At 44.2% G+C, this 288,358-nt stretch overlaps 4 protein-coding genes and 1 non-coding gene across 12 annotated transcripts; 3 read left to right on the top strand and 2 right to left on the bottom strand.

The window, feature by feature from the left end:
• Positions 1–20,819: 20,819 nt before the first annotated feature.
• On the bottom strand, positions 20,820–50,939 carry ALKBH1 (alkB homolog 1, histone H2A dioxygenase). 2 transcript variants are annotated; one of them, XM_068541974.1, is made up of 6 exons: positions 50,748–50,939; positions 48,384–48,492; positions 44,206–44,368; positions 32,728–32,818; positions 22,859–23,052; positions 20,820–22,003 (listed from the first exon to the last, which is right to left on the bottom strand). In XM_068541974.1, the coding sequence occupies exons 1-6, from the start codon at positions 50,937–50,939 to the stop codon at positions 21,574–21,576; spliced, it is 1,179 nt and encodes a 392-aa protein (XP_068398075.1). In that variant the 3' UTR covers positions 20,820–21,573. The 2 variants fall into 2 exon arrangements, with proteins under 2 accessions (XP_068398075.1, XP_068398080.1); XM_068541979.1 differs by having other exon boundaries at positions 44,206–44,335; positions 50,748–50,931.
• Positions 50,940–50,995: 56 nt separating this feature from the next.
• On the top strand, positions 50,996–59,768 carry SLIRP (SRA stem-loop interacting RNA binding protein). Of its 2 annotated transcripts, none has more exons than XM_068541965.1 (4): positions 50,996–51,143; positions 55,964–56,022; positions 59,097–59,204; positions 59,656–59,768. In XM_068541965.1, exons 1-4 carry the CDS (start codon positions 51,047–51,049, stop codon positions 59,716–59,718), a joined length of 327 nt encoding a protein of 108 aa, XP_068398066.1. In that variant the 5' UTR covers positions 50,996–51,046; the 3' UTR covers positions 59,719–59,768. The 2 variants fall into 2 exon arrangements, with proteins under 2 accessions (XP_068398066.1, XP_068398063.1); XM_068541962.1 differs by having other exon boundaries at positions 50,998–51,143; positions 55,946–56,022.
• Positions 59,769–94,672, bottom strand: SNW1 (SNW domain containing 1). The gene is made up of 14 exons (XM_068541957.1): positions 94,599–94,672; positions 90,181–90,334; positions 86,132–86,293; positions 78,906–79,001; positions 78,707–78,813; positions 77,653–77,757; positions 75,775–75,844; positions 75,019–75,084; positions 73,277–73,393; positions 66,855–66,996; positions 64,149–64,245; positions 61,039–61,156; positions 60,531–60,694; positions 59,769–60,452 (listed from the first exon to the last, which is right to left on the bottom strand). Exons 1-14 carry the CDS (start codon positions 94,610–94,612, stop codon positions 60,254–60,256), a joined length of 1,611 nt encoding a protein of 536 aa, XP_068398058.1. The 5' UTR covers positions 94,613–94,672; the 3' UTR covers positions 59,769–60,253.
• Positions 94,673–118,819: 24,147 nt separating this feature from the next.
• On the top strand, positions 118,820–118,892 carry TRNAW-CCA (transfer RNA tryptophan (anticodon CCA)). The gene has a single exon. It is a non-coding gene; the product is annotated as a tRNA-Trp (tRNA).
• A 7,471-nt stretch (positions 118,893–126,363) lies between these two features.
• Positions 126,364–250,173, top strand: ADCK1 (aarF domain containing kinase 1). 6 transcript variants are annotated; one of them, XR_011073812.1, is made up of 14 exons: positions 126,364–126,458; positions 136,181–136,326; positions 139,142–139,225; positions 166,835–167,038; positions 194,527–194,685; positions 205,009–205,167; positions 210,537–210,653; positions 223,815–223,964; positions 225,195–225,392; positions 229,281–229,474; positions 233,969–234,030; positions 234,227–234,370; positions 239,410–239,574; positions 247,846–247,914. XR_011073812.1 is itself a non-coding variant. In XM_068541951.1 (14 exons), exons 2-13 carry the CDS (start codon positions 136,192–136,194, stop codon positions 247,890–247,892), a joined length of 1,653 nt encoding a protein of 550 aa, XP_068398052.1. In that variant the 5' UTR covers positions 126,364–126,458; positions 136,181–136,191; the 3' UTR covers positions 247,893–247,918; positions 249,664–250,173. The 6 variants fall into 6 exon arrangements, 5 of the variants coding, with proteins under 5 accessions (XP_068398052.1, XP_068398049.1, XP_068398054.1 ...); XM_068541951.1 differs by lacking the exon at positions 239,410–239,574 and adding an exon at positions 249,664–250,173 and having other exon boundaries at positions 247,846–247,918; XM_068541948.1 differs by lacking the exons at positions 239,410–239,574; positions 247,846–247,914 and having other exon boundaries at positions 234,227–234,578.
• Positions 250,174–288,358: the final 38,185 nt, after the last annotated feature.

Below are 288,358 nucleotides of genomic sequence, written 5' to 3'. Positions count from 1 at the left end.
TACAGAAAAAAAGGCAGGCCTAATGTAAGGTGTTCTGTGGTAATTAGGAAATCAGGGCCAACCTGACTTTCTGAGATTCTCCCGTAATGTGTTCCGGACACTGATTATAAACAAGTTTCTAGGATGCTGCGCAAGAGGCTCCCAGCACTTTTAGGAGACTGACTACACATCGCAAATTGTAAGACCACTCTGGTAATTATGGGCGACAATGTCAGCTTCTCACCAGGCCCTGTCCCTCCTCCTATTATATTAGCTAACACTTACTGAACACTTTCTCTGTGTCAGGCACTATGCTAAGTACCTTTCAAGCATTATTTCCTCTGTGGGCTAGACATTATCCCCATTTTGCAGATGAAGAAACTGAAGCTTAGTGAGACTAATGTTACACTTTGGCGACTGAACAAGGAAGTGGGTGGGGTCAGGATTCAAACTCAGGTCAGCCTAATTTGATAGTGTCTTTCTTAAGCAGCACACTGTGTTGTCAGAGAAGGGAGCTGGATATATCTTAGTCCATGCAATGTCTTTGAGAATGATAGAGTGAATCATTCAGGGTCTGATCAGGAAACGGGAAACCACTGTGAGCACTTGAAATAGAGGGAGTTTAATGCAGAGAATTGGTGATAGAAAAGCTGAGAAGCCCGAAGGAGACGGTGAGACAGCCCAGAAATTAGCAATGCCAGGCAGCTACCAGAGCTCCTCAGCTGCAAGGGTGTCTTGGTCTGTTCAAGCTGCTGTAACAAAATACCACAGACTGGGTGGCTTACGCAACAGAACTTTATTTCTAACAATTCTAGAGGCTGGGAAGTCCAAGATCAAGGTGCCAGCGAGGTAGAATTCATTCTGAGGCCTCTTTTCTAGGCAGCTACCGACTCACTGTGTTGTGTGTGATGGGGGAGAGAAGGGGTGGGAGGGAGGGAGAGAGAGAGAGAGCTCTCTGGTGTCTCTTCTTAATAGGATCAGTATTCCATCCTGATGACCTCATTAAATGGTAATCACCTCCGTAAAAGACCTATCTCCAGTACAGTCATGTTGAGGGTTAGGGCTTCAACATATTTGAATTTGGGGGGACACAACCATTCAGTCCGTAAGGAAGGGAAAAAAGGGAGGTGGTGTTATGGAGCCCAGGGATGGAGTCAATTGGTTTAAGTCATAACTGTGGAGGGCCTGCCCAGCAGGAGCTAGAGGCACCGAAAAGATTCAGCAGCTGCTGGGACTTCCCTGGTGGTCCAGTGGTAAAGAGTCTGCCTTGCAGTGCAGGGGACGCGGGTTCGATCCCTGGTCAGGCAACTAAGATGACTACATGCCGCAGAGCAGCTAAGCCCACATGCTGCAACTACTGAGCTCACGCGCCTCAACTAGAGCCTGCGTGCCACAAACCACAGAGCCCACACACTCTGGAACTCACGCCACAACTACAGAGCCCATGCGCCCTGGAGCCTGCACGCCACAACTAGAGAAGAGAAAACCCGCGTGCCACAATGAAAGATCCTGTGTGCCTCAACGAAGATCCCGCATGCCGCAACTAAGACCCAATGCAGCCAAAAATAAATTAAATAAATAAATAAATAATAAATAAATCTTAAATAAAAAAGATTCATCAGCTGCTAAAGATGCTGTTCAAGGCAATGAGAAAAGGGGAAAATACTCTGGCTTTTCCCTTTCTCCCACCTCCTAATTTCCTGTCTTCCATTGGCTAGGCCCAGCAGGAAGCCAGCTGACTCAGGAAGTCGTGGGAAATGCAGTCTCCAGGAGCCAGTCCTGCTTTGACACAGAGCAGGGGGAGTAGGTAAATAGATCTGGGGCTTGGACTGGCCCGAAGAGCTTCATAGAAATTCTCCTGCTCTATGCTTGACAAACATAGCTTAGGTTGTCATTACTCAAGAGCCGTGGTGAGTTGCCTGCCAAGAACTCATGATGAATTTAAGTATAAATTCAACATACATGTGATGAAAACACTTCTAAAATATGTGGTTTTTTTTTAAAGGTGCCAAAAGACATACACACACACACATACATTTATGTATAAATATATACCGTGATCCCGTTTGTGTATGTCTTACAGTAATTAACACTATAGCTGTTGTAGTAAACAACCCCAAAGTCTCCATAGCTTTACAGAATAGCAGTCTAATGTGGGTTAGAGGTTCTTCCACGTGGCTCCCCTTCCAGTGATGACTCATGATGGGATCCTCCTATGATGTAACTGTGCCCCCTTAGAGTCCTTCATTTCCACGCAAACATAGAGAGCCATACATACAGCAGAAGGACTGTGCAGAAAAGTGGGCAGGTCCCTTTAGGGGATCCTTCTGGAAGTAGTATATATCACTTCTGCCTGCCTTCCACTGGCCCGAGCTGTCACGGAGTTCCAACTTAATTGCAAAAGAGGCTGAGAAATGTAGTCTTTCTGTAGGCCCAGGAAGAAGAAAAGGGCTTGATGAGCCACTGTGTTTTAAAAAAAATAAGCAAACATACGCTTGTGTGTGCATAAAAACGTTTCTGGAAGGATATACATAAGCAGGACCAGCTGCATAATTTGGGGGCCCAGTGCAAAATGAAAATGCTAGGTCCTTGTTCGAAAGTGATTAAGAATTTCAGATGGTAATGGCAGAACATTAAACCAAGTGCAGAGTGCTGAGCATGGGGGTCTGGGTGACTGCAGAGGTAGTACACCCATGAAGCTGGCCCTGATAAGAAACTCCTAACGGGATTACTTCTGTAGAGTGGTACTGGGAATTGGGGCAGGGAGGGAGAATTTGCTTATCATTTTATACTCTGGCATTTTTTTCCAGGTACATGCATTACGGCAATAATTTTAAAATATTTCACTCATAATGGATTTGAGCTGAGACATACACAGCCAACTTAAAGAGGCAGAATGCCTTCCAGCTTAGCAGAACTTGACACAGTAGCTTGATTGAAGCCACTGGCCTATCTCAAGAAAGAATATGTCTGTTGGAAAGGGGTTTGTTCAGCAATGGGTGTTTAAAAAAGGAGATGCAAAAAAGCAAACACTGACAGTGCCCCAGCTAAGCTTTGTCCTGGGAGGGTGATACATGTGTATCTGATATGTGTATCTATATATCTGTAATTTTATGTATCATATAAAGAGAGCATTTTATGAGTATATAATTATTTTATGAGTTTAAATTTATGGCATTTACGGGACTTCCCTGGTGGCCCAGTGGTTAATAATCCACCTGCCAACGCAAGGGACACGGGTTCAAGCCCTGGTCCGGGAAGATCCCACATGCCATGGAGCAACTAAGCCCGTGCACCACAACTACTGAGCCTGCGCTCTAGAGCCCACATGCCACAACTACTGAAGCCCACGTACCTAGAGCCCGTGATCCACAACAAGAGAAGCCACCTCAGTGAGAAGCCTGAGCACCACAACAAAGAGTAGCCCCTGATCGCTGCAACTAGAGAAAGCCCACATGCAGCAATGAAGACCCAATGCAGCCAAAAATAAATAAGTAAATTTATGGCATTTACTTCTCAATGAATGAGAAAGTATAAATCATTCTGATACACAGAAAAAAACGGAAATTTTTGCAATCTGCTGTGTTATCAGAGGCGTCAGAGTTAGTACTTTTGCTTTGTTTGCCCATGTCTTGGTCAGGATGAGTTAGATTATGCTGCTGTAACAAACTATCCCAACATCTCAGTGGCATGTAACAAAGGTTTGTTTCTCATTCAGGCTCTATATCCAGCAGGGAGCAAACTCTGCTCCATGTTGCCTTCACCCCAGATCCTGGCTCTCCTCGTTGTGGTCCAGAGAAGAGAGAACAATGATGAACATCTGTTAGCTCTTAGAGCTCTGGCTCTGAAGTGACACATTTCACTTCCACTCGCATTTTATTGTCCCAGACAAATCACATGGTCAAGCCTGATGTCAACAAGGCAAGGACATATAATCTCATCCAAGGGAGAAGCAGTGAGTACTCTTAAACAACAGTACAGTCTACCACAGCAAGATACTACAGAAACTGGATTCATTAGAAATGATAAAAGCTCACCTGACAATCTCAAAGATTCTAAATAAATGAATCCCCAAGCTTGAAGTAAAAATGAGGAAGTTTATTTCAAAGATGAATCACTGGGCACTAAGCTTATTCTTATCATAAATATAAAAGTCAGATAAGAAGCACCCATCTTAGAACAAACATTAAACTCTCTATATTATGTTACTATCACCATGTGATGTGTTAAGTATTCATGTTTTATTGCCCGACTGATTCTTACCCTGTGATAAGAGCAAGTCTCTAGGAGATAAACCTGACCTTTGCTCGGTATTCAATTGAGTGCACAGGGCACGTGCTCCTGTGGTGCACCCACTTGGATAATTTCTCATGAATATACATGCCCAGGTTTTATTTTCAATAAAAACCGGTACAGAACTATAGTCTTCTCCGTCAGTGTCCCATTTACAAGGTGTTCAAGTATATTCATAGACGTGCCAGGAAAACCCATCCCGAGGACTGCTCCAAAGTCTAGCTGCACTAGTTACCATGCTGTGGTATCCAAATAAAGAAATAGGGCTTGGAAATTCAAATACCTGAAAAGGTCAGGCGATAACTTTAGTGATAAAAAGGATGACAAAGAGCACTTGACCTTCAAACTCATTGTCAGCAGCCTAGGGGGAAGGGAGGAGACTGACAAAGGGAAGAATCTGAGCTTGCTAGGGGGAAGGGAGGAGACTGACAAAGGGAAGAATCTGAGCTTCTAGAAAAAGCAGGTGCTACTCAGTTCCAACCAGTGGTTGCTAAGTAGAAAAAAAAAAAAAACACACCTTTTTTTTTCTTAAGTTGCAAATTAAATTTGTGTGAAACCTGCTGATTTTAAATCTTGTCACTGGGCTTCCCTGGTGGCGCAGTGGTTGAGAATCTGCCTGCCAGTGCAGGGGACACGGGTTTGAGCCCTGGTCTGGGAGGATCCCACATGCCGCGGAGCAACTGGGCCCGTGTGTCACAATTACTGAGCCTGCGCCTGGGGCCTGTGAGCCACAACTATTGAGCCTGCGCGTCTGGAGCCTGTGCTCTGCAACGAGAGGAGAGAGGCCGCGATAGTGAAAGGCCCGCGCACCGCGATGAAGAGTGGCCCCCGCTTGCCGCAACTAGAGAAAGCCCTCACACAGAAACGAAGACCCAACACAGCCAAAAATAAAGTAAATAAAATTTAAAAAAAAACCAAACTGCTAAAAAGAAAATTTTGTCACTAATTCAAATTTTTGAATAACTGTGTGAGCCAATCTAAACACTGTTGTAGGCTAAGCTTAGAGCTATCAATCTGCCATCTCTGAGGTAGGTAAACCAGGATAGAGATTTGGAGGAGGGAGGAGAAATCTGGAAAGAAGTAGAGGAGGACTCGCAAAGGAGGGAAGGTGGAATGGAGCAGAGCAGGAGGAGGAAAGGGGTGTGGACAGTTCCTAGAGGGAGAGGGACCTGGAAAAAAAGACAGAGATGTTGAGACAGAATATTTAGAAAGTTTCATGATGTGTAAACTCTTCACTCTTCTTTTCATAAAACCTTCAGGAAAATAAGACTTTCAGCACTGGCGCTTTGGGAGTCAGATTTGTGCTTTCTTTGTACAGTGGTCCCTCAGTTCCAGGACCCCTGCGGATACCTAAATCCGAGGATGCCCAATTCTTCTATGTAAGAAAGATGGCTAGTACAGTGGGCGCTTCGTATGTGGGATGCAGACCCTGTACATCACTGTGTTGAGACTGGCTGCAAAGAGGCCCAGTTACATTTGAGTTGTGTTTGAGTCTCCACATAATGCCCCTTGTTCTGAGTCCACATTGCAATTCGGTTTCCCGGGTGGGTGGAGAGGCCGGGGAGGTGGGAAATTCAGAGCTTGGGTCTCAGAGGCAGGAAGAACTGGGTGTGAATTGTGGGTCCACCACTTATTTGCTCTAAACATTTCTGAACCCCAATGCAAAGTGGGGATAAAAATAGTACCCACTGTATAGTGTTGTAGAGAGACATATTTATGAAGATAAAATGCTCAGCACAGTGCCTAGCACACAGTATGCACTCAACAGAGTAACTGTAATTGTTATCGTTACTATTTATATATTATTATTTTCCTTTGTAGTCATAAGCCCATAGGGAGAGAACTTGCTGGTCAGCAAACACAAGTAGCCTATCAATCCGTTTACAAGTTTTACTTCTTATTAGAAAATGATTAAACTGCTCTCCTGGTTTTATGCATCGGTCCCTCGGGGTTTGGTGGTGTGAATCAGCCATTGGGGCATGAGTCCTGCTTTACACAGTCTGGCGTTTTTCCTTTTGCTGAGAAATTTACCCTTGGTGCCTCCCACTCTGGAGGGATTATTCCCACAGTCTGTGAGCTTCTCTGGGCGGGAACCAGGTATCAGCTTCACAGTCTGCGCTTGTGGAAGGGATGAAAGCCTGCTGTCTGCTGAAGTGGCTTGGTCTCCCTCTCTCCCTCAGCACTGTGCCATGGTCTGCTCAGTTGTAAAGGGAAGAGAGCAAATTACCCAAGAGAGCAGTGTTTCATTACTATGGAGGGAAATACCATGTCACCTGGCTCCCTTAGTTTTGGTAATATGAGTAGGTAAGAACTTTGCTCTGAGCAAATAGTACAAGATGGCATTCCTATGGCTTTAGTAAAGGCCACTTTATACATAGACCTTTTATGACCAATTGGTACAAGGACCTCAGGAATCTTCTGGAACCAAAGGTTCCAATATTCCCTATCCCTGTTTTTAGTCCTCCCCCATGGAAGTTTGAGAATTCTGTTCAGGTGAATCTGGATGGTTTTTGACCTGGATCTTGTAGCAGCATTATTGCTTCAACCCAGGACTGCTGGAATAAAATTACCATGAGCTAGGTCTTCATTTACAATTCAGACTAATATGGAATCACACACACACACATCTGGAATGCTATAAACCAAACTGAAGACAGTGATTATCTTGTTCAGGTGGGATGGCTGGCAACTTTCACTTTCTACTTTAAACATTTGTATGCTTGCATTTTTCACGAGACTGTATTACTTTCATAATCAGGAAGAAAAGAAAAATGATCCTGTATTTCCATTTTGAAGAAGAAAAGGAAGAAGTGATAGCAGCCTTGTCACTTGAGTATTTCTGGTGGACAAAAAAGTGTTAATTTAATGCTTGTTGCCTAAATTAGAGGGCAGAGAGCAGAGAAGGCAGGCAGTCGGGAGAAAGGAAGGAGGGAGCAGGGATGACATACGCTGGTCCCGCTAGGGGAAGGGGGACGGCAGGGACTGTGGGCAGCCCTCCGGGGCACGGACAGTCCTGTGGGAGCAGCTGGCTGTGGCAGCACAAACCCTGACAGTTCGCCAATTTGGGTTTATTAATCTAGAGATGGGGAATCAGGGATCAGTTGTTTTGGCAACCAGCTCAAAGTTATACCCTGTTTCTTATTCTTAGTTAATCTTTACACTGCAAACTATGCCCACAGGTCTGCCCTTCCTTATTAAGAATGTGTGACCGGCTCTGAGTCTGGAACAAGATGGGAGATTTAGAATCAAGATTCAGAACCAGGAACTTCCCTGGTGGCACAGTGGTTAAGAATCCGCAGGGAACACGGGTTCAAGCCCTGGTCCGGGAAGACCCCACATGCCGCGGAGCAACTTAGCCTGTGCGCCACAACTACTGAGCCTGCGCTCTAGAGCCCGTGAGCCACAACTACTGAGCCCATGTGCCACAACTATTGAAGCCCAAGCGCCTAGAGCCCGTGCTCCACAACAAGAGAAGCCACCGCAATGAGAAGCCCGAGCACTGCAACTAGAGGAAGCCTGCACACAGCAACAAAGACCCAAGGCAGCCAAAAATAAATAAATAAAATAAATAAATAAATTTTAAAAAGATTCAGAACGAAAGGACCTGAGAAAAAGTGTGGCAGGCAAAGCCAACCCTTCCTGTCTGCCATTAGTTCAGGAACTAGACTGAGGGCTTTCCAGGCACCAGTCACAGGGGTGGTCGTGTCCCAGGCTCAAGATCCAGAGACAGGAGAACAGGCTTCTCTCAGGCTCTTCAGCAGGAAACAAGGACATGTGTCCAAGAGCTGCGGTCGAGGAGGTGGCTTGGAGCTCAAGAGAGCGTTGTGTCTGCCCCGCTCTCACTTGCTGTCCATGTGTCCATGGGAATATGACTTAACTCCTCTCCTGTCAGTTTCCTGGTCTGTAAAATGGGCATGATCATAGCGCCTGGCTTTGGGGTTATAGTGAGGATTAAAGGACATAATGTCTCTAGAGCCCTCAGCGCTGGTACTGGCATTACTGCTCAGTCAGCAATAGCTATTGTTCTACAGAAAAGTGCTCAGAGGGACCCTCTGAGGGGTCGTGAACTCTCCCCTAGGGAGCCACAAAGAAGAGTGAAGTGGGTCTCTACGGAGGAGTAAGAGTTTGTTTCATGGGCAGTTTATTGCCAGCAAAAGAATAGAGGTGCGAAAAGAGCAAGCCCTCTGGCTTGACCTAAGTACAGGTGTGTGTGCCATGTGGGAGGCAGAGGTTGCGGGGGTGGAGGTGTGTGTGCACGTGCATGTGCGTGTATGTGCACATGCGTGCGTGTGTGTGTGTGTGTGTGGTGGTGGGGCAGAGGCGGGTCCTGGAAATGTAGGCTCGCTTAACATTGAGAAGGACCTTGTCAACCAGGCTAAGAGACTTGGGCTTTTTTTTTTCTTAAATAAATTTATTTATTTATTTATGTATTTTTGGCTGTGTTGGGTCTTCGTTACTGCGTGCGGGCTTTCTCTAGTTGCGGCAAGTGGGAGCTACTTTTCGTTGTGGTGCGCGGGCCTCTCATTGTCGTGGCTTTTCTTGTTGCGGAGCATGGGCTTTAGGCGCACAGGCTTCAGTAGATGCAGCACGTGGGCTCAGTAGTTGTGGCACGCGGGCTTCAGTAGATGCAGCACGTGGGCTCAGTAGTTGTGGCACGCGGGCTTCAGTAGATGCAGCACGTGGGCTCAGTAGTTGTGGCTCATAGGCTTAGTTGCTCCACAGCATGTGGGATCTTCCTGGACCAGGGCTCGAACCCGTGTCCCCTGCATTGGCAGGCGGATTCTTAACCGCTGCGCCACCAGGGAAGCCCGAGGCTTGGGCTTTATTTTTCACTTGAAGCCCACGGAGGGGTGTGTGGGGAGCTTGAGAAATTTTGCTTGTATTCGAGGTTTCTAAGCAAAGAACAATAGGATCAGATACGGGTTTTGGAAAGTAGGTTCTGGAAGAGGTGTCCATTCAGGAGAGTGGCCAAGAGCCTCCAGCTGTTGTTCCCGGACTGGTCACTAGAGGGAGGCCTGGGCTCAGAAGTGGCGCCTCACTGCCTGTTGTTGCCAGTCTGCTGGTCCCTGGCCTAAAAGGGATGCTACGGAGGCAGTCAAATCCTGACTCACATCAGCCCTTCGGCTGAGGCAGGCTTGCTAGATTATGGACAAGCGCACTGGCAAGTTAGGAAGAAAAGGAACACCCCCGGTATGCTGTGGGCACCTTGACCTCCGTGCATCTTACAACCGACCTCTCATCTCCCTCCCAGCCCATCTTCCTTCTCTTCCTGTCCCTGCCTCGCCTCCACACCATGTGTGAGGACACCCCAGCCTGCATGGCCAAGCTTTGTCCACACTCCAGCAAGTAGCCTGCGGGCCCAGGGGTGCATACACTGGTGGGAAAATGAACCTGAGGATGAGGCCTGCAAAGGCCCAGGGAGCAGGCTTGGGCCATTTGGGAAGATTTTGGGATTCTGGGTGCTCAGAGCACAGTCTAGAAAGAGGTTAAGAGCTCTGGGTAGGCACCTCTGTTGGGCCTTGAGGAGAGGATTGTGGCTAAAGCAGGGAGCAAAGGATGTGTCCTGTTTCACCCAGATCCTGAGCAAAGGATTTTGTGTTATTTCTGTCTTTCCACGTGATATCCAGCTTGAAGCCCAGAAGCTAGTGGGCAGTAAAAGCTGTTTGAACGAATGGCTTCTCCTTCTCCAGCTCTTGACTGGCTTCTTGTGTGAGAGAGCAGAGTCACTTTTCCTTTGTCGAGGACTATGTGGTTTTAAGAAAGATCCCGAGTTCTTTGACACTCTTCTGGAGAGATGGAGCTCAATTCCCCTTCTGGGCTGGACTCTCTTCTGAAGAATACAGAGAAAGTGATGGTGTTCGACTTTGGAAACCAGGTTATAAAGGTACCGTGACTTCCTCCTCTGTGTCAGTTAGATCACTGCTCTGGTGAAGCCCTCAGCTGTGTCAAGGGGGCCCTCAGGCAGTCCTGTGGAGAGACTGCGTAGGGTGGAGCTGAGGCCTCCTGCCAACAGCCATGCTGGAAGCTGATGCTCTAGCTCTGAACAAGCTTCAGACGAAGGCAGTCCTGACCTGCAGCCTCATGACCATTCAGCTAAGGTGCCCCTGGGACACGGTGTGAGATAATACACGTTTGTCATTTTAAGTCACTAAGTTTGGTGGTAGTTTGTTATGCAGCAACGGATAACTACTGCAGGCTTCAAGGGGTTCCCAAAAGTTAGCATTCTTATTTCCTGCCTGGGTTTTGCATAAGTTAAGACATAAACGAAATGTGCAAGATGAAATATCACCTTTATTGGTAGTAAGAGACCAGTCTTTAGCCAACTGAGTCTGCTAATACTGAGACCCAGAATTTAAGCAGACGTACCCACCCAATCCCAACACTGAGTGTAGACAGTCCTTCCCCTCGCAGAGGGGTCCTGCCCTATAAAAGTAAAAGCAAGAAGGTGGGAAGAAGGTTTACTCAACAGGTGGGCTCACACCCAAGAGAGACAAGATGTGGGCCGAGTCAAGGATGCCCAAGTATTCTTTCCAAAATTAACAGTAAGTCACTACTCACTCTTCACCACTCTACTCACCAGGGCAGGAGGAGCAGTGGGGCAGAGAGAGTTCCAGAAGTTCCACTAATTAAGCTTCCTTCACCAGGAGGAAATGTCAGGAGTGAGGAAGAAGTTCCCTCCCTCATATCCTTCCTTTCTATCTGTCTGTGGTCCTATCCCATGCATGTGACCTGTGACCTCTTTCTTCCCTCTAGGGTTGGCACCCCTGGCATCTTTCTAATAGTGTTATTCTTATGCCTATTGTGTCCTGGGAACTTGATGCTTTGCACAGCGCTCTGCATATAACAGGCCCTCACTCAGGACATACTTGGAATCACGAAGCTTCAAATTGCCATTTTGAGACTGAGGTTTTCTATTTTCTCTTTAGCTTGCCCTCTTGTTCCTAGCCTTGGGGGCACTGTTTTATTAAATCATCAGTGCCGATGAACCAAACCATCTTTGCAGGAATATTGTATAAGTGTGAAATCATCAATCTTCTTTTCTTTTTTTTTTTTTTTACAAAGACCTCATCAAGGAGAATCATTACATTTTATGGGTGAAAATTACTTAATGATCAGCAAGCAGTGGCAGAGATCCAGAAGAGAACAGAAAATCCTGTCATCCATTTTGATAGCTCAGTAATAATATGCACGTCTATTTCACATATACAGCTATTTCAAGCTCTGATTACATTTATTTCTTATCATTGGGAATCTAGTGAAATAGCTATACTTTCTTTGCTCTTTCTCTAAATTTATTTACCTATGCCTTACTATTGGACATTTAGGTTATTTCTGATGGTTCACCGCCACAAGTATCATTGCTACGAACATCCTTGTGCTTTCAGGTCTCCCTGCCCTGATCCGTCCTGTCCCCTGCTGCCTGAGTTAAGGGAGGGGCAGGAACAGAACGTAGGTGCTTAGAGGCCTCTGGGTAAATATACCTGCAAGGTTTTGGCCTAACCCCTTTCCTCTCTAGAAAACAAAGAAGCATTTGTGCACCGGGCCACCACTGTTCCTCTCTCTCTTTCTTATCTTCTTGGGCATCATGAAAGGGTTGGAGATGACGCACAAAGATTTATAAAGGAAGATGGAGATACGGCTGTGTGCTAGGAACGCAGGAAAGCATATAGACCCTGGCAGGCTTCCACGTGGACCTGTACGGGGGCTCTGCACTCATGTAGCCCTTTAAATTCCCTGGAGGGCTCTGTGCTGTCTGGGGGTGCTTTTGGAGTCCACATGATTGGCCGAGGGGTTGCAGGAAAGGGTATGAGCTTGGGTGTCTGTGATGGGGAGGCAGGCGCAGGAATGGGCTTTGCTTCTGCAGAGGGACTTCTGCCAGAGGTGTGTGTGTGTGTGCATCGCAGGGGCTGCTGACAGGGAGCTACATGTGCCCGAGTGTGGATGTGACCAAACTCAGGGACATGCTGCTGTTAAATGAAGCAAGGCATTGCCATGACAACACAGCTCTCTGTTCCCAGCCAGATGCCAAGCCCTTAAATTATATTTTTCTGGCTGAAAGCGCCTCAATCACCTCTGGTCTCCCAAGCAATGGGGGTGCGGGGGCAGCAGATGCCTCACCCTCATCTCCAACCTTTTCACAAAGCCCAAGAGGTGATAAGCAGGGGAGGTGTCATGGGGGCACTGATGAATCTTGTCTGGGGGAGGCCCTGGGAGTAGCCTCTGGTGAAGGGGCTTGGGGACAGCCATGGATAGGCCCCCCTTCTATTATCTCTGGGTCCAGTGATCTGGGGTTAACATTCTCCAGCACTTCATTCTAGAAGGAAATTTGTACAATGAACATCAGTAGAGATGCCAATCATTTCTTCCGCTAATCATTTCCTTTCCTTCCACCCATTATCCTTCCTTTGATTTTGATGAGCAAAGTATCCCTGTGTCCCTGGCCACAGCTGACCGGACAGTGGGAACATGAAGAATACCAAGCAGATTCTCCTCCAGCAGTCTGGATGGGGGTTAATTATCTATTTGCAAACAGCCTGGAAGGTTTAAGGTGCAACTTGGGGGCCGCTTTGTGTAAGTAAAATCAGCAAAAACGGTCTGCAGTCCCAGGAAGTGGACACCGGCAGAGGGAAGCAAAGACCAGAGAGGGTGGCGGAGGGAGGGAAATGTGGCAGTTGCTGTGGTCCAGGGGTCTTTCCTGCTTCTGGTTCTCAGGGAGGGTCTGTGCATTTCCTGCCCTCAGATGCTTTTTGTAATTTGGTAAGTTTGTGTCTTGCAGTGGAATGGTCCCTGATTAAGGCATGAGGAGCACTTGCATAGGGTTTGGTTGATGATGCTGGAAGTGCCTTTTCTCACCACATTCCCACTTAGGATAAGCAGTAAACTCCTCAAAAAAGGTTGCCTGGAAAATTTTCAATTGTCCAACAGTATTTTATTGAGCAGCTATGTACCAAGCAGTATTCTAGATGTTAGGGAAATATCAGTGAACGAGACAGAAGAGAGCCTGCCCTTAGGGAGCTTGCTCTTTGGAGGACACAGATAATAGAGTGAACAAAGGACATGATAGCAGACATTGCTAAGGGCTATGAACAAAACGAATGAATCATACAGAATCATAAACTATTAAGGTTTGAAAAAGTCCTCAAATTTTCCAGATGCTTTTATTCCCACAAGACCAAAGAAACAATAGAGATAATAAATGGCCTTTAGCCACACAGGAGGGTAGTGAAGCTACGTCCAGCTCATTCTTTGCCAGCTTTTATGTTCCTTCCTGTAGGAAGCCTTTCCCTCCCAGCTCTCTGTTATATGCCCCTCCTGTTGCACCTTGCACTTGGCTCATCACAGCGTATTTTATTGCCTGTTTACGGAGGTATTTTTCCCACTTACTGTAGGACCTGAGGGCAGAAACAATGCCCATCACATTCGCGTAACACAGTGACTCACACTGCATAGATGCTTAATAAATAGTTGCTGGATTAATAAATAACAAGGGCTGCTGCCTGACAGACAGCAGCAACACTGATGTTTCTTCAACTCCTGTAGGCAATTCTTCTACCATGCGACCCCTCCAAAGGCAGGAGTAGTTGGATAATGACACAGACATGGCATGGTTGTCTTCAGAGATAGGAGAAGAATCTTCCATGGCCAGAACCCAGGCAAGGTGGTTTGTTGACTCTTTTACAGCTGTTGAGATCGGAGCCTTTGTGTTGAGCACCTCTTAAAAACGAAGGCAAAGCATTTAGGGCCTCTATCTGGTGGCTCTCAGGAAGTGCTTGATTCCTGTTGATGGGAGCAAATGGGAGCAGCCGGCCATCAGTTGGGCACATTTTCAGGCCTGATCTCACTTTGTAGACAGGACAGTTCACATCTAACAAAAGGGAACACACACTGAACCCAGGAAAGGTACACACACATGAACACCCACCAGTGTGCCCCCAACAGCAGATTTTACCTCTCCTCCCTCCTTCCCTCACCTAACAAATAGTAAATAATAAATCTTAGGGCCCTGTGGACTTCAATGCTATCTGCCCAGCCATGTCCCTAGAATACAGTAATCTTTTTCAAGGGAGGACTGTGGCCCTCGCCAACTGGTTCAACCTTAAGGCTGACTGTTTACTGCCCTAGCAACCAAAGCCCACGCTGGTGTTTCCATGGCGGAGGTAGAACAAGGTTTCCAGGCGCGGCAGCTACCTGAGCTTAGGACAGACACAAACATGATGGAGGTTGGTTCTCTTGCCTGGATGGATAAGATCATACATTCCCTAGTCAGCCCATGGAGAATCCCAACCCAGAAACCAGAACTAAAGCCTTTGTGGGAGCAGCTGAAACTGGTTGCTTTCTGCATCACTTAACACAGTACCCGATCTTATTTATAATAGGAAACTTCCAGAGAGTTCAGAGATTTATTTCCTCCATTTTTCATTACTGCATATAATTCTTTACAGGGTTTGCTATGCATAATTAAAAAAAATTATATGAGTAATACATAAATATGTTCTTATAAAAGAAATCAGACCACACAAAAGCATATAGAGTAAAAAGTCCCTTCTACCACCTCCCAATCCCTCTCCTTCCCACTGTTACATTTGGATGTATCTTTTCCCCCATCTTTACACACATGTACGTGCATATACAGGTAATAGTCTTGTTTAGTTTTTACATTTTAATTCACACACTGTACATAGAATTTTGCTATTTCATGTTTTTCAATAACCAATGTGTCTTGGAGCACTTTTTTTTTTTGGCCACACTGCGCGGCATGCGGGATCTTAGTTCCTGGACCAGAGCCCCCTGCAGTGGAAGCGCGGAGTCTTAACCACTGGACCGCCAGGGAAGTCCCTTGGAGCACTTTTCATGTCAGTACATTATTGTGAAGGGCTCCATAGTATTAATATTCCATAGTGTGTATGAACCATAATTCAAATAACTCTTTCCCTACTGATTAACATTTGGGTTGTTTCTAGTTTTCCACTATTTTGAACACTGTAATGAACATCTTTTTACACATATCATTGTGTCCCTGATAGGCATTTCTATAAAGAAGATACCTAGAAGTAGAATTACTGCGTCAAAATTTAGCTAAACATTGATTATAATAGCTTTATCAATGTAAATTTCATTTTCACACATCCCACCAACACTGGGCATCCATTCATTCAACAAATATACAGTGAGAAACTACTACGTGCCAGGCACTGTTCTAGAAAACTAGGGCACATCTCTGCCTCAGGGCACTTAGAGTCTAGTGGGGGGAAACAATATTATTTCCTTATTTCTTAAAAATAAGGAAAAAAGAAATTACTATTAAAAAGAAATTATTATTTCCTTACTTCCTATAATGAAGTTTTATGTCATAAATGCTATGGAAAATAGAGCGTGGTAAAGAAAATGAGGAATGGCAGTGGGGTTGAGGTTTTGAATAGGATAGTGAAGGCAGGCCTCACCCCGGTGATTCTGAGCCTTCCTTGAAGGAAGCGAGTGCAAATCTCAGAGAACAGAGTGTTCTAGGCAAAGGCAAGTCCAGCTCAGAGGTCAGGGATGTGCTTGGTCTGTTCAGAGGGGCAGCAAGGAGGCCAGTGTGGCTTGAACAGAGTGGGCGAGAGGACCAAGAGGACATGGGGGGCCAGAATGGGGAGGGACTGGTAGTCAACTAAAAGGGCTTCGGCTTTTACTCAGTGCAACAAGTGACATTAGAAAGTTTTGAGCACCAGAGTGACATGAGCTGCCTTACGTGTTAACAGCCTCTCTCTGGCCATAGTTAAGAATAAACTATGAATAAACTATAGGAGTAGAAGGTAGGGACAAGCATGGAAGAAGTCAGAAGGCTATTGCAATAATAATCCAGTTGACGGATGATAGTGGCTTGGGTCAGGGCGCTACAGGCAAAAAGAAGGGATTAGATTCTGGATACTTTGAAAACAGAGCCATATTTACCATTAAGAAATAGGGTGGAAGTAAAAAGAACAGTCAAGAGGTTAAAATTTCCTTAGATTTTCCAAATAGATGGGTACAAACATCTTATTTACTTACATCTCATTGCTTTAATTTGCATTTCCCTAACCCCTCCTTACCTTCCTCTTTCCCTTGGTTAACACTTGACTTCCTTACCAACAATCTTGCTTACTGGGTAGCCTTGCTGTTTAGCCAAACTCTGAGATTAATTTCTCATTTTAGAAGAACAGCATTGCAGACCTGGTAGGTAACACAGGATTACTTGGTCAAACCTCCTTAAAGGTGAGAAAACTGGGTTGCTCAAAAAGGTTAACTGAGGCTCAGTGGAGTGACTTATTCAAGGTCACACAGCTAAGTGTTGGAGCTTTATTAAAATTTACCTTTCCTGATAACCACTCTATTTCACTTTCCATCGTCTATCCCATCTTATCTTAGAAATCTGTTTTTCCAATAAAACTAATTGAGAACCAGCAAACTCATTTCCATGAGGGCTCAAATTTGGATAGGATAGTTGATCAAAAGGATTGTCAATAAAAATTTACTACGCAGGCTAAGAAACTAGATTTGCGTTGCTTTTTCCACTGTAATCTTCAAAGCAGAAAACAGGTGAGGTTGTCTTTCCTGCCTAGCTCTGCCAGCCCCTCATTCACACTGAGATCAATAATCATTCCTCGGGCTCCTTTCCGCCTCATTACCATTCTAATTTGCCTTAGTAGAATCTACCTAGGGTATTAGGGTTTTATTTTTTTTCCCTACTCTAATAAACCAAACTTTTAGATTAAGGGAAAACAGAAAAGGGATAAGACCAGCTTATCTTAGTAAAAAAGGAATTGGGAAAATTAGAACGTGGCAAGCCAAGTCTTGCTGAGTTTGTCCTGTTCAGCACATATCTGTCTCACTGCGGGCCTGGGATGCTTTAGGAAAAATCTGATGTAGGGTGCTGGAAACAGGCAAGAGGCTCTACTGAAATAATAAGCAAGCAGTAGTGAGAAGATCCATCTTAGCCAGATGAAAGGGCCTCAGACTGGAATGGAGCTGATGAGGGCAGTTAAAAAGGTGAGAGGACACCCTACAAAGCTGCTGCTGCTGAGTGCAGTGTTATGCCTTACCTGCCCCTTCCAAAAAAGCATCACAAAGGCCTTCTTCAAAAGAGCAATTTATGCTGGCGATAGAAAATTTGGGAGATGTAAGATTATAACCCTCCAGCCTTTTCTGTGCATACAAATTGTGCATACAAAAAGCACTGGTAAAATACTTGTGCATTCTGTTGTTAAGCTGTTTTTCTCAGTTAACATATTGAGCATTTCTTCTGATTACTGAATATGTCTCTAAAACGTGACTGATAGTTGTTACATAGTATCTTATTACATAAAATAGTTTCCTCCAACAAGCTCCTCTTGTTAGACAATGTTGATGTTCCTAGATTTGCATTCTAATATATTTCAAGTAGAGACAGAATTACAGGGTAAAGGACTATCTTTTTTAATTGGAAAAAAATTCAAGCATGTATTCTTTATTTAAAAAATGACTTAGGGACTTCCCTCATGGTGCAGTGGTTAAGAATCCGCCTGCCAATGCAGGGGGACACGGGTTCGAGCCCTGGTCCGGGAAGATCCCACATGCCGCAGAGCAACTAAGCCCATGCGCCACAACTACTGAGCCTGCGCTCTAGAGCCCGGGAGCCACAGCTACTGAACCCCGCATGCCTAGAGCCCGTGCTCTGCAACAAGAGAAGCCACCGCAATGGGAAGCCTGCGCACCGCAACAAAGAGTAGCCCCCGCTCGCCGCAACCAGAGAAAGCCCGTGCGCAGCAACGAAGCCAACGCAGCCATAAGTAAATAAATAAATTTATTTAAAAAAGACAAAAAAATTTTCAGTGTAAAAAAAAATAGAAATACAGAAAAGCACAAATAGAAGAAACATCAACTATAATCCCACTATCATTCACACTTTGGTGTACATATCCTTCCAGTTTTTAAAAAATACATAAACAATCTATACAGAATTAGGTTACTATGCATTGTTTCATAACTGGATTTTCTCATTAAACACAAGTATTTCCTCATATCTTTACTTGTTCTTCCAAAACATGAATTTTTATTTATTTATTTATTTATGCTTGTGTTGGGTCTTCGTTTCTGTGCGAGGGCTTTCTCTAGTTGCAGCGAGCGGGGGCCACTCCTCATCGCGGTGCGCTGGCCTCTCACTATCGCGGCCTCTCATGTTGCGGAGCACAGGCTCCAGACGCGCAGGCTCAGTAATTGTGGCTCACGGGCCCAGTTGCTCCGCGGCATGTGGGATCTTCCCAGACCAGGGCTCGAACCCGTGTCCCCTGCATTGGCAGGCAGATTCTCAACCACTGCGCCACCAGGGAAGCCCCCAAAACATGAATTTTAATGGCTATAGTTTTCCTCTGTATGGTTATGTCATTTCCACTAGGATATAAGCACCACAAAAGCAGGTACTTTGTACAAATCAAAGAACAGTGCTCAATAACCATTTATTGAACACATACATGAATTTAATCAACCAACTCCTTGTTGCTGGATATTGAGCTTATTTCAAACTATTATATTCTTATACAAAAATCTTGCAGACAGCTCTAATTACTTCCTTAGACTCAACTAGGAGTGAAATTTATTGGGTCAAATGGTACACATTTTATAACATAATTAGGATGACCATATAATTTATCATCAAACCAGAACCCTTCTGAGAGGAAAAGGGAACATCATTCAGGACTACCCTGGCCCAACTGGGATGTACAAAAGAATTACAGGTTACATGATGCCAAACTGAGCCTTAGAGGTTATAGCAAGTTACATTGCCACTTGCAGAGCATCAGAGTGCCAGTTTCCCCAGACCTAACATTTTGTGACTCCACTCTTGATACCACATACATCCTAGAACACAGAGTATCTACCCTGGCATTTTTGATATAAAATAATAAAGAAAACAAAATATCTTCCCCTTGATGTTTTCTCTTGGTTTCAGGTTCCTTTCTAGGGGTCTGGTTTCCTTTCTAGGTGTTGGCAAACGTTTGCTGTAGAGCCTGGATCATATCTTTTAGACTTCCTTGCAATTATTCAACTCTGTCATTTTAGCATGAAAGCAACCACAGATAATCCGGAAATGAATTCGTGTGGCTGTGTTCCAATAAAACTTTATTTATGGACACAGAAATTTGAATTTCATATAATTTTCATGTGTCACTAATATTATTCTTCTGAGCTTTCCCCCCCACCATTTAAGAATGTACAAACTATTCTTAGTCCATGGGCAGTACAAAAACAGAGGGTAGCTCATAGTTTGCTGACACCTGACTTAGAAAACATCTGGTAGACAACTACAACAAACTTGGTGGGGGGGGGGGGCAGATAATCCTCATTTAAATGTAGAAAAATCACCAATTTTTCCTTTTTCCTTGAGCTGTATAATTTCTGCTGTCAAAGTATAGTTGCATTATATACATCTTCAACCATATGTGCCTCACAGAAATATACATAAAAACGAGAGAGAAGTGAACTGTGCAAACAATTCTGCTCAGCCCTCTCCACCCCCCAAATGAGTCCAGGAGCACATCCCTAGAGGAAGCGTGGGCTGGCAGAGAGGAGTCTTCCATCCTCTTGTCTGGCCTCAGTTTCCACATGCTTCTCACAACATATATATCTTGCTTGATGGAGTGTGAGTTTACAGTTTGAACATGTATTTTTTGTAAAATATTGACACTGAACACAAGCTAATACCTTCATCTGATAATCAACTGACTAAAGAGCAATCTTCTAATGCTGAAAGATAAGCTGACTGCTGGATTTACTAAATGACATGTGTTGGTGTTCAGTGGGTCACATATAATGTAGTGTTCATATAATGTACATTATGAAAAATTTAAGGGATTTTTCCAGTGGTAATTTTAACCATATAAAATTATCCTATCACGAACAAATTTTAGAACCTATGTATGTACACATAAAGGATGAACCTGTTAATTTTTATTCCTTCAAACAAAAAAAACCTACCAAGGATTACAATATAAACTCAACATTCAACACTCATAAGAAAAAAAAGGCAGGACAGAGGAGAAATGCAAATTTGGCAAGTCATGTCACAAGCAGCAGGTATCAAAGCAGCTTCTGGTCAGTTGTCCACACAAACAAATAAGCTGGGATGTTTCTACGAGTCCAGATAGTAATAAAATATTGGCAATATTATGCATCTAGAAAGGAGCACTAAATTTCCATTATTGTTTGAAATAGCAATATCCATCTAGGAAGATGGTAATAAATATTTTCATTTTATGAGTGAGGAAACTGAGGCCCACCGAGACACAAGGTAACTTAAAGGCTCAGGGTATACCGAGCTGAGCTGGTGGGGGTACACAGATTAAACTCAGTGTTTCGTGCATTTTCCATGCTGTCTACAACACAAAAAACCGCAGTGACTGGAGTATCAAGGAATATTCTCTCCTGTGAGACAGCCACAAAGAATACTTAGGGCAGAAACAGCTAGAGGGCTTCAATAGCATGAACAATACAGCAAGTGAAAACAGGAAAAAACGAATCCCAGATACACTTACCCTCAAACATAGATACAGATCTTTAATTTAAAACTGAGTAAGTTTATTCATGGGGAAAACAGTTACAGAACACCCTTAGGACTTTTTTAGTCCAACAATTAAAATTGCATTTAAAAGCCAAAGGGAAGAGTTTACAGACCTGAAAGACATCTGGAGAAACTACTGTCCCTCTTTCCTTGGGTTCATATATATTTACCGTTTAGGCAAGAGAGATAGCTGTGATTAATGTCTTTTCTAGGAGATGTGATTTCCAGTTCCATTGTCTTAAGTGTACAGGATTTTTCTGTGAAGGCCAGAGAAGATCAAAGAATTTGGTGTTGACTGGAAGAATTAAGAAGGTAAGACTAATGGTTGGTTCCTGGAACCAAAATTTTACCACAAATCACTAGATGGGGTGGTGGAAGGGGAATTATGTTTTCCATCAATAAAACCTGAGGTATTTAAAGATTCCACAGACATGGAAACTCATGTCTACCTCGCTCAGAGATAACGGCGAGGCTGAGAAGGCTGTTGTGGGAGCTCATACCTCCTTGGACTTCTCACATACGTTAGTGCCAAAACCTAACCGGGACTGGACCGTGTCAAGCACTTCTCTGACCAAAGTGGTTAATCAGTTTTCTCTTCAGGATGGGTTCCAAGGCAACAGTGTGATCAATGATGAGTTTTTCCATCTCTGCTTTTGGCCTGTCTTTGTGCTGAAGTCTGCGGCAATACAAAACAGCATGGTCATTTACTGTAAGACCTGCCTGAGTAAAAGAATGGGGCTCTCCAAGTCTCAGCAGTCAGGGTTTAACCTAGCTCGTTTTACTTGGCTATTCTCATCATCCAGATGGCAGGAACCCTCTGTGGTGATGTCTCTTTTATTCTCCTCCATGGGTTCCAAAGGGAAGTCATGACCTATGGCCAGCACCTGCCGGACAGTCATGTTAACACGAGCAGTTTTCAAGTAGCTGGCGCACACCTGCCAGTCCTCCACAGAACAGGGCTCCACCACTGAGTCTCTGGGGAGGTCAGCTGGGAGAGGCGTCTCTAGGCAGCAAGGCAGGCTCTCCCCTTCTGGACTGGGAAGGACCCTCGGGACTGCATGGTTCAGCAGGCGGCTGAAACCTGACATTACCATGATGTCACCACTGTGCATAAACATGGGGGTGGGGGCTTCATCTCTTTTGAGGCCACCCAGGAGAAAGATGGCAGACTGTCCGAAGCTATAAAAAAAAAAAAAAAAAGTAAAACAATACACATAGTAAGTTTCTGTTACTAGCCATGATTGGGAAAGTTACTGCCCACTGCTTTTTTATTTTTTGGTTGCACTGTGTAGCTTGCGGGATCTTAGTTCCCTGACCAGGGACTGAACCTGGGCCCACGGCAGTGAAAGCATCAAGTCCTAACCACTGGACCACCAGGGAAGTCCCAATCCTCCTTTTTAAACCATGCTAAGATCCTTCTTTTCCGGCTTGTGTCTATGAGCGACCAGTCCGTGATCTGCTACTTAAACTTATTATAGCCCACAGAACTGCTGCAAAATAAAATCTGAAGCAATTAAATAAGCAAATTAAAATTTATTTGGGTCCTTTACTATATATTTATCATTCCTGTTCACTTTAAAGATAAGGCAATTAATAAAAGATTCTGTTCATGCACTTTCCTCATGAGATACAGGTGCAGTACTTTGCAAAAATATGAACTTACATTTAAGGAGACAAGGAGGGTAAACTATTCGGGCTTCTGTGCTTTGCTCTTCTCTATTCTGAAAAGGTTGCTCACTTTGCCTTATGGCCTTTACCACTTATCTATTCCACAGACACTGACAATACCTCTCATTATAAAAGACAGACTCCATGCATCTTAAACAGAAATATTCATTGTAATTTGGTCATTACTCTAAAAGGACTAGGCTAATTTTACTTATGATACATGGCTAAGATGCCCAGAAATGAAAGATTATAGAGTCCAACCATTTAAAAAATTTAATGTCTTATTTATTTATTTAAGCTTAAAAGTGCTTTAGAAAAAGGAATGAAGTGATAAAAAGTAATTCAAAATCCCTAGACCCAACTTACCTGAACGAAAGCAGGGGTTTGGAGTGATCTAGTTCAGATTTGTCTACGTGGATTCCTAGTGTGGAGTCTAATCGGTAGTAATTCAGGATACCTGCTTCAGCTCGGAAACCCTGAAATCCACAGGCAGCGGCTACTTGCTCTGAGAGGAAAGCCAGGTCAGAAGGGAAAGGTGTATAATGATCTGCTGAGTATTTCTTTGACAAAAGTAGGGAGAATAAGAAAAATAAACAATGATCTCAGGAAAATAGGAAACTGTGGCATAAGATTAATTACCACTTTAAAATCATCTAATTTACATGTAATATATTGATTGATTTACAACGTTGTGTCAGTTTCTGCTGTACAGCAAAGTGATTCAGTTATACCTATGTATACATTCTTTTCAATATTCTTTTCCACTATGGTTTATCATAGGATACTGAATACAGTGCCCTGTGCTATACAGTAGGACCTTGTTGTTTATCCATTCTCTATATAATAGTCTGTATCTGCTGACCCTAAACTTCCAATCCCTCCCTCCCACATGGCAACCACAAGTCTGTTCTCTATTACATGTAATATTAATATAGCATGATTTACCCACCCCTTAAAATTTTTTATCGAGGTATAGCTGATTTACAATATTACATTAGTTTCAGGTATACTACATAGTGATTCAAAAATTTTTTTTTTTAAAGATTTATTTATTTATTGATTGATTGATTGCTATGTTGGGTCTTCGTTTCTGTGCTAGGGCTTTCTCTAGTTGCGGCAAGCGGGGGCTACTCTTCATTGCAGTGCGCGGGCCTCTCACTGTCGTGGCCTCTCTTGTTGGGGAGCACAGGCTCCAGACGCGCAGGCTCAGTAGCGGTGGCTCACAGGCCTAGTTGCTCCGCGGCATGTGGGATCTTCCCAGACGAGGGCTCGAACCCGTGTCCCCTGCATTAGCAGGCAGATTCTCAACCACTGCGCCACCAGGGAAGTCCCCAAAATTTTTATAGATTATACTGTATTTACAGTTATTATAAAGTACTGGCTATATTCCCTGTGCTGTACAATATACCCTTGTAGCTTATTTATTTTATACATAGTAGTTTGTACTTCTTAATAGCCATCCATTTTTGAGGCAACCAGTAACCTAATAATGGGTCAATTCAAAATACTGAGCACCTATTATATGGTAGGCACTGTGCTATGCAGTGATAAATCAGGCAAAGTCACGCTGTATAGAGTCAACATATGAAGCAATTACACCTCTCTCTGGTATACTCTACTCCCAAACAGGATAGTTCTCTTAGGGTAAAAGGCAACTCAAAACTATCACTACCAAGGGGTGCCTAAGGAAACACGCTGACTAAATGTTATGTAACCTGGACGGGATCCTGGAACAGAAAGTCCATCAGTTAAAAATTAAGGAAATACAGATGAAGTATGGATTTCACTATTATGATAATGTATTACTGGGACTTCCCTGGTAGTCCAGCGGTTTAGACTCTGCACTCCCACTGCAGGGGGCCTGGGTTTGATCCCTGGTCAGGGAACTAAATCCCACATGCTACAACTAACAGCCTGCATGTCACAACTAAAAGATCCCGCATGCAGCAACGAAGATCCCACATGCCGCAACTAAGACCCAGCGCAGCCAAATAAATAAATAAATATCAATATTAAAAAAAAAATAATAATGTATTACTATTGGTTCACTAATTGAGAAAAAGGTACCATACTAATATGATGTTAATAAAAGGGAAAACTGAGTGTGGGGTATTTGGGAACTCTGTACTACATTTTCAACTTTTCTGTAAACCTAAAACTATACTAAAATACAAAGTTTATTAAAAAAAAAAAAAAAAAAAAAGAAACTCAAATACTATAGCCAGTTTGATTTTGGACCCCTCAGCCTGCAACATAGTTTCATGTGATTTCACTGGTCAATCTGATGGGATGACATGCTCAAAACATCTGAATTTAAACCGACTTACACTGTGGTCAAGGCAGGACCTTAAAATGGAAGTAATTTTCAGCACTTACCCCCTGAACTGCCTCTATTTTTTGTACCTAAGGATCATAAATATCCTTTTTCTCTTAAAAAACAAAAAACAAAGGCCAGAACACTCTCTCTACAAAACATACACAATTTCTGAGAATGACAAGGCAGCAGCCTCCTACGCTGATGAGTCTGAGGGCTAGTCTGGCTATGTAAGCCAGCAGCATCCTGATACTCTTCCTTGGTCTGATGCTCCTCTCTCATTCCTCCTGTTACTCAATCAACCTCAAATCTGGTTAGAAAATCCACTTTTGTCTCACATCCTCACTAGTGTCCCCTACCTGGAGCAATGGTCACAGCTCTGGAGAGAAGTGAGCTTCTTTTTTTTGTCTTCAGTCAGTAAGTGATTATTACTGGGACAAAAGACAATTTGGTACACACCTGCTCCAAAGCACAGAGGATTCAATACAGCAGAAACAATCCATTAACAGGAATGCGAACAGTAACAACAACTAGAAACCTATCATACACACACTAATCTTTCATCCACATTTAAAAAAACGGCCTTCAATATATTTTTGTTATTTCAGTATATTAATATACTTATTTCTTGTTTCTCTTCCTCAGTTTTTTCTTTTTTTCCGTATTAGTCATCCATTTTATACACATCAGTGTACACATGTCAATCCCAATCGCCCAATTCATCACACCCCCACCTCCACCCCCGCCACTTTTCCCCCTTGGTGTCCATACGTTTGTTCTCTGCATCTGTGTCGCAACTTCTGCCCTGCAAACCGGTTCATCTGTACCATTTTCCTAGGTTCCACATATATGCGTTAATATACGATATTGGTTTTTCTCTTTCTCACTTACTTCACTCTGTATGACAGTCTCTAGATCCATCCACGTCTCAACAAATGACCCAACTTCGTTTCTTTTTATGGCTGAGTAATATTTCATTGTATGTATGTACCACAACTTCTTTATCCATTCGTCTGTCGATGGGCATTTAGGTTGCTTCTATAACCTGGCTATTGTAAATAGTGCTGCAATGAACATTGGGGTGCATGTGTCTTTTTGAATTATGGTTTTCTCTGGGTATATGCCCAGTAGTGGGATTGCTGGGTCATATGGTAATTCTATTTTTAGCTTTTTAAGGAAGCTCCATACTGTTCTCCAGAGTGGCTGTATCAATTTACATTCCCACCAACAGTGCAAGAGGGTTCCCTTTTCTCCACACCCTCTCCAGCATTTGTTGTTTGTAGATTTTCTGATGATGCCCATTCTAACTGGTGTGAGGTGATACCTCATTGTAGTTTTGATTCACACTTCTCTAATAATTAGTGATGTTGAGCAGATTTTCATGTGCTTCTTGCCCATCTGTATGTCTTCTTTGGATAAATGTCTATTTAGGTCTTCTGCCCACTTTCTGATTGGGTTGTTTGTTTTTTTAATATTGAGCTGAATGAGCTGTTTACATATTTCGGACATTAATCCTCTGTCTGTTGATTCGTTTGCAAATATTTTCTCCCATTCTGAGGGTTGTCTTTTCGTCTTGTTCATGGTTTCCTTTGCTGTGCAAAAGCTTTTAAGTTTCATTAGCTCCCATTTGTTTATTTTTGTTTTTATTTCCATTACTCTAGGAGGTGGATCAAAAAATATCTTGCTGTGATTTATGTCAGAGTGTTCTTCCTATGTTTTCCTCTAAGAGTTTTATAGTGTCTGGTCTTACATTTAGGTCTCTAATCCATTTTGAGTTTATTTTCGTGTATGGTGTTAGGGAGTGTTCTAATTTCATTCTTTTTACATGTAGCTGTCCAGTTTTCCCAGCACCACTTATTAAAGAGACTGTCTTTTCTCCATTGTATATCCTTCCCTCCTTTGTCATAGATTAGCTGACCATAGGTGCATGGGTTTATCTCTGGGCTTTCTATCTTGTTCCATTGATCTATATTTCTGTTTTTGTGCCAGTACCATATTGTCTTGATTACTGTAGCTTTGTAGTATAGTCTGAAGTCAGGGAGTCTGATTCCTCTAGCTCGGCTTTTTCCACTCAAAACTGCTTTAGCTATTCGGGGTCTTTTGTGTCCCCATACAACTTTTAAGATTTTTTGTTCTAGTTCTGTAAAAAATGCCATTGGTAATTTGATAGGGATTGCATTGAATCTGTAGATTGTTTTGGGTAGTACAGTCATTTTCACAATATTGATTCTTCCAATCCAAGAACATGGTATAGCTCTCCATCTGTAGGTATCATCTTTAATTTCTTTCATCAGTGTCTTACAGTTTTCTGCATACACCTCTTTTGTCTCCCTAGGTAGGTTTATTCCTAGGTATTTTATTCTTTTTGTTGCAATGGTAAATGGGAGTGTTTCCTTAATTTCTCTTTCAGATTTTTCATCATTAGTGTATAGGAATGCAAGAGATTTCTGTGCATTAATTTTGTATCCTGCAACTTTACCAAATTCATTGATTAGCTGTAGTAATTTTCTGGTGGCATCTTTAGGATTCTCCATGTATAGTATGATGTCATCTGCAGTTGTACTTCTTTTCCAATTTGTATTCCTTTTATTTCTTTTTCTTCTATGATTGCTGTGGCTAGGACTTCCAACACTATGTTGAATAGTAGTGGTGAGAGTGGACATCCTTGTCTTGTTCCTGATCTTAGAGGAAGTGCTTTCAGTTTTTCACCATTGAGAATGTTTGCTGTGGGTTTGTCATATATGGCCTTTATTATGTTGAGGTAGGTTCCCTCTATGCCCACTTTCTGGAGAGTTTTTATCATAAATGGGTGTTGAATTTTGTCAAAAGCTTTTTCTGCATCTATTGAGATGATCATATGGTTTTTATTATTCAACTTGTTAATATGGTGTATCACACAATGATTGATTTGCGTATGTTGAAGAATCCCTGCATCCCTGGGATAAATCCCACTTGATCATGGTGTATGATCCTTTTAATGTGTTGCTGGATTCTGTTTGCTAGTATTTTGTTGAGGAGTTTCGCATCTATATTCATCAGTGATACTGGTCTGTAATTTTCTTGTTTTGTAGTATCTTTGTCTGGTTTTGGTATTAGGGTGATGGTGGCCCCATAGAATGAGTTTGGGAGTGTTCCTTCCTCCGCCATTTTTTGGAAGAGTTTGAGAAGGATGGGTGTTAGCTCTTCTCTAAATGTTTGATAGAATTCGCCTGTGAAAGCCATCTGGTCCTGGGCTTTTGTTTGTTGGAAGATTTTAATCACAGTTTCAATTTCATTACTTGTGACTGGTCTGTTCATATTTTCCGTTTCTTCCTGGTTCAGTCTTGGAAGCTTATACCTTTCTAAAAATTTGTCCATTTCTTCCAGGTTGTCCATTTTATTGGCATAGAGTTGCTTGTAGTAGTCTCTTAGGACGCTTTGTATTTCTGCCATGTCTGTTGTAACTTCTCCTTTTTCATTTCTAATTTTATTGAGTCCTCTCCCTCTTTTTCTTGATGAGCCTGGCTAATGGTTTATCAATTTTGTTTATCTTCTCAAAGAACCAGCTTTTAGTTTTATTGATCTTTGCTGTTGTTTTCTTTGTTTGTATTTCTGCTCTGATCTTTATGATTTCTTTCCTTCTGCTAACTTTGGGTTTTGTTTGTTCTTCTTTCTCTAGTTCCTTTAGGTGTAAGGTTAGATTGTTTATTTGAGATCTTTCTTGTTTCTTCAGGTAGGCTTGTATAGCTATAAACTTCTCTCTTGGAACTGCTTTTGCTGCATCCCACAGGTTTTGGATCATCGTGTTTTCACTGTCATTAGTCTCTAGGTATTTTTGGATTTCCTCTTTGATTTCTTCAGTGATCTCTTGGTTATTTAGTAACATATTGTTTAGCCTCCATGTGTTTGTGTTTTTTATGTTTTTTTCCCTGTAATTCATTTCTAATCTCATAGTGTTGTGGTCAGAAAAGATGCTTGATACGATTTCAATTTCCTTAAATTTACTGAGGCTGGATTTGTGACCCAAGATGTGATCTATCCTGGAGAACGTTCTGTGCGCGCTTGAGAAGAAAGTGTAATCTGTTGTTTTTGGATGGAATGTCCTATAAATATCAATTAAATCTATCTGGTCTATTGTGTCATTTAAAGCTTGTGTTTCCTAATTTATTTTCATTTTGGATGATCTGTCCATTGGTGTAAGTGAGGTGTTAAAGTCCCCCACTATTATTGTGTTACTGTCGATTTCCTCTTTTATAGCTGTTAGCAGCTGCCTTATGTATTGAGGTGCTCCTATGTTGGGTGCATATATATTTATAATTGCTATATCTTCTTCTTGGATTGATCCCTTGATCATTATGTAGTGTCCTTCCTTGTCTCTCGTAACATTCTTTATTTTCAAGTCTATTTTATCTGATATGAGTATTGCTACTCCAGCTTTCTTTTGATTTCCATTTGCATGGAATATCTTTTTCCATCCCCTCACTTTCAGTCTGTATGTGTCCCTAGGTGTGAAGTGGGTCTCTTGCAGATAGCATATATATGGGTCTTGTTTTAGTATCCATTCAGCGAGCCTGTGTCTTTTGGTAGGAGCATTTAATCCATTCACGTTTAAGGTAATTATCGACATGTATGTTCCTATGACCATTTTCTTAATTGTTATGGGTTTGTTTTTGTAGGTCCTTTTCTTCTCTTCTGTTTCCCACTTACAGAAGTTCCTTTAGCATTTGTTGTAGAGCTGGTCTGGTGGTGCTGAATTCTCTTAGCTTTTGCTTGTCTGTAAAGCTTTTGATTTCTCCATCGAATCTGAATGAGATCCTTGCCGGGTAGAGTAAGGGTAGAGTAATCTTGGTCGTAGGTTCTTCCCTTTCATCACTTTAAGTATATCGTGCCACTCCCTTCTGGCTTGTAGAGTTCCTACTGAGAAATCAGATGTTAACCTTATGGGAGGAGTTCCCTTGTATGTTATTTGTCATTTTTCCCTTGTTGCTTTCAATAATTTTTCTTTGTCTTTAATTTTTGTCAGTTTGATTACTATGTGTCTCGGCATGTTTCTCCTTGGGTTTATCCTGCCTGGGACTCTGTGCTTCTTGGACTTGGGTGGCTATTTCCTTTCCCATGTTAGGGAAGTTTTCGACTATAATCTCTTCAAATATTTTCTCGGGTCCATTCTCTCTCTCTTCGCCTTCTGAGACTCCTATAATGCGAATGTTGTTGTGTTTAATGTTGTCCCAGAGGTCTCCTAGGCTGTCTTCATTTCTTTTCATTTTTTTTTCTTTATTCTGTTCCACAGCAGTGAATTCCACCATTCTGTCTTCGAGGTCACTTATCCATTCTTCTGCCTCAGTTATTCTGCTATTGATTCCTTCTAGTGTAATTTTCATTTCGGTTATTGTATTGTTCATGTCTGTTTGTTTGTTCTTTAATTCTTCTAGGTATTTGTTCTTTAATTCTTCTAGGTCTTTCTTAAACACTTCTTGCATCTTCTTGATCTTTGCCTCCATTCTTTTTCCGAGGTCCTGGATCATCTTCACTATCATTATTCTGAATTCTTTTTCTGGAAGGTTGCCTGTCTCTACTTCATTTAGTTGTTTTTCTGGGGTTTTATCTTGTTCCTTCATCTGGTACATAGCCCTCTGTCTTTTCATCTTGTCTATCTTTCTGTGAATGTGGTTTTTGTTCCACAGGCTACAGGACTGTAGTTCTTCTTGCTTCTGCTGTCTGCTCTCTGGTGGATGAGGCTATCTAAGAGGCTTGTGCAAGTTTCCTGATGGGAGGGATTGGTTGGTGGTGGGTAGAGCTGACTGCTGCTCTGGTGGGCAGAGCTCAGTAAAACTTTAATCCGCTTGACTGCTGATGGGTGGAGCTGGGTTCCCTCCCTGTTGGTTGGCCAGTGTCCTTGTCCCCACGGTGAGCCACAGCCACCCCCTGCCTCTGCAGGAGACCCTCCAACACTAGCAGGTAGGTCTGGTTCAGTCTCCGCTGGGGTCACTGCTGCTTCCCCTGGGTCCCGATGCACACACTACTTTATGTATGCCCTCCAAGAGTGGAGTCTCTGTTTCCCCCAGTCCTGTCGAAGTCCTGCAATCAAATCCCACTAGCCTTCAAAGCCTGATTCTCTAGGAATTCCTCCTTCCGTTGCTGGACCCCCAGGTTGGGAAGCCTGATGTGGGGCTCAGAACCTTCACTCCAGTGGGTGGACTTCTGTGGTATAAGTGTTCTCCAGTCTGTGAGTCAACCACCCAGCAGTTATGGGATTTGATTTTACTGTGAGTGCACCCTTCCTACCGTCTCATTGTGGCTTCTCCTTTGTCTTCAGATGTGGGGTATCTTGTTTTGGTGAGTTCCAGTGTCTTCCAGTCGATGATTGTCCAGCAGCTAGTTGTGATTCTGGTGTTCTCACAAGAGGGAGTGAGAGCACCTCCTTCTACTCTGCCATCTTGGTTCAGGGCTGAGAAGTGAGCTTAACTTCACATTAAGAAAGACTTTTCTGAAAAGTCTTTGATGGATGGCCAAGCCTCTTCAGTTGGAATCTGTTTTACTTTTTTCTTCTTTTCCTGAACTGCAAATAAGAGCTCCTATTTAATTTCTCAAAACTAAGGGTGTAGTTAGAGAACTTTAAGGTTTTCTCTACCGTTTTGTTTTAGTCCTTCAGAAGACCAGCCACTTAGAGCTCCTGTTCTAGCACTAGATTGCCTCTGCTATAATGAAAGAATTACCTTTTTGGGCTTTCATCCCTATCCAAACTGTCTATGTACTACTCTTCTTTCTTAATTCTCTTTCTCTTTTTCTGATTACCCTTTCAGTGTTTTTGATAATTTTCACCCCATGTTTTTCTTAGTAAATGAGGTCAACTTGTTCCTTGGGGAATAACAATATCTACAGTAAAATTAATATCATAAAGAACAATAAGCTAACATTTATGGTGTTAATACATTTAACTGCTTAGAATAGCCAGGCACTGTTGTTATTACTACAAAGGCGTTAATCATTTAATCCTCACAACCACCTTATGAGGGAGGCACTATCCATATTGAAGCCAAAATTCAAATCCAGGCTGTCTAACCCAAAGAAAACCACATGGCCATTTCCCCAAATACAGATGTCTAGTTTTCCATTAAATCTAATCACTGAAAATAAGAATTTTATCATGAATAGCTCTGAGCAACATTTACCATTATTTTGAGTAGTTAACATATTCATTAATGAGCTGGGTTGACTGAAACTATGGAGCTCTTAAAAAGTAACTGATTAGTAGGAAGATGGTCTATACCAATTTGCTTTATCCAGTTTACTCTCAGAATTAGTCCTTCCACTTGGTGGCAAACATCTCACTGAGAAAAGAGGCACTGAGATGCCAGCGATAAAGGAGGCATTTTCTGAATTGTAGGGGTCAGGAAAGAAGGAATTGTACCTCAAGAAAACATGGAACTTTGTTAACTGTAGGACATTCTTTCCCATCTCTCTCCTGATCAGACCTTATATAGCAGTCAAAGGCGTCTAGATCTTGAAAGTTCTTTTGTGAGTTGATGGAAGAGAATACCAGAAGTACATGGAGCTTCTTTTACTCCAGGCACATAATATGTAGAAAATAAATGATCAACAAACACTAAATAATAATGGAAATAAAGATTGTAATTGAGAACTGCTCTTGAATACAATAAAGAAAAATCTGTATCCCTGAAACCTCCCCAGAAGAAGCACCAATGACTTCTGAGAAAATAATATAACCTGAGAACATATGAAAAACTAATTTTCTCCTGATAAATTATTCATTCCTCTTGAGATACCATAACAAGAGGATTTTAGGAGGGAATAAATAAAAGAAATCCTTCCACAAATGTATAATCTGATACTTTAAGCTTGGCCAGGAAGAAGTCAAACTATGTGGCCCAAAAAGCATAAAAATGGAAAAACAATGGAATTAGCAAGAAAATTTGAATACCTTATTGTCCCAGTTATAATGGTAGCCTAGGGTCACCCAGCGTAGTTTCTCTAGTAAACTTCGGGGTCTCCGTTTATTCACTTCTTTATACCTGCAAAGATTGGAGACAAAAGATGATTTATTCATTTCAAATGGCAGCAATAGCCTGTTGTATGGATCCTGGAGTCTAAATTTGGTATTCTATATAAGCTGTTAGCCACGATCTCCACAGGGGAAATTAGAACAGAAATGAGTTGACCAAGAATACAATACTACTAAGACACACGTTAGCATTTCTAATTTCTAATCGTTGGTTCTAAATCCTCTGCTGAATGGGATCAATTTTAAATGTCAAATCTCCAGCATCTCAATAATGATAAAACAAAATGACAACAGAAATGCCTTTACCTGTCCATGGGAAATGGGACAAAGAGCCCTACAGATAACTGAAAATTTGGCTAACAGAACATGTTCAGTTTGGTTTGCCAGAAGCAGGATGTGATTAATTATAGCTATCACTATGTCTAGAATAATGGTGGCTTCCCAGAATTGTAGTTTGGGGGAAAAAACATTTGGCAAAATACAGTATACAATCAAAAATTACTGGTTTAACATGACTTCTTTAACCCCATATTAACAACTTAGATAACTGAGGCTCAGCTAACAATTAAGGGCCACTGTAATTGATTTGGTTTCTGACATTCCCTTATTCAAACCACAGGAGGTTTCTGTAAAATGGAGGTATCCTTTCTGTAATTATATCTTGTCTAATCAAATCTATGGGATTAACTACTCTTTTTCTTTTTTCTTTTTGGCCGTGCTGCGTGGCTTGCGGGACCTTAGTTCCCTGACCAGGGATTGAACCCAGGGCACTCGTCAGTGAAAGCACAGAGTCCTAACCACTGGACCATCAGGGAATTCCCTAACTACTCTCCTTCTAAAGAGGAAGCTTGTTTGTTTACCTCTAAATATCTAAAAATACAAGAATGCTAGGTCTAATCATTTTATTTAGTTTGTTTTTTCTATGTAATTTACATCATTAATCAAAAAAAATTTTTTTTGGGTCTAAGAACCACTGCTCTTTAAAAAAGAAAAGATTAGGCTGCTTTAAGGAGTTTATATTTTGACAGGAGACGACAGATAAGTATAAGAAATGAGGGGAAAATTTAAGGTAGTATAAAATCTAGCACTAAACTGAATAGCACAAGACTTGGAAGGCCACTAGAATTAAGAAAAAGGAGAGCTCAAAGTCAACTGTCTGATCAGTTAAGGCTTCATGGCAGAGTTGGGGAGTTGAGTATGGCATTGAAGAATGGCCAGCATTTAAACAAGGAGTGATGCAATAGGCAATATAGGCACAAAGCATGAACAGAAGCAAAGGATTTATTACAGGCTCACACTGTAAGTAGCACTCATCTTGAGGTCTGACAAAGTTTACAGAATAGATGCTATCTGTCCTCAAAGAGTTTACATTCTAAGGAAATTGCCACACAGACATACATCAAGACCAGTAACTAAATAAAAAGAATGGATCAAACACTGATATATTTAGGACAGCTGTGAAGAAAAGAGGCATAGCAGGTCCAACTGCTATCCTTTGAAAGCACTGCATATTAGGTTGGCCCTTGGCAAGCATCTGGAACTTGGATTCTGGGGAGGTTCACACCACTGCCAGGACTCACTGTGCCTACACTGTCTCTATAAACAATACAGTTTATGCTGAACACCTGCCTCCCCTCTGGGAGTCTGGATTTTGGTACCTGTCAGGCAGAGACTGCCTACATGCCATCCCCTAGTAACAATCTGGGCACTGAGCTTCTTTAGATCATGCTGATGCTGCTGGTCCAGGAACCACACTTTGAGAAACACTATTCTAGCCAAAATTAAAAAAGAAAACTCTGTCTCTTTCTAGCTCAATAAGAGATCATTTTATTCTTGACAAAGAACCCAAAATCAGATTGATCTGTACAAATAAAGATAACAAGGCAGCTCTGAAAACTTGACGGCATTTTAGACATTTGATATGGCACCAATAAGCTGCTTTTCATCAAAAGATTGGGTCTAATGTTCTTTAAGAACAGGGTATACATTATTATAATTAACATAGGTTTATGGTGTTAATAAAATTATCAAAATTATAGTAACAACCAAACATGAAGATATAGCCTATAACATACCCTTTAAAATTTAGTTTCTTTTTTAGGAAACCAAAAGAACATGTCTTTTCTACCTTAACTGTATTACTATAAAAAAGGCTTTGGGTATTGCCTTATTAATATAAGAGGGGGATAGGTCCAGGATGCAAAAGAAGCCAGAGAAGAGCCATACTTTCACAAGCATTAAGCCCAGTCCTCATAACAAAAAGGAAAAAAAAAAAGCTTAAAGACGCTTAGTGAAAGAACAGTTGTGATCACCGAGTGTGCCATTCTGAGGTGAAAATGTGTGTGTGTGTGTGTGTGTGTGTGTGTGTGTATGTATGTATGTAATGTGTTAGACCCAGGTAGGTATGAGATTCTATCCCTTATTTCATATCCTCTTCTGAGAACTTGACTTCCATTCTTGCCTTTGTATAGAATTTCTGGAAGGAAAGTAGCAACAATTGTTGTAACACTTGCCTTCAACATGTGAGAGCAGGACTGGCCAGTGCTAGACATTTCTTGTCTTATTACCACTTAGGGACCTTTCTGGTGCCCACGGGCCTCGTGGGTAACAAAGATTCCAAAAAATTCACTTGAACATTGTGAATAGTGTAAGGCCCAAACCAAGTTTCACATGCTCCCAGATCTTTTTCAAACAGAAAATACTGAGGGATTAATGAAAGGATGGGTGGGCTGTTCTTTTTTTGTACCTGATTTGTCCAAAAAAGAAGCCAAGAAGGCTCAGTGCCAGTGGAGCCACTTATCCACCCTAAGGAATGCAGGGAATATGTTGGCACCTAACCTAACTTTAAATCTTCACCCAATTATCCAAAAGAATGTTTTCAAGCAGGTGTGACCCTAATTATTGGTTCTCACTGCAAACAGAAACATGCTGCCCCTCCAGGCACTAGCTGGAGGATGATGGATGGGTGGGCTGGCACCTTCTCCCCTGGTGAATGTGCCCACCCAGCACTTTGCTCACTTTCTGTCAGGGGTAAAAGCTTGATGTAAGCGCTGGCATTTCTTTCAGCAATCTCATCCTATAGCACTGCTTTCAACTGAACCCTAACTGGATGGAAATGAACTCCTGTCCTGCTTGTCCACTCTCTGTGCAGTGGGTAAGCATTGGTATTTTCTTTTCTTTCTTGCCTCAAGGCACATTAGTGAACCATTGTGAAAGCAAAACTACTCACTCAGGACAGAAGTCTGAAGGTTGTTTATGACAGAAAACCTTCAAAATCCTATTGCAGGTATTGCTTTTTCCATCATTTTTAAAGATTTAGGGATTGTGTCTTTCATAACTCTGAATATTTCCCTCCACGACTACAGCTTTCTGTCCTTCTTCCTTTCCTAGTCTCTCATTTCCATTAAACCTAAAGTTCCATCTCCTGTCCCTAGAACTCCATTTTTTCAGTATTTGAGTGCTTCCAGTTTTGTTTCCCTTCTCAACCTGAATCTCTCAGTCAGCGCAAATGGACATCCAACTCTACCTTAACACCCTTTTACTATCTTGCAAATGTTAGTCTTATCTAATCTTCTACCTTCTGTTCTAAACTTTCACCATTTATCCCAAGTCCTCAGTCCTGCTCTTACTCCCTTCCAGGACAAGGAGAATACGAGGCCTGATCAAGTGATCCAGTTAATGATTTCAACTTTCCTCCCCTACACCTCTAAACTTTTTGAAATGCTTACTCTGTCCTTCCTTCCTGGTTTCAGCAGTGGTCTTACTTCTTTTCATTAAGGCCAATTCTCCACCTATACTATCTCCCATTTCCCTGATGTAGCCTCTGAGGCCCTTCTCCATTATCATCTTTCTTCTCATATTTTCAACTCTTCCTGTGTACTTGTTTCTTCCTCTTGATCTGCAAAAATGTTCAACATTTCCACATACTTGAGAAAACATCTTTTCAACTTGACCTCTTCCTCAGGTACCCTATATGTCCTGCCTCCCTCTGCTCCACATCGCTTCTTCTCTTCACAATTAAATGTTCCTAAAGGACTCAATATTTGCTGCCCACCCCCTCTGAGATCTGACTTTTGCTTACACCACTCCACCAAAACTAGTTTAGTTTCAATTATACCATTTAATTGTCAAATCCCAGGCCTACAGACATGGTTGGTCCTTCTCTTATTTTGGAAACACTTTCCTGCCTTGGCTTGTAATAGTACTATTTTTCCCACCCAGAGCTGATGCTTCCTAGGGCCAATCGCCTTCTTTTCTCTGTATGTTTTCCATAAACAAACAAAAAAACACATTATTCCCACTGTTCGCTTCACTATGGCCTTCATGTGTAACTCCCACATCTATCTATCTGTTTCTCTCCCTCTCTCTCATTATGCTCCTAAGCTCAGTTCCATATTTCCAAAGGCATACTAGACATCTCCATGTGTATACTCCACAGGCATTTCAAAAACAATAAGCCCCAAACTACACTAAGGATCATCTCTGCTCATTCTCCTCTTCCTCCAAACCTTATTTCCATTAAATCTTAGTATATAATGTTCCACTGAGGAACACGGAGGTGCAGGTATGTTTTTGAGATAATGATTTTGTTTCCTTTGGATACAGACTGAGAAGTGGAATTGCTGGATCATATGGTAGTTCTATTTTTAATTTTCTGAGAAACTTCCATACTGTTTTGCATAAATAAATAATTACAGCATTATTTACAACAGCCAAGACATGGAAACAACCTAAGTGTCCAATGACAGATGAATGGATAAAGAAAATGTGATACACACACAGTAGAATATTATTCAGACATAAAAAAGGGAAATCCTGCCAACTGTGACAACTTGGATGAAACTTGATGGCATTATGCTAAGTGTTTAAATGAGATAAAGACAAATGATCATACTTTTATGTGGACTCTAAAAAATCTGAAATAGAACAGACTGGTGGTTGCCAGAGGCTGGGGTGGTGTGTGTGTGTGTGTGAGTGAGAAATGGGTAAAGGTGGTCAAAAGATAAAAACTTGTCGTTGTAGGAGAAGTAAGTTTTGGGGATGTAAAGTACAGCATGGTGACTATAGTTAACCCTGTATTATATACTAGAAAGTTGCTAAGAGAGTAGATCTTAAAAGTTCTCATCACAAGAAAAATAATTTGTAATGATGCAAGGTGACTGACGTGAACGAAATTTATTGTGATAACCATCTGGAATATATACACGTATGAAATCATCATGCCGTACACCCTGGACTAACACACTGTTATATGTCAATTATCTCAATAAACCTGGGGGAACCCCCACAACTTAAGTGTAAACCTGCCTGTCACTTAGAAATCTGTGCATAATCCTTAACTACTTCTATGTCACTTTTCATAATCTCTTGGTTCCCAAGCCCTATACACAATGTCTTTTCCAGGCCTTTATCATCTTTTGCGTGGGTTATTAAGCTAAATTCTTTTTTTTTGGCTGCACCACGCAGCATGCAGGATCTTAGTTCCCCAACCAGGGACTGAACCCGTGCCCCCTGCAGTGGAAGCGTGCAGTCTTAACCACTGGACCGCCAGGGAAGTCCCTTAAGCTAAATTCTTAATTGTGCTTTTTGCAATGACTAAATTTTCAATCCACTTTCCTCACTGCCACAAGAATTATCTCTCTAAAGTGAAAAATCTATTACTAATCTTGATGAATTCCTCCTGTTTATAAGGACAAAGTCCACATTTTCCTACTGTGAAATAAAATTTATGTTTTTTGGCAAGACGAGATAAATTCATTCATTCATTTATTTATTTGCTGCGCCGCGCTTCTTGTGAGATCTTAGTTCCTTGACCAGGGACTGAACCTGGGCCCTTGGCAGTGAGAGCGTGGAGTCTCAACCACTGGACAGCCAGGGACCTCCCAAGACAAGAAAAATTTAAACTTAAAAAAATCTTCTCTGCCCTTTGGCTCCCTCTCTTCCCCTTACTGTGCATTGTGTATCTATCTGCATTATGCATCGAGCAAACCTCCCCCATCGGCAGAAATACCTGCTCACATAAAGAGCAACATTCTCTTAGCAACAAGACAACTCCTTAAAAGATAACATTCCTTCTTGATCTTGTAAGGGGATGCTTAGATCTGGATGTGTAAACTGTCAATAATCCATCACTTAATATACAACTCTCCGTGTCAAAAAAACTTATATAACTGTGCCTTGACTTCTAATGGCTGAACAGTTCTTGGAGCTTTCTGACATGCTGTTCCCAGGTAATAATCCTCAATTTGGCTCGAATAAAATGTTTCCATTTCTTTCTTTGATCGATTAATTCTTTGCCTATACTATATGGCATGCAAACCCCCTTATAACCTGGCACGAACCTTTCTAGTTTCATCTTCAAGCATTTCCTACAAGGTATCCTACCCTCCTTCTTTCATGGCTGTGTTTTTGACCATACAATTTTCTACTGAAATGCTCTCTCCTCTCCTACTCTACTCTCTGTGTAGCAGATTTTTCTAACTTGCTTTTCCACACATAGTTTAAACACTTAAGGGAAATCTTTATCCTCGACTCAGTCTCTCCCTCTACTGTGCCCATACAGCACCTTGCAACTTCCTCTATTAAAGAATACAGCTTTAGTGCTGTAAATACCTTATGAAAGCATCTGAATTCCTCCTTTAATAGTCCCTTCCTCAAAGACATGGAATGAGTTTTATATCTATGCTAGCACCAAATATTTCCTAAAGCACTAATGTACACTATTTAATAAATTAATGAAAATAAGATGGAAAGGTATTGTACTATACAGTTTTTAATTGATGATTCTCAAGTTCAGCATTATGCTTTTATTGGGCTAATAGAGAAGATATCAATTTACTTAAAATTAGTATTTACTGAACACCTTCTAATATATACTAAGAACTGTGGTTGGCGCCAAGGCTACAAGAATTTCAAGGTCTGGGCGCAGGGATAGGGGCAGGGCAGGTAGTAGGAAGGAGAAGGGGGCAGATGACAGGATTCACTACAATAAATGCTATAACAGCATCATAAACAAAGTCTTAAAGAAACAAAAAGGGGAAGGAATTAGTTCTGCTTCCACAATGAGAATATCAATGGAAAAAAGCACACATACAAAAATGGATACAAAGCACTTCATAAGCTAACTTACGGAATAAATAAAGCGAAGCTGCTTTATTTAAATGTATATTTTCCCTTGCCTTATTCTTTAAAAAGTTATTTTTGAATAGATAATACATTCACAAAATTCAAAAGGCATAAGAAAGTATCCATTAACTAAGTAATTCTACAAATATTTATTTAGTAACTACCATGCACTGAAGAATAAAAACACAGGGCAAAGGGATAAAGAGGACGGGAAACGGGCTATTTTTAACTGAATAAAGGAATCATCTCATAAAATGACATGAGAACAAACAGCTTGTACAAAAAGAATCTGAGCATGCCTGATGCATTTAAGGAATAGAATGGAAGCCAGTACTGCTGGAGAATAAATGAAAAGGAAAAGGAGATGAGGCTGGAGAGCCAGATCATCTAGGCCTCATGGCCTTAACGTCTGATTTTATTCCAAGTGTGATGGGGCTGTAAACAAAGAATCTGACTGGCCTTTGTCCTTGGTTCTTTACAGCAAGGTTTTAAACCCTTGGAATTTCTGGGAGGGATAGGAGTATCTGTTATTCACTGTGGGCCCTAAGACCACACCTGAGTTTATGCTAAGAAGATGACTCAGGATGTGGGTTTGTTAAGCTAGAAAGACCAGTGTCAACTTAGAGGGTTTAGGCTTGAAGTGATATTAGCATGACCTACTCGATAGGTGGAGGGCTAAAGACTGAGTTCAAGCATGCGGCCAATGAGTCAATCAGTCATGTTCAAGTAGTGAAATTCCAATAAAAACTGTGAACACTAGGCCTTGGGAGAGCTTCCTGGGAGGGCTACATGCCCTGATTCCATGGGAAGAGGACATGGAAGCTCTGTATTCAGGACCCTCCCAGACATCACCCTACAGATCTCTTCATTGGATGGCCCTGATTTGTATCCTTTATAGTAAAATTTTAATCAGAAGTATATTGAGTTTTATGAGTTGTTCTAGTGAGTTAATGAACCTGAGGAGGTCATGGGAATTCCCCCGAATTTGTAACCAGTTGGTAAGAAGTGTGTACAGCCTGGGGCCCTCCCAAACTTGTAGGTGGTGTCTGAAGTGAGGGTAATTTGGTTAAGGACCACGCCCTTAACTTGTGATGTCTGTGCTGACTCTGGATGGTTTGCATTAGAATTGAACTGCAGTATTGCACATTAGAAACTATAAAAGAAATGACACGGTTTCTATACTCTGTAGAAAAGACTGAAGAGGCACAAGAGCAGACACAGGGAGACTGGTTAGGAGGCTACTGCAGTAAATGATGGTGGCTTAGACTACAGTGGTCGTGATGGAGATGCTGAGGAATGATTTTATTACAACTGTAGACCCTACTATATTTGCTGGAGGATTGGAGTTAGGATTTTTTAATGGCTGTGTAGTGGCTGCACTCTACTGCTGGGGTCTGTCATGCTTGATTTATCTGATCTCCTGCTGACAGACACTTGTTTCTCATTTTCCCCCCATTACAAACAATGCTGCAATAAAGATGCTTACACCTAACTATTGTACTCTTGTGCGAGAATCTCTAGCTACACTATCCACTGACAATAAACTTTGAACAAAACATAGAATTGAGGTGTCCTAATACTGTGAACAAACCATTTTTGCTAATATGTTCCAAATATTCCTTCATTTCCTACTTAAAAGTTTCTTCTTCCCTGACCACAGAAACCTAGAAAGTTAAAATCGAAAGGATTCTTAGAGGTCCTCTAGTTCAGTGGTTCTCAATGTGAATGTTATGGCAGATAATCAGAATCTCTAGGGAAATCTTTTTGAACCACAGACCCTCTCCCTTTCTGATATGCTCTGGGGCAGTGGGAGAACTGGCACGTACTGTCTAGGTGACTCTGACCGTGATTCAGCCACTTTGAATGGCTTATCCAGCCCAATCCCTTTGTTTCCCAGATAAGGAAATTGAAACACACATTCTATACAGTGACAGAAGGAGAACTAGTCCCTCATCGATTTTCAGTGCTGCCAGCAATGTCTGAGCATATCAATTTCTTCCAACCCTTGACAACAGAAGGTATGACCATAGCATTTTTCATTTTTGCTAATTTATTAGACCCAAAAAAAGGTATCTCACCATTGTTTACAGGATGATTTATTAAAGAGATTCATCTGAGCTATTTTAGAAGATGACAACTGGGATTTCTAGAGAGTCATTTGTCAGAAACAAAAAAATCAATTACTTGAAAACACAGGCTGGCTTAGTAACAAACTCTAAGCTCTCTGACTAATTTCACTCAGCCATGATCTTCCTTTACTTTGCTCTCAATTCTACAGAAGACATACTTGAGAACAGGATTTTCCTTACTGCTCTTGCCTATAACATAACCTACAGACCAAGAGTGTTTTAAAGGAAAACCAATGCACTTAATTTTCATTTTCCTTTCAACTTAAGAAAATCGTCTATTTCCCCGCTAGAATTAACATGACATAGTTTCTGAAAACTATACCATTAGAGCCACTTAAGTTCAAACAGACCACACAAAGCTGGTATAATGGTTTTAACAGGCTGTTCTAAGGATTTCTCACATATTATCTTGTTTAATCCTCACACTATTAAATGAGGAAAAAACTACTCTGAAGTACAGAAAGGTTAAGAAACTGCTTAAGTTAACAAAGCTAGTAAGTGGCAGAGCTGGGATTTGAACCCAGGCAATCTGACTCTAGAACTAGTACTTTACATCACTGAACTCTTTACAATCTGGCCCTAACCTACCTTTCCGGTGTCATCTCTTGCCAATTCTATTCATGACTTCCAGAAAGCATCTCCCATCATCTATCTTCAATCTAGCCACTTAAATGACCATACTCATAATCTTATAAACTCTATCCCTGTACCTGCCAAATTGTATTTAATTATGTTTACATGTCTCTGTCCTCGACTAACCTACAAACTGCTTGAAGGCAGGAACTGTGTCTTTTTGGTCTTGAATCTCTAACACACAAGCACAGTATCTGACACAGCAGAAACTCAACAGATATTTGTTGAATGAACACATGAATGTACATATTCTGTGCTCCTATCTCACAGAACAAGTTACTCTGTCTTTGCTCAGGCTGCTTTCTCTACCGACAACAGCCTTCTTGCTTTTCTGACTGGCAAACTCCTTATCATTTTTGAAGACTCATTTCAAATGGACAGAGAAAAAAAGAGGATAATGGGCCCAATTAAAAAATCATTTTTCCTTGACACCTCCTTCTTGCCTGGAAGAATTTCTTCCTCTGGCCCCCACTGCGTTTTCCTAAACACCTATCGTAGCAGTTTCTGAGCTCTATTATTTTATTCCTTTCGATACTGAGTTCCTGCTGTAGACTATGCACTCCTGAGTGCCGGGACAGTGTCCTGTTTATCTTTTTATCTCCAGTGCTTAGCATCACACCTGGTACATAACTGACCCTCAAAAAATATTTGTAGGGGCTTCCCTGGTGGCACGGTGGTTAAGAATCTGCCTGCCAATGCAAGGGACACAGGTTCAAGCCCTGGTCCGATAAGATCCCACATGACACAGAGCAACTAAGCCCGTGCACCACAACTACTGAGCCTGTGCTCTAGAGCCCGCGAGCCACAACCACTGAGCCCATGTGCCACAACTACTGAAGCCTGTGTGCCTGGAGCCTGTGCTCCGCAACAAAAGAAGCCACTGCAATGAGAAGCCCGCACGCCACAATGAAAAGAAGCCCCTGCTCGTGACAACTAAAGAAAGCCCGCGCGCAGCAACGAAGACCCAACGAAGACAAAAAATAACTAAATAAATACAAACAATAGTAAAATAAATAAAAATAAATAAATTTTAAAAATACATCTGTAGAATGAATGAAATGCTGAAACAACATTAAGGTACAAGGACTAGTTTCCGTGAACAACAGCTGACCTACCATAAAACAGGCAGTAACACTGACTTCATCTAGGAGAGTAGTGCTTTCAGTGTTACTTTCTTCAGGATACCGTAAGTCTCCAAAGGAACTCACTTTAGGTAGAAAAAAGGGCTGAAGCCAAATGAAAATGGATCATCTGATGATTAATGAGGATGAACTTGATATCTAAGATATGATAAGCAAATCTTTAAAGTGGACCTCAATTTAATATAACTGTCAAAGTGTCTGTCCAAATGTTCCTGGGGGAAAGAATATAACTGTGTTGTATTTGAGTGGAAATGAGGAAAAATAAATATGTTAGTTACTTTCACTGAACTATTATAGAGTAGTTCCTTCAAAGATCTGTGATGACGTGAGTTGAATACTAATGCTTTATTGTGACTGGTAAGACTTACCTTAGAAACTCTTTGCTCTGGTCCCACAAATCTTGGGTCTCTTCTTTAGTCATATGTTTGTCCAGGTTACATACATTAGGTTTCTGAGAATATAACTTAAGGCACTGCTTCACCCAGTGCCACTGGTAACCTGGGAGGAAGGGGTTTGGGATAAAAATAAATCCTATACAAAAGATGGATGAGAAAAAAAGAAGAGGAGGAAATCCTCCATCAGTTAATCAGATCATGTATTTTTGTTGACATCCTTATACCCATTACATTATTATTTATTCCGTGTCTCCTTTTGCTAATGCTTCCAGTGGCTTCCACACATAAGCGTATATTCTCATTTCTATTCTCTAATTTTAGAGGAAGAGGAGTTCCTTCAAGTTAATAAAAAAGCTGTTTTGATGATGAATGTTAGACATCTACCACTATGCAAATATCTCTAGTTGTTTTGGGTTACCCTCAAGAGAAACAAATATTACACAATTATCAATTGTGTTATTCCAAAGCAAACTTCAGAACTGAAACTGACAAGTCACCCCTCAAATTTCACCAGGTATCATTTAGAGAGGTGGAAACTGCTTCCTGAAGTTACTACTTTTGTGATATCTCAGTGTTGCCTTTTTTGTTTTCTAATATCTGGCTAATGATTTTTTTTTATATTACATCATCTGTTAAAATAATTGGTGTGAAAAAAAAAAATAATTGGTGTGATTTCTGCTTCCTTTGAACTTTGACTACTATAACAGGGAAGAAAGGTGGTATAGACATCTGCTCAGTATGCAAATACCTAACCATTTCTCCTCTGTAAAAGACGAATAACAATACTTAACTGGAATGCTACGCATGGTTAAAGATTCATTCATCGAACATTCAACAAATGTACACTATATGTACTTTCTTAAGAATTAGAGATAGGGCTTCCCTGGTGGCGCAGTGGTTGAGAATCTGCCTGCTAATGCAGGGGACACGGGTTCGAGCCCTGGTCTGGGAAGATCCCACATGCTGTGGAGCAGCTGGGCCCGTGAGCCACAATTACTGAGCCTGTGCGTCTGGAGCTTGTGCTCCGCAACTAGAGAGGCCGCGACAGTGAGAGGCCCGCGCACCGCGATGAAGAGTGGCCCCCGCTTGCCACAACTAGAGAAAGCCCTCACACAGAAACGAAGACCCAACACAGCCAAAAATAAATAAATAAATAAAAAAAAAAAAAAAAAAAAAAAGAATTAGAGATAAAGAGATGAAAAACTTTCTCCTAAGTTCCTGGAGATAGAACAGTAGAGACGGTTATACAGATAATGCCTTTAGAAGTCTGGCTGTGAAAGGAAACAAAGGCTGAGGAGTAGTCACAGAAGAATAAGGGGGGAGTTTATCGTTTTTAGGGTTTGGAAAGACCTAAGCATGCTTACATGAGCAAAGAGCCAGCAGAAAGGAACTGGTTGAAAACAGAAGAGAAGAAAGGAACACAGCAAGGTCTTGAAAGCTGGAAGGGGTAAAAGAAGGTGGGATTAAAGGGTGAAGGGAGTAGTTTTGAACAGAAGCAATCCCTTTTCCTCTAAAATTGGAGGACAGGAATGGACATTCACTTATAAGTTGGAGGCTACTTCTGCATGTCATGTGTTAGTCAAATTCTCCAAATAATTTAGGAATAACAGGACTGTCAATATTTTTAAAGAAAAAAAAAAAAGATATGAAAAAAATTTCCATTAACCTACTGCCTGCTATCACCACTATTTCACAAAATAAGAATATTATAATACCCACAAAGATATCACATCAAAGGAAGAATACTTCTGATCTAATTCAAGTTTGAACAGTGACAGGAAACTGAGTACTTTTATAGGCAGTCCATTCCAGACAACTGCTGTCTTCCTTTTATGGAGTTAAAATTTGCCTCTTTTTAATTTTTCATGCATTCGTCTCAGGTCCTGACACATACAGCAACCCCAAATCAGTTGTCAGTTCTTCTTGATAAATGCCTCTAACTCTGTAGCTAACATTTACTGAGCATTTACTATGTGCAAGGCAGTGACCTAAGTACTTTACCTGTACACCACATTTAATCCTAACCTTATGAAGTGGGTACTATCTTTAGACACATTTTACATATGAGGAAACTGAGGCCAAGAGAGATTAAGAAACCTGCCCAAGATCATACAGTAGGAAGTGATAGAGCCAGGACATGAAGCCATGTAATCTGGTGTCAGACCTTAATCACTAGTATGCATTGCTTCCCACCCCTTTCTGTGTACGACAAAATTTCAAATGTTTGATGCTGTCATGTTCCCACTCAGGTCTACTCTTCCCCAGGCTCAGCTTCTGGTCTTCAGACCCATCACCTTCCTGCTCACTCTTGTAAGGACAGCTTGTGGTATACTCAGGTTCCTTCAGAATAAGCAGGATCCGGAAGTAAACATAATCCTTCTGATAAAGTCAGAGTAAGAGGAGACTCCTTCCACATGTTCTGGACATTGTACTTCAATTAAATGCAGCTTACAATGGCAGGAAACATAACATAATGAGGTACCAACTCAAATGATGTGGCTTAAGTGTGAAGTCCTAGGAAACCTCAAATAGCAAGTACAATCATACCTCAGAGATACTGCAACTTTGGTTCTAGACCACGGCAATAAAGCAAATATTGCAAGTCACACCAATTTTTTGTTTCCCAGTGCACATAAAACTTATACTTACGCTCTACTGTACTCTATTGACTGTGCAATAGCATTATGTCTAAAAAAACAATGAACACACTTTAATTAAAAAATTTATTTTAATTATATAAAATAATGCTAAAAAATGCTAACCATCATGTGAGCCTTTACTGAGTTGTAACTTTTTTGCTGGTGGAGGGTTTGAAATATTACGAGAATTATCAAAATGTGACAGAGACACAAAGTGAGCAAATGCTGTTTGGAAAATGGCACCGACAGACTTGCTTAATGCAGCGTTGCCAAAAACCTTCAGTTTGTAAGAAAGAAAAACAAACAAACCAAAAACAGTATCTGTGAAGCACAATAAAATGAGGTATAATCCAATCTGGACAATAGAAAACCGAAGTGGGATTGATAACTCTGTAGTCTGAACAATCTGTTAAGGAAAGAAGGCACAGCAACAGAAACATGGCCATGAAAACAGGAGCAAGGCCTGAAAGGTAAAGGGCAGCATTCAAGAACAAAAGGTGCACAAAACACTACTGGTGATGTATGCTCCTCATTTACTCAAACTCAGGAAGAGCAATGCTTTCATATATAAAAGCCACCATTCAACTGTTTCCTTTGTGACTTCAGACACAAAACTGGTCTTTAGTTCTTTAATATAGAACTAAAGTGCACAAGGCCTTTTATAAAAGTTTTAAAGCTGTTACCCCTTCCAATGTTATCAACATATACTTCAGTGCTGATAATGTACTAATAACTGTAACACAGACCTGGCCCTTGCAACAACGAAAATTAATTTTTTTTAAAGGAATTTTTCTTGCTTTTGATCCATATTTGAAATCACAAGTGCAATGTTAACTTTATGTCTTCTAGAAACAGGATGCAAATATAAAATTGTTTGGCCAAATAAGGCATTTGCAAATTTTCTAAATCGTTCATGACAATTAATCTATCAACACAATGGTCCCATGAGCCTAGAAATAAGGTTAATAACATTACCCACCCTTCATCATTATCTTAATTTCTCTATCTGTAAAATGAACTACCTGATATCACTAAAATTCAAAATTCTAGATTATTTAGTCTTTTAGGACTTTTGATCTCATTAACTTTAATTCTCTTTTCAAAAATTCAGCCTTGATGAAAGCAACAATTTTTAAGTTGTTATGCCATTTGCGAATGTAGGGATTTTGTGACTTGAGTGAACATTATGAGTTACTCTATCAATTCGAAGTGCTTCTTTTGCCAGAGTAGATGTTCAGAGCTGTGGCAGGGAGCCCAAAGTCAGTGTCCTAATTTTTGATTTGTACCTGGTTTGTCACTTTCTGCACTATAAGGCAGGCATTACTGACTCCTGTTCTATCCTTTGGGAATGCCAAATAAATGGAAATCTTAGACATGGCAGAATTCAGGAGGGGTGTGGGAGTGGAATATTTGTGTGTTTAGTTTTCTTCTTTGTCTGTTTACTGGATTTTAACTCCTCCTCCAAAATTAGACAAATGATTCATTTTGCCTTCTGAGCTCAAGTGCACTCACCAGGATAACCTTGGAGTCCGTAGGCTCTCCACTTGCTTACCGGCTGAAGTCCAGCTCTGTATGCATCATGGTCACTGACTGAGGACACATTTAGGTGAGATTTGACCACCTGGCAGGAAGGAAACAGAAGTCAGTGGGCTAAAGCTATTTTACAGATTAACTGTGAGAATCTCAAACCTCTAAAGGCATTTCTGATATGGGGCAGTTAGGAGTCATAAGTTTGGGGTCCTAAACTTAGCTCTATCACTTACTTAATGCAAGACTTAGATAAGTCACTTAACTTCTTAGAACCTCAGTTTCCTCAGCTACGTACTAATAAACACAACAGAGCTATACAAAACTGAAGTAACGATGAGAAGCAGACTGACTTTGGCCTTTAAGACTATCTTTTCCTATGATACCACACCTTTGTGATTTCTTATAGGACTCTGAATTATGAAAGGTGTTTGGTATATGGAATACCTTAAGTCACAATGCTATTTACTTCAGTTAGGGCTAACAATAATGCTCCTGAGGAACTTGTACACAGATGGTGTTTAAACAGAGCTATGAGGAACACCAGGCTGGGGAGGGTGAGTGCTCAAACCACTCAGAAAAAATGGTTCAATAAAACACTGGGAATGCTGTTTGCTAAAAGTACAATATTTGCTCTCTTAGATGGAACTTCAAAATGAAACTTGTAATTTTTTGTCTTTGTTAATTACTTAAAAATTAAGCTTTTAAGGGGCCTATGAAGGTTTCTTTGCATTTAAGAGTATCTTATGGATGGCTCATTAAACTAGTTGAGAAATCCAATATTCAGTCACTAAAGTAACTAAGGATATTTTTAAAAAAAACAAACTATTCTTGTATTAATAATAAACTCAGGGTCTGGCTTGCCTTAGAATACCTCCAATGTTCTCTCCCCAAAAGATATGATGATCTCTTAATCTATTAACTTTGCCAAGAATGTAGATTTCCAGACAAACTACCAACAAGTGATTGCTGTATATCCACTCTCTATAATGAAATGGCTATCTGAAACTCTGAGAGTCCTGACCACCTAACTCTTTCAAGTACCCAGAGAACAGAATGTTTTTATTTCAAACATTTCATAATGATTTCTTAAATAGACCATACTTAATACTGCACTGTAATTCAGCAACACCCTCAAACTGGAAAGAAGTTTGTGGACCTAATCTATCATATTCTAAGCTGAATCAAACCTCTCAGCCTTTTAAAGTTTTTCTGCTTCCTCCCTTGTCAGACCGTTAGCCATCACTTTCTCCTCCGCTCTCACCTGATGTCTTATTAATGGCAACTTTCTTCTTCTCTAATTTGCTACTTTCAATCTGTTCTGAGCTGGAGAATGAAATACTACCCATGTTTTTATGTACTCAATAGATAGTGCATTTACTGTGTACTCACTGTTTTAGGTACTATGCCAGATACAATGTCCCCTTCTCAGGTGGCTTCCATTTTAAAATTATGTAAGTATTACGGTAAAATATGTGAAAAAGGAGTTGAACGAAAGTCTGAGGGGTTCTCCCATGAGCCAAGTACACTATTTCTGGACTTTCTGTATGTTATTTTGACAACTCTAAGACCATCTCTGCTAACAAATGAAGTTTCTAAGAAGCTGAGTTCTAGACAAATATGATGTCACTATAGCATTCCAATTTTATTGAGCTCTATCACTAAGCTTGAAAAGAATGCCTCATCCAGCCACCTGTGGACAACACCAATGGCAAATCAGGGATTTATCTTCAGTGTTAAAGCGACTGAAAAGAAAACATACGTTATAGTTGTGATTCTCCCTGTGTCCCCTCCCCCTCCCCCCGTGTTTTCTTCAATTTCCACGAGGAATAATGCAGAAATAAGGTAGAAATAATGTATAGTGCTTGGATTCAGTTGCCCTTTACTTTCAACCTGGAGGGATTATCTCAGAATCTTTCAATGCCCTCTTTCTAAAAGTCCCAGGGAAGACAGGGCCTTTCATGGACAACGGCTTCTGGGAACACTCGGGTAACTGGTTTCTTCAAGTTGTAGAGCGCTACCCTAACGTCTGCGAACACGGTTTAGGGGTTTTCACACAAATCTAGGTGCAAATTCGAATGGACAGTTAATGGAAGGAATAAACACCAATTCCCAGGCATTTTTTGACCGAGGCCGCAGCCAGGAATAGCTGCGTGGAGAAACGGTCAACAGAGCCCTCCATCGCCAAAGTGTGACACTTTGTGGGCAGTTCAACTGTGCACCCATGGAAGGCGGGGGTCGCTCAATAACCATCAGCCTGTAAGCGAAAAGAGGTTAGGAGAACACTGAAACCTCTCCAAAAAGCGAGGCGTGGCGACGGAGAGGCGCGCGCCGCCCCTCTCTCCGTACCTTGTGGGCACCAGGCCCCGTGCCGCGGGCTGCGTGGGCTACCGAGAAGTCGATGACCCCTCTCAGGTCTACGGTCCCGGGGCGGCTCTGCCGGTAGAAGCGGAAAAGCTTCCGAAAGGCGTCCTCCCCAGGCTCCGCCGCCAGCGTCGCCACAGGCCCCACGGCCGCCGCCATCTTCCCCATCTCCCCCATCTCGCCGCCCGGCCTCCTTTGACCCGGAAGCTGATTTCCGTGCTCCGGATCAGGCAGGCTCTTCCGGGGTCGTGCCCTCAGGTCACTGGAGGTCCCTCATTCTGAAGATGACGGCTTCGGCAGCGAGGGCCGCAATGGCACTGCGTACGAATATCCGCCGGCCCGTTGCGTTTGTCAGAAAAATTCCGTGGACCGCGGCCTCGAGTGAGTTGGAGATGTAGTAGGGGCGGAAGTTTTAGGTCCAAGCAATGCTGAAAAACCTTGCTTTCTGCGGAGCACTTAAATCAGCGTGGTGGTTGGATTAAGGCGGCTGAGTATGCTCCTGAGCAAGCCAGTGAGTAGAAAGAAATTTTGTTTGCAATTAGCCGTTTAGGGATGCCCCTTGAGCTTTGGGGGCACGTATTCACGGTCTCTGGCCTTTCGGAGTTTAAAGGTTTAATTACTTGGAAATTTCAGACGAAGGATTTAGAAGGAGTTATTTTGACTGCAGGGTGGAGGATGGATTCAAAGTGGCAAGAAGTAGTTTCAGTGATTTAGCTCAAAGGTGAGGATTTCAGGGTAGTGGTAGAAGGAAGAGTCAGATTCACTTATGTTAACCAAACAAAATCGACAGATGGCTTGAATGGGGGAAGAGTACGGATGGGGGAAAGGGTGGAATGACTCTCAGGTTTTTAGCGTTGGTGAATTTCGTGATTAGAATGTAGGAGAAGCAGATCGAAAGAAGATAAGGAGTAAAGTTTAAATGTGTTTAGTTTGAAAAACCTGTGAGGTCTCCGTTAGTTGGACAGAGGACGATGTGTATCGATGGAGAAATGCACTCTGAAACCGTACTCCTTGGGTTAGAATTCCAGCTTGGCCATTTGGTAGTTGTGTAACCTGACTAACGGAAGTAACTGGGGAAAAGGGCTCACTACCGTGCCTCAGTTTCATCATCTATAAAATGGAGTCAGTAATAACTTCCTCCTAGGATTGTTGATTGGATTAAATGAATTTATATGTAAACTGCTTAGACTTGTGCTCAATACAGAGTAAGTACTCAATAAATGATAGTTGTTTTCATGATTACAAAAATTGAAGCTCATGGGAGAGGCCTAGGCTGGAGATACAGGGCTGGGAGTAATCAGTACTGAAATCTCTCACCAACATTGATTTTTGTCAGCTGCAGTTTTGAGTTAAGGTTTTTACATATGCTTACAAAAATTTAAAAATCCATGGTCACTTTTGCAGATATTCATGTATCAGGTCAGCTCCCTTAAACAAGGAATGGAATGAGTGTAGGTAGTAGAATGGGAAATAGATCAGTTTGTGCCCCACCTTCTCAGACCACACCCAGCAGAATGTCTTGCTTAGGCCCTGTGAAACTGGAAAGGCCGAGGGGTTTCTGCAAGCATCTTGCAGATGCGTTTCCAGACCATAATGGACTTGCTCAAGATCCTCAAAGACTGTATAAAATACGACTTTGACTACAGTCTCTCTCAGTTCATTCATTCAGCAAATGTTTAAGGAGTATCTGTTATGTGGTAGGCATTGTTCTTGGTGCTTGCAGCTGTTTTTCCATAACAGTTGTAGGTAATTTGGGAAAAGGGTTACTTTCTAGAGCTAGTTTGTTTTGGAAGTGAATGTTTTCTAGAACTTTTAATACCTGGTTTAAAACAGTTTTGTTTATCCTCCAGTAATATGTTCTGTGTGAGAGCCTGATCTTGCCAACTGGTTTGATCAACTATTAGAGCACTTCAGAAGTTTAGCCCCTGTGGCTGGTTGAAGGATTACTGGACATTTATTTATTCATTCAGCAAATATTGCCCTGTTGTTTATCAATCACTGTGGACATAGTGGACTCAACACTTGGCAAGCTTATGGTATAGTGGTGGGGGTGAGGAGACTTACAAACAACAAATATAGGCAGTTTTTGAACCAGTGAGGTTTAGATGAACTAGGGTGGTGAAACAGGTAACATGAAATGTAAATCAGTGAAAGTACAAGCACTGTAGTACAGAAGAGAAAGCGATCCTGTAGTTTTGGGTTTTTTTTTCAAATTTAATGTGTGATTTTTAATAGATCCTGTGTTGAGGGGGTAAATTTTAAAAACACATTTAGGAAACAATTTGGAAATTTAAAATATATACTGGTGTTACCAAGTCCAAGCTTGTGCTCCTCACTGCACGACAGGCCAGTAAATTGAGAGCTGAGTTGTTGGGTGGGGCAAAGAATAGCAGCTTTATTCGGAAAGCCAACAGACCAAGAAGATGGTGGACTAGTGTTCCAAAGAAACACCTTCCCTGAGTTAAAATTCAGGCTTCTTTTATACTGAAAGGGAAGCGGGTAAAGACCTGATTCCAGCCAGACTCCGGAGGGGATGTGTTAATTTCTTCTTTGGTACAGCCATTCACAGGTGGGCCTGGTCAGGACATTTCCTATAAGCTAAACAAAGGTATTTTAGCTTAACACTCATTACCAGGGAGGCAGGGTTCCCAGAGATGGGCCATTATGTATAATTTAAGCTTTATAGGCAACATCCCTTTAGTGATTAACTTGTAATAGAATACAAAAGTTCTTCTCTATTACACTGGGAGTTAGATGAAATTAGGAAATTATCATTGACTTGTAAGTGTGATAATGATATTGTGGCTATAAATTATGTCTTTATTCCTAGGACAGGAGTGCTGAAGTATTGAGAGACGTAATGGGACTGATGTGTGTATCTTACTTAAAAATGTTTTTGAAAAACTACATATATATGCATGCATATACATATGTGTATATGACAGAATGTTAAGAATGACTGAGTTTAGATTGTGGGTGGTTTTGTGCATCTCTGCTTGCAGCCAGTATGTGTAGATGTCACTACCTAATTCAGGAAGCAATTTTTTGAAGACTCCTCACTGTTTAACTGTTACACCTCAGGAAGGAGGATCTATGTTCATTTTGTGGGGTCTCTCCTCTGGCCATGCCCAATGATCACATCAACCTCCAGAGAACGGTTCAGCTTCCTATCTATGCTTCCCAGAGCTGTTAATTTGTTCTTGGTAGAGATGGACAAATTAATGTATTGTTTCTTCTTTTACTTCCTGTTCTTAGAGAACGAATTTAGTTAAGTGACTTTTTGTCCTATATTGAGGTTAACATCTAGTTTCTCGATGGATCCACTGGTGTGTTGCAACGTAGTATTGTGGGTCATCACCTTTACTACTCCCAACTTTAGCACAACTACTCACACACTACACACTCACATCCCTGAAGGTCTGTGTATGCCTCAGTTTGACTCTACTAGGTGAACAATGCTTATTTTGAACTATTCTGCCTGCTGCTGCCTGCTAGCTAAAAGGTCTTCAGTATTTTCAGTGTTTCAGTATTTTAAGGTTAGGCTGCTGATTTGCATCGACAACAGAAAACAGTAGTTAGGAGAAGGAGCAGCTGATAGGCTCAGCGAGAGTTGCAGGCCAGTAAAGGCTGTTTCACAGGGGCAAGGGAAGGGTCTCTTCACAGCACAAGTCGGGCTGATGCAGTGAGGCTGCTCGGTAACCTCCTGGGAAACCAGGGGCAGTGGGCACACACCTGAAGGCTGCAGGCAGTTTGGGCAGAGTGAGGAGAAGCACGAACGTTCAGCTTCGGGGCCAAAAGGAAACCGGGAACCCTGCTGCCATCTGCACAGCCATCTGGTCAGGGACACACGGTACCCACTTATCCAAGTCTGGGTGGGGAGCCACGCGGCGGGGAGGAGGCCAGCGGCGGCCAGGTGGGATCCGGTAAGGATTCAGCAGAAGCTCTGGGGGAGGCAGGCTCCAAAGGTGTGCAGCAAGCCCTGAAGCTGCCGGCGCCCTCCGTGTCCCCCTCAACGAGATACACCTGGGCGCGCAGCCAGAGCACTGGAGACATTGGGGAAGCTGTGAGGCCTCAGCTGCATGCATACGGCCAAGTTTGCTGGACACCTTCGAGTCTCCAGGCCTGGTGAACTACACTGGGGGTGAACCACTGCTGCGCGGTTAAATTTGAGCCTGGGCTCCTGCAAACCTGTGAGTTCTGGTTTGCAGCTGCAGGCTGTTCAGGAAAAAGTAGCACCCACACTTCCTCGTCCCAGTCTCGCGCTTCACGCTCTTCCTGGGCGCCGAGAGCATCATGACGTACCGATCCCGCACCCACCCGGCCCTGCACAGCTTCTGCAGCAGGTGCGGGGTGCAGAGTTTCCACATGTTAGTCTCTCACCCCCGAGTTTACGTCGTCACCCCGCACTTCCTGGAGGCGGGCACGCTGATCATGTAGTTTTTGATCTTTAAAATAATCTACTATTCATCTTTGAGGCCTCACAGGGCTAGTATGTTGTCTTGTTTTGCAGTAGGAGCCCAATAAAATCTGTGAATGTTTTTGGCCTGGATCTTGAAGGATAGATACAATTTAGGCAAAAGGAGATTGGATTACTGACATGTTAAAGGGAAAGAACAGCAGGCAAAGACAGGAATCCACGGGACAGATACACAGATTTTCATTTGTTGTACTAGAAAGTAACTATGGGCATGCAATGGGAAGTAAGGCAGGAAGGATAGGTAGGGTCGACTCAACAAATTTTATTAAGAGTAACAACGATTTAACCTAATGTAAACTGTAAATTATGAAAGGCAAGTAAATTGAGATTTTATTTGGAAATCTCTAATATAGCTAACAACATGCTGTACTGTAATTGTTTTTCTGTCTTCTGTGTAATCTTCTCAGGGATTATAATCCATGCGTTTATTAGCACAGTACCTGGTGTGGTGAAGACACTCAGTATTTGCTGGGGATGAAGATTACAGTCAACTCAGCAATTTATCTGTCCATGTTCCCACCCCATCACCTCCCCAAATCTAGTACATTACAATTTTATAATCAATACCATAGCTGTTTCCTAGATCTTAAGGCTTCAAGGGAATACAAAGTAACTCCTGTTCACAAGAAGTTTGGGAGCTCTAGGAGCCCTTTTGGTTTCTGTATCAATCTAGGATGGAGGATACAAAATTAACAACTCTTAATAGTTTTCTCTTCTTATACAGGTGAACTGAGAGAACACTTTTCACAGTTTGGCCATGTACGAAAGTGCACTGTTCCTTTTGTGAGTATTTTTTAAAAAAGTAGTAATGTTATCCTGTAAGTCTTGATTTTTTTGTGTGAAAGCATTATCAGTTTATAGAATTTGTAATGAAGTGAAGCTGTTCAGTCTTTGTTGATTAAATTATGGGTGATAGTGGTTTAAAAAAATAAATCTTATCCTAGGTATTTGAGGTATTTGTGTTAGTTTTTTATTGTTGCATAAAATTATCACAAAGTTAATGGCTCAAAACAACACACATACATTATCTCACAGTTTGTACAGATCAGGAGTCCAGGCATAGCTTTGCTGGGTCCTCTGTTCAGAGTTTCACGTAGCTGCAATCCAGGTGTCAGCTGGAGCTGCAGTCTCATCAGAGGCTCAACTGGGAAAGATTGATTTCCAAGCTCCCTTAGGTTGTTGGTAGAATTAGTCTTTCAGCTGTAGGACTGGGGTGTCTGCTATCTTGCTGGCTTTCAGCTGGAGGCTGCTCTTAGCTCCTAGGAACTGCCTGCAGTTCCTTGTTACCCAGCTTCTCTCCCATGTGACAGCTTGCTTCAAAGTCAGCAAGGCAGTTTCTCTGGTCTAGTCCCAACATGGCAGCTTGCTTCAAAGTCAGCAAGGGAGTTTCTCTGGTCTGGTAAGACAGTTTTATAATGTAGTCTTTGGAGTGACACCCCATCATCCTTACTATATAACCTGATCAAGGGAGCAATAGCCCATCACTTTTGCTATATTCTTATGGTTAGAAGCGTGTCGTAGGCCTTGCCCACATTCAAGGGGAGAGATTATACAGGGTCAACATGGTGGGACACATGGAGATCTTGGGGCTGTTTTGGAATTTTGTCTATTACAGTGTTGTAATAAGGACTTCAGAGAGTAGAGGATAATTTTATCATAAAACTAACTGGTGGAGAATATTTTAACCTTCATCCTCATTGAGTTGAGTGCTTTTTGTGTGTGCTTATATTTGTTACATTTTCATTGCCTCCTCATGAGGGTTTAGAAACCAATCTATAGGGAATTCCCTGGTGGTCCAGTGGTAAGGACTCTGTGCTCTCACTGTGGAGGGCGTGGGTTCAATCCCTGGTGGGGGAACTAAGATCCCACAAGCCTTGGGGTGTGGCATAAATAAGTAAATAAGTTAAAAAAAAAATGTAATGGAGTCCTTGAATTCCAAAAAAAAGTCTTAAAAAAAAAGAAATCAATCTACAGATTTGTTGTTGTACTTTATCCTGGGCTATATTTTTCTGTGGACTTTCTAGATTACTGTTTTTTGGGGTGTGTGACATGAGTACACAGAGAGTTTACACATGCTTCACTAAAACTGCTTTTTTCCTCATGGCACTGAAAAGGCTGTGGTAAAGTATCAACTTAAAGCAACTTAAATTCTTAACGCTTGGTTTAATGTTACTTGGCTTCCAAAGATCTAACAGATTATGCATATCCAGTGCTAGTAAAGATGTAGGGAAACTGGTACTGCAATTGTTGAGAAGTTAACTGATACCTTCACTGAAGGGTAATTTGGCAAAATCTATTAACAGTAAGAATTTGCCTTTGCTTTGATCTAGCAGTTCCATTTCTAGGAGTTTATTTTACAGAAATGTGAGGTCAAGAATGTTCAAAACAGCATTGTTTAATAATATCGTAATTGGAAAGAACCTAAGTGTTCATCAGTGGGGTTGGTTAAATAGATACTAATTCATTGATACAATGGGATTTATAGTTGATTAAAAAAATGAGACGTGTATTACAGACATGAAAATCTATAAGCATAAAAAATAGTTTTAAAAGTGTATGAAATTTGTATTTTTTGAAGAGCATTTAAAAAAAAGTTTCTTGGGAATTCCCTGGTGGTCCAGTGGTTAGGACTCTGTGCTTCTACTGCAGGGGGCAAGGGTTCGATCCCTAGTGGGGGAACCAAGATCCCTCATGCCACCGGCCAAAAAATAAATAAATAAAAATATTAAAAAATAAAAAAAGTTTCTCCAAAAGGTAACATTTTTCTTGGTTGCCATTTCCCTGTTAAAAGAATTTAGGACCTGGAGTTAACAGATTTTAGATTTAAACATGAGAAGGTTTTGATTCTTGGGAAAATTAAGTAATGTGTAACAGGAAGAAAATTTGTTTCTAGTAACAAGTTCATTGTACTCAAGTTAGAAATCCAGGTTCCAATTTTAGATACATAGTATCTAAATTTTAGCACAAAAATGTTAATGCCTTTACAAATGGAAATGGCCCAGTGGAGTAGAGTGCTTTAGAAATCATCATGAGGTAAGGAGTGAATCACTGGGACATTAACAGAAACTTTTCCTGTGTTCTAGGTTAATACTTATAAACTTACCTTCCAGGTATATGGGGGCAATTTCCAAGAATGTGTTTTTGGGGGCAGAGCACAACATAACTTTGTAACAAGACTGATGATGTACATTGAGTGAATAGACATCTTGGCATTTTTTACATAGAAGGGCTGGAGGGCTGGGCAGGGTACATCTAAGCACACTAGAATCTCTGATGTATAAGACATATAGAATCTGATGTATAGGTTGAATGATAAGCACTCTGTCTTTTGCACAAGGGAAGTAGCAGAACTGCTTAAATTAACCAGAAGTCTAGAACTAGGTAAATAAAGGTAACTTTTTTTTCCTTTTTCATTAGGAGCATGTGATGATTAATGGTGGTAGTTGTGATGAGGGTGGTTAGTCTCAGAAATTACTAGAAATGCACCTAGGTTTTAAGGGTTAATTTTCTAGTTTCTAAAAGTGAAGAAGTTAGAAACAGGAAGAGTACTTCTTTATGTGATCAAAATTTCGCTTGACTATTGCTGTTAATGGTTTATATCTAGAATGACACAGAAAGCTCTTTACTCATATTTTATTTCTCCAGTGGCAGTAGAAAAGCAGAGAGTGTTATGATTAACAGAGATTAAGCTTTGGGTAAATAGGAGAGTATTTGTATGAAAGCAGGGTTTTTGATATTTATTAAAATGTCTTTTACTCCATTTTGGCAGATGAAAAAGTTGGTAGTTTGATTTGGAACTCCTGGAAACTTTCTCAAGTTCATGATTATTAATCTCTTCCTAAATTTTGAATTTTTAGGACAAAGAGACTGGCTTTCACAGAGGTATGGGTTGGATTCAATTTTCTTCAGAAGAAGAACTTCACAATGCACTACAACAGGAAAATCATGTTATTGATGGAGTAAAGGTAAATCTTTTTCTATATCATGTCATGAGCTTTCTGTATATCAGTTAAATAGGTCAGAAGTGTGAAATGACAGGGACTTTGGAAGATTTGTAACTTAATGTTTATTAAAGAATGGTGGTGGTGGGAGAGTGCCCAGTTCTAAAAGGTCTGGAAAGGGAAGTACAAGAAGACACTTTAATGGTTAGCAAGGTATATGCAACACAGAACAGTGGAAACAGCAGGGAGACCCTGGTTGAAATCCTGGCTTTTCTACTTACTATGTGACCTTGGGCCAGACTGATTTACAATTTTTAATTGAAGTTCAGAGAGTCTTAAGTACAAGGAACAAATAACATACTTTGACTTCCTGGTGCTGACTCCCTAATAAAACAACAGTTTTCAGTTTTAATGTTTTTGCAGACATTGCCTTTCCTTACAGTGCTTATGTGATTTTCTTTTTTTTTTCCCCCAGCTCCATGTTCAAGCTCAAAAACCCAAAGCTTTGCAAGGGGACCAAACATCTGATGAAGAGTAAGATTTTTGAGACCATCACTGCCTATTAAATAAAGTAAACAAAACTGGAAATTTTGTCTAAATGTTTTTATTGGAAACAGATAGCTGCACCAAGCAAGAGCTTACTTTCCCCACTCCAAATTAAAATAGAGCACAACAGGGGCAAACATAATTTGGCAGGACAGTTCCAATATGCGAACATCCTTCTTTCTACGCACTGTGGTTGGGGTAACTTTATAAGCAGTCATTCTTAGACAAAATATTAACCCCAAAGTACTAATGTCACTCGAAAGGAAGTGGCCTTAATTTCATGTGTGGGGTAGTATGTTCTATAAATGCCAAAAGGTGGGAGAAGCACAAACACAACCCACTCTAAAAAAACTAAATAATTCAAAGTAGACTTTTTCCATCCCCCCCCCTTTCTCCTATAATAAAAAGTAGTGCTGGGCTCTGACACCCAGATTTAGTTTTTATCCTGGCCATTTACAAAGTGTTCCCCCATATGACTTGCATCATTAGGGTTATGAATAACAGTTCATTCACTCTGCAGAAAGTATCTACTCCTTTCTCCTCTTCTTGCCTTCATGCTCATGTTCCTTGGGGCGGCTGCTATCTGAGGGTCTTTTAGAGCCACCGTGCTGTTTGGCTTCTTCCAAAAATTTGTCCAAACCAAAAGGATCCTCCTCAAACTGAACTGGTCCTTCTCGGCCTCTTTGTCTACGGTCTGAACCAGAAAACTCCTTATCGGGAACAAATCTAGGGAAAAAGAGAAACAACCATGAACTACTTTGTTTTCACTGGTGCAGACATAAACTAAACTGTCTGCCTTGGTACCTGTTAGTCTTTATTCTGGCTTCTAGGTCATCACCATACATGTCCTTGTCCAGATTTTTACTGGGCCTGTAAATATTCTGGGCCATATCTTTACCACCTCTCCAGGCTTGATCATAAACATTGTAAATTTCATCTTCTCCACCTGCAAAACCACTGTCCATACCCTGTGGAAAAATAGAGGATGTTAAAAATGTACATGTTATTATTTATTAAAAGTTGAATCTGATTACATTCTTGTGAAGAGTAAAAACCCTTGCTCATTTATAGCTCACATTTTCAACAATCTGAACTGCAAATAAAAAGGTCATTAAAGAATGGTCACAAAGTCCATTAACTTTTGTTCATACCACCTTTGGGTTCTCAGATTAAATATGGTATTCATTAACAACTGACTGCTTTGGCGTAGTGGTCTTTAAAATTGGAGGATACTAGTATGTTAATTTCCTTTTCCCTGAGGATTGGTATTCACATCAACACTTAATATATGCTATTTCTAGACTCTTTGTACCTTGGATTGGTTGAAGAGCCTTTGGTCATACTGAACGTCATTGGAAGTCCGAGGATTGGGCACACCAAGAGCAATGACTTCACTGATATCTCGATTTTCATTTCTCTGCAGTTTCGACCTGTTTTGAAATACCATGCCACAAACTGAAAATTCTTCACAAACAAGTTGAATGTCCACTTAAATACAACCGATATCAGAAGCAGAGTAAATATGTACATTCACACCTTGTGAATATATATATTCCTTGATAATGCATAACGAGGATGGCAGCTCTTAAAGCATTTCAGATACATGATTATAAGAGATAGGGTTTTACAGTTAAGCCTTCCTGATAGCAGAAAAGAACTGCTAAGAGACTCTTTTTTTTTTCTTTGAGATAAAATTGGTGTATAACATTTTATAAGTTTCAGGACTACGACATAATTCGGCATCTGGACGCCTACACAGAGTGACCATCACCAGAAGTCTAGATACTGTCCATCACCATACACCTGACCTTCAGCCACTTTACCAATCCCTCAATCCCCTTCCCCTCTGGTAACCACCAATCTGTTTTCTGTATCTATGAGTTTGATTTTGTTTTGTTTGGTCATTTTGTTCTGTTTTTGTAGACTTCACATGAGTGAAATCACACAGTATTTTTCTTTCTCTGACTTGTCTCACTTGGCATAATACCAAGGTTCATCCATGTTGTCACAAATGGCAGGATTTCATTTTTATGCCTGAGTTGTATTCTAGTGTACACACACATGCCCCAGATCATCTTTATCCATTCATCTGTTGCTGGGCACTTAGGTTGCTTCCATATCTTGGCTATTGTAAATAATGCTGCAGTGAACACAGGGATGCGTATTCTGTTTTGAATTCGTGTTTTTGTATTCTTCAGATAAATGCCCAGAAGTGGAATAGCTGGATCATATGGTAGTTCTATTCTTAATTTTTTGAGGAATCTCCATAGTGTTTTCCATACTGACTGCACCAATTTATATTCCCACAAACAGTGCATGAGGGTTCTCTTTTCTCCACATCCTCTCCAATGCTTGCTATTTCTTGTCTTTATGCTAAGAGCCATTCTAACAGGTGTGTGGTTTTAATTTGCATTTCCCTAATAATTAGTGATGTTATCTTTTCATGTGCCTGTTGACCATCTGCATGTCTTCTTTGCAAAAATGTCTATCCAGATCCTCTGCCAATTTAATTGGGTTTTTTTGTTGTTGAGTTGTATGAGTTCTTTATATATTCTAGATATTAATCCTTTGTTGGATATATGATTTGCAAGTATCTTCTCCCATTCAGTAGGTTGCCTTTTCGTTTTGATGATGGTTTCCTTCACCTTGCAGAAGTTTTTAGTTTAATATAGTCCCATTTATTTATTTTTCCTTTTGTTTCCTTTGCCTTTGGAGTCAGATTCACAAAAAACATTGCTAAGACCAATGTCAAAGAGCTTATTACTACCAGTGTGTTCTTCTAGGAATTTTATGGTTTAAGGTCTTACATTCAAATCCTTAATTCATTTTGAGTTAATTTTTGTGCATGGTGTAAGACAGTGGTCTAGTTTCATTCTTTTGCCTGTAGCTGTCCAGTTTTTCCAATACCATTTACTGAAGACTGTCCTTTCTCAAAAGAATCATTCTTGATATGGAAGTCTTTAATACAAGCAGTCACCTTGTAATGCATGCTAAGATATGAAACTGTTATGGTCTATATCTGCTATTATTATAAAGGGTTAGGGGGAGTAGATGCAAATTAGATGTATCACACGAATCATTTTCAATAAGCTTGAATCAGTTCTTTTACCTAACCACATTTAGTAAGTTTATCCTATTAGAATTCTGAGGTAAACATGTCAATGACTGGATTACTCAGTATGATTTTTGACATTCAGATTAACTTAATTCCCTTGCTGTTTCAGTATATATGCAATCTACATCGCAGTGATACCATGGTAACCTCATCACTTATTTTACTAGAGGCTCAGGTCTTAAAATGATTTCTATAGACAATCTGATTTTCATACAATCACAAGTTTAAAGCTTTTCTATGTTATCAATTCTCATAGTCACTTTACTGGTTTTAAGGGCTCAATTTATCCAGAGCCATTTTGATTTTTACAGCTTAGGAATTTCAGACTAAGAGTGTTATTAACTGTGCACTTTGATACTCTGTTCCTCTCTCCTACACTGTACATTTAAACACAACTCTAAATTCAGATTTTCTGCTTCTCCATGACTTCACTTATTCAGGGAGATGAAATATGTCATTAAACAACAAAGAACACCACCAGCAGGAACCTGTTTAAGATACGACTTGACAAAATAGATTGTATCAGCTAAGAGGAGGATGAGAGCATGGAAAACTGCTTATTTGGAAAGAAAATGTTTTACATTTGCATTTAACCCTTACTCAGAATTCCACCTCTGTATTACAGCATTTCTTCAACTTTTCAGCAATTTCAGTCCTCGGCCTTTAGTGAACCACAAACTTCACTAATCCCTACTTTATTCCCAGTCTCCATACATGTATTTCCTTTGTTCTTTACAAGTCTGTACTTATTAAGAGCGCTCTGTCAATTTTCCTAAGTAATTTCAAATGACAGCTCTATCTTTCTGAATTTTAAGTGAAACTGCTCATGAAAAGAGGCTGACTTTCACTTCTTACAAAACCTGCTCTTCTTCCCCACTGTACTTGGTACAGTACTCTGCACGTGAAAGGATCTCAATAAAGGTACAGAAGCTTATTTCCTGTCTAGAGGAATAGGCACATGATAAATTTGTCTCACCATTTGAAACAGGAAAGGAACAGACCAGAACAGGCATATCCACGACTTTCTATTCACAAACATGATCTCAATTCCCTTTTCTATATCCCTATCATTCTCAATTCTAGCTGACTCTACAAGGTAATGGAAGAAAAGATAACTTCCATGGATAGTTAGTTCTTCTGCTAAGACAGAGTAAGCAGTTAAGTACAAGAAAATAAGTGCTGATTTATTAAGTTATCAACCTGAAGAGGAAAGAGAAGCAAACTGGTCTTAGTGCACTAAACCTCCTCTCTAAAAGGTTCACAGAGGCCACTCTTCATAATTCGTGTTTATCTCAAATAGTACCTACCTCTTATCTGGAGCGGCCCTGGAAAGATTCCGGTCGTGCTGTCTCTCTTTTCGCCTGTCATGCCGGATTTCATCCCTCTCACGTGCCTCCCCATCCTCTGTGTGGACACAGTTGAAAATTACTTTATCACTATATTACCCATTAATATTTTGAACAAGAGAATATTCTTTAACCTTAGACAGAAAAATCCATGAATTTCTTTGTACTCACATTCAGCCCTTCTAACCTTACTTGCAATTAATTTAAATCCAATGGTATTGGTTTAATTTTTGAATGTGAATTCCAGAATCATGAATGCAGCTAAAGTGTTTAGGCATAAAGTGTACTGATATCTTTATGAAACACATCAAAGTAGTATGGTGGATTGACAGATGGAGAGAGAGCTGGGTAGGTATGTGATAAAGCAAATTTAGCAATGCTAATTGTTTTTAAATAAATGTTAACTGTAGAATCTAGGTGGTGGAGATATGGGTGTTCATTGTACAATTCTTTCAACTTTTCTATGTGTTTTAAAATTTTCATAATAAAATGTCAGGAAAAAGAATTATGCAAAGTTTATCCTTATATTTTCAAAGACTGACTTCGAATAAAGAACCTTTTGCTCATGGTACACTGGGGCTGGCTACACCCTGATCTGTATCTATTGTGTTTATGTCTATCTTCATTTTCTCTGCCCTCTCCAGGCTGAAGGGATATAGTGTAGATATAGAAGGAATACAGTGTACAGCATGAGCTTTGGAGCCAGACTGGATTCAAATCCTGTTTCTACAACAGATTAGCAATGGGAAATTGTGCCGATGACTTAACCCCTCTGAGCCTTCGTCTCCTCCTCTGTAAAACAGTGATAATAATAGAACCACTGCATAGGGAATAATAGAACCACTGCATAGGGTTGCTGTAGGGATTACATAAGGTAATATATGTAAAGTGCTCAGAGCTGTGCCTGCCATGATAAACACTCAATAAGCGTTAGCTTTTATTAATATTTGGCAAGATATTTTTAAAATTTTTAACTAATTTCTCAAGAACCATTCTGTTTTTTTTTTGTTTTTGTTTTTTAATCAGTTTAGAGAACTTAGATACAGGGAAGTTTTTACTCTGAATTACCTTTAGTGGCTAGGTTACAACAGGTAGGTTTTTATATCTTGCCTCATTAAGACACTTATGTATGATTCAAGGAAGTGGATTACTACTTATAACCTTAGTTACTTCGCTATAGTTGAACTCTAGAGTCCTATAACCAATTGCCTGCTTGACACCTCCATTTTAAACTTAACATGTCCACAACTAAACTCTTAATCTTTCCCTCCCAAATCTCTTCCCCCTGCAGTCTTCTCAATATTAGTAAATGGCAACTCAATCCTTCTCAAATATTTAGATCAATAGTTCTAGAGTCATCCTTGACTCCCTTTCTGTCATTCGTCTACCAAATCCATAAGCAAATTTTGTCAGCTCTACTTCCAAAATACATCCAGTATCTGACCATGTTTTCACTACCTCTCATTATTATCTCTCATCTGGATTATTGCAATAGCTTTCCAAACGGTTTCCCTGCTTCTCCAAATGACCATTCCACAGCCTTGTAACATATGCAAGATCAAGTCACTCTGCTCAAAACTCTTCAAATGCTTCCCTTGTTACTTGAAGTAAAAGTTATGTTCTTACAACGACTAAAAGGCATACATGATCTGGCCACTTTGCCCTAACTACTCTGACACCTCATCTCCTACTGCTTAGCTTTCTCAGTCTAATCCACCCATACTGGCCTCCTGCTTTTCCTTGAACACACCAGTTATACTCCCAACTCAGGGCTTTTGCACTTGCTGTTCCTTCTATCTGGGATGCTCTTCCCTCAGATATCCACATGGCTCACTTCCTTACTTCCTTCAAGTGTTTATGCTAATGTTACTATCTCAGAAGTGAGGCCTATTCCGACCGCTCCCTCCTTCTGGCACTTTTATACTCCTTCTCTGTTTTATTTTTCTCCATAGCTACTATCACCTTCTAATATACTACATGACTAACTTTTTTGGGTCTGTCTACATTCACTAAAATGCTCACTGCTATACCCCTACCTGTCTAGTAGAAAACTCTGTGTCTAGAAGAGAGCCTTGCACACAGTAGGTGCTCAATATGAACTGAATGAATAATTACACTAGGATTTATTAATGAAAGAAAAACCACGCTCATAATTTTCTTGAATTAGAATTAGTCTTCTCATTCTAACTGCATTAATATACCAATGTAGACCACTAGATAAAGCCAGAGAGAAAATACTGGCAGATTTAATGATCAAAGGCCGACAAGATAGAAAAACTCTGGATTAGTTTACCATGTGGGAGAGATGAATTATTCAGTTGGAGATCAGATTTCTCTTTCTAAGTTTCAAGAAAACTAAAATAAGAGAAAATTAAGCCTATCATTTGAGTAATATGTGATTTTTAAAAGTATACTGCTCAGAACTTTAAAAACTTCTGGTGCTCTTGCATATTAGAGGCCCACATTTAAATACATTCTTTATTTTCTACTGCTTCAGCTTCATAAGGCAGAAATTACTGCTTCACTTCTACATTATTTCTGAAATATCTATATTTTCTTTATATGTATGTACTGCTTCTGTATGCAATAAAAAACAATAGAGATTTTCTAAAATGAGATAGATATTACTCACAATGCAAATTCAGTTTAGTAATGAGTATGTCATACCTTTTTCCACATGGGTTTTAATCCCAGCTCTTCTCTCCCTGGCTTTCTGGGCCATTTCTCTAAGTTTCTCTTCATGTTTCTCCTTTTCTTTTTGAGCCATCTTTCTCTCTACTTGAGCACGCATTTCCACAGCTTCACGAGCCTGTTAGTAAAGTCAGATGTTAAATAAGACACTAACGGGGATAAAGAATTACAGCTGTCATGTAACTCTCTGACTAAACTCTGGCTTGAAAGAACAGTTATAAAGAATTCACATTTGTTATTGCTGATTAAAACAAAGATTCTTGTCTATAAAAAGATAACTTGCCTAGACGACATTGCAAATTTAGCTTTTTCACTCAGAGAAATGTTTTAGTGGTTGAAACTATAGTGACCCCAATCAATCTTGTAAGTCAGTATTTCACTAGTGTTTTCTCAGAAACAATCTACAAAATAAAATTAAACAAGAGTCCAGTAAAGCAATTTTCAATATCAATAACAGGAACTGGTTATATTCTCAAAATCAATCAGACCAAATCAAGATAAAGCCTTAGCAGAAAGCAGAAGCAAGAAGAATTACAATTCTGCAGCCTGTGGAACAAAAACCACATTCACAGGAAGACAGACAAGACGAAAAGACAGAGGGCTATGTACCAGATGAAGGAACAAGATAAAACCCCAGAGAAACAACTAAAGGAAGTGGAGATAGGCAACCTTCCAGAAAAAGAATTCAGAATAATGATAGTGAAGATGATCCAGGACCTCGGAAAAAGAATGGAGGCAAAGATTGAGAAGATGCGAGAAATGGTTAACAAAGACCTAGAAGAATTAAAGAACAAACAAACAGAGATGAACAATACAACAACTGAAATGAAAACTACACTAGAAGGAATCAATAGCAGAATAACTGAGGCAGAAGAACGGATTAGTGACCTGGAAGACAGAATGGTGGAATTCACTGCTGCGGAACAGCATAAAGAAAAAAGAATGAAAAGAAATGAAGACAGCCTAAGAGACCTCTGGGGAAACGTTAAACGCAACAACTTTCGCATTATAGGGGTTCCAGAATGAGAAGAGAGAGAGAAAGGACCCTAGAAAATATGTGAAGAGATTATAGTCAAAAACTTCCCTAACATGGGAAAGGAAATAGCCACCCAAGTCCAGGAAGCGCAGAGAGTCCCATAAAGGATAAACCCAAGGAGAAACACGCCAAGACACATATTAATCAAATTGGCAAAAATTAAAGACAGGGGCTTCCCTGGTGGCGCAGTGGTTGAGAATCTGCCTGCCAATGCAGGGGACATGGGTTCGAGCCCTGGTCTGGGAAGATCCCACATGCCGCGGAGCGACTGGGCCCGTGAGCCACAGTTCCTGAGCCTGCAGGTCTGGAGCCTGTGCTCCGCAACAGGAGAGGCCGCGATGGTGAGAGGCCCGCGCACCGCGATGAAGAGTGGCCCCCACTTGCCGCAACTGGAGAAAGCCCTCACGCAGAAACGAAGACCCAACACAGCCATAAAAAAAAAAAAAAAAAAAATTAAACACAAAGAAAAATTATTGAAAGCAGCAAGGGAAAAACAACAAATAACATACAAGGGAACTCCCATAAGGTTAACAGCTGATTTCTCAGCAGAAACTCCACAAGCCAGAAGGGAGTGGCATGACCATACTTAAAGTGATGAAAGGGAAGAACCTACAACCAAGATTACTCTACCCAGCAAGGATCTCATTCAGATTCAACAGAGAAACCAAAAGCTTTACAGACAAGCAAAAGCTAAGAGAATTCAGCACCACCAAACCAGCTCTACAACAAATGCTAAAGGAACTTCTCTAAGTGGGAAAAACAAGAGGAGAAAAGGACCTACAAAAACAAACCCAAACAATTAAGAAAATGGTCATAGGAACATACATATCGATAATTACCTTGAACAGGAATGGATTAAACACTCCAACCAAAAGACAGAGGCTTGCTGAATGGATACAGAAACAAGACCCATATATATGCTGTCTACAAGAGACCCACTTCACACCTAGGGACACATACAGACTGAAAGTGAGGGGATGGAAAAAGATATTCCATTCAAATGGAAATCAAAAGAAAGCTGGAGTAGCAATACTCACATCTGATAAAATACACTTTAAAATAAAGAATGTTACAAGAGACAAGGAAGGACACTACATAATGATCAAGGGATCAATCCAAGAAGAAGATATAACAATTATAAATATATATGCACCCAACATAGGAGCCCCTCAATACATAAGGCAAATGCTAACAGCTATAAAAGAGGAAATCGACGGTAACACAGTAACAGTGAGGGATTTTAACACCTCACACCAGTGGACAGATCATCCAGACAGAAAATTAATAAGGAAACACAAGCTTTAAATGACACAATAGACCAGACAGATTTAATTGATATTTATAGGACATTCCATCCAAAAACAGCAGATTACACTTTCTTCTCAAGTGTGCACGGAACATTCTCCATGATAGATCACATCTTGGGTCACAAATCCAGCCTCAGTAAATTTAAGAAAATTGAAATCATATCAAGCATCTTTTCTGACCACAACGCTATGAGATTAGAAATGAATTACATGGAAAAAAACCTAAAAAACACAAACACATGGAGGTTAAACAATATGTTACTAAATAACCAAGGGATCACTGAAGAAATCAAAGAGGAAATCAAAAAATACCTAGAAACAAATGACAATGAACACAAGACGATCCAAAACCTATGGGATGCGGCAAAAGCAGTTCTAAGAGGGAAGTTTATAGCTATACAAGCCTACCTCAAGAAACAAGAAAGTTCTCAAATAAACAATCTAACCTTACACCTAAAGGACCTAGAGAAAGAAGAACAAACAAAACCCAAAGTTAGCAGAAGGAAAGAAATCATAACGATCACAGCGCACATAAATGAAATAGAAACAAAGAAAACAACAGCAAAGAGCAATAAAACTAAAAGCTGGTTCTTTGAGAAGATAAACAAAATAGATAAACCATTAGCCAGACTCATCAAGAAAAAGAGGGAGAGGACTCAAATCAATAAAATTAGAAATGAAAAAGAAGAAGTTACAACAGACACCGCAGAAATACAAAGCATCCTAAGAGACTACTACAAGCAACTCTATGCCAATAAAATGGACAACCTGGAAGAAATGGACAAATTCTTAGAAAGGTATAACCTTCCAAGACTGAACCAGGAAGAAACAGAAAATATGAACAGACCAATCACAAGCAATGAAATTGAAACTGTGATTAAAAATCTTCCAACAAACAAAAGTCCAGGATCAGATGGCTTCACAGGTGAATTCTATCAAACATTTAGCGAAGAGCTAACACCCATCTTTCTCAAACTCTTCCAAAAAATGGCGGAGGAAGGAACACTCCCAAACTCATTCTATGAGGTCACTATTACCCTGATACCAAAACCAGACAAAGATACTACAAAACAAGAAAATTAGAGACCAAATCACTGATGAATATAGATGCAAAACTCCTCAACAAAATACTAGCAAACAGAATCCAACAACACATTAAAAGGATCATACACCATGATCAAGTGGGATTTATCACAGGGATGCAAAGATTCTTCAACATACGCAAATCAATCAATGTGATACACTATATTAACAAATTGAAGAATTAAAACCATATGATCATCTCAATAGATGCAGAAAAAGCTTTTGACAAAATTCAGCACCCATTTATGATAAAAACTCTCCAGAAAGTGGGCATAGAGGGAACCTACCTCAACATAATAAAGGCCATATAGGACAAACCCACAGCAAACATCATTCTCAAAGGTGAAAAACTGAAAGCATTTCCTCTAAGATCAGGAAGAAGACAAGGATGTCCACTCTCACCATTATTCAACCTAGTTTTGGAAGTCCTAGCCACGGCAATCAGAGAAGAAAAAGAAATAAAAGGAATACAAATTGGAAAAGAAGAAGTAAAACTGTCACTGTTTGCAGATGACATGATACTATACATAGAGAATCCTAAAAATGCCACCAGAAAACTACTAGAGCTAATCAATGAACTTGGTAAAGTTGCAGGATACAAAATCAATGCACAGAACTCTCTTGCATTCCTATACACTAATGATGAAAAATCTGAAAGAGAAATTAAGGAAACACTCCCATTTACCACTGCAACAAAAAGAAAAAAATACGTAGGAATAAACCTACCTAGGGAGACAAAAGACCTGTATGCAGAACACTATAAGACACTGATGAAAGAAATTAAAGATGATACCAACAGATGGAGATATACCATGTTCTTGGATTGGAAGAATCAATATTGTGAAAATGACTATACCCAAAGCAATCTACAGATTCAATGCAATCCCTATCAAATTACCAATGGCATTTTTTACAGAACTAGAACAAAAAATCATAAAATTTGTATGGAGACACAAAAGACCCCGAATAGCCAAAGCAGTCTTGAGGGAAAAAAACGGAGGTGGAGGAATCAGACTCCCTGACTTCAGGCTATACTACGAAGCTACAGTAATCAAGACAATATGGTACTGGCACAAAAACAGAAACATAGATCAATGGAACAAGACAGAAAGCCCAGACATAAACCCACGCACCTATGGTCAACTAATCTATGACAAAGGAGGCAAGGATACACAATGGAGGAAAGACAGTCTCTTCAATAAGTGGTGCTGGGAAAACTGGACAGCTACATGTAAAAGAATGAAATTAGAACACTCCCTAACACCATACACAAAAATAAACTCAAAATGGATTACAGACCTAAATGTAAGACCGGACACTATAAAACTCTTAGAGGAAAACATAGGAAGAACACTCTTTGACATAAATCACAGCAAGATCTTTTTTGATCCACTTCCTAGAGTTATGGAAATAAAAACAAAAATAAACAAATGGGACCTAATGAAACTTCAGCGCTTTTGCACAGCAAAGGAAACCATGAACAAGATGAAAAGACAACCCTCAGAATAGGAGAAAATATTTGCAAACGAATCAATGGACAAAGGATTAATCTCCAAAATATATAAACAGCTCACGTAGCTCAATATTAAAAAAAAAACAACCCAATCCAAAAATGGGCAGAAGACCTAAATAGACATTTCTCCAAAGAAGACATACAGATGGCCGAGAAGCACATGAAAAGCTTCTCAACATCACTAATTATTAGAGAAATGCCAATCAAAACTACAATGAGGTATCACCTCACACCAGTTAGAATGGGCATCAGAAAATCTACAAACAACAAATGCTGGAGAGGGTGTGGACTGTTGGTGGGAATGTAAATTGATACAGCCGCTATGGAGAACAGCATGGAGGTTCCTTAAAAAACTAAAAATAGAATTACCATATGATCCAGCAATCCCACTACTGGGCATATACCCAGAGAAAACCATCATTCAAAATGACACGTGCACCTCAGTGTTCACTGCAGCACTATTTACAATAGCCAGGTCATGGAAGCAACCTAAATGCCCATCGACAGATGAATGGATAAAGAAGATGTGGTATATATATACAATGGAATATTACTCAGCTATAAAAAGTAATGAAATTGGGTCATTTGTAGAGACATGGATGGATCTAGAGACTGTCATACAGAGTGAAGTTAAGTCAGAAAGAGAAAACCAAATATCGTATATTAACGCATATATGTGGAACCTAGAAAAATGGTACAGATGAACCGGTTTGCAGGGCAGAAGTTGAGACACAGATGCAGAGAACAAATGTATGGACACCAAGGGGGGAAAGTGGCGGGGGGGTAAGGTGTGATAAATTGGGAGATTGCGATTGACATGTATACACTGATGTGGATAAAATGGATGACTAATAAGAACCTGCTGTATAAAAAGATAAATAAAATAAAATTCAAAAAAAAAAGATAAAGCTTTAGTGTAGATGTGCAAGAGATAATTTCCATAAGGGTGCTCACTGTGATACAGAAGATATACTCTTCTATGTTCTATACACATGCCATAATGTATGTAAAGTTCAAAGACACATATTAATACCATGATATTAATAGACAGCCAATATTATGAATGTCATTTTCTATAGCATTCAACACATCGGAATGTTTATTTGCCCTTCCCTGATACTGACATTTTGAGAGACACCTACATTTAAAAGAGAGAAAAATGATGAAACCTAAGAAGAGCAGCTGGCAATCTTCCCAAAATGAGATCAGCCTAGTGAACCATTATTCTGGAATTTTGTGAGGAAGCTGAATCACCAGTGGTGAGGAAGGTGTACGAGTCTACGAACGCTGAGACCAGGTACAGAGCTGCAACCAGCACCTGTCATCTCTGGAACACATCCACAGGTGACAGCCTCTTCAGGTACTCAGCAATGTAGCTAAAATAACAGTATCTTAGGTAACTGAGAACGGATTTACAAATTATCAAGAGCATTAAACAACTTAATTATAACAGACCAACCTTCCGATCAGCAATGTAGAGGGCTTCGGCCAGTTTTGCAAAATTTTCATTGATGTGAACTGTCTGCAGTCCTCTTCCATCAGCTGCCAGACGTTTATCTAATGGAATTGTATAACCCTAGCGTGAAGGCAGATAGAAAACACTGGTCACAAAAGAGCTACTACAGAGTCTTCAAAACTAGGTTTATATATGTCCGTTCTGACAACCATTTAAAGTTTTTTCCTTACATCTTTCTTCACAATTAAGCAACAACAGCAGCAGCTAACAATGAGTGCTTTCTGTGGAGGATTGTTTAAGCACTTTATATCCATGGCCTCATTTAACCTTCACAACAATTCTGTAAGACTGGTAACATTATTATTTCCATTTCACAAATTAAGGATACTGAGGTAATGTCACCAAGGTCATACAGTTAATAAACAGACAAACTAGGATTTAAACTTGGGCAGTATGATTTCAGAGTGCAAGCTCTGGGAAAACAGATTCTCATGTTAAGATTGTGGGTTATAATAAAAGGAAATCACTATCAAATAGTTAATAGTTGTTCATCAAGTAAATGTAACAGTCATACAAAGGTAGAACAAATCACTAAAATCACAGTGTCTATAGGTAGCTTAATCTGCTGTACTGTTCTCATGACTTGTCGGATTCTCGGAACCCTGCAAGTTTTAGTAAATGGAAAAAAGATAAAATTTGCTAGACAACTAAGATTCTGTGTTTTGAAATTTTGCATCCTATTTCAACAACTCAAGGAATACGTTTGAACATTCATGTAACTTTCAGGCTTAGCTTTATTCTTCCAGATTTCTGACTAGACTCCCAAATACTGACCTCTAGTCCATGGTCTTTATTCCTAATATAAGGAAGTGTTACAGAGTCAGCTCAAGATACCTCATAGTTACATACATATTAATCAATCCAAACCAGACCACCCAAAAATCTTTTTGTTTCAGGATGAGTGTATAACTTCTTCTTTTTTTTTTTCGGACACGCTGCACAGCTTGTGGGATCTTACTTCCCCAACCAGGGATTGAACCCGGGCCCTTGGCAGTGAAAGCACGGAGTCTTATCCACTGGACCACCAGGGAATTCCCTAACTTCCTTTAAGGAATAATTTATATTTAAACCATGGGTTAAAGTGGCCTTCTTCACCCATCAACATCAGAATCATGAAATATTATTTGGGAGAAAAGAGGAAACAGTGATTAGGAAATTTATTCCACATTATTTTACAGATTCTTCATGACTCCTGGAAGCTTTGGTGATTAGTAGAGATATCTAGGATTTAAATAGTTTATACTTGCATTGTTATAAACAGAAACAAATAATTTAAAAATTAAAGCACTGAATATATCCAAACATTTACTCTGTTTTGTCATGTGATTATTTAAATTGGTTTAAATCCTTTCAGGAAGAATTTTAGATATAAAGTTGAGTTTTCTAAAGAATACCATCTTTCATTGATATGTTACTTTATTCTACCCATTCCTTGTCTATATGCTTCCGGTAACTACAACTTACTAGGAGAATCCACATGGTATTCATGTGCCTGGCATACTAACATTTCTATTACATTAAAATAAAAAGAGAAAAGTCACATAAGTTGAGTGTTCCTTCTTGAAAATCTTCAGCTAAATGAGATGCTGAGGTTTCAACTAAAGGTACCCAGGCTGAAGGTCCTTCCTGGGTGTTTTCCAGGAGGTTCTAAAACTAAGAGACTGATTTTATGACAAGTTAATTACCTTTGCATTTTTCCAGTTTGAAATACAGGGAGGAATCTTCCACTCTTGTTGTTCCTTCACGGTCATCTGAATCGAGAAAAGAGAGGAAGAAGAGACATTTTTAGATTTATAGTCTAGCTAAAAACCTAAGTGCAATCTTTCTCTTCAAAGACAGCTCAGTATACACTACATATGGATGGATTTAGTCAAAGGTCCTAATTCCATTTGTTTGGTGGCACTATATACTATGTTCCCATATCATGGGTTCTAGTAATAACTTTAATATAAAAAATGGAAAATAATCTATAAATTATTTTTGACAGTTATATATGCTGGTTAGTATTTTTACATATTTAAACTGATGTGACTTCTTTCAGATGAGAACTTGTTCTTTTAGTTGGGTAATAAAATATATCTAAAAAAAGCCACTTGGACTATCAAGCACAGACCTAATGATCCCAGGTACTTACTTCCTATAACTATGATAACATTCTTCTTGTCAAATACCAGACCCTTTTCATTCCGTTAAATGCAGGGGTTAGGTTAATAATAATAAAACTAATAGCTAACATTTTACATACATTCTCATAGGCACTCTGGAACTGCATGTTATAATCTTGAGTGGGTCCCTATTTGATCTTGGAAAACAAATTAAAGAAACAGTAAGTGTGGTGAAATGTAACTACATAGGCATCTAGACTTTATTCTATGTGAGGTTATTTATAAAATTAGTAATCATGAGTATAAAAAGAGATTTTAAACTAGAGCAAAGATTACCTTTCGGCTAGGAGAATGCATGACAGGTGCAGGAGGAGAAGGTGGTCCCCGGGGAATTTTCTTATTAATCCTGAAGGATAAACCAAAGCACAACCACAGAGTGATACAGATTTTTCCTTTTTAGTTAATAGTCGTCTCCCCTCCTCATTTTTTATTATGTAAAGCTTCAAACAGATACAAAAACAGAGTGTATAACAAACGTCCACCTATTATATAGCAATGTGTTGAGAAGCTAGAGCTGGTGTATTCAATTAAGAATGTGCAGATTATGACCTGCTGAATGAGGGGCACAAGACACCCACCCAGGGTCCGCAGATAGCTCTCTCAGCATCCAAGCTCCCACTTTGGGGAAGTGAAACCCATTGGGTTGTTTCAATTAAAGGTGAAGTTTTAATACACCCACCTGAGGAAGTAGAGTCACAAGATTTATTATTACTTTCAGATCCCAGGAGTGAGGAGTGAGGAGCGGGGAAAGAACTGGAGGAAGGATAATCTTCTGTCCTAGGCCACATGTGAGCAGGAGATAGAGAGCAGGGTAGCAATACCTATTACTTACAAGGTAGTTGGGACAGAGGATACTAACTTTTCCTGGGGCTTAACTCTAAGTGGTTATAGTCACCCTTTGGTATCTGAGGAGGACTGGTTCCTGGACGCCTGAGGATACCAAAAGCCGTGAATGCTCAAGTCCTTTATTAAAGTGGCATAGTATTTGCATATAACCTATACACGTCCTCCCATAGACTTTAAATCATTTCTAGATTACGTATAATACCTAATACAATGTAAATGTTATATAAATAGTTCTGGTAGGTGTGGCAAATTAAGTTTTGCTTTTGAGAACTTTCTGGAATTTTTTTTCCTGAATTTTTTTAAAAAAATTATTCTTTTGGCCATGCCACGCGGCATGTGGGATCTTAGCTCCCCGACCAGGGACTGAACCCATGCCCCCTGCAGTGGAAGCACGGAGTCCTAACCACTTGACCACCAGGGAAAACCCTCCCGAATATTTTTGATCTGTGGTTGGTTGGAATCACGGGTGCAGAACCTGCAGATACAAAGGGCCAACTATATTTTAAAAGGTTCCCTGGGAAAGGCAAAGGGGGAACTTATGACCAGCATCCTAAACACAAGTCCTAATCTAAATGTCCAGTCTCTAGGTGTGAGCAGGGTTATCATACTGTAAAATGCCTAGGCAGCAACTCAGGAAAAAAAAAGTTGTTTTCCTCAAAAGTTGTTTTTCTCATCACAACCACTCAGCTTCAACAATTATTAAAACACAGCCAACTCTCTCATCATCATTACCCACTTCACCTCCACACTATTAACATCATTTCATCGAGCAATATATTTTTGCCTTCTTAAGAAACAGCTTTATTGAGGTACAACTAATGTACAATTAACAATACATGAAGTGTACAATCTGATTAACTTCTGACACAAGTAAATACCTATGAAGCCATCATCACAATCAAAATAGTGAAGATACCCATCACCTCCAAAAGTTTCTGCATGCCCCTTTGCCTATCCCTCTTTTTCCTCTCATCGCCTATCCATACTCCCTCCTTCCTGGCAGGCAACCACTGATCTACTTCCTGTCATCGTAGACTAGTTTGCATTTTCTAGAGTTTTATATAAAAAGAATCATACAGTATGTACTTGTTTTTGTCTCACTTCTTTCACTCAGCATAATTATTTTGAGATTCACCCATGTCACTTTACTGCACGTATTAAAGTTTATTCCTTTTTATTGCTCAACAGTATTCCACGTATAGATGTCTCACAATCTGTTTATCCATTCACATGTCGATAGACATTTTCCTCCTTTGATATCTTTTTTTTTAAGAATAGTGGTTCCTTCTCATGAAACCACCTACTTACTTGAACCTTGGAGGCTCCATTGGATCTTTCTGCATTTCCACCATTCGAATAACTCTCTGTTTAGCTCCAGAGTTGAAAGCCACTCCTTGTTGAGATGGTGTGTATCTGAAGAATGTAGATGAAACTAAAGGTATATCCAGTTCAAGTTTTCAATAGGTATTTTTCTTCTATTACAATCCTAAACTGGACTACATTGTCAACTTCTCTCACAAAGTATTAATCGAAAATTGCAACAATATTTAGGCAGAGCAGATAGCAACGGAGATAAGAGAACTAACAGCAATTCTGAGTTATAAGCACAATGTAAACTACAGTTGTATTAATTTGCAAATAATCCATCACAGTCCATTTTGAACCATGGAAGCCACAGTGTTCAATTTCACAGATAAGAGGTCTAGAAAATAGCACCTATTTCGTAAGTCTGCATTTGAGGAAAAAATGCCTCAAAATATCCTCAGCAAGCAACTTATAGTTAGTAGTTTTTGACTAAGCATAGGCTGTAAAACAGAAAGAATAATGGCAGCAGTCCTACCAGCTCTAAATTTTCCGTTAATATCTATATATGAATCATCTTTCCACATAAAGATTTAGTTGAGTGAAATCCCTCAAAATTTGGAAGTATTATAAGGATGGCTATTATTATATAAATGATATTAATATATTATTAATATTTATAGTATACTATTATTATATTAATTATAATAGTATTATACTATATAATATTTCCTATATACTAATGTTATATATTATATACATATATATTATATAAAAATTGAAAACTATAATCATTGTGGTTTGCATCATATACCCTATGTAATTGTTAATTTCTAAAAACAAAAAATATGTTTTTAAAACAGCATAATAGCTAATATCTTAAAAGTGGATAGCTTAAAAAACTCTGCTTTCAACTGAATGCACAAAGAGTCAATAGGCTTCAAGTCATTATTCAAAAAACTGCATTTACAATTGTGACTAAAGATAGTGAAAGAATACCAGGACCCCCAAATCCAATCACTTCCAACATGAAACTAAAACCTCCAGGCATGATTCATACCGGATATACTGAGCAGGAGCCAGTTTATCAGCTGCTCGGACTGGCATGGCCGCAGCAACCTTCTGCGATACGGATTTTTCTAAGGCTACCCTTGTCTTTTCTGTTATCTGAGATAAGAAACAACACATTGAGTGGTTTGAAAGTTAATAAAGATGTAAAAAGTCATCTAAAATAATTATATATATCAATTCCCAGTTACCTCTTTAATGGCTTCTTCATCAGGTCTTTGCAGGTCTGGGTCATCTGCATTCATGACTTCTTTGGGAACCAGGTCAGTGTACTTGCTATAAATGACCTAAAATGTTCAAACACAAGCAGCCTTAAGAAAAGCAAAGAATGAAGAGAAGCAACCTCATTAAGTCATTTCAGAAGTCAAAATGTCCTCTCAGCACACTTATAAATTTAGGACACAGATTTTGTCTTTTAGATTTTAAAACCAAGGAAGTTTAAATATATATATACACAAATTGCTGCCCTGGCTATAAAAGTTAATAATTTTCCTCTGACCTCATGCATTTAAATTATTTGAGATCTTCTAATCAAGTCAATATCCAAATAAATTGTGCCAACAAAATCTTATGCATCAGTGATCCCTATTTTTAAGGCTCACTAGGATTTGAAATTAATGATGATATAAACCGCCTATAGCACCATTATCTTGGATTACAAGCTCATTGGAATGTAAGTCAGGTTACTGAATAATTTCCAAATTCAGGAGGCCTAAAAAATTTCATTGACCTCGCCCTACTTATAATGTTCGTCTTTTATGGCATCAACTCTATTCACAGACTAAGAAAATGAACATATGCCATGGTCAAAAAAACCCAGAACACTTTCTTCCCTGAAAAAAAAAAAATTCTATACACACACCTTATTTTACACTCATTATCCAAATTTAGGACTGTTATCTGATTGGTAGGCCTCTGCCAAATAGAATATTACTGACTTTCATGTCCATCTATCCTTTCGAACACTTCCATAATAACTTACATGGCAGATTTTATAGAAAAACAGAAGTACTGGAAATTTAACAAATAAGCAGCATTCTAGATTTTGCTGCTTGAGTTGGGAATTCTTTGACACACATACAGATAAAGGACAACTTATAAATATGAAAGAAAACAAAATTCCTGGGCACTTGAGATCTTCAGAAATTTTCTGCAGAAGAAAATGTTTACTACTATAAGTCAAAGTCTTATATCAATAATTGCATTCTACCATGACATTCCTTAAAATAGCTTAAAGGAAATGCATGCTATTGCTAATTTCTCACTCCAAACAACAGAGCAAAAAAAACTTAATGGCCTATACGACCTGACCTGGCTTTGCCTACAGCTTCAATCTTCCCCTGTACCTCTCGCTCCCTCATTCATTATGCTTCAGTCACATGGACTCTTCTGTTTTTTGAACACAACCTGCTTTCCCCCAATTCTGAGCCTTTACAGAGTATTGCTCCCAGTTCTTCAATTGGGTTCTCAACCTGAGTCTTGGTTCAAAGGTCAGGTATGCAAGGGTGAGGCCTCCTATGACTACCCTCACTAAAGGGGCAACCCCTCCCTACCCAATCATTCAGTGTCACAGAACTCTGTATACTCTCTTCAAAGCACTGCTCACAGTATGAAATTATTATCTATTTTAAATCTTTACCTGTCTTCCCCATTAAAGTAATAACAATTATAATAGGTAACATTTATTAAGCACTTATTTTGTGCCACTGTTCTTTTGCTTTATATATATAAACTAACCTAACTTTCGCATCAACCCTATGAGGTGTGCACAATGATTATACCTATATTATTGATGAGGAATCTCTTATTCATTTAAGTGTCTCCAGTGCTTATAACAATGCCTGGTCCACAGGAGGCATTCAGTCAATAGTTTTTGTACAAATGATTGAATGTATGACTTTCAGAGACGCTCTATTCTATGCTAAAGGTACATATATTTTGGGCCTGCAGAATGTTCTATATAAGCTGTTGATTTCCTGGAAAAACTGTATCATGACTATAGACTGAAATCTCCAGCTTGTTTTTCTCAGGAATAAGAAAAGGGATCAGGTAAGAAATGTAGATAATTTACCACAAAACATGTCTATTGATATGGGAGCTACTAGTGTCACCATCCTCTCAGAGTGTTCATTTTGGAAGGGACCCTAAAGCGCACTCCAGTGAGAAAAGCAAGGCTCAGTGCATTAAGATCACACAGCTCGTAGCTGACCTCCAAAGTCTTATTTCTTGGGCTTCCCTGGTGGCGCAGTGGTTAAGAATCCGCCTGCCAATGCAGGGGACACGGGTTCGAGCTCTGGTCAGGGAAGATCCCACATGCCGCGGAGCAACTAAGCCCGTGCGCCACAACTACTGAGCCTGTGCTCTAGAGCCTGCAAGCCACAACTACTGAGCCCACGTGCCGCAACTACTGAACCCCGCGTGCCTAGAGCCTGTGCTCTGCAACAAGAGTAGCCACGGCAATGAGAAGCCCGCGCACTGCAACGAAGAGCAGCCCCTACTCGCCGCAACTAGAGAAAGCCCGCGCACAGGAACAAAGACCCAACACGACCAACAATAAAAATAAATTAAAAAAAAAAAAAGTCTTACTTCTTTTCAGAATGGAAAAAATCTATATCATAAGAATTAAAAGTTATATAACAATCTCTAGAAAATAATACCAAGACTATAAAGAGTTAATTACTTTTACACAGTAATTGCTACAGGAAGGGATTCTACTCCCTGGTAGTCGTATATGCTCAACATAAAATCTCAATACTAATTTAGCATACAAGAGCCATTTGCTGCTTCTTATTTGGGTATTCCAAAGTTAATAACCCTTTAAATGAGCATCAATAAGATTCTAGCATTTCACAAAGCTGAGTGAAGGACATCTGAAGAGCAAGATTCCTCTATGGTATTCACTATAAAACCCCAAATTTTTATTGCCTGAGAACCAAATGTGCTGAAGAAACTCAGTATATCTCAGGGGGCAAAGGGGCTGGGGAGGATTATCCGAAAAATTACAATATACTTTCGAAGGTATCAGGAGCACAAATGAGTTTTGTGAACAAGATAAAGTAATAACTCATCTATGAAACAGAAGTTTTTTGTTACTGAAAACTGGCAAAGGATTGGATTGACTAAAAGGATAAGCTTGTCAGCATAGCTACCATTTCAGAGGTAGAAAGAAAACGCTGTCTTTATAGACATAGTTTGTGAAATCATATGACCAAGGTAATAACATACAATTTATCTTGGGGTTAAGGTTGTTTGGAGTTTTTTTGGGTGGGGGTTGAGGGGTTGAAGGCATTCTTTTAGGCAATATCATGTATGTAACATTTCCTATTTAACGATTTCAGAAGGAAAAATGTAAACACCAGGCTTTTTATTTTAAGATTTATGACTGAAGTCACAATTTGGAAAAAAACAAAAAGGATTTAGTTCTATTGAGATTTACTTAAATTTTTTTTTCTCCTTCCCAATTTTGTATTACTATTAAGTCTTGTACACAGTATTTACTTTACATTTAGAGAGATCAATGGCCTTAGACTTGCCCTAGAATATTATCCCTTGCAACCTTGCCTTGTTCACCTCTTATACCTACAGCTAGCATTTTCCATTCTTGCTCTTTCATTATTAATATTTCAGTGAGAAGTCCCTGGTTTCTGAAGAATGCCAGATCCCTCTGATACAAATCAGAAACCACTGCAGTATAGCGCAAATTCAATAATCCAATAAGCCATTTTCATCCTATGTCAAGGACCCTGCATATCAGCATTCTGAATGACAATGAATTTTTTAAAAATCTCATTTTGTGCATTTAGTAGCCAATTCCTACTTCTGAAACAGGAAAATCAGTGGTTTTAACACAGGGCAATGTTAACGCCTCCAACTCCCCTCCCAGGGCCTTTGAAAACACGTGAGATGTTTCTGTTTACGACAATGGCGGGGGTGCAGGAGGGGGCACTACTGGAGTTTAATAGGTAGCGCCAGTTATGTTAAACATAATACAATGCTCAAGACAGTCCCAAACAATCAAGAAGTGTTCCCCTCCTCCAAATGCCAATGCATAGTTAATGTTGAATTATTACATGCAGTCTAAAACTTCATGCATTAATACATCCACTTTTTAAAATAACATATTAATTAAATTTGTGTAAGGAATTCAAATGTATGTTCCAGGGTATAAAGTCCAGCAAGGAAATACATCCATCATAAACAATGTTAGAATCCTCCAGGTAGTCACTCTATTCAGTATCTTTCTTCTCAACTCATTGAGTGCACTATTCTTTTTTTTTTTTTTTAATCGTCATTGTGGTTACTTATTATGATTTTTTTTTAAGCAATCTTAGGAGCAGTTTTCAGAGCAGTTTTTGGTTCACAGCAAAATTAACAGGATGTAGAGAGATTTCCTATACACCCCCACCCCACACATGTACAGCTTCCCCACTACAGTCAGGGTTAGTATGAACCTGAGAGTGGTACCCCTATAAACTACTAGGGTTCATTTCCAGTGGCTGATTTCTAGGCAAACATGTAAGGTTTTTACTGTGTAACGAACAATACTTTGGAGATTTTATTTGGCCAGAATACTGAAATCTAAAAATAAACAGTTCAGTTTTAACATTTCTACTCTACTTTCAATACAAAAGAATCACCAATATACATGTAAAATGGGCTAAAACTGTATTTCATTCAAAATTACACATCCTGTCAATGTCAAATTATTGTCCTAAAATGCTGCTTTTTCCTAATAAATGAGAGGAGAGGTAGCACATACCAATAAAGCATAGTTATTATTCCAGAGAAGGAGAGGTGCACCAAAACAAAGGTGGATGAAGGCCTTCATGGCCCAGGGTAAATTTCCAGTATATGCCCTGCATATATAGGGACTTATTTTTCCTTTTGCAGGAGTGGACCGTGCTTCCTTAGTGGCTTCAGGAAAAGTGGTTTTCTGTTATTCAATAAATATTGCTATAATACCTCCAACAAACGCTTCTGAATGCCTGTGTGTCAAGCTGTCAGGCACTAAGTTAGGTGCCAAAGAGGAAAATGAAAAGATATAATCTCTGTACTCAAGGAGCTTTTAGTCAAATGACATAGAACATTATTAGTGAATGGATAACTACAACAAAAGGATAACTGCAACAAAATGGATAATTACAACTGCTACTTTACAGTAAACACAGGGAATAGGGAGGACGGACACCCAATCTAGCTAGGGAGGATCAGGGAGAGTATCCTGGAATAGTGAAGAGCGAGTTGCGACTTGAAAGCAATAGAATTTAGCCAGAAAAAAGAATAGGGAGACGGCTTTCCCCAGCATAGGAGGGCACCCAGAAGAAGCTCCCAAGGTAAGAAAGAACATGCCATAATAGGGGAGCTGCAAGAAGTTCCTCATAGCAGACATTCATAGGGAATGCCTGAAAGTTTCTTCTTCTTTAACCACCACCTGTTATGGTGATTATTTTGTATTGAAAATAAATAGAATGGCTAAAACTGGACTCTTTATTTTCGGATTTCAGTATTCTGGTCATGAAAGTTGATGCTAGGCTAGAAAGGTAAGCAAGGGGTCAAGTGTGCCATAAGGTGCTTGGCTGGTTCTTATCCTGAAGGCTATGGAAAGATTTTAAGTGTGCATGCTTGTGTGTGTTTACGTGGGGGAGAGAGGGAGAGAAACAGAAAAACGTGAATGACTGTTTTTTCAGGCAGGCAAGACAAATGCCCAGGAGATGGGTTCAGACTCTACTGCAGTAAATTAAGCAAGAAAAAATAAGGGTCTGAACTAAGTAGCAGAGAAGGGACTATACCAGAGAAATGTTAAGGAAATAAGATAAATCATGGTGACTAACAGATGGAGGGTCTGAAGGAAACACAAAACAATGGAATGATTGTTAAGCAAAGGCTTTTTAGAGAACATACTGGCATTATGTGCCACATTTGAAATGTGAATATCCTTTGACCCAATGTATAGACTACTAAGAATTTATTTTACACAAATACTCACGTGCAAAAAGATGTTTATATATGGATCTTGAATACAGCACTGTGTGCAAAACTAAAAAATTGGAAACCACTAATGCTTAGAATATCTATATAGATTTTTCTTAATGAAAATCTTCAAAACATCTTAAGTAAAAAAAAAAAGCGTCTATAGGAGTTATGAGAATTAAAATCTCATTCATGTAAAAAAAAGATGTGTATGTTTGAGTGTATATGTGAGTGTGTATATATGTAAAGTGGGAATACATGTAAAGGTGAGGTTACAAAGAAAAGGGGAAGGGACGAGATCCAGGATACACTAGAATACACTTGACAAGATTAGGTTTAGATAGGAGAAGAGATTTGTTATAGAGACAAAAGGAATAGTCAAGACAAAAAGACACGTGCAGGATAAAGAAAGCCAACAATTTTCTTCCAGTAGTCTTATCTGCAAACAGATGGGGAGTCACCTGTTAAACTGAGAGGGGATGGAGAGGAGTAGGAGTTAAGCTTGGAGGAACATCAAGACAGCTCTGCTGAAACCTGAGATACAAATTTGCATGACTGCATAATTGTTTTCCCCCAAAACTAGCAGCCATGATGGAGGAGCAAAGGATGGTTTATCATTAGTGCTGTCTTACAGGGTAAAATGAAAATGTTTGGGAGACAGAGAAGCAAAGGACAGGTAGTGAAGGTTCTCAAGTACTTTCCCCAATATCTTCAATTCCAAAGAGCCCTTTTACCTCTACTTGGAGTATTTATTTATTAAAAAAAAAAAAACTAGGTCTTAAAAACAGTTCCTTGGCTCTGAGTGTGGCTGCTCTGTGATGAGATTATTTTAAGTAAACTTCATTTTTTGTCTTTGGATTACTTTGTAAGCAGGGCCATCCTAAAAGTAGCAAGTGCCAGTTTTGTACTTAATCAAGGGTGAAAGAAGTCTATGTGATTAATTCTATTCAAATGAACCATTAAAATAATTAAGTATCTATGTACTCTTTAAGTACATGGAAGAGAAATAGAAGACTATAGACAAAACTAAATTTAATTTTTTTAGGGTGCTAGGATTGTAGATTTTTAAAAATTTGCTAGCCTTTAAAAAAGTTAGTACTATAAAAGAATTGTTTTTAATATACAGTGCTGTATGTCAATTATATCTCAATAAAACTAGAAGGGAAAAAAAAGAACTGCTTTTAAAATGTAAAACAAATACATAAAAACCCTTAAGTATACATAACCTGTCATCAATTTGGGGAATTTTAAAGGAAAAAGTCATTGCTGTTATGAAGTCATATTATATTGTTCATATTGTTATGAAGTCATCTTCAGTTAGCCTAAGTATACTTCACTGTTACTTTTAACATAAACTAAATGGCCAGATTTATCATTTTTCATACAATTAAAAAAACTCCTCACAAAATATTTATCAATGGGGAAAAAAAATCAATGAGAGGGTTACCTTGTCTTTTGACTGTCCCTGTCGAGCAATTGCATCATACTTAATTTTTCCTTCAGCATCCACCTGAATGGCCAGTGCATTTGACATTTTTTTCTTTCGTCCCATATCCAGGGGATACTGGGCCACGTGGATCTCTGGAAAAGCACCTCCATCTCCAAAATCCTACATATTAAAAAGAAATAAAAAGAATATTTAATAGTAGTTTGAGATTTAAGATATATTCACTCATTCAACAAATAACCATTGAACCCTTATTATGCTAGAAGTTACAGAAATGGCAGTAAACAAAACAGAGGTCTCTGACCTTGTGGAGTGTACATTTTAGTGGGCAAAGGTATAAAAAGCATAATTTTTGGCTTGTGATAAATGCCTTGAAAGCAATAAAGGGACTGGGAAGAGGGGCTATTTTCTTTATTATTATTATTTTTTAAATGAATTTATTTATTAATTTGTTTTTGGCTGCATTGGGTCTTTGTTGCTGCGCGCGGGCTTTCTCCAGTTGCAGTGAACAGGGGCTACTCTTCCTTGCGGTGCGCGGGCTTCTCATTGTGGTGGCTTCTCTTGCTGCTGAGCACAGGCTCTAGGTGCGCGGGCTTCAGTAGTTGTGGCTCGCGGGCTCTAGAATGCAGGCTCAGTAGTTGTGGTTCACAGGCTTAGTTGCTCTGCGGCGTGTGGGATCTTCCCGGACCAGGGCTCGAACCCGTGTCCCCTGCATTGGCAGGCGGATTCTTAACCACTGCGCCACCAGGGAAGTCCCAAGAGGGGCTATTTTTGATAGTGTGGTTGGGATAACCTTTGTGAAGAGGTAACATGAGCTAAAGCCTGAATGATGAGAAATCAGTCATGGGAAGATCTGAAGGAAGCATTTTCTAGGCAGATTATACAGCAAGTGTGAAGGCCCTGCTGCAAGAACGAGCTTGGCATGTTCTAGGAAATGAGTGTCCATTGGGGCTGTAGCTTATTGAGGGCAGAGGAGCAGACATATAGGTGATAAGTCTGCATGGGTGGACAAACACCAGATCACGAAAGGGCTTCTAGACCATGGCAAGGATGTGGATTTTATGTACATGACAGGAAGAAATTAAACAAAATGTTTAGCATAAGGAAAAGACTTTTCATACATAATTTTCTTAGTGAAGGACAGGTCATGCTATAATTAGAGCAAAAATGTAAAGTATTAGGGAGTTCCCTGGTGGCCTAGTGGTTAGGATTCTGGGCTTTCACCACTGTGGCCCAGGTTCAATCCCTGGTCGGGGAACTGAGATCCCGCAAGCTGAGCGGTACAGCCAAAAAAAAAAAAAGTAAAGAATTATATTTCTTCTTCAGATTTTAACAACATACTATTTATTCAGTGTTCCATGAGAAGCAAATAAGTAGGAAGGACCCAGAAATGAATTTACCACATTTCTAACGAAGATTATACAATTACTTAGAAGAGAGAATTAAGACCTCTAAAGTAGAACAAGCTAAGTCTGTCAATGAAGTTTAATATTACAAAAACGTATATCATCAAATTAACGTATGAATATTAAACATAATTTAAATAGTTTTCTTAAATTTAATAATACTTGCTTAGTACCTTATTATAATTTACAAAATATAATCCACACATATATTCTCATTTAATTCTTGTAGTTCTTCAACACCTCATATTTTCATATGGAAAAAATTCAAGTTTAGAAAAGTTAGAAGTGATTTTTCCAGGTTCTCATGGATAGCTACGAGGACCTGAACCCAGATCTTTTGACTCCAAAAGTCTTTAAATTTTTTACTAAACTGAAATACCCTGGCTCAAAAAAAGGCAAATCATTTCACTAAGAAATGAGAGAAAAAAATATATTAATATTAATCATTTAGAGGGGGTTTGATGGAAAAAAAATTATGAAAATAGCCACTTTTATATGATCTCCTCCTTCAAGAAATATTCCATTAGATCCTGGATATATGATTTTCTAGGTACAACATGCTTACTTGCTAAAGAAAGGTTTGACATTTTTTAAAACAAACAATAAAGCTAAAGGAGACATTTTCTTGTAAATTAGGCAGAAAATAGTTAAGGTATTCCCAAGAAAGGTCCTACCTGTACCCAGGCCATCAATCTGACATGGGCTCAGATTTACTAGAGTTCTTCAACTATAATAAGCACTTCAGGACTGTAGACGTGGCATTACATGGTCATAAAGCTTGCCAGAAAAATCATAGCTTTTACTTTAAAAACTAGGACAAAATGCTTTCTTCCACAGAACTTTCACTCTCCTCAAGAAGCATTCACAGTATTTCTATTAGCTGGCCATTTTGGTTTGATTTTCAAATAAACTGTTCTGCTCCACCAGGATATATGACACTTTTGATAGTCAAGTAAGATTTTAAAAGCTAACAGTACCTGAATGTCCTGATGCTGAAATGCAAGTAAGGATGAGATTTCTACTGTAGGTAAAATGATGCCTGCCATCCCACCCTAATCTATCGAGAGGCCAAAAGTAGAGCATCTGTAATCCCTAAAAAGAAACAACTCAAGCCTTCTGTTAGATAATGACAAGTTCTGTCTTTTTGCCACAGATAAGATGGCATCACAGCTTCCTTAATATCTTTTATTTTGCTCTGCTTCTCACAAATTACATTATCAGTGAAAACAAAAGCAACAACAAAAAAAAATCCCATCATAAGTGTGGTAAGACTGGCTTTCACACACTAGAATTAATAAGGACCAGAGGACAGCTGAACAAAAATCAACTAAAGAAACAAAAAAATCACCAGGGAATATGTTAGGAGAAGACGTGATCTCTTTAGCTGAGTGTTCCTCTTCTAGGCTGTACAAAGAGTTTGGTACGGCAGGGGTAATGACAAACATGAGAGAGGCTGAGAATACAGTTGCCTTTTTATAGGTGCTAAGGAACATATTTCAATCCACTGAATACTTAGTTCACTATGATCACCACTTGGAGGCATATGAAAAAAAGCTAAGGACACTGGGCCCTTCCCATTTGTAAAGTAAAATTATAACCATATAAAGACAGAACATGACAAAGTGATAAAATGAAAATAACTGGGTACAAACATGAATAGGCACAGAGATTTTTAATAGGGCAGGTATATCCCTTGGCAATTGGAGGAGGAAAATTTGCAGGAGTCAGAATGAATACAGGGAGATAGAGAACAGGAAGCGGCTTTGAAAAGGAGGAAAGTCTCAAATGTTTGCGTTTCTCCCTAGATTAAAAACAAGGTGATCAAGCATGGGCAGTATGCCCTGGAATTAGGGAAAGGAATACGCATTGAACTGATGCACAAGATCCTGAGTAATTAGGAGAATAGGTGCTGCCAAAAAAGTTTGTTCTTTGGGAACAAGCTAGAGATATAAAAAGATCATTTCAGATTCCTCCTTCTCCCTCACTGCCTCTGAATCAACCAACAAATTCTGTCTCTTATACCTTCCCGCAAATTCATCTAATCTTTATGTTAGAATATATTAACATTCTCAAGTTGAAGATAAGAAAACAGATGAAGAGAGCTTAGGATCTGTCCAGGGTCACACAAAGAGTAAGGAACACAGCTATAATGCAAAACAATTAATTAAAAAAACTCCTTGTCAGTGTTCTATCCACTATACCAACAGGAAAGAAATCAGAAAAGGAAATGCTGCTGGAGTTTTCCCTGGAGGAAAGTTGTTTCTTCAGGGTGATGTGGCATTGTGCATGAAGGGGAGAGGGAGGGAAAGGCACCTGAACATGAAACCATTCTTTCATCTTTTTCCTCTTACTTTCCCATTATTTTCCATATACTATAATCCCCCCCAAACATAAAGGGTTTGTTAGTTTCTTCTGTACATGAGTAACAGTTTGACATAAGAATAGACATAAATTGTACACTTCTCCAGTGATCATAAAGCAGTGAGAATAAGCAAGAAGAAAAAGCTCAATCTTCTGAGGGAAGTACATGTCTTGAGAGCTCACAACCAGAATTTCTATCATACTGACATTCATATGCAGAAGTTCTAGGGTTTAAATTTATTTTACAAAGGTGCTATAATAATTTTCAGCACAATTATTTACCTCTAATAACCGAGGTATCCAGCCTTTCCGGTACCCGTATGGGGGAGGTTCTCTTCGGGAGGAGACCAGTGAGGTCTGTCGTGATCTCTGCGATCTTGCTTTTTCTTCAGCCTCAAGCTGGTCCTGAGATAGCTGAGTAGGTGCAGGTAAAAAGCTATAAGCAAAGATAATAAAAGTCAGAATTTTAAAAACTCTTATATTTGATTATTGCAATTTGGCCATCAGACACTATTTTCCTGTAATACTTTTTCCTTTGAGCAAAAGAGCAAACTTTCCAATGATTTATGGCAGGATTATCAGTCATTTTATTATGCCTGGAAAGCAATAAGTACTAAGAGACATACAGTAAAAACACCTGACCAGGATGCAGGCAACTGGTGCCCAGAATAAAAAATTAACAGATATTTCACATAATAAACCATTGAGTTTTTATGCTTCCACCTTTCTTTTCTTATAATAAGCAAGTAAATTTTCTCAATTACCAAGGGGTCAACTCTCTAGTATATGGTTTTCTTAGTGTCTTTACTATTCTTTTACTCCTTATTTTCAACTATTTTACTCTTATGCTTCCTACTTTTAACTATTTTAGCATCAATACATTAGCACTGAATGTAACAAAGAGGTGGATAAAATAAGAAAACACGAGTTGCATATTTAAGTGTGTTTTCCCAAGGTATATAGTTTAGAATGCAATTTAAAATTTAAGAGTTCAAAGATTCAAAGCAGAAATTCTAAAGATGTAATTTGGTACTCTTTAATCAAAGCAGCCTTTCTACTAAACCATTCTTAACTTTTAAGTATGATAAATGTTATTATAGAGATATCCCAAAGTACCACAAAAGGATTCCAGTATAGGAATAATATATTTAATGGAAAAGTTAAGGTTCCTTTGTGATTCTTGACTAGTAAGAATATGTGAATAAGCAGTAGAGCTTATTTATTCAAAAATATTTAGTGGTTGCTGGGGTGTAGGCACTGTATTAGGTAGGCAATGAAATGATGAACAGAAAAAGACAGCTGAGTCTTGCAGGGGAGAGAGACAATCAAAATCACACAAATCCATAGTAATCCACTTACTAAGTGATAAGAAAAAGTACAGAGTGTTATGACAGCGTATGTCAGAGGGCTCTAATCCAGTCTGGCGGGTCAGGTAATGTGATGGCTAAGAACTGGGTTCAAATCCTACCCATGCCACTCACTAACCTGGATTAGTTGTTTACCTCTCTGAACCTCAGTTTTCTCATTTGTAATGACAGACCAAAAGATTACCTATCTCACAGAGCTGTAGTAAGTATTAAATGACAGTACCCATGAACCACTTGGCACGGTGTCTAAATACCATTCAATATGTGTTCCATAAATATTTGATTATTTGGAGCTGTTCTCCAATTCCCCCAGTTTGGGTTAGTTGCCCAAACTAACCACCCATGCTCTCACAAGACCCTCTATGTATCATTATTACAACATCTACCTTATTTATTGCTATCATCTATTTATTTACCTTTCTTTCTCTCATTAGACTGTAGGCAACTTGAGGGCAGGAATCACTCCTTCTGTTTCTTTTATTCCTAACTCTCCACGCATTGTCTAGCTAGCTCACAGCAGGGCCTACTTCAATGTTGGCAAGAGAAATATATTCACTCTTCCCTTTGCACTCATTTTTACGTCACTTGTTCCTTTAAACAAGCCATCTCAGGATCTTTACATTTGCTTTCCCACTGCCATAAAGTATTCTTATTTACTTATTAAGAAACCTCTTCCCCAGATTTTTTAGTGCTTGCTTCTTAGTATTCATGTCCCTGCTCAATTACATCTCCCAACAGCTGTTACATGACCACCTTGTCCAAAACAGCATTCCACCCCACACTTTGAGTCACTCTCTATCCCTTTATTTGTATTTTATTCTTAGTACTTACTACCTGAACTTGCATTACTGATTTGTTTACTCCTGCAGTCTGTCTTCCCTAGAATGTAAGTTCTGTGAGGATAAGAAGTTTGCCTGACTGATTCAATACTGTAAAACCAACCCTAGCCTGACACATGGTAGACTTTCAACACATGCGATTTACTAACTGGATGAATGGAGTCAAACGTTTTGGGCTTATACCACAGTTGTTTTCAGTAAACCATGTATACCCAATACATAGGAGGGATACAAAGACAGTAACAAAGAAGCCAAAATATTTACTTATGTTTCATTTCTCTTGTCTTTACCTTCTGTTGGAAGAACCAGTCAGTAAAATGATCAAAAGGCAGAGTTTGGACAAACCAGTAAACAGGAAATCTGGCCTGGATTATGATGAGAACACACCCTAGCCTTCCAGGGGGTCTTAATTTTGTTGCTCCCTGTAAAGGATGATATTCCCATGAGGAATGGTGGGGGTGGGCTCCACCTCCTATGGTGGGGGTGGGCTGCATAAGCCAGCAAAAAGTCTACCTCAATGTTTCTCAACTGGGAGCAAAATATCTACAACATAGACATCTGACAATGTCTGGAGACATCTTGATTGTTAGAACTTGGGAGGTAGGGGGGAGAAAGGGGTTTGGAGGTTCCACTGGCATCTAGTGGGTAGAGGCCAAAGATGCTGCTAAACATGTTAATATGCGCAGGACTGTCCCATACAAGAATGAATTATCCAGTCCAAAAAGTCAATAGTGCCACTGTGGAGACATCTTAGTCTATCCTTTCCCCTTTACTAAAGAAAGCGTATTAAATGCAAGTGATATTATTAGATACATAACCTTAAATACACGAGTTTAGAAAGTTAAATCAGTATGACTTTAAATCTTTAGTTAGTAACACCAGGAATGTAACACATCAGCATGTCCAGTCCCTGCTGTTAAGAATCCCTGGTAGATTTCAGAGAGAACAGTTCACCTGGAAACTTGAGACCATCTCCAGAAACCAAATCAGCTAAGACTCAACAAAATCAGAAAGCTATGTAAGTCAAGCTATTTAAAGACTGCACTCTGCCCCTGCAATTTTAAGGAAAAATAATAATAATTTTTTGGCCACGCCACGCAGTTCCCCCAACCAGGGATTGAACCCGCGTCCCCTGCACTGGAAGCGCTGAGTGTTAACCACTGGACCACCAGGGAAGTCCCTGCCACTGCAGTTTTAAGCACACAATACCCACAATATCTCTGATATTTTTCCTTTGTGTCCTTTTCAAATTCCATCTTTTCCACAAAGCCTTTCCTCATAACTCGACTAGTCTTTGTCACACTTCTCCCATCTGGAGAGCACTCAATCAAATGTTTGCTGCATGCAACATTTACTAAAGAAAACGCTCCATTTCATTCAGCTCATTCCATCTAATTCTTTTTGCACTTAAGGTTAGTACTACACAATAAGCATTTTGTGTTGTTCTTTGTTTCATATCTGTATGCCTTGTACCCCATCTTCACTGCAGCCAAAGACCGTCAGATTTCCTTCTGTATACACACAAGCCCTAGGATAGAGCAAGGCACCCAAAAGTCATTCCCAAAAGAATTTTCTGATTCAAATATGTTTAGGATTCATAACTGTCATCAGCCAGGAAAAACGTATGTGAGGAGAATGAAGGGTGTTTAGGGAACTCAAGCGTATGTACTAACATGATTACTTTCTTTACCCTCTGTGACACTCAACTTTTCCTGTTGCGTTCGTTCGCATGGAAAGTTTTTCTATTTAGATGGGGCAGCAAGGTCGACAACTAATAGGAGTTACGTAACTCCTTGGAATCTCCCCCTTAAGCATCTTTCTCTTAAAGGCGGGGACCACTTTACTTGCGGTTGCCAAGGCAACCGGGACAGCAAAAATCCGAAGTGGTTCCATCTACAGGAAGAAATCCTAAGGCCCAAAGTTAAAGTGCGGAGCAGCGGCGCGAATTAGTAGACAGCGACCACTACTGTGGCTGATTTTAAATCTCCGTTCAGTGCCGCGCCCCCCCTTTTTTTCCCCAGGAATCCTTGTTTCGGGACAGAGACAGGAGAGAGACTTAGGCAGGCGGACGGCCGTAAGCCAAGCGGTCGCCTCCCACCCACTTCACTCTGCCAAGACAAATAAGCCACTGCCCTCCACACCCCCATCGCGCCCACCCGAGCCGCGGACCGAGGGAGCTCCCTCCACACCCCCAAGATGCTTAAGCGAAAACACATGCGACTCCTCGGCATCTTAAGCCAGAGAACTATTCGCCACGCCGCGGCTTTCGGTCCTAGTGAGGGGGCGAACTCAACCCGGGAAGCCGCTCAGGAAAGACCCCAGCTTCGGCGAGGCCTAGTCGCTCCGGCGGCCGGCGAGAGCGCCTAGCCGTGGCCTCGGCCTGTGTCGCTCTGTGGCCCGGGCCGGGTTACTGCCCGGAGAGTGTGGGCAGAGAAATGAAAAAGGTGGGTACTCCCAGACCCTTCCGTATCGAGCACCCAAATCAACAACCCACCTGGTGAGCGCCATCTTCTTCCGCTTCTTCCAGCGCGAGCGACAGCACCACGGGGCGGGTCTTTCCCGGCACAGAGTTGGGGAAAGGAAGGAGCGAGCGGTGCGCAGGCGCCCCAGCCGACTGGCCTTCTGGGATTTGTAGTTCTTTGAACAAGACTACAATTCGGTTCTCTTCTAACCGGAGTTGTCACGGGGTAAGCGCTTCAGTTAAGAAAAAGCAAATGCATCACTCTTCCACTGTGACACGATAGAGCGTTCTCTAGGCAAAATACTAACGAAGTTGAGATGCCTTTTAAGTCTCTTTATTTTATTCTACACTTAATCTCATTTTCCTTGTGGGGTCCCAAATACGAAAGCCTTCCGGGGGCGGCAACGTTAAATAAAAGAGTGGGAAATCGTGAGACTGACGAATGGAGAATTATTGGACGCTGTGAAAACATTCACACTCAAAAATTTTTACACGCTGTCTTCTTTCTCCACACTCCACCTCCAAAACACTCTCTAGGGGCGGAGGTATTGTGTGATCCTTAGTAAGTTACCTTCAGAACACTCCTTATGTGTATTATGTATGTATGTTTTTATATACGTAGGTGTTTTAGATAGATTGTCTTTTACATAGATTATGGATTAAACATAGTCTTTGATGAAGTGATAGGATAAATGAAATCTGCTTCAAAATATTGGGGAGAGGGAGGTGGGTGGAATATACTGTAGATGAAACAAGAATAGCTGTGAGTTTTGATCACTGTTGAGGCTAGATAATGGGGAAATGGATATTTATTATACTATTCTCTCTACTCTTGTATACGTTTGAAATCTTCCATGATGTAGAAACGAACTTTTAATAGCAGTATAGCACACATACAGAAAGGTGCATGCACTTAGTGTACAGTTCTTTGAATTTTTCCAAACCATACACACTAGTTTGAGCAGCAGCAGAAGCACCCCGCATCCAAGATCACTTGATTTCTGGTGTGACAAGATGTACAAGGCTAATTTAGTACATTTTCTGCCCCAGACCTTGAATCAGTCCTTTTTCCAAGAAGGTTTTCTTTAAGTGGAAAGTGATATTTAAAGAAAACAACCTGGATGCTACAAATGCTCATCGTTACTGGGCAATTATTGTTTGTAAGCCTTTTCAGTGGACAGAGCTAAAAAATTCACATATACACATATTTTTTGAGAAAATGCATCATGCATTTATACTAATATTCCAATCCAAGTTTAGGATTATACAGATTTTACTTTGATTTTATATGTGTATCTCTTCTGAAAATCTCAGTACCTAATGGTGTTAACATAATTACTCATTTGCTTTATCCTACTATATATATAATGGTTTCAGAATAACATTTCTAATATGATTACTAAACATATGCCTAATGATAGTAGTTTCTGAATTTTTTTTTCAAGTCTTTTTTGTCCTCAGGGTATATCTCTCTAGGCACGTACAGTCAAGTTGCATTGCTTTAAAGTGACTTGGAATAATTCCTCCGTGTGTGATTAGGCCACTAACTTGATACCCAGTTAGGTCTGAATATTTCATTTTGCTTTGGATTTTTGGGAGCTGCTTTAAAAAAAAAAAAAGTTTTGTGAAACAGTTATATGGTTTCAAATCCAAAATTTACCAAGCAGGTAGTACATTTAGAGAAGTCTAGATTATTTCCCAGTCTCTTCCTTCTTTTTCCTTTCCTCACCCTGTAGATAACGTTTAAAAATATTTTTTATAGTTTATCCTTCCATTTAAAAGTATACACAAATAAGTATATATATATATTTTTTTTATAAATTTATTTATTTAATTAATTTATTTTTTGGCTGCACTGGGTCTTCGTTGCTGGGTGTGGGTTTCTCTAGTTGCGGCGAAAGGTGGCCACTCTTCGTTGTGGTGAGCGCTTCTCATTGCAGTGGCTTCTTTTGTTGCAGAGCACAGGCTCCCGGTCCACAGTCTTCAGTAGTTGTGGCACGCGGGCTCCATAGTTGTGGCTTGTGGGCTCTAGAGCGCAGGCTCAGTAGTTGGGCATGGGCTTAGTTGCTCCACGCATGTGGGATCTTCCCAGATCAGGGCTTGAACCCATGTCCCATGAACTGGCAGGCGGATTCTTAACCACTGCACCACCAGGGAAGTCCCCATATATATTTTTTATACTTCTTTTTCTTTCTTAGACAAGTAGCAGATACTATACACACTTTTCTTCACTTTGCTTTTTTCCGCTTGTTAATATATCTGGGAGATCACTCCTTTGCAGTATATAGAGATTACATCGGAGATTCTGAGCAGAGAAAAAACTTGATCTGACGTATGTTTTTAAGACGATCATTATGACTACTATGTTAAAAATGGATTCCAAGAAGCAAGGAAGGAAATGGGGAGACCAATGCATAGCTTTTGAGATAATTTGGGGAGAGATGCTGATGGCTTAGGCAGGGAGTTAGTAGTGGATATGGTAAGAAGTTGGAATCTGGATCTATTTTGAAGGTATAAGCAACAAATTTTGATGATGGAATTGATGTGAGGTATGAAAGAGAGTAATCAAGGATGACTCCAACCAGGATAGAGTTGCCATTTACTGAGATGGGAAAACTGCAAGAGGGTCATGTTTTGGGGGGGGGAGGAAGATCAGGAATTTGGTTTTGAACATGTTACATTTGAAATGCCTTGTTAGACAGCCAAGTAAATGTGTCAAGCAGGGAGTTTGTATACAAGCTTGAAGTATGGGGGAAATGATCTAGGTTGGAGAACTTTGGAGACAGATAGTACTTACATTCATGATACCAGATGAGATTACCAATGGAGGGAGTGCGGGTACAGAAGAGAAGTAGTCCAAGGACAGACTTCTGGAGTTTAGAAGTTGGGGAGATGGGAGGAACCAGTAAGGAGACTGAGAGAGAATTGCTAGAGGTTTGATCAATGGAATTAGGAGAGAAAGCATATGTCTTTCTTTTGGATCAGAAGCTATAAGGTTGTAGGTGTGATTTACCAGTATCTATCTTTCCTGGCATAAAGCAAGAGCCTGTGACAGGGAAGAATGAAGCCACCATGCAAAAAGGAGAGACCAGAGAGTAAAGAGGAGAGTAAGAGATTGATAGAGGTTGAGACCTCTGAACAACATCATGGGAGTTCCTGGATCCAGCAGTGCCTAAAGACCACATCACCTTCAATTTTTTTAACCAAGTGAGCCAATAAATTATTTTGTTGCTTTAAACTAGTTTGAGTTTGTTGTCATTTACAACAAAAAGGTTATTTTCTGTGCTCCCATAATACTTGTTCTTCCCCCAGTCTTTTTTTTTTTTAAACATCTTTATTGGAGTATAATTGCTTTATAATAGTGTGTTTTAGTTTCTGCTTTATAACAAAGTGAATCAGCTATACATATACATATATACGCCTATCTCCTCCCTCTTGCATCTCCCTCCCACCCTCTCTATCCCACCCCTCGAGGTGGTCACAAAGCACCGAGCTGATCTCCCTGTGCTATGCGGCTGCTTCCCACTAGCTATCTATTTTACATTTGGTGGTATTTATAAGTCCATGCCACTCTCTCACTTCGTCCCAGCTTACCCTTCCCCCTCCCCGTGTCCTCAAGTCCATTCTCTACATCTGCGTCTTTATTCCTGTCCTGCCCCTAGGTTCTTCGGAACCATTTTTTTTTTTCGATTCCATACATATGTGTTAGCATACTATATTTGTTTTTCTCTTTCTGACTTACTTCACTCTGTATGACAGACTCTAGGTCCATCCACCTCATTACAAATAACTCAGTTTCGTTTCTTTTTATGGCTGAGTAATATTCCATTGTATATATGTGCCACATCTTCTTTATCCACTCATCTGTCGATGGGCACGTAGGTTGCTTCCATGTCCTGGCTATTGTAAATAGAGCTGCAATGAACATTGTGGTACATGACTCGTTTTGAATTATGGTTCTCTCGGGGTATATGCCCAGTAGTGGGATTGCTGGGTCATATGGTAGTTCTATTTTTAGTTTTTTAAGGAAACTCCATGCTGTTTTCCATAGTGGCTGTGTCAATTTACATACTCACCAACAGTGCAAGAGGGTTCTCTTTTCTCCACACCCTCTCTAGCATTTATTGTTTGTAGATTTTTTGATGATGGTCATTCTGACTGGTGTGAGGTGATACCTCATTGTAGTTTTTTTTTTTTTTTTTTATAAATTTATTTATTTATTTGTTTATGGCTGTGTTGGGTCTTCGTTTCTGTGCGATGGCTTTCTCTAGTTGTGGCAAGCGGGGGCCACTCTTCATCGCGGTGTGCGGGCCTCTCACTATCGCGGCCTCTCTTGTTGTGGAGCACAGGCTCCAGACGCGCAGGCTCAGTAATTGTGGCTCACGGGCCCAGTTGCTCCGCGGCATGTGGGATCCTCCCAGACCAGGGCTCCAACCCGTGTCCCCTGCATTGGCAGGCAGATTCTCAACCACTGCGCCACCAGGGAAGCCCCTCATTGTAGTTTTGATTTGCATTTCTCTAATGATTAGTGATGTTGAGCATTCTTTCATGTGTTTGTTGGCAATCTGTATATCTTCTTTGGAGAAATGTCAATTTAGGTCTTCTGCCCATTTTTCGATTGCGTTGTTTGTTTTTTTTGATATGGAGCTGCATGAGATGCTTGTATATTTAGGAGATTAATCCTTTGTCAGTTGCTTCATTTGCAAATACTTTCTCCCATTCTGAGGTTTGTCTTTTCGTCTTGTTTATGGTTTTCTTTGCTGTGCAAAAGCTTTTAAGTTTCATTAGGTCCCATTTGTTTATTTTTGTTTTTATTTCCAATTCTCTAGGAGGTGGGTCAAAAAGGATCTTGCTGTGATTTATGTCATAGAGTGTTCTGCCTATGTTTTCCTCTAAGAGTTTTATAGTGTCTGGCCTTACATTTAGGTCTTTAATCCATTTTGAGTTTATTTTTGTGTATGGTGTTAGGGAGTGTTCTAATTTCATTCTTTTACATGTAGCTGTCCAGTTTTCCCGGCACCACTTATTGAAGAGGCTGTCTTTTCTCCATTGTATATTCTTGCCTCCTTTATCAAAAATAAGGTGACCATATGTGCGTGGGTTTATCTCTGGGCTTTCTATCCTGTTCCATTGATCTATATTTCTGTTTTTGTGCCGGTACCATACTGTCTTGATTACTGTAGCTTTGTAGTATAGTCTGAAGTCTGGGAGCCTGATTCCTACAGCTCCATTTTTCGTTCTCAAGATTGCTTTGGCTATTCGGGGTCTTTTGTGTTTCCATACAAATTGTGAAATATTTTGTTATAGTTCTGTGGAAAATGCCATTGGTAGTTTGATAGGGATTGCATTGAATCTGTAGATTGCTTTGGGTAGTATAGTCGTTTTCACAATGTTGATTCTTCCAATCCAAGAACATGGTATATCTCTCCATCTGTTTGTATCATCTTTAATTTCTTTCATCAGTGTCTTATAGTTTTCTGCATATAGGTCTTTTGTCTCCTCAGGTAGGTTTATTCCTAGGTACTTTATTCTTTTTGTTGCAGTGGTAAATGGGAGTGTTTCCTTAATTTCTCTTTCAGATTTTTCATCATTAGTGTATAGAAATGCAAGAGGTTTCTGTGCATTAATTTTGTATCCTGCTACTTTACCAAATTCGTTGATTAGCTCTAGTAGTTTTCTGGTAGCATCTTTAGGATTCTCTATGTATAGTATCATGTCATCTGCAAAGAGTGACAGCTTTATTTCTTCTTTTCTGATTTGGATTGCTTTTATTTCTTTTTCTTCTGTGATTGCTGTGGCTAAAACTTCCAAAACTATGTTGAATAATAGTGGTGAGAATGGACAACCTTGTCTTGTTCTGATCTTAATGGAAATGGTTTCAGTTTTTCACCATTGAGAACGATGTTGGCTGTGGGTTTGTCATATATGGCCTTTATTATGTTGAGGTAAGTTCCCTCTATGCCTACTTTCTGGAGGGTTTTTATCATAAATCGGTGTTGAATTTTGTCGAAAGCTTTTTCTGCATCTGTTGAGATGATCATATGGTTTTTCTCCTTCAATCTGTTAATATGGTTTATCACATTGATTGATTTGCGTATATTGAAGAATCCTTGCATTCCTGGGATAAATCCCACTTGATCATGGTGTATGATCCTTTTAATGTGCTGTGGGATTCTGTTTGCTAGTATTTTGTTTGAGGACTTCTGCATATATGGTCATCAATGATATTGGCCTGTAGTTTTCTTTTCTTGTGACATCTTTGTCTGGTTTTGGTATCAGGGTGATGGTGGCCTCGTAGAATGAGTTTGGGAGCATTCCTCCCTCTGCTATATTTTGGAAAAGTTTGAGAAGGATAGGTGTTAGCTCTTCTCTAAATGTTTGATAGAATTTGCCTGTGAAGCCATCTGGTCATGGGCTTTTGTTTATTGGAAGATTTTTAATCACAGTCTCAATTTCAGTGCTTGTGATTGGTCTGCTTATATTTTCTATTTCTTCCTGGTTCAGTCTCGGAAGGTTGTGCTTTTCTAAGAAGTTGTCCATTTCTTGCAGGTTGTCCATTTTATTGGCATAGAGTTGCTTGTAGTAATCTCTCATGATCCTTTGTATTTCTGCAGGGTCAGTTGTTACTTCTCCTTTTTCATTTCTAATTCTGTTGATTTGGGTCTTCTCCCTTTTTTTCTTGATGAGTCTGGCTAATGGTTTATCAATTTTGTTTATCTTCTCAGAGAACCAGCTTTTAGTTTTATTGATCTTTGCTATTGTTTCCCTCATTTCTTTTTCATTTATTTCTGATCTGATCTATATGATTTCTTTCTTTCTGCTAACTTTGGGGGTTTTTTTGTTCTTCTTTCTCTAATTCCTTTAGGTGTAAGGTTAGGTTGTTTATTTGAGAAGTTTCTTGTTTCTTGAGGTAGGATTGTATTGCTATAAACTTCCCTCTTAGAACTGCTTTTGCTGCATCCCATAGGTTTTGGGTCATCGTGTTTTCATTGTCATTTGTTTCTAAGTAGTTTTTGATTTCCTCTTTGATTTCTTCAGTGATCTCTTGGTTATTAAGTAGTGTGTTGTTTAGCCTCCATGTGTTTGTAGTTTTTACAGATTTTTTCCTGTAATTGATATCTAGTCTCATAGCGTTGTGGTCGGAAAAGATACTTGATAAGATTTCAATTTTCTTAAATTTACCAAGGCTTGATTTGTGACCCAAGATATGATCTATCCTGGAGAATGTTCCATGAGCACTTGAGAAGAAAGTGTATTCTGTTGTTTTTGGATGGAATGTCCTATAAATATCAATTAAGTCCATCTTGTTTAATGTATCATGTAAAGCTTGTGTTTCCTTATTTATTTTCATTTTGGATGATCTGTCCATAGGTGAAAGTTGGGTGTTAAAGTCCCCTACTATAATTGTGTTACTGTCAATTTTCCCTTTTATGGCTGTTAGCATTTGCTTTATGTGTTGAGGTGCTCTTATGTTGGGTGCATAAATATTTACAATTGTTATATCTTCTTCTTGGATTGATCCGTTGATCATTATGTAGTGCCCTTCTTTGTCTCTTGTAATAGTCTTTATTTTAAAGTCTATTTTGTCCGATATGAGAATTGCTACTCCAGCTTTCTTTTGATTTCCATTTGCATGGAATATCTTTTTCCATCCCCTCACTTTCAGTCTGTATGTGTCCCTAGGTCTGAAGTGGGTCTCTTGTAGACAGCATATATGTGGGTCTTGTCTTTGTGTTCATTCTGCCAGTCTATGTCTTTTAGTTGGAGCATTTAATCCATTTACATTTAAGGTAGTTATCGATATGTATGTTCCTGTTACCATTTTCTTAATTGTTTCGGGGTTGTTATTGTAGTTCTTTTCCTTCTCTTGTGTTTCCTGCCTAGGGAAGTTCCTTTAGCATTTGTTCTAAAGGTGGTTTGGTGGTGCTGAATTCTCTTAGCTTTTGCATGTCTGTAAAGGTTTTAATTTCTCTGTCGAACTTCCCCCAGTCTTAACATTTACCACACTTTATAGATTTTGATGGGTTATGGGACTGCAAGGGAGATTGAACCTCTCTCACCATTCACTTGTGCCCATACAATTTTGGGCAAGTCCTCAACCCTCACTCTATTTCAGATTCCTCATTTGTAAAAGAACAGCATAGGCCCAGGTAATATCAAACATCCCTTCTAGTGTCAACATCCTTTGATTGTTGGTACTTTTCTCTAGTTTTTAAACTTCGACATAAAGAGGTTTAAAAATGTGCCATTTCAGGGACTACTGATACATACAACAACTTAAATGAATCTCAAAGGCATCATGATGAGTGAAATAAGCCAGTTTCAAAAGATTACATGTTATGTGATTTTATTTATGACATTCTTAAAAAGATAAAACTATAGTGACAGAGAACGGATCAGTGGTTGCCAGGGATGAGGGGTAGGGTAAAGATGTGACCCTCTACAAGGCAATTTTGGGCGGTGATGGAATTGTTCTGTATCCTAACTGTGATGGTGGTTACATGCAGCTATACATGTGCTAAAATTTATAGAACTGTACACCCAAAAAGTCAGTTTTACTGTATGACAATTAAAAAAATAAAATTAAAAAAATGCCTGGTCCAGTTCTTACTACCATACTGTTAGAAGGGCCTACTTAGCCTCATTCTGCATCAACAACGTTTACTCTGCACTTGCTGTGGTTCAGAGCACATCTTGGGTTCCTAGGCCCATACAAGTGGTTTCAGAAAACGTGTTTTTTTGGTTTTTTTTTTTTAAGAAGAGTAAGGGAATATTAGATGTATTTGTTTTCTATTGCTGTATAACAAATTATCACAAACTTAGTGGCTTGAAACAACACCCATTGATGAACTCACATTTCTGTAGGTCAGAAGGCTGGCACAGCATGAATGGGTTCTCTGCTGAGGGTATCATAAAGCTGAAATCAGATGTTGACTGGACTGAATTCTCTTCAGGCTGAGGCTCTGGTGAAAAATCCATTTCCAAGCTCATTCTAGTTGTTGCAGTTGTAGGACTGAGGTCCCTGTTTTGTTGTGTGCTATTGGTGAGGATCACCCTCACCTCCTACACGCCACTCTCAGGTCCTTCCCACATGACCCCTGTGGTTAGTTCACATCATGGCGGTTTGCTTTCTTCCAGGCCGGATGGAGCACATCTCTCTGACTTTCTCCTCTGCTATCAGCCAGAGAAAAGTCTTTTTGCTTTTATAGGACCCATAGATTAGGTCAGGCTCCCCCAGATAATCTCCTTATTTTAAAATCAACTTTGCCATATAAACATAACACAATCAGGGGACTGATATCTCATCATATTCACAGCCCCAGGGCATGTACACAGAGCTGGTTGTGGGGAGAGGATCATGGGAGAGATCTTAGAATTCTGCCTGCCACAGGATATAAGCCAAAAGACAAAAAATATTTTGGTAAATGCAGGATTATTGATTGTATTGTATAATGTACCAAGCATGATCTGTGAGTCTGAAGATATAAATTCAAGCTATAGCTTCACTGGTAAGCTGTGTTATCATGGTCAAGACACTTAACTTCTTTGGCCCCCAATTTTATCAAACTTAAAATGCTGATCTTGTTACCTGCTTTACGTATATATCACAGAGTGATTGTGAGACTTAATTGAGGTAATGTAGGTGAATATGTTTTACTCAAATCTAAAGTACTGTGTAAATATATTAGTTATTTCTGTTAATATTTTGGCTGACAGTGATCTGCTTAAACCTCTGCTCCAGGAATGTATTATTTCTAAAAAGAGAATAAAAGAGGGGCAAATTAGAGAAGGTCCCAAAGCCAAGATCAAGAAGCTTAGATTTAATTCAGCAGGTGACTTGGAGCTGAAGGAGGACATAAACAGAGGGCCTGGGTCAAAGAAACTGGCAAGGAAGACAATTCTTAAGGCAGAATGGTTTTCTATGGTGATGAGAGACAAAGGAGCCCGCTGAGGAAAAGGTTAAAATAACTAACATGGGAAATCAGTAAGATATAGATCAAGATCTGGGATGTAGGATTGAAAGAAAGGGGTGGAGAAGAGCTTTTACAATCCAGTCTCATTTTTCACAGAGGCATATCCATGTGAAGCATTTCTACCATTTGTGGTCCCTTGCCGTCCGTGGGGTGTATAGAGAATAGCAACTGACCTTAATAGCAATCTTAGCGAAACATAATTAAGAAGGCAAATCTACTGAAAAAGTAACATGATATTATACCCCAAGGCCAAGTACTTTATTCACTTTTGTGGGGAGGGGGCTTGTGTTCAGCTGTGCTGGATCGTGCTTGTAGCATTCTTCCCTTATCATCACAGGTAAGTAGCAGCTGCCTGCTCATCATAGACTGCCCAGTGTAGGCTAGAATTGGCGATGCTCCAGATTACGAGGAACAGTCAACTGACTCCACTCTTGGGATTCCAGATAGAGGGAGGAATTCATCCTCAGAGGGCCTAATCCGATTCCTAACTAGCTGTGGCCCCATAGCCACAGTGACATAACTTGTGAGGTAGAAGCGTGGAGCTCTTAAACACACAGATTCTGGAGTCAGCTTTCCTGGGTTCCCATCCCAGCTCCCTAATTTACTAGGGAATTAGGGCAAGTCACTTAACTTCTGTCTAAATTTCTTGCTGGCCAAAAAAATGGGGTAAGTAATTATAATCTAATCTCATGAAGCTGTTGGGATAATTAAATGAACTCATTAATTAATTTAATCACATAAAGTACTGGAATAATATCCAGGATAGAGTAAGTACTCAAAAAATTATTGTTATTTTCTGGACTTAATTTAATTGGCCTTAACAACGTTTATTAAGCTTCTTGAGCTTCAGGTTTTGCATTTGTAAAGTGAGGCAGTTAAACTCAATTTTATTTCTAGGGTACCTTCCAACTAACATTCTATTCTCCTGTATGATGCATGTTTTTATTTATTGCAATGCCAGCATTTTATGCTCTGATGCCATTATGCTTTAGTTATTGCTGCTTTATTTATTTATATTCATTCCCTGGTGAAAAGTAGCACTGTCCTACCTTTTTAGAAGCCTTTCATATGCCTTCACAATCTTAAAAAAATTTTTTTAAATCAAAGTACTGATTTGTACTGAAGCACAGTTTAAAAGGCTAGACTCACAGATTACTTATTAACTGCAAAAGAAAAAATGTACCTTTATAGTGGAGAAATCTGGATCGAGGGACAATTTGATATTAGGTGCTTCTGACAGGATGTTCCTAAATTACCTGATCAAGCTAGACCTAACTTTGACCTCACAAGAAATTCAGGAGATAGAGGTATTGGTTAAATAGCATGAGGAAGCAATCAGAAAAATCCAGAATATGAGACATTTTACAGGACAACTGGCCTGGTGTCTTCAAAATGTCAATGTCATAAAGTGGGGTTTTTTTTTTTTGGAATATTGAAAAATTATAGGGAATTCCCTGGTGGTCTAGTGGTTAGGACTCTGTGCTTTCACTGCCAAGGGCCCAGGCCAAAAAAAAAAAAGAAAAAAAAAGGAAAAATTATAGAGTGCTGATGTTGACACAACTCTATGAATATACTAAAAACCACTGATCTGTACACTTTGAAAAGGTGAATTTTATGAAATGTGAAATATATCTCAATAAAGCTGTAAAAGCAAAGTCAAAATGCAAAATTAATAAAATGAATAAATAAGTGAATAAAAGTATGCTATCCCTCCATTCATTTTTTTTCCAAATGAAATTTAGAATTATTTTGTTGAGTTCTTTTTAAAAAGTCTGTAGGAATATTGATTGTCATTGAGTTGACCATAAATTAACTTTGAGAGCTGATATCCTTACAATTTTATATCTCAGGAACACTGTTTAGACTTTGATGTATTAACATCATCTTTCATCTCTTCCAATAACATACTGAAGTTTTCTTTACATAGATTGTACACATCTCTCAGGATGTCGATTCTTAGGTATTTCATTTCTTTGTTATCATGAATACAGTCTCTGTTTTTATATGATTACTAAATGTAACTGTAATTTTTTTATTAAGCGAGTCGAAAGTGTTCTGAGATGCATCAATTTATGAATAGAATCAATTTTTTGACTGTAGATGACAAAGTTAAGGTCAACTTGTATGTGGTGAGATGGGCTCCTATGTCTTCTTCCTGGGAATGAGCAGTTCTTTGGGTTGATATGGAGGAAAGCAGCTTTGCTGGCAGCTACTTCCCTCCTCCAGCTCTGAGACTTCCTGATTGAAAGCACTGCGAGACCTGCTGACCCCATTTCTTTCCAGATTTAATTATTCTTTTTGAAAGTTGGCTCTAACCTCAAGGGGATTTGAAACACAAGGCTCCAGTGGGGATGAAGCTTTAGGCCCAAGATAACTATTCCTTTTGCTATTGAACAGCCTGGCAGGAGAACATTTGCCCCTTGCCCTGAGCACTGTCATTTATTTTGATCGTTTTCATTCCTATCAAGTGTGCTGCTGGCTCAGAAGGCAGCCATCTGATACCTGAAGTGACTCCCTACATCACTTCCTTGTCTTTTCTCTTGTCTTGTAACAAGATATCCCACTAAAATTTGCCTGTTTGTGTACTAAGGAGCTGATATGGGCGTGGATGGCTATGATTTAGTAACCCTAAGGGGGAAAATACGGGAGCAATAAGAATAGTTATCGTGTGTTGATGAGCTCCTCTGCATCTATTTATTTCATTTAACTCTTACCAAAGCCCTATGAGTAGTTAACTCTTATTTATCCCCATTTTACAAATTGGGAAATGGAGGCTTAGCGATGTTATGTAAGTTGCCCAAGACGACAAATGGAAAGTGACAAATCTGCAAAGTGACTTATACCCCCCAAATATGGTCTTAACCACTATTCCATACTGGCTCCCAAGTGGAAGACGGTACCTATCTAAAAATTTGGAGTCAGACAGACCTGAGTTTGAGTCCTGCCTCCCTTGCTTCCTAGTTCTATAACCTTTAGCAAGTCTACCTACCTCATAAAGCTTTGAGGATGCTATGAGATAATAAAGTGCATAAGTGCTTGGTCCAGTGAGTACTAAATGAATATCAGGTGTTTTCCTTCAAAAACGTATCAAGTGCTTTCTCTGTACCGGACCCTGTGCTAATCTGGGGGGACTTGGAGTTAAATACTGCACAGTCTGAGTCCTAAAGACCAGGGGGTTCGTAGATCTGGGGCTTGTGGGCTGAATCTGGCCTTCAGAAGTGTTCTGTCGGTCCACACATGCTTCAGAACTTTTGAATTAGTTGCAGACATTTAAAAATTGGGAGATTTTAATAAAAATCTGTATTTCCAGCTTTGGAAAGCTGGTAGAGATGGCAATACTGGGCCTATATTCTCACATGGCAGCAATCATCTAGGAGACAGTTTGCCAATGTGGGAATGTGGGCCACAGTCCCCACCACTCCCTATTGTATCTGAGGGGGTCAGTGGCCATTCACGGTTGCAGTTGTGCACTGTTTTCTTTTTTTTTGGCCGCGCCATGTGCATGCAGGATCTTAGTTCCCCGACCAGGGATTGAACCCGTTCCCCCTGCAGTTGGAGCATGGAGTCTTAACCACTGGACCACCAGGGAAGTCCCTGCACTGTTTTCTTTAGTAAAGGAAGTGACATGCTTCATGTACCTATGATGCTCTTGACAGAAAACAAAAGGTAGATCAAGGGATCTGTGTGATTTAAGAAAAACAGATGAAATTTTTGTTTTCGTTTAAAAGCCAGGATTATTATCATGTCTGACCTGCTTCACTTATTTTTCTCATCTTTCTGGCCTCTGTAGGCATTTGAGTTTGCAACCCCTGGTATAAAGAGGTAACCTCATCACACTGTGGTCTGGAGGTAAGCCCCAGATGCTTTGGAAGTACAAAAGAAAGGCACTTGGCAGAGCCTGGGGCTTCAGAGGATGCTTCCAAGATCACGTGCCATTAGTAGGTGAGACCCAGAAGGACAGTGTCAGAGGTTTGGGTGGGGGGTGGAGTCGGGGAGCTGTTTGAGCCGACGGAACAGCATGGGAAAGGGCTCAGAGGTAGCAGCAATAGCCTGTCTGTTCTTTGATCTATTCACCTGCCTTTAACTTTCTACCCAGACCCCGTCCCAGGGGCAAGTGGAGTCTCTGGCTCTCTCATCACTGGGAGAGAAAAGATGACTGAACCCAGCTGATGGCTGAGACTTGCTGGCTCCATATACTAGCTGCACGCATATCCCGAGGTTCTCCTTGACTCACCAGACACACATATACCCTTGGGGACCACCTGTCAAAATCCCATCAACAGAGGCTCCTAATAGAAGAAGTCTTTACACCCATCACCCAGTTATACACCAACAATAATATAGGGCTATTTCTTCAGATGAGGGGCTGAGAATATTTTGGTGGTGTTTAAATAATAGAAGTCAGAGTTCGTGTGGCAGGTAGAATTTATATCCCCTTACAAAATAACCACCCTAAATGCTGTTCCTGACAAAAGCAAGTTAAATTCCTCCCAGGGCAGTAAAGAGAAGCCTCCAGAGGTGAGGTGAGAGTATTTCTGGGAGAACCCAGAAAAGTGGAGAGAGAAGGAATCTAGCTCCTTTCAACATGAGAATGGAAACCTGTCTGAATGGACAGGGTCAGGGCCAGGGTCAGGCTCAGCCCAGAGGAAAAATAATGTTCTTCATAGTGGGTAGACTGAGAATTTTTTTATTTTTATTTTTTGAGGGCATCGGGAGCCCATTCTTACGAGGGGTCTGAGGGACTTGGCAAAGGCTGGGTGAAAGCTGAGGATGGAAGAGAATATTCAAGGTGAAGTTCAACCTAGAGTCAAGAAATTTGCTCCAGGGAGTTCCCTGGTGGCCTAGTGGTTAGGATTCGGGGCTTTCACCACCTTGGCCTGGGTTCAGTCCCTGGTCAGGGAACTGAGAACTGAGACCCTGTAAGCCGTGCAGTGTGGTCAAAAAAAAAAAAGATAAATTTGCTCCAAACCACAGTAAGATACCACTCCACACCCACGAGGATGGCTATAATCAAAAAAGGCAGACAACAAGTACCAGAGAGGATGTAGAGAAATTGAAACTCTCATACATTGTTGGTGGGAATGTAAAGTGATGCAGTCGCTTTGGAATACAGTCCGGCAGTTCCTCAAAATGTTAAACATAGAGTTACCATATGACCCAGAAATTCCACTCCTAGGTGTATACCCAAGAGAAATGAAAATATATGTTCACATTGAAACTTGTACACAGTGTTCATAGCAGCATTATTCATAACAGCCAAAATGTGGAAACAACCCAAATGTCCATCAACTGATGAGTGGGTAAACAAAATGTGTTACATATATTCATACAATAGAATATTCTTCGGCAATAAGAAGGAATGAAGTACCCATAGGTGATACATCATACATGAATCTTGAAAACATTATGCTAAATGAAAGAAGCCAGCCACAAAAGACTACATATTATATGATTCTATGTATATGAAATGTCCAGAATAGGCCTATCCGTATAGAATGTAGATTAGCGGTTGCCAGGGGCTTAGGGACAGGGTGGGAGGACAGGAAGGGGAGACTGGGAAGGAGAAGTGACTGCTACTGGGTACAGGTTTCTTTTTGGAGTCTTAAAAAAGTCCTAACATTAGATAGTGGTGATGGTTGTACAACTCTGTTAAAGCCCACTGAATTGTACACTTCTTTTTAAATCCTATATTAGTCTTACTTTATTTTGCTAACAGATTTTTTTTATTTTTATTTTTTGGCTGCATCTGGTCTTAGTTGTGGCATGCGGGATGTTGTTTTATTGTTGCGGCACGTGGGTTCTTCGTTGTGGCGAGGGCTTCTCTGTAGTTGTGGCACGTGGGGTCCAGGGCGCCTGGGCTCTGTAGTTTGTGGCACGCGGGCTTAGTTGCCCCATGCCATGTGGGATCTTAGTTGCCTGACCAGGGATCGAACCTGCGTCCCCTGCATTGGAAGGCAGATTCTTTACCACTGGACCACCAGGGAAGTCCCTGAATTGTACACTTTGAGAAGGTGAATTTTATGGTATGTGGAATTATATCTCAGTAAAGCTGATACTAAAAAAAATCTCTGCTCCAAGTTTCCTCACACTCCCTCTGAGATAAATAGAAGCCATAAGGGACTTTTGTCTCTCTCCCCTTATCTTGTAAAAAGATTCCTTAGCCTCTCTTTACGCATTAACTCCTTATCTGCTGGCTTTTCTTAAGGTTCTGCTTTAGACCCTTTTCTACTTAATGCTCCATGAAGGCAGACTCCCAACTTTACCACTAACGGTTGTGTGATCTTGAGCAAGTTAGTTAACTTCCTGGCCTCAATTTCCTCATTTGAAAAATGAGGATAATAATTGCATTGTTACTGAATCAGGTCCAGCTGCTCGCCGCTGGAAAAATTAATACTCGAGAGAGAGAGACAAATGTTGGTAGAAAGGAAAGGTGCTTTTAATCAGAATGCCAGCAATCTGCAGAAATGGTGGACTCAGTGTCCCACAAAAACACCTCTGAAGATTCTGCTCTGCCATGAAAGTTTTTAAAGGGAAAAGGGGACGTAATCTCAGTTAATCACTGAGATAGGGGATTGGACTCATAGCCATCTCCCACTGTGTGCAGGCTTGTGTGCAGGCTTGTCGACTCCTGGCAATCTTTCTTTAGATGCTATCTTGTTCACACAGTGTATTCGCGAGATTACTGAAGGGGAAGCTGGGGAAGAGATCTGGTCATCTGATAATTACTTATTCTTCATTTCTACTTCCTTGATCTACGGAAAGAACCGACAAGTTAGGCAAGGTATTGCGTGATTGGAAGATTTGAAAGGTGTGCTAGCGCCAGAGATGAGTAGAGCATGGGGGTGCCTGACTTAAAGTTAGTGACAAGACAAAAGGGTGCCTCCTGCAGAGAGCTTTTTCCTGCCAAAAGCTGCTTACAGGGACTCCTTCATAGGTTAAGTGTGAAGATAAAATAATTAAATATATGAAGCCTATTTAGAACAGTACCTGGCACATAGTAAATTCTGTATTAGTATTTTTCATGATTGTTTATATATTAAAACCCTAGAACAGTATTTAGCACATGGTAAGTGCCCAATAAGATTAGCTATTATTCAACCATACCTCATAAAAAGATTAGCTATTATTAATTAATTAATTTTTATTAGAGAGGGTAATGGCAAGCTTGTCCAAGACTTTGCTCTCCTGTTGATGAACATTTGAGCTGTTTCCAGTTTGGTGTAATTAATGAATAGTGCAACTTTGGGTATTTGCCCATCAGTTTCTCTAGGGTACACACTTAGGAGTAGATTGCTGAGTCACAGGGTATGTGGATCTTCCTATTTCCAGATAATGCCAAACTCTTTTCCAAAGTTTGTGATTCAGTTTACATTCCCACCTCCAACACTTGATATACTCATCATGTAAAATTTTACAGCTGGTATGTAACGATGGCATTGATTTTAATTTGCATTTCCATGCTTACTGATGAGGGGAGTGTCTTTGATTTACTCTTTTATGAAGATCCTGTTCAAGTTTCTTGTCCATTTCTTACTGGTTGATAAGTTTTTTTCTCGTCGATTTGTGAGAATTCTTCACATGGTTTGGAAACTAGTGCTTTGTCTATTGCAAGTATTTTTTAAAATTTTATTTTATTGAAGTATAGTTGATTTACAATGTTGTGTTAATTTTTGCTGTACAGCAAAGTGATTCAGTTATACATATATTTACATTCTTTTTCATATTCTTTTCCATTATGGTTTATAACAGGATACTGAATCTAGTTCCCAGTGGTATACAGTAGGACCTTGCTGTTTGTCCATTCTCTATATAATAGTTTGCATCTGCTGACCCCAAACTCTCAATCCCCTCACCCCTGCCACCTTCTTGGCAACAATAAGTCTGTGCTCTATGTCTGTGAGTCTGTTTTGTAGTATTGCAAGTATTTTATATTACTCTGCTTGTCTTTTTGCTCTAACAATGGTATCTTTTGATGAATAGAAAATTTTAATTCTTAAGTAAGCAAATTTATGAATCTTTTCTATAATGGTAGTGCTTTTCGTGTCTTGTTTAAGAAATTCTTCCCTGTCTCAAGGTCTTCAATATGCTTTCCTGTACTATCTTGTAAAAGCGTTATAGTTTTCCCTTTTACACTTAGGTCAATTCCACCTGGAATTGACTATTGTGTATGAGGTGAGATACAAGTGCAATTTCAATTTTTTTCTACATGGATACTCAATTTTATCAGCACCATTTATTAAAAAATCTGTTATTTTCTCACTGCTCTGCAGGCCACCTCTGTCAGGTAGCAAGTAACCATATGTGTAGGTCTGCTTGGGGGCTTCTTATTCTGTTCCTGTTTCAGCAAGTCCTCTCAGCTTGTTCTCCTTATTCAATAGTGCGTTACATCTTGGCCCTTTACCTTGAGAATCTGCTTATCAAGTTCCACACACACACACACACACACACACACACACACACAAACTGAAAACTAAATAAAACAAAAACAGTTTTCTCAATCAGTATACATCTCAAGATCTAACTGGAGGGTAGGGGGCAGGGGTTTTTTCTTTTTCCAGCTGGAAGGGAACAAAGAAGCATGTAGATATAGTTGTGTCTCTTTTATTTGACAGCTGCCTTATTCTAGTGACATCAGTATGGGGTTGAAAACAACAGTCAGAGATGGGCAGAACCAGGGGAATCACTGAGGACAGTCAGGCCACGTTTTCTGAATCCTTCGTACCTCTGGGTGCTGCAGCTCTATTGGCTTAACTTGGGCTTTTTTTTGGATGCAACCAAAGGCATCCTAACTTATCCATAAGCTATCTTAAATACAGACTTGAATGCAGGAACAAGTAAAAAGGCCTCTTCATGAAAAGGAAAACAGTTGTTACAAAAATATGAATTTTATTCTATAGGAAGGTAGTATGTAATAACAATAATAATGATAATGATGATAGTTATAGCTAACTTCTGCCAAGCCAGGCATGGTGGCTAGGAAATTTACAGATAATATACCATTACATTTATGACATTATTCAATGGTTATGACCTCCCAGTGCTGTTCTTTTCCCAGGACCACAGATGTTAAGTAACTCTCCCAATGTCACACAGTTAATAGGATTCAAAGGTCTGGCTCCAACACACTTATCAATTGCTCTTTTGACTTAGAGTTTTTTATTAAATAGGGAAAATTAAATTCTTCCAGAAGAGTAAGATTTGGAGCAAAGGGGAATTCTACCTCACTGTCGGTAGGAAATTAAGTGGATAACCTTCCTAGAGAGTAGTTTGGTATTAAATTAAATGTATTAAATGTATTAAATGTATTAAATACCTGAAAATGTTTATTGTCTTTTAAACACTAATTCTACTTTTTAAAAATAAGCAGTGCCCCCAAAGAAAGATTTTCAAGGATGTTTATAGCAGAATAATTTTTAGCAGTAGAAATAGAGCTTTCATTAAATAAATGTTAGGAACTAAAACACTATTGCAGCTATTAAGAATAATGTTTTAGAGTCTTTAATGGAAAGAAAAAATGCTATCTTAAGTGAAAGAAGCATATTACAAAACAATATTCACAGCAGGATTTCTATTTTATATATTATTTAAAAGTCAAGAAGAATATACTGTAAAATGATAGTAGTGATTATCTCTGCAGGGTGAGATTATGGATAATATAAGTTTTCTTCTTTTACTTTTCTGAAAGTTTCAAGTTTCAGCTGTGAACTTCCAGAATATATTATTGATGAAAATTTCAAAGATATTCAAAAATAGAGAGCACAGAAAAGTGAAACTGATGAATACACCACCGACTTTAACAATTTTCAACACAGGGCCAATCTTGCCTATCATATACCCTTTCCTATTCCCTCTCCCGGATTATTTTGATGCAAATCTCAAACATTATATTTCATTTGTAAAACTTTCATTATGTTTCTCTAAAAGACAGACTCCTGTTTAAAAACCACAACCACAGTACCATTGTCATGCCTAAATTTAAAAAAATAATTCCTTGATATCATCAAATATCCAGTGTTTGAACTTCCCTGATTGTCTTAAAATTAGGCTTTACATGTTTTTTTTAATGTGTTCTTGGTTTTGCTTTACACACACACACACACACACACACACACACACACACACACACACACAGTTTTGCTTACCTGAATTGAGATCCAAGTAAGTTTTATCCCTTGTCATTGGTTGATATATCTCATGGAACTGAGCAGAATCCTGCAGGGCCCCTCCAAGTACAAAGGCCCCTCCATGTCCCCTGCCTCTTGTTTGTAGAAAAACTGAAGTCTCCCAGGCCTCCCTGTGTCACAAAAGAGCAGGCTCAAGCAGTTAATGATCAGGACAATAGAGTCACAGAATCTTTCAGCATCTGAGTTGTTTTACAGATACTGTAACTGCCACCAGAGGGATAACCAGACTGCAGCCATGACTTAAGCTGCTCCATCTTGAGCAGTACTGAATCCATGGCTAGCACAATTCCAAGAACTGGCCTTAAGAGAATGGGATTAACACTGTTGCTCATAATAATCTATATCTTTGTGGGCATCAAAATAATTGTAGCTTGTTCTGGCCATATACGTAAGCAGGCAACTAAAATTGTCAGCCAAGAGAGGCTACAGACCCATGTCAACATCTTCCACTCTGAGAATAGGGCGCCCTATGTTAGCATGACGAAGTAAAAGAAGACAGACCTTCACCCATAATCCCATAGAAATGGAATGATGTTCTGACAAGTGGGGATTTACAAGCAGCTTTTGGCAGGAAAGAGCTCTCTGCAGGAGGCCCCTTTTGTTTTATAACTTTAGCAAAGCTATATTGTAACTAACCTCAAACCAGGCACCATCAGGCTCTACTCATCTCCAGCCCAAGCACACCTTTCCAATCTTTTGATCACAAAATACCTTCCCTAACCTGTTAGTTCTTTCCATAGATCAAAGAAGTAGAAATGAAGAATAAGTAATTAACAGATGACCAGATCTCTTCCCCAGCTTCCCCGTCAGTAATCTCGCGAATAAACTGTGTGAACGAGGTAGCATCTAAAGAAAGGTCGCAAGGAGTTGACAAGCCTGCACCCAGTGGGAGATGGCTACGTCTGATCCCCTAACTCAATGATTAACTGAGATTACTTCCCCTTTTCCCTTCAAAAACTTTCAGGGGCAAGCAGAATCTTCAGAGTTAGTTTTGGGACAGGAGTCTGCCTTCTCCCCAGATTGCCAGCTTTCTGACTAAAAGCAACGTTTTCCGTTTCTACCGGCACTCTCCAGTACTGATTTTCTAGTGGTGAGCAGCTGAACCTGAGTTCAGTAACATCATTTCTCTTTTACTTATAGGCTCCCCCTCCATCTCTTTTATTTATTTATTTTTTATGCAATATTTTGTTGAAGAAACTAGGTCATTTGCCTTGTAGAGTTTCCTATAACCTCTACTTTCTATCTTTGTGATGTTGTTCCTCCTCTGTTTCCTGTAAATTTTTAATTAGATATAAAGGCCTGGTTGGATTCAGGGTTTTGTTTTGCTTTATTTTTGCGGTGCGGTGGGGGGAGGGATAAAGTAACTTCACAGATAGTAGTGTTTACTTCTTTTTTTTTTTTTTTAAGTATTTGTTTATTTATTTATTTATGGCTGTGTTGGGTCTTCGTTTCTGTGCGAGGGCTTTCTCTAGTTGTGGCAAGTGGGGGCCACTCTTCATCGCGGCGCGCGGGCCTCTCACTATCGCGGCCTCTCTTGTTGCGGAGCACAGGCTCCAGACACGCAGGCTCAGTAATTGTGACTCACGGGCCCAGCTGCTCCGCGGCACGTGGGATCTTCCCAGACCAGGGCTCGAACCCGTGTCCCCTGAATTGGCAGGCAGACTCTCAACCACTGCGCCACCAGGGAAGCCCCGGTAGTGTTTACTTCTATTAGGAAGATCCAAAGTCTGCTTGTGTTTCCTGTGATGTTAGCAGCCATTTATGATCATTGCTACACCATAAATCATTAGTAATTGCAAATTGGTGATGTTCAATCATTCCTTTTCCATTTATTAGTTGAAATATTCTGTAAAAGAGAATTTTCCCTTCATCAACTATTTGACTACCCTTTGGCACAGATCACAAAGGGAAGAGAGAATGGATGCTCATTTCTTTCTCTTTATTGACCACCTTTTAAAATAATTAAGTGGTTTCCTAGTATTCTTCAGAGGTGACTTTTTGGTGGGGGGGTATCGTTGTAAACTTTATGGAGTTAAACATATTTGATGTGCTTCAATCCATTGATGATTTTAGCCAATTGATGATCAAATTGTCCCACCTTTAGCAAGTGGGAGGCTCTTCATGTTGACTTCTGAATCCTTTTGACCGAACCCCAGTAGTCTGATAACTTCCATGCTTTCTGGTATGACAAGATATTCCAGGATCATCTTACACATTTCCATCCCCTGATCTGGAATGAGTCATAAAAACTACCCTTTGAGTAGTACCCGTTTTGAGTAGTACCCGTTGAGTACCCTTTGAGGAGTCCTTCCAGATAGATAGACAGGCAGACAAAGTATGGGGAGGAGGGTATATACCTCAAAAGATTGCACCTTGGAGCTTATTTCTGAGAACCACATTAAAAAAAATTTAGTGTTTCTCTTTTTCTGATTTCAGAAAGATTTTATTCTCTGTGGAAAATTTTAAATGTAGAAAAGCAAATAGAAGAAAATAAAAACCACCTGCAATTCTATAATCCAATTTCCATGAAGTTGGTGTATATCCTTCTGGGCTTCTAAAGGGCATTTTAATTGCTCTTTTTTTTGCCAGCAGATACCATCAGTGACTTGCCTGGGGTCTCTCAGCAAGTAAGCGGAAGAGTCCACCCTGGAACTCAGCTGCTGAATCCTGAACTTCACTGTGCTCCGTTGTAGCAGGAGCAGAGGAGCTCGCCCCTCCCCCAGTATTACTTTACACATTTATCTATATGGCACTTTTAAAACTGTAAAATTAAAAAAAAAATCTGTGTCTACTACTGAACTATGGACTTCTCAGTGGGGCAGGGACATCATCTTATTTACATCAGTATTCTCAAAACAAGGTGTGGTGCTTAATAGTGGCTCGGTACCTGGGTCATGGTAGACCCCCCAACAACTGTTCCTTCCAGGCAGGGAGTGGGAGACAACTAGGTCTCCATGGCCTCTCACAGACTGGAATTGCAGGTGTCCTAGATTTTCCTAGACTGACCTGGTTTTCTTCCAAAGAAACGGTTTGTCACACCCCATCATTCAAGAAACAGGATATTTTCTTGAAAACATGATGTAGGAATGTGTGAGGATGTAACCTTCCAGACATTTCACGGTGAGGCAGCTCCCTTCAGCCCATCAATTTTCTGGAGATTGAGGCAGCTGTGAGCTGTTAGCAGCCAACATTCACAGCAGCTGAGTGATGGGCATACTGGCCTGCTCAAGGGGACCTGGGCAGAACACTGTGTGTACCACACCACCTAAAATTATCTACCACCAGGGCCACTTGTACCATAGTTTAGAAAGTCTGGGTATACAGAATGGCATTGTGAATGCAGTGCCTTAGGTGGTGTTTCTTGGAAAGTCTTTGAGGGGGAGGAGTCTGGAGGAAGGGGTACTGGACGGAAGTCTGTGGAAGTCTAGTCATGGGATGTGTGGGGAGCTTGACAATGCTTGTGGTGATAGGAATGGGGAGGAAGGGAAAGATGGGAAGGGTTATAGAAGGAAGTGTCAAGAGGCTGAGTTCGTGATGAGGGGTTGAGAAGAATGAAGGAAAAAGGATGACTTGGGTTAGAACCTGGGGGCTTGGGAGAATAGCAGTGCCTGGGAAGGCATAGAGATTCTGGGTGAGGAAGCCAGCTTGGTCCTTCTGTCAACACCAAGAGATCAGTTCTCTAGCACAAATGTTTGTGGAAATATCCTCTCCTTTGCTTTTGTCTGGAATATCCATTGTTAAAAAAGTAAGGATTTGGACTTCCCTGGTAGCGCGGCGGTTAAGAATCCGCCTGCCAATGCTGGGGACACGGGTTTGAGCCCTGGTCTGGAAAGATCCCACATGCTGCGGAGCAACTAAGCCCGTGCGCCACAACTACTGAGCCTGTATGCCACAGCTACTGAAGCCCACGTGCCTAGAGCCCATGCTCTGCAGCAAGAGAAGCCACAGCAATGAGAAGCCCCCACACCGCAACGAAGAGTAGCCCCCGCTCGCCGCAACTAGAGAAAGCCCGTGCGCAGCAACAAAGACCCAACATAACCAAAAATAAATAAATAAATTAAATAAATAAAAAAAAAGAACTGTGCACTCCGGGACTTCCCTGGTAGTCCAGTGGTTAAGACTCCAAGTTTCCAATGCAGGGGGCCCAGGTTCGATCCCTGGTCAGGGAACAAGATCCTGCATGCCACAACTAAAAGATCTTGCATGCCACAACTAAGACCTGGCACAGCCAAATAAATAAATAAATAAATATTAAAAAAAAAAAAGTAAGGATTTGCTGCCCCCCAGATTTTAGCAAAAGGAGCAGGCTAGGTGGATGTCAAAACCCATCTGTCTCCTCTTCCTACAGAAATTCCAACCCACCCACCTGCCCCACGAGCAGGGTAGGGCCAGGGTGTCAGGAACTCCCAGGCAAAGCTGTAATATCGTCTCCTCTTTCAGGATTGAATTAGTCCTAGACATGAGTCACATTTCCAATTGCCTTTCTTTCTGATGAGAGGGTCCTCACTGGCCCTGCTGTCCTCCTTTTTTGGCAACAGAAGGGTGGTGTGAGATTAAATTTCTCAAGTAAACTAAAAAAACCACAAAGATCCCCAGTCTCCATATCATGTGAGCCAAGATATTCTTTGGGTGAAGAGGGTCAGTGCAGACAAAGGCACTCTGATCACTTGCCGATGCTTTCTCTCTCTAATTATAGAAAGTATTTAGCTATTGTTCCCTAATTGCTTGCTGCAATTATGGTCCATTGCCATATCAGCCCCTGGCTATCCCATTGGAGAACTGAAGGAGTTGGTATGGTATTTCTCGAGAAGCCACTTTAACCCATCTAATTGTTTTCATGGCTTCACCTCTCTTCCTCCTAGTTGCTTAATAGAGAAAGGGAATTAACATTTACTGAGCATCTATTTAGAATGTGCCAGGCATTGTACAAAACCTTTGCATAGATTATCATATTCAATCCTTGCAGCAAGGCTGAGAGGCAAATGTTATTTTCCTCAATTTACAGATGAGGATTCTAAGGCACAGGAAGGTCTCACAGCCTGTTAGTAGCTGAGCCAGGGTTCAAACCCAGTGAGTCTGAGCGCGGATTCCAACGCAGGTCTGTCTGACTCCATGTCACCTCTCTCAAAAGAGCCCAAGAGTTTTTTATAGACTTTGGCTAATAGAACATTGGTACTGATGCTCCCACCACCATAGGAGAATTGGGGAATCCTGCCCCCTCACCCTGAAAGTGCCTATTTCTAGGCCCTCTGACTTGGTGAGGATGCCTGTAGGACTCTGAAAGGAGGTCTGGGATTCCTACGTTGATTTATGACACATGGAGAGATGGTGGCAATGACAAGGAAGAAAGCCACCCCACTCCCAGGGGCTGCAGCAGTCAGGGTCCTATGGGAAACAGATGGCACATTCAAGTGTTTAAATCCAGAGAACTGAACGGATGGCCTGCTTAGAGGAGGTGTGGGAAGTTAACGGGAAGCAGCTGGGCACCAGCAGAGCAGGAAGTCATTGTCATCCCTAAGTCTAAAGGGGTGTGGTGTGGGAGTGGTGCTCCTGTAGCCCAGTGGGAGCTGGGGCTAGGGCAGAGGTCTCCAACAGAAGCTGTGGCAGGAGAGGAACCCAGCCACTGCCAGAACACAGACAGGAAGGCTGGGAGCACATGTGGAAGGTGTGTGTGTGTGTGTGTGTGTGTGTGTGTGCAGACATCGGGGTCTCTCTCTTCTTTGGCCTCCCTGCCTCCTACTCACGCTTACCACTGGCCAAGCTCAACTAGAAGACAGAGGGCAGGGGAGTCTCAGGGATGCAGCCTGTACTGGTCAGCCTCCTGGGCATGGAGCAGGGCAGAAAAGGGTGGAGAGAGGACCTCGGGGAGGATACAGAGCATATTCAGCACAGGGGCTTACCTCAAGCCTGCCCTCCGTGTCAGTCTCTAGGGGTAGGACAGTGCTTACAGACTCAGAGAATCGTGGAGGGGCTTCCCTGGTGGCGCAGTGGTTGAGAATCTGCCTGCCAATGCAGGGGACACGGGTTGGAGCCCTGGTCTGGGAGGATCCCACATGCCGCGGAGCAACTGGGCCCGTGAGCCACAATTACTGAGCCTGCGCTCTGCAACAAGAGAGGCCACGATAATGAGAGGCCCGCGCATCGCGATGAAGAGTGGCCCCCACTTGCCACAACTAGAGAAAGCCCTCGCACAGAAACGACGACCCAACACAGCCATAAATAAATAAATAAACAAATAAATAAATTAATTAAACTTAAAAAAAAAAAAAAGAATCGTGGAATGTGAACGATGGAAGAGTCATTAGAGTTCTGCCCATAGAATTCCTTTACTTTACAAAAGAGGATCCTGAATCCCAGGGATGTAAAATGACAGGTCCAAGGTCAGCTGCTAATTAGTAGCATAGGCAGGACTGGAACCCAGCTCCCCAGCTCCCAGTCCATCATGCCTCTTAATTTGAGAACTGTGGTCAATTAATCATTGGTAATAAAGGATTACTGCTGAGCCAGCTTGCCTATTTCCTGTTAAAACTGCTCAAAGACCTCAGGGTGTATTTTACTTTGGCCCCAGACATTTGCCTCAAATGATTCCCTCTCTAAATACATCTGTGATCATAGTGGGCTGCCCATTCCAGAGTGTGGGCTCTGGAGTTACACTCATGGGTTGGAAGCCCAGCTCTGCCCTTCGGCATGAGCTTGGACAAGTTGCTTAACTCTCTGTGCCTCAGTTTGTTCAACTATAAAATGGGGATAATAGTGATATGTATCTCATATATCATGAGGATTATATGAGAAAACGTACATACTTAAAGCACTTAGACTAGCATCTGGCAATGAGTGCTTGATAAATGATAGCATATATATGTATATATAATATTTATTAGAATATATAAATATATATATATATATATTCCAATAAATAGATTTGCAATTCTGGTTAAGAATTTATATGGTTTTTTACCCTTACTGAGATATATCAGCTATTTTTCACAAGGAATTTTTCTTTTGCCTCATGACAGATAAGAAAATTGAAGGGTATGTCAATTAGATTTCAATAAATTTGGAAAACAAAAGAAGCCTGAAGGGCCTGGGTGATGTGCCTTTTGTGGGATTTCTCAGTCAGTCAGAGGCAGATAAGAAATCCCTGTTCTCCATATCACTCCAGCCCCCAGGTTGGAAATTAATTCCAGATTACTCATCTTGATTTACTTCCTCCCAGATACTAAAAAAAAATCCCTTTAGGCTTCCATCAAGTCCAGGCCCGTCTGACCACCTCATGGGGCAGGCCAAGCAGGTTTCTGCCCTTCCGCTCTACTACACAGATGTACCTGGATTGGCATATGGATTGGGCTGCCGATCCTCTGGCAAACGCTAAACTGCCCTCTGGGGTAGCTGGATCCTGACCTTCTGGCCCTGGGTCTGAGTTGACTTCCTTTGTCCTACTGGAACATTCTGTCCTGGGCAGGTGCTAACACCAGCTTCGGGCCTCTAGCCCATGCTTCCTTCTGCTGCTGCTGTTGTGGATGGACTCCTGTGGGGCATTGCTCCCCTTTGGGATGCTGCTGGGAGCCAATGCAGCTTTCCTGCTTCCTTTACCACAGGCCCTAAGCCTTCTCCCCCTGCCTAGAACACAGTTCCCTTATTACTTCCTCTGCTGTGCTTTTTTCTTGTTGCCTTAAGGAAGAACTTTGTACTTTGGTTTCTCTTGCTTTTCCTCTGGTTGGCTGTGTGATGCTTTCTCCCAGATGGTCCACCTCTGGGATAAGCCACACAGCACCCTGAATGAAAACCTCTCTTGCACAGCATTCTAAACACTCAATGTAGCAAACCCAGGCCTTGCTGTCCCAGAAATGTAACTGGAATGAGTTAGTTGCTTTCCTTAATGGCTTTGGTTGCTCAGTGCATTTTCTATTTAGCTTCGCTGGTCATGTCCCCTCTCAATTTAAAACCCTTCAATGGCTTCCTAGTGCACTTGGACTAAAATCCAAACTGATGAGACCTCCAAAGGCCCCTGCCTGCTTCTCCTACTTCCTCCCACACCATTCTCTCTGCTCAGTCACACTGGGTTCCTTCCTGTTCCTCAAACATACCAAGCTCTTTCTTACCCCTGGGCTTGCTGTTCCCCCTGCTTGGAACATGCTTCTTCATCTTCCCCATGGCTGATGTGCTCATCCATTCGGGTGCAGCTTCCTCAAAGAGGCCTTGTGTGACTACTCTCTCCAAAGACGCAATCAATGGCCTCTGTCCAGTTACTCTTTACCACACCCCCGTTTCCTTCTTTCACAGAGTTTATTACATCATGCAACTATCCTGTTACTTCTTTGCACGTCTATTGTCTGTCTCCTCTTTCTCCACCTCAGGCAGATGACACTCTGTGAGGGCAAGGACCTTGCCCGTTTTATTCACCATTATATCCTTAGCACCTACTGTGTGGCAGGCACTGTTCTAGGCACCATGGATCTAAATCCATGCTCTCATGGAGCTTATATTCTAGTGGAGGAGACAGATAAAAGCCATCTTAAACAAATGAATGATATAATTTTTAGTACTGATGAGTACTTTAATAAATAAAGCAGTGTAAGGGGATAGAATGTGTCTCAGGGAATGTGGAGGGGTGGTGGTGGTTAGATAAGGGTGATCAGGGATGGCCTCTCTGGAGGGGTGATGATGAAAGAGAGAACAGATTGCTGTGACAGAGCAGACCTTTGAAATTATGGGGGAACAGCAAGTGTAAGGGCCTCAAGGGAGCAGGCAGATTGGCAGGTTGAGGAAGAAAAAGGAAGCTGGTGTGACTAGAGTGGTGTGAGCTGGGGGAGGTGGGTGGGAAACAAAGGCTGGAGACAGAGGGAGTGGTAACAGCCATGGGCAGAAGGGAGGGCTGGGTAAAGAGTTTGTATTTTCTTCTAAGTGTGATGGGACACATCTGTACAGCACTATTCAGTTTCCAAAGCACAAACACCATCTCACTTGATCCTCACAAGAACCTCTGAGGTAAGTAGGACAGATGATAGTTCATATCTTTTATCAAGAAGGAAACCACCATTTCATTAAGACGAAAATGAAAGCTCTGCTAAGTGAGAAAACTTGCTTTAAGTCACACAGTTCAAACAAGATTCTGTGAATCTGTGGTGTTTAACCTTGGCTGTGTATGGAAATCCTCTGGGGAGCTCTGCAAAATCCTTCTATCTGGGTTCTGTCCCTGGAAAATGGATTTAAGAGCTCCAGGGTGTGTCCCAGGAGGATTGTTAAAGCTCTCCCAGTGATTCTGCGGGGGCTAGAACTCTACACTGCTCTCAGTCTACCCACTTTTCACTATATGAACTGTCTTCTTGACAGAGCCTGTCCACTAAACTGCCCATTAAAACCACCATGGCAACTTCGTAAGAATTACAGAGGCCCAGACTCCAAAATCAGAATTTCTGGGGCTGGGGCTCAGGCACTAGCTTGTTTAAAAGCCCCTCACTTGCCTATCTGCTTTGGAGCCTCCCACATATATTTTTAAATTTTTTCTATCTGCTGTTGTCTCCTTTCTTGTTCCTTTTGGGGTTTATGCCTTTTTTATTCCTTTCCTGTCATTTTCATGGGATTTTAGGCAGGCATGGATTTAAATGGGTATACTAAACATACCATGTTGAACTGGAAACCTGCTAAATTAAAAATTAAAAAAATTTTAAACAATTAAATTTTAATTATAAAAGTTATACATACATTCACTGTAAAAAATTCAAATATTACAAAAGGGTACAGTATAAACTGAAAGTACTCCAGCCCCACCTCCCCCATTCCCATTCCTCAGGGTTAGCTGCTAGCCTGCTGGTAACGATTTCATAGTTAACGTCCAATTAGAGTAACCATATTAAGTTTTTAATATATTTTCTTTCTCTGTGGTTTAAAATTTTCCATTTTAATTTAAATGTCTTTATGTCTTTTACTGTATTCTTCATCTTTATGCTTTTTTATATGAATTTTCCTATGCCTGGTCTGCTCCCCAACACCCTTCTCCCGGGGAGCCCCTGTTCAACCTTTGATTCTCAGCCTATAAGTCATGTCTTAGTTTACAAAGCATTTCAGAATCCCCTGGGCAAAATTAATGCTCCCTTCTTTATGTTCCTATACCACTTTGTTCATACCTCTATTCTAACACTAATCACACCACTTGGAAATTATTCCTTTTTTTAAAAAATTAATTAATTTATTTTTGGCTGCATTGGGTCTTCATTGCTGTGCGTGGGCTTTCTCTAGTTGTGGCGAGTGGGGGCTACTCTTCCCTGCGTTGTGCGGACTTCTCATTGCAGTGGCTTCTCTAGTTGTGGAGCATGGGCTCTAGGTGCATGGGCTTCAGTAGTTGTGGCACGTGGGCTCAGTAGTTGTGGCGCATGGGCTTAGTGGCTCCGTGGCACGTGGGATCTTCCCGGACCAGGGCTCGAACCCATGTCCCCTGCATTGGCAGCTGGATTCTTAACTGCTGCACCACCAGGGAAGCCCGGAAATTTTTCATTTTTTTTATCTTAACACCTATACATTGCAAACTCGAGGTGGTGGCAGCTGTATTATGCAACTCTGTAGTACTGCTAGCTCTGTACTGTAGCCCTGTACTGCAAGTGTCTTCTCCCAGTTAGTGGCTTGTCTTTTTTCTTCATGCCTTTTGATGGGGAAGCTCTTAACTTTAACGTAATCCAAATTTGTCCAAGTTTTCTATACCGTTTTGCTGATGTCATTTAATAAACCCTTCCCTGAGATAGTAGGAAATTTTCCTTCAAAAGTTCTGATTTTCCTTTTTCCTTTTAAATTCTTTAATCTATTTGGAATTAATTTTTTGTGTTAGGGCCCAACAGATAACCAGTTGGTTCAGCTCATTTGCCAGCTCTGTCATATATCAAGATTCCACATGGGCCTGGATTGTTTTTGGGCTCTCTAGGCTGTTTCATTTTCCCTCTCTGCCTATCCCTATACTAATATCCCATAGTCTTAATTTTTATAGCTTCATAATAAATGTTGATATATGTAAGGATAAGTCCTTGAAACATGTTACTCTTCTTCAAGAGTGTTTAGGCTCTGCTTTGTCCTTGTTTTTCCATATAAATTTTAGCTTAACTTGTAAACGTCCAGAGAAAATCCTGTTGGAAAATTTATTAGAATTGCATTGAATTGATAGATGAATCTTCCACCTCATCTCTGTTCCCCCACGAAGTAGCTCAAGAGATGTTTATAGAAGGAATGAAGGTCTGATGATTGTCTCCAAAGTACATCTTATAAACAAACATTCAGTAAATGGAGGTCAATGAATGAATGGGGGACAAAATGACTAAGATCGATCAGCACTTTCTTACTATTCAGCAACTGTCAGTAAACTTCTTTGCCTGTTGTTAATACACAAACCCACGACTTCACCCTCCTACTGAACATAAATCTATGACCAATTTGGATAGCTTCTTCAAAATAAGTTTTCAGGAAGGCTCCTGGCCGCAGCGCAGGCAAAGAAACAGGCTATCTGACAGGTCAAGTGTCTGTGACCCCTCTGCCTCCCTAGGTGGAGCGGTCCAGGGAGACAGCGGTTGTTCTTTGGCCCTTTTCCCCGCGGCTTAGGGAACCAAGAAGAACTACAACTCCCGGCAGGCCGCGCGGCACCCCGGCTTCACTAAGAGCAATCCGGAGGTGGCGGCAAGCAAAGTTCCCCGCGAACTCCCGCCACCAGGCTGCTGCTGGAAGCCGGGCGCCGCGTCTCTGTTTCCCACGGGGTGAGTAGGGGCAGCTCCTCGGAGGCCCGCGCAAAGCCCGGGCTGCCACGGCTGCGGGGCGCGGGTAAGCCAGAATGGACGCGCCGGGCGCCCGCCTCTGCTGGGGCCTCCAGCCGGGAGGGAACCCTGGGCCGGTGACCTTATCACCCGGGACCCGGCGCGCGGCCATGTGACTCGGGTGACTGGCAGTGCCCCACCCCCTCTGCGGCGACTCTCCAGCCTGGCTCACCAGTGGGCGGAAGCGTGGCGCAGTCCTGCGCGTAGGTAGAGCTGGAGCTGGAGGGAGGCAGTAGGCGGCTCACCTAGACCTCCTCAGCCTAGGTGGTCTGTGGGCTCCGAGGCGCAGGCGTCCGGGGCTGGAGCGCAGGCTGGATAAGAGCGGGGGCGCGCAGATATCCTTGCCCTCCGCAGGGGCCTGCGCGACGCCGGAGCGCGCCGTATCTGTAGCACTTGGCGGGGCCCTGAGCTTGCGGGGACCTGAGCTGCCGGATCACACAGTAAACGTGTGCTGATGACAGCGCTGTGTGGAGAGAAGCCTTTAGAAGACGTCTAGTACAGCTCTCTCCCCAGGTTAAGTGGCATTTCCTTTCTACTAACTAGGAAGTCATTCGATTCAACAAGTACTTATTGATCACCTCCATGATTCTTGGCACTTAGTGGCTGCTCAGGAAATATTTGCGGTGTTGAAAGTGAATTAGGCTGTATCTGTGCCTTCACACGTTTTCTTTAAGCAGTAGTTCTCAAACTTTAGCGTGCATCAGAATCACCTGGAGGGCTTGTTACAACACAGAAACCTGGACCCCATCCCCCAAGTTTCTGATTCAGTAGGTCTGGGGTGGGGAGCGAGCATTTGCATTTCTAACATGCTCCTAGGACTTACGGATGCTGCTGGTCTGGGAACATACTTTGGAGTATCACTGTTTTGTAGGAAAAATTCCTGTGAACTTAAAGCACCAACTCGTCACTCCTGGTCCTGGGCCTTTCTGTCCTGGCTTGCCAGTTTAACTTCGGTAGTGATAGTAAACATGTACGTATTACCTTGTTCACTGTTTCTTCCCCCACATTATATACAGATTTTCATGTAGTCTACACTTGTGTCAATTTTCCTGGGTTACATCATACTGTATCTTTGGCCATTTCTCAGCAGCCCTCAGGATGTAAACTTTGACCTCTGCTGGGAGAGTTTACATTTTTTCCCTTTCTGATATACACTTATTTTCTTGTCGCACAAGGGACCTATACGACAAGAATAGTGCTTGGTTCATGCATTCCCCTCCCCCCCCCCCAAGTCACTGAATAAACCATCTCAGTTTAGCTATCTACATCAGAGGCACTTCAGGGACCCACCTCAGGGCCCAGCAAGCCCTGTTCTCATCCACCTTGTGCTCTCTTGGCTGGAGCAGACACACCTGTATTCAAGTCCTGGCTGCATCACTTAGTAGCTTCCCAGCCAAGTTTCTTACCTTTTCTAAAACTCAGCTTCCTGATCTGTAGAATGAGGCTCTAATAGGATGCACCCCAGAATGTAGTTGTGAGGGTTACATGAGATGTTTAAGCACTTGGCGCTGTACATTTCCGGTTACAATCTCACTCACTCTTCTCCTCTTACCTGCTACTCACTCTTTGTGCTTGGTTTTCCACTGTTCTCCCTGAGTCCCCCTATCTCTGGATGAAGTAGGTGGAGAATTCTATTCCTTGCCTGGATGAGATTTATTTTTCCCGTCTACTCTGGGACTTTGGCATCAGTTGGGGATTCCTTTAATCAATATTGATTGAATCACCTTCTGGGCATCAAACACTAGGAAAGGGAGTGATTACATTTGGGTTACATTCCTATCTACAGGGCAGGGCAGGGCAGGGCAGGGCAGGGCAGGGCAGGCTATAAACCTGCTCAGGTCAACTAGATGGTCCCTCAGCATTGATATGAGACATGATGGTATCATCCACCTTGGTTGCTTTTTATCTACATCAGTAACCAGTTTTCCCTGAAAACCAGATCACTCTCTCCAAATGTATTATTGGGTCTTTTCCAGTCTTGGGAGCAGACCAAAAGAAATACTGCTCGTTTGTCTAACGGTCTCTCTAGGAAATGGGAGGAGGAGCTGTGGTCACTTTATGGGATTAATGGGATTGGAGCCCTAAATTCTTTCCTCTGTGGCTATTCTCACCTGTGCACCAAACAGGGAGCAGTGATTCTAGGCTTACTGTCCTGTAATGTGGCATGGGGAGCAGGCAGCAGGTGGATGGTAGCTGAAAAGGCCTAGCCCTGTGAACAGTAAGTGCTTGGTTCCCTATTAAGTTCTGTACAGAGGGTGGAATTTCATTTGACCATCAACTTTTAATTTGTAGAACTTCCCAGACTCTCCTCTTGCCTTGTCTCAGTGCTTGCTAGTATGTTTCCTGTGGTCCAGCGAGATGGATTCCATGCTCATCCTTGATTTGACAATAACACAGCTCTCCTAAATGTTTCATAGCCTTGAATTGGTGGTTTCTAGTGAGGTGCTTTGGTTGATCTGTGACATGCTGTTGATTTCCAGGGTGCCAAGCAGTGTCTTCCCTGTGCCTGGCACTGTTTGGGGGTGGTAGAGGGTCAGAAATCATAGTGACTGATGCAGTTACCTGAGAATGGAGTTAGGAATGTTGGTGATTGGAGGTCTGCGAGTCCCTGTCAGGAAGGTCACGTGCCATAAAGAGAAAGGGCTGAAGGTCTACTCTGCCATTTACCAGCTGAGCCACCTGGGGCAAATCGCTCACCCTCTCTGCTCCTTGGTTTCCTCATTTATACCTGGGGATGGTAGTAATACCTGTCTCACCTCACTGGGTTGTGTGGAATAACTAATGAGATAATGAGTGCAAAGGGCTGTGTAAAGATCAGTTATTGCTAATATTATTATCTAATGGTTAGGTTTTAGGGTCCAGTGGCCCCAGGCACCTCCCCCTCCCACCCCCAACCAAAGAAAAGGATGTGCTGTTACGAGAAACAACTCAGGTGAAAGTCAAAAAAGGCAAGTAAACAGAACAGGGCAGGTGATTCATTAGCAAAAGATTTAATAATGAAAGGTGTTTTTCATCGACAGACATATTTCACGGCTGACAGGGTCTTTTAAAATTGCTACCCCGAGGGAAGCAACTCATTTACATGTTAAAGACTCACTGACACCTTATGGAAAACTCCAGCTCCAGTCTATTTAGATACAGTTTGACTCCTATATCATCTATTTTATGTTTTTCAATTTCCACCTCTTTTATTACTGAAGACATTTGCATGAAAACTGGGTCTTGGGAGTTGTGTCTGCTTTGCTGCTGCTTCCCCACTCAGAGGTGGGCTTAAGGCTGGGGTGGCCTCGTTGCCTAGAGGGACAGGCCTGGAGGATGGTGCAACCTGAGGAGGATGGGGCTCGGGGAGGGAAGTCTGGGAGGGGTGCTGGGGGTGACTGGAGGAGGATGGCTGTCGAATTGTCAGCCCAAGTTTGTGATTCTCACCTGGGAACCTGTGTTGTTACTGACTCTGTACAGGTCTCATAGGGTATAGTTTGCCCATTCATTAATTCATTCATTCAGTAAATACTTTTGGAGCACCTATTCCATGTGCTAAGCAAGGTTATGGCCAACTATAGCCTGCAGGCCAAATCTGACCACACCCATTACTTTACATAGTGTCTATGGCTGTCTTTTGCCTTGCACTACAATGCAAAGTTGAGTAGTTATAACAGAGATGTTATAGCCTGCAAAGCCAAAAATATTTCTATATGGTCCTTTACGGAAAAAGTTTGCTGACCCCTATTCTAGGCAGAGAGAATAGCAAGTGCAAAAGCACTGAGGCTGCAACCGCATAGCACAGGGAGATCAGCTCTGTGCTTTGTGACCACCTAGAGGGGTGGGATAGGGAGGGTGGGAGGGAGGGAGATGCAAGAGGGAAGAGATATGGGAACATATGTATATGTATAACTGATTCACTTTGTTATAAAGCAGAAACTAACACACCATTGTAAAGCAATTATACTCCAATAAAGATGTTAAAAAAAAAAAAAAGCACTGAGGCTGGAATGTGCCTGGCGTGTTTGAGGAATAGCAAGGAGGCTGCTGCCATTGGGGTGAAGTGAGCAAGGGGGGACAGTGGAATGGCCTGAAACACTGGAGAGAACTGGGGAGTCAGATCATGACGGGCCTCGCAGGTCATGCCAAGACCTTGGCTCTTTTGAAACCACGTACCTCAGACTGGGACTCGAACCCAATTGCACTTTAGATGGGATTCGAATCCAGCCAAAATTCCTATTGGGACTCGAACCCATGGGCTGGGACTTGAACCCACTGTCTTTTAATTAAAATCACTCACCTGGTGTCAGGACTTACTGAAGCTCAGGTTCTTTATGTCTCAGCGCAGAAGGAATTCAGTGAGAGGCAGAGTGATAGGTAAGAAGTAGATTCATTAATATAGGACACTTGTGAGAAATAGAAGCAGGCAGGCAAGGGGGCTCTGCCCTGAGAACTAAGTGGGAAAGCAGGTTTATTTCGTGAGATACACACTCCATAGACAGATTGTGGGCCATCTCAGAAGGCGAGAGACCCTGAGATATGGGGTGGTTAGTTTTTATGGGCTGAGTAATTTCATAGGCCAATAAGTGGGAGGATTATTCCAATCATTTCTGGGAAGGGGTGGGGATTTCCAGGAATTAGATCATCACCCACTTTTTGGCCGTTTATGATCAGCCTCTGAACTGTCATGGCGCCTTTGGGTGTATCTTTTAGCTAATGTATCACAATGAGCATATAATGAGGCTCAAGGTCCACTGGAAGTCGAATCTTCTGCCATCTTGGGCCTAATTGGTTCTAACTAGTTTATGTCATATCCTCAATGGCTGTGTCATTCTTTTAAAGGTTGTGCCCTGTCCCCTTCCCTCCTGTCTCACTTTGAGTGAGGTGGGAGCCATGGGAGAGTTTAGAGCAGAGGAATGCAGAGTTTGACGTAAGTTTCCATGTTGAGAATAGACTGGGGAAATTTTCACTCTCTCATTCATTCATTCAGTCTTTTTTTTTTCTTTTTATTAGCAGACTTATTTACTCACTTATTATTTATTAGCGAATTCTGCCCTTTGCATTTAGTGGAAGAGGCAGATATAGGACCAGATTATTAGAGGTAAAAGCAGTGTACAATGAGACCACAGAGGAAGGAGCAAGGAATTCTGAGTGATTGGCTGACAAAACTTCATAGAGGGATAATGTGGGATTGAGTGTGGGGGGATATTTTGGGAGATGAAGCTGGAAAGGTGGGTTGGGATGAGAATGGGGTGGGCCTTGAATGCCTTGCTAGGGAATTTGGACTCTCTGGTAGAGAGTGGGTAGGTAAGAGTGATAAGAATGCACTTGTGGGTTAGGATGATGATGACTTGCATGAAAGAGTGAAGTTTGGCTGGGATGTGGGGAAGTGTTTGGAATGGGGAATGGTTGAATGGTTCAGGCAAGATGTGATGGGTTTCTCCCACCTCCTTTATTAATTGTACAAGGTTGTGCTGAATTCTGGTCCCTGAGAGCTACGAGTTCTTCTATATAAGCTCTTCAGCTTTTCAGAGAAGAAGAAATGAAGTTTAAGATAACAATAAGGAAAAGAAGTCTCATTTACTGAGCATGGTAGGCATTCTGTTAAAGCAGCATCTCACTTAATTCTCACAATGACCCTATGAGGTAGGTACTATCAAGAGCCTCTTTTGTAAATGGAGCCTCTAAGAGGTTGTGGTTTGCTCACGGTCACACAGCTGGTAAGCAGTAGAGCCGGGGGTTCTTCCCAGCTCCAGAGGCTGAGTTCCTGACCACCGGTTGCTCTGTACTGCCTTCTTAGTGTGGGCTTTTCTGCAGGCCCCACAAGGAAGGTCCCTGGATCACCCCTCATGGACCTTTTCGAACTGATGATCTTGAAGGAGGAAGGTGTGTGAGGAGCTGAGGGCACTCAGCCTAAATTAAGGCCTGCGTCCCGGTCCAGCTGGGAACCTGTGTCTTGGCAGAAACAAGGTGGAGGGGACATTGAGTGTGCTGCCCCTTTCGATAGCAGATACTACAGGCTGAGGGTGTAGAGAGCAAGATTGAAAGGTAGGGCTAGGTGGGGGACTGCCAAGATGCTAGAAGTGGGGCATGCAGAAGTTGATAGGGGAGTAATAAGATCCTTTACTAAGCCTGGCATTGGGTGAAGACAGAATAACAACCACCACAATAGCGGTGGTGGTAATAGTGTTACTGGTGGGGGACCCCTTCTAGGGTCTGGGCGTGGGCTCTTGTCTAACTCGGAAATGAATTGTCCAAGGAGACACACGTACTGACAAAACAAAGGGCTTTATTGAAAAGGGGCACTCCAGCGGAGAGCAGCAGGGTAAGGGGACCCAGGAGGACTGCTCTGCCACGTGGCTCACAGTCTCAGGTTTTATGCGGGGGGGCATTTAGCTTTCTGGGTTGTCTCTGGCCAATCATCTTCTTTGTGCTCATATTTGGGGTCCTTCCTGGTGGCACGTGCATCTCTCAGCCGAGATGGTTTCCAGTGTGAGGGTTTCTGGGAGGTTGGCAGGACATATTATGGGTGGGGGTCTCCTCCCTTCTCTCGGCTCCTCCCCAATTCTTCTTTGGTGGCAGCTTGTCAGTATCCTGCTCCTTATTGGGACCTCCTGTTGTGAGACAACTCATGCAAGTGGTTATTACCGTGCCTGGCCAGGGTGGGCGGTTTTGGTCCAAGGTTCCATGACAGTAGTAATTGCTACTGTGTTCTTACTGTGAAGGTGGCACCTTGCTAAACATTTTGCATGATTTCCTCATTCCTCACCACCTCGTCAAGTAGGCACTGCTATGATCATCCCCATGTTACAGACAAGGTCATGGGATTCAGAGAGAGTTAGCAGTCTGCCCCTGCCTACCCGATGTGTAAGTGATGGTGTCGGGACTCAAACTCAGGCCCACTGGATTCTGGAGTGCTTATTCTCAACCACCGTGCTCTCTCTCATCTGAAAGGAACGAGGGATGGGGTAGGGAGGTTTTCATAAAACAAAGAAGATGTAAAGAAAGGGGACACTACAAAGCAAGGTTTAATTTATTCTTTTTGTTTATAAACCCCTTTCTTGCAGAGTTAGGAACTGCTCCCAGGAGTTGGGCCAGAGCATTTGCTTTTAGTGAAAGAAATGAGTTTCTTAAATTATCCCTTTAAAAATAATTGCTTGCATGGCACTTCCTTGGTGGCGCAGTGGTTAAGAATCCACCTGCTGATGCAGGGGACACAGGTTTGAGCCCTGGTCCGGGAAGATCTCACATGTCACGGAGCAACAAAGCCCATGCACCACAACTACTGAGCCTGAGCTCTAGAGCCCACGAGCCACAACTGCTGAGCCCACATGCCACAACTACTGAAACCCGTGCGCCTAGAGCCGTGCTCTGCAACAAGAGAAGCCACCGCAGTGAGAAGCCCACGCACCACGGCAAAGAGAAGCCCCCGCTCACCGCAACTAGAGAAAGCCCACGTGCAGCAACGAAGATCCCATGCAGCCAAAAAAAAAAAAAAAAAATTGCTTGCAGTCATCCTTGTGGGGTGAATGCAGTCATCTGGGGTTGCGAGTGGGTAGGATAAACTTGGAAAGGGGCATGGTTTCACTGATGAATTTGAACATATGAAGGCTCTCTTTATTAAAAATGAAATATTTAGAAGAGTGGTTCTCAAACTTTACATAAAAATAACCCATTATATTTCCTATTATATTTATATATATTTTATATATATAAATATATATAAATATATATAATATAAATATATATATTTATATATATTTCCTGAGTCCTACCCCCAGCTTTGATGATTCAGTGGGCCAAGGGGTGGACTTCAGAAATCTGCATTTTTTTTTTTTTTTTTTTTTTTACTTTGCTATATCATTATCATTATTATTATTTTTCTGGAGTCTAGTTGATTTACAGTGTTTCAGGTGTATAGCAAAGTGATTCAGTTATACATATATATTGTTTTTCAGATTCTTTTCCATTATAGGTTATTATAAGATATTGAATATAGTTCCCTATGCTTTACAGTAGGTCCTTGTTGTTTATCTATTTTATATATAGTAGCATGTATCTGTTAGTCTCAAATTCCCAATTTATCCCTTCTCCCACTTTCCCCTTTGGTAATCATAAGCTTGCTTTCTATGTCTGTGAGTCTAGCAGAAATCTACATTTTTGAAATGGCACCCAGATTGATATTTTTTGCAAGAGTTCCTCTGACCACACTTTAGAAATGCTGGCTAGGAAAAGAACACTGCAAAGGGAAAAACAATGGGATTATAAAAAGAACTGGGTCCAGAAAAGTCAAGAAAGGAGAGAAAAAGAAACAGAAGAGGTAGGAATATAGAAAGCACAGAAGGTGGTAAAATTAAATCCAAATACATAAGTGATTATGTTAAATGCAAACAAAATCAACTGTATGCTATTTAGAGAAACAGTATAAAGTGTAAGTTGAAAGTAAAAGAATGGAAAAATATGTCCCTGTGTATACTTTAAAAAAATCTGTGACTATATTATGAGGCATGAGTCAAAATAGACTTTAAAGAAAATGCAGACAAGGCTGTTTGGAGCAATTGTTTCCATACAAAGGGGAAACAGAGGCACAGAGCAGGGAGGGGATGGTCACAGACTGAGTCCAGGGCAGAAGCAAACAGGGTGATGACCTAAATTTTCCTGCTGCATTTGTGCCAGGTTTGCACCTGCAAGTGGCTTGATGGTGGCACTTCTGGGTGGGACTTCTCCACTGGCAGCTGCAGCTGTGGTCAAGGACTTTAATCTGATATAGAATTCCCGGGCATTGAAGGGGAATCTGCCCACTGGCTACAGTGGCCCCAAAGACTGTCTGTGCAGCCACCTGGCAGGCTGAGCAGTACAAGTAGGGTGGGGAAAGGGAGCCAGGAGCCCACTTTGTCCCACTGAATGGGAGTGTGAGTTTGGTTAAACAGAGCAGGTCAGCAGGTGGACCTTGAGCCCCTAACCAGAAAGCAGCCTGGAGGACTGTGAGTGGACAAGGTAGTAATAGGCATGGTGTTTGCCCTCAAGGAGCTTACAGTCTAGAAACGGAGCTGTCTATTCTAATCAAAATAAATATTTTGAAAATCAGTCAGACGTGGAGGGCTTACCTGGCTGGTCTGACCAGCTGCCATCTTGGCTGTGGTTACTTCTGACCTGGGCATGGGGGCTAATGACGCCTGTGTGTGCTTAGTGGTACAATCATAGTTTCCGTAAGAGTGGTTAACATGCACTCGCTTCTCTTATCTAAAACAGCATCCTTCATCACATATTCGTCATCCTTCCTCTCACCCACTTTGATTTTCTTCTCAGCACTGAATACCTGCTGCTATTCTAATACATGTCTGTTTGCTTGTGATCTGTCATCCCCTCTAGACTGTAAGAACTTTGTCTGTTTTCTTGGCTCTCTCCCTAGTGCCTAGAACAGTGCCTGGTACTGTTGAAGGAAGAATGACTTTGAGAGTTGACTTATGCTGGGTACTGTGCTAAGCATTTCATATACACGATCTCATTTTATCTCAACAGCTTGTGAGGTAGGTATCATCCTGTTTTACAAATGAGGAAACACAGGTGCAATGAGACTGAGGAAATGACCCAAGGTCATACAGTCTAAGTGGCAGAGCCTGGATTTGAATTTGACTACCTATGAAACTCTTAACTGTTCCCCTTCCTCTGCTTTCCTTCTTCAGGTTCTGGGGACATGGCCAGGAGGGCTCTCAAACTTGCTTCGTGGACCAGCATGGCTCTTGCCGCCTCTGGCTTCTACCTCTACGGCAACAAGTACTTGGACCTCAACGACTTTGGCGCTGTCAGGGTGGGCAGAGCAGTTGCCACGGTAGGTTCTTCTCCTTTTGGGAGGGGCAGAGGAACTGCAGTATTACTTGCATGTGTTCATACATGTAGCAGATGTACCTGCCAGTCACACATATGTGGAGATTCACATGTACCCTTACATGTGTGAAGCTCCCACTACACAGTTGCACAGGCATGGATGTGCACCCCTGTGTACCTATATCCCTGTTCACACAACCTCTGGCATCCTGAAGTTAAACAGAGTGGGATTGCATGGGGTCTCTGTTCTGAAACCTTTACCTTTACAGACCTCCTTATCTTATTTTAGTGACAGACTCAGGAGGTGGTCTTCTCAGGAAACACATGGAAAGAGGGCTTTGCAGCTTTGATTAAATTCTACCAGAAAACTTGGTCTGCCTCCAGTGAGCTCGTGAATGGTTTGTGATGCAGGGCTCATGCTCAGAGTATCTATGCCTTGAAGAACTTTGCAGATCCCCTTCAAGCTCCAAACTAACAGAATCTGAATTGAATATTTGACTGTTAGAGGTTTTCTCCAGTGGTTCAGGAACATCGTTCTGGTGTGATCACATCCTCTTTATCTCTGCTGAAAGTGGCTGTTCCAGACACCCCTACATAATTGCTCCATTGGTGGGTAGAGCACCACATGCGTCATGCTTTCTTTCCTCCTTTGTCTGCTGCAGGATGAGCTCATGCTTTCTTCCCCTTGGTGTAGATATACTCTGATGCACAGTCTGTCTGGGCTGTTGTCTAATCATTTCCTTAATACTCAGTGTTGTCCCGTCTTCTTCCTAGCCTGGCTCAGATGTGGTGCCTGCTCCTTAACATAAACTGGGTCATAGACTCAAGATTAGCAAATAGATAAACAGGCCATGGAATATGTTGCGATTCCTAAGTGTTTGCTGAATGCCTTTTTTGGGCCCAGCATTGTCTTATATGCCTCAGGGGTAGAAACGAACTGTCCCACGCAGGTGCAGCTTTGAATGAGCTTCTGGCTGAGGAGTGTTCACATGAATGGGTCAAAAAACAATCTAGGGCTTCCCTGATTGCACAGTGGTTAAGAATCCGCCTACCGATGCAGCGGGACATGGGTTCGAGCCCTGGTCTGGGAAGATCCCACATGCCGCGGAGCAACTAAGCCCATGCGCCACAACTACTGAGCCTGCGCTCTAGAGCCTGCAAGCCACAACTACCAAGCCCACGTGCCACAACTACTGAAGCCCGCACGCCTAGAGCCCGTGCTCCACAACGAGAGAAGCCACCACGAGAAGCCCGCGCACTGCAATGAAGAGTAGCCCCCACTCGCTGCAACTAGAGAAAGCCCGCGTGCAGCAACGAAGACCCAACGCAGCCAAAAATCAATAAATAACTTGAAAAACAAAACAAAACAATCTAAAGCCATGCATTGTGTCAAGTTGCGTGACTCGGGTGACAGCTGCTGTGGGACCTCAGACACAGGAGTGAGTCCTGTGGGCTGGGGTCGGGATGAGTGCCTTAGGGGAAGTAGGGTTGGATGGAACCTTAGGGATTTGAATAGTTGGAGAGGAGGGAGGAAGGTATAAATCAGTGCTTTATAAACTAGCCACTAGGCTGTGTATTCTTTAAAGGCCAGGGCTCTGGTCTGTTTTTGGGGAGGTGATGTTTAAAAATTTTTCTTTATTGACGTATGTTTGCTGTACAATATTATATAAGTTGCAGGTGTACAATATTGTGATTCACAAGTTTTAAAGCTTATGCTCCATTTATAGTTATTTTAAAATATCGGCTCTATTCCCCATGTTGTACAATATATCCTTGTAGCTTATTTTATATATAATAGTTTGTATATACCTCTTAATCTCCTACCCCAGTTCTGCCCCTTCCCACTTCCCTCTCCCCACTGGTAATCACGAGTTCGTTCTCTATATCTGTGAGTCTGCTTCTTTTTTGTTATATTCATTAATTTATTGTATTTTTTAGATTCCAGATGTGAGTGATATCATTCAGTATTTGTCTTTCTCTGTCTGACTTATCTCATTGACCATAATTCAGGGCTCTGGTCTTGATTAGCCTTGTGCACCACTCAGGCCAGGTCTTGCTATAGACAAAGCAAGTATAGACAAAGGAGTATAGACAAAGGAATGGACTCCTCTCAATACCAGCCTTGTAAGCCCCTTAATTTCTACGGGCCTCAGTTGCTCAGTTCTAAAAGGGAAGGTTTGGGCTCAGCAACCCTTAAGGCTCCTCTGTGCCTGAAGATACCTGGGAGCCTGTAATTTCCTGATTCACCAAGCATAAGGGAACCTCTCTTGGAGTTTTTGCAAAGGGACCCAGAATTAAAACTTATATGCTATTAGAGCAAACATAAATATGAAATGGTGTTTATTTGTGATAAAGAGGGGTGGGATAAGTTTATCCAACAGCATTCATCCAACTAGTATTTATTGAGCATTTACTTGTGTGCCTGGCACTGTGAAAGGTGCAGGGGATACGATGATGAACAGGAAGGACATGCCCCTGAGCTTATAGAGCTTAATTTATAGTGAAGTGGAAACCATCCATATACAAGGAAACAAATGAGCAAGGTAATTTTGGACGGTGGTTTGTTATGATAAATAATTGGGAGTTCCTGGTGGGTGGCGGTAACTTTAGATTGAGGGTCTCTGCAGGGGTAGCACTTGTGCAGAGTCATGAATGACAGGAAGAAGCCAGCCAGATCAAAATCTGGGGGTAGGGCCTCTTAGAGGTTGGACTGCTTCTGTAGACATACCACCTGTGTCAGGGGGCTGCAGCTGCAGGCCTTGGACAGAGGAGTAATATTTGATGTCTGGTGCTAAGCCTTCCTCTTCCTTGGTTCACAGACAGCTGTCATCAGTTACGACTATCTTACCTCCTTGAGGAGTGTCCCCTATGGCTCAGAGGAATACTTGCAGCTTCGATCCAAGGTAAGGGACCTGTGGGACCCATCTGAGCCAGGCCAGGCCTGGATAAGTCCTGAAGTGACTGCAAAGCCAGCAAGCTTCCTGTCTGCAGCTGGAGGTGGGCGGGGGCAGTGTAGGGATTGAGACTGGGGGCTTGGGAGGAAGGAGGGGGGGTGTTTTAGTGCCCATGGACTGGGCTGCCAAGCTGCCATCAAGCTGGACCGCCCAGTACTGAGGTTATAAATCTATAAGGTGCTGCTGGGGAGGCTGGTGTGTGTGTCTGGGGAGGGCACGTGTCTGCGATGACTCAGGAGGGATGAAGGCTCTGTCCCTGAGATAACTCAGCTGGCTTCCAAACTGCCTTGTCAGGCAAAACCCAACTGAAAGAGGTTAATTGCTTTCCTGTCCTCTGAAGGCTACACCGGGGCCTGTTGTAGGTCTCTGAGTGGAGCTGTCGACCACACACTCTGTTCTCGTTTGGAACAGGATAGTTGATTTTGGTGCTATGTCTACATGTCCCAGAGAGTTGGGGGATTAAGCAAGAGGGCACTTGTGCGGGATGTAAGTTGAGTTTGAGGTCAAGTATAGATAACTTTGGTTCTCCCAGAGAGAGGTTTGTGATAGATCTGTGTATCTTTACTCAGCCTGGAAGGCCCTTTGCCCCTTAGAAAATTCCCAGTCATCCTTCAGGACTCAGCTCCAATACTTTTCCTCTGTGACACTTTCCTCCTCAGTCATCCTAGGTGGCTGGAATAATTAATTTTTAAATTTTTATTTAAACTTTTCATTATGGAAATTTCAACCATACATAAGGGTAGAGTAGTATGAACCCCTATGGAACTGTCATCCAGCTTCAGAAATTATCAACCTTTTGCCAATCTTGTTTCATCTACTCTCCCCTTTATTTATTCATTCCTTCATTTACGTCTTTATTCATTTATTTATTTATTTTTATTTTTTGCTGAAATATTTAAAAACAAATCTCTGACATCATATTATTTCATTTGTAAATACTTCAGAATGTATCTCTAGCAGATAAGGACCTTAAAAAAACCTTAACTACAGTACCATGATCATACCAAACAAAATTGATAATAATTCCTTAATAACCTCTAATAGCTAGTGCATATTCAAAATCTTCCTTTTTGGGACTTCCCTGGTGGCGCAGTGGTTAAGAATCCGCCTGCCAATGCAGGGGATGCGGGTTTGAGCCCTGGTCCAGGAAGATCCCACATGCTGCGGAGCAACTAAGCCCGTGCGCCACAACTACTGAGCCTGTGCTCTAGAGCCCGTGAGCCACAACTACTGAGCCCGCATGCCACAACTGCTGAAGCCCGTGTGCCTAGAGCTCGTGCTCCACAACAAGAGAAGCCACCGCAATGAGAAGCCCGCGCACTGCAAGGAAGAGTAGCCCCCGCTCGCCACAACTAGAGAAAGCCCGCGGGCAGCAACAAAGACCCAACACAGCCAAAAATAAATAAATAAATTTATTTATTTAAAAAAAAAATCTTCCACATTGTCCCCAAAATTTCTTTTTTAAGTTGATTCAAATCTGGATCCAAACAAGGTTCATACATTACGTTTGGCTGATGTTTCCTAAATCTTTTTAAGTCTATAATATTTCCCCTCCCTCCTTTTTTTGGGAGCGATTTGCTTGTTGAAGAAACCAGATCATTTATCCTGTGGAATTTCCTACATTCAGGATTTGGCTGATTGCATCTTCACAGTGTCATTGAATGAGAAGTAAATTCAACGGTACACAATTCAAAATATATAATATTTGAACATACAAAGTGACCCTCCTATGCCTGTTTCTCAGGTACCCAATTTTTCTGCCTGGAGGTGATCATTATTTCCTGTATATCTTTCCAGAGAGATCCTATTTGGATTTAACCACTCTATGTTCTTTATTCCTGTCATAGATGATAGTTGGTTATGTCTTTCTCTCTCTTTAGACCATAAATTCTTTTAGATCAGGGATGGGTCTTTCTTTTTTACATCTTCTGTCTCTAGCAGTGATGCCTGGGACTGAGTTGAGTTAATGTCTGTCTCAATGCCAGGCTGTACCCTGCTAGCTCCCTGCCTTGGGAGAGGCCCCAGAAAGAGAGTAAGGTTTGTAGTCAGAAGACCTGAGTTTGTGCCTTGGCTTTGGAGAAGGTCATTCAGACTTCTGGAGTCTGTGGTCTACAGATGGTTATACCACTTACTGAGGATTATATGGATAATATCTGAGACAGTGTGTTGTGAATGTAAATGTAAAGCAGGTATCAAAAGTAAGTAAGATGTCTGCTAGAAGGTATGTTCCATGAGGACAGAGACTTGGTCTGTGTTGTGTATCTTCACGTCTGCAGCACATACTGCAGTACCCAGGACACAGTAGCTCCTAAATAAAGGTTTGTTGAACGAATGAATGAATGAAATGTTAGTTTGTATTGGAAGATCTCAAAGTCCTTGTCTCTGAGACCTAATGCCCCCTGCTTTTCCCTACCCCCTTTTCTCCATCTAACCAATGCTATGGGCCTTGGAACCCACCAGAGCCACATTTTGCAGAGAGGTCCAGGCCAGGGCACAGGGGCAAGCCCTCTGCCTTGGGGAATCTGCAGAGCAGACAGGGGGATGGATGTCGTGAAGACAGTTGCCCTTCATGTGTAAGTCGTCTGGAAAGCAGTGGTGCTGCAGGTCCTGGAGAAGCTTGGGGGTTGCAGTTAGGAAAGTACAGTCTGGCAGTTGACAAGAGAGCAGCAGTGCGAGGTGACTGGCACCAGATAACAGGGTGCAGGCTGGTCCCTGGGAGTTGTGCCTAGGAAGGGAGAGCCGGCCGGCACTAAAGAGCACAAGTAAATACTGCAGGAGTGTTTTCTTGCATCGGAGCACTTATCTGTTCTGGTCTGTGAGACTGATAAAGAAGTGAGTGAAGGGTAAAACATAATTATCTCACCTGTTAAGCCAGCGTCCCCAGGTCCCGGAGTGTGCCAGAGCCAGGAGCTTGGCAGGCAGTGACTTCGAGAAGCACTTTCAAGGTTGGTGCTCAGCTGGCTGGGATCGCAGTGACTCAGCTCTGCTTCGAGAGGGGGTGGGAGCCAGCATGAAGGTGTGTTTTCTAGGGGCGCGGTGGCCCTCTGCTAGGCAGTGAGGGCGTGGGACGGGACCCAGATGCTTTGGAGAACGAGACTCCTGGTGCCCAGGATGCTTATAAACAGAAAGGACGGGTGTGAACTTGCCTGTGCCTGAAGCAGAAAGAAGTCACTGCTGGTACAGACGTCCAGACGATGGGCTGGAGGAGGCAGGACTGAGTTGATTCTGACCACGGAGTAGGGGTGTAGTGGACATATGTTAATTCTGCAGCACAGGAGCCAGGACTGAATACCAGTGTTCTGCAGGTATATGCAGATCCCAAAAGGGAGGAGAGAGGAAGAGGTGAGCTGTTTCTTCTCCCAAACTCACCAATCCGGTTGACGATTCCTCCTCCCACAGGGAGGGAGGGAGAGGGAAGAGAGAGGTCGGGAGCTTTACACCTCTAATGGGGCTCCCTCCATGTGCTTGCCTGAAACTTACTGAAAGGAGGTTTACCTGCAGCACTTACCCTCGGAGGGGGAGGTAGCTTTAAATTTGCTGTAAGAACCTTTTGGGCCCATTAAATCCTGCTAACCTTTACACCTGACCTTGTATAGGGACGCAGGCTGCTTTGGGCTTGAATATGGGCTGACAATTTCAGCATTACTGAAATCTGCATTTAGAGGGAGGAGTCATATGCTGTCTACCTTTAGAATTATGGCATGTGGTAGGGTATTTTGGGGGAAAATGGACTCCACTTCTGACCAGTGGGTATTGGTCAGAGGAGCAGAATAAGGAGCTCAGGTAAGGTGATGGCTGTTTATAATCATTCCATTGAACTTGAGAAAGACATCTTTGGCATCAGCTAACTCAAACCTCTAATGTACAAATGTGGAACTGGAGGCCCAGAGCAGGGTGTGACTTCTTTAGGCACCCCCCAGCCCGCTGCAGGTTTTGGCAGATCTCAGACTTGGTCTTGGACATCCAGATCTTGCCCAATCTCATGTTCTTTGCACTTTATACTTGGTTGTCTCCCTTTTTATCCACTTGCAACCTGGGGGAAAGCACCAAGTTGGATAGAAAGTAGAACCAAAGATGCCTGTACAGCTTCTCCTCCTGGTCTTCGCCCTCTGGTACGAGCCCTGAGGCTGTGATGCTGCCTGGGGTGGGCTGGGGAAACACAGAGGAAGAGAGAGAAGGGCAATAGAGCCTTCTCCCTGGGATTCCTTTACTTATTTAACATATCAACCAAAGAGTTATTATTATTATTTTAAAATTTATTTACTTATTTTATTTATTTTTGGCTGTGTTGGGTCTTCATTTCTGTGTGAGGGCTTTCTCTAGTTGTGGGAAGCGGGGGCCACACTTCATCGCGGTGCGCGGGCATCTCACTGTTGCGGCCTCTCTTGTTGCGGAGCACAGGCTCCAGACGCACAGGCTCAGTAGTTGTGGCTCACGGGCCTAGTTGCTCCGTGGCATGTGGGATCTTCCCAGACCAGGGCTCGAACCCGTGTCCCTTGCATTGGCAGGCAGATTCTCAACCACTGCACCACCAGGGAAGCCCCCAAAGAGTTATTAATTCAACAAATATTTGGACTTTGTACTCCCCAGTGGAGGGGAGTGTAGACCCTCCAAAGGAATCAGTAGATTGCTTTGGGAGTTTCAACTCTTAAGCTGTTGAGCAACTGCTGGTTTTGAGGCTAACCACACTCCCAGCTTAGTGAGGGTATGATAATTCAACAAGCATTTTAAAGCTCCTCTTGCTTTGCAAGGGGAACTGTAGCAGCGTCTGACTCTTTAGGGATATTCTCTGAAACCTGGGACTATTCTGGCCAAACCAGGACATGTCTTCACCATTCTTCCATCTACCTGTTATTTTAACCAACATTAACTGAGCCTGCTGTGTGCCAGGTCCTGCGTCAGGCTCAGGCTCAGAGGATATAAAGGGAAATAAGACTCGATCTCTGCCCTCCAGTTGCTCACAGTCTAGTGGGGGGACCAGACGTGAAATCTCCAGTTGCAGAAGGTCAATGTGTTTTCATTCTAGCTCTGGCCCCTGACAGCAGCTAACTCCTAGCCAGGAGGATCGGGGTGGGTGGGGTGGGCGTGGTGGGCAGGAGCCCTGCATGGGAGGGGCTGCTAACCCCGCCTGGGGGGTGGGGGTACATGCCTAGAAGGCCTGGAGTTGCCTTTTCTAATTGTGTTGCTGTTCCTTTTGCACGTTTGGTGTCTGTCAACCTGCCGTGGAGGCTTTTCAGTGAGTTTTAATGCACTCTGTCTTTCAGATCCCCTTTTGCTGCTTTTGTTTGTCATCATGGAATATTTGCCTGAGAGTATTCTGCACAGAGGAGGAGGGAAATTGAATCCTTGCTGTCTTGGTGACTGGCTTTCTCAGAGTTTGTGATAATTTCTGCAGGAACATGAGCTGCATTTAATTTGCTCTGGTTGGGTCATCTAAGGACCAGGCCTGTGGAGTAGGGAGACCAGAGTCTGCTACTGAATCTAGCACCTCCTTTTCAGTTTTCTGCATACCCAAATCTTTCTGAGTACTGCATTGCAAACCTACACAACTCGCTGCAGTGGCCCTGACCCCAAAGTCTTTCTGATTCAGAGAGAGTTACATATCAGGAGGCTCTTGGGCCTTGGTGTGGGCTGGGGAAAGCCTTGGTGGGGTCCACTCCCATTAGTGGGGACCCTGGGGGAAAATGTGGTGTGCCTTGAGCTTCCCCAGGAGATTGGGCCCACTGTGTGGTGGCTTCTCTGTAGTTCCCAGGCAGACCACACAAATGCCAAGCTGTCTTCCTGGTTGCTCTAGACTTCTCAGTGACCTATGGACCATGGCCAATAACAGTACCCACTTTGCCATGCCTGCATACCTTTTATATTTTGAAAAACATGTGAAATATATAAGACCTAAAAAAAAGTATAAAAAATAATTTAGTGATCACCCTTACACTCCCTGCTCAATTTCAGAAAAGATACCTTACCCATATAATTGTAGACCCCTAGGTATTTCTTCCCTGATTCCAGCCTTCCTCCTGAGTAACCAGTTGTCATTCCCATGCACTTCTTTTTTTTTTTTTTTTTTTAATTTTTTTATAGACTTTTACTTTTTTTTTTTTTTTTTAAAGTATTTGTTTATTTATTTATTTATTTATGGCTGTGTTGGGTCTTCGTTTCTGTGAGAGGGCTTTCACTAGTTGTGGCAAGCGGGGGCCACTCTTCATCGCGGTGCGCGGGCCTCTCACTATCGCTGCCCCTCTTGTTGCGGAGCACAGGCTCCAGACGCACAGGCTCAGTAGTTGTGGCTCACGGGCCCAGCTGCTCCACGGCACGTGGGATCTTCCCAGACCAGGGCTCGAACCCGTGTCCCCTGCATTGGCAGGCAGACTCTCAACCACTGCACCACCAGGGAAGCCCCATGCACTTCTTTATACCCAGCTATTTATGTATTGGTATGATATTTTTCATTTCACTGACTCTTTTCCCTTTACTTGGTTTTGTTCTAAGCAAACATATCTGTGAAATTGCAGGTTTGATAGACTAGCTTTCTTTTTTGGGGTCTAATGCATATGCAAGTAAGACGTGTTCTGGATACCACCCAAAATTGCCTCTTGTACCACTTTTTTTTTTCTTTTTTTTAACACTGGTACCAGGTCACACTTAGAGAAACACAGGTTGCACCATCGGTAGCAGATGCTGGGCCAGACTCTGGCTTGCGCCCTCCATTGCCTCGGTCTTTCCCCTGCTGGGTTTGGCTACGCTCTTTCTAGCTTTTCTCTTCCCCTAGCTCACCCTGTTTATCTCCTGGGGCTGCTTCGGGCTTGAAGCTATGTGATGGGATGGTATTTGCTCCTGCTGCGCAGAAGTAGCGATCCCTTTCCAAAGGCCACAGCTGAAATAAAACAAAATCAGAAGAAAAACAAAAAAAACCCAAGAAAACCCCAAGAAAATCAGCCCCTGGGTTTCTGGTGATGGGAGGCCGTCGCCTGTGCTGGGCGTCTCTCATCCTGACCAGCACGATTATCACCATTAGCCAGTTCCTCATTTGCAGTGTCTGCAGCTCCCTTGCCGACATGGGCTGCCTTGACACTCAGAGCTGGCTTTCTGCTGCTGCAGATCTGCTCTCCAGCTGCCCCTGCCACCTGGTTCTGTGGAGTGGCCAGAGGAAGGCAGAGGGCCCTGCTCCCCAGAGATGGTGCTGTGTTGAGGGTTTAGCCTGCACGTAATGGGGCAGGAGCTGGAGAAACCCCAACTTCAGTCTGTTCTTTGCTCATCTCAGATCCCATCCCAGACTAACCAGGGCTGGGCTTCTCACTGCTGATTGCTTTTTCCACTGAAAACCTCCCTGCAGTTTCCTTTCTTGTCCTGGACTGGGTGCTTTCACCATGACCAAGGTCTTTCTCCCTCTGCAGGGAAATGGAATGAAGCTGCGTGATGGGGGAATCGGAGTAGGCAAAAGCTAGGACTTCCTTACCGCTAAGGTTCTTTAGTACTGGACTGGGTTACCAAGGGCAGATGTGAAATCTGTATCTAGAAGGGCAGCTTTCCAGAAACAGCAGAGACTCTGTTGTGGAGCTCATGGATGGTTTCTAACCTGTCAGATGGGGAGCCTTAAAAGTACAGATTCTTAGACTGTATACTCTAAAATTTATTTTCAGTGATTCTGGAGTGAGGCCTGGAGAACCCATTTTTTAAAATGGGTTCCCCAGGTGGGCTTCTTTTTTTTTTCCCCAGGTGGGCTTCTGATGCTAAGAGCAAGTGTTTACATTGACTGAACACCACGAGACAGGCACTGTGCTGAGAGCTCTCTCTGTATTATCTCCTTTAACTTCACAGTGACCTCGAGGTAGATGCTATCATTATCATCCCTCTTTTACAGATGGACAAACTGAAGCACAAACAGATTAAGTGACTTGTCCAAGGGCGTACAGCTAGTAAGCAGGTATATTAGTTTCCTGCGATTGTTATGACAAATGGCCACAAGTTAGGTGGCCAATGACAACAGAAGTTTATTCTCTTACAGTTCTAGAGGCCAGCACAATGAAAACAAAGTGCCGACAGGGCCACGCTCCTTCTGGAGGCTCTAGGGAAGGATCCTTCCTTGCTGCTTCTGGTGGCTCCAGGCATTCCTTGTGGCTGCATCACTCCAATATCTGCCTCTGTCTTCTCTTTTCTTTTCTTCTGAGGACACTTGTCATTGGATTTAGGGCCTATCTGGGCAATCCAGGATGTTCTTATCTCAAGATTCTTAACTTAATTAAATCTATGAAGACCCTTTATTCCAGTTAAGGTTACAATCATATGTTCTGGGGGTAATAAGACATGGGCATATCTTTTGGGTGCCACCATTCAACCCACTATAGGGTCTTGGATTTAATCCCAGATAGGGTGGCTCCTGAGCCTATGCCTATAACCACTCAACCTCCTGGCTCTGTCTCCTGGACTGGATGAGCTTCTAGGCTTCCTCTAGGCCAGCAGTCGAGGCATGGATTAACTTGCTGTATCGGGGAGTTGACAAACCAGTATTTTCCTCTACCTCTCTCCTATCGCCTCGACCCTCCACCATTTCTCCTGAAACCCTTTGGGCTGTTCATCTCAGAGGCAGAAATTCTCGCACCTTGATGTGCTTGGGAGGTGAGGCCCTAGGGTCTGTGAGGCCACACTCACACTGGCTTGGGCGAGATGCATTTTTCTTGCCTCAGTGGCCATGTCTCCAAAATGGGAATCGGTGGAATAGCAGGGGTAGATGGAAGGCCATAATACAACTAATAAAGTTGATGGAAGGAATCTGCAGCTGTAAGGGTGATGGAGGCAGTTGTTAACAACACTAATAATCTAATAGCCTGTTCTTGATTTTCTGCTTCTCACTGTCTTGGCCCCAAGCAGCTATTTTCTACCAAATTAAAATCCACTCAGCTCCTTTCCTGTTCCTGAATAAAACTACCCTCAAAGCTCTTCCCTGTTACAGCAAGACTTTTTAATAGACTTTTCCTTGTAGAACCGTGAGACATATGTCCAATTAGCAGAATAACTTAACTTAAATATACAAATAAACTGTTGACAGATAATGGCGGGACATATGTGAAGCTAATTTAAGGCAGCATGGTTTGGGAACTGGGGCACTGTCCCATTCCACCCCCAGTCTGTCTCCAGGCCTCTCCTTCCCTCCAGTTTCTTGCTTTTGGGATGGCTCTTCATGCCCCACACTCTATAGGGTGAAGAGGGATGTCTCCATGCTGTGCCCGGTCACAGCCCAGAGTACCTGGGCCACTCACCGTTCATACAGTCAATTGTGCAGCAAATATTTTTGAGCACTTACTATGAGCCAGGTACTGGGTGAGGTGCTGGGTGTACAATGGTCTATTCTTGAGGGGATAGGAGATCATTAGCAATTGATGGCACTCACAAGAGTGTCTGGTCCAGGAGCGCAGAGACTCGATCTGTTTTTCTTGCTGCTGTATCCTTAGCACTTGAAACAGTGCTTGGCACACAACGGGCTCAGTGAATACTTTTTAGTGACTCAATGGGGTAAGTAAACAAGATAATGTCAGCTCTTGCTGACTTCCCTAAACGAGATAAAACGTGGTCATGGGATAAAGAGTGATGGAAGCTGGGCTTTGGAAAATCTCTCTTACATGGGGTTTTTCAGTTGAAACTGAAAAGTGATGAAAGAACCAGCAAGTGAAGAGCTGGGAGAATATTGTTAGAGGAAGAGGCAGGGCGGGCTATGTAATTTACAGGGCCCAGTGCAAAACGACAATGCAGGGCTGTGGCTGGGTGGGAAGTCAATCTCCCCTTCTTGTGGCCCTGCTGCCCCGACCCGCAGTGGATGGGAAGCTCCCAAGGGATTGCAGCCTCTGTGCTGGGATGTGCTCAGGCTCTGGACTGGGCATGAGTGAGAAGTCCTGCTGAGTCACCTGCTGAACTTGTCGTGGTGAGACTAGACCCCGATCCTTCCTATTCCTTTACCCAGGCCCCCAGTAGGGACGAAGGGCAATGGAAGAATGTAGGCCTCTCCCACCAACATGACCTGTTTGCCATGCTGGGTGGAGAGCAGCTGTAATTGTGGGGAGGAGGTGGGGAGGCTGGATGGAGCCAGGGTACTGGGCTTGGGTGAGGAATGGGCAGCTGAGGACCCACCGGGGAGGTGGGACTGTGTGTGCGCTGAGTCCCCCAGTGCATGCTCCGTTGTCCCATTCGGCTTCACTTGCAACAAACAAATTCAAAGATAAAATTAAGAATTTCAAGACAGCTACTCTGTATTAGTTTCCTATTGCTGCTGTAACAAACTACTATAAACTTAGTGGCTGGACTTCCCTGGTGGCGCAGTGGTTAAGAATCCACCTGCTAATGCAGGGGACAAGGGTTTGATCCCTGGCCCGGGAAGATCCCACATGCTGCAGAGCAACCAAGCCTGTGTGCCACAACTACTGAGCCCATGCGCCACAACTACTGAAGCCCACGCGCCCTAGAGCCTGTGCTCCACAACAGGAGAAGCCACCACAATGAGAAGCCCGTACACCGCAATGAAGAGTAGCCCCTGCTCACCACAACTAGGGAAAGCCCGTGCACAGCAACGAGGACCCAACGCAGCCCCCCCCCCCCAAAAAAAAACAAAACTTAGTGGCTTATAACAATATAAATGTATTCTTTTACAGCTCTGGAGGTCAGAAGTCTATAATGGTTCTCACTGGACTAAAATGAACGTGTCAGCAGGGCTTTATTCCTTCTGGGGGCTCTAGGGGAGAATTTCATTTCCTTGTCTTTCCTAGCTTTTATTGGCCACCTGCATTCCTTGGCTCAAAGCACCTTTTCTCCATCTTTAGAGCCAACAATGTCTGGCCAGGTCCTCATGCTGCTACCTCTCTGGTTCTCTTCTTGTGCCCCCCATTCCACTTAAAAAAACCATTGTGATTACACTGGACCCACCTGGATATCCTGAGCTAATCTGTCTCAAGGTCAGCTCATCAGCAACCTCAATTTCTTCTGCAACCTTAATTCTCCTTTGCCATGTAAGGTAACATATTCACAGGTTCCAGGGATTAGGGTCGTGGACATCTTTGTTAGGGGGGTATTATTCTGTCTTCCACATTAAACCACAAGTGTGGAGCCTTTCTGAGTGCAGGGTGCAGTCTGACTGCACTGGTCACATGTCCATGAAGCTGGCCCTGGGAAGAGGAGGCTACAAGCCTAAAAGTCCCGAGATGGGAACAAGCACAGCTTGTTCAAGGACCCGAAAGGAGGCTGGCGTGATGGACTAGAGTAGATGACAGGGCATGTGGTACAAAATTAATCAAGAGAGGCTGGCGTGGGTCGAGCACACAGGGCCTCCTAGGCCACAGTGAAAGATTAGGAACAGCAGGTAGGGATCTGCCTTAAATCTGAAAAAAACAAGCAAACAAACAAAAAACAATCCCCTCCCCCAAAAAACCCAACTCCATATAAAAAATTTCAAATATAATTAAAAAGTAGAGAGAATAATATGGTGAACCCTATACCTGGCACCTAGATCTAAAATATGTTGCCATAATTCTTTCATTTATTTATTTATATTTTTTGCTGAAGAATTTTAAATTATAGAAATCATGGCATTTCAACTGTAATTTCAACATGCATCTCTAACAACTGACATTTTTATAAGTATTGACGTCATTATCACAATGAATGAAATTAACAAGAATTCTTTAACTTCATCGAATTCCTGTGTATATTCAGTTGTCCCTCAAATACCCTGCCTGTTGATCTTCACGTTGTACCTGAGCTTTGCACCTTTTCTTCTTCTGAGGTTAGAATGAGTCTTCCTTCTCTGTATCTTTCAGGATTTTGTTTTTTGTTCCTTCCCACTCCTGTCCCACACCCAGGCCCGTGGCCTGAACAGGGTTGATGGGGAAGGGAAGGGAAGCAGGCTGGATGGATATGTTATTCTGCTTGTGGCCTAACATTTCTCTCTCTCTTTTTTCTTTTTTTTGCTTGTAATTGCCATTCCAGAAATGCCCTCACTCTTCTAGCCACAGAGCAACTGTTGAGAACAAATTAATTATGCATCTTCTCAGTGTGTGTGATTAAGGGGCAGATGGAGGGAAGGGTTCTCTTCAGTTTTTCTGGCAACTAGGTTCCCAAATGGATGCTTTCCAGACCAAAGAATGAGTGCCCTGGGCTCCCATGGGCATCTGGGTTTGTCTCTGTAGTGGCAGACTTGCTCACTGGCAGGCAGAGTCAGAAGTTGTCAGTAATAATATTATTAATCCCTTAAATTTGCAGCATATTTGCTGTTTGCTGAGGGCCTGCGCACTCACATCAGCTCATTTGATGGGATTTCAGGGATGCTGGAACAACTTTCTTTGCTTAATACCTCCCTAAATCATTGCTGATGCTTGTAATTCCACCATTAGAGATTAATTCTTTTGGCCCCAAACTGTTCCCTATTAAAATGCAAGTAGCCTTGGCAGCTGTGTAGCATGTTTTATTCATAAAGCTTTCTCAGCCACTAGTGGCTGCCCTCCCCAAATGCCCCCTCCCGCAACTTTCTTTTTAGGATGGGCTTCTCTGAAGCAGAACCTATGTTTGGAGTCTTTCTCATTCCAAAGAGAGAACTCTGCTCTCAGCTAGTTGCTGAAGCTGGGAAAACAGACAGAAACTCATGCCAAGGTGTCAATGACTGATAATAATTTCCTGTGTTACCATCTCTAGGGAGTATTTGTATTTTAAGTGGAAATTTCTGGGAACACAATACTTAGTACAAAGGAACCTGTACCCCTTCATCCTATTATGTCAGTGGCTTTGGCCTTAGATCTCCCTTTTATTGGGCTCCCTTAGAGAGACAGAGGAGAGAGAGGGCCAGCACATCCAGTTCATGTAACTACGATTAAGCATTGGCTTGGAGTGTCGTCCATTGTGGGTCGGGGAGAAAGTGGAGCTGACCACGTGTAACATAATGTCCATTTTGCAGAAGGAAGATGGAAGTGTAAGGATAAAATCTAGTTAGAGTGGGGCTAGAATTAAAATTTTGTCGTCAGAACCCCAGTAACACAGTTTTAGATTTTTAGAGTCAGAAGACACCTTAGAAACAATCTAACTCTGGGAAAGCAAATGCATTTTATTCGTCAATTCCAGTTGATACATAGTGGTTGAGGGGAGGGTGGAGAACGAGTGAGTCTTCGCCTGGGCTCAGTGTGTTGTGGTCGATTAGTGATGTCTGATGGGTGCCATGGTAATAGAGGGGAGGCATGTATGCCGCACTTGTATTCCTGATTCTCTGCAACCTCTCATTGTACACATGGGCCAGCTGAGGTCCTGAAAGCTGGGATGATTTGTTCAGGATTATATAAGTAGGGGTTACAAATTAGGGGCAGAATTGGCCCAGAATCCAGGTCCCTTGAATCCTGGTTCAAAACCCTTTCTTCTGAAGTATCCAGGTATTCTAAGAAGCATTTCACTGTGGTTGAAGAGCATGTGGTCTTGGAGTCAGACTGCCTGGGTTCAGGTCTTAGTTAGCTGTGTGCCCTGGGCCAAGTTATTTAACTTTTCTGAGTCATTGCTTCTTTATCTGTAAAACAGGGGATAATAATTGTGCCTACCTTATAGGGTGGTTATGGAATTAAATGAGATAATAATGTGTATAAAGTGTTTGGATTAGGGCCTATACATAGTGAATACTTAATAAATGTTAATAACTTAATTAAAAATTTTATTGCCTTGTCCTTCTAGATTATTGCTGGATACGGACACAGAACCTCCCCATGGTCACCCCCTCTGCAGTATCTTGCAGAGTTACCTCTCACACACCTGCTTCTCTTCCTTCCCTATTGAATGCTCTGGGATTTTCTGTGTTTGATGTGTTCCTGGAATTTGTAATTTGGTGATGAAAAGTCTCACAGTACTAACAACCAAGTGTGAGATGGTGCTGGGCCTGTAAATGCCCACGTTTGGGGCGTCATACTTCACACTCCACAGGAGTTTGTTTTGGTTTGGGGCATCGACAAAGCCCTGGAGGCCTGGTGGCGTTCCCTGAGGACCAGCTGCCAAAGAGGCCTCGGTGGCCGTTTTGCCTGGTCTCTCCTCTGATCGGAACATTGCTATAGCATCTCCCCAGACCATACCTGCTCCCCTGAGCCAGTATGTGCTCCCATCCCCCAACCTAGTTTGCTGACTGGGCATCAGTGCCCAGCTGGTGCCAGCCCCTTCCCCTCACACCCGCCTCTCCAGTGGGCTTAGAAAGCAGGGCCCAGGCAGAGCCTGGACCCATAACTGTGCTGGGGTCCTCTTCATGTCTTAGTCCAGCCATGCAGGCCCTTGTCAGTGGTCCCTTTGGGTGACCTTGAGGGGGACCCAGGGAGGCCTTGAGAGCCAGGAGGGGTCCGTGATAGTCCCGGATGTCTGGTCTGGGGTGATGGGACTTGGGGCTGACTCCCGTAGGACCATGGTCTACCCCTGCATTATTCGACTTCGCCTCTTGGTAGCGTGCTCAGTTCCTCATGGAAGCAGGGCCCGGTGGCTCCTCTTGGAGTGTATAGGGGAAGGGAGCTGCAGCGGTGGGGAGGGCTCCCTGGGTGCTGTGATGGGCGTGTGGCTTCCGTTAAGTGAATCATCTGTGACTCCAGTCCTCACTGGCTGTGGGGGAAAAGCCTCCGCTCTGGATCCTCAAATAGAGGCCTTCTTAGGGTCTGCCTGTCTGTTCCCGGGAGACAAAGGGGGGAAAGGGGGCTGTGGGAAGGAGGCCATCCCCGTTGGAGGGCAGTCACATCATTGTCCCTAACGTTTGGAAGCTCTGTTGCTTTGGGCCTTTCATCTTGGATCACAACCAAGTTTGATGGCAACCTGGCCATGTCTGGGGTGGCTTCCTTGCTTCTCGTTGTCTGGGCCCAGAGCAGAGCAGATGATTATAGCCCCAGAGCTGCAGCATGCTCAGGAGCCCAGTTTTTTCTAACGGAGGTTCAGAAAAAGGGAGGATTGAGAGGCACCTTGGAGATGGAGCTCTGGCTCTGCTGTTAGTTCTGGGATGGTGGGCAGCAGTCACATCATCTGGGAGAAGGTAGACGGGGAGGAGAGGAGAATGGGCCGGGCTGGGACTAGGAAGAGGTGAGGGGAGTGAGGCCTGGGTCCAGGCTGAAGAGGATTTTGACAGGTGCGAAGGAGAAAGGGATGGTGAGGTTATGGAACTGCCTGTGCAGAGGCCGGGGGGCAGGAGATGGCGCAGGACTGATCACTGTGGTTGGGGATAGGGAGTGAGTGGGGAGGGTAAGCGATGAGTTCAGAGGGCACCTGGGTTGCATCGTGATGGGCCTGGTAGGAGTTTGGATTTCATACCAAGGACAGTGGGGACTTCTGGAGGGTTATCATGGAAGGCTATTTCCCTTTTCCCACTGTGGCCAGTGTCCTGCCCCTTCGTGACATGCCTGCCTGGGCTGTACAGTCTTGTACAGTCTTGTGGTCTTGTCCTGTGTCTGTAGTGAGACACATTATGCCTCCCGGGCCTCCCTCTTTTCCTTCTCCCAGTGGCTCCCTGACAGCAGTTTGTTTGTGTGACTGGTGTTTTCCAGGCCCCTGTGTGCTCATGAATTTGTTCCTAATCTTGGTGTTAGCCGGCTTACTGGAATGGGTCCTGGGAGCCCAGACTCGGCCAGGTGCCATGGCGGCCATGTGACCTAGTTGTGGGAAATAGCTGGGGGCGGGAGTGGGGAGGGCAACACCCAGGGCCCATGGCAGGCACTGGCCACCTGGGCTTTTTCCTTCTAATTCATGAAGAATGTTTAACAGTGTTTTTGGAGGAGCAGCAGAGTCTAGCAGAAGGAGATGGGTTTTGGAGTCAGAAGACAATGACTCAAACCTTGGATCTCCCATTTGCTGGCTGAGTAACCCTAACAAGGCCCCTAGCTTTTCTGTTAGGGGCCTTGGAGAGAATGGTAATACCCACTCAAGGGGCTCTTACCTGGATCAGGTGAGATAATGTGTGTGAAAGGTTTAATGCACTTATAAAGAATTGTGCATTTACTGCTGAGGACCATTATTACAGAGTGTGTGATGAACAAGATTTTGTTTCCCAGCGGCTTATATCATATGGTGGTATAGTGAATCAACAATTCAAATAGAAGCTAATGATTATGGAGAAGAGTATGTGAAAATTATAAATTAGGGACCTATTTGTACTTGCATTGTGCTGACAAGTCATTTGGCATCTTAGTTTGGGCCTCATTTTAATATGAAATTATTAACTGAACTTGAGTGTTAGTAAAACCTAAGATAATAGGAAACTCATACATACTGGGCATTCACAACCTTTATCATCTATTAATGAGTACTGATAAATTGAATGAAGACAGTCTTATTTCAAAGGCTCAAGATGGATGTTTATATAAAGTGTGGCTAAAATATTATAATTGATTTAAAAAAATAAAACAATTTTTATGTCCTGGAATTAGATAGTGGTGATTGTTGCACAAGTTAGTGAGTATAGTAAAAGCCACCAAACTGTATATTTTAAAACGGTGAATTTTAGGGACTTCCCTGGTGTCCATTGGTTAAGACTCTGCGCTTCCACTGCAGGGAGCTCGGGTTCGATCCCTGGTCAGAGAACTAAGATCCCGCATGCCGTTTGGTGCAGCCAAAAAAAAAAATGGTGAATTTTATGGTGTGTGAATTATATCTCAATTAAAAAATAGAAAACTTAATTTAATTTATTAAAGCAGTAATTATAAAAAACTTAGAGATTCAAGAAAAAATCTATAATTTCACCAATTCAAACATTATGATTTTGATATGCTCTCTTCTAACCCTTTCCTGTTATATCCATAGTTCTATCAATATAATTATCTGGTTTTCTGATGTACTATGTTATCTTTAGCATTTTCTATTTTGTTACAATAATCTTCATGGTCTTCACCTAAAATAGCTACTGCACTGTGTGACTGTTCCATAATCTACTTAACCCTTTTTCTACTTTTAGGATGCATCTATCTATGTTTTTCTTTTATAATTAGCACTGTGCTGAACCTCTCTGTACATAGGGTTTTCCCCTATGTCCTGGATTATTTACTTAGGAGGGATTTCTAAAGTGATATATATGAATCAAAACATTGCTGAGAGAAATTAAAGAAGACCTGATAAATGGAGAAATATATCATGTTCATGGGTTGGAAGATTCAATATTGTTAAGATGTCTGTTTTCCTCAAATAAATCTATAGATTCATAACAGTCCCAATCAAAATCCCAGCAGGCTTTTTTGTAGAAATTGACAATCCAATTCTAAAATTTATATGAGAATGCAGAGGGTTTTAGAGTCAATTCTAGAAGATAACACTGAAAAAGAACAAAGTTGAGGACAAATACTATCTGATTTCAAGACTTACTATAAAACTGTAGTAATAAGATAGTGTGGTATTGGTGTAAAGATAGACAAACTGATCTATGGAACAGATTAGAGGGTCCAGAAATAGACCCACACATAATATGAACAATGAATTTTATACAGTGGTGAAAAGGCAATTCAGTGTAGAAACGTTTGTGGTATATTTATGCAGTAGAATACTACTCAGTTAAAAAAAAAAGAATAAACTATTGATATATGCAACAGCATGATGGGTCTCAGAAAAATTATGTTGAATGAAAAAGGCTGGATAAAGAGTATGGGCTATATGATTCCACTTATATAAAACTCTAGAAAATTCTAGTCTATACTGATAGAAAGCAGATCAGTGGTTTTCTGGAGATGGGAGGTATGTGGAGGGATGGGGCTGGAATTACCAAGGGACATCAAAGCTTTTGAGAGATGATGGGTATGTTTGCAAGCTTGATTATGGTGATGGATTCATAGATGTATACATATGTCAAAAAGTATCAGATTTTACATTTTAAATATGTGCAGTGTACTGTGTCAAAATATCAATACCTCAGTGAGGCTGTTAAAACAAAAAATGATGTTAATGGATTATGATCCTTTGAAAAAATTAGAAATCCATGAGTCCATACTGATATAAATAAACAAATGAATAAATTGAAATTTTGGTAAAGAACTGGCTATTTATAAAATTTGGAAGGACTTTCCCATAAAACACTTAATTATAAAAAGAAAACAAGTAACTTAAGTGAGGAAGTTAGGTAGATAACCATCTTAATGACATTATCAAAATTAACATTGTCTCTAGGGAGACAAATCAAAATTGTGCACCACCAGGTTGTAATGAGAAGAACAGAGCCTGTTTATAAATTGTTGGATTCAATTAGCTAACACTTTTTTTAAAAAAGAATTTTCGCATCTATGTTCACTATGAATATTGAACTATAGCTTTTTTTCCCCTTGTATTTTCTGTCTAGTTTTGATATTGGGGTTATGCTCGTCTCATAGAATGAGTTGGGAGGTATTCTGTCTTCAGTTTTCTGGAAGGGTTTATGTGGAATTGGCAATATTTCTTCCTTAAATGTTTGATAGAATTCAACTGTGACACCATCTCGGGTCAGAGTTTCTTTGTCTGATATACACCATTCCAGCTTTATTTTAATTGGTGTTGGCATGATTTATCCTTTTCCATCCTTTTACATTTAACCTATTTGTGTTTTAATATTAAAAGGGCAATTTCTTATAGGTAGCATATATTTGAGTCTTTCTTTTTTATCCAGTTTGACAATCTCTGGCTTTTAATTTGGGTGTTTAGACCATTTATATTTAAAGAGATGATTGATATGGTTAGATTTATCTCTTTCATCTTGTTATTTGTTTTCTACTTGTCCAATTTATGCTTTATTCCTTGTTTCCTCTCATGCCTTCCTTTGGATTGAATATTTTTTTCATGGTTCCATTTTGTCTCCTTTGTTGGCTTATGAGCTATAATTCTTTTTGTTATTTTAGGGATTGCATCAGTTCATAGCATAAATCTTTAACTTGTCACAGTCTACATTCAAGTGACATTACACTACTTCCTTCACAGAGTATAAGAATCTTATAATCGTGTACTTTCATTTCTTTCTTTCCAGCCTTTATGCTATTGTAATACATTTTGCTTTTCCATATGCTATAAACTCCACATTACATTGTTATTATTTTTGTTTAAGCAGTCAGTTATCTTTTAAAGAGATATAGAAGATTAAAAAAAAATTCTTATATGTTTACCTGAAGTTTCTATTTCTGGTCTCTTTTTCCTTTATGTAGATCCATGTTTCTCTCCAATATCATTTTCCTTCTGCCTGAAAGATGTCCTTTAACATTTCTTGTAGTGTAGGGAGATGAATTCTATCAACTTTTATATGTCTGAAAGAGCTTTTTTTTTTTTACCTTTGGTTTTGAAAGATGTTTTTGCTGGGTATAGAATTCTGGGTTTTCTTTCAGTGCTTTCAGAGATGTTGCCCCACTAACTTCTGCTTGTATTGTTGCCAGTAGAGATCTGCTGTCATTCTTATCTTTGTTCCTTTCTCCATAATGTGTCTTTTTTCTGTGGATACTTTCAGGATTTTCTCTTTATCACTGATTATGAACAACTTCATTATGTAGTTTTCTTCATGTTTTTTATGCTTGGGGCTTGTTGAGATTCTTGGACCTGTTGGTTTATAGATTTTGAAAATCAAATTTGAAAAAAATTCAGTTATTATTTCTTTAAATATTTTTTCTCCACCTCTCCCATCCCATCTCCTTTGGGAATTCCAACTACATGTTTTCAAGGCTGCTTGAATTTGTCCCACAGGTCGCCGATGCTCTTTTCATTAAAAAAAATTTTTTTTTCCTCTGTGTGTTTCATTTTAAATAGTTTCTATTGGTAGGTCTTGAGGTTCACTAATCCTTTCTTCTACAATGTCTAATCTGCCATTTATCCCATCCAGTGTATTTTTCATATCAGACATTACAGTGTTCATCTCTAGAAGTTTCATTTGGATCTCGCTCTCTTTTTTTATATTGCCCATGTTGCTGCTTAACTTTTTGAACATATGAAATGCAGTTATAACAGCTGTCCTCCTTTACTAGTATAGGTTTCAGTTTTGGGTTGGTTTGATTGATTGATTTTTTTTTTCTCATTATGTGTTTTATTTTTCTGTTTATTTGCATGCCTGGTAAATTTTTTATTAGGTGCCAGACATTGCAGTTTTATCTTTTTGGGTACTAGATATAGTTGTATTCTTATAAATATTCTTGAGCTTTGTTCTGGGACACAGTTAAGTTACTTGGAAACAGTGATTTTTTTTCAAGTCTTTCTTTTAATATTTATTAGGTAGGAATGGAACAGTGTTTAGTTTGGCATATTCCCCTTAACTGAGGCAAGCCCCTTCTGGGTATTATAACAAAAGCCTCAAGAATTATGAGATTTTCCGGTCTGGCTGGTAGAAATAGACATTATATGAACACTGGGTACTGTTAACCCTAGTCTTTTGTGGTTGTTATTTCTCTGGCTCGGGTTGTTTTCTTGTGCACATGTGCTGACTAGTACTTAGCTGAATATGTGAGATGGACCCTCTGCAGATCTTCAGAGTTCTTTCTTTGTACATCTGTCCACTCTCCAGTACTCTGTCTTGTGAACTCTAGCTACTTTGGTCTTTCTGGCCTCTCAGCTCTGTCTCTTCAATTCAGAGAATCTCCTGTTCACGGCCTGGGTTCCCCTTCCCTGCACTGTGGCCTGGAAACCCTCAATGCTGTAAATTGGGGCAACCATAGTGTTCACCTTGTTTGCTTCCCATCTCTCAGGAACCACTCTCCTTCCTTTCCTGATGCCCAATGCCTTAGAAAACTTTTTTTTTTCTTTTCTTGGTAAACCTTGTCCAGTTTTTTGTTATTTCAGATGGGAAGGTAATTTTGGTCCCCATTTGGGAAGAGATGTTAAGGGTGACATAAATATTTATGGCTTTGGCAACTCCAAGCTTAGAGTTGCAATTTCCTAAGATGGGGAAGACTGAGGGAGGAGTAGGTTTGGTGGTGGTAGAAGTGGTGGGAAAGTCATGCTGAGTTTGAGAAGCTCATTGGACATTGGGTGATGTCAGAGAAGCAGTTGGATATGTGAGTCTGGAGTCAGGGGAGAGGTCTGGGCAGGGGAGACACATTTGTGTATCATCAGTGTGTAGACGGTATTTACCACCATGATTCTGGGTGAGATTCCCCAAGGGAGTATAGCTAGAGTATGGTATTGATCATGTTTTTTATTTTCTGATGCTTTGAAACTGGGGGTACTGCTGCTCTCAAGGTTAACTAGTTCCAAGAGGTAGTGAACAACTCACCTGTGAGCATGCCTTTCATAGGCAAACCAACCAATCTGGAGCCCATACCTGCCAACCACCTCTGTTACTGAGCTGTTACACTCTGGGTCACTATCCACCTGCCTTATTCACCCCAGGGCCAGGTACCAAACAACTAGGAACATCCCCTATGCCCCAAAGCCAAATGAAATACTTAAAACTAGCCACTCCTAAGTCTCACCCATTCTTTCCCATGGAATCCACAATAAAAGCTTTACCCACATTTCCCCTCACTCCCTCTCTCTCCTGGCCAACCCTGGTGCTTCCCGGTGTGGCTTTGTGTGGCATGCCAACTCCCCTACTTGTAAGGAATTGTGAGTAAAAACTTCTTTCTTTTTTTTTTTTTTTTTTGTTTTGTGTGTTTTTTATTTAACATTTTTGTTGCTGCTGTTTTTTTTTTTTTTTTTTTTTAAAACATCTTTATTGAAGTATAATTGCCTTACAATGGTGTGTTAGCTTCTGCTTTATAACAAAGTGAATCAGTTATACATATACAATATGTTCCCATTTCTCTTCCCTCTTGCATCTCCCTCCCTCCCACCCTCCCCATCCCACCCCTCTAGGTGGTCAAAAAGCACCGAGCTGATCTCCCTGTGCTATGCGGCTGCTTCCCACTAGTTATCTATTTTACATTTGGTAGTGTATATATGTCCATGACACGCTCTTACCCTGTCACATCTCACCCCACCCCCTCCCCATATCCTCAAGTCCATTCTCTAGTAGGTCTGTGTCTTTATTCCCGTCTTGCCACTAGGTTCTTCATGGCCTTTTTTTTTTTTTTTTCCTTAGATTCCGTATATATAACTTCTTTCTTTATGATAGTCATTTCCATGTCTGTGTGTCTTACCATACCTTAAAACAAATTCTAGGTACCCTTACAACAAGTATAGAAATGCCAGCTCTGGCTAAGTGAAGTACATGCATTACCTCACCTCATTTAATCTTCACAGCAGCCCTGTGAGGTAGGTACTATCATTGTCTTTCTTTTATAGATGAGCAGTCAGAAGTAAACAGAGGTTACATAACTTGCCCAAGATCACCAAATTCTGAGTGGTGAAGTTGGGATATAGACTGTGGCAATCTGATACTGGCCCTGAGCTCTTAACCAGGATCTACCTGACAGGTAGTCAGAGGAGAGACAGAGGACACTCCCAAGGAGTGGGATTAAATTTGTGGTCAAGCTCCTTCAAGACTTTTATAAACTTCAACTTGTTTTTTTTCCCCCAAGACATGATGAGTTAGTTTTACTTTTTTGCTTAAATGAGAGCTTAAAGCAAAGGGTGACATCCAGAAAAGCAACCTTGGAGACCGTCCTGGCCTGATTTCTTGGGGATGAAGGAGTTGCAGTTCCATTTTCATGATGAAAAACACACACGTGGATCATAGCACCCTGGAAAATTGGGGAAGAGATTCTGGATTCCGCACCAAGCTGGTCCAGTCTGCATGGGAGAATCTCGTCAGCTGGACTTTTCTATTTCCAGCAGATGTTGAAGAAGGGATTATTTTTTAAAATTCTCCCTATTATTGATATAATACATATTAGTTTTAAGAAATTTGAAAAATACATAAAAGCCTATAAAGAAAAGTACTCTTTTAATCTCACTGCCCAGAGATAATACTGTTTACATGTCAGTGCATTTCCTTTGGGTCTTGAATCTTTGATTAGAAGAAATCCGTCAAGGGGCTTGTCTGTTTTGGGGTCTGTCTGTGACCTCGTCTTTCACTGTTTCTTTCTTCCTGTGATGTGTGGGGTATGTATGTGCGTCTGTCTCTTTTGTCTCTGTCTCACAATCACACCCCGAAATCCCATCAGAGACACTGCTCAATTCTGATGGGAAGCCGCTTTGATTCGGTCTGGCTTTGGTACCTTTCTGCCAAGTTTGGGGCTCGAGATCCCTACTCTTGGGGATTTAGACACGAGTAAAGGATTGCTCTCCTTGGGCCTTTGCTCCATCCCTCCCAATCAATAATTAATCAGTACTGAGTTGATCTTATTAGCTCTTCACTGCCCGCCCCCCCAACCCCAACCCAAGCTGGCTAATGACAATGCTTTTAATTAATATGAGGCAGATGAAAGCTCATTACAACAAGGTTATTGGTAATGAGATAATCATAAGGCAAGTTACTGAGCTGGGAGTGAAAACAAAGTTGGAGGAGGGGCAGAGAGACTGTGCCAGCTGTTCCTGCCGTGTTTTGGCAGGAACGGAAGGGGGAGTGTGGGGACTCTGCAGTGAGGACACGCGACAGTGACATACCCAACTAGCTCGTGAAACCAGGTGCTGGGTAAGGGCAGGCCTCGGGTCCAGTGAGCAAATGGGTGGGCAGTGTTAGGGCAGTAACATGTGTTGAGAAGCAAGAGCTGGTGTATTGAATTAAGACTATGTAGTTTATGACCTGATGAATGAGGGGCACATGCCTCCTACATGGGGTTGGCTGGTAGCTCCCTCAGCATCCAAACTTCCACTGGGGACGTGAAACGCAGTGGGTTGTTTTGATTGAAGGTACAGTTTAAATACACCCGCACAGAGGAAGTAGAGTCACAAGATTTATTATTACATACAGATCCCAGAAGCAAGGATGCTCAGTGAGCTGGGGGAAGGGCAGTCCTCCACCCCAGGTACCAGCAAGCAGGACGTGAATGCTGACAGAGGGAGTTTGCACTAAGCCAGTAATTTCTTGAAATTCTGAGTGGGACCTGCCTTCTGATCCCAAAGGATGGTGGAGCTGTAGGAGCTGGAGCTAGAAAGGGACGCTGGAGACCAGAGTGCCTGCTCTGTTATTCAGCATTTGTGTCTTTTGGCTTTAAAAGAACATTTACACTTTTTGGTTAGTGGCAATGTCCCTCACCCCCATGTGACTCTGTGTGTGCATGTGTGTGTATTTAATTAGAAGCTGGTTGAAGGTGACTTTGGGGCTTCTTTAGTTGAAATGTGGGTGCCATTTGCAGTAGATGCTGATTCAGCTTCATGGATGATGGTTTTGTGAGTGTATGACCCAAGGTTGTCATCAGTCTACATTTATAGCTCATGCATGGCTTGCCCTGGGGTACACAGAGTCTACAGGGGACACACATGGTCTCTGTCCCCAATGGCTGATGTGCCAGGTAACCAGTGAGTCAGCAGTAGACCAGCCTTCCTGGGCTTGTGTGACCAGAGAGGGCTCCCTGCATTGCCCAGACGGTGTCCCGAAGGTGACCATCACTTTGTGCCAAGAGACACCCTACACAGGACTGGCTCAGGCCACAAGTGAGGGGCAACACAGCCCTGGCTCTGCTCCTTGGTAGGAGGGCTTGTGAGGGTGAGGCTAGTGCTTTCTGAGGGCTGCCAGCAGCAGAGGTAAATGCAGATGTGAATCCAGTCTAAAGAAAATGGTGGAGCGGGTCTTCAGCATCTCTCTCTTTCTCTCTCTCTCTCTCTCTCTCACACACACACACACACACACACACACACACACACACAGATGCATGTTGTTATGTTGTTCTCTCGATCTGAAATGCCCTCCTTTTTTATTCTAATCTTTTCAGGTTCAATTTCAGGGGCGAATCCTATGTATCAGCCAGGGACTAGTCATACCTGTAATTTAAATATAAAGACTTATTCACTAGGAGAAGGTAGTTAACTCCTAAAAGGAGTAAAAGAAGATTCTAAAGGTGCAGAAGTAGTAAATGCATAAAGCACCTGCTCCCTCTAGGGCTGAGGGGGTGGTGAACAAGAATAGAGCTAAAGACTCAGCTGGGGGCCTCCCACCTGCAAGGCTGGGATGCTGGGCTGCCCTGGTGATGAGACGTGGTGGCGGGCACGGTCCGTGGGAACAGCCTGCCGGGTGGCAGAGAAATTTGTAGGAGGGTGCGACCTGGAGCTAGTGTGTAGGAGCCGCCTGCTGGGTGGTCAGAACACTTGCTGGAGGGTATGGGGCCTGAGTTGGTCCACAGGAGGGGCCCATCAGGTAGTGGAGAAATTTACAGAGGGTGGGCTGGTCCGTGAGGGCCACCAAAGTGGTCACCCCCAAGCCACTGACCCACTGGCTGATGAGCTGAAAACAGTGCACGGGGACAAGAAGGGAGCCTCCTTGTGCTGTGGCCTTGCAGTGTCCCCCAGAGCCCCCTGTTGACAAAGGCTAACAGCGACCCATCTGACAAAGGAGAAATGACACAGGGTCTAGCACCAGTATCACAGTGCACGGCAAAGAAGGGTGGCTTTGCAGCTGAGAGGCCCTGTGTTCCTGAGCTGCACACACCCCGCTTCTCCCCAGGAGCCAAGCCTCTCTAATTCCAGCCCTCTTGTTTCTCCCATCTGTGAGCTCCGTGGTCCTCAGTGTGATCCCACTGCCACGTGTCATTCTCTGTGTGTGAGTGGCTCTGTCACATCTCCCCACGAGGTAGAGGGCGTGGGACTCAGTCAGCCCCCAGTGAATACACAGTGGTTGATGTCTTTCCTGGGAGGGGCAGAGACAGTGGGGTGTGTCCTCCCCCCGCCTTCCAGTCCTCGGCCTTGACCCTGCAGTGGCTTTGGCGTGAGGGCTGAGCATGCCTCCTTGGGGGAGCTGGGTGCCAGGGCAGCCTCACCGGGAGCCTCTGGTGGGACCAGGGTTCCCGTCACACTGTACCTTAGGACAAATGGATTGTGGATGACTTTCTGGCTGCCTCTTATTCGGCAGGGTGGGAATTGGGGTTGATTATTTGAACTGCAAAGAGTCATTTGTTCATAACAGCCTGGACTCAGGGAGGGTGGGGAAACGCCCAGTTCCATATTTGACCATGTTTGCCTTCTTTCTCACTTCCTCAGAACTTGAGTGTGGCCTTGGACAGTAGTGACCTTCTACCATCTGACACCGGCCAGCTCAGTTCCCAGTCTACCCCCACTGCTGCCCCCATGGGCCTTTTACCCATCTAGGAAGATGTGTTCTCTCCCCACACCCGCCCCGCCTTAATTCTTAGAGTCAATTCCCTTCTCTCTGCACCCTCCTGTCAGGGAAGAAAGACTCTCCGTGGCCTAGTTTGGACCAGGTGCCTGCACTGAGGCTGGAGCGCTCTGTTCAGGGGGGTAGAGTCATGTGGACATAGGCTTCCCCAGTAGTGGGTTGGGGCGGGATGCAGAGGTGTCCAGCAGAGCCCTTGAGGGCCTAAGGACAGCTCGCGAGTGCCCGGAGTGTGGGGCATCCCTCTGCTATAGAGGGAGTGGATAGATGGCTCCCTGGCTACTGGGACCAGGGTGTTCAGGGCTGCAGTGTTCTCTTCTCAGTTCCTAAGGTAACGGTTTTCTGTATGGTTCACTCAGCAACTAATTATGTAGGGTCTTTGAATGTTTCTTCCATCTTTGTTGCCAACGGTTATTTATCTCTTCATGTGGTTTATTGCCACCAGTACACACTTAATTGTGTCAGCATCCTTCATAGCACTTAAGAGAGTGTAAGTCCATCCTAGATATTCACTCTCCCGGTTGACTTATGGGTGGAAGAGGGTACCAGGTTCCCACAGGGCCCTGGGCTCCCTTGTCTTTTGTGTGTGCCCATGGCTTCATCCTGCTTCAGGAACTGTAGCTCCAGGAAGGCAGGACCCTCAAAATTCCAAGACCCTCAGCTGAGCTGGGGTGATGACTGGGGATGTGTAGCCTGGGGGCGGATGGGGGCCACCTCCCTCTCTGGAAGGATAGGTGGGCATCAGGCTGCAAGTTAAGGCCGGCTTGTCCTGCACAGCCTGCCCTGCTGCCTACCCCATGTGCCTGATGCTCCCTGTAAAGTTTTCCTTCAGTTAACAGGAGACCCCTGCTAAAGTTTGCTGCGTTAAAGAGCTCTAGGTTTGAAGTGTTTTCTAGACCTTCCTTTGACATTTGTTAGCTATTTCTTGATAAGCAAAACATCTGAGTTTCTTATCCTTAAAGATACCAATACTTGCCTCCCTAAATTGTTGTAAGGATTAAAAAAATAATGAATGTGACCATGTTTAAAAATTGTAGACCTCCAAACAAACAGATAGTATTATTAGTATGACTGAGGGGTGGGTGGCAAATGTGTGAACTCAGTGTATCCTTGAATGAATCATAAGTAGATTAGAATTGGTTGAAAGCCTTGGACAAGCGCTAGTTTCTGAGGGAGTGGGACTTGGACCAGGTAAGTTTTGAAGGAAAGGCGATCAGAAGCATCGGGCCATGTCAGAAGGCTGGCTGCAGTTTGAGGTTGGAATTGACTGCTCTGGGTACCAGGAGACTGAAGGTGAATGACGGTGTGTGTGTGTGTGTGTGTGTGTGTGTGTGTGTACGTACACTGGGGGGTGGAATCAGGGTTTCTAAGCAGAGGGGGCAGGAAGAGAGAAGAGCATCCACCGGACGGTGAACACTCACATCTCTCCGGCCCCGCCTGTCTTCCTGCAGGTGCACCTTCGCTCTGCCAGGCGCCTTTGCGAGCTCTGCTGTGCCAACCGGGGCACGTTCATCAAGGTGGGCCAGCACCTGGGGGCTCTGGACTACCTGCTGCCGGAGGAGTACACCCGCACGCTGAAGGTGCTGCACAGCCAGGCCCCGCAGAGCAGCATGCAGGAGGTCCGCCAGGTCATCCGAGAGGACCTGGGCAAAGAGGTACCCACCTCTGCCAGGGGGGGTGGGCTTCCGAAAAGGCCCCCGCAGAGTTCTCGCTGCTTGGCCCCAGGCCCTGGGGCTCCACCAGTGGCGTGGAACTACGCTTCGCAGAAACTTTCAGTGTGAAAGCAGAGAGGTCAGAAGGAACCTGAGTGGCCCTCGGTATAAAATATTAGTTGGACCATACGAAATCGTTGATATTTGACTGTTTTTGACCTGTAACTTAATACGATTCATATGGTTGAATTTAATAATACCTATCAATTATTGAGGGTTTACTGCGCGCTCACAGCTGCGCTGTTTCCCACATGTTATCTCACTTAGTCCTCAGGGCAAACCTATGAGGTAGGTACCATCATTAACCCCATTTTGCAGATGAGGGATGGAGACTTAGAGTGATCAGGTAAAGCATCCAAGGGGACGGTTAGTGATTCCAGTGCACTGCTCTATCAGTGAGCTGTCCTAATCATTCAATGCTATGACTTTTCCAGAACGTCTCTGGGCCACTGCTTGATTACCTCCAGTGACAGGAAGCTTATTCTCTTACCTGCTGCCTAAGGTGGTCCATTCTATTATCACTCATCTCTAACTGTTATACATGCTTCCTCCTAAGGGCTAGACCTGCCTCCTCAAACTTTCCTGATCTTCATCCACCCCCGGGAGCAACAGAGAAAGGGGCTGAGGGCCCTTCCATACACAGCCCTGGTCACACTCCTTTGGACTCATGCCAGTGACCTGCAGGATGTGTGGAACCCAGATTGCCACAGTGGTGTGGATCCTTGCTGACCTGTTCTGCTCATCTTGATTCTGGGCATGGGGAGGGATTGGAGCAGCCGTCTGCAGGGCGCTGATTGGCCGATCAGGCCCAGCCTTACAAATTATGTGCTATAATTTGATGGTACCCCAGAGAACGCTAATAATAAAAAAAAACTTTTCTCTCTTCACCTATTACTATATTTGAAATTCTCCTCTTAGAGAGAGAATCCTTTGGATCTAGAACTTTTCTGAGCAAAATAAACTTAAAGTCAAGCCTAGATCAGCTGATGCCTTTCCTGAGATTATTTTATTACCTTTGGTGCCTCCCAGTTTCCCCAAATAAAATCTTTAGCAGGACTTTCAAGGTCTACCCCATCCACTTTCAAGTTGCCGTGGTCTCTGTCTGCCTGGAATCTCTTTACCCCATTCTCTCCCTGTCAAGTGATTCCTTGTGTTTCTAGGCCATTCGTCCATCTGTCTACCAAATGCTGGGCACTGTGCTAGGTGCTGTGTGTCCCGGCCAAATCCCAGCTCTCCTGTGAAATCTTCTCTGACCCTCTGCACACCTTTGCTTCTTCTGCTTGTGCCTCTCGTAGTTTGGTTAGTTGTGTCTAGTTGGTTTCACTGTAAGTTGTAAAGTCTGGGGATGAAGACCATGATGGTCCTTTTAATCCTATGTGCAGTTCCAGAATAGGATGTGGTATATCGTGGGCACCAGTGTTTGTTTAATGAACCAATGGCTGATAAGTGACAATTTCCTTAGGCTACTGCAGACTAGGCAGAGAGTAGGGGCAGAGGTTCAGAAAGACCATGTTCCATGTTCTCTGGTCTGCGTGGAGCTGGCCCTGGCTGTTGGTGCCTTTCTGTAGAGCTGGTATCTTGTGCCCGGCATCCAGCCAAAGGTGAACCACTCCTCAGTGATGGCCTGGCCTGGGCTGGCCTCATTAACTGACTCTCTGCGGGGGGGTCTGGGTCACGCAGGAGGTGAGCATAGAAACCTCTGTGGATTCCCTTCCTACTGAGGAGGAACATCTCCAAGGGGACAGGGGGAAGATTGAGTGAAGATTTAGGGCTGGTGTCAGGAGCAGACCACAGGCTGGGAAGAGCGGGGTTAGGACGCAGGGGCCGCAGGCAGAGGGGACGAGATTGGCATGGCACAGCCGTGTGTGCCTTTGCTTCTTGCCAAGACTGTTGGCCTCCTGCTTCCTACAGCATGAGGTGCACCCCCAAATTAAAACTAAATAAATCACTGTAATAACAGTGTGAAGTGCATCATTGCTAGCACGTGGCAGCTCAATGGGGGGGCGGAGGCAAGGGAGGGAAGGCAGCAGATTAACCCTTGGAGGCCGACTCGTCTCTGGAGAGCTGGAGGGGGAGGCAAGAGCAGGGCAGTGGCTTCCTCCGAGCCAGGGTGAAGCGCGATGGGAAGCTGGGGGTGTCAGCAGTCATGGTGTGCCCGCCCAGCTGGCATGTCTGGGGTTGGAGGATGCTGCCTGCATCTTTCGCGTCTCTTCTCTAGGCCCCCCGGCCAAGTCCTCCTGAGCGTGGTGGCCTGTGGCTTCTGACCCACAGCTTGACTCGAGCTCTCTGAGGAAAGGAGGCTCATGTCAAGGTCATGGCTCAGAGGGGGCGGCCCTCACAGCTGGGAAGCTCAGAGACCTCTGGTTTCTTACCCGGCACTACAGGTGCACAGTCAAAGTCTTCCCTCACCCCTTCCTCCTCCTCCTTCCCGGGAAGATGGCATTTGTTCCCGGTGACACACTTTCTCAGCCTGTGGGTGGAGGGAGGGGAAAGGAGACGTGTGGGAAGCAGGGTAGGTGGGTGTGGGGCTGTGAGGGCGGGGAAAGTCACTCACTCTGCACTTCCCTCCTCCTCCGGCCCCTCCTGTGACACTTCTCGGGGAGCAGCCCTCCCCCTAGGAAGATGTTTGAGCCAGCCCCACTGATCCTGGGCTCCACGCCTGCCCTGGGCCCCTCCATTCCGTCCCTGGTTCCAGGAGTGTGGTGAAAGGAAGCCGAGTCTGCCGTGCATCACCATCTTCTTTCTAGGTCTGAGTCCTTGTGGAGGCTCTGAGGTTACCTGGAGCTCAAAGACTGCATAGCTGCCCCTAGATCTCAGACTGAAGAGTGGGGAGAGGTGGCCAGAGGAGCTCGAGGCCGGTGCGTTCCAGCTTGCACTGCTTGGTTCCCTCTCTGCTCTTGGGGGCCCCTCCCATCAGCAGAGGCCTTGGGGGGTCACTAACACCCTCAGACTGATCCCTGTTCCAGGCAGATAGGGCTGGCCTTGAGGGGCATCCCCAGCATGGGGGATGAGGGTGAGGTGGCGGCTCTTCTGGATCCCATGATTTACACTTGGTTCTGGATCAGTCCACATCCCTGGACAGCAGCCAGTGCCGTCAGTGCAGAGGTGAGGACAAGTGAAGGGGTACCATCCTGGCATAGGGATTGGCCTAGATAGGGAGTCGGGGGGACCAGGTAGCTAAGGGAACGGCATGTGAAGGGTGGGACAAGACCTCAGATCTCCTGATCTTCTGGCCAGTGCTTTGTCTCTTATGTAACAGAGCTTCTGTCTGGCAGAAATCCTCTGTAAATCACTTTTCTATGTGTCCGTGTATCTGTGCCTTGGAAGTTTCTACTATTATTACCACAAAGAAACTTACTTTTTTCTTTTTCTTTTGAATGTTAGGCTTAAGTCCTGAAGGACAGGTCCTGGGAATCAGTCAGAAGTCATAACTCTAGGAGGTGGGGTCATTTCTGCTGCCCCCAAAGTGACTTGGATCTGGAGTGGATTGGGGATGGTCTCAACCTTGGTCTCCTGACTGCCCTTGGGGCTGTGGGTCCAGGTGCAGTGCTGATCTCGACCAGCAGATGGCGCCTGAGCTCGAGAGTCAGGGAGGGGTGTTGAAGACTCGGTCCTTCCTCACAGAGGGGAGCCCTAGCAGCTGGCTGAGATTCAGATGATTTCTACTCCTGGGCATGGTCCATGCTGTGGAGGGAGCCTGGGCTGACACCTCTGACCCTGAATGGGGCAGACACAAGCCTAAGGTACAAGACTGTTGACCATCCTGGTCCCAAGGAGCTCTCGGCTGTGTGTTGGAGGACCTGGCAGGGTTCTTCACACTGACCACCAGCCTATCCTTACGGCTTCCTCGTTTGGAGTAGGAGTCCTCTAAGGCCCCCTGCAGGCTCTAACAGCATGCAGTTCTATGGTTCAACACGTTTTCCTTCATTTTTCCATTTCTTCTTTCTCTTTGTTGTCTAAGCAGCTTGAATTTAGTGAGAAAGGCACAGAGCTGGAAGCTGTGGCTGCAGCCAAAATGCGTAAGACCTCATTCTGGCCCCTGTAGTCTGGGGTCATCAAGAGGTACACTCATTACTGTAATACCTGGCCATGTAAGTGCCTGTGAGAGAGAGAGAGAGAGAGAGAGAGAGAGAGAGAGATGGAGAGAGGGAGAGAGAGAGATAGATATTATATTTGGGTGGATAGAAGCTTTCTGAAGCAGGTGACATCTGACCCAGGATCTCAAAGATGGGTGGGATTGGAGGAGGTGGAGGTTGGGGGAGGGGATTACTGATTAATGAGATGTGCCAAAGATGCAGGCAGTGGAAAGCATAGAGTACAGAGAGTGCACGGTGAATAATCTTGTTGACTAGTATATGGGGTTCAAGCTGGTGGCCAGTGGAGCCGAGGTTGCAAAGTTGGGGCTGAGGTTACACTGAGAGGGGCCTTTGAATGTTCTTTTCATAATGTGAGCCTGGAGGAGAGGAGGACTTGGAGAGGGGCCTGAGCAAAGAAGGACAGAGTGGAGCCGAATTTTCTTAGTAACATGGGAGATGAGGTCATCTTTTACAGGTGGGGAAGGTGGAGGCGGGAGGTTTGAGGTGTGCAGAGAGCTTGGGGGTAGGAGTTACAGTGGGACTTCGGAAGAGATGACAGAACCCTCAGCTGCAATGGGACAGTTATCTTTGGTCATAAACACACACACATGTCTCTCCCCACCTCCCCAGCACATGCAGACAAGTCCAATCTCCTTACAGTGTATTTCAGTGAATGATCCAGTTTTGTTTATTGTCCCGGAACATAGTTGTATCAGATAACGTTCTTTCCAACCCTTAAGTTCTATGAAAAACCAAAGGAAATGTGGTTAGGGGCTGGAGCAGAGCACAGAAATACCTTTGTTAGGGGCAATGCTTGTGCTGGTATTGGGGTGCTGGGGTTTGGCTTCTGTGCTCTGAAAGATGTTTTATCCGTCTTTTACCCCTGAGCTCCCACAGGGTGGGGGTCTAGACTTGACCTTGTTTTGTAACTCCCCATAGCTCCCAGGGACGAGGGCTCAGTGTTTTGATGGGCCGTCTGACCAGAGTTGCTATGAGAATGCAGAAGAGAACCACTGTGCTTCAGATGGGAAAGTGCACCCGTCATTGTTTCATACAAACCTATAGGTACGGGTGGAGGGCGATGTTTAAGTTGTAAGCAAAGTTCAGAAAAAGAGATAAAGAAGCTCTGCGTCCAAGAACATCGTTCATCTCTCAAGCTTGGTGGGGGTGGCAGAGAGAAGGCACTGTTGACGTGAGGACCAGTGGAGGCAAAAGCAGAAGGCGGGGAGGTGAGGCAGGAACTCCTGGCCTGTGCAAGGGGTTCGTGGTGTGGGACCACTGGGTGGGGGCCGTGCAGAGACTGGAACAGAGGCTTGGGTGGAGGCCTCGGGGCTGCGGGAGGGAACCGTAGGCTTGGAGAGTGAATGACCGGCTCTGGGCTGAGCCATATCATTTCTGCATGCCTGCACATAGGACTTCTGCTGGCATGCAGAGAACTTTGTGAGAACTAGGAAAAGGTGCCTGAGCTGGGCATCCCTTCCTCTAGGCGGTGACCGCTCTACCAGGGCTGGATTTTTATTCTTCTATTAGTCAGGATTCGCCAGAGAAACAGAACCAGTAGGATACATGTGTGTCCTTTTATCTAATAAATAAATCGTGATTGATTGATTGATTTTAAGGAATTGGCTTATGCAGTTAGGGAGGCTGGCAAGTCAAAAGTCCTCAGGGTGGGCCATCGGGCTGGAGACCCAAGAAGAGCTGATGTGCATCTGCTGGCAGAATTTTCTCTTGCTCGGGGAGGTCAGTCTTGTTCGATTCAGGCCTTCAACTGATTGGATGAGGCCCACCCATATTAAGGAGGGCAGTCTGCTTTACTCAGAGTCTACTAATTTAAATATATATCTCATCCCAAAACACCCTTACAGAAACATCAGAATAATGTTTGACCAGATTTCTGGGCACTGTGGCCCAGCCAAGTTGACATGTAAAATTAACCCTCATAGTTCCCCACACGGCCCTTGGCTCGGCTTGCACATTTGTACCCTGGGTCCTGCTTTCACACGGCCCTTGAGCTTCTTCTTGAGCCTCTGAGGTGGGCAGGAGCCAGACTGCCTGTTGGTTTACTGGCTTTGTGACCTTGGACATGTTACGTATCTTCTCTGTCCCTCAGTTTCCTCATCAGTAAAATGGGGATAATAACAGTACCTGCCTCATAGGCTTGCTGCAGGGATTAAATGAATTAATGAATGTGGAGCATTTAGAGCATGCCTGGCACAGAGCAGATGACCAGCAAAGGTTAGCTATTGTTTCTCCGTTGTGCTGGATGCTTCATATGTGCCAGGAACCAAGGTTCTGAGAGACTTTAAATGGTGGAGTTGGGTCTTTAACCAGGTTTTCTGATACAAGGTATGGTCCCAGATACTATTTTGCTAGAAGAATCGGCCTTTCTCTTCCCCTTCCTGATTGGTACCCAGCATTCCGTCTAGTGGCCAGCCCCTTCCTTCCCACTGTTAGAAACCTCGCACAGGCTGCCTTGGAGCCTGTCTCCTGGGCTTCTTGAGCACCACCCTCCCAACAGACCCGCCCCTTGGGGGCTGCTGGCAGCTCAGCGGGCAGTTTCCTGAGGCCCATCAGCAGCACCTCCTGTGTACTCTTGGTCTGATTCCATGGACGAGGTGGAGCCACGGGTGCCCAGGGCCGTGAGTTGGTGGCGGTGCTGTGTCCAGGACCCACCGTGCCCTCCTCACTTGCAGGAAGGCAGCTGGACTCAACTTCCCTTGTCCTGGAGGAGGTGGGTATGGGATGTGCGCAGGGACAAACATGCCCTGGGTTGGACTAGGGCTAGAGAAGCGCTTAGGACAGAGGTAAGAGGAGCCCCTCCTGCCCCCGGGGCTGATTCCACCTGGGGGCCCGCGGCTGGCAGAATACTTTCCTCCCTGATGGCACATGCCTCCGTGCTCTCATGTTCCTTGCCGCCTTCTTTCCAATGCCGATCCAACTTCTCTCCCTCTCCGTCTCTTATTTGTTCACACATATTTATGGAGCACTCCTCCGTGCCAGGTACCATGCCCGCCCCCGGGGGTCCCTGCCCTCTGGGGCTCCTGCCCTGTTCTCGCACACACTGGCAGGGGCCGGGCCAAGGTCAGCTCACCCTTTGCCACCCCTGGGCTGCTCCACTGGCCTGCAGCCGAGGACCACCCTGAGGGCTTCAGCTGTCTGTAGAATTGCTTCTTTCGGTCTTCTTCTGGCGTCTGGTTTCTTTGTCTCCCCAGACAGCACCCCCTCCTCCCCAAGGCTACCGTGTGAGCGTTCTGGGAATGGAACAGAAGGAGCTGGAATGCGGAGGGGATGGGGTGGGGGGGACGGGCGGGGGGAGCTGACCCTCATTCCCGACCTGGGCTCATCCAGCCTTCCCAGCAGCTCTCAATAAGAAATACATTTATATTAAAAGCATAATGAAGAATAGAAAAACATTTTGCCCCCAATAATGCTGAACATCAAAAGGAGATTTTTATCAATTATGAGAGAGAGATTTTGGCCATAAAATGGTAATTTAACGAGCGGGAGATGGCTGGCGGGAAGCATTCCTGTCAGCCGGGACGGATGGCGTGCCATTAGTCACTGGGCGAGAGACTGAGGCAGCCACACTGGCCCTTCCTCCCCAGGCCTCCTGGCCCGGCTCCACCTCAGGCCCTACACCCCTCTCCAGGCCTCCTCCTCTGGGGTGGGCGGGCGCCCATGCCGGTCTCTGGGGCGCCTACCGTCCGATTCTTCTGTAGCTCCTGGGCTACAGAACCTTACCCAGCCTGGGCCACGTCCCTCTCATGCCTGTGGAATGGAGGCCCCCGGAGAGCAACTCAAGCGCTGCCCCCACCCCCTGCTTTCTTTCCAGCCCCGCTGGCCTCTCCACTCTTCACACAGCTGCACCCTGGCTGCACAGGGTTCTCCCATCAACCTGCGTTTGTACCTCAGGCCTGTCCTCTCATGTCCCTCCTTTATTTCTCAGGCTCTTTATCATCCTTTGATAAAGGATGATAAACACCACTGCGTGCGCTCACACACACACATACGCGCGTGCGCACACACACACACACGCACACACACACACGCACACAGACACACGCACACGCACACACACACACGCGCACACAGTGAATGCCTGCCAGGTATCAGGCATTGCTTTAAAGCTTTCACATGGATCACCTCACTTCTCACTAGAACCCTCTGAGATGTATACTATTATTCCTTATTTTACAGATAGGAAACTGAGGTACAGTGTCTGGTGAAGTGGTCCCCCTGGGCCTCCTCATGTACTCCCAGTCAGGATTAATGGCTCCTTTGCGCGTCCCCCGTTGCAGTTCTTTGTTGCGTTAGGATCGGTTGCTTTTCCGTCTTGAGTCCCCTATGAGGCCTTGTGTGGGCTCTGTGCATAGTAGGTGTTAGTAATGTGGTTGGGTTGACTTGTAGAACTACTTCAGATGCCCGTCCCCTTGAACAGGGCAGTCCTCTCACTTCAGCCTGGTCGTCTGGTCATCTCAGAGCTCGGTTTATGTTCTCAGGATGGCAGGTCTCTTCCCACTCATCTTGGGGTTTCCTCAGAGCTCTGTCCAGTGCTCGGCACACAAAAGATGCTTAATAATGGATTATAACACACGTTGAGACACTCCATCCAGCGTAGGACATCGTGGTGTGGGGTTGGAGGGCCTGGGGTCCTTGGGGTGGCCAGCTCCGCCCCTGGCTCGGTACTGGCCCCCTTGTTCCCTGGGACGTTCCCGTCTGAGCCTGTGGAGGGCCGTGCGAGGGTGCGTCTGGGGCTATCTAAACTACGGGCTGAGGGCCTTCCCTGGCGGTCCAGTGATTAAGACTTCGCCTTCCAATGCAGGGGGTGCAGGTTCCATCCCTGGTCAGAGAGCTAGGATCCCACATGCCTGGGGGCCAAAAAACCAAAACATAAAACAGAAGCAATATTGTAACAAGCTCAATAAAGACTTTAAAAATGGTCCACATCAAAAAAGTCTTTTAAAAAAATAAAATAAAATAAAAAAATAAACTCCGGGCTGAGGCTCAGTCAGGGTCTGGCTTCTAGAAGGAGCAAAAGGATCATTTCTGAGGCAGCATGGCATGAAGGTTAATAAAATAGGCTCTGCATTCAGAGGGCCTTGCACAAATCCCAAATGCTACCGTATTCTAATTGTATCATTAGTTCTTTCTGAGCCCTAGTTTCCTCATCTGTAAACAAGAGTGGTAATAAAACCTTTGTATGAATAGGGCTGTGATGAGGATTGAAAGATTAATCCATCTAAAGTGCAGTGCGCAGCGTATGGTGAAGCCCAGTAGCTGTTAGCTGTGGTTGTCGTGTACAAGGTTGTGAGGAAGAACTGAAGCAATAAGACGGGACCCTCAGATTATATCCAGCACCTCACCTGGTACTTGGATCTTCCTGGGGTTTGACAAACACTGGATCTTCTTGTTCAGCCCTCATTGTCCAGCGACAGCTGCTTTAGACACAAGTTATCCAAGAGCGTCACTAACTCATGCGTTGTAAGGGTTTAGAAATCATCTTGTTCAACCCCAGTTTTTCACAGGTGAGGGAACTGAGGCTCAGAGAGGGCAAGTAACTTGCCCAGGGTGGTACAGCTGCTTAGTGGTAGAAGCAGAACTAGAACCTGGGTCTCAAGACTCCTGGTCCAGGGCCAGTGCTCCTGGACTGTTCTGTTCAGGGCTGGAAGCTTAGTGCCCAGAAGGAGAGGCCCCGCACAGGAAATGAGGCCGGTCTTGCTCTCAACGAAACCCACAGGGCCTCAGGTAGCTTCCACCCTACTTGGGACCGTATAGTTTCTTGTGGACTTTCAGGAAGCTGTATTTTCCTAAGTTCATCCCTCAAAGGGATGGATTCTCTTCTTCGTATCCTTCTATCGGTCCTTGTCTGTGGTTTGGGGAGATTATACGCATGCGCTTACCAGTTCACCTTTGGCCCACAGGCCACGCCTGGGGTGCTCCCCTTCTCTGGGGTCTGTCCTGCAGGGTGGTGTCCAAACCCTCTGCTTAGCTGCTGTGTCTGGGCTGTTCCGTGGAGAAAGAAAGGGCCTCAGCTCATGGTGGTCCCACTCACTGACTCAGGAAGGTTGGGGTGACCACTTGCTGCTTTGCTCACTCAGAAAATACAGGTTTGTTGAGCAGCTGATAGGTTCTTACCTCTGTGCCAACGCTGTGGTGGATACAGAAAATGTCAAAGCCACGTCTCTCCCTCCCGCCTCCCCCCTCCCACCCCAAAGCCAGGCAGACAAAACAATACACAGAGGGAGTAATTAGAGAACAATTAAGGCCTCACCTGTGGGGCTGATGAAGGAAAAGTTTGGGGGAAGTTCAGAAGGGGGTTCTTGTAGGAGGGGGGCCTTGAGCTGGCCCTTAGAGGATGAGTAAGATTTAAGGAGGGAAAGTACGATAGCACATGAGGCTGGGCAGTGTGGTGGCAAGGGCTGACCACAGCTTGTTTTGTGCCGAGAGCAGACCAGTGGGGTTGGAATGACATGGAACTTTGTTGGGGTGTATTAGTTTGCTAGGGCTGTTGTAACAAAGTACCACAAATTGGGTGACTTATATAGCAGAACTCTATTGTCTTGTAGTTCTGATGGCTGGAAGTCCAAGATCCAGGTGTCGGCAGGGATGGTTCACCTGAGGGCTGTCGGGGAGAATCTGTTCCCTGCCTCTCCCCTCACTTCTGGTGTTTGGAAGCCAATCTTTGGTGTTCCTTGGCTTGTAGAAGCATCACCCTGATCTCTGCCTTCGCTCTCACCTGGCGTTCTCCCTGTGTGTGTGTGCACGTGTGTGTGTGTGCGCGCGTGTGTGTCTATCTCTGTGTCTGAATTTCCCCTTTTCATAAACGCGGTCATGTTGGATTAGGGGTCCCCCTTATGCCAGCATGACCTCATCTTAACTAATTACACCTGCAAGGACACTGTTTCCAAATAAGTTCATGTTCTAAGTACTGGGGGTTAGGACTTTAACACCTGCATATTCAGAGGACACAAATCAACCCATAACAGATGGGTGCATTGGGTCTTCTGTGATTGTGAGGATCAGAACCCCAACTTGATCTAGCTGAGGCAAAAAGGCAGATGTCTTGTCTAATGTAACCACATCTTAGGAAGGCTTGGGGTGGAGTTGAGCCTTTGGGGAGCTCTTCCCGGACTCTTCGCTCTGTCTCTCCACTTCTTCCTGCAGGTCAGCTTCATTCATGTTCCCTCCATGACCACCTGGCACCGGTAGCTCTCAGCCTCACCTCTTTCCAGCTGTGGCCCCAGGAGGAATTCCCCCCACCACTCTGGTTTCATTTTATAAAATAAAGTGTCCCCCTTCTTCCCCCCAATTCACGTCTATCTGGAACCTGAGACTGAAATAAGGTTTTTGCAGATGTAATTAGGCAACTTAAGATGAGTTTACACTGGATTAGGGTGGTCCCCAATGACTGGTGTCCTTATAAGAAGACCATGTGACAATGGAAGCAGAGATTTGAGTGATGTAACTATAAACTGAGGAACTCTGAAGATTGCTGGCAGCCAGCAGAATCTAAGAAGATGCAAGGAAGCATTCTCCCTTAGAACCTTCAGAGGGAACGCAGGCCTGCCAACACCTTGACTGCAGATGAGCTGAGCTTTTAGAACTGTGAGACAATAAATTTCCGTTGTTTTAAGCCCCCCCAGTTAGTGGTAGTTTGGTGTGGTAGCTCTAATTAGCAAATACAGTTGTCTGTTCCATACGGACCAATCACTGTGGTCGGAGGAGGTGGGGTCTGTAAGATAATTACCCCCCTCATTTAAACCCCAAGGTTTAGAGTTGGGGTCGGGTTCCCGGGAAGCAGCAAGGCAGAAGAAGGCATAAAGGTGCGTAAGGCCAACAGAACCGGAGATGTTCATGTCAGCGGATGATAATGTTAGTTTCTTTTTATTTGGTACTTGCTATGTAGTACACATTGGCAGGATGTTTTACAGATATTGTTTCCAACCCTTAACAGTAATTCTGCAAGTGTGATAGATTTTGCCGTTCCAATTTTCCATATGAGGAAGCAGAGACCCTGAGAGGTTAAGTAACAGCCACAGTCACATAGCTGAAGGAAGCAGAGCCAGGCTTTGAACTCTGTTGCCTAAGGCCTTGCCCCTCCTGCATTCCAGCTGCTAGCCCTGAGGGACTGGTTCCCGGAGGGCGTTAGAGTGGACGTAAGTGTTGGGCCTTGATGTGTAGGCTTTAGGGGGTGGCCCCAGGCCCCAGGAAGTAATGTTAAGTCAAATCAGCTAATTGTGTGTGTGTGTGTGCGTGCATGCGTACGTGTGTGCAAGCTCCCGTGACTGATGGAAAAAGACATTTCGGGCAGAGTTAGCCAACGTTGCAGGATGGATGGAGGGGCCCAAGGCAGGAGCTGTGGGAAGGGGCTCTTTCCATCATCCACATCTGGCAGAGGTGAACTCTCCCTACAGAGCCTTTTGTAGCTGTCTCCTGGGGCTTGGCCAGTTTCTCCTCTCGCCATCCCCCTGGAGCTCCGAGCAAATGTCCCGAGCTGGGCAGTGAGTCAGGAGGCTACAAGCCAGAGGATGAATGCCACGGTCACTGCTCTTGAAGGAGCTGGCCGGACAGCTGACCCCATGCCCTCTGGGACTGCTGGAGGGACTGCAGGGTCCTCATCTTCTCCTTGAACGAAACTGTGGCCTTTCCTCCCCTTCCCAGGGAGAAGGGGTGGGTCTCCACTTGCAACCCTCAGGGCTGGGGTTGGTGGTGTGGGCCGGCTGGATGTGCTCGCAGTGGTTTCTGTCTCCATGTGAGCCAAGCAGTTGTCTTTACTGGTGATGGCGGGTGGAGAAGCGATGGTCTGGAGGAGTCCCAGGTTCTGCCGCATCCTACAGGGGACGTAATTGCCAACCTTGGCCCAGTGCTTATGGCGTGAGAGGTGCTCATCCTAGCTGGGGGTTCCCAGAAGATGACTCCAAGAAAAGGGTTCCAGTGCAAGTGGTTTTGTGGGAAGCTCAGGGTCTTCCAGTAGGAAGTGGGAACGTGGTCCAGGGAAGAGAAGTCAGCCGGTGGCTGTGTGCTCTTAAACCAGCTGCCACAGTGGATGAATGAAGGTTAATGCTGTGGGGAGACTGGGAAACGGTGCTAAACAGTCACCTTAGAATCATCCCACCCAACAGCCAAGGGAGAAGGTAGGGTGTTTATACACCAGCTTTCTAACTTCCTGAGTGATGGCTGCCCCAGAGGGCTGTTAATTCCTGCGGCTTTGGAGGAGGAGTCCTCAGGCACAGATGCAAATACAGAGAATTGCAAATCAGGCCAGAGAAGGAGGGAAGATCTGAGGGAATGGGGGGACACTGGCAAACTTTGCAGGCATCATCTCCTATAATCCTCACAGCTGCCCTATGAGGGGAAGTACTATTATTATTCCCATTTTACAGAGGAGCAAACCAAGACCAGAGAGGTTGAGTCACACGCTTGAGGTCACACAGAGAGTACCAGGCAGAGTCAGGAGCAAAAGCCAGGGCTGACTGCAGAACCCAAGCTCCTAACCACTGCGTTCCCTTGTTATCTGTAAGGAACGCTGTGCTTTTCACAAGGTTTCATATTTCTGGCATTTGATGGATTCTCCCAGCATTCCTGAGTGGGAGGCGGGACAGGCAGATGGGGAACCTGGCAGGTCAAGGAACTGAATGTTTATTAAGCGTTTTCTCCTTCCCTAGCATGTGTTAGGTGTTTTCAAACACAAGGTCTCATTTAGTCCTCACAACAGCTCAGCGAGGTAGGTATCCCTTTCCCCACTTTTTCCAGATGTAGAAACTGAGATTCAGAGACGCTAAGTAACTTACTCAGTATCACACAGCAGGACAGTGGCTCAACTGGGAACTGAACCTTAGTGTTGTCTGACTCCAGAGACCCACACCCTTCATGGAGGCGAGGGGCTGGTTCAAGGCCGCGCTGATGGGCCTGTGGGACCCAGTCTGCCTCTGAGGGCCATGCTCTTTCCTCTGACATCACCCCAGTCTGCCCTCTTGCCTTCAGCCCTGGGCTGGCCCTGGGCCTGTGTTGCCTCGAGAGCCAATCCGATGGTAGCTGAGGAGGTGCTCTAAGGAGCCTGCAGGGAGGTCATCAGGCTCTCCTCTCCATCTCACCTCTGGAGAAGGTGCTCCCCCTGTGTGTGTGCAGGCAGGGGCTGGCGATGGGGGAGTGGGCTGCTCCCCCACGGACTTCTCCAGGGAGGAGCCCCCCTCTCCTCCCACTGCCCCCGCTCGCCGTCTACCTGATGCTGTTCCTTGGCAGCAGAGGGAGGCAAGCCCTCCACGTCCGCCTGATTTATGTTCATCGTTGAAACAATAATGTTTAATCTGGAAAGGGCTAATCAATTTTTTATGCTGATTATGAATAGGCCAGCTGTGCCTGCTTCTTTATTCATGGAGCTTTAGGAACAAGCCCATGTCCCAGGCCAGGCTCCCTTGGTGGTTTCTGCCGTAGGGGGGCCCAGCTTCAAGGAGAACCTCTTGGGTGCCTGGCCTGTGCCACTTTGGAGGTGACTCCGTGTGTGTGTGTGTGTGTGTGTGTGTGTGTGTGTGTGTGTGTGTGTGACCAGAGAGGGTAAGCTGACTCCAGGTGGAGAACCGGATGGCGTGTGCATGGGTGCATGGGTGCCTGTGTAGAGGGTGGGATGGGCTGGGGAACAATTAGGGGAGCGTTGGATGGAAGGTAAGTGTCACGGGATCACAGAAGTGGGAGGGCGATCAAGGATCAAGTCCCCTGACACCTCCTTTTACAAGTGAGGAATTAAGACCCAGAAAAGGTGAAGCAACTTCCCTAAGGTCACGCTGCTGGTTGGTGGCAGAGGTGGGGTTAGACCCCCTTATTCGGAGGACAGAACACTTTCCACAGCAATACAAGCAGGGCAGAGTCAGAGAAAGGTACTGTGTGGGCTGCTCTCCTTGAGTTATTGACATCATACAACTCTGACATCCCGGAGGAGCTTGTATTTTAGGTACAGAATGAGCTGTAGATGTAACTTAATGAGAGGTTAAGACAGGATGAGAGAAAGTTCTCTGAAGTTTGGGCCACACTTTTCAGGTGTTCTTGGAATCAGTGAATAGGGTCTTAGGGAGGGGTGAATTAGGACACTCTCTGAAGGAGGAGAAACCTGAGTGGGACTTCAGTAGATGTAACTTAATGAGAGGTTAAGACAGGCTGAGAGAAAGTTCTCTGAAGTTTGGGCTACAGTTTTCAGGTGTTCTTGGAATCAGTGAATAGGCTCTTAGGGAGGGGTGAATCAGGACACTCTCTGAGGGAGGAGAAACCTGAGTGGGACTTCAGTGCTGTAAAAGGAGAACGAGCAGAAAGGCCTGGAGAGGGCCTTTGGGCAGGTGGAGTGGCATGAGCTGACGGGCAGAGGCAGGGCTGAGGATCTCAGGGAGGCGTCTGATTCTGAGCCAGACCAGGGAGCCTGTACCTCTGGGCCTGGCTGGTGTGGCTGCGCCACAGGCTGGGGCTCCCGTGTGTGGACCCTCCACCTCCCTTCCAGGACGTCACCAATCTTTTGCTGCTTCATTTATTGGCTCAGCAGATGCGTACTGAGCTCTGCCGTGCGGGCGCCGGGGGTTGTGTGCGTGAACAAGCTGCCATCAGGGTGCTTGTGATCCAGTTGTGGGGATGGCAGATGCTAAACAAGCGATGAGGAAAATGAAAATCTAACGACACTTGTGATAAATGCCACGAGAGAGGAGGAGTGCTCTGAGTGTGGGGCTGGGTGGCCTTTCTGAGGACGTGAGGATTAAGCTGAGGCCAGAGGGTAATTAGGGGAAGGGGAGGCAGCACAGAGAGCAGAGAATGCAGCGGCCTCAGGGTGGGGAAGACAGTGGATCTGTCTGGGGGCAGAAAAGGGGTGGTAGTGGCTGGACAGAGAGACACCCTGGAAGGTGAGGCTGGAGAGGTGCTGGGCCCATTCGGGGGAGCCGAGGTTGGCACTGACCGGCTCCCTGCAGAGGACGGCGTGGCCCAGCCTGCAGACTTGCAGGGGATCAGGGTGGAACTGGGTGACCAGTTACAAGGCTCCTGTGGTCGTCCAGGCAAGAGGTGATGGTGACTTGGATGAGGCGTGGACAGACGTGCTTTGGAGGCTGAATCAACAGGGCCCAAGGATGAATCACATGGGGAGGGACCAGGGAGAGGGAGGTGCCACAGTGGCCTCCTGGGGTTCTGACCACAGCACTGGAGGGGACGGTGAGGAGGGTGTGTTAGCAGGTCAGCCTGCAAGCAGTTTGGGGAAGGGTCTTTCTACAGGGCTAGGGTTTGCACAGTGGGCCCCTCTCTCCTTAGTGGTCAGAGAAGGCCGGAGAGTCCACATGGGTCTGAGTAATTTGGGGTTCAGCATTGAGAGACTGGGATCCAGCACTGGGTTCCTGGTTTCCAGATATTAAAAAAGTACCCTGATCTGACGTGAGCTCCAGGGCCATGTGTGTGTGTGTGTAACAGATTTTGTAGAAGGAGAAGCTGTTACTTGAACAGCTGGAACAGCTTCTGCAAATTAACTATGTCATCAGCATTGTGATGAGGGGTCTCTCATGGGTCCCCATTGCTCCTCCCATCTTTGGTGTGTGAGCCGATGACAGGTAGTTCTGCGTGAGGACTGAAGCTCCTTGGGAAGAGGGGAAGATGCTGTTTCGGCCTGGGGGCTGGGAAGGAATGACATGTAGGCAGCAGCTGGGGGGGCAGAGGACGCCTTGCCCTGGGAAGCGGGTGAGGACAGGACTGGCTCTAGGTGTGTCACCTGGCACAGCAGAACTGGGAGCAGCTATGTGCCCTTCCTATTTCCACATCTCAGGGTTTGCACTTGACCTGTGCTCCCCCCACTGCCAGGGCAGCCCCTTGTCACATTCCCCAGCTTTCTAGCCCTGCCTCTGTCCTGGGAAATGCAACAAAACAATTAAAAACCGACTTGTACTGAGAGTGTTACACTAATGCTCTATCTCAGGGCCTGTTTTAGGTTCCTATTGCTGCTGTAACGAATTACCACAAATTTAGTGGCTTAAAACAATACACGTTCATTATCTTATTGTCCTGTGGGTCAGAAGCCCTGAAATTCAGGTGCTGGCTGCTGCGTTCCTTCTGGAGGCTCTGTGGGAGAATCTCTTTGCCTTTGCCAGCTTCTAGAGGCCGCCTGCATTCCTTTGCTTGTGGCCCCTTCCTCCATCTTCAAAGCCATCAGCATAGCTTCTTAAAATTTTTTTCTCTCTCTTGTCCTTTCACCTCTGTTTCCATTGTCATATCTCTGCTCTGACACTGACCCTCCTGCCTCCCTTTTATAAGGACCCTTGTGGTTCGGTTGGGCCTACATGGGAATTCAGGATACTCTCCTCATCTCAAGAGTCTTACCTTCATCACACCTTTGGGGATTGGGATATGGACATCTTTAGGGGGCCATTTTTCTGCCTACCACAGGGCCAGATGGTAAATATTTTAGGTTTTGCAGGCCACACACTCTCTGTTGCAACTACTTAATTCTGCCGTTGCAGGATGAGAGTGGCCATAGACAGTAAGTAATGAATGGGCATGCTGTGTCCCAATAAAACTTTATTCATGGTCATGGAAATTGAATTTCATGTAATTTTCACATGTAACAAAATATTATCATTTTGATTTTTCTCTCTTAAAAATGTAAAAAAGTATTCTTTGCTTGTGGGCTACAGAAAAGCAGGCAGTGGCCTAGTTTGGCCCATGGGCTATAGTTTCCTGGCCCCCTCTCTAGATGCATAATATCCTTTAACCTTTAGAACTCCCCTACCAATGGGTATTATTATCACTCCCATTTGCAGAACGTTAGTGCAGCTAAGCAGTTTGCCCAAGGCCACTTGGCTATATGTTGGCAGATAGGGTTAGCCAGGAGTGTGGGTGGTTTCCCCCAAATGTGAGCTTTATCTTCCCCGTAGATCCAGCAAGTCTGGGTTTACCTCCCTCTAAGTTTCCTGGGCACTGCTGCTGTCACATGCAAAGTAAATCTGGGAAACTTCTTATTGGATGGAACACGTTCAGGTGTTATAGAAAGATCGCAGGGGCTTTGGTACGCAAACCTTCTTGTTTGGGGCTCTGAGGCATAGGAACATAGCTTGGGCTCATTTGCCGTGTGGCATTTTGCCACCTCCCAAAGGCTAAGGAAGTCTGTCCTGACAGCAAATGGTGCCGCTATAAGCAAAGAATGCTTAGGCTTTAGTTTTTGCCTTCCTATATTTTTGGATGTAGGAACATCTGAAGGTTGTTGGGAGAAGGCCTTTGGGGTTTTGTGAGGGTGAGCCCATCTGGTTTTAGAAGTATGAATGCAAGTCACTATGGCCAGGCTTTCTCCGCCGTGGGCATGAGCTGTGGATGAGGACCCTCCTCACCAACCAGGGGGAGACCCGGGGATCCCAAGTGGGCCTGATTCCAGGTTGGGAGTTGGTGGTCATCTTCTCTCTGGCTCTCTGCTGTCTCCATAACTTATTCCCCTTATTCGTGGTTCACACAGGCTGTCCCCTCTGCCTGGAAGGCTCCTCTTTCCTTTCTTCAGCTAGTTAACTAGTTAACTGGTTCCTCATCCTTCAGAGCTCAGTTCTTTGTCTCCTCCTCCAAGAAGTTCTCCCAGCCTGGGTTTAATCCTCTGAACACAGGCTCTTATGGTACCAGCTACCTCTCTCTTCATGCACTTATCAGAGCTGGCCATTTATCTTTCTTTGTGATTTCGTGATTAATTCCTGTCTCCCTATTGGACTTCACGTTCCTGTAGTAACTCCAGAGGCTGGTGGCCGTACCCAATTTGTACTCACTCCCCATTGAGTCCCCACTGACCAGCACAGGGCCCTGCACATAGTAGTCACTCAATAAGCATTTGTTGGATGAATAAACGAATGACCTTTAGGGAATATATTCTACTCTGTACAACGGGGGTGATTGTATCTCCTCTACCTTAACCTCAAGAGAGGGTTGAGAATTACATAAGAGCAAGATATTATGCAAATACAAGGAATTACCCATGGTTGAGCATTCAGTGCCTGCAGAGCAAAGATATCCTGACATCCCTTATTCCAACCAAGCTCAAGTTCAAGGAAGAAGTGGTGAGTCCTCACATGGGCAGGCATGCAGTGGAGGGTGTAGAGCTCAGCCTGCCCGGTTCTTGGGTCTGAGCTCCTGGCACCGCCTGTCTCTGGACCCTGGGATGGGGTGTGAGCACTGGACTCCCCGGGTGCTCTGCAGCCCCACGGACAGCTCATCACCTCTGTACTCTGATCACCCAGGCGATGCCTGCCCTGGTGGGGCCCTGGCTGTGGGAGTCCTCAACTTCATACAGCATTGCCTAGGATCTCTGGTCTCTTTACCCCAGAGATCTCTGTCACAGGCAGAGACATAGACCTGTCACCCTGTGCAGCTGGACAAGTTATTAAGATGGGAAATGTTGAAAGATTAGATTTATGACAGCCAATGGTGGGTTATGAAGAATAATTTATCAAATGTCAGTGCCTGCAGCCTACAATTTACAGAAGGTTTGCTTAAACTGAGAAGATCTGATTGGACTGTGCCCTCCCCCACCTCTAATGAATGACAGATCTAATGGATGGCTTCCCGGGCTGGCCGGCCACACTGGGTGTTTATCTGCTTTTTATTAATCATTATTATCACAACATTTCCATAGAGTCCCTCTACCCACAGCTCTCGAAGTGCCCAGCCACCTTGAGGGAACTGTAGCCACTTCTGGGAGGTGTTTTAGCTCTCCTGGATCAGCTGGAAGGCCTGGAGTCCCCTCACCAGGAAGAGGATGGGGAAATCAAACCTCACATCCATTCATTCACTAGGAAATACATACTGGGCACCAATTGTGTGCCAGGTGCCTTGCATGCAATGCTGAGCAAAAACAGAAGTCTATCATCTAGAAGGAAGGAGGGAGATGAAGCAAATATAAATTGAGGCAAAAGTGCAGCTGTGTAATTGCTCTTGAGGAAGGCAATGAACTCTGAGAATGTACACGGGGAGGCTTCCCTGAGGAGGTGACAGTTGAGCTGTGATTTGAAGGATGGGTAGGAATTCCCTCGATGAAGAATTCCTATTCATTCCTTCTCGGCAGAGGGGATGGCACGTGCAAAGGCCCTGGGCAGTGAGGGAGTGTGCTGGTGGTCAAAAGAGGCCATCTCTTCAGGGCAGATGGAGCTTGGGGAGGGCAGAGGGAGGAGAAGGAGCAGGACATGTAGGCAGGGTCAGACCCTGTGGGTCGTGCCAAGGATTTTGGCCCTGGGAAGCTGGTGAAGTAGTTGAAGCAAGAAGTGACATGATCAGCTTATGTTTGGAAAACTCACCTTAGCTGTATGGGGAAGATGGCTTGGCACAGAAAGGAACGTGAGTGGGCAGACCAGTTAGGAGTCTTTGGGTAGAAGAGGATGGTGGCTTTTACTCACTGAGAGAACAGACCTGAGAGCCTCCTTATCCAGTGCTCTTTTCATTAGACCACTCTGTCCTCTTCATGGAGGCATCAGGTGGGGCACCCACTACTCCTGCTACAATTATTGGGGGCCTTCTGTAGGCTCTATTCTAGACCCTTTATGTATGTTGTTTCATACAACTCTATGAGGTAGGTACCCAAATTCCCATTTTACAGATGAGGAAGCTGAGGTACAGAGGGATTGTGTCACTGCCGAAGCTGAGGCACCTTGGAGCCAGAATTTGAGTCGGGGCAGTTTGCCCCAGAGCTTGAATTGGAATCACTATGCCTTGCTGCCTCTCAGATCCGCCTGTCCTGGCCAGCAGGTGGGCATTCCCAGGGAGCATGCCCATGGCCATCCTAGGGTGGGCCGCTCCTGGCTTCTTGCTTCTCTTTCTGTCAGCTACTTGTCACCATCCTGCAGGAGAAAAGAAGCTTGGTCTGACCTGTGATGCCCTTGGCAGAGCCAGGTGGATGATTATCCTGTACCTGGAGGCTCTTCAGCAAACTGGTAAGAGTTTAGCATCGTGCCAGCCTCCTTGCAAGAACTTAGACAGATATGCTGTTTTGTAATTTCTGGGGAGGACCCTTGTTGAGAAGGGCCTCAAGTTCTGCTGTTGGCCCAGCTTGGCAGTAGCAATAGCTAATGGCTCTGCAGAACCAACACTTTGATCTTTTAGAACCCCAGAAAGAACACAGATTCCATGGAAAACAGGTTCTAGGTGTCCTTGAGCTATTATTGTCATTACGATTTTTATTATAATAAATTGTTCTGAGTGGGAAGCTAGAGATGGGGCTGCTCCCACCTTGAGGCAGGGCAGCTATTGAGTGGGGAGACAGAGAGACACCTGGATGCCTTGTCCCCTCCCCTGACCCCCCAGGGTCTACATGGCGATATTGGAGGTCCCCTCTTCTTACCTTGCCAGACGGTCCTTTCAGGGTTGGGTTAAGCAGCACTGGGCAGGGGGCACTTTCTCCAGCAGGTACTGCTAAAATGCAGGTGTGTTTTTCAGAGGCTGTTGCCTTTTTCCAGTAGGACATTCTGCTGGACCAAGGTCTCCTCATGGCTAGGGACTGCCTGTTTTGTTGGCCCATGTTCCTAGCATGGCGTCTGTCATTTGATGGGCCTGCAGTAAATATTCATTGGCTTAGGCTAAGAAATGGCAAATTGGTTTCATTTCATATCTTACCTTTTGTCAGTTGGTAGTGGCTGCGTGGAACACTGGGTTGAGCGAGATTTTGAGGCATCACCCGGGCCCAGCAGGAATGAAGGCTGTGAATGATTAGTGATGTCTGGCAGGGTGTGCTTGGGGTACATTAATTAGCTATTGCTGCATAACAAATTACCCCAAAACTTAGTGCCTTAAAACAACAGACATTTGATATCTTACAGCTTCTGCCGGTCAGGAATTTGGGAGTGGCTTACTGGATAGCTTTGGCTCAGTCTCTTCATGAGGTTCTATTCGAGATGTTAGCTGGGGTAGAGTCATCTGAAGGCCTGAGTGGAGAAGGAGGAGCTGCTTCCAAGATGGCCCACTGTTGGCAGGAGGCCTCGGTTCCGTACCACATGGACCTCTCCACAGGTTGCTTGAGTGTCCTCATGACATGGCAACTTGCTTCCTCCTGAACAAGCATTCCAAGAGACAAAGCAAGGAGGACATCTTGGTGACAGTCTTGGAAATTGGACACTGTCACTTCCTCCATGTGCTATTTGTTAGGAGTGGGTCATTAAGTCCAGCCTCTACTTGAAGGGCAGGAATTGCAGCAAAATGGGGTATCAGCTGATAGGGTGACTGTGAGATGTAGGGCTTCCTGGTGCTGAGAGGGGGGGATGGATTTTCTGCCCAAGGCAGACATCAGACATCAGTGTTTTTGCAGAGTCCTAGCCAGCTAGAGCTCTATTGTCCGCCTCAGGCTGGGGTGGGTACGGTTCACTCCAGCCACTTCATTAGCACGGGGACTCGTCCTTCTCCCCATCAGGCAGCAGTGGATGGCTGCTGGCACCCAGCCAGGTGTGGGGTGGGCCATCTCAAGACCTTGAGAGCCAGATGTTGTTTGCTGCTGATGCCATGGTAACCTGCTCAGGTGCCCTGGGCAGCCTTCCTGGCTCCTAAGTGGGAACTGCCTGGCCTTGGCATCAAGGCCTGGATTTGCTTCTGTCTTCATCCGGAGCTGGCCAGTTCAGGGTTTGCTGGATTTGTTAGCATTATCTTTTGGTGATGTAGTTTCTGAATCCAGAATATGTCTGATGTGAATGAGTATGGGGACAACAGGATAGAGTATTTGAAATTGGACCATCTTGGAAAATCTGGGACATCCCCCATCTTGTGACTGATGGGCCAGTCCCCATGAGGCTGGGGCTGCCTGGGCTGCAGGCTCTGGTGGGGCTGGCTAAGAGACCCAAGTGAAACTCCCCCCAGGGGTCATATTGAGGCTCCTCTAGAAGATCCTGACTTCCTGCCTCCTTATTTTGGGCTGAATGAGGACCTGGCCAGTGCTTGGCTGCTTAATGTGGCATTTTGGAAACATTGCCTGGTAACCTGGCTTTATGGGAATCCTCCTGGTTGATTTTCTGGAGGGTCTCTCATTCTGCCCAGTACTAGGGCATCATGTCACGTGGTCTCTTGATTCTTGGACCCCAGCTGAAGGCAGTCTGCTGACATTTTTTTTTCTTCCTGTTTTATTGAGGTATAATTGACATCCATCACTGTATTAGTTTAAGGTGTACAGCGTGATGGTTTGACTTACATATATTGTGAAATGATTACTGCAGTAAATTTAGTTCACATCCATCATCTCATATAGACGTGCTGAAGTCTTAACCTGAGCCCCTGGTCAGCTAAGCCCCTAGGAGGTGACACATTTCTTCTTGCCCTTCTGATGTTCATAAACTCCCCACCCCTTACACACACACACACACACACACACACACACACACACACACACCCCTCCCCCATACAAAGCTAGAGAAACTTTTTCCCTGATTATTTTTCCTTTTCCAGACAGGGACATCGATATATTTGAATCATGGGCTGACAGTAATTAAAAAGCACATAACGTCATTTTAAAATGTAGTTGTTTTAGTTAATTGATTTTGCCGCCAGACCCAGAGGGAGAAAAAAAAGAACAGGGGAAAGAAAGCCTTAGAAGGGGAGAGAGGTTTCTGCGAGTGACTGGAGGCAGCTGAGGGCCCTGCTTGAATCTAATTGCTGCAAATGCTGCAGTTTGTTTCTGCTAATGGTTTTCTGCTAAAGGTCTGGGGGATGAGGCCTGATTGGAGGGGGGTGACGTTTGTTTCAGCTGCACGAGGGGTAAAATTCTGCTTTCGGGACAGGGTCTATTTTTCCTTACTCTCTATCAGCATAAAGTACTTCCAGCGAACACTTTGAATCAAGGTTCCATTTAGAGATACTTTATTCATATTTAATTACAGCCTGTAGCCCCAATCTTTAATTACGGTTTTTTATAAGCCGGCTAGGAACATTCACTAGCAATCAATAATTGTGTGTGTGTGTTGTGTGTGAGTGTGTGTAAGCACAGGAGGGTGTGGGTGTCTGACGTGCTTACTGATAAAGGGGAAGAGGATGGCTGCAGGGGCACCCCGGAGGTGGTGGGCGTGCAAGGGTGGGGTGGGGTGGGCAGGATATCTGCCCAACAGGTTCCCTGGGCCGAGTGAGTAGTGCATCCTCACTTGCCATGCCTCTTTGCTTCCACTGGTCAAATTGAGGATTTGGGCAAGTCCTTACAGCTGGGCCTTGTGCAGGGTGCTGAATGGGCACCTGGGCTTTGGTGGTATCTTGGGACCCCCCCGACCCCTGGTGGGAGCAGGGAACTGTGGGAGGCCCTTCTCCCCATTCCCTGGGGATATGGGGGACCAGTCTTCCTCTTACCCTGAAGATTGGGATATGTTTGCCTTGGCGAGTTCCTCCCCCTGCCCCCACCCCCCGCCCCCTGCAGCGCTCCTGCAGCTGTTCCTGCCACACAGCCCTAGTGATGCCATGTCACTCGTCAGTTGCAGTGACTCTGCAGCATCCCTGCAATGACTCTGATTTGAAGACTGGTTGTCCTTCTCAGAGAACGAGCAAGTGTTCCCAGGGAGCCAGGCGGAGGCTTGGGGTGGGAGTGGGGTCAGATGACCCCCAGGTCCCCTCGCCCATCCTAGCTGCCAGAGGTGAGGGTCTGAGTTCACAGCTTTTCTCCAGAAAACATTCTCCTTGGTGCTCCTTCAGGAATCACCAGAGGCTTTCCAAGGAAGTGGTGTTGATCTCATTATGTAACGGACAGGAATGTTGCTGAAGTTCCATCTCCCTTCGGTTCCTGGATCCCAGTCCCAGCAAGAGGGTGGGGAGGAAATGGAACTCTCACGTACTGGCCTCTTGGGGGTACCGGGCACCATGCCCAGGTTTCTTTCATCTATCCCTGCTGGGGCCTGAGAACACACTGCGTCAGTCAGAGCCCCTTCAGTTGTGTGTGACAGAAAACAACTCAAACTACCTTCAACACAGAAAGATATTATAGGGTGGGCATCCAGGCATGGCTAGACCCAGGGGCTCAGCCATTGTGACCAGGATTCACTCTCTCTCTTGGCTCTGCTTTCCTCTTTGTTGCTACTGTGTGACCCCTGGTAGCTCCAGGCTTCAAGTTCAATATTCAGCTTCAAGTTGAGCAGAAAGAAAGAAAAGCGCTTCTACAGTTCAAGCAAAAGTAAAACAGTTGAGTCTGATTGGACCAGTTGGGTCACGTGTCAATCTCTGATGTAATCAGTGTGGCCTGAGGTACCCGGGGTTCTGATTGATCAGGCCAGGGTCTCACCCCACTCTGGAGTAACAGGTGGAGTCCACCTAGGTAAATCCCACTCGTGACATGGGCTTTTATGTTTGAGGCCTTTGGAATAGTAGCAGTGTGGGAGCAGGATGGTCCAGCCATTTCAAAAGGAGGAAAGAGCTGATACAATCCCTCTCCAATAGAAAGAACAGTGGATTCAGTCCTTCAACAAATATTTGTTTAGCACTGACTAGTTCCAGTCCTGTTCTAAGTGTTGGGAAGTCAGCAGCGAACAAAACAGAAAAAAATTGCTGCCTATTTGGAGCTGATGTTCTAACGCGTTATAGGGCTGATGGCCCTTTCGTTCTTAGTCTAACCCAGGTCCAGGATAAAGCGTTCTTGTGTGGAGAGACCCAGGGTGATTCAGGGGGATGATGTGGGAAGAATCTGGCCCTTAGGGAGCCCAGAACTCACGAGGGAGGGAAAAAGGCAAGTTGGGGAAGGGGGCAATAGGAGGGGTACAAATAAAAACCCAATAAGGAAGAAGGGGGACGGGAAGCCAATCTGTACCCATCTCCCGTGACAGAAAAGGATCGGCCCCTCCCGTGTTGCCTGGACCTTTGGCCCCCGCAGGATGTTGATAAATGGCATGGAGTTAGTGAAAGCCACCAAAATGATGACAGGACTGGAGGGAGTGATTTATGAGATGAGATTAGCAAAGTGATGGTGCAGCCTAGCAAACAAAGGGATGGGTTGGTGGCCGTGGGTCATGTGACCTCTGAAGTCCAAGGAGAGGAGAGGGGCTGAGGGGTAGGATGGAGTGGCTGCTGCAGGAGGGGGACAAAGAGAGGCAGCAGGGGCACGGACTGAGCGGACCTCAGCGTGAGAGCCTGTGCGGTGTGAGGAGGAGGGGAGGCGTGTGGCATACATATACACAGTTGCGTGTGTGTGTGTGTGTGTGTGTGTGTGTGTGTGTGAATGTCTGGCCTTTCCAGAATTGTGAGGCTATACAGGGAATTCAAGAAATGGAGGGGGGGCGCTTCCCTGGTGGCGCAGTGGTTGAGAATCTGCCTGCCAATGCGGGGGACACGGGTTCGAGCCCTGGTCTGGGAAGATCCCACATGCTGCGGAGCAACTAGGCCCGTGAGCCACAATTACTGAGCCTGCGCTCCGCAACAAGAGAGGCCGCGATGGTGACAGGCCCGTGCACCGCGATGAAGAGTGGCCCCCGCTTGCCACAACTAGAGAAAGCCCTCGCACAGAAACGAAGACCCAACACAGCCATAAATAAATAAATTAATTAATAAATTAATTAATTAAAAAAAAAAAAGAAATGGAGGGGATGAGAATTTCAGGCCTGGACAATTTTGCAAAAGGCTTTTGGGGCCCTCCTTCCCATCTGGTAGAATATTCATATCTGGACCATTTATCTGACCACTCAAGTCAGACAGACTTTTTCCTTCAGGAGAGCCGGAATGGCATTTCTAAGAGGGAAGGAGGGAAGGAAGAAGGGAAGAGAAATGGAAGAGTATGGGGTATATGTTCCATTTCCTAGAGAAAGTGAGGCACAGAAGGGGCAGGGATCTGCCCAAGGTACTTGGGGTGGCATCACACATGAAGACCGAAAGCAGGGCTCTGGTGTGCAGAGATCTCTGCCAGGTGGCTGGGTCAAGAATGGACTTGGGGACCCACGTTGAGGCTCAGGCAGCAACAAGTGGTAGCTGTTGGGTTTGGAGCCTCTAGCCTGGGCTTCCTTGAGCTTTCCAGCTTGGCGGGGTTGGAACATCTTCCATCTGATCCCCGGGCTTGGGCTGCCCTGGGCCCAGGTTCTGTTAACTTTTGATCATATCCATATGTGGGAGCCTCGGAGACACAATGGTGGGTAATTAAATGGGTGGATGTTGCACGGTTCTGAACACTTGAGATGGTGCTTTTTTGGCTTTAAATGGAGGTGCTCAGGGTACCCATGCACAGGTATGAGACCCACCCTCCACGTGTGTTTTCTGTCTCACTCCCTGCACGTGGCTGGTGTGAATTTCCATGGCAGTGAAGGGCCCAGGCAAAGCAACTGATAGAGGAGAAAATCTGTCTTGGGGGCACTGGGCAGTGCTGGCCCTGGCCCATCCTCCTGGCCCCTCTCACTGAATCGAGTCATCTTAATTGCTCTGTTCTCTCTCCACTCTTGACAGATTCATGATTTGTTCATGAGCTTTGACGACACCCCTCTGGGAGCTGCCTCCCTGGCCCAGGTCCACAAGGCGGTGCTGCATGATGGGCGGACGGTGGCCGTGAAGGTCCAGCACCCAAAGGTGCAGGCTCAGAGCTCAAAGGACATTCTTCTGATGGAGGTGAGAGCCTTCCACCTTCCCGTTCCTTCATACTCATTCTACATTTCCCTGGGATCCAGGCAGTCCCAGTGAAACTGGTTCAAGGCCTATAGTTTGGAGTGTGTGTGGCCCTTTGAGCAGCAGAGTGAAAGAGGAGAGCTTGAGACCACAAAGGTGTCATGACAGCGCTGTGACCAGGGGACCCATGGCAGGGTTGTTTGGTTTTTGATTCATTCCTGGGAACTGTCTGTGGGTGGTCTCAGAACACGGTGGGCAGCTGCCGGGGCCAAGGAGACCTCAGGGGGATATTGTAGAAATGAGATGACCCACAGGTGATTTCCTTGGGGGTAGAAAAAGTTACTTCCTAATTTGTTAAATTATAACAAAAGAGAGCATGTGGTCAATCAGGGGATATGGAAATGACAGGCAGATCACATAGAAATATTTATGCAGGTTGCACATTTGCTTCCCTGATGTTTTGTTTTGAATGAACTAAACGTGTATGCCCTAAAATGGCCCTGGGACAGCTGTAGTGGGGACTGTGCCTCTGGACTTTTCTAGCTCCACGCCTGGAGCAAGGAAAAAGGGTGAGCGGCCAGGGCTTGGGCGGTAGCCAGCACCCCCAGTGGAGGTCAGCAGTCTGCCTACCCTGCCAGCTTGTCCCGCTCCTTCCTTTTCTCTTTCCCTTTCCTTGGTTCCCTTTCCTCACTTTGGACACGTAGTTTATTCTTTCAGCTCACTTTGACTAAACTTAACACGGACATAGGACACAAGAGTGAGTGACCTGCATCTTCATCTTCAGGGGAGCTCCCCATTTAGTGGAGCAGACAGGCTTGTACACAAAACAGCCCTTGACTATGAGCTCCGTCAAAGGGGTGTTTGCAGAGTGCCGTGGAGCCCTGTGCCTGGACCGTTGGGGGCATCAGGGGGGCTTCACCAAGGCACCCACGAGACAGCCGGGCAGGGGAAGGATGACCCAGCCTGTGCGAAGGCCCTGAGTCTTAGGGGAGCAGGGTGTGCTTGGAGAGCTTCAGCTGGTTCAGACGGAACGAGCTGGGCGTGGGTGCAGATGAGGCTGGGAAGGTAGGCAGGACAGAACATGAAGGGCCTCGTATTCCAGGCTCAGGCGCAGAATGGTATACACAGTAAGTACGTATTTGCTGTGGAACCGAGCAGATCTGATTTTCTTCTGTAGTCAGTGGGGAACCATTTAAGAATTTTAATCAGGGGAATGTCGTTATCAGATGTGAAATAAAAGTCTGTTGACAGTCTGGAGGAGGTATTGGAAGGCAGAAAGACTGTAGCCAGGGAGACTAATTGAGGGGCTGCAGCCTTGGTCTGAGAGAGAAAAGATGATGTGAACCAAGGCAGTGTAATGGGGGTGAAGGAGAGGCATGGATTCACAGGGTGGAATCGTCAGGACTTTGTGACCAGCTTTACATGGGGTGGGGGAAAATACTGGTATGAATGAAAATGAAAACAAATTGTAAGTTTCTGGCTTAAATGATTAAATTTAGGTGCCTTTAACGATGTGTATCAGTCGGGATTCAGTTGGGGGAAAAAAGAACTAGCTCTAGGTATTTCAGAGGGAATTTAAAACAGAACATGGGGTTCACAGGGGATGGAATTGCTGAGAAGCCAAGTGGAATGGTGAGATAGTCACCAATAGCAGGAAGCCACTGCCACCTTCCAGGTGGAGGGACAAGGAGGAGAGGTGGTTCCCCGGAGCCCAGGTGCTGGGGCCACCTGAGGGGAGTGGACCACAGACCTCGGGCCTGTCACCTGGGGTTGGAGCCACAGATGCTGTTTGAGGCAGTGGGTGTTTCACCTCCTCCTGTTCCCCCCCGCCCACCCCCCGTATTCCACCAAACCTAGCTGGAAGCCGGTTGGCAAGGGAGCCTGGGGAATGTAGTTTCTTATGAGATTAAGGGGGTGAGCTGGATGTCAGAGCAAGTGGAGTGGGTGATGGAGCAAGTATGTTCTGTAAGACATTGCCGTCAGTAGTTTTAGATCAGGATCTCTCTGTCGGTCTGCAGTTCAGGCTGGAAATACAGATTCTGGATTTATCAGCAAGGAGACTCATGGGAGCCGAATCTGGGGCAGTAGCTGAGATGACTTAGATTAGCTGTATAGAGTAAAAATAAAAGGAGGGGGCAAAGAAAGAACGGTGAGGAGCGTCTTCTGGGGAGTGTGCCCAGGAGGATGAGTTCCTGAGGGAACTAAGAGGGCATGGTCAGAGGGATTAGAGGAGAACCAGGACTGAGCAGCTACATCCAATGAAAACAATGTAAAGAACAGAGCACTGTCGGTTATCTAGCATCCCAACTGATACAGCCACTAGTCTGCGTGATGGGCCACCTCAAAACGTAGTGGCTTAAAACGCCAGTCGTGTATTTTGCTCATGACCCTGCAATCTGGGCAGGGTGTGGTAGAGAGACTCATCTCTGTTTTATGTGGCGCCAGCTGGGGTGGCTTAACTGCAACAGGAGGACCCACTCACACGGCTGGCAAGTGGGTTCTGGCTGTTGGCTGGGCGCTCAGCCGGGGCTTTGGGTCAGGGCCTTAGATCCTCACCAAGGCCTCTCCAAGGCTGGTTGGGCTTCCTCACAGCATGGTGGCTGGGTTCGAAGAGGGAGTGTCCCAAGAGAATAAGGCTGAAAGCACATCATAGTTTTATGACCTAGCCGTGGCAGTCACGCAGGTTACTTCTTCCTTACTTTATTGGTAAGAGCAAGAGTCACAAAGTCCCCCTTGGTTTAAGAGGCAGGGAAATAGACTCTACCTCTTGATGGGGGAGTGGCACGGTTCCAGAAGAGCATCAGAGTGGGAGGTATTGTTGCAGCCATTTTGGAAAATATAGTCTGTCAGAGTTACTTCATGTTGTCAAATGCAATATAAATTCGTAAAGCTCTGAAAAGAGTATTTTGGATATGGCGACTTAGAGTTCTTGGGAAGAGCAGGGAGAGTGGGGTGAGTGGGGTGGAAGAGAACTGAGGCCTCAGGGAGCAGAGACGGTTAATGTAGACTACTCTTTTCATGTTTAGCCATGGATGGTGGGGGAGGGTGAGCGTAGTGGTTAGAGCAGAGCACAGGATTAGCAGCGGGGACCTGGGGCAGGCTGTAGCTGATGGGGAAGGGGCAGCGGAGTTGGGGACTTGGAGATTTAGGAGAGAGAAGTAACTGATAGATCTGGTTTAGAAGGAGCCTGGAGGGATTGGGCTCCAAGGACACAGGTGGAAACATCAGGCTTTGGCAGCCTTTGTTTGAGGCTAGAGGAAGGTAGTAAGGCTGGGTACAGATGAGTGAGTGCGGCAGAGGGGGAAGGTGGGGAAAGTGGACAGCTGAGTTGTACCAGCCTGATAGCCTCTATTTTTTCTCTGAAGTAGGAGGTAAGACCATCTGCTGAGAAAGAGGGGGTAGGAGGTGGCATGGAGGCTTGAGCGGGGAGATGAAGGTTTGGAATATTGCCGGGTGCAGTGGAAAAGGGAGCTGACCGGGGCTCGGGGGCGGGGTTGCCGAGTGGCATGGGACAGCCACCTGGAAACCTTAGTTTTCTGAAGTTTTCTGAAGCATCAGTCAGTAGCTATGGAACAGCCATAGATGCAAATGCAGTGTGAGTCTTGGAGGATCCCTGGGTGTCCTGGGACCCAGCAGCCATGCCTGCATTAGCTGGGAACCTGTCTCTGCCCGGTGGTGCCAGCAGACCCACTGGGGCTGGGAGGACAGCTGACATCTTTTCTCTCTTTTCTCTGCTCAGAGCCTCACTGCTCCCTAAGTAATGGTGGCCGTAAGGTCAATATCAATAATAGCAGTGATAAAGATTTGGCATCTTCCTCCCTGAGATAAGCATCAGATGCTTTTCGTGGAAATTACCAGCCCTGTGACTACGTGCAGAGCACAGAGCGGCTCCTTCGCAGTGGCTGGGGCTGGGATCGCGAGGCAGATCAGAGAGCCGCACTCACAGCCTTCAGGAGAGAAACTGGAAATGAGGCCTGAGGTCACCACCTCCGTGGACCGTCCGCGTTAGCAGCAGCACAGAGTGGTACTGCCTTGTCACTGGGCTTGGCCTCTGGTGGGAAAAAGTCCCGTCTGGTCACCCTTCTCTGCTTTACAACTAAGAGGTGCCAACTGGAAAGCTCATTTTGTTTTATATTTGAAATGAGTATTACTGTTTTTTTCTGAGTCCAGACCTAAATGGTGCCTTGATTTTAGGAATGACACGTGCTCCAGTGTGCTTGGTAGGAAAAAAATGATTTCTAGGAGGCATTAGGGCTATCGTACCCACCAGCAACTTAGAGACAGAGGGGAGGCAAAGCTACTTTTCTGCAGAGCCTTCTGGTGTTTCTTTTCATGCCAATTCCAGGTATTGTGTTCCTCATGCTTCTCTCCCACTGCCCACTATTGTCTCTCTCTCATCTCCAACCCTGTGATTGATCACAGCCTGTTCTTGAGAGGAAGAAAACCTGATTAAAGTAGTTCATACTAAGGAGAGAGTGGCTAATAGGCTTAACCTCTGGATATTTGCAGTTTAAGAAGTGGGCTTGTAAATCCAAACACATATCTGCTGTAAGGATAGAGGTTTGCAGGAATGCGACTTTTGAGAATAAGGAGGTGGGGGCTACTAGCTATGTCAGTTAGTATGCTTTTAACTGCATGTATCAGGAAATCCAACTAAAAGTGGTATAAATAATAGTAACCTATAGTATCTTACATTACAAGACATCTGGAAGTAGGGTCAGCTGTTTCAAGGTTGACTAATCTATCACTTCTTTGTGGTTTTTAAGGACCTAGGTTCTTTATGTCTTCCACTCTGCCAGCTCAGCTTCCTGGTGTGTCCTTCTAAGGTAGGGCCCCTCATAGCCGCAAAACAGCTGCGGGGTTCCTGCTATTACAAGTAGATGACGTCCAGATGCTAGAGAGGGCCTGTTTCTTCCCTCATATTAAAAAGTAGCCCCTTAATAGAATTCCTTTCAGTTTTCATTGGCCAGAAGCAGGCCCACATCCCCAAGCCTGAATCAGTCTTGGCAAGAGGATTGGGACCACTTTGATTGGCTTAGACCAATCATGATTTGCCTTCTCAGGCTAAGGCCTGCCTTCCTTGAAGGACAAGAAAGATGCAGAAAATTGAGGTTCTGTTAGCCAGGAAGTTGGCACCCAATAGCATGTGCCACCCTGGTACTTTGTGTCTCCTCCTCTTGGGGAAGGGGATGGTCTCGGTGATAGCTGTTGACCAGTGCTAGAGAAACAGAGACTGACTCTCAGTAAATGGTGATGAACCTGATGGTGTCGGTGACTTTGCACAAAAGAGAAAGGCACGGCCAAGGGTGTTTTCAGCTTTGTCATTATCACCTGATATTGTCCCTTTAATAGTTGGGGCAACTCTACTTCTAGATGCACGACCAGTGACTCTTATTGATTTGAGTGGCTGTCCAGAGCCAGACTAATTGGGCCCAGAGATTGGAACAGTGATTCAGCAGCAAGGGGAGAACTGACAAGGCAGAGTCTGTCTGCTGGCGGGCTGGCTTTGCAGCAGTTCTTGCCTGCCCACGATAGCAGGGAGCTTAGCAGGCCAGGTCTCACTGCCACGCTCACCGTTTGAGAACAGGGTAGGACTCAGTTGACCCATGAGGCAGTAGTAAGACCATCATTCCCAGGTCCCAATGACACTATCCTGTATCACTCCCTGTTATCTCTTAAGCTTCTGAAATTGATGATGGACACCCCCGTGCTCTATCACCCCCTAAAGAATCTAACTCATGGCCAGGCGCCCTGCCCTTCATGTACCACCTGTCCCCAAGGTGCTCTGCAGCATTAGGGTAGAACTCTCTGATCTGAGCACCAGAATCCCATCCACCATTTGATGTCATCCAGCCCATACCAAGGGACTCTAAAAGTAAAGACCTGTGACAGTTATGTTTTTGATTTTTTTTGAACAACATTTTCAATGCATGCTGTCTGTCATCTTGTTTCTTTTCTGAATGTGTTGATTGAACAGTGGGTGGCTAGGTAATGTTTGTGTTGGCACAGAATCCAACAGCTGATTTTATTTTTTTTAAATACATTTTTAAAAGCCCCAGAGATGTAGACCATCCCATGGAAACTTCTCTTCACCCTGTAATTCTGCTTTCTAAAAAGTATGCACTTTAATAACTTATCAGAGCAAAAATAAACCCCATGAATGGTAAGCTATTTACATCACTCTGAACTGATTTTCGATCCTTGTCGAACATCCATTTTTACCAGTTCAGATCCATGTAGGCGTTCTATTTAGTGTCCTGTTTTTCCATAGAACATTATTTCTTTTATAATATATAATAACTTGATAGCAGTAACTCGAATTTCAGTTGCATTTTACAGTTTACAAAGCTCTTTTTATGCCTTATCTCAAGCTTCCTGTTGTATTGTCCTGTATTGTATTGCCTGAGACAGGGCTGCATAAAGAAAGAAGTGAAAAAAAAAAAACAAACCAACACGTGGGTCCAAGTCCTGCATTTGAAATTAAAAGCTATGTGACCTTGAGAAATGCTTTAACCTCTTGGATCTGATTCCCTTCTCTGTGAAATGGGCAAGAAGAGGAAGAAATGAGAGCATGTGTATAAAGTGCCTCATAGCGCAGTGCCTATGCCTGGATAATGATAATTCCCTTTTTTTTTTTGCTATTATAAATAGCAGTCACTAGTTTTCAAACTTTTATGTGACTCTCAATTTTTCCATTACATTTCTGTGTGGCTCATAATTTATTTTTCCTACTGTGAGCCAATAGCCCTATAGGAGAATGATTTCATTATTCTACCTTGAAGGAAGTATTAATTGTTGAATATACCTTGATTGATTAACAAGACTCCAAATCAAGTAGAATATTCTCAGGCATCTTAAAACTGTGGTTCCCCAAAATTCAGAGGTAGTCCTTTCTCCACCAGAATCTTAGAGGCATAAAGACTTAATGCATTTGGGTAATGCACATGTGAACATATAATTATTTCTGGGGAGAGGGCAAACCTTTTGGAATGTTCATTTATTCATTCACTCATTCATTCATGTGAATATTCAGTAAACATCTGCTGGTTATTGAGTACGTGCTAGGCACTGGTGGAAAATTGGCTGCTGGAAGAATTTTATGGAGAAGATAAATTTGGGAGAAAAATCAAAAAGTCAAATTGATAACAACACCTGTTTTATTTTCATTGGTTGCATCTGTTGTCAAAAAAGAAAAACTTGAATCTACTTAGGGCAGGCTCTTAAGAAGGGAATTGAATAAAAACAGAAGGTGAAACTGAGGAGTTTTATTTTATTTTCCCAAGCCAAGAAAAGTCTAAAGTGACAGCAGCCCAAACCGTTTTAGACTTGGACCAGACAACTTTTAACCTGACCCCTCTCCGCACCCACTGTGAAGTTCAAGGGGTTGATAACCCCCCTGAATTATGTACAAAATTATGGGAGTATTTACATGTTCTGGGCTTCATAACTGGCATCAAAATTTCAAATTGGTGACTTCCTATAAAGCGGATGGTGTCCTATAAAGCTAAGAACCCCTGACTTCCATTCAAACAGACCCTCTCATTTTAAAGTAACCAAGGAAGTGACAGGCCAACCACCACAGAATGCTTTTGAGACCAGTTTTATGAGTAGTGCAAAGTTTTTTGGGTTATGAATTAGTTTACTAATTAGTTATTAGCAATTAATATCAATCAATAAAGTCTTTGGCTGCTTTTACGATTCATGACATTAAGTATTAATAATAATCAATAGTACTAGTAATGACTAATCACATAATTGATTAGTAACAGAAGAGTCTTTAAAGTGCCTTTCAGTGCTGTTTGGATATAAATGATAATTAAAAATTTCACAAATAACAGTGACCATACAAATGATGAGGAGTTATCGTGTGGCCAGAAGCCTCATCTCCTGGTATAGACTCCACTGGGCTACATGTGGGTCTCTGTGTGTATACCTGCGTCTGGTCCAAAGTCATTACCAAGAAGGTAATCAGTACATTTTGATTGAACAAATGAGTGAGACTCATTGTGGCTCCTTCCTTGTCCCTCCTGGGTGAGAAGCTCTGGAATCTAGGCTGGAGCAAAACACCCAAGAGGGTTCTTGCTTGAACTCAGAGCCCAGAGATTGGAATTCAGGGGCCTCGGATGACAGGTGTGCCCTTGGCCTGGGCCGGGCAGGTGCTTCTGTTTCCTGTGCACCAGCTCTGCCTCCCCTTTGGTGACAGCTGAGGGCCATCTGAGGGCACGGTGACGAGACGGGACGCCCGGCTCTGACACATGCGGCCTGGGCCTCACTGTTGCCACCTCTTCCTTCTTGTTTCGTGTGATGGAAACAGAAACAAAACATAAACTAAATCGATTATCATAAGGTCACAGGTCTAGCCCCTGAAAGACTAGACAAGACTTAAAGGAAATTAGACTGCAGCCGAATGTAATTAAAAAGGGTTTGAGAGAAATTGAGTATAATAACCCTGTGTGATGATTCTTTTAGAATGGCGTCTGGTACATTGCCTTGGACATAGGATTTAAAAACAAAGCTGTAAAATGCCTTGTAGTTAATGGCCCTACTTTAGATTTATTTCTTTGTGCTGCACGTGCCTAGTACATTGTTGGACATCATATCATAGAACAGGGCAAACAGAAGCATGAGACAAGGCTCATAGCTGGGGCTCAGTAAGGCCTTCTGGATAGACTGGGTGGTGTCTTGGTCAGCTCAGGCTGCCATAACAAAATACCATAGACTGGGAGGCTTAAATGACAGACACTTATTTCTCACAGTTCTAGAGGCTGGGAAGTCTAAGATCAAGGTGCCAGCTGATTTGGTTCCTGGTAGGAGCCTCTTCCTGGCTTGTAGACAGATGGCTGCCTTCTCCCTGTGTCCTCACCTGGCGAAGAAGCGGAGAGCTCTGGTCTCTCTTTCTCTTCTTATAAGGACACTAATCTTGTCACAGGGGCCCTACTCTCATGAGCTCATCTAGACCCAATTACTTCCCAAAGGCCCCACCTCCAAACACCATCACCCTGAGGTTAGGGCTTAACATATGAATTTGGGGGCTACATAAGCATTAAGTCCATAACAGATGGGGAAGGTCTCTTGGTACCAATAGGCCCATGGTTCTTTAGTTCTTGTTCCTTATTCTGCTCTAGCCAGGGCTAGAGATGGGGATTCTCAGAGAACTTGAACCATAATCTATACCAAGAACTACTGGGAGGATCTGTCAGTGGTTCTCCCGAGGCCCAACTTTGAACACCAACAGGAGGGCTTATAGAAGAACAGGAGAGGTGCCTTCTGCGTCCCTCCCTCTCCCCCCCCCCCGCCCCCCCAAATGCTGGAACATCTCCCATGTCCCTGGCATCACCCTTGCTTACCCACTACAGTGCTATAGTCTGTGAACTTGTGAGACCATCTCAAATCCAGAGCTCCAGTGGTGGGGTAGCCTCAGAACTGAGTGTCTGCCCACGGAGGCGCCGTGGTGTGCTCTGCAGATGTCTGTGGGCTCTTGTTCTCTGCCAGTGATGTTTGTTTCACATAATTAAACTGGCAACTGAAATGCCAGGTAAGTCTTCTGAAACTCACTCTTTCATCATGTCCTGACTCAAGAGTGCACAGTGGGCCCAGATTTCCAAAAATCCAAGCTTTTTACCCAATTGGTCAAATCCCTTATCTCTTACTCCTCTTGTCTTATCCAACCTTGGTTTCTTATTCCAATTTGATTTTTTATCATGAAATATTTTAGACGTATTCAATACAAAAATCATAGAAAATAATATAAATGCTCAGGTACCAACCACTCAGCCTAAGAAATAAATGAAATGTAGCTGCTGCCCCTTCCCAGCCCTTTATAAACAGGACCACGAAGCACAAATCTGGGAGAAGCAAAGGCAGCAATTCAGCAACGTGCTTAAGCACAAGGGTTTTGGGGCTGGGTAGACCCAAGGGGAATTCTGGCTCTGCTTCCTTGCTGGGCAAATTCAGGAAAATCACATAACCTCTCAGAGCCTCAACTTTCTTAATCTGTAAAATGCAGATGATAAGGGTGTGTACCTCCCAGAGACACTGTGAAGAATAAATGGAGGAATAAGGCAGGTAATAGTGCTTACCCAGCTCTGGGCAAGTGGGGAATGCTCAGTAAATGGTGGTGGTGGTTTCTGCTCGCGGCTGTTGGGCTTTCATAATCTTGGATTTGGACTACAGAGATGGGCCCCAGGGTAGCCGTTTCCCCACCCACCCTTACTCCAGGGGCGGCCTGGGGACTTGTCAACGCCCAGACCCAGGCAGGAGGACAGAGAATGTACCTCCCTTGGTGGGGGCCATGGACAGACTGATGGGGTGCTTGATGGGTTTTAGGTGCTCGTCCTGGCTGTGAAGCAGCTATTTCCAGAGTTTGAGTTCATGTGGTTGGTGGATGAAGCCAAGAAGAACCTGCCTTTGGAGCTGGATTTCCTCAACGAGGGGAGGAACGCCGAGAAAGTGGCCCAAATGCTCAAACACTTTGACTTCTTAAAGGTAGGAGGTCAGGGCCATGGGGCCCTGGTGGTCGGGCGGAAGAGGGCAGGGGAAAACTGGTCCCAACCCTGAGCATCCCCCCTTGCAAGACATGAGCAGGGACATCTCCTTCCTGAGTGTTCTCTCTGAGGGTGACTGATTTGTTCCTGGTGATGCACATTAAAGCCCTTGAAGGCAAAGTTATTGATACAAATTAGCAAAGGGGATTGTTGACTTTTTGAACAAATATTTTTTTATTGAATGACCTACAGTTGCAAGACCTTGAGCACCCTGAGAAACAGAGACCGTGTTTATACTGTACTTCTGCTATCCGGATTGATTAATAGAGATGGGGAGACTGAGGGTGCATCTACCCTAGCTGCCTGAGAGTCCTAAAGCTTGGTGCACGGGAGGAAGACCTACAACTGTGATGATCAGTGTGACGTCTTGATACGCTGATTTGGTGGAAGGTGTAGCCACTGGCAATGTTCAGCTTTTTGAGTGAGTTGGGGGTCAGGTCTGTCAAGATGCCCCCAGTGTGCTTGACTGGCTTTTCCTTAAACAGCCCTACAAGGCAAATGCCATTATTTGTACAGACCCTCTTATTTGGGCAAATCCAGATGATCTGGTAACATTGCCCCAGCCTTGAGCTTCAAACCACCAATTCAATGAAAACTTGGCTTTCTAATGCAAGTAATAATATTAACTAATTAGAATAATGCTGTGGGGTCTGAATTATGCTTCCACTTACATATTCCTTTTCTTTCATTCCATTATTCCACATTTATTGAGCATTTCCTGAGCCTGTTGCTGTGCTAGGATCCGGAGGGTACCTAGATGAGTAAGAGATGGTTGGCTCCTGCCTGGGAAGACTTCCCATCTAGTGGGGGACAAACACACAGCATGTTGTTATCGTACAGGTTGGTTAGCACTATGCCAGAGACTGATCTTTGTTTCTGTGGATGCCCAAGAGGAAGTACTTAATTCCACCCAGATAAGGAGCTCAGAGGGGGCTTCCAAGACGTGTTGATTGTACAAAGGGATGGGCAATGTTTACTGAATGTTTCTTCTGCGGCACTGAACACTATGCCGATACTAGGACACTGAATCCTTCCAACAACCATCATCCCATTTTACAGATGGTAGTCTTAGAGGAGAGGAGTTAGGGTACAAACAGGATTTTCTGACTTCAACTCTGAGGCTCGTCTAAGGACATTCTGTTGCCTCTTAACCAGCAGGGGTGGTCCTCCGCGCCAAGCAGAACCATCTCCTCCACTGTTCCCATGGAAACAGCAAAATCGTCCCCTGGCTGGGGCCAACTAGCATCTGTCAGACCAAGACATGTAATAATAATAATAATAACACAAATTTTTGAAACGAGGATGCCAAATGGGTAAATAATTAGTGTAATGATTTGACCTGCTGCTTCTAAAACCCTCACACCATTCCTAAGACAATGTTAGAATTAAGGCTCCTGAGTAATTAATTTTCTCTAAACACATAACAAGTGGGAAGCAAATTTTGCGTTGCGAACCCAGTTCAGCTCTTAAAACAGGAGATAGATTGCTTTTGCACACTGGCACCCCATCACAACATCTGTGCATAATTAAGCCTCAGCAAAGAGTTTACCTCTCGGTGTGTGAGGCCTCTTCCAGTGGGGTTTAATAACCTCAGCCCTGTGCTATAAATCTCTGAGCCTCAGACAGGCACTGAATGCAAATGTGGTGTCGGGGAGACGGGGAGAAGGCGAGGGGGCAGCCAGGCCTAACGGTCAGACCAGGGCATTTGTAGATCTGGCATCAGCGTGTGTGTATGCTGTGGGGAGGGGACAGGACAAGCAGTGAGGTTTGTGACTGACCTTGGGGACAACTGGGACAAGATAGAGGGAGAAGCCTTACAACCACAGGGTTTGGGACTGGAAGGGATGAGGGTGTGTCTGTATATGTGGAGGTGGGGCCTAGTGGGGGGTTGTCTCTTGAGCAGGGGCCACACCAGGGCTTTTTAGTGCTAGGTAAGGGGCCTGGGACACTCCAGAAACTGTGGGCAAACCCTGAGGAGATGAGCATGCATTTGGTGAAACACCATAACTTCCTAAGACTCTCAAAGCTTAAGAAGCGCTGATGTGTAATAATTAGTGTTAGTTAATATTTTTTACATGCCTATGCTGTGTTAGACACTTTTAAAGTGCTCTATGTATATTTACTCTTTAATCCTTATACAGCCCCACAAGGGAAATGCCATTATTAGCTCCATGTCAGCAGCGGGGAAGCTGAGGCCCAGAGAGATGAAGCCACTTGCCCAAGGTTACACGGTTTCCTGGTAAGGGACAGAGGCAGCCTGGCCCCAAGCCTGCATGTTAAACCTCTGAGCTCTTCTCCCTCTATAATAATTTATGGGCAGATCTGAGTTATGCTGAACTGTCTGTTGCATTAGCTCTCAGCCCCGGTTGTGTTTCAGAACCAGTGAAATTCTACGTGGCTGTCATATGGCAGCTGCCGTGCTGAGCTCCAGGACCTCACACGTGCTAGTAGGAAGTAAAGAGCGTCGCTTTCCTTGTAACTGTCGTCACCCTTTTACAGTGAGGGAACTGGCATTCAGAGAGGTTATAAAACTCACCCAAGTCACACAGCTTGGAGGTGGCAGAGCAGGGGCTCCAGCCTGACAGTCTGACTTCAGGTCTATGCTCTGCTCCACTGGGCTCGGCTAATGGGACGACTGTGGCCCTGGATGACGGGGGCTGGCCCGGACAAGCCGGGTGTGCTGACCAAGCACAGGAACAAAGAGGAAGCACAGGCCAGTTAATGAGGCTGAGGCCAGGGTTTGGGGCTGGAACTTTCCATAATCTGTGCCCTCCTTCCGGGGGTCAGGATTGGCTCTGGTGTGGGGGCAGGCAGAGCCTACAGGAGTGGGCCCTCAGCTCTGTGGTGAGGAGTTTAGACGCCAGACCCAGAGGTCCTGATGGCCTCCGTGGGGTCAGCAGGCACCCTGGCCAGGAGCCTCTCGGAGTTTATTTTTGTTTGGGCAGGGGACAGCGTGGTTCTTATTGCCTCTTTAAAAATTTTCTCTTTCATTTTCCATTCCTTGATGGAAGAAGCTGAGGAAGGAATGGTGGTGAAACATTGCTGTTGGGGTGAAGTAAATTTCACCTTACAGCCCCAGAGCCTCCTGGTCACATGACGATTTAGGGGCAAGTCACTTGACCTCGTGTCCCCTGTCAAGCCAAGTTTCTCCTAATTGAGCAGGAAGTGCATTTGCATTTTGCAGTCATTTCCATGTTACATCCATCGAGGGGCAACTGCAGCCCTCCCTGAGCTCCCAGGACAGACCCTTCTGCCTCCCATTTTTTTGCTGTCTCTGCTGTTTCAGAGCTAAGCAGCTGAAGCAGGCGCACATTCCATTGGGAGACTGGGTTGGTTGCATCTGGGGGGAGACTGGGGGGAAAGGTGGAAGAGGGGGAACCCAGTACACCGGTGACCCTGACTAACAAGCCCAGGGAGTCTCCAGCTTTTGGGTTTTGTCTCTGGTCTGTGGCTCTTTCTTGGCTGTTTTCCCTGTTGCCCCAGGCGGGCATGGAGGCGGGGTCTGACCTCCAGTTTCCAGAGCCCCAGGCACCCACGGCCAAGCTTGGGTCCCAAACAAAGCAGGGGAAGGACTTAACCCCCAAATGTGTCCCTTTCATTTGGAAGCCACCGCCAACAGCAGCAAACTTGCACTCATATTTTTAAAGAGATTTTTTGAAAAATGCCAAGCGAGACTGAATTTTAAGTTCAAAGTAACATAGGGTCACAGATTCCTCTAATGGCCTAGATTTTCAAATGGCAAAAACTGCAGGAAAGGAGCAAATCAAAATGATACCTTGATTTCAGTAGGAACTTTTGTTCCAGGGAGCCCAGGGTGTTCACTTGTATGTATGGCACCTTTTGTCCCCAGAGCTCCTTATTGAGATGGAGCAGGAACAATCTCCTTTCTAATGAGGGAAACTGAGGCATGGAGGAGTTAAGTGTCTGGACTCAGACACAACAGTTGTTAGCAGAACCAGGAACAAGAAAGGTTTCTTGGCTTGAGGGCTGCTATCTTACTGCTAGGTGAGCTTTGGGGGTTGGGATGAGGGAAGTCCTTATTCCCCAAAACACTTGAATTAGGTGCCCTTGCTTCTTCATTTGTAAGTGGAATAAACCCATTAAGTTGTTGAGGAATCATGGCATGCTGAAATCCTGGTCATTCCTCCCTCCTGGCCATGGTGGGACTCATAGGTGTCACTCACTCACATGGCAGCCCAGCAGTCCTTGGTGCAGCCCAATCTCTTGGCTACTCCTGGGGAAATCTGTTCTCTTTTTGGCTGTTGGGTGTCCTTAGAGTCAGAGGGGGTTGGAGAGCATATCAGTTAGGAATGCATTTGTCTACAGGTAACTGACAGCTCCATTCAGAGTGTCTTAAACAAAAAGGATGTATTTTCCTCACATAGCAAGAAGGCTTGTAGCAGTTGCCTGTTGATATTGTCTCAGTGGTTGACAGTATCAGAGCTGGCATCTCTGTGATTTTCTTAGACTTTTCCTCATGGTTATAAGATAGCTGCTGCAGCTCCAGGTATCACATTCACTCTCAAGGTAGGAAGAGAAGGGTAAGAATAGTTGCAATATTTACAAACATTCCTTTTTATTAAGAAAATAAAAACCTTCCTACACCCCCTAACAAACCTCCACTTATGTCTCATAAGCCAGAACTATGTCACATGGCCATAATTATTGCAAGGCAGGCAGGGAAAGTATTTAGTTTCCCCTGTCTCGGGGGAAGAGGAGGATTGGGAATAAGTGTTGGGTTAGGCTTCAGCACTGCCTGCCACAGGAGGCTTGTAGGAAACAGGCATGAGAAAACTCATGACTTCTTGAAAAATTTATCACTCAGCAAAAATTCATTCATTCAATCATTCATACATATAATAACACCCATTGCACAGGTGAAGAAACTGAGGCAGAGGGTTTATATTCACATGAGGAGCCTGAAATAAGCCTGGTGTGATAGAGAAATAGCTTCTAACACCAACTCTGGCTCAGATATGAGAGGTTCCATGCATTTTCCCCTAAGTCCCAGTTTTAGTGTGGGCTCTTTATTGTGTCTGGAAGACACTAAGGAGGGTGGGAAGCCCTTCTCTGGTCCCCAGGCAGAAGGGGTCACTAAAGGAGGCCTGGCGCCTCGCTGGTGGAGGCGGAACAGCCTACCCTTCTCTCTTGGCCTGCCTCCCGCTTCCCCCACCAATCCCTGCTGGGGGGGCCTTCCCTTCTGTTCCTGGGAGGAACGCGTGCTGATGTCTGGCTCACGTGCCCGTCTGCAGCCCTTGCCCGCAGCTTCCAGCCTCCTGCCGCCTTCTGACCTGCCCTTTCCTGTTCCAGGTCCCCCAAATCTACTGGGAGCTGTCCACCAAGCGGGTCCTTCTGATGGAGTTTGTGGACGGCGGGCAGGTCAACGACAGAGACTACATGGAGAGGAACAAGATTGACGTCAATGAGGTAAGGTCAAGGGTGCTTGGCTGCTGGCAAGGGACGCGGGCTTGGGCGGGGCTGCCTAGCAAGGGCAGGTGTGTCTGGGTGAGGTCTCACGGCCTTGAAGTGGGGCCTGTTGTCTGAAGAATTATAACATCTCTGAGCACAAAGCAGCCTTCCAGGTCCTCTGTGGAAGCTCTCTGCCCATCTCCTAGAGCTGGGGTTGGCAGCAGGCAGCGGGGTGGGGCACGTGCTGAGCCCCACCTGCCCCCCCACAGCAGCTCCTGCCTGGACGGGGGATTAACATCTGTCTTCTTGTGCCATGTGAGCCCCGCAGTGCAGAGAAACTGAAAAACAGTGGTGCAAATCCATGGGACTTAATCCTCTGCCCTGCGGGCCCTGGACGCACCTCCTCCCTCTTCCTGCCCTCCCCAGATCTCCAGGTATCAGGCCAAAAGGGCGCAGCAGTAGCCAGCTAGTGGCCTCGAGCGAAAAAAAGAGGGGCTTCTGTCTCCCGCCTGCCACCTGATTGGCCTCAGGGAAAGCTGACCGGTGGGCTGGGGCCTGTACCCCGTTTTCTTCTTCTTGGTCACCATGGGGTCCCACAGGTAGCAATGGGGTTGTCCTTTTTCCACCAGCATTCATCATTTTTTAGTCCCTACTCTGTGCTAGGTGTGAGGGTTCAGAGAGGAACTAGACACAATTCCCTTTGTCAAGGAGTTCCCAGCCTAGCATTGGAGTCAGACACACAACTCTATCCTTATAGCCATCTCTCAGGCAACGCAACGAGGGGTGAGCCAGTCCCCAGGGAGCCACGAGGAAGAAGTGCTCACCTCTGCCCCAGGCCGGCTTCCCCAGCAGGATGAGCGGGAATTTGCCAGGGATGTGTGTGTGTGTGTGTGTGTGTGTGTGTGTCGGGGTGGAGGAGTTGGGGACGCAGAGGTGGTACTGCAAGGAAGGGTAAAGGAGTGGTGAGGTTTTGCAGGGCTGCAGGCAGATGGTGAAGGCCTTGGGCATGACCCCAAGGTACTGGGGAGTCACTGAAGGGTGAGGAGTGCAGTGACGTGACCACTCTGGCTGGTGGGAGGAAGGAAGGAAAGGGACCAGACCCAGTAGAAGTGAATGCTCTTGGCTACTCCCTCTCGGGCAGCGCACGAAGATGAGCCTGGGGTCCCAGTGGTGGCCCAGAGGAAAAAGCCATACTTTGGCTCAGCAGACGAGCCAGTGGTAACGGCAGGAGAGTGTGCAGATTGTGAGCCCAGGCCTTGGGTGCCTGTGTGGCCTCTGCAATGCGGACGATGATAGCCTTACTTCTAAGAAGGTTGGGAGGACCTCAAGAGTTAGTGCACAGCAGTGCTTAGAACGGTGCCTGGTGTATGCTGAGCACTCCAAAATGGCAGCAGGACTGTTGTTTTCACTCTTTTCTTTGGGCTCTGGCCTTTCCTTCCTCCTCCTTTATCTCCTTTTATGGTTAATGTTTGCTGAATGCCTGACTCCCTGTGCCAGGCCCTTTTCTCCATAATAAACTCAGGAGGGAGGTCTTATTGTCTCCATTTTGCAGATGAGGAATCAGAGATTCAGAGAAGGAAGGTAACTTGCCCAAGGTCACACAGCTAGTAGAGCTAGGATTGAAACCCAAGTCTCTCTGACTCCAGTACTCCTCTTAGTTCATAAAAGGAGGGCCTGCAGCAGAGGGTATGGAACTGCTGCCAGGAGCATGTTTAGCCACAGCTGGCCTTGGATGCTGGGGACAGCTATTGTCCCCTGACTTAGGGAACAGTGCTCCCAGAACCCTTCAGGGGCCTCTGGATGGGTGGGGAGGCTGGGTGGGCCTCTCTACTCCCTACCCTGCTTCACCCAGGGCAGCTCTGCCATCGCCTGAGTTGCCTATTGGGCTCTTTTGGAAGAGATCTGCTGCTCGGGGGCTGGGGGCAGGGGGAGGATGAGAAAACTACTGTTCCAATTCAGGGGACGCTCAGAGAGATAGCAAATGTCTTTCCCGAGGTCACCTGGCAGTAGCACAACTTGGGGCTTCTGACTCTGCTTCCCTCACTGTTGGCTAGGGGGTGTCTGGGCAGAGCTTCCTGCAGAGGAGGGAGTGGTAAGACCTGCTTGCCCATCTCTTCCTCTGTTGGTTGGGGTGGGGGTATGTCCCTGCATCTAGCCAGGGATCCTTTGTTCTTTGTCCACCAGGACTCTTGAGTACAAAGTCTTTGGCGCCAGTGAGGAGGGGAAGGGAGGGGAGGAGAGAGGAGGGGAGGGGAGGTCACCTCTTGTTTATCCTGAACAGTCTTAAAGGGGAGCAGGGTCTCTCTGCCTGCTGATCAGGAAAGACTCCAGGGCCCTCAGGTTACTGGCATTTAGTTACTGCCAGCTGTGGTGGGCTTTTCATGCCAGCAGCACACCTAAATTCATTAATCTCTTTCGATCCAGTGAACCCAGGGCTGTAATGGCATTTAATCAGGCAGCTTTGATTTTCAAAGACAAGTGCAGACAAAGATGTGCTCTGGTGTAGTTGCTTGCTCTTGGCTGAGTGAGGTACCTGGGAGGAGGTTGGAGGTGGCTGGTGGGAGCTGGGGCTGGGTGATGCCCTCTGAGGGCCTGGGCTCATCTGCTCCTGCTTCCGACCCTCTTGAACCAGCTTTGCAGATAAGGCCAGCGTTCTGCGCAGAGCAGACCCTTGGTGGACATCCTATGAATTAGTGAACAGATTAAGCCAGTCTCATGCCCTGGATTGGCCTCTATGAGGCAGGGCTGGGGTAGAGTGTTGGTTTTTGTTTCTGTGGACGTACAGAGTCGGGCAGGCTGATATCAGAGTAGTTTGGGAAAAACAATAGCAATAATTATTATAAGCAACTTATATGTACCAAGCATGTGACAAATATAATCTCTACTCCTTACAGATGTCCTCCAAGGATATATCGTTAACCCCATTTATAGATGAGAAAGGTGAAGCTCAGAGAGGTTAAACAATTTGCCCCACATCACACAGCTAGCAGGGGCAGAGTCAGGAGTCAAACCGAGGTCTGCATGACTTCAAAGTCCTTGCTCCTCCACCTTCTCTGTCTCCCTCCCAGCGATTTGCCTGGGGCTGCAGTGGATCCTGGGGCCACCTGGTTGACAGCCATGCCAGTAACTCCTCGAAGAAGGAGTTGGAATACTGACAGAAGTTTTGCCCAGCTCCCAGGGCACCATCTAAATGCAGCCCTTCTCTCTCTAGCTTACATCAAGTTCATATTACAAACGCTGTTCCATTTTCTAGAGATGTTGTGAGGACTAGATGAGCCCTCCTAGCACAGCTCCTGGCGAGTGACTAGAACTCTGAACTGGTAGCTAGTTGATGGTTGTTGCTGTTTTCATTATTATTATCATCACTGGGCCCTGTCCTTTCCTCCGTTACCTCCTTTGACCATTAGCGTTTACTGACTGCCTGACTCTGGGTGCCAGGCCCGATCTGCATTACAAACTTAGGAGGGAGGTCTTGTCTCCATTTTGCAGATGAAGAATCAGAGACTCAGAGAGGGAAGGTAACTTACTTGAGGTCCCAGATCTTCATGGTACACCTCAGTGAGTTTTCATATGGATATACTGTGTACTCACCAGCCAGATAAAGGGACAAACCATTTCTGGCCCCCTGGCAGGCCCCCTCCTGCCCCCTCCCAGTTGATACCCTCACCCCCACCAGAGCTCCCGCTATTCTGACTTCTGTCACCATAGATCACCTTCTCCCTTACTGAATTTCATGTCAATAGCATCATACCATGTAGTAATTTAGGCCTGGCATCTTTGTCCTCAATTGGCTGTGGGTCTTTTCGGGAAGCTCTCTTCTCTTCCATTGGTCTGTTGGTCTGTCCTTGCAATAATAACCATACTGTCTTAATTCCTTATTTCCTTAATCTCCTGCCCCTGGCTTCTAGGGTTTGCATGACCTGGGAGCCTCCTTGGTAGTATTCTGAGATGATGTCATTAAATACTTCCACAGGAACCTCAGGCTGGGCAGTGGGCGCTGGGCCATGTGCTCTACTGTGCCATTGCTGACCATTGGTGATGTTGGGAGACTAGGGACAGGCCCTTCTGTGCAGAAATTAACCTGTTATGGCTCTTACCAGCCAACCTCAAAGCCACAGACCTCATGGAAGACTAGTGGTGTGTGTGTGCATATGTGTGTGTGTGTGTGTGTGTGTGTGTGTGTAGCATGAAAGACTCCACATGACTGAAAGTTTCTAAAAAAATTCGAAGGTTCTAAAACCTGTCTAGGACTGTGGGACTAAGTGGGCCTGTCCCTGGAGTGACTCTCCCTCCTGAGGACAGCCTGGCTGTGAGTGTTGCCTGGGGAGGGAAATACAGGGGACAGATAGGAGTGACAAGGGGCAAAGATCTCACCCCAAATCCTGGGGGAAAGGATAGTTAGTGGCATCTTGGCTGCTACAAGTTGTTGACTCAGCTGGAAGATGGGGCTCAGCAGGAAGTGGCTCTAGAAGGAATTGTTTTTGAGGGTGGGGAGGGCTCTAGACCCCTCCAAACACTTGTTAGTCATCCCCACTCCACTTTGAAAGAGACCTCCTCACCCCGCAGCGTCCCAGCCCAGTTGGGCTAGTATGTGAGGACCTGAAGACCAGTCCAAGTGGCCAGTTCCCCATAGACTCAGGTAGGGAAACACCAGTTTAGGAGACAAGAGACCTGGGTTCAAGCTCCATCTCTGCCAGTGGCCCACTGTGTGACCTTGGACACATCACTCCCCTCCTCTGGGCCTCAGTTTTCTTACTGAAGGCATTGGGTTAGCTGGACTCTAAGGGTCTGTCCTGCTTGGATACTTTACAGAACAGCGACTCTTGGCTTGCTTGGAGATAAGACTTGAATGCAGATTCCTGGACCCCACCCCAAACTTACTTATTAGAATCTGGGGTGGGAAGGGTTGCAAGAATCTGCATTTTAACAAACCCTCCAGGTGGTTCAGGCACTCACTGGAGTTCAGGAACCACCTGCCACAAGACCAGGGGGTCCCTGGCTGCCCCAGGTGAGCCCTCAAGCCTCACCTCCACTGTTTTGCACGTCCAGGCCCTGCCCAGGTGTGTTGTCTGGCCAGGGAGCACGGAGCCTGGGGAGCCAGCAGCCTGCAGGGGCCCTCGTTTGTCTGTGCTCTGAGCCCAGAAGCAGCATATTATTGAGGGCCTGACCTAGTGATCATATTTGCCAGTCACTTTAAGAGCTGGTGACAGTGACTGTCATTGATTTCATTAAGAATAAAGGTCGTGCAGGAGCACGCTTTCCTGGGCTGAATGGAGCCTCCTTAAGCCACAGGACGACTATTGATTGCAGGACCTTTATCGAAGGTTAATTGGATTTCAGTGAGGGTGTGTTTAAGACCCCACATGGGCTGAGGCCCAATTGAATTTGTGTGAAATTAGCTGGGAGAAAGGTGACAAAGTCCGGAGCTGGGGTTGGGTGAGACAGGGACTGGAGGCCTGGTGGGCAGTCTGTGAAGGACGGGTTGGGTGCAGGGATGGCGGGCTTGCAAGAGACGCCAGTCTGTCCATCCCGGGGGCCCGGGAGCCTGCTGAGGAAAGAAGGCCGGGTGCTCCGCAGTGGTCATTATGTGGACTTTGACCGAGTCCTCTGTCCCCATGATGGCCCTCTGGTCTGTGGTGTGGCTTGTAGAGCCTGTCTTTTTACCACTCGAGAGAGTAAATCTTGTCTTCCATAAGGATCTGAAGGGGATCTGGAGGTTTAGCTCTTGCTTTGGACTCCCAATCCATGTATCAGAGGTGCCAGGGCCCGAGTTGCTGGCCTCTCTAGGCTCCGAGACAGCAAACATCAAGTTCCCCCACTGTTGGCTTAGGGTGCCCTGTTGTCTAGCTTGCTGAGCCATTTTTCAGTAGCTGTCTGCTCCCCTCTGGCAAACACAGCCTGGCTAATCTCTTTGTGTGCTGTTTTTGGCCATTCTACTCTCTGTTGCAGTGGGGTCTCAGCCTTATTTGTTGCTTTTAGAGTCATTTTAGCGGGGCTGGTGAGGGAATGCAGTCAGTGCCTGGGTTCCATCTGCTATGTGTAGCCAGCCGCCCTTGCCATGTTTCTTCCTTCGAGTCGTTTTTCTATTCCGTGTCACTGGAGAAGCAGTGAAAGCATCTCAAACGCGTCTTTCAGCAGACGTTTCTTGAGCACCTGCTAGGTGCAGGCCCCTCATGTCAGTGCCGTAGGAGAGGTGTGGACAGAGCGTGGGACAAGTGGGCTGGTCAGGCGTCACCGAGGCTGCGTGTATGATGGGAGGGGCAGAGGGTTCAAAGTCGGGCCACCTGGGGTTGTGTGTAGCTCTGCCATTTATTGGCCAGGTACCCTTTGGTAAGTTACTTAAACTCCGAGTCTGAGTTTCCTCATCTGTACAGTTGGAGTAATAACCATACTTCCTTCACAGGGTCGTTGTGTGGCTTTGCAGGCTGTGAAGTTCTGTTAAAACAAAAAAAAAGTCCTTTATAATTCATGAGGTTATCAGTCACGGAGGCATGTCTTCCTCCACAGAATCTCTAAGAATCTTCTTGCTCCTCTCCTGTCCACCTACCTCTGTTGTCCACGAGTATGTAGACTCCGGGGTGATCAGTGGTCACTGACTGAGCAAATGGGCACCCCCTTTCCTATGTCTAAAAGCCACGCTGCCCACGTGCTTCCTCTTGTCTCCCGACACCGGCTCGGATTGTGTAGGACATTTGCTTTGTGCTCAGCATCACCCACCACTTGGCGGGTCACTCTGGTTCGGTGCTGGAAGGCGCTCAGAAGACTAGGGAAGAGAAGCCAGAGGGGCACAAAGACCCCCGGGTTACTGAAATCACTAGAATGAAAACACCTCCTCCCATCGTCCACCCTCCGTACCTTCTCACACCAAATCTTGAGAAGCTTGGGGATGTTGGAGGGGTCCAGGTGCACAGATGGGTTCCTGGAGACTTATTTCCCCAACAGCAGGCGTGTCAGGAGTGGGGAACGGCGTTGCTTTGGAGGTGGCCTTCCTGGCTTCTGTTGCTGGCTCTGCTGCTTGCGAGCTGTGCCGCCTTGGTGGAGCTCATCACCCTTGGGAAGGCCCAGGTTCCTGCTGTAAAGTGGATACAAGAGAGTATCAGGGACTTCCCTGGCGGTCCAGTGGTTAAGTTTCCACGCTTCCACTGCAGGGGGCACAGGTTTGATCCCTGGTTGGGAAACTAAGATCCCGCATGCTGTGTGGTGTGGCCAAAAAAAAAAAAAAAAGTATTGGATTGTTTGATGATTGAAACATGAAGCAGCTGGTGCAGTGCCCACAGTCCATGCTCATCACAGGCTGTTTTGCTGGAATTCTAACCCCCGGCTCCCTCTGTGGTGCTGGCAGTAAAATATTAGCCAGAAGAAGGGGGAAATGTAGGGAAGAAACCCTTTGCTCATTTTCTTTATCCTCACCCAGGTAAGGTGGACAGATGTGGACGTATTTCTTTGGAGTGAGTTGCTGCCCAAGGCAGAGATGTCAGAGGTCATCATGTGTGTCTTCCAGTAGTCGTGGCCCCTGGGATCCACTCCCCGCCACTCTGGTAGCCGTGACCCTTTGAGTCTCACTGGCCAGGAGCCCTGAGGAGCCCTTATTGGCCTGTGGATACCCCATGCCCTGACTCTCAGGTGCTGTCCCAGTTCAAGCAGAATCTAGAGAAGCTTTCACCAAGCTCCTAGAGGCTCAGAGATTAGAGAAACTCCCCCAGGTTACTGTAATTAACCCGGCTCCTCTTCTTTCTTCCTCATTACCGCTCCCAACACCACGTGTGGCTTCCCAACACCACGTGTGGCTGAAGAAGTTCCCACTGCCTTCACACTCAGGGACTTCATCTCAGCGTTTGCTGGTCCAAGATTGAGCTGGGCCCACTCCGTGAATGGGCAGCAGCGAGGGACCTGAGGCCTATACATCCCAGGGGTGGTTCCTGGGGGTGGGGTGGGCTGGGGAGTAAAACGCTCTAGGCAGTGGTCCGGTCTGGTCCTTGGGGCTGTGGTTCTGCCTCTAGAAGCCTGGGCAGACTCCAGGGGAGGGGCAAAGAGAGCTTGAATTATTAACCTCCTTATACTTAATATCGGGCTACTTGTGTGATTATTAATACCCTGCAACACCATCCTCCTGTTTCTTTCAGAGATCTTGACCTTGCTTCCTTGACACCCCCCAGGAACATTAATAGACTTTCCCTTGGGGGTGGGAATAAAGTCATCCATGCAATTATAGGATAATTAAAGTACTTTCAGCCAATTCAAGTTTTGAGAAAAATCCAAAAATAACTCTTTGATTTAAATATTATTTACTAAATTAATTCTTTACTCAGACTTTTTATAGATTCCTGGGTTTTCCCCTGCCTACTGTTAGAACATAAAGGCATTGCGTAATTATGGAAATCACTTACGTGAGCGGCACATTCTTTTTACATGGAACAATTAAAGACTTGTCACTGATTTTTTTTTTTTTTTTCTGAAAAGAGCTGTAGTATGGCTTTAGTTAACAGTGTATTTTTGGTTAGACAAACAGCTCTGGATTTCCCACTGCGACTCTCTTCTCCAAACGGAATGCTTTCTTGGTTGCCGTGGGGACCTGCAGAGGGTTTTGGTGCAGCTCCTGCCACCAGGAAGGAGCTTCCCAGTGAGTGGAGAGGCAGGAGGGGCTGGTGATTGAGAGCTTGTTCCCTGGAGCCAGGCCACCTGGGTTTGGATCCCGGTTTCACTAACTGCTGGCCAGGTGACCAAGCTTCCTCCTCTTTTTGTATCTCGCTTCCCTCACCTGTCTACTGCAGAGGTGGCTGTGAGTCCATGTAACGTACCTGGAATGGTGCATGGCACAGAGCGTTAGCTGTTACCTTTCTAAAAAGGTGGGATTCCTTTCTTTATGCAGATGCTGCCGTTAACAGGGCAAGGGGCAGCCTTAGAGGAACTGAACCGACATTTCTCCCAAGAAGGTATACAGATGGCCAAGGGGCACATGAAAAGGTGCTCAACATCACTAATTGTCAGGGAAATTCAAATAAAAACCACAATGAGAGATCACCTCACACCTGTTAGAATGGCTGTTATCAAGAGGACAAGAGATAACGGTGTTGGTGAGGGTTTGGAGAAAAGGGAACCCCCCCCCGTGCACTGTTGGTGGGAATGTAAATTGATACAGCCACTATGGAGAACAGTATGGAGGTTCCTTAAAACACTGAAAATAGACCTACCATATGATCCAGCATTTCCACTTCTGGGTGTACGTCCGAAGGAAACGAAATCAATATTAAAAGGATACCTGAACTCCCATATTCATTGCAGCCTTATTTACAATTGTCTGTTCTTGAGGAGGAGACATAGCTAAGTATATGGAAGGGGTGAAGAGAGGGTTTTGTGCCCAGTGATGGCCTTAGGTTTCTCCTGGGACTCTCAGTGCCTCTGTGAGTAGGAGGGGGCTGGCTGCCTTTCTCTGGGCAAATTGGTTCTCAGAGACTATTTACTGCAACTCTGATAGATGTTAAGAAAAATTACCTAAAATTCAGAAAAAGGAGTGTGCGGTTTGTCCTTTCAAAATCATTCTTGGGCATTGTTCAAGCAGCCTACCTGAGGATTTTTTCATATCTAAGGGAATGTACTTTTGTTTGACTTTGCTATTGACAATTAATTAAGGGCTCAGACTGAAGTCATATGTCAACCTGTGGATCTTATCCAGTAGAGATGCAAATAATTTCTCCGTACTAGAAAAGATAACCCAGAAGGTTATGATTTCCTTATTGCCCAGTAGGCCAATAACCATTTTTGTATCTAATCCTGGAATCTTAGTCTCTTATTCCTGTTTAAATACCCATAAATACCCAGTCCCTCAAAATTCTCTTTGAACCAGCTCTACTTTCTTTCTTGCTCCTTTACTGATGAGTTACATAATGTTTGACATGTGTCCATTCTATATTTGTGTGAAAGTCAAGTTTTTAACTTTTCGAAAATTACTCTTTGATGGTGATAGTGGGTATATTTTTTTCCAGGTTTAAAGTAAGCTACCACATGACAGAAAGCAAACAAGCACATTTGTGTCGTAGAGTGTAGCAGATAAAGTGCCTTCCCACAAGCAATCACATTTTGACCTTGAATCTCGAGGTAGCTCTGTGAGGAAATAGAGTAGGTGGGGCTAGGCTCACCGAACAGCTCAGGAAACTTAGACCCAGATTGAGAAGGGAGGTGACTTGTCCCCCAGGTCACCCATGCCCACAGTGGCAGTGCCAACAGGGCCCCACAGTGAAGCCAGTGACATAGGCTGGTCCTCCCTCCTGTTTCTGCTTTCCACACTTGCCTATCCTGGTGAGATCTGGTTAAAATGAACATCAGGAACAGCCCGTAGAAGGAAAGACACCCAGGTAGGGGCCGCTGGAAGGGGAGGGCTGCTCTGGTGGCTTTGCCTGCGTGTATATGGGCCGCAGTTGGCAGCCTCTTCTCCTCCTCCTATAGCAGCCGCTCACTCCTCATGGGCCAAGGCTCCCCCAGCCTGAGTCCCTGGAGCCCTAGGGGCCACCTTTCAATGTAGTAACAGGGGGCCCGCAGCGACTAGCAATATTTCAGAAAGCTTAAGGGAGGTCATACATCTCCCCATGACAGGTCTGCCCAGACTAAATGAAATGTCATTGCTCTGCTTTTGGCTGGAATTCTGTCAGCTCTGTCTGGCTGCCCTGCTTATCTTGGGCTGATCAGGAGCCCTGATCGGACCTTATAGGCATCCTTGACAAATAAAAATGAACTATTACTTAATAAATGCAATTGGTTTGGCAAATATGGCCTTTCAGAGCTCGTCTCCGTAGAGCTCCAAAGAGCCTAACAGGAGGGGTTCTCAGTGGTCCCGAGGTGGGGACCTGCTGGCTCATTCAGGACCAGCTCTGGCTGGGCCCCCTCTCCCAGGAAACAGAAAATGGTGGCCCTGGGGCACCCAACATCTCAGCCTGAGTCTGGGAACTTGACACAGGGTAAAGTTCTGTTCTTGATGCCCACAGACACTGAGTACTGGGCATTCCTTTCCCCCAAGAAAAATGTCAGGAGCGTGTGGTAACAGGGCACAGGGCGACAGTCTTAAGTGTCATGACTTTAGATAGCCTCTTTAACCCTGATTTCATCATTTCTTAAAAAGGTACAATGAAACCTAGTCTGCCGCCCTCCCAAGAGTGTTATGAGGAATCAGGAGCACCTAGGAGAGGTTACTAGGTCCCAAGCACCATGATACTCTCATTTACCTGACAGTAGCCCGTGAGAGTGGCACTATTATTATTTCCATTTTGCTGAAGTTGAGAGTATGACTAACTTCTTTAAGGTCACAAAGTTCAATTGAGAAGTGCAGAAGTCGGCGTGAGCCAGTATAGAATAGTGGTTACTGGAAGGCTGTGGGTCACACCTGGTTTGAATTCTGTCTCCACCTATTTCCAGCCAGGTAGCTCTGGGTACATTAAACCTTGACGAGTCTCAGTTCCTAATCTGCAAAATGGGGATCATGATTGTATTTACTTTTAGGGCTTTTAATAAGGATGACAACTACTGTTACTAAAGTAGACTTATTCTTGATGATTTAATTGGAGGCCAATTATCATTGACTGGGATTCAGAGGAGACTAATGGGGTTAGGATAAGCATCAGAGGCCGGCACCTCAGCATCCCAGAAAAACGTGGAGAGACAAGGGTCTCACTCAGGTTGAAGGCAGAGTCCTATACTCACATGTTTGTCCTGTTACAGGCAAGGAGATGAATAATAAAACCAGTCTATGATATGTAACTTAGGCCTCAATGAAGCTGTTTAACAAAATAGAGCCAGTTCCTGCCATCATATAGGAGCTTATGATAGCGGGCTAGATGGTTGTTAATCAAATAATAGTACAAAAAGTGTGCTAGTGATAGAAAAGTGTGAGGGTGTATGGCAGGAGAACATCACTTAGTCTAGGAGGTCAGGGAAGGCTTCCCCAGGGAGGTGATGCTCAGTTGGGGTGGAAAGGAAGAGAGGAGTCAACCAGGTGAAGGGGAGATGAAGCAATGTTCCTGGAATATCATGTGCAAAGGCCCTGAGGTAGGAAGGCACAGAGACTATTAGAGAAGAGGAAGAGAACAAATAATGGCTGGAATGTCAGTGTGGTACAAGATGAGACCAGGGAGGGAGGCTGGGCCTGGTTGTACAGGACTTTGTAAACCAAGGAAAGGACTTGAGTCTTTATCTTAAGACCCTAATCCTATGTTCCCCATCCCACGGGCCCCAGCTCCTCTCCTCTAGCTGGGATATGTTTGTTAGTGACCATGGGGTCTAGCTGAGGCTGAGGGATGCCAAGGGCAGTGTGTGCCCTAGGGCGTCAGCTTCCTGGGTTAAGCATCTCTTTGTCCCGTGGAAACCCATCAGCAGACCATCTGTGGGTCCGGGTCTGGCTCTGTTCAGCAGCTGTTCCCTAGCTGGGAAGAGGCTTTTAGCTTTAATAAAAAGGGAGTAGAGATAAGGAGGCTGCCTCGGCAGGGAGAGCAGCAGTGACAGGATGATTTAAACGGCCTCTCCAGTGTCATTTCTTCTATGCAGACATCATAAATCAGATTAGCATTGGGCTCTGGCAGGGAGGGGAGTAGGGAAAGGGGCCTGAAGGGAGAGGGGAGAAGGGCTTGTGATTCTGGGTCCTCCTGGGACTGGCCTGGAGCTGCTGGGGCAGCCCCAGAGGGTGATGGGGTCATCTATTCCTGTTCCTCAGCCCCCTGGCCTTGTTCTTTGGAGAAGGGGCAGGTAGAGTGATCCCTACCACCACCCAGCTTTCCAACCCATATTCAGCTTTGGGGGAAAAAAATGAAGAGAGACTGATAGAAGAGAAAAACCAGGGAAGAGTGGAGGGGCAGGTGTGGGAGGTGGGTGTTACAGCCTTCAGAAAACCTAGAAGCAGCGGTTCTCCTACCTTGCCATCCATTAAAATCACCTTGGGCACTTAAAAAAATACTGATGCCTGGGTACCACCCCTAACATTTCTGAGTTCCAGCTGAATCTAATGTGCAGCTGAAGTTAGGAAAAGCTGGATGAGCGTTCAGCTTCTATCAAGAACTATGCAATCTCAAACCATCCCTTCCACCGTGATTGCTCAGGCCTTCCTCTTGAGAGTGGCCAGATTGAGGGGCCAGAGTAGAAGTGTCTGAGGCATGTGGTAATGAGGTGCAACTCCCACCCGCCTCCCTTCTCTTTCAGATCTCGCGCCACCTGGGCAAGATGTACAGTGAGATGATCTTTGTCAACGGCTTCGTGCACTGTGACCCTCACCCAGGCAATGTGCTGGTGCGGAAGTGCCCGGGCACAGGAAAGGCGGAGATCGTCCTGTTGGACCATGGGCTTTACCAGGTAGGAGAGCCCTTTCCCCCCCAGGGTCTGGTCCTGCCTGGGCTCAGAGCCCGCTGAACTCCCCTATTGGCCACAGAAATGGGAAGCAGATAGCAAGGTAGCTGAAGAGGGCCCAGCCCTACCCCTAGAGCTGTTATTTTGTGGAAGTCGAGGTCATATGAGCTCTCCAAGCTCTTGGAGTGTCAGCTTCCTCCTAATAGAGTGAGAATGATAACACCTCCTTTAGAGGCAGCTGTGAGGGGTAGATGAGATTGTGCCTGGATGTGTGGACTTTGTCAGCTGCAAAAAAACCCTTTTTCCCAGGGAAGCCCAGGCCAGCCAGACCCTGGGAGGTGAGCTGCCCTTACATGAGCTGGACTTCAGGGGGAAGGGTACCTCCGCCCCAGTGAGGAGGTCATATGTAATGGGAAGGGGCACAGGGAACTGATAGGGGTTGGATGGTCCTGACTATCCTCTGGAACTTGGGACACAGAGCTGGTTCCAGCGAGCCACGTGTTCCTGCCTGGAAGTTGAGAAGTTCAGTGTCAATCCCAGGACCCAGGTCCTGGCTTGATTCCATGAGGCAGGTGGTCCTGGGGAGCTTTCCGGGATGGTCTCCTGCTCCTCCCCTCAGAGCCCTGATCCCACATCCCCAAATCTGGGCTTCCTTTGAAAGGCTCAGTGATGTCAGGCATGTTAGTTTAAGGTAGACACAGCCCCCAAGTGAACGATGGCCTAAACACAACAGATGTCTAATCGCCTGCTCACACACCAGTCTGGGGTGCGTGGAGGAGCCTGAAAGCAGGGGCTGACCGAGGCTGTTGCTCCCAGGTCTCCTTGGGGGTCTCGCCACCCACCAGCAGCAGGGGAAGGGCTCAGAGGAGCATGCATGGGAAAGTTTTCATGGACCAGGCCTGGAAGTGGAGCTTCTGCCACATTCCATTGGTCAGAGCTCAGGCAGAGGGCTCCATCTAACTAGGAGGAAGGCGGGGATCTTAGACTGTACTTGGGAAGAAGAGGGGAATATAGATTTTGGTGGGCTTTGGTAGCCTCTGCCACTCAGGACCAAGGCTGGCCAAATAGTGGCTTTGTCCTTGGACCTTCAAGGATGGCTGACTGTGGGAGAGGAGCAGGCATTGTGCAGGAGCCGTGGTCTCCCTCCACTCCCCTTTGCAGTGGTCACACCGGCCAGGGACTAGGTCTTTCATGGGGAGAGGGGGCCCAGATCCTGCCATGCTGCCCCCGCTGTAGGTGCTCACGGAGGAGTTCCGCCTGGATTACTGCCACCTCTGGCAGTCGCTGATCTGGACCGACATGAAGAGCGTGAAGAAGTACAGCCAGCGCCTGGGAGCCGGGGACCTCTACCCCTTGTTCACCTGCATGCTGACAGCCCGGTCGTGGGACTCAGTCAACAGGGGCATTGGCCAAACTCCAGTCACCGCCACTGAGGTGGGTGCCCCACCCTGGTTCTGCCCTGTCCCAGATGCAAGGGACAGGGCCAGGGATGGCCTTTGGAGCCCTGCCAACCCAGGGTCTGGGGTTCTATACTGGTGGGCTGTGGGGATGGAGTAGGGGGCAGAATTAGAGATGTACTGGATTAGAAGGGAGGGAGGGAGGGAGAAAGAGTGTGCCTGGATGGACGGCGGGAAAGGGGACGGTGTCCCACTGTGTCCCTCCTGGCCTTATCAACCTGGAATATAAGTAGGTCACGTTAACTGTATAATCCAGGCTCTGTGACTTTCACTACAACCTGCTCTCCTAAGAGTTCAGGCTTCCACCAAGTTCTCCCCCAGGACTTCTGGGAATCCCCAGGGACTGTCTGGTAAATACGTCTGGCACCACCCACTGTCTCCTGCTGGGCACCATCTCCCATCGTGGGGTTGCTCTAGGGCACCCTCCTGGGCAGGGGGCTTCACTCCTCATGCCGTACCCAAGGGCTGCTTGTCCCTTCATTCCTATGGAGTTTTTAGTGAAACAGCTCTTTTGGTCTCTGTTTGTAGCTCATTCCTCCATTGGATCTGGAGTCTGGGCTGAGACCGATCCTAGGAACACCTTCTCCCTGTACTTGTACTCACCTCTGCCCCTCCAGTAGGGACTTACCGGGTAGCTCATTCTTCCTGGCTCAGGGAGAGCTGCCTCCCAGGCTTCTTAATCCCTCATGGAATTGCCTTCTGTCTTCCCAGTCTGTCAGTTTGCAGACCTTTGCAGACTCGCCCGTGTCCATGTGGGGAGGGGCTGATGCTCACCGTAAGGGACAGGGTCCTGCTTGCGCAGTAGAAAGACCTGGGCTCTGGTTCCAGCACCTGCTTCTGGTGGCCTGACCTTGGATGGTTCTAGTCACCTCTCTGAGCCTCAGAGTCCCCCCCCCCTTGCGAGCTGCCTTGTGGTGGGGGCTGTAGGAATGGCTGGGCCCAGAGTCCCCAGCGATGTCACCAAACCACCAACCACCTCTTGCCATCTCTTGGCTCTGCTTTCCTCCAAGTTGACATCATTCCCCAGCAAACGTGGTGGCAAAGATGACCACCAGTTTTACCCCAGGCTTACACAGCTTTCAGCTCCTCATCTCAGGAGAAGAAAAACAATCTCCTTCGTTTGTTGAATAGGGATGATAATTTCTGCTTTATTGATAATGCATGTAAAATGCCTCCTCATAGTTTCTGAAATTTGTTCATTGAATAAACATTTGTTTTTGCTGGACCCTGGACTGGGTGCCTGTGGATCCAGTGACGAGCAGACAGACAGGACTTCCATGTAATTTGCACTTGTAGAGGAAGACAGACAGTAAACAAGTGAATAAACTGGTAAATGGAATAATTGCAGGTTAGAGGTGCTGGGGGGGCGGGAAATAAGCAGGGTGCCGTGATGATGGGTGATGGGGGGATGCTGTAGAGGAGGTCTCTCTGGGGAGTTGACATGTAAGCTGAGGCCCAAAGGACAAGAAAGGCACCAGCCACAGGAAGAGCTTGGAGAAAGCACTGCAGGCAGAGGGCACGCGATGCATTAAGGGGGCAGGGTTGGGTGGTCTGGAGTGTGTGAGAAGGATGGTGGACTGAGAAGCGTTTGGAGGGCTGAGCTGGGAGAGCATCACACAGGGAGAATTTCAGATTCATTCTCAGGACAAAGCAGAGCCTTTGACAGGTTTTGAACAGAAGGATGTGCTCAGACTCGCTATGTTAAGTATTTCTCTGGAGCGGGGCAGATGAGCAGTGGGGCAGGACTCCAGGTGGAAAGATCATGGGGCTCAGACTACACTAATGGAGGTGGAGAGAAGCAGATGGAGCCGAGGTGTATTTTGGACATAAGAGTGAGAGGCCTTTCTGTCGGCTTGGACGTGAGGGGAGGAAAAGGGGAGAGTCAGAGTTGCATCGTAGCTTTTTGAGGTGAGTTATGGGGTGGAGGGGGCACCACTTCCTGACATAGGAAGACTTGGGGAAGGACATGTTTGGGGTGGGAGGGTCAGTAGTTCTCGTGAGTGTTCAGATAGAGGTGTCGTGGGCAGTTAAGCCTGGTGCTCAGAGATCCAGCCTCGAGACATACAAGTTTGGGAGTCCTCAGCGTATAGATGGTGTTAAAGCCACAGGGACGGACAAGATTGCGTGGCACACAGTAGGTTCTCAGTGAATGATACCTGTTTTTATTAACTAAGTTAGAGTTTTATTTTTGCAGTCGGGTAGACATCCAGCAGGTTCCAAGCTTGAAGGCTGTGCTGTTCTGAGAAGGAGCCCCTCGGGGTAGCCTGGGTGGACACAGGGGCTTCCATTTGGGCTGAGGGGGGTTCTGGTGAGCAGGGCCTTGATCTGGCCTTAGCCCCCGCAAGCAGGGCCACCTGCAGCTGTGCGGGAGGTGGCGGGGAGGCAGACAGCCTCTTGGTGTCTGGCTCGTGTTGAGATGTTCCAGTCTGATAGCTCCTGCCTGGGGGACATTTCGGGTTTCACAGCGGCTCAGTTGTCAGCGGTGCACACGTGTTGCTGAAAGAGCCGAGAGTTCTGCTGCTGCTGCAGAAAGCGGCTGGGCGGGGTGAAGCGCTTGGCAGCATTGCTGGGCCCCTTGGGGTGACTTTGACGGGCCCCACGCGCCTCCCCGTACCTTATCCCTGATGACCCTCTGGGTTCTGCTGGGAGGTGGGCACAGACGGTGTTAACATGCCCAGTTTTTTGGGGAGGACACTGGGTCACACAGTCCTCTGTGAGATGACAGGCAGTGTAGTGGTGAGGGTGCGGGCTTGGGAGCTGCACGGCCTGGGTTTGACTTCTGACTCACCTCTTACTAGCTGTGGACCTTGGGGAGGTAACTTAACTTCTCAGTGCCTCAGTTTCCTCCTCTCCCATGGGGGTACACGCTCGCCTACCGGGGTTGCCGTGCCATGAGATGAGTTAACACGTGCAAGCACTGTCGCAGTGCCCGGCTTACTTAGTGATGCTCTGTACGTGTGGACTGTTGTCGTCCTTGTCACCATCACTGTTTCTCTGGAGACTGAGACGGGATCAGAGCCTCACTCTATACTCAGGACTCTGGCTAGAGGCAGTTTATCTGCCCAGAACCATGCAGAGCTCAGGGACGGGGAAGGCTGGGAAGCCAGACCCCAAACTTACCCACCAGGATGGGGCAAGGGCTAGCCCTGAATCCTGCTCTGGGGATAGGAGGACCTCGGGCCATGGGCGGGCTGACGCTGGCTCCAGCCTGGAGGACAGTGATAAGCGGTGGCCAGGCGGGCAGGTCTGGTGGGGCGCGGGGCCAGGCAGGGTATGGGCCAGGACTTTGGATTTGGGTTTGGGGTCAGCAGCTCAGACCTCTCAACTGCACCAGCCTGGGCTTGGCTGGAGGGATGGGGGGACACGACTCAGAAGCACCAGATTCCAAGACTCCTTCCAGGCCTGGCCTGAAATTGGTGGCCAGCGAAGAAGCCTTAGAAAATCACACAAGGGTGGGCCCCGGACTGAGAGGCTGGACTCATCAAATGGTTGGTGGGGAGGTAGACTTCATGCACCAGTCAGTGTGGGCTTGGGGGCTTGGGGGCTGGGTATGGGTGACCTCGGCTGCCGGGAGCTAGGATGGCAGAGGCAGCAGAAATGCGGCCTGGCTCCTGCTCCTGTACTGTGTCCGGTGCTTGGCTAGAAGTTGGGTGAGATGTCCCATCCAGGTTTGTCTGGCTACAAAGCCCCTGGGGCTGGGCTTCCCTCTGGGGAGGATTCCCAGTGCTGCTGAGGCAGCTGTGCTAGACGCTCCCTCCCGGAGCTTCCTTGCAGCCCCTCAGGTCACAGGCTGCCCAGACCACCCGCCACCCGGGGCCCCACTTCCCATGCCAGCCGTCTGTTTGTCTTCCTGTTTCTGCTTCAGGACTCAGAGATCCGCAACAATGCGGCCAACTACCTCCCCCAGATCAGCCACCTCCTCAACCTCGTGCCCCGTCAGATGCTGCTCATCTTCAAGACCAACGACCTGCTGCGGGGCATCGAGGCCGCCCTGGGCACCCGCGCCAGCGCCAGCTCCTTCCTCAACATGTCACGTTGCTGCATCAAGGCACTGGCCGCGTGAGTGTGGGCTCTGGCCGCTCCTCCCCTCTAGCTCCCCGACCAGCCCCAGGGGTCTGCACACCTCCAGTTTTTCCCACCAGTCCCCAGGGCCGTGCCTGAGCTCCCCAGTCTCCAGCTCTCCCTGCAGGAAGTTAGGGGCAGAAAACAGCTCCAGTGACCTGGCTGATGCCTCGGGGCTATGTTTTAAGGTGGTCCAGAGAGCCGCCTCTACTTGTTAAAATTGTGGATTCTAGGACCTCACCCTCCCGGGCAAGCTTTCCAGGTGATTCTTACCCTTAATAAAGTTTACAGTGTTTTCGGAAAATCTCAGTCCCATTCAAGCATCCCCCGGACTTGGGATCGGGATGCCCGCGTTCGCATCCCATCTCTAGCTGGTCCCGGGACTGTGTCCCCAGCGTTGGCCAGGCAGTGAGGCCAGTGTTCTTTTCCCTGCAAGTGTGGCTGTGACTCAGGAGAGTGTCACCAGCAGGCCATCTTGGAATCTCAGGTCTTTTTAGATGTCTCAGCACCCTTGAGGTGTTGACGAGGAAGGGAAGGGTGCTTCCTCAGGGGACAGAGGAAAGAGGGTTCTAGGAAAGAGGAAAGAGTAGTGACAGAGGAAAGAGGGTTCTAGGCTCTCCTACCTGACAGTAGCAAATACACAGGAAGGCCTAGCTCTGGCTGAATGTTCTCACCTGAGAGGGCAGGCCTGGACTGTGGTCAGCTCCGAGCCCGTCCATTCTAGGCAGTGAATGGGTCGTTCTGGTAAATGGGTGAAGGGAGTGTTGACCACATACATCATGCACCCACTATCAAATACTGAGTTAGATTACAGGAAAATAGACTGTATACACAAAGGGCCGAACATGATTTATTCTTCCTCTGAGGTTCAGGAAACAATGTCTTGGGAGTTCCCGGGCGGTCCAGTGGTTAGGACTGGATGCTTTCACTGCCGGGGCCCAGGTTCAATCCCTTGTCGGGGAACTAAGATCCTGCAAGCCACACGGCACAGCCAAAAGAAAAAGGAAACAAGTCTTGAATAGGTGGTCATCATAAACACCAATTTTCGTCATGTCCTTTTGTTGGTGCAGAAGAGATTGAGCTGGGCTGAATCCACAGTGGCCCCAGCCTCCCAGGACTACCTTGATTAGGTTTCCAAGTGATTCTTACCCTCAGAAATTTTGGGAAAGCTTTTACATTAGGGTTTGGGGGATTCTGATTTGATAAATATTAACTGTACTTTTGGAAAAAGGGAAACATTGGAACGTGCTACCCACTGGGTCCACTAGACCTTTGATGTGCTGTGAAACAACTGCTTTTGCTGACCCCACTTACCTGGGAAATGCCTTTGGAATAGCTGAGTTCCTCTGGTCCCTGAGTGGGCCGTGGTCTGATCCGTAACCAGGAGTTGTCCACTGGGGCAGAGGGCTGGTGAGTTGGCAAAGCCACCATCTTCCATTTTTCTGATGATACTGAGTATTTCTTACCTCTTTATCTCCTGTTCTCTCCTTCCTTCCTGCCCCTCCTGCAGTCACAAGAAGAAGAATACCCATTCATTCTTCAGAAGGACCCAGATCTCTTTCAGTGAGGCCTTCAGCTTATGGCAGATCAACCTTCATGAACTCGTTCTGCGTGTGAAGGGGCTGAGGCTGGCCAGCTGGGTCTTGGCCCTGCTCTGCTGGCTGTTGCCTGCTCCACACTGAGTGGGCTTGCTGTTCCCTTCCCGGTGTGACCTTGTGGTGGCCAGGGGGTCTTTTCACTCCTCACTCTTCCATCATGTCTCTACCCACTTGCCCCGTTTCTGCCAGCTGGTGGCCTGGAGCCCCAGGATCGCTGTCCGTGGCACCGTTACGCTCCACCTCTGAAATTCCTCTCCTTTGGAGCCCTTGTCGTGGGACCCCCCAAGCTGCGCCGTGTGATAGGTTTCTTTCTCTCTGTATCCAGGGAGAAGGCACGGCAGTCTGCTTTCCCGCTCCCCGTGTGGGCCATTGGGTTGGATGCCCCCCACTTCCGTTAACCCTTCCTGTTATGAGGATGGACCATGAACCCCACTGAGGGCACATTTAACTTGTAGGAAGTTTGATTTTGCTGGAGGGGAGCGTGGTCTCTGAACTGGAGAGCAGTCTCCTCTCCTTGCACTGTCACTCCCCAGAGGTGCTGACCTTAGCCAGGTGGCTTGGCACCCGAGCCAGGCTCTGTTGCAGCTGTAAGTTCACTGCTGTCGTGGTGACCCCTTTGGTGTTTTATGTACTGTGATTCAATAAAAACCCCTTTAGGGTTGCAGAGCAGAGCTTGGTCAGTGGGATTTTTATTCCAGGTTGGGAGTGAATCCACTTTGGCCACTAGGTAGGAGTGCATCTGGATGCCGTGTGCCATGTGCCATTGTGATCTGCTTGGCTTCTTGTCCCTGAAATCCTTCCACCCTTCCACTGTGCAGCAGCTTTCTGATTCTTGTATGTTTCTCTCACTTTCTAAGACTGAGACCTTGGTTGGAGTTGTTAGGAAGCCCAAGGCCAGAAACTCAGAGGCTCAGCTGAAACCTCTGACTTTGGTTCCCCCGGCTTCTCACCTCATTTCCTGTGACCTGGCACCTGCCTTGTTCTACCAATTGGCTTCTGACTTAGCCCTTGGATTCATCATTTGATACCCCCAGTCCTGGAGACTGTAGTCTAAAGTTCAGTCACCGTGGCTGGGCTTTCACTCTGAAACCTCTTTGTCACCTGTCTGGACTCTACTTCTACCTTATTGCCTGTTGCCAGCCTGCCCCTCCCCCCACTCGATCATCTGGTCCTGTTTTGGCGACACCCGCAAACTCCTGCTCTAACTCCTGTGTCTGTGTGGTCTCCAGATCCCTAAGACCCCAGATATGGCAGGTCCTAGCTCTCACTGAGCACCCAGGCTCACAGAGAGTAATTGTGTTTGAATCTCTCCGATCTTACTTCACTGCATTCATGAGGGCAGAAAAAAATCTAAATTTAAGTCTCATTTTCTGTTCTCTTTATTCATAATACAACAAGCAGATTTTTCACTGACCAGAGATGATTTGCAATCCCTTTATTTCCTGAAAGAATTAATTGTTCCTAGTGACCAGTTGGATGCACCCAGAGACCTGAGAGAATAATTTGCAAGATCTGTTATGAGTCATGAGGATGCACGCTGCATATTACATTTTATGGTGTCTTTTATAGCCACTGAAGTAAATATAAATGTCCTTTTTGTTCAAGGTAATGGTTACTTGCTTTTCACTTTTGGTTTAATGGTTGGCTTCCTGCTGCCTTGGGATCTAAAACATCAGCATGCTGCCAGAACAGTTATCCAGAGAGAGCTGAGAGGCTGGGAGAGTTTGGGGTACAGAGCAGTTTGAGAATAGGAGGGGTCAGTGTTTACTGAGTGCCTTCCATGTGTGAGAGAACATGCTAGGTTCTTTGTAAATAAGTTACATCATTGGTTTGTCTCATCAGCTCTATGAGGGCGAGGGGTCGTTAGCCTCATCTCACAGAGATGGGAACTGAGGCTCAGAGAAGTTTAGTAATTTGCTTGAAGTCGCACAGCTGCTGAATGAGGGTCCATGCTTTGCTTTTTATTCCACAGTGCTGGAGATATGGATTACGCCTGCTCCGTGAGCTGTCATATGTGCCTGAATTGTGACTCTAACACCCTGACTTCAGAGAAAGTTGGGTTTTCAGTGGAAGTGGGGGAGTGGATGGGTAAAGGAGACAAAAAGTTCTGGAAGTGCAGACTGAGTCCTGCATGTTCCTCGGGCCTAAGACAGGATGGACCTGGACCACTGTGATACTGCAGTGCAATTCCGATGCTGATCACCTGGAGTTAGTACAGACTCTGTTCCCTTAAGGGCATAGTTCCCATAAGACTGCCCTCACTTCAGACACAAGTTGCAGGTTTGGGGGTCCCTAGGCCATCTACACTTTTGGCCAACTGACTACAAATTTGGGGGTTCCCACAACCCCCTCAGATTTGATAATTTGCTGAATAACTCACAGAACTCAGGAAAGCACTACACTTGTGACCAGGCAAATGAAGAGACACATAGGGTGAGGTCTGGGAGGATCCTGAATGCAGAGCTTCTGGGTTCTTGATGTGAAAGGAACCTCTTGGCACAGAAATGTGTTCGCTGAGCTTCAGTGTCCAGAGTTCTTATCAGGGTTTCATTATATAAGCACAATTGATTGAATCATTGACCACATGATTGAACACAATCTCCAGCCCCGCCTTCCCTCCCTGGAGAAGGTGGGGCTGCTATCAACCCCATCCTGAGTCATTTAGCATAAGCTCAGGTGTGATCCAGGGGGCACACCATGAATAACAAAGATACTCCCATCACTAAGAAAGTCCAAGGATTGAGAGGTCGTCTCCCAGGAGCAGACGAAGCAACAAAGACCAGGCAGATTCTTCACTATACAACAAGCACTCTGGTGTCTCCTCATCCTGTGTACTTGGCCTGAGGTGCATCTTTATCGACTGACCACTGGTCTATGCCTTCTGCTTCGCCAGGTGGAGCCGTCTCTGGTGGATCCATCTCAAGATCTCTGTTCTGCAGTTCAGAGAGTGTGCACGTGAGTTTATACGTGGGACCTTTGCCCTGCTCCCTTCTCTGTCCTGTGGAGCTTCCATACATTGATTTGGGTTTGGTGCTTCCAGTAAAATCCTGCGGCTTTCTTCTCCCAGCAGTTACAATGTGTCAGGAAGTCAGCACCGGCTTACTTTGAAGAGCGCCTTCTCTTTTAACCCTTGGATCCTTACTCAATTTAGGTGTTGGCTTCTTTGATTTGGGCAACATGGCTATGGTTCCCCTTCCCTCTTCTCATCCACCGGAGGAGAATTCCAACTCGATGGCCCATTTGGCTTCTCAAATATGTACCCAGCTCATAGGAAGTGCGGATCTCCTGGTTTGTAGTAAGTGCTCACTAAACACGCAAATATTTAGACTCTCAGAATGCTTCACTCTTTTCAAGGGAGTTGAAACCTGTGTATTTAAAAAGAAGCTGCACATGCCAGTCTCCCTCTGCTAGGAGCACTGCCTTGTCTGATTGTCCGGTTAATTTCCGCAGTGTTCTGAGCCCACTCCCGGGATCAGGGTTGGTCACTCTCAGCATGATGGGCTGCTAGGTGCCCCCGTCCTCCACCACTTCACGGCTGTAGGGACTTCCAATGACATCTCAGAAAATGAGTGTGGCTCCAAGCGGCACAAATCCTCAGGGGCAGTGCTTTGGAGGTTTGGAATTACCCTCAGTGTAAGCAAATGTGAGAAGGGTGGGATGGAGCCTTGCCGAGGGACACTTGGGGCTTCAGCAGTCTCAGGGTGTGGCCAGGCAGAGCTAGGGTCTGAGCTGGGAACTGGTGACTGGGCAAGATCTGAATAGACAGGATGAACAGGGTCGCAGAGAGTTCCTGGCAGCCTGGCCTGCTGGGGGTGATGTTTGCTGGGCTAGATCGGGGGTGAGAGGCCTTGAATGCCTGGCGACCTGGTGCCGCTGCTGTTTGTAACTGGCCAAGGGGGACTGGGGAGGCCCCGTCTCCTAAGCCTTAAGTCTGCAAATATTTTGGTAAAAACCCATTTGTTCAGAAAGGCTCTGCTCTCACCTCCTTTCCTTCCTCCCTCCCTCCTTCCCTCCTGTGGAGTAAAGCTTATTACAAAGCTGCTCTCTCCTTTTCTAAAGGAAGGATGAGGGGCCCTCAGCAGAGTAAATTTTAAGCCTTGGGCTGTGATGTCCATGTTCTTACGGCCAGTGCCTACTGGCCCGGTTTACTTGACTTCTCTGGAGGCTGCCTCAGCCCCCGTCATCGGCTAGCTCCTCTTCTAGGCAGGTCACCGTGCCCCTGGCCAGCACTGCCGGGGACAGAAAGCACTCTTTCTGCCCAGTTCTGCCTTTGGCTTAATAATAGCAAAGAGCCTCTGGTGTTTCTTCCTGTTTTTCTCTTTCTCGTGTGTAAAGGGAAGTCCAGGCTGGTGAAGTGGTGAAGTGATGGGTACCAGTAGCCCCCTGACCCCTGACATTTCAGCTCCCATTTCCTCATCCCTTCTTCCCTGAGCAGTGCTTTCCAAACTTCCCTGTATACGTAAGTAACCTAGGCTCGTGTTAAAACACAGGCTCTGCCTCAGTGGGTCTGCGTGGGGCCTGAGATTTAGCATTTCTAACCAGCTCCCAGGGGCTGCTGGCGCTGCTCGTCTGAGGATGATGCTTTGAGCTGCAAGGTTCTGATCGGTGGTTCTGAAGGTGCGGTCCCGGGGCAGGCGGCATCAGCATAAGCCAGAAGCTGGTGAGAAATGCAGATCTCAGACCCCACTGCAGATCTGCTGAAGCAGAAACTCGGGGGGTGGGACCCACCAGTCTGTTTTAACAAGCCCTCCAGGGAATTCTGATGTACACACTCACGGCTGAAATCTCTGGTCTATAGTTCTCAACTCTACCTGCACATCGGGATCACCGGGAGAGCTCTGAATGCCCAAGATTCTGATTAACTTGGTTTGAATGAGGGCCAGGCATTTAAAACAATTTTTTAAAACTTTTTATTTTGAAGTAACTTTAGATGTACAGTAGGTTGTAAAGATAGTACCCAGAGGGTACCCACATAGCGTTCACCTAGCTCTCCCTAATGTTAACACCTTACATAACCAGGGTACCTTTATTAACACTAAGAATTAACGTTAGTACAATACCATCAACTAAACTATTCCAGTTTCATCAATTTCCCCACGAGTGTCCTCGCCACGTCCCAGGATCCAGTCTAGGACGAAATTTACATTCATTTGTCACGTCTCCTTAGTCCCTGCTCTGGGACAGCTCCTCAGACGTCCCTTGTTTTTCATGACCTTGACACTTTGGAAGGGCACTGGTCAGATATTTGTAGATCGTCTTTCAAGTTTGGTTTGTCTGATGTTTTCTTGTGATGAGAATGGGATTACGTGTTTGAGGCAGAATACCACAAAGGAGGAACACCCCTCATCATGCCGCACCCCGGGAAACATCATATGGACGGGGGGGGGATGTACTGATTTTGTTCTTTAAAGCTCCCCAGCCAGGGTTGGGACCCAGTGTTAGGCTCATGCACCTTCCAGGTATCTTCTGGAGAAGGAAGAAATGCAGCTTGTGAACTTCTCCACAGGTGGGCGTTAGGCAGAGCCTCTTTGAGATTAAGGGAGGCCTGGCTATTTCCAAATTAAAAGGCTCCCAGGAAACTAAAAAATGCAGCTATACCAACACAAGGTAATACACATGGCTGTGTAATTTTAATGTTTACATTTACCGCACGTTAACTCTTTAAGCAAACACACAAATGTAGTGACAAATGGATGTAACATCAGAAGCGTGAGCACCAAACCCCTCCCACCAAAAGATAGGCCTGGCGCTAGCAATTTTGTTTTCCAGGTGTATTTGCAGTCCTAGACATGGAAATCACTAGTGGGAGGTTGGCAGGGAGCCCTCTGGTCAGTCACCACTGAGTGGTGGGCCTGGTGTCCTCTGCATTAGCCTGGCCTGGCAGCCACCTCCCAGTGCCCAGAGGGGAAGTCAGAGCCTCAGCTGGGCTGGTGGCCGACTGTTTCTAGCCCACGACTGACTGCCCAAGCCATGAATGATGGAAGTGCTTGGTGATCCTTCCTCTAGGTGAGTAATAACAGAGAGGGAAGGCTGGAGGATGGTGTGCCAGCAGCAGGACTTTCCTCCCTCCAAGGTGACACTGGGTGGGACATGAAGTCCTTCCAGGTTGATGAATTGGGGACAGAGGTCAGGGGCTCTGGGTATTCCTTGCCCTCTTGGAGTTTCCAGGGCTGTGTGTAGGTGGGGGTCTTCTTCCCTGGCCCCTGGGTGCTTGCTCCTTTTTGTGCCAAATGTAAGCATGTGCACATCAGAGTATCTACAAACATCTGTTGACAGCGGCTGCTACCATCATGGAGGTGATGCCCTCCAGCCCAAGGGCCTGGACTCTACAGTTGGCCTGAGTTCAAATCCTGTTGCCCTCAGTGTTCTGTATGATCTTGGGCAAGCAACACAACTTCTCTGGGCTTCAATTCCTAGATTTGAATCGTGGGAATAATAGTACCTACCTCACAGGGTCATTGGGAGGACGAAGTTAGATAATATATGCAATGTACTTGCAGAAATGCTTAGAGAAGAGAAACCAAAGCAAGTGCTCAATAAATGTCACTTATTTTTATGATTAGCCCCATGGCAGACCGTATTCCCAATGCCTTTTCTTAACCCTGCCCTCTACTTGAGAGGCTGAAAAAGTGAGGTCTTGGTTTCCCAGCTTCCCTTGCAGCTGGTGGTGGCATATGACAGGGCAGGTGAAGAGGAATCTTTTGGAGCGATTTTGGGAAGTTTTTTTTTAGATATTGATAAAGGTATAGTTTGTTAGTATTGCCCCTTCTTCTTCATTCCAGCAGTGGAGACTGGTGTGTGGTTTTGGATGTCTGGAACTTTAGCAGCCATTTTGTGATCTTGAGGTGGTAGGTACAACTTGATGTTTTATTTGGGCATGTAGCAACCTCTGCTGGATGCTGGGCATCACTCCTCCCAGGCACATGACAACCCTATGAAGTCTGGGGACCACTATTATCCTCTGTGTACAGGTGAGTAAACTGAGGCACAGAGGCTTAGGTTGCTTGCTAGAGGCACACAAGCAGTGAATGGTGGAGCCAGGCTTTGAGCCAAGGTAGTCTGCAGCCAGAGCTTCGGCTTTCAACTCCTGACTTTCCATTTTCCTCTGCTGGAGTGGACTGCTTCCACTGAGCCTGCTAGAGGTTGGACCCGTCCTGCCTTCCTGCAGCCTCCTCAGTCTGGAGCTAGTGGGTTCCTGCAGTGGTGGGCTTCTGTGCTTCCTGCAGTGAGTGCAGCTGGTCAGTGGCACCCTAGGAGTAGTCATTTCTCTGCAGAGGGTGGGCCTGTATGGCCCAGGGCTCACCCAGCCAACGAGGCCTCACATCAAGCCTCTTGGGCAGCTCTGGATGCTGGAATGCATCCCCTTCTAGGGAAATGCTTATAAGGGAAGTTGACATTGGCAGAGATTCAATTTTGCCCCATGGTAAGTAAGAATGTAGAGGAGGTTCTGCCTTTTTCACTTCTTCCTCTCCCTCCTGCCTCCCCTCAGGTATGCAGGGAAAAGTGATGACTGACATGGGATTTAGGAGAGAAACCAGGAACATTCAGGATGTTATAATGAGCTGATTAGAAGTGAGTTCTGACTTGTAACAGCTTATGTCCATAATAATCAGATGGCGCAATGTGTCCAGAGTAGGCTCTGATCTTTTTCCTACCTTTGTCCTGGACCATATTCTCTGGACAGGGGCCAGTGTCGCCTACACTGAGCCGGGCAGCTGGAGGTCAGGCCCATCAACCTAATTCTGCTATCACTGGGCAGGTTGTTTTGGTTTCTGAGCCTCTGCTTCCCCTGCTGTGAAATGGAGTGGTTGTCCATAGGTTGCCTTTCTTGGAGGACTGTGATGAATGTGAACAGATAGTGCCAGTGAAAGCGACAGGGAAAAGCAACACTCAGAAACTAACAGATACACAGCGTGCAAGTGAACAGTTTATCTACCCAGCATCCCTTGCAGCTTTAACAGAACTCCCTTCTCCTGTAGCGACACCCATTTCTGCGAGTATGCTGATCCAGTGTCTCCCACACGCCATGGGGGTAGACAGATGGCCATCTCTCTGGCCACAGACATTGGTTCCAGTGTGGGCTCATGACTCCAAGGGCATTCCTGTGACTTTCAGCAAAGACTATGGAGGATGACTATCTTTCCATTGGTTACTAAGTTCCAGTGGCTATCTTGCCTGCCTCTCTTTTGAACTCCTAGATCCAGCCATTCCTGCAGGCCAGATCCACCTTGGTTTTTCATTTACATGAGCCAATAAATCTGCCTCTCCCTTTTTTTGTGTGTTACTTTAAATTGGGTATTTGCGTTTTAACCAAAAGTGCCCTTATCATTGCAGCTATTATCTTTAAGGGCCCTGGACCCACGTTTGGAAGATGTGGAGAGCCCAGAGGAAGTCTAGAGGAGAATAATAGACATGTCTACAGGGACAGAAAATAAAGAGACGATTATAGACTGGACACTCTCCAGAGAGCTGAGCAAGAGAAAACAGAGTTAAATTACAGTAAGGTCTTATTGTTACTGCTGTTGTTGGGAAAATGAGAGTGAGGGCTGCTGATTGGTTACCTTATATGTTATTTCCTGGTCAAAACCAACACAAAGGCCATGCCATTCTGGCTGGATACCAGTTGTATGGACACACTTTCTGTAATAGTCATGGCTATTTTCTGATGATCCATAAGGTATTTAGAAACTGGCTTTTTGGCTGAAATAGGCTTAATTTCTCTTATTGATTCTGCTAGTTGCTCTCCACCCAGGTTGCCAGCAGAGAGCTGGCAGGAGCTCTTTCTTTAATCACAGTATTAGTTCGAAAGAGACATCCTGGGAACATTTAAGATAAAGACAGCCTCACGTAGGTGCTCCGCATTGGCCTGAGAGCTGAGCTGGCCAGTTCACAGAGCCCATGTTTAACCAAGGATGAGTTTGGGAACTGGACTGTGTGTGTGGAAGCTTCTCTTTCTTCTGCTTTTCCTACTTCACACATCCGGTTGAGTGAGATGAGAGCTCATGTGAGGGTTGTCGCCTCTCTCTGCCTGTCTGGGTTGTGAGATTCCTAAACAGGCTGATCTTGATGTTTTAGAGACATCAGGCTCACCCCATCTCCATGGTCTTGCTCTGGGTGTTCACTCTGCCTCTCTCTGCTTTTCCTTATATCCAAGCCCTCTGCTTTCTATATTCATGACAGCTCTCAAGTCCTGCCTTCTATAGGGAACTTCCCAAGATCACTGCCCTTGTTGAGCTCCTCCTCCTCCCAGTTCTCTTGATACGTCTCTCTACCCCCACCATCCACACTCAACTATCTACCTGCCCTGTGCAGTCCTTGGAGGGCAAGGGCCACTTCTTTGTCTCTTGCATGCTCTTTGACACCAGGACAGTGGAGGCCATAGTAAGCCTTTCATTGGTCATCACGTGGCCATTTACACATGCCTCGATTCATGTATGTCACATGCATTCCTTCAGTGCCCTTTTATTGGGGAGGGGAGTGGAGAGACAAGATGAATCAGACATGACGCCTGCCTTTAAGGAACTGGGGTATCTTTCACAAGAGCAGCTGGCTTTGGGTAAGGAGACAGCCTCCTGCTGGTGGGGGCAGTGGTGAGCCAGGAGGTCTGTGGTCTGGGAGGAGAGAAAAGGATTTAAACAACTCTTGGGGACCAGTGATGCCGGTCAGCAGCTCTACCTGGAAGCAAGATTTGATGAGACCATCTCTATCTCTCTTCGGGGCCAGTATTTCCCCAAATTTCATTTTTACCAAGGGACCTGCATTCACTGTCTTAGTGGTTGGTGCCACCAGCAGTCACCCAGGTGCAAAAGCCAGGAGTCAGCCTTTGAAGTGAGGGTCTTGACCTTCATAGAAATGCCCCATAAACTATATCACCTTGTATGTCCTGTATCCTCTCCTCTCCCACTCTACCACCAGCATCCTGGTTCAGATCTGATTCCCTCATTGGTCTCCTTGCCTCCCAACATGTCCCACCAAACTGGCTCTTGTTCAATTCACCTAAAGCCAACTTGCCTACAGTCACATGGCCAAAAACCTGTTTGCCCAAGGATCAATTCTCCCAAAGACCAGTTTACCTCAAATTAAGTATTCTTGGATGTTTTCAGATCCATTTAACCTTCCTATTATTTCTTGCCTTTTTTTTTCACTTTAAAGATTTTTTAAACCAATTCCTGCAAGAGTATTTGACTTAATTTTGTATTTCTAATAAGTATTTATTAAACAGGCAGCTCTTTGAATGATTATTTTGTATTCCTATGGACATCTTTTTCTAGATTACCTATTTTCATTAACTTTAAGGGAGCCAATATTTAGCCATTTTTTCTAAAGACACTTTCCTTAAAATATGGCTGTCCTAGCAAAAAAAAAAAATATTCAAGGCATTAATTATAATCAATTGCTATGCACTGTGTCATCTTTTTTTTTTTTTTTAACATCTTTATTGGAGTATAACTGCCTTACAGTGTTGTGTTAGTTTCTGCTGTATAACAAAGTGAATCAGCTATATGTATACATATATCCCCATATCCCCTCCCTCTTGTGTCTCCCTCCCATCCTCCTTATCCCACCCCTCTAGGTGGTCGCAAAGCACCGAGCTGATCTCCCTGTGCCATGCAGCTGCTTCCCACTAGCTATCTATTTTACATTTGGTAGTGTATATATGTCAATGCTACTCTCTTACTTTGTCCCAGCTTACACTTCCCCCTCCCTGTGTCCTCATGTCCATTCTCTATGTCTGTGTCTTTATTCCTGTCCTGCCCCTAGGTTCATGAGAACCTGTTTTTGGTTTTGTTTTTTTTTAAGATTCCATATGTATGTGTTAGCATACGGTATTTGTTTTTCTCTTTCTGACTTACTTCACTCTGTATGACAGACTCTAGGTCCATCCACCTCACTACAAATAACTCAATTTCGTTTCTTTTTATAGCTGAGTAGTATTCCACTGTATATATGTGCCACATCTTCTTTATCCATTCATCTGTCGATGGACACTTAGGTTGCTTCCATGTCCTGGCTATTGTAAATAGTGCTGCAGTGAACATTGTGGTACCTGTCTCTTTTTGAATTATGGTTTTCTCAGGGTACATTGCACTGTGTCATCTTGATCCCTTAGCTAAGGGTACATCAATTTCAGATGGAAAATGGTGGGTATTAATGCTGAGTTTTGTGTGGTGCATACTATTTTATGAATTAGAGACCTTGGAAAAGGATGATTCTTACACGCAATATGACAGGTTTGCTACATCTCCCCACTGCCAATGACTGATGCATAGTGTATGCTCAACTCACAGGTCCTGAGTGAATGAGTGAGATTCTGAGATGAGAGTCTAGTACTGCCATTTGTAGCAAAGCAATTTGTCTCATGATTCAACTGTGTCAACCATCAGGAAGGAGACATTTGCCTCAAGTTTTAAACAGAGAAGCCAGTGGTATAAAATAGACTGTCATTGGCAAAGCTTTTGACCTAGGAAAATAGATTGGATTTGTCTAGGGTTCTAAGACAGACATAACAAACACCTGGCCCCTACCATGGCCAATGCAAACTCCACAAGTTGATCATTGTATCCTCTCAAGTTGAACTAGGATATGGCTCCAGAATCCTTATTAACACAGCACACACATGAACTGCTCCTGATTGAGCAGTGTTGGCATGTAATGCCTAAGTGCTGTTTTGGGCCTCCAAATAGGATCCTTTCTTTACCTGGGAGAGTTTCAGAGCTCTCATAAATGAAGACAGGAGGACGATCAAGTTAGCTTTCTGGTGGTGGGGAGGAGACATCTTGGGCTCATTTGGGCAGATTAATTGAAAGGCATTGAGATGTCATTCCCTAGCTTAGAGGACTTTATTCGACTCTGTATGGCTGTGTTTTCCTTTGTAGGGACTTTGGTCTTCTGGGGGTGTGGGGAGCAATAACGAATCTGTGCATGGGAACCAAAGGAGTTCCGGCCAAAAGCCTGATCTCCTCCCGCAGGGTTCAGCTTGGAAGCTGCAGTGTGGAGCTAGGAGGGATCCTGGAATGGGAGTCTGGAGACCGGTGGGTGCTGACCAGCTGGTCACTTAGGGCAAATCTTCTCCTCCCTAATCCTCTGATTTCTTACCTGCAAATTAAGGAGACTGGGCTAAATGAGTGGTTCTCCATGGGGGTGCTATTACCCCCAGGCACTTTCTGGAAATGTGTGAGGACATTTTTGGTTATCATAATGACTAAGGGATTGCTACTGGCACCGATCAGGTGGGGTCAGGGACGCTAGACATCTTCCTATGGGCAGGGCAGCTTTACCCAACGAAGAATTGTCCTGTGACCAGTGTGGTGTCCAGGATATTCATGGGGTAAAAATCCCGACTGAACTGAATCTACAGCCTAACTCTGTTTTACATATAAAGGCAAACCTTTTTTTTTTTTTCATGGTATTAATACCTGTTGAATTTTCCAGGAATGCAATTACCGTGAGAGTTGAGGGGTGATTTGTTTCTTTAGGAATTATTGGTCACTCTTCTGGGAAAGCACATAACCAATGACAATGCAGAGCCTGCATTTGAATGGCCAGTGTACCTGCATCAGTCTGACTTTCAAAAATTATGCAAGTAGATTAATTTTATATATACATAGATTATAGTTTCTATGGATTTTGTTTCAGGATGGTCAGGGGCATTGCAAAATATTTGTTGTAAAAAGGGTGCATTAGGTCTGATTGGGCTAAAAAGCACTGGTCTAGAGATCCCCAAAGAGCCTTTTTAGCTCTGACACCCTCTGAGTGTGAGTAGAGAGGAGACTCACTTGGCATGAATAATGGAAAACATGCAGCAGTAGCAATGGATCAAGGCAAGGATTGATGTCCCCTAATTGAGCAGAGTCTGCGGCTGAGAGTGCCCACTGCCACAGAACCCTGGTACTGGGGTGAAGTCTTTGATTTTGGACTCTGTGTCCAGATGGGATTCAGGATCAGAATGTCCTAGTTACATACACAGCCACATGCATCTTTGACTGTCGGCAGGGGTGTCTGACTCCATGGGCAACTGTCGTACGTGGAAACTTACCTCCCCTCCTTCTCTCTGTAATCCTTCCTCATGCCCCATTCTCATGATGTAATTTTAGTAGAAGTAAACTTGAACAGCCCAAAATTATATAATTAATTACATTCAGCTTCAATTACAATCACTAATTGATCCAAGCCTGCTAGCACAACACTTTCATTATTTGGCACACAATTATTGAGTGCCTACTTTGTGCTGGGAATAAAGTAGGAAATGGTCAATTTTTCCTGAGGAGAGGGGTTAGAGGGGGGTTAGGGTTGTCAAGACAGGCCTGCTACCGACAAGGGGTAGTGGCCAAGGCTTTGCTGGGGAAGTGGCAGGTGCGTACATCCCACTGGCCTTCTAGTTCAGTTGTGAATGTTCACAGGCTAAAAATCTCACAACGGCCATGCTGGGATCAGGCAGGCTGGTTTTTGGCATGGGATGTCACACGTTGTGCTCTAGGTCTCTTTGGTTTTCTTTTGACTGTTGAATAATAATTAGTTGCATCACCTCACTGGTCTCCCACTCCTAACCCTTTCTCAGTAATCAAAGGCCTTGCTACTCAAACCTGAATCCGTATTCTTGTTAAATGCAAACTCTGATTCAGCAGGTCTGGGTGGGGCCTGAGGTCCTGCATTTCCAACAAGCCCCCAGGTGACGCTGATGCTGCCAGTCTAGGGACCACACCTTGAGTCTCAAGGTGCCAGGATCACCGGATTACCCTCCTTTCAGGTGCTGACATTCCTTCTCCTTGAGGGAGAAGCCAAAGCAAAGTTATGACACCTAACTGCAGTCAGGGGTCTCCCAGAGCGGGACAATTACTCTCCAATTGCACTGGGGTTACTTCCTCCTTGTCCGCTGTGTTTCTTTATGGGGCATGTGTTCTTATTTCTGCTGGTAGTGGCTGTATTAAGTAGCTCACTAGGTGAGTTCAGAGGTGGTGACAAAGGTGACACGTCCCAGAGGTGGTTAGGCGTTTGTGAAGTGATTAATTCACCGAATACTTCGTGTCCACCCTGGAGGAGCTGGGTCCTATAGAAAAAGGAGAGACAGAGGTAAAAAGAAAGATATCCCTTGGGGTGGGAAAGGCAGGCAAGCAAACAAACACATGGTCTTACAATGTGATCAGTACCCCATGTGGAGCAACCTGTGTGGCGCTCTGTTCCAGGGGACGCTAAGGACCAGCTGTGCCCTGGCGTCAAGGTGATTGTACGTCCACTTTACCAGCGATGCGAGCAGCCTGGTCCACTTGGGAACCTGAGTCGGAGGGTCATCTGGGAACCAGCTGGTCAGATGGAAAGCCTCCACTCCCAGAGTTCTTTACCTGTCTCCTTCCACTCGCCTCTGCATTTCTCCTTGTCCTCCACCCCTCCTCCTCAGTTTCCAGTAACACCCTGTTGCTGGACAATCAAAGAGGGAATGGGGTGCTGGCCACTGGCTGTTTCTCAAAGAGGAAGAGCTGTAATCATGTCTGTTGTCGTTGCAGCAGGTCTGATGATGTCTCATCAGCCTGAGAATCCCCGAGCTGTGGGACCACCTTCTCCTCCTGGCTCAGCCTCCGCCTGCTTCTCCCTGCCTCGGCTCCCCAAGCAGTGCTCCACAGCCATGTTCTACCTCTCTCACAAAGGAGGCGGGGGTCAGGAAGGCCACGGGGTCTCTGCAATTCAGCCTGAAGCCCATTCATCCAGGAGGGAGAGGTTTCATCATAGTCATTTCTCCCCTGTTTCTGAGTTCTGAGGGCTTCCATGGGGCCAAAGCATCCACAGGGGCCAACATGCCCCCGATGCTGTCTGACCATGCAGGCATTCGCTGGGCTGGACCAGTCCTCGGCTACTGCTTACCTTTCCTGGAGACATTTACCTTGTGAACCTGTAACACCATGTTTGCCAGAATGACCCTCATTCCTCTCTTCTCCACCCTCTCAGGGCAACTTCGTCATGACTTCTGGGCACAGCAGTCACCAGACGGACCACTGTCCTGAGCCACACTGGGGCACAGGGAAGCGCTGAGACCGTAAAAGTAGAGACACTAGGTCACCATTCTCCAGTCCAGAGGCAGCTCTACCTAGGAAATGCTCACACGTGTGCTCTGACCACACACCCCTCTGGACTCCTGAGACCTAAAATAGGAGTAAGGTAGAGGATGTAGGGCTCCTTCTCTGGGACCCAGTGATGCCTCAGCTTTCATCAGGTTCCTCTATCTCCCCTCTTACCACCTCTGGGGAAAAAATTTTTTTTGTCATTGGGGTCGGATTGGGGGACGTGTTGGAGGGTGTGGGGGGAGGAGGGAATCTTGCTCTTTATCTTAATGTTTTCTCCCAGATCCTTTGCTTAAGTTTTGAGCCTATTCCATCCCCTAAAGAAAAATCCAAATAGCTAGCTTTTTGAATCAAAAGCTAGTAAAGGTCCCCCCCTGCCATTTTGCAGTCTTATCTCTTCCCAGCCAGTAAAAGGGAGAAGGCTTGTTGTTGCTTGATGGTGGGGATGCGGAAAAGGGCAGGAACAGCAAATGGGGAGGGGAGGGTCCCAGCACTGAAGAGTGCAAAAATCTTAATCTGTCACAATATACCGAGTCTTCCATTTGGTAAAGGATGCATAATGAGATACTTCTGATCTTTCAGTTCTCTTTTGAATTGCAGGACCAACCCACTGCCAAAGGACGCCTCTCCCTTCCTTTGGCCCTGTTTCTCCCCCAGAATACATGCGTGCAGGTTTCCCTGAGCTCACTGGAGCTCTGGTGGTGAAGCAGGAATGTGAAAGTTCACTCAGTGGGAATTTTTTATTTTTTTATTTTTAAAAATTTATTTTTGGCTGTGTTGGGTCTTTGTTGCTGCATGCGGGCTTTCTCTAGTTGCGGCAAGTGGGGGCTACTCTTCCTTGCAGTGCACGGGCTTCTCATTGCGGTGGCCTCTCTTGTTGAGGAGCACGGGCTCTAGGCGCGCGGGCTTCAGTAGTTGCATCATGTAGGCTCAGTAGTTGTGGCTCGCGGGCTCCAGAGCGCAGGCTCAGTAGTTGTGACGCACGGGCTTAGTTGCTCCGCGGCATGTGGGATCTTCCCGGACCAGGGCTTGAACCCGTGTCCCCTGCATTGGCAGGTGGATTCTTAACCACTGTGCCACTAGGGAAGTCCCTTCTTTTTTGACTTACAGTGATTTTGAAGTTTAGGCATTCTCTGTCTTCCAGCCATGCTGAGGGTGTGGTTTTTGTGTAGCTTTAATTTTTCTTCTTGTTCTCTGTTGTTTCTGGAGCAAATCTGGGGAGACAGACATGGGTAGCCACCATTGTCTCAGTAAAATGGAAGGGAGAGGCATCCTCTGGAAGGTGGGTGACGAAGGGGATAAGAAGCAAAAAGAACCATTTAAGATCCCACAAGATAGTAGGTGATCAACAAAAGTTTGTTTGCATGGAATTTGCCAGACAGAGCTGGGTTAACTCTGGCTTTGCTTTCTACCAGCTGTGTGGGTCCTTGGAAAAGTCATTTACCTTTCTATTCTTCCGTATCTTCCTCTATAATACAAAAATAATAAAGATACCAACTTCCTACCTCTTAGCGTTATGAGGATTGAATGGGAAGAGGCTTGGGGCATACTAGGCCCTTAATAACATTAGCTATTATTATCATTACTACTACTACTACTATTATTATTATTCATTCACTATCTCAAAGAAACTCATCCTTGACAAACATAAGCTCTGATAACAGTGGTTTAAGAAGACATGTTTCAACATTAAACATTTTCCCTTTAATTCTCTTAGGAAGCAGCAGTGACAAGTTTCCAGCTTTGGTTTCTGATCCTGATTAAGTTCCTGGTCCATTGCCTTGCATATAGTAAGTATGTACTCGGTAAATACTTGTTGAATGAATGATACTCCATATTTTAAACTATAACAAAAATAATGGGGCCCTGTTTTTTTGTTTTTGTTTTTTTGGGGGGTTTTTATTGTTTGTTTTTTATTTTACTTATTTATTATTTTTGGCTGCGCTGGGTCTTTGTTGCTGCGTGCGGGCTTTCTCTAGTTGAGGTGAGCGGGGGCTACTCTTCGTTGCGGTGCGCGGGGGCTACTCTTCATTGCGGTGCGCGGGCTTCTCATTGCAGTGGCTTCTCTTGTTGCGAAGCATGGGTTCTAGGCACACGGGCTTCAGTAGTTGTGGCACGTGGGCTCAGTAGTTGTGGCTCGCAGGCTCTAGAGCACAGGCTCATTTGTTGTGGCGCATGGGCCACGGCATGTGGGATCTTCCCGGACCAGGGCCCGAACCCGTGTTCCTTGCATTAGCAGGCGGATTCTTAACCACTGTGCCACCAGGGAAGTCCCTGGGGCCATGTTTTAAATCATTTCTCTCTCTCTTCCTCACACACACACACACACACACACACACACACACTCAGGAACACCCCGTTTTAAAACAGAGTTCAACAAGGCTTTAAGCAGACATAGAATATATATTAGTTTTCTGTTGCTGTGTAACAATATCACAGACTTAGTCACTTCCAACAGCACACATTTCTCTCACACTTTTGTAGGTCAGGAGTCCCACATCTTAGCTGGGTCCTCTGCCCAGGGTCTCACAAGGTTATGATCAAGGCTGAACACAGAGTCAGCCTCGTTGTGTTCTTTTCTGAGGCTTGAGACCCTCTTTCAAGTTCAGTGAGGTTGTTGGCAGAATTCAGGTCCTTGTGGTTGTGGCATGGAGGCCCTCAGCTCTCAAAGGCTGCCCCTTTCCACAGGCAGTTCACAACATGGCTTTGCTTCTTCAAGGCCAGCAGGAGAGTGTGTCTCTAACCTCAGGAAGGACCTAGTCCCTCTTTTAAGGGCTCACCTGATTAAGCCAGGCCCACCCAGGATAAGCTCCATTTTGGTTATCTCCAACTCAAGGATGCTGCAAAATCCTTCCACCTTTGCCAAGTAACATGACCAAATCACAGAGTGGCATCCCATCATATTCAGTCTCACCCACATTTAAAGGGAGGGGATTATACAAGATGTATAGGGTTGTGTGTGGGAGTTGAGGGGGTGGGAGTCTCAGGGGCCCTCTTAGAATTCAGTCTATCACAGAACATCTCTTTCAGCTCGGTAGATATCATAACAAGTAGAAACTCCAAACTGGGTTTCTACATTCGAGTTGATATAAACTAAAAGAAGGTGGGGACCTTACTGAGGGCAGTCCCTGACTAAAGCACCATAAAGTCAATGACCATGGTAGTTTCTGTATGCCAGGTGCTCTTCAGTACTTTAACATCCTTTATTCTAATTCTCACAACTACTGCATTTTACAGAGGGGGCTGGGATATGAACCGGTGTGTTTTGACTCTGGGGCCTGCTCTAACTCCTGTCCTAAATTGAATTTAGAAAAATATGCAGTGACAAACAAATGCATGATAAGTGATTTAAAATGACGATAGTGATGGCAAGTTTTATGCATGTGCTGCATGTTCTCTCTCTTTCTGTCTCTGGCTCCTCTCTCTCCCTTCCCTCCCTTCTGCTCTCTGACATTAAATGCTTGGTTACTCAAGGCCACAGTTACAGGATGTTTAAGTAAACAATCCCCCCCTCCCCACTCTTTTTTTTTTCAAGACAAGAAAATGGAACAGAACATTAGGGAAGGAGGCTTCTCGGCGTCTCAGAGTGGCTGACTGGCCTGTGCAGAGGCTGTGCGGCCACCCGGCCCGGCCCCCTCCCGCTGTCATGGCCGGGGGGACCCTCTGCGCTGCTGTAACCACGAGCGGCTCCTCCCTGGGCGCCAGGACGTCCCTGCCCCGTGCGTGTCTGGAATAGGCACTTAGATCAACGCTGACTCTGGAGCCCGTCCCTGGGTCCTGCAGAAGGGGCCAGGAGGTCAGCCAGACGGGGCTTGTCACTGTCTCCCTCCCCTTCCTATGCCACCATCTCCCCACAAACCAAAGCTCAGCTTTTGGTCTCGCACAGCCTCTCGTGACCCCACCCGAATTGGCTTTCCTGCCTCCTGCTTTGCGGAGTGTAACTGTAGCGCTCGTGCCTGCTCACCAGGGGTCGCAAAGTCCTGGCTCGCTTACCCCAGCTGAGTGGGTACCATTTCTGAGTCCAGGGGCCAAGGGAATTTACACACATACACCTGGTGTTTGTATATTTATCTAATAGGAATCTTTTTTTTTTTTTTTGCTTCTGTCAAGAAATAACTAGCTCTCCTATATATATATATATTTTTTTTCTAAACACACGCGGCTGTGTCTTTTATTTATTTCTTCCGAGTATATAGAAGAAATAGGCAACACTTTTCCACTCAGAAAGTCATTCCACAAGGTTTGGATAGGGCTAAACACCCTCCCCCCCTCTCCCCGCTCCCATAAGCTCAAGAGTGGGAACAACTCAGGCCTCGCCAATCAGATCATTTCATTATTCTGGCCACAGCCATTGGATAAGGGGTGGTTTCATGGGTGGTGCTGGACCAATCAGAGTGCTCCCTGAGATTTTCCTATTCGTAATTTCTGGGAGGAGAGCTCTTCTTTCTGAGGCTAAGCTGGACTCTGGGTGCTGGCAGCTGTTCTTACCCTAGAAGAGCTCTAGAGAAAGTTTGTATGAGAAATGAAAATACAGGCAGAACCCTAGTGATACTGATTGAGCTCCTGGATCCCTCTATGCCAGAAGCCTTCATACTGCTTCACTTTGGGGTTATATATACACACCAACCCCACACACACACCTTTTTTTTTTTTCTTTCTTAAGTTGGGATCATCTGGGATTCTGTCACGTTTAACTGGAGAGTCCTTATACAAGAACCAACGTTCTGGAAATTTCTACCATGTGCCAGGCACTATGCTATGCATTTAAAATACATTATCTGTTTTAATCTTCTGCTTAAGGGCCTTGCATGGTAGGCATGATTCCCTCAGTCTTACAAACTGGAAAAGGGAGTCTCAGAATAGGTAAGTAAATTTCTCATGAGCATACAGCAAGTGGCAGAGCAGAAATCTGTGTTTTTTGTCCTGAACTTCTATACTACTTACCATCTTTGCTGTTCATTGGCATTTGGGCTCATATCACTTGTAGCATTATTTCATTTCTCCATGGCCTTACATCTGACTAAACCATTGCGATTGTAAGATCCTTGATGGCAGGGATTGTGATCTGTTTGCTGGCTCCACTGTCATCACCACTACACAGGCCTATAGCACCCAGCATCGGGTGAGGCGTATCATCAATCTTGAACAAACCCTTGCTGAACTCATGACCTGCCCATGGCACTTCACAAAAGGCTTGTCATAACCCGAATCATGGGAGACGAGACATGGGGCAAAGTGTGCAGTCACATTCGCTGAGCTAAACATGCTTTTTGCAATCACTACAACCAGGTCTCCCCAGGAGCTGACCCTGATGAGTCTCCATCTTTCATTCATTCAATATCCATCCATTCTTACATTCGACAAACATCTTCTGAACATTTATCATATACCAAACATGTTGTAAGACTCAGGATACTAAGTGAATAAGACATGGCTCCTGCCCTCAAGGATCTTGTTTGTAATTGCCTTTTAATAACCCTGCAGCAAATTTTCCAAACCACTGGCAAGTTGCTGTTAGAATTGTTGACCAGCTCTCTGGATTGTTCATCACTGGGGCTCAAGCATTGTCCAGGAGGGGAACATCAGCCCCCATATTGGTCTTTGTCAACCAACTTAGCCCCACTTCCACCAACAAGGCTGCCACAATGTACAACTCCAGGGGGCACTAGTCACATAAACTAATGACATTCTCAGAAGTTGAGCAATGCACAGCCTGTACAGCTATACATGGCAGCCTTGATAACTCAAACAGGACCCATTAATGATAGCCCTTCCCATTTAAAGTGACATTTGTGAAGCACTTTACAGTTTACAAGGAATTTCACCTCCATTATGTCAGTTGAACCGAGAAATTCTGTTTTGGTTCCCATAATGCATTCTCTCTCCTCTGACCTTCACCCATGGGATTCTCTGTTTGTTCCATGAGCTCCCCATAGCCACGCCCTCTCAGATGGTGACAGTCCAACTGAACTGGTGACAGTTACCAAGCACCAAGTCACATTACCAACCCCAGGCTTTCTTCCACCCAACAGCACCTACCTGGAATTAGCAGTGGCCACAGCTCGGCAGAGGTGACTGTGCTGGTGATTACGAACGCGTTTCTTATTTGTCTTTTCAGCCCTGAAATCCTGTCAGTGAGGAGACGCGATAATAACATGTTATTAAGTTCTTTCTGGGTAATGTAATTCAGGAGTCAGGAGGCATTTTGGTCATTTATGTCTTTGAAAAGCTTAGAATAATTTTCAGTGTCATTATCCCCCATTTTAAGCCAGGCTCTAATATATAAATATAGATCTGGCCACTCCTGTGGGTATATATAGATACACATGTACTCTTAGATGTGCACATGTGATGTGTATATACGCATGTACACAAAACACAGGATGTGGGCAGGTATGTGTAGAGTCAACACAAACTTCCAGTTATTTATAGATCTATGTATATGCATAATAACTCCTCCTTTTAGGATCATGGCTGCTATAAGGTTCTATCCAAGTCCTCAGGAATTAAATTTTATTCCTAGCTTCTCCCTTGACATGTTGCAGAGTTTCCATTTTTGCTCATCATTATAATAATGAAAGGAAGAACTCCGTTTACAAATACACCTCCAAGTTGTGCAGTGCCAATGTATAGGGACATTTCAGTTGCCCAATCCTCTCCATCACACTGCCTTTCCAAGTTATGGTTCCTAGGAAGCTTCTTAGAGCTTTTGATTCCATCAGAAAATGTCTTTCTACTAACTGCCAATTATTTGTTGATTTTCCCCTAACGCCTTGTACCTGGTGTTACAGGAAAGGTGCGTCTATGGTATGTGCTACTCGCACTTGCTAATGGAGTTGGTGCTTGTTTATAGACTGGAATTTCCAAACTGGAAGGAATGTGCGATTGTATGAGTTGGCTCCCTCTTTGCAGAATGAGGAAGGGGATGGTCAGAGCGGGCAGTAACTAGTCCCCGGTTCCTGAGAGTTAGTGGCAAAGCCAGGATGAGAACCCATGTCTCCTGGTCCTCCACCCAAAGCTCTTTCTGGTAATGAGTTTCAGCCCTCATGGACCACTTCGGCTCACTCTAAGTGTGCTCTTCCTGCATTTCTTGTTGAGCACAGTGATGGGGACTGGAGATGGGGTCCTCCACAATCTTGGTGCTGTCCTAATAAGCTCTTATCAAGGCAGTCACAGTGTAGTGGGAAAAACACGAAGACTAAAAGCCCAGTTTCTAACTGCAGCTTTGCCAAATGGCCCTGGCCGAGTCTCCAGTGCTCTCTGCTCATTTAGTTACCAGTAAATTGGAAATAGTAATAGTATTGAACCCTTACAGTTGTTGTAAATTAATACATATAAAGTGCCTGACATATCTTATGTGTTGGCTCTTACTATTGACCCTCACCTGCCTACAACATTTTCATCTTGTTCTCAATAAACTCTTCATCTCCAGTTTAGACACTTAACTTTTTTCAATTGAAATATAGTTGACTAGACACTTAACTCTTAACAAGACTTGTGACCTAGTATTTCCCATCTACAGCTTTACCTCCTTTAAGGTAGTTTCATCCACTCCCATTGCTCCCCAAATTTACATCTTCTGGTCCCGTTTACATGAAAGTCCCACAGGTCTTATATTAGCTTCATTCATTGATTTAGTCATATAGATATTTACTGAGTGCCTGTTTTGTGCCAATAACTTTCTAGGTGCTAGGGATTTAGCAATAAATAAAATAGCTTCAAATCCTTGTCCTCACGGAGCTTATAATCCTAGTGGGGGTGGTGGTGGACAGTATCTCAAGTCATGATACGTGCTGTGACAAGAAAGCAGGAAAAAGGGACAGGGAGTTCTGGAGAGAGGGTAGATGTTACTATTTAAATAAGAAAGGCCTCCTTGATAAGATGGCATTTGAACACCAAGGAGATAAGGGACCAGCAGCTTGGCTATCTAGGAGATTATTCCAGGCTGAGGGGCCAGCAAGTACCAAAATCCCTAAGGCTGGAATGTGCTTGGTCTGTTTGAGGTACAGGAAGCCTGTATGACTGGAGTAGAGTATATGAAAGGGAAGTAGTAGAGATAAGATTGGAGAAGTACTGGCCAAGGGGGCTGATCAGAAAGGGCTTTGTAGACTATTGTAAGAGCTGAATGTTACTTAGAGTAATATGGGAATCCAATGGAGTGTTTTGATTGGAGTGACTTGATAGGACTTATGTTTTAATGGGATCATTCCGGTAGGCATACCGCCAGTAGATGGTAGGGAGCAGGGAAGTCATTTGGAGGCCACTCCAATAAGCTAGGGACCATGACGGGGCTGTGGACATGGTGTTCTAGATGAATTTTTAAAGTAGAGCTGGTAGGTTGCCGAGGATTAGATGAGGAAGTGCCGAGATAGAGAGAGGAGTCAAGGACGACTGCTAGGTTTTTGGCCCGGGCAACTGGCGACACAGTGTTGTGCTATTAACTGAGATAGAGAAGACCGTGGCAGGAGGTTTTATTTTTTTTGGAAGGGAGGCATTGAGTTTTGATTTGGACATGTTAGTTTGAGATGACTTTTAAACATCCAAGTGGGGATTTTGAATAAGGGAGAGGTTGGAGCTGGAGTTACAAATTTGGGACACTCAGTGTAGAAATGGTTGAAAGCCCTGAGACTAGACGAAAGCACATGTGAATGGGTGTCAATGGAGAAGGTCCCAGGACTGAGGCCTGAGGCAGCCCAATGCTACAGAGGTGGGGAAATGAGATGGAACATACAAAAGGAAAACTAGGAGAGTATGGGTCCTGGAAGTCAAGCACAGTAAGTGTCTGCAGAGCCCTGGCCATCTTTGTTAAATATTGCTAGTAATATAAATAAAATAATCAAAGATTGATCATTGGATTTGGCAACGTGGAGGTCTTTGGTGACCTGACATCACCTAGGGTCCAAGACTTGTGGTTGCAGTGGTGTGACATAGCAAGCTAGTGGCACAATGCACAGAAAAAGAGATTCACATAATTTCTAAACTTATGGAAAGATGTTCACCCTCACTGATAATGAATGAAATGAAAACCAAAACTACACTAAGATACCTTTTTCACCTATCAGATTAGTCAAAAGACTAATAATAATAAAAAATTTAATAACACACTGTGTTATTTTTTTTTAAGTATTTATTTATTTATTTATGGCTGTGTTGGGTCTTCGTTTCTGTGCGAGGGCTTTCTCTAGTTGTGGCAAGCGGGGCCCACTCTTCATCGCGGTGCGTGGGCCTCTCACTATCGCGGCCTCTCTTGTTGCGGAGCACAGGCTCCAGACGCGCAGGCTCAGTAATTGTGGCTCACGGGCCCATCTGCTCCGCGGCACGTGGGATCTTCCCAGACCAGGGCTCGAACCCGTGTCCCCTGCGTTGGCAGGCAGATTCTCAACCACTGCGCTACCAGGGAAACCCCACACTGTGTTATTTAGGGTAGGAAGGAAACAGGCACTCTCCAGCTTTGCTGATGGGAATGCAAATTGGTACAAACTCTGGAAGAGTATATCGGAGGTCAGTTCAGGGAATCAGAAACCATTTTAGGCATTTCAAGCAGAAAGGGATTTAAAATAGTGAGATGGTAAAAACCACTGGCGGGACTGGAAGAGCAAAAGTTAGGATTATAGGATTATGCCATTATTTTTTTTTCTTTTTCTTTTTGATCACACTGCCCCAAGCTGTGATCAAGAGGTCTGAAAAGCTATTGCTGCCACTCAGAGACTAGGAAGTCATAGCTCCTTACAGTTTGAGGCCACTGATTGGCTGGTTACTACAAAAACTCACAGTGGCCAAAGCTTGTATGAATGTCTTCCACCCCACTCAGTCTTTCACATTTCATGTGAGCACATCTCACTGGCAAAAACTAACTGTATTCATAGCCCAGTTGGGAAGGAAGTCTCAAGTTTCTAGTCCCTGTGATTCTACATCATATTTCCCATGGGAGAGCATAGAAGGGAACAGAAAAGGTTCCCTGAGTGCCAGTGGATAGGATCTAATATGGCTTAGCCCTTTGGCCTCTCAGCATCCATACATACCCTTTTGTCCATATTTAAATTTCCAACGGCATCAATAAGGACAACATGCTTCCATCTAAAAGAAAGCATAGTTACATAAAATAACGCAAATGAGAAGATAGCCACCCTCTCCCCCAAGAGGAAAGACCCAAAGTCTCATCAGTCATCATGTCCATCTCTGACTGATGTTTTTCTCCCTTCTAATTCTCTCATCATCTCATTTGATATTCTAAAGACTAAATTATAAAATTAGCTGCCACTAACACTCCTAGTATAAAATAATAGGGGAAAGAAAGAGGAAGAAAAGACCTAATAAAGCAAGGAAGAATATATGCATATTTACTACATTTTTGCAACCAGCCTCTGTTGATTATTGTAACTTCCTTCTTCTGCCATCTATCCCTTGTTCCTTTTGTTCTCAGCCAGCATTCAGCTGTTCAGGGTTCTCTATCTGGTAGAATGACCCAAGCCTTCCTTCCTGAAGGGTGTGTTCTCTTGGTGGTTCTTCTTGTATTGCTGTAGTTTTCCATTAACTTTCACTAAAGGACATAGATATACAGAAAGCTATAGGAACCCAATGTTCAAAATTAGTATTAATTGTGGGACAACTAGACATCATTTGCCTGCAGATGTGATAAATAAGTTCAATAGGAAATTCAAAGCATCCTTTTAAAGTATTTTGACTTTATGTGTTAAATCTGAATCAAACCAAGCTTTTAGATTACGACTATTTGCATTTGTCAAAACACATAGAACTGTAAAGTAAAAAAGATGATGTTTTACAGATATAAATTATACCTCAATAAATATGGCTTTAAGAAACCCAAGCTTTGGACTTGAGAAGAAGCAAAGATGGCGGAGTGAGGTGCGTCGAGGCTATCTGGCCTTTGAGCCAGGGGGAGGGCCGGCCCCCTGGCGCTCGAGTGCTTCTGCTGGCCCGTGTGAGGAAGAACGTTTTCCTTGACTTGTAGGTGCTTTTATATTCATCTCTGGAAAGAAAACAAAATTCTGAACTCAGGATTTGGCAAGTTTTGAATCAGAACTGTCTCGTCTTCAAGCAGAAGAGGTTATTCAAGCTCAGTTCGGAGTTGAGATATAACAAAAAATAAAAAATTACCCAGATAAAATGCAAAAGAAAGAAAATAAATCATATTATCCTAGCAAGCTATTTTATTTTCATTTATCCTTTGAAAGATTACTGGATGAGGAATCAGGAAACGTGGATTTTAGTTCTAGTTACACCACATGGGAATTAATTATATCAGACGAACCACAGTACCTATAGACAAATGTCTGTAGAAACTAATAAATGGCACAGAGCTGGGACTTCCCTGGTGGTGCAGTGGTTAAGAATCTGCCTGCAAATGCAGGGAACACGAGTTCGAGCCCTGGTCCGGGACGATCCCACGTACCGTGGAGCAACTAAGCCCATGTGCCACAACTACTGAGCCTGAGCTCTAGAGCCTGTGAGCCACAACTACTGAGCCCGTGTGCCACAACTACTGAAGCCTGTGCGCCTAGAGTCCATGCTCCACAGCAAAGAGAAGCCACCACAGTGAGAAGCCCGTGTACTGCAACAAAGAGTAGTCCCCGCTCGCCACAACTAGAGAAAGCCCGCGCGCAGCAGCGAAGACCCAACGCAGACAATAAATAAATAATTTTTTTAAAAAGTGTCTTTAAAAAAATAAATAAATGGCACAGAGCAAAATGTAAAGAGATCCCAAAATTATGCATAGCATGTAATATATAACAAATATTTCATTGAATCTTAGTCTGCTAATGGCCCAGGAATGAAGGTTTGCATCACAACAGGTAAAGAACTATGATCATCTGAGTGCTTGCTGAAGGCAAAAGGAATACAGAATGGGTAGTGGAAGAGGGTAGTTATAAATACCAGCTATGACCATGTGACCAGTTACAGGAAAGTAATTGTCATGAATATCTCCTCCTTATTTTGTTATGCATATGTTTACGTGTATATGCGTGTTTATGTTTTCTTCCCTTTCTTTTCCCATATGTAACATAAGATGTACTGACTTTTTATTATAGTATTTAAGTATTAATTTTACATCATAGTGTTTAAGCTATGAGATATCAAGGAGAAAAGTATCACTTAAGGACTTTACCTCCTTTTCTGGAGGAGGGTTTAGTGCGTTTTTAGTTGTATGCAAGATAGCTATAACATGTTAGGAAGAATTACAACCTTGTTATTGTCTTTATTTGGAGATTAAGTATGGGTTTAGGAGATGCATGTGGATGCCAAGTTAACACGTAATGATTAAATTTATGTGTCAGCTTGACTGAGCCAAAAATAAAAAAAAGAAACCCAAACCTTTAGATCTACCTCATTTCGTGGGAAATTCTAGGGATTAAATGACAGCATAAGGAGATAGACATATTTAGAATTTGGGACATTCTATATGACAGCTGGCCTGACCTCTTCAAAGGGTCAATGTCATGAGGGGGAATTGTCCTAGATGAGATAAGACTTAAGAGGCATAATAAATTTATTGTGTGAAACTTACTGGATCCTGGTTTCAAAGAAACAGGTATAAATTTTTTTTAGGACAGTTATAGAAATTTGAATATGAAGTGAGTTTTAGGTGATATTAGGGAATTACTGCTATTTTTGTTACATATAATATTGGTATTGTTAATTGGAGAAGTATCCCTACTCTTTGGAGATACATGTTAAATATTTAGGGATTAAGTGTCATGATGTTTTTAATTTACTAAGAAATGATCCAGTTATGAGGCAAAAAAAGGCAAAATATTAATAATGGTTAGAACTAGGTAGATGGTATATGGGTGTTTATTGTTTTCTTTTCTTTCCTGCGTGTATGATATTAGAATTAAAATTACATTGAAACAGACAAACAAAAAACAGGAGAAAGCTGCTGCCGGATCCATATAGCTGCCCTACACAGCCTGCAGACCCAAAGTGGGTGATAGAGCCTAATGGCCACAGCAAAAATTCGTACCTGCTGAAACTGGCACTTCAGCAACTGCCACTGGCAAAGGAAGAAGAGCTTCTGCCTCCCTTCCACGAATCATGGGTATGTGATTGACCAGATGAATCTAGAACCCTGCTGGCCAGGGGCATCCTACCATGCAGGTAATGGAGCTTAAGCCTCAGAGCCCCTCATTTGCATAGGCATCTTCCAAGACCCCAGAAGGGCCTTAGCAATGTGTTCATGGGGTCATATGCTTTTGCAACCATCTTTGCAGAAGTAAGATATGTCAACCGAAAATAGTTAAGATTGCTATTTTGACTCTAATTTTCCTTGTGTCATGGTATTGGATGACCATGTGTTGTGTTGGATGGTATTGGAATGGCCATGGGAATTTTGGGGATCCAGCTAAGAGGAAGTTGAACTGTAGGTGCATGTAGTTGGTGTTTGACTGTATCTGCTTCTGTGGTTTGTGGTCAATTCCAAGTTGTCCTGTTGTAGGAGTGGCTTCCATGAAGACACTTACTGCTCCCTGTGCCAACTCCCTGGGCTTAATGATATCAAGGTGCAGGGCCAGAGGTCATATCATGATGTGACTGTGTCCTATGCCCATCATCAGAAGTATTTAGCAGTGGTGGAGGAGAAAAAAAGGCTGAAATGTACAAAGCCAGAAGCTAGTCTGTGTAATATTCTTCCACTTACCAGATGTATAAAATTGTAAGTGGAGAATTTGGTACTCACTGGTGCCTAGTAAAATGGAAGATTTCTCTTATCAGGAACATGCTCAGTAACTTAGCTTACACGTTTACAAACACCAAATATTTTTTGATGGGCATTATGAATCATAGAGTTTATCAGAATTCCTATATTTGTAGGGCAAAACCTGCAGTAGTACTACAAATAGTATGTTTCATATGTTTTATGCATGTCAACTATCAACAATAAAAATAAATTTTAATGAACCATGCTGAAAGAAAAATTCAATTATCTTTTTATTTATTTTCCATTAGATATCACAAAATCTTATGGAAAAGTGATCAAAGATCATGTAGCACAAAAAAAGTAGAAAAAAAACCTGTTATAAAGATATGTTGGGAAGGTGAATAATTATTTTTCCTGGGTGTAGTGATGTTTGTGTTATTTCAGCTTTTAAAAATTTATAATGCATTATGATTTTTTCCCTCATTCTAAATAATTATTTGTAATTTTGTGTTCTTTTACTTAAAGAAGGCCTGCACGATGGTATAAGCTTTAGACAGGAGATGTCAGAGCAAAAAGATAGAATTCTGGTCTCTATGACACTTAGAAGCCCATGGCAGCTCTGGATGGCCCATCTCCAGACTCCTTTTATTTAAGGGAGAAATAAATATCTTTCTTGTTTAAGTGACTGTTTTTTTTGGCTTTTCTGTTGTGAGCAACCAAACAGAATCTTAACTGATATGCCCTTTGACTCAGCAGTTCCACTTCCAGGAATTTGTCCTACAGATACACTAGCACATTTGCAAAATGATGTATGGTCAAGGTCATTCATTGCAGCAAAAGATGAGAAGCAATCTTTATGCTCATCAGTGGAGACTGGTTGAATAAATTATGTACATCCATACAGTGAAATAGTAAGCACTGTATATTAGGAGGAAGCTTGTCATATTGACATGGAATTATCTCTAAGGTATATTGTTAAGAGAAAAAAGTAAGTGCAGAAGAGTGTGAATACCATGCTATTATTTGTGTTAAAAAAGAAAAATATGCCATTGGTTGCCTCTGGGGGCAACTGAACGGCTGAGGACAGAATGAGAGGGAGACTTTTTACTGTGTTCCTTCTGTATAATTGTGAACTCTTAATCTATTAAAAATAAAATGAAAATAAAAACTAGAAAACATTCTTATAATTAATACTTGTATAACAAAACATATTGTTTGCTAAAAAAACTCTTTTCAGATAAAAAATACATAAAAATCCCCTAAGTCACCCATAAATAGAGATGCCATATGCCTGGCTTGCCCAGACAGTCCCAATTTATGCCTCTTTCTCTGGAATAATTGTCATTATCACCTCACTTCACTCTCAACGGTGTCCTGGTTTGGATGATAAATTGTCTGGTCAGCCCACCCACAAATTACATCAGACCCCTTAAGAAGTCCAGCCCAGCCAGTGATGAAAGTGATCCCACCTCTTTGACTGATGACCAGATGAAGTAGTTGGCTTTAGTTTAGGGACCTTGAGTGAAGAAGAACGTGGTTTTAATGATAAATGGATGTCAGTAAGGCGGGCAATGATCACACCAAGAAAGGCAATAGGGAGTGGAACAAACTGAAGGTCTGATAGCTTCTCTTTATCATCTTGTGCTGACGCTGGTGCATTGCTTAGTGGCAGGAATGGTGGATGAACCACTGTGTTATTTCTCTGATTATTTTCTCTCTCTCTTTTTGCTGTATAATTACATGAACAAATGTTGCAGGCACATATGTCATGACTCAACTCTGTAGAACTTACCATGTTGTATTTGCAATCTGCCTATACCTCCTGGATTGTGGGCCTTGTGAGGGCAGTGACTGTGATTTCTCCCTGTGTCCTGGCACACAGTCAAACTCACCAAATGTTTGTTGAATGAATGACTGAACTCTGCAGAGACCTGCACTGACATCTGGCGCTCTCTTCCCCACAACCTCTGGTTGTCATATCTTGAAGACTGTAATATTTATGAAGGCAGGAGCTAAATTTACTTGAATCAACACTGGAATCTCAATGCAGAGTACTGGTAGATAGTAAGTGCTAATAAATATCAGTACATGCCTGGTATATAGTAAGTACTAATAAATGTCAGTTTAATGGATGAATAAATGGTGCAGTTTTTAAAAATTTTATTGACGTATAGTTGATTTACAATGTTATGTTAACTTCTGCTATACAGCAAAGTGATTCAGTTATACATATATGTATTCTTTTCCTTTATGGTTTATCACAGGATACTGAATATAGTTCCCTGTGCTGTACAGTAAGACCTGTTGTTTATCCATTCTATACATAATAGTCTGCATCTGCTGACCCCAAACTCCCAGTCCTCCCCTCCCCCACACTCCCTCCCCTATGGCAACCACAAGGCTGTTCTCTTATGTCTGTGAGTCTGTTTGTTTTGTAGATATGTTCATTTGTGTCATATTTTAGATTCCACATATAAGTGATATCATATGGTATTTGTCTCTCTTTTTGACTTACTTCACTTAGTCTGATAATCTCTAGGTTCATCCATGTTGCTGAAAATGGCTGAGTAATATTCCATTGTATATATTGTATACACCACATTTTCTTCATCTGTTCATTTGTTGATGGACATCTATTGTAGGTTGTTTCCATGTCTTGGCTCTTGTAAATAGTGCTGCTCTGAGCATAGGGGTGCATGTATCTTTTCAAATTTTGTTTTGTCCAGATATATGCCCAGGAGTGGGATTGCTGGATCATATGGCAACTCTATCTTTAGTTTTTTGAGGAACCTCCGTACTGTTTTCCACAGTGGCTGCACCACTTTACATTCCCACCAACAGTGTAGGAGGGTTCCCTTTTCTCCACACTCCCTCCAGCATTTGTCATTTGTAGACTTTTTTTTAATTGGAGTATAGTTGATTAACAATGCTGTGTTAGTTTCATGTGTACAGCAAAGTGATTCAGTTATACATATACATGTATCTATTCTTTTTCAAATTCTTTTCCCATGTAGGTTATCACAGGATATTGAGCAGAGTTCCCTGTGCTATACAGTAGGTCTTTGTTGGTTATCTATTTTAAAAATAGTAGTGTGTACATGTCAATCCCAAACTCCCAGTCTATCCCTACCCCCTACCCTTCCCCCCTGGTAACCATAAGTTCCTTCTCTAAGTCTATGAGTCTGTTTCTGTGTTGTAAATAAGTTCATTTGTATCATTTTTTTCAGATTCTGCATATAAGAGACATCATATGATATTTGTCTTTCTCTGTCTGATTTACTTCACTTAGTATGATAATCTCCAGGTCCATCCATGTTGCTGCAAATGGCATTATTTCATTCTTTTTAATGGCTGAGTAATATTCCATTGTATATATGTACCACATCTTCTTTATCCATTTGTCTGTCAATGGACATTTAGGTTGCTTCCATGTCTTGGCTATTGTAAACAGCACTGCAGTGAACATTGGGGTACATGTATCCTTTCAAACCATGTTTTTCTCTGGATATATGCCCAGGAGTGGGTTTGCTGAATCATATGGCAGCTCTATTTTTGGTTTCTTAACTAACATCCGTACTCTTCTCCATAGTGTCTGTACCAATTTACATTCCCACCAACAGTGTAGGAGGGTTACTTTTTCTGCACACTCCCTCCAGCATTTGTCATTTGTAGACTTTTTTTAAATTGGATTATAGTTGATTAGCAATGCTGTGTTAGTTTCTTGTGTACAGCAAAGTGATTCAGTTATACATTTACATGTATCTATTCTTTTTCAAATTCTTTTCCCATGTAGGTTATTACAAGATATTGAGCAGAGTTTCCTGTGCTATACAGTAGGTCCTTGTTGGTTATCTATTTTAAATATAGTAGTATTTTGGATGATGGCCATTCTGACTGGTGTGAGGTGATATCTCATTGTAGTTTTGATTTTCATTTCTCTAATAATTAGTGATGTTGAGTGTCTTTTCATGTGCCTCTTGGCCATCTGTATGTCTTCTTTGTAGAAATGTCTATTTAAGTCTTCTGCCCATTTTTCAGATTGGGTTGTTGGTTTTTTTGTTATTGACTTGTATGAACTGTTTGTATATTTTGCAAATTAAGACCTTGTCGGTCACATCATTGGCAAATATTTTTCTCCCAGTCTGTAGGTTGTCTTTTAGTTTTGTTTATGGTTTCCTTTTGCTGTGCAAAAGCTTATAAGTTTGATTAGGTCCCATTTATTTACTCTTGTTTTTCTTTCTATTGCCTTGGGAGACTGAGCTAAGAAAACATGGGTATGATTTATGTCAGAGAATGTTTTGCTTACGTTCTTTTCTAGGAGTCTTATGGTATCATGTCTTATATTTCAGTCTTTAAGCCCAAATGATTCAGTTTTTGCCTCAGTCATCTGAGGACCAATCTCTTATACTGACCATTCTCATCACTGGTGTTATGGACTCAATATCTGTGTCCTCCTCAAATTCATATGTTGAAGCCTCTAGCTCACAATGGGATGGTATGTGAAGATGGGACCTTTGGGGGATAATTAGAGTCATGATGGGATTGGTGGTCTTATAAGAAGAAGAAGCTTGCACACACTGAGGAAAGACCATATGAGGACATAGAGGAAGTAAGCTCTCCCCAGGAAGCCAATCTGCTGGCACCTTGATCTTGGATTCTCCAAGCCTCTGGAACTGTGAGAGATAAACTTCTGTTGTTTAAGCCACACAGTCTATAGTATTTCGTATGACAGCCAAGCAGACTAAGACAGGTGGTGCACCTGGCCCTGGAGTAGGGCAGGGGAGCTCTCTCACCCTGGTGGAGGAAGAGTGCATGGAGAAGGCAGGGTTTGGAGACCTTCCTGAATGAACACAGGGCGTGCTTTACAAGCTGCTGGGGCTTCCTCTGTGTCCCAGCGCACTCCCTCCCATGCCTGCAGCTTCTCTACAGCATTTCTTCCCGTGTCAGGGAATATACTCTCCTGGGTATTCAGGTTTTGATAAAGTCTAAAAAAATTGGGTGGGAGAAAGTAAAGTACTATGATAATTTCTAAATGCCACACCTACTAAGAATACACAGGTCCTAATTATTCACTTGGATTGTGCCATGTCCAAAATGGGTTGTGACTTTATGCAGTTACCAGTGAACTAGCTGTCAGGCCATCCTCTCTCTTCCACTCAAGGATACATATCAAATTCAAATTCAAGGGACTGTGATGTTGTTTTAGGGAAGAAACTGAGTTTACTCTAATTTTCCAAAAAGTAGCTAAGTCACAAATTTTAGTAGTCTCAGTGTTATTAGTAACAAATTACCTTACAACTGATTGAGACACACTAAGGTAGAGAACCAACTATTCCTTTGTTTCAGTACCGCCTCTTTCTAAATCCACTTTAAAACTGCAAATGCTCTCAAAGGATAACATTTCACTGACTCCCTCTCGACTTATCTACGTAATGGTGGAGGCTGGCCAGGTGTGATATGGACGTGTGTGTGTGTGTGTGTGTGTGTGTGTGTGTTTGTGTGTGTGTGTATGGTGGGGGGATGTGGGATAGGGCTGCTAGGAAGGGCATGGGGTAGAGAAGGGAGGCTGAGTGCTCCAAAGCCTCACAGTTTTGATTTGGGCCCAAGAACAAGGCTCAGAGGCAAGTATGGGGTCATCTGAGGGTGGCGATTCTGTGTCATGTGTGGTAATAGTCACCATTTCTCCTGACCTGTGTGTCATCAGGCCTTATTGTCCTTTGATAACTGCTTGGCTCTGGGATGCTATTTTCTGATGGAATGGTGCCTGGCTTACATTGGCCTCCCTTTTGGTGTCTGAGACCCCATTGTTCTCCAGGAAAGGATGAGTGGTTTGGTGGAGGGAGGAAATGGAGGGCTTGGGGTCAGATGCACTGGGCTTGAACTCCATTTCTATCACTTACTAGCTGTGTGGCCTTGGGAAAGTCACTTGACCTCACTGAGCCTCAGTTTCTTCATAAATAAATGGGTTGATAATAAAAGTTTCTACCTTATAGATTTGTTGTATTAAAACCAATATAGTACTTACCATAGCTCTTGGCACATAATAAACCTTCAGTAAATGTGAGCCATTATTTTTTCTGTATGTTTGCTCATGCTTGTAACAAACAGAAGACAGTATAAAAAGACTTTGGTCGGGACAATTCTTAGTCATCATTCACAGTCTACCATTCAGCTTGTCACTAGGACAGCAAGCAGAGCGTAGTACACTGTCAATCAGGGGGCTTGCCTTTACTGTCTGAGTCACATCTGGGATGCTCGGAGCATCCTGTGGATGCTGAGCTTCTTTGAGTCCTGAACGTGCAGGAATAAGGCACGTGGTCAACCCTGAGAGAGGTTGTTGGAATCCAAAGCCCGAGTTCTAGAAAGCGGGAGTCTGGGTGGTCTAACCAGAGCAGACCTTTGGTGAGAGGCAGGAAGGTGGGAGTGCCAGGCTACAGGGAGAGGGCTTTGACCATCCTACAAATCCCTGCTTGCTGGAAGCTGTCTCTCACAGGACAATGAGCTGCGCATCGTTGAGGGCAGTGGCGTGGGAAGCCATGCCTACAGCCTGGGATGGGCCACACTGAGGCTCAGATTTTAACAAGCAAGAGCAATGAGCTCTGCGTTTGGAGGCTTGTCACTGATTGTGGGACCTTCAGCGGACCTTCAGCGGACCTTCAGCACCGCTCTGGGTCTTGGTTTTCTCACCTGTAAAATGAGAGACTAGATGGTCTCTGAGACACCTTCCATTGCTGACATTCTGTGACTGGGAGATTGTGAAAGAGGAAGAAATCGTTTGTTTTTGGGGGCCTGGCCTTACTGCATCTCACTGTTTCTCCCCTTTGCCACTGTCTCTGGGTCCCAGGGACATTCTTGTTGCCATTTGATGGCCTAGGACACCAAAATTTGTGGTCATCTCAGTCACCAGTATTGGTGACTGTGACATTTTTCTCCTTATCTGCCTCTCCCTGTCCATCCATGAGGATGAGTTTCTCATTTTCCTTCTTACCCTCCACTCACAACAATGGTGCCACTTGGTCATTCATTTGTTCATTCATTCATTCACTAGGTGCCAGGCCCAGTGCTAAGGGCAGAGGCTACCGTGAGAGTGAAGCAGGCATAGTCTTGTGCTTGTGAGCATGACGGTGGATGACACAGGCCTGGTGACAGGTGTATTAAGAAAGGAACAGGCTCTGGGAGGGCAGTTCGTGGGGAGAAATTCGACAGGGAAGGGAACAGGCAGGCAAGATCTCTTTGAGGGCGGGACATTGAGCTGAGACTTAAATGGTAAGTAGGAGTGAGGCAAGAGAAGCAAGCATCTGGTGAGAGGGGGGTGGGGGAGGAGCGGGAGGCATGTCAGCTCCAGGAGGGCGAGGAGTTTTGACTTTGGTTTGCTGTGTACCCCAGTGTCTGAAGCAGTAGGCACTCAACAAAGAGTTGCTGAATGAAAGAACAGACTGAGCCACACAGCAAAGTCCCTGTGGCCTGGAGGAACCTGGAAGCCTGGTTCTCTGCAGTGCTGTCTTTAGAAGCTCAAAGCAGCAAGAGCGGAAGTCCAGGAGTCAGTCAGGAGGCTCACCCGGTTCAGATTCCCCCCAAAGCAGGTACTGAGACAAGGATTTAGGTGCTGCTAGTTTTTTTTTTTTTAAAGATTTATTTATTTTATCGATTGATTGATTGATTGATTGATTGATTGCTATGTTGGGTCTTCGTTTCTGTGCGAGGGCTCTCTCCAGTTGCGGTGAGTGGGGGCCACTCTTCATCGCGGTGCGCGGGCCTCTCACTGTTGTGGCCTCTCTTGTTGCGGAGCACAGGCTCCAGACGCGCAGGCTCAGTAGTTGTGGCTCACGGGCCGAGTTGCTCTGCGGCATGTGGGATCCTCCCAGACCAGGGCTCGAACCCGTGTTCCCTGTATTAGCAGGCAGATTCCCAACCACTGCGCCACCAGGGAAGCCCGGTGCTGCTAGTTTTTACTTGGGAAGCACAAGTGAGGGAATGGGGGGAACTGAGAAGAAAAGAGAGCAAAGCTGATAAAGTTGGGGTAGTGAATGGAGGGGCTGAATCCCACTGGGGACCTCTGAGGAATCTTGTGGAATATGCCTCAGCATTGTCCTCCTGAGGGGTGGGGATGGGTAGTCATCTGTGATTCTTGCGGAGTGTCCCTGGGGGACCATAAGATCCCTAACACTCCGGGCTGTCCTGCTCTGGGCTGAGCAAGCTGCTGTGCTATCAGAAAGCCCTGGGAGAAAGCGGGGGAGCTGCTTGAGGAGGGAAGCTGCCGGCCTCTCGGCAACCCTCCACCACGGCTGCAGCTGTATTCAGGGGATGCTAGAGGGTCTGGGGTGGGCCTCACAGCGTCTGTTCCAGAGGAGGTACAGGGCTCCAAACAAGAGAGAGTGGTGGCTTTAATTATGGTGGTGGCATTGGACGGGGAGAGAGATAGGCAGATTTGAGGTACCTTTGGGATATGGATGGTGAACAACAGTAAAAAGTCAAAGCTCTTTCTTTTTTCCTCTCTCTCTGTCCATTTTCATTCTGTAAATATGTACTGCTGTGCTCTGGCTCCCTGGGAAGTGGACACTGAGGCTGAGTTTATCGAGCATGATGGTAAGGAGTGTCCTTGCACCAACACCTGTGGAAAGGAGGGAACAGACACAGGAGTGGGCAAAGGAGAACCACACAGCTGCAGTCAACCCCACAGGGCGCTCTGGAGCTAGACCTGACCTTCACAGTTGTCCTGGGTCGGGCCTAGATGCTGGACCTCCATCAGTCCAGGGATGTGGGCCAACCTGGGAAGGGCAGCTCTCTTCAACTGAGGCAATTGCTATCACGGCGTCTGTCACAATTATGGTCTTTTGCAGGCCACGTACCACTGTAGGTGCTGAGTATGTAGCAGTGAATGGGGTCAGGTGAGGGAGAGACAACAAACAAATATATAACATTGGGCAGTGAGAAGTGCAAAGCAGAAAACCACACAGGGTTAGCTGAATGATGGCTGGTCAGGGTGGGTGAAGGTCAGGATGGAGGTGATGGAAACTTGAAGGTAAAAGCAACCTGACTGTGACAGTTTAGGGGCTGGGCAGCCTCTCCCTGCACTGCACACCCCTGGAACCCACTCTGGAGCTGAGAGCTGCCCCATCTCTTGGCCACAATTCCCAGCCTCTTTGTAGGAGGCAGGGGCAGCCCCACTCCCATAAGAAATTTGCCATGGGACCCTCTGCTTTCTTGCTGGCCAGCAGCCTGGGGTTTTCGGAGTTGGGGATTAGCATGAGGGGCGGTAGCTGGAGGTTGGCAAGCCTTCCCGCTGCCTCCAACCTGGGGAGGGGGGTGGATTGGCAGGACGGGTGGCTGGGACGAAGTCATGGCCGAGACTCGTGTGTGTGTGTGTGTGTGTGTGTGTGTGTGTGTGTCTGTGTGTTCGTCCTCTCCCACACGCTATCTGCTGCCCACTTCCTTGGCCCGCCTCACCTGGGCAGGTGCCTGCAGGGGGCAGCACTGCTGGGGGCCCTGCTGGGGGCCAGGGTTGGGGGAGGCTCCCCCAGCCAGGCTCAGGCTCTGCCTGCTTCCCTCCCCCTCTCTCCCCAGGCCCTTGTGTTTGCAAAGGAAGGTCGAGCGTCCCCGGGAGTCTGGCTGCAGTCACGGATCATTACGGCCGGGAGAGCTGGTGCAGCCTCGGCCAGGGCAGGGGCACGGCGGCTGGTAGACTGGCGGGCGAGGTCCCGGGGAGTGAGGCCGTCCGCGGATGCAGCATCCCTGCCAGTGTCGCCGCTCCCGCGGACGCCGAGGCCCGGAGAGTGGTGCTGTGGACTGGGTCCGGCCAGTGGCGCATTTAGCATCAAAACAAACCCAATACTGAGTTAGTTGGCGACCAGTCCCTCTGTTTCTGACAGCTTGGGTGGGTTTCCTGGTGACTGGCAGAAATGAAAACCTGCATTTAGGTTGTGGCTCTGCCAGTCTTTGCCTGAGTGCTCTCAGACAAGTAACTCAGTCACCCTGAGCCTCAGCGTTCTCATCTGTAAAATGGAGGGATTCAACATGATCTCTGAACGCTTTTTCTATCTCTAAAGCACTGTCTGTTCTGTGGCCCTCTTCCTGTTCTGGTCCTGGAGGTCAGGAGGGATGCAGGAAGCTGGAGTGGTAAGGGCTTCCTTCTTGGCTTCTGTTCACCCAGTTGTGAGCATCTGACTGGGGAGACTCTATAAGGGACAGATTGCTGAGGAATAGGGAGGCCCTTCCCATTTGTGAAGAGCAGAGAAGAGTCATGGTGGGTGGGAGCCAACAGCAAGAGCAGGGCAGGTGGCAGAGAACATCCAAAGAGCTTCTGGCACATAACTGTGGTGCTCGTGGGGGACATCAGCTCCTTTGTGGTTTGCTCTCCATCCCTCCCTTGGGAAACTGTCATTCCCCAATACCTGTGTTTCAGGTGAGGCTATTAACTATGGAGCTCTGCCCGTCCCTGTCCAGCAGTGGGGATCATGAGTCATTTTCAGGGGCCAGTGTGGATGGTGAAGGAGACGGTGGCACGCTCTTTTCTCTGGCTTTGCTAACTGTGTGGATGAGGTAAGTCTGGAACTGTTTGGAACATCTTTGATGCCGCATGGAGAGAGCCTGCCTGAAAATGGAGCACACTAAAGGGAAAGCAAAAATATTTTACATTAAAAAAAAAAATTATTTTATTTATTTATTTTTGGCTGCACTGGGTCTTCGTTGCTGTGCGCGGGCTTTCTCTAGTTGCGGCAAGTGGGGGCTACTCTTCATTGCAGCACGAGGGCTTCTCATTGCGGTGGCTTCTCTTGTTGTGGAGCACGGGCTCTAGGCACACAGGCTTCAGTAGTTGTGGCTCACAGGCTCTAGAGCGCAGGCTCAGTAGTTGTGGCGCACGGGCTTAGTTGCTCCGCAGCATGTGGGATCTTCCCAGACCAGGGCTTGAACTCATGTCCCATGCATTGGCAGGCAGACTCTTAACCACTGCACCACCAGGGAAGCCTGGGAAAGCAAAAATAGAAACAGAAGGTCCTAGTGACATAATTTGAGCTCCTGGATATATCCATGCCTAAAGCCAGCCCCACCCTTGGATTTCCCCATTTATTTGTACCAATGAATTCTTCCTTTCGATTATTCCAGTTTGAGTTGGATTTCTACTGATTGTGGTTGACTGAGTTCTGGCAAATATAGTGTCTAATAAATATAATAGCACTTCAGGATGATATGCTAGATCGTTTCTAGTCAAAGTGGTCCAAGGACCAGCAGCATGGGAGCTTGTTGGAAATGTAGAATCTCAGGTCTATCCAAGACCTATTGAATCAGAACCCTCATTTTAACAAGAGCCCAGGCTATCTGTATATACATTGAAGTTTAAGAAGCAGTACACTAGACCAGTAGCTCTCAGCTCTAGAAGCACACTTAAAAGTCCCAACACCCAAGCCATACTCCAGACCAATTAAATCAACATCTCTGAGGGTGGACCCTGACATCCTCATTTTTTAAAACTCCCTGGGAGATAACAATGTACAGCCAAGCTTGAGGACCACCGCTCTGGTGTGATTTGCTTAATGGTAGCTAAAACATCAGATGCTTTGTGATTTAGAATACAGCCAAAGCCTGCTTCTGTTATGGGCACAGCAAAGGGACCTTGGTAGTGGTGGGGTCCCTTAGAAATGAAGTGGGAGCTGCCTTGCCCGGTAGAGGGGCCAGACTGGGCTGTATCCCACAAACAGAACTCACAGGCACCCCAAGGGGGATTTTACCAAATCCTGGAATACTTTCTTTTCTTACTACAGCAACATATCTTCTCTTCCTTTGAATTCGTAATCCAGGACTACATAAATATCTCATAAGCTTTAAAAATTCAAGTCCCTCTGACACAAGAACTTGACCATAAGCACAACCTGAATCCCAAACTGAACCCAAATATTAATTTTTTACTGAACCGTGAACTACCTCCAAAATATGTTGTGTTTTTAATTTCCTTCTAAAAATCATTATTGTGGTGAATCAATTCACCCTGGAACTAATCCAGATGCTTTCTAAAATCAGTCAACTAGAAGAAAATGGGGATATCAGAATATTCTCTGAATTGAACGCGAGCAAAATTCTTTGCATTGGAGAATTGGCTCTGACCGGTTGCTGTGGGAATTTGGCCTGTGGCCTCATGTTTCCAGTGGTTAGTCAGATGCTGCATTCTCCTGCATTTCTATTTCTTTCTGAGTGAGGACCTTGCCAGGACCCATGGGGCACCTGTGACCAATTATATATGGTCCAGGTGGCATCGTTAGGGTGTTAGCAGGTGGCAGCGGTCCGTGTGCATGGAAAAATGAATAAGATGGAGGTATATCCTCCTAGGGAGAGCGAGAAGAGGGATGGACAGGGAGTTTCTGGGGCTGCTTTGTGTTTGTTCTTTATGGTTTTAACTGCCGGCAAAGAACCCTTTCCTGCCTGGAGCGCTGCTTGGGAGCAGGGAGAGGTGTGGGAGGGGATGGGGAGAGAGCTAGAAGCTGGCCTTTCTCTGCTCACCGTTGTCAGCAGCTCATTAGGGATTCTAATCAGGCATAAATATTTTCCCGTCACCTCATTACCAACTCTAACAAGGTCGCAGCTCCAGGTCGTGGCTGCTTTTCTCCTGCTGGGGATGATGATGAGCAGCTTGTTGGAGCCTTCGGTAACTCATTTGTTATAACATGCGATTCACAGCAGCAAGGAGGCTCTGGGGTGGAGGAGGCAGAGCAGAGAGCAGGGGAAGAGGTGGAGGGAGAGCCCTCTTCGCAGAGGACAGGAAGGCAGAAATGCCCAGTGCTTCGGGGAAACCAAGCTCAGACCCTAATGGGCACCTTGAATCTTCTGGGAATCCAGGCCCAGCTCTCTGTGAGGTGCAGACCAGCTCCAATTGTGTGTGGAAACAGGTAGCGTCATGACCAGTTGTTGGCTGGGGATCAAAGGGCGAGTTTTTAATCCTGTGGGGACAATCTTCAGGACCTCTGCTTTGTGTGCTTGTATGGCCCTAGACGCCAATCCTCGAACTTAGTGATTTGAAAAATATTTGCATGCCATAATTTACCAGGTCAAAGCCTATCAATGGCTCCCTAATTCCCATCGTCTTACATCAAAACTTCTTTACTTGCCTATCTAGGCTCTCCATAAAATACCCCTACTCAAACTAGTTGTGTTTCAAGTATTTCCCCCATACAAAATCCTCTATTTGAAACTCTTAAGGACTTGGTCTCTTCAATATCCCATAAAGATTGTTAATTTTACCTTCTTCTTGATTGTTCTTCCTTCACGTTCAAGTCCTATCCATTCACCAAAGATTAACCAAAGCATTATATCTTCCATAAATCCTTTCGTGATTATGCTACTGGATGCCTACGGCATGGCTTAAAATGGGGATCTGCCAGATTTGGCCCATCTCTTTTTATAAATAAAGTTTCATTGGAACCCAGCCATGCTCACATGCTTACTTAGCTGCTTCTGCACTACATCAGAAGAGTTAAGTAGTTGCAACAGAGACCATATGACCGGCAAAGCCTAAAATATTTACTATTTGTCCCTTTGCAGAAAAAGTTTGTCTACCCCAGCTTAAACCATAAAGTTTATAACTTTAATTTATATTGTGCTTCCTTAAATTCTTCCAAAATGTCTTCCCAGATTATTCTTTTTTTCCTCTTCTTCCTATCCACTCTGCACTCTTCCCATCTTCTCTTGCTCCGAACTTTCATCACATTTTGTCTATTTCTTGTGATGCTTTTCTCTTTCTAAAAATTGAAACCGTCATTTATTTAAAGGCCTGTTCTGTATAATCTCTAGTCTGTAATCCCTTTGCAGGCAGAATCTCTTCAGATCCATCTCTGCAACCCCTCAACTATTAGCACAGGGTTCAGTAAGTGGGGAAAGAACCTCGTTGGTTTCAGAGTCTGCCATGGCTCCTGAATGGTCTCTCTGGAATTGCCACGAGAGGTGTCAACAGTTTTCTGGCAGTTCTGTTCAGGGTTATGACATCATGAAGAGCTGTGTTCCTTGTAGAATAAAGCTATCTAACCCTGCCCTTGAATTACTGCTTCCTCAGTAGTGAGATCACCATTTCATGGAGGGTAGGATGCCCTGCAACTTTGTGGATGAATTAGGGGATACTATCGATCCTGGTTCATTTCCATCTCTCCCTTCTTTTCTAACGTGATCCCATTTTATAGAATTCCAGGTGTAGACCCCTCAGTTCTATGGAGATGTCTGAGAAAAACAAAAGCTTCCTGTCTTTCAATCTTTATTATACAAAATCACAGTGAAATTATGGGAGGCAGAATAATGGCCCCCAAAGATGTCCATGTCCTAATCCCTGGAAACTGTAACTACATTACTTTATAATGCAAACGGGAGTTTGAAGATATGGTTAAGGGTAAGATTTTGAGATGATGATATTATCTTGGATTATTGGATTGTCCAATTTAATAACCTGAGTCCTTAAAGGTAGAATAGGGAGGCAGGAGATTAGGTCAGAGAGATGTGACATGAGAAGGACTCAATCCATTGTTGCTGACTTTGAAGATGGGGGAAAGGGCCATGAGCCAAGGAATAAGGGCAACCTCTAGAAGCTGGAAAGATAAGGTACAGATTCTCCCCTAGAACTTCCAGAAGGGAAGGCAGCCCTGACACCACATTGATTTTAGCTCACTGAGACCCATGTCCGACTTCTGACCTCTAGCACAAGCAGATAATATATTTATATTGTTGAAGACACTAAATTTGTGGTAATTTATTACAGGAGCAGTAGAAATTTTACCATTTTACACAAAGAATTTCACTGACTTAGGGAGGCTGTGTGGGGAGGTGGAGGCTAGCTGGTATTTGTCTATCCATTCCAGGAAAAAGCAGTGTTGTCCAGCGTCCTGGAGCTAGAGCTGGCCTGGTTGTCTTGGAGATCATTACATTTACTGCTAAGATTAAGTTAAATTGGGGAAATGTGTATGGCCTTTGGCTGTCAGTCTTTTTTGGGGAAGGCATGGACTGGCTTTGTGGGGTTTTTGTTGCATGTACATAGTGTACAGACTTCAGGTTTTTAGCACCAGTTTGTAGAAGTCTGGTCCTCAGAGAGTCAGGAACGCTGAAGTTCAGGGCCTGGGGTGATTGCTCCTGGGCATTGCTTTGGTTACTAAAACAATTGGATGAACCATGTATCAGTTATCTATTGACATAATAATGCTACATAAAGAACCATCCCCCAAACCTCACTGACTTGAAACAATAACCATTTATCATTGCTCACAGGCTTATGGCTCTGCTGATCTGGGCTGGGCTCAGCTGGGCTCAGCATCTGTGGTCAGGTTGGCTGGAGGCTGATTGGTTCAGAATGACCTCAGCTGGGGAGACTTGGCTCTTCTCCACATGCTCTCTCCCCTCCAGAAGGCTAGCTGATGGTGTTCTCATGACAGGGGAGGGAGAAGGGGGGGTTGTGGAGAGTGGGAGAGGGAGAGGGAGAGGGGAGTAGGTGAGGCCTCTAGAGGCCTAGTTTGGAGCTGATATGTTGCTGCCCACATTTTGTTGGTCAGAGGAACTTACAAGGAAGCCTAGATTTAAAGAACAGGGAAATAATTTCAACTTCTTGATGAGAAGAACTACCAAGTCACATTGCAAGTGGTGTGGGAAGGATGGAGAATTAGGGCCATTTTTGCAGTCAGTCTGCCACAGACTCTCCTGGAAGGGAAAAATGCCCTTAGTCCCAAACAGCTCCTGAGAGCTGGCTCCTTTCCTGGCGTGGGAGTCATCAGAGCCTCCGGATCCCATCCCCTTTTCACTACATGTCCTCTCTCAAAGAACGCCACAATTCTCCCTATGAACTGCCAGCCATCAGCGCCCCCCTTCCCTGTCTCTCTGCTCCAAGCCTGAGGGATGTCGTGGACGACCAGCCAGCTTGATGAATGCCGCCTCTGTAAACCCTCCCCTGGCCTCTGTCACAGCATCAGTGTGAAATGAACTTGCTAATACTCTGAGAGCCACAAACCTTTCCCTCTTCCCCAGCACGACGCATCGAATCGATCTGGCTGGGTGAGCCGCGACAAACCACACCCCACAGAAAAAGGCATCAACAAATTTAAAGCCTCGTTCGAGGTCTTGATTCACCAGAAACTAAGTTGCCGGCAGGAGGCATTGACACTTCTTCCACAGCGGTTGATACCGGGATTTATCGACTTGCCATGAGATGTTGATACTGACCAAGACTGAGTTCCAAATGAAAAGTCCTATGGCAGTATATCTTTATTGCTCAGATAATCCGCGGACTTGCTAATCCTTCCTTGTCCCACTCAATAATGTTGCAGAAATTCTTTTGGAACGGAGAGACCATTACTTAAACACAACAAGATGCTCTTTCCCTACCAGGCCTCCTGAAACAGGGATGGAGGTGCCAGCAGTGTGTTGAGAACATAACCAGTGTTGGAAAATCTATTTGTGCCTGTGCCCAAAACCATAATGCCTTTAACTTTTTAGAGACCCAGCTCTCTCCTCTTGGGAAACAGCCCAGAAAAAAACACAATAGGATTTGACGTGGGACCTGTTCATGAATAGTGTCCACTTCCCTTTCCCCACTGGTCCACTTCAGGGCCACAGGTGTGCCTACCTCCCACCCAGGCTAGTGAACACTATGATGTCACCCTTAGTGCTGGTCCCTGGCAGTGAAATTAATGTGACATTTGGTTCTTGCTAATTTCGGGGCCCACTAGGAACACAGAAAAAGAGGGACAATTTATTACCTGCTAATTTGTTTTCTCATTGAAATAAATACAGTCTGCAGTAGAGTATATATTAGCAGAATTTTCAACCCAGCTCCCTTACCCAGCTCTGTTCCCCTGGATAGTTTCTAAGGGCCTCTTCAAAGAGGAAGATGGAGGCCAGTGGGGAGAGGCCAAGGAAGACAGAGCCACAGGAAGATGGAGATTTCATAGACATGCTCTCCCCTGCCATCAGGTAAGCAGGTGCAGGATGACCCAGATGCTGACCCACAGTGAGACTCTTGCTCTGTTCTCTCTTCTAAGACTTGCGTTGTCATTAGCAGTGCAATCTCTACTAGCCCTCCTGGCTTGCTGCCTCAGGGAGGGAAGGAATTGATCACAACATCAACTGCATTCCAAAGAGGTGCTAACAGAGGTTGAGAGCACAGGCTTGGCAGCCAGACAGTTTTGGGTTTGCAATCTGGCTTCTGCACTTATCAGCTGGGTGACCTTGGGCAAGTCTCTTATCTTTTCTAAGCCACAGTTTTCTCATCTGTAAAAAGGAGGAAATAGTAACTGTACCATGGCAGGCAATGTTTATTACCTCCTTTTCTTCCTTGCCAACAGAATATCAATTTTGTTCAGGTATCACTTCCCATGATTTCTGGGGAGGTGGGCCCAGGTCCTGATCCTAGGGTGAACATGTGATCAGTTCTGGCCAATGAGATGAAAAGGGAACATTTTGGGGGTAGTTCTGACATTTTCCCTCCCTGATATGAGAAGGCAGACAAAGAGTATCTCTCTATTCTGTCTGACACCTGCTTCCTTCTTGACATGAAGTTGGTTGGTGGGAGGAACCCCCCCCTGCTCATGCTGCCCCCTGCTTCCTACAATGGAAATTTGTTGACTAATGCTATGGCTTTGGCAGCAGTTTTATTCCCAAGAGACCAGGAGAGTGTGGAGACATCTATTCAGGGTCCTCCATCATGGAGCAGCTAAAACAAAGCCTAACTGCCCAAGTTTCATGTGAGAAAAATGAACCCTTGTTTGTTAATGTTGCTGTGAATTGATTATTCTGTTCCTTGCAGCCAAAAGCATTCTTAAATAATATAAGTGCCTATTTCATGGTTTGATGGGAGAATTAAATAAGATAGTCAGAGGGTCTTCTGGACAGAGGCCTGAAAGCTTCTCCAGTTTCTCTGCAGAGTCTTGACAGTAGGTTTGTGATATTTCCTCCTTGGGAATAATGATGAAAGAGAGAGGCTGGGAAAAGGAGCAGAGAAGTGAGATAAATCCACTTTTCTCTTTCTGTTTTGGGGAGAAGGCAATTCAGACTTTAGATGATGATTCTCCTGCTATTGTGCCTGGAATTCATTGCATGCTGGGTCAAGCGACTATTGAATACATCTTGCAGACAATGGCTGGATTTTAAAATTTTTGTGTACCTCAAATATTGGTAAATTTCATCCAATTTTCTCATTGCTTTACCTACTAATTTTAGGACTGTGTAGGGCATCACTTCAGTTCAATAAGCAGTGGTTCCCATTGTTTTAGGTTTTTTATTTCTTTGCCATTAGGTCTGCAATCTATAGAGACTGAAGGGGACTAGACAGTTCTCTTTGCAAAGGAGCCTTTTGGTAAGTGAAGAATCATTATTTAATGCTAAGAATCATCTTCCAATTAATTTATTTGCTAAAATTCTTGAGAACCCAATAGTTGGGTTCTCAAATAGGGTAGCAATCTGCCCCAGGTTGGCTTCTGAACCCTGAAGCTCAACGTATTGTGGTAGCTCACAGCCTGAGAGAATCTTGCAAACTATTTGCAAGGATCAGGGAAGGGACTGCAAAACAATGTATTCTTAGCTTTGAGTTGGTATAGCTTGTCTGTCTCATAGGTTAGTATTTACTTTAAAAATTTTATTTAAAAATTATTATATAGTAAAAGTAATGTTTTGTGTGTATACGATTCTATTAATTTTGACACATATATGGATTTATGTAACCACCACCATAACTAAAACAGTGCTCCCTCATGCTAGCTCTTTTTAGTCACATTGTTTTCTCACCTCCAACCCCTGCCACTCACTTGTCTGTTTGCCATCGCTATAGTTTTATGTTTTCGAGAATGTCATATAAAGGGAATCATATAGTAGATCACCTTTTGAAACTGGCTTTTTCATTCAGCATACCTTAGAGATTCATTCAAATTGTTGTGTGTATTAAAATCTGTTCATTTTTATTGCTGAGTGGTTGATATTCCACTGTATGGTTGTTCCACAGTTTGTTTATCCATTCACCTTTTGAAGGATAGTTACGTTGCCTCCAGTTTGCAGCAATAATGAATAAAGCCACTATAAACATTTGCGTTCAGGTTTCTGTGTGAACTTGGGTTTTCATTTCTTTAGGGTAAATAATTAGAAGTTGGATTGCTGGGTCATATGGTAAGTGTACGTTTATAAGAAATTGCCAAACGTTTAACTTTAGAAGAAATTGCCAAACTGTTTTCTGGAGTGGCCACACCATTTTGCATTCCTACCAGCAAGGTGGGAGAGTTCTAGTTAGTCCATATTTTAATCAGTACTTGGCATTTTGGGTATTTAAAATTTTATTTTAACCATTTAATGTGTATAGCAGTATGTCACTATGATCTTAATTTGCATTTTCCTAATGGTTAATAATGTTGAACGTTTTTTTGACATCCATATATCCTCTTTGGTGAAGTGTTTATTTCACTCCTTTGCCCATTTTTAAATTGTGCTACTTGTTTTCCTGTTGTTGAGTTTTGAGAATTCTTTATATATTCTGGATACAAGCCCTTTGTTGAACATGTGATTTGAAAATATTTTCTTCCAGTCTGTAGCTTGTCTTTTCATTCTCTTAATAGTGTCTTCTGCAGACCAAAGTTTCTAGTTTTGAAGAAATGTGATTTTCAGTTTTTTTCTTTTATGCATTATACTTCGTGTCATATCTAAGAATGTTTTGCCTAACTTTAGATCTCAAAGATTTTGCCCATGTCTTCCACAAGTTTTGTAGTTTTATATTTTATATTTAGATATATGATCCAGTTGGGTTAATTTTTGTATATGGTGTGAAATTTAAGTTGAAGTTCAGGTTTTTTTTTTTAGCATATGTATGGATGTCCAGTTGTTCCAGTACCATTTGCTGAAAAGACTGTCCTTTCCCCATTGAATGGCTTTTGCACTTTTGTAATAAAAAAAAAAAATAAATGAGTTGGTCATGTTTGTATGGGGCTATTTTTGGACTCTATTCTGTTTCATTGATATGTGCATGTCTATTTCTTTGCTAATTCCATGTCTTGACTACTGTAGCTTTATAGAGAGTATTAAAATTCGGGTAGTGTGACTTCTCCAACCTTACTCTTCATTTTCCAAGATTGGTTTAGCTATTTGTCTTCATCAGTTTGGGCTGCTAAAACAGAATGCCACAGACTGAGTGACTTAAACAACAAACATTTATTTTTCAGTTCCGGAGGTAGGAAGTTTGAGATCAGGGTGTCAACATGGCTGGGTCCTGGTGAGAGCCCTCCTCTTAGTTCATAGTTGGCTGCCTTCTTGCTGTATTCTTCACATGGAAGAAAGAGAGAGGAAGCAAACTCTCTTGCCTGTCCTTATAAGGGCAGTAATTCCATTATGAGGGCTCCACTCTCATGACCTCCCCAAAGCTCCATCTCCAAATACCATCACACTGAGGATTAGGGTTTCAGCATATGAATTTTAGGGGTACACAAACATTCAGTCCGTAGCACTATTCTAGTTTCTTTCCTTTTCCATATAAGTTTTAGAATTAGCTTGCCCAATTCTATAAAAAAAAATCCTGCTGGAACTTTGATTGAAATTATATGAATCTATAGATCACTCTGGGAAAAATGAATATCTTTACTATACTGAGTTTTCCAGTCTATGAGCATGGTATGTTTTGTCATTTATTTAGGCCAAATTTGAATTCTTTCATCAGCATTTTGTAGTTTTTCAACTCACAGGTCCCATGCATATTTTGTTAGGTTTATACATAGTATTTTATTTTTCTTGAATATAAAATATGAAAATGGTATGTATTTTTACTAGTGTCTAAAACTATGATTGGGGCTTCCCTGGTGGCGCAGTGGTTAAGAATCTGCCTGCCAATGCAGGGGAAATGGGTTTGAGCCCTGGTCGGGAAAATCCCACATGCCGTGGAGCAACAAAGCCCATGCGCCACAACTACTGAGCCTGTGCTCTAGAGCCTGTGAGCCACAACTACTGACCCCGCTAGCCACAAGTACTGAAGCCCGCGTGCCTAGAGCCTGTGCTCCGCAACAAGAGAAGCCACCACAATGAGAAGCCCGCACACCACAACGAAGAGTAGCCCCCGCTCACCACAACTGGAGGAAGCCCACGCACAACAATGAAGACCCAACACAGCCAAAAACAAACAAACAAAAAACTAAGATTGATTTTTGTGTGTTGAACGTTGAACTGGAGGCCTGTGACCTTGTTAAACTCACTTACTGTTTCTATGAATTTTGCTGTTGTTGTTATTGTTGTTGATTTCTCAGGACTGTATATTTAGAAAATTATGTTTGTGAATAAAGACATTTTTATTTCTTCCTTTCCAATCTGTAGGTATTTTATTTCTTTTTCTTGCCTAGTTACATTAACTACAATTTCCATTATAATGTTGATTGGACTAGTGAGAGTATGTCTTCTTCCTTTTTTTTTTTTTAACATCTTTATTGGAGTATAATTGCTTTACAATGTTGTGTTAGTTTCTGCTGTATAACAAAGTGAATCAGTTATATGTATACATATATCCCCATATCCCCTCCCTCTTGCACTTCCCTCCCACCCTCCCTATTCCACCTCTCTAGGTCATCGCAAAGCACGGAGCTGATCTCCCTGTGCTATGCGGCTGCTTCCCACTAGCTACCTATTTTACATTTGGTGGTGTATATATGTCTGTGCCACTCTCTCACTTCATCCCAGCTTACCCTTCCCTCTCTCTGTGTCCTCAAGTCCATTCTCTACGTCTGCATCTTTATTCCTGTCCTGCCCCTAGGGTCTTCAGAACCTTTTTTTTTTTTTTTTTTAGATTCCATATATATGTGTTAGCATACGGTATTTGTTTTTCTCTTTCTGACTGACTTCTCTCTGTATGACAGACTCTAGGTCCATCCACCTCACTACAAATAACAAAATTTCACTTGTTTTTACGGCCGAGTAATATTCCATTGTATATATGTGCTACATCTTCTTTATCCATTCATCTGTCGATGGACACTTAGGTTGCTTCCATGTCCTGGCTATTGTAAATAGTACTGCAGTGAACATTGTGGTACATGTCTCTTTTTGAATTATGGTTTTCTCAGGGTATATGCCCAGTAGTGGGATTGCTGGGTCATATGGTAGTTCTGTTTTTAGTTTTTTTAAGGAACCTCCATACTGTTCTCCATAGTGGCTGTACCAATTTACATTCACACCAACAGTGCAAGAAGGTTCCCTTTTCTCCACACCCTCTCTAGCATTTATTGTTTGTAGATATTTTGCTGATGGCCATTCTGACCCATGTGAGGTGATACCTCACTGTGGTTTTTTTTTTTTTTAAAGATTTATTTATTGATTGATTGATTGATTGTTATGTTGGGTCTTCGTTTCTGTGCTAGGGCTTTCTCTAGTTGCGGCAAGTAGGGGCCACTCTTCATCGCGGTGCGCGGGCCTCTCACTATCGTGGCCTCTCTTGTTGCGGAGCACAGGCTCCAGACGCGCAGGCTCAGTAGTTGTGGCTCACGGGCCTAGTTGCTCCGCGGCATGTGGGATCCTCCCGGACCAGGGCTCGAACCCGTGTCCCCTGCATTGGCAGGCAGATTCTCAACCACTGCGCCACCAGGGAAGCCCCTCACTGTGGTTTTGATTTGCATTTCTCTAGTGATTAGTGATGTTGAGCATCCTTTCATGTGTTTGTTGGCATGCTGTATATCTTCTTTGGAGAAATGTCTATTTAGGTGTTCTGCCCATTTTTGGATTGGGTTGTTTGTTTTTTTTATATTGAGCTGCATGAGCTGCTTGTTTATTTTGGAGATTAAGCCTTTGTCAGTTGCTTCATTTGCAAATATTTTCTCCCATTCTGAGGGTTGTCTTTTCATCTTGTTTATGGTTTCCTTTGCTGTGCGAAAGCTTTTAAGTTTCATTAGGTCCCATTTGTTTATTTTTGTTTTTATTTCCATTTCTCTAAGAGGTGGGTCAAAAAGGATCTTGCTGTGATTTATGTCATAGAGTGTTCTGCCTATGTTTTCCTCTAAGAGTTTTATAGTGTCTGGCCTTATATTTAGGTCTTTAATCCATTTTGAGTTTATTTTTGTGTATGGTGTTGGGGGAGTGTTCTAATTTCATTCTTTTTCATGTAGCTGTCCAGTTTTCCCGGCACCACTTATTGAAGAGATTGTCTTTTCTCCATTGTATATTCTTGCCTCCTTTATCAAAAATAAAGTGACCATATGTGCGTGGGTTTATCTCTGGGCTTTCTATCCTGTTCCATTCATCTATATTTCTGTTTTTGTGCCAGTACCATACTGTCTTGATTACTGTAGCTTTGTAGTATAGTCTGAAGTCAGGGAGCCTGATTCCTCCAGCTCCATTTTTCTTTCTCAAGATTGCTTTGGGTGTTCAGGGTCTTTTGTGTTTCTATACAAATTGTAAAATTTTTTGTTCTAGTTCTGTGAAAAACGCCTTTGGTAGCTTGATAGGTACTGCATTGAATCTGTAGATTGCTTTGTGTAGTATAGTCATTTTCACAATGTTGATTCTTCCAATCCAAGAACATGGTATATCTCTCCATCTGTTTGTATCGTCTTTAATTTCTTTCATCAGAGTCTTATAGTTTTCTGCATACAGGTCTTTTGTCTCCTTAGGTAGGTTTATTCCTAGGTATGTTATTCTTTTTGTTGCAATTGTAAATTGGATTGTTTCCTTAATTTCTCTTTCAGATTTTTCATCATTAGTGTATAAGAATTCAAGAGATTTCTGTGCATTAATTTTGTATCCTGCCACTTTACCAAACTCATTGATTAGCTCTAGTAGTTTTCTGGTAACATCTTTAGGATTCTCTATGTATAGTATCATGTCATCTGCAAACAGTGACAGCTTTACTTCTTCTTTTCTGATTTGGATTCCTTTTATTTCTTTTTCTTCTCTGATTGCTGTGGCTAAAACTTCCAAAACTATGTTGAATAATAGCAGTGAGAGTGGGAAACCTTGTCTTGTTCCTGATCTTAGAGGAAATGGTTTCAGTTTTTCACCATTGAGAATGATGTTGGCTGTGGGTTTGTCATATATGGCCTTTATTATATTGAGGTAGGTTCTCTCTCTGCCCACTTTCTGGAGGGTTTTTATCATAAATGTGTGTTGAATTTTGTCAGAAGCTTTTTCTGCATCTATTGAGATGATCATATGGTTTTTATCTTTCAATTTGTTAATATGGTGTATCACATTGATTGATTTGCGTATACTGAAGAATCCTTGCATTCCTGGGATAAACCCCACTTGATCATGGTGTATGATCCTTTTAATGTGCTGTTGGATTCTGTTTGCTAGTATTTTGTTGAGGATTTTTGCATGTATGTTCATCAGTGATATTGGTCTGTAATTTTTTTGTGACATCTTTGTCTGGTTTTGGTATCAGGGTGATGGTGGCTTCATAGACTGAGTTTGGGAACATTCCTCCCTCTGCTGTATTTTGGAAGAGTTTGAGAAGGATAGGGATTAGCTCTTCTCTAAATGATAGAATTCACCTGTGAAGCCATTTGGTCCTGGGCTTTTGTTTCTTGGAAGATTTTTAATCAGTCTCAATTTCCATGCTTATGATTGGTTGGCTTATATTTTCTATTTCTTCCTGGTTCAGTTTTGGAAGGTTGTGCTTTTCTAAGAATTTGTCCATTTCTTCCAAGTTGTCCATTTTATTGGCATATAGTTGCTTGTAGTAATCTCTCATGATCCTTTGTATTTCCGCAGTGTCACTTGTTACTTCTCCTTTTTCATTTCTAGTTTTATTGATTTGAGCCTTCTCCCTTTTTTTCTTGGTGAGTCTGTTTAATGGTTTATCAGTTTTGTTTATCTTCTCAAAGAACCAGCTTTTAGTTTTATTGATCTTTGTTATTGCTTTCTTCATTTCTTTTTCATTTATTTCTGATCTGATCTTTATGATTTCTTTCTTTCTGCTAACTTTGGGGTGTTTTTTTTTTCTTCTTTCTCTAATTGCTTTAGGTGTAAGGTTAGGTTGTTTATTTGAGATATTTCTTGTTTCTTGATGTAGGATTGTATTGCTGTAAACTTCCTTCTTAGAACTGCTTTTGCTGCATCCCATAGGTTTTGAGTCATTGTGTTTTCATTGTCATTTGTTTCTAGGTATTTTTTGATTTCCTCTTTGATTTCCTCAGTGATCTCTTGGTTATTAAGTAGTATATTGTTTAGCCTCCATGTGTTTGTATTTTTTACAGATTTTTTCCTGTAATTGATATCTAGTCTCATAGCATTGTGGTCAGAAAAGATACTTGATATGATTTCAATTTTCTTAAATTTACCGAGGCTTGATTTGTGACCCAAGATATGATCTATCCTGGAGAATGTTCCATGAGCTTTTGAGAAGAAAGTGTATTCTGTTGCTTTTGGATAGAATGTCCTATAAATATCAATTAAGTCTATCTGGTCTAATGTGTCTTCTAAGCTTGTGTTTCCTTATTTATTTTCATTTTGGATGATCTGTCCATTGGTGAAAGTGGGGTGTTAAAGTCCCCTACTATGATTGTGTCACTGTCAATTTTCCATTTTATGGCTGTTAGCATTTGCCTTATGTATTGAGGTGCTCCTCTGTTGGGTGCATAAATATTTACAATTGTTATATCTTCTTCTTGTATTGATCCCTTGATCATTATGTAGTGTCCTTCTTTGTCTCTTATAATAGTCTTTATTTTAAAGTCTATTTTGTCTGATATGGGTATTGGTACTCCAGCTTTCTTTTGATTTCCATTTGCATGGAATATCTTTTTCCATCCCCTCACTTTCAGTCTGTATGTGTCCCTAGGTCTGAAGTGGGTCTCTTGTAGACAGCATATATATGGGACTTGTTTTTGTATCCATTCAGCCAGTCTGTGTCTTTTGGTTGGAATGTTTAATCCATTTACGTTTAAGGTAATTATTGATATTTATGCTCCTATTACCATTTTCTTAATGGTTTGGGGTTTGTTATTGTAGGTCTTTTCCTTCTCTTGTGTTTCCTGCCTAGAGAAGTTCCTTTAGCATTTGTTGTAAAGCTGGTTTGGTGGTGCTGAGTTCTCTTAACTTTTGCTTGTCTGTAAAAGTTTTGATTTCTCCATTGAATCTGAATGAGATCCTTGCTGGGTAGAGTAATCTTGGTTGTAGGTTTTTCCCTTTCATCACTTTCAATATGTCCTGCCACTCCCTTCTGGCTTGCAGAGTTTCTGCTGAATGATCAGCTCTTAACCTTATGGGGTTTCCCTTGTATGTCATTTGTTGCTTTTCCCTTGCTGCTTTTAATCTTTTTACTTTGAATTTAATTTTTGATAATTTTATTAATATGTGTCGGTGTGTTTCTCCTTGGATTTATCCTGTATGGGACTCTCTGCGCTTCCTGGACTTGATTGACTATTTCCTTTCCCATGTTAGGTAAGTTTTCAACTATAATCTCTTCAAATATTTTCTCAGTCCCTTTCTTTTTCTCTTCTTCTTCTGGGACCCCTATAATTCGAATGTTGGTGCATTTAATGTTGTCCCAGAGGTCTCTGAGACTGTCCTCAATTCTTTTCATTCTTTTTTCTTTATTCTGCTCTGTGGCAGTTATTTCCACTATTTTATCTTCCAGGTCACTTATCCATTCTTCTGCCTCAGTTATTCTGCTATTGATTCCTTCTAGAGAATTTTTAATTTCATTTATTGTGTTGTTCATCATTGTTTGTTTGTTCTTTAGTTCTTCTAGGTCCTTGTTAAACGTTTCTTGTATTTTCTCCATTCTATTTCTATGATTTTGGATCACTTTTACTGTCATTACTCTGAATTCTTTTTTAGGTAGACTGCCTATTTCCTCTTCATTTGTTTGGTCTGGTGGGTTTTCGTCTTGCTCCTTCATCTGTTGCATATTTCTCTGTCTTCTCATTTTGTTTAACTTACTTTGTTTAGGGTCTCCTTTTCACAGGCTGCAGGTTCGTTGTTCCCATTGTTTTTGGTGTCTGTCCCTAGTAGGTGAGGTTCAGTGGCTTGTGTAGGCTTCCTGGTGGAGGGGACTGGTGCCTATGTTCTGGTGGGTGGGGCTGTATCTTTTCCTTCTGGTGGGCAGGGCTGCATCCAGTGGTGTGTTTTGCAGTGTCTTGAGCTTAGTATGACTTTAGGCAGCCTCTCTGCTAATGGGTGGTGTTGTGCTCCTGTCTTGCTAGTTGTTTGGCATGGGGTGTCCAGCACTGGAGCTTGCTGGCCATTGGGTGGAGCTGGGTCTTAATGTTGAGATGCAGATCTCTGGGAGAGCTCTTGCTGATTGATATTATGTGGGGCTGGGAGGTTTCTTGTGGTCCAATGTCCTGGACTCAGCTCTCCCACCTTGGAGGCTCAGGCCCGACATGCGGCCAGAGCACCAAGACCCTGACAGCCACACAGCTCAGAAGAAAAAGAAGAAAGAAACAAAACAAAACAAAACAAAAATGAACAGACAGTGCCCTACGACAAATGGTAAAAGCAAAGCTATACAGACAAAATCACACAAAGAAGCATACACATAGACACTCACAAAAAGAGAAAAAAAATATGTATATAAAAAGAAAAAAGGAAGAGAGCAACCAAACCCTAAACAAATCCACCAATGATAATAAGCACTAAATACTAAACTAAGGTAAGCATAAAAGCAGAAACAAACTAGACACAGAAAGCAAGCCCCCAGTCTACAGTTGCTCCCTAAGTCCAGCACCTCAATTTTGGGAACATTCGTTGTATCTTCAGGTATTCTTCAGATGCAGGGTTTATCAAGTTGATTGTGGGGATTTAATCTGCTGCTCCTGAGGCTGCTGGGAGAAATTTCCCTTCTCTTCTTTGCACAGCTCCCGGGGTTCAGCTTTGGTTTTGGCCCCACATCTGCCTGTAGGCCACCCTCAGGAGTCTGTTACCCACTCAGACAGGAGGGGGTTAAAGCAGCAGCTGATTAGGGCTCTCTTGCTCACTCATGCCAGGGGGAGGGAGGGGTACAGTAATCATAATTGGAATGCGGGGTGAGCCTGAGGCGGCAGAGGCTGGCTTGACATTGCAACAGCCTGAGGCACACCCTGTGTTCTCCCAGGGAAGTTGTCCCTGGATCACGGGACCCTGGCAGTGGCAGGCTGCACAGGCTTCCAGGAGGGGAGGTGTGGATAGTGACCTGTGCTTGCACACAGGTTTCTTGGTGGCTGCAGCAGCAACCTTAGCATTTCATGCCCGTCTCTGGTGTCCGCGCTGATAGCCGCTGCTCGCGCCCATCTCTGGAGCTCATTTAGGTGGTGCTCTGTCTTCTGTGGGCACACAGGGAAGGAATCCCCTCTCTTCGCACACCCAGAAACAATGGTCTCTTGCCTCTCTGGCAGGTCCAGACTTTTTCCCGGACTCCCTCCCGGCTAGCTGTGGCTCACTAACCCCCTTCAGGCTGTGTTCACGCAGCCAACCCCAGACCTCTCCTTGGGGTCTGACTTCCAAAGCCCGAGCCTCAGCTCCCAGCCCCCACCCATCCTGGTGGGTGAGCAGAGAAGCCTCTCAGGCTGGTGAGTGCTGGTCGGCACCGATCCTCTGTGCTGGAGTCTCTCCACTTTGCCCTCTGCACCCCTGTTGCTGCGCTCTCCTTCATGGCTCTGAAGCTTCCCCCCTGCCCACACCCCATCCCCAC

Source organism: Eschrichtius robustus, chromosome 1 (assembly GCF_028021215.1).
Source record: "Eschrichtius robustus isolate mEscRob2 chromosome 1, mEscRob2.pri, whole genome shotgun sequence".
In the NCBI taxonomy this organism is placed as follows: domain Eukaryota; kingdom Metazoa; phylum Chordata; class Mammalia; order Artiodactyla; family Eschrichtiidae; genus Eschrichtius; species Eschrichtius robustus.
The sequence above is the reverse complement of the archived record's forward strand: the minus strand, read 5'-3'. Positions and strand labels throughout refer to the sequence as shown.

Coding starts and splice junctions, on each gene's coding strand:
- ALKBH1 (XM_068541974.1), bottom strand. CDS start 50,939: ATGGGGGAGATGGGGAAGATGGCGGCGGCCGTGGGGCCTGTGGCGACG. Junction 48,493..50,747: donor CGGGGCCTGGTGCCCACAAG/GTACGGAGAGAG, acceptor CCTTCCTGCCAG/GTGGTCAAATCTCACCTAAA. Junction 23,053..32,727: donor ATTATAACTGGGACAATAAG/GTATTCAAATTT, acceptor CTTTTGTCAAAG/AAATACTCAGCAGATCATTA.
- SLIRP (XM_068541962.1), top strand. CDS start 51,047: ATGACGGCTTCGGCAGCGAGGGCCGCAATGGCACTGCGTACGAATATC. Junction 51,144..55,945: donor TCCGTGGACCGCGGCCTCGA/GTGAGTTGGAGA, acceptor AACTCTTAATAG/TTTTCTCTTCTTATACAGGT. Junction 59,205..59,655: donor ATGTTATTGATGGAGTAAAG/GTAAATCTTTTT, acceptor TTTTTCCCCCAG/CTCCATGTTCAAGCTCAAAA.
- SNW1 (XM_068541957.1), bottom strand. Junction 60,695..61,038: donor GGCTCTTCAACCAATCCAAG/GTACAAAGAGTC, acceptor ATTTTTCCACAG/GGTATGGACAGTGGTTTTGC. Junction 60,453..60,530: donor GCCAGAATAAAGACTAACAG/GTACCAAGGCAG, acceptor CTTTTTCCCTAG/ATTTGTTCCCGATAAGGAGT.
- ADCK1 (XM_068541948.1), top strand. CDS start 136,192: ATGGCCAGGAGGGCTCTCAAACTTGCTTCGTGGACCAGCATGGCTCTT. Junction 139,226..166,834: donor ACTTGCAGCTTCGATCCAAG/GTAAGGGACCTG, acceptor GTCTTCCTGCAG/GTGCACCTTCGCTCTGCCAG. Junction 225,393..229,280: donor CTCCAGTCACCGCCACTGAG/GTGGGTGCCCCA, acceptor TTTCTGCTTCAG/GACTCAGAGATCCGCAACAA.